This window comes from Hemiscyllium ocellatum, chromosome 3 (genome assembly GCF_020745735.1).
Source record: "Hemiscyllium ocellatum isolate sHemOce1 chromosome 3, sHemOce1.pat.X.cur, whole genome shotgun sequence".
Classification (NCBI taxonomy): Eukaryota; Metazoa; Chordata; class Chondrichthyes; order Orectolobiformes; family Hemiscylliidae; genus Hemiscyllium; species Hemiscyllium ocellatum.
In genome coordinates, this window is record NC_083403.1 from 54,555,706 (window position 1) to 54,841,655 (window position 285,950).

Genomic DNA, 285,950 nt, shown 5'->3' on the forward strand with positions numbered 1-285,950 from the left:
TGCACCACCCTTTGGGTGAAAAGGTTGTCCCTTAGCTCCCGTTTAAATCTCTCCCCCATCATCCTAAACCTATGCCCTCTAGCTCTGGAGTCCTCCAACCCAGGGAAAGGTCCTTGTGCATTTACCCTATATCATCAGTTCAATGACTGAATGGTGGAGCACATTTGATCGACCCTGCTCCCATGTTCTATGTTGTCAGGTTCTGCCATTTTTCTGCTCAGGTTCAAATAAGTGGCAGTCTGCTTTATGAGACCATGAGAGCAGAATCATTGGAATATCAAAAAAGCCTCTGAACAGAGCAACATGTAAATGATTAAGGTATATTACAGGAAGAGCGTTAGGCCTTTTGCTTCAAGTCAAAAATTTGTATTTTGAATTAAAGATTTGCTTTCATAGGTCTAAGAGAAATTAATTAAGGCTACTCCCTTTGGAAAATGGATGAAATTATTAAAATAAATGTTCTCAGGATAAATGCCAATCATGTCTGATCCAAGGTGTTTAAAAATCCGAAGCAGCTGTTCAGTGGCTTTAGGCAAGATGAGAACATCCCACATGCAAATGTATAATACATATTCCTTTGCATCCTAAATAATCTTTTTGATTATCAAAAACATTCCCTTTGATTGACTTACTAAAGGATAGGACAGTTTCCATTGGTAAATAACATTGAAAGTTGTTTAGCAGGTGTTCATGCGACGCATTAAACCACGTAATTGTCAATGTTTCCCTAAAGGAACATGATGCTGACTTGGAAGCTAAAAATTCCCAATTCCCTGTGAATATTTCAGCTTGTTCCAAGACTGTTGACAGGACCCTTCATTAGCAGAGCAATAGATTATTACAGGCTCTTCAACAGGTTGCATAGATTAAGTTGGAAACAAGAAACAAACTTCAAGTTCTCTGCTGACTATGACAAAGGGTCAAGTTCAGTGAAGGAGCATAAAATTCCACAATAGGGTAATGGGGTCGGAGCCGATGTAGTCCAAGAGAAACACTACTGCAACTTATTGCAAAAAAAATGTTCAACAGTTTTAGTGACAGACCTCACTGTTCATACAGCACAACTATTTCAGCAAAACAAGCATTTCTAAAATTACTTCATTCAACGCATTTATTGCATTTCAAAGGGCATACATGCACTGGATCATAAACAAAAAGAATCAAACAAATTTAAATAAAAAGAGTAATATTTTAAATATAATGTATTTTTTCCACATTAATTCCAGATACACTTACTTGGAATGATACAATATATAGATATACTGATAGATCTGAAGAGACATAAATGAAACACTTTCAAACTGCATAGCGTTTTTACAAAACAGCTGCCATGCCTGAGAACACTAATTCCACTGATCAACAGTGATCTCCTTTGTTGGTGCCTACACCTTTTTGCCAAGCAGTCTGCAGAAACAATATGACGTTTCCCTGGGAATCACACAGTACATGTTGTTTCAGTAAGAGTGGAAGGGTATAGGAGAGATTCTGGGCATTGTTTGAGATTATCTGTTTGCATATAAAAACTTACTGACAACACTAATGATAAAAGAACTTCCAAACAAAAATAAACAAAATATGATATGCTGGTTGGAAAAAGATTAAAAGTTGGACAAGCAAAAAAAAAAGTGCATTTGAATTGCTTTGTGATCCCTTACAATGAAGACACAGCTGAGAACATGAATCCATTATTGTCTTTCCCAAAATATTCATTCTCAGTGTCCAATATTTTACTGCTTGTCCATTAAGCAAAGAATACATAATAGAACATAAACAAAATTAAACACAGTAATTTAACATACTGATAGATATAAATATGAGACCTATTTAGATAACATTTTCTGTCTTGGCAAATAGCATACATTTTTGTCACGTAAAACCTTCGTGCCAAGATCAGTGCAGATTATGGAAGTTTAACATCAAATTTTATATTACTTTAAGGAATTATAAATAATTTTGAATGTAATGCACAAATGTTTCCTTAAAAATAATTGGATTGAATGTTTAACTCAATTTTTGGAGCTGTAAATTGCTTCTGACAAAGCTTCAGACTTAAGATTTGAAGGGTGTGAGCACATTAGTTTATATGTAAATTGCTATCAGAATCATGACTGTAAGCAAATAGGTATACAGAACAGACATGACATTCTAGGCTCTGCAATGAAATTATATACATTTGCACTTTCAAGAATACAAACACATTACTCCAAGTGGCTCATCACACGACAGCTGCAAATCTGCAACCTAAACTATGAAGTTAGGTACAGAGAAGCACTAAAAAGGCATCAGAAACATACACCCATCTTTCAAGTTGCAAAACACAATCCAAAATGCACAACTCCTGATAGGTTAGGGCATAACATCAAAAAGTACACATTTCTAAGGGTTACTTTCACAGTTGTGCTACACCTTTTACAATATGGAAGTCTGAATAAGCATTGAAACATGACTGGTGGATTGCTTGGGGTATTCAATATCAACTGTTGTCATCTTCAACGTTCCCATCATCGCAAGAACTGCAGCTGCAAAGCAAATCATAAACAAGATCTCTCAGTTAATTAAATTGAATAACAGTATTCAACACATTTCTCAGTTCTTGAGCTCAGATCGAAGTCTGGAGCAAGAACATAACTTGTGATAATTGGAATGTGTAATATTTTATTAAACTGTGACTACACTTCCAAGTAAAATGCTTTTGACATTTTGAGGTCATAAGTGCTACTAAAAACAATTCTGCTTTCCTCCAAATGTTAAAGTAGCACAGAGTTACATTTTGGAATGTAAAATTTAAGATCATGCTTTATATAAACAGTTTTAGTATTTTGGACAATTAAGTGCATTTCTGTCATTATTCCAGGGAAAGGACACAAGATTGGCAGATCTGGTTCATTAGCATGTAATGCAGGTAGTTATGGTCATTTTGCTTAATTTTGTGAAGAAAGAAATTATGGCTTTGATGAACTTTAAAAATATCAAAAAAGGTGCAGCACGTTGGCTCAGTGGTTAGCACTGCTGCCTCATAGTGCCAGGGACCCAGGTTTGATTCCAGCCTTGGGCGACAGAGTGGAGTTTGCACATTCTCCCTGCGTCTGCGTGGGTTTCTTCCGGGTGCTCTGGTTTCCTCCCAGAATCCAAAGGTGTGTAGGTCAGGTAAACTGGCCATGCTAAATTGCCCATAATGTTCAGGGCATAGTAGGTTAGGTGCATTGCATAGTAGGTTAGGTGCATTAGTCAGGGGTAAATTTAGGATAATAGAGTAGAGGAATGGGTTGGTTGGGTTACTCCAGAGGGTTAGCGTGGACCTGTTGGGCCGAAGGACCTGATTCCACACTGTAATTCCATAAAAAACATAAATGACCAAATAATTTGCTTCAGCAACTTTTTAAAAAAAGACAAAAGATTGGCTAGTACATTGGGAGCACACTGATTCCTGTGATTATAACCACGCAAGTAGACAGATCGGACTTAAATGTATTATCTTGTATGAAAGGTGACTCTAACATTGCAGCTCTCTCACTATTGCACTGCAGTGTCAACCTTGATTACGTACTCACCTGGGGAGTTCAGCTTGAACTCACTGCTCTGATTTTCGGTGGTAGTGCCACGACTGATCAAAGGCTCAAATAAAATGTTAAATAGAGTCATTGAATCCCTATAGTGTGGAAACAGGCCACTTGGCCCATTGGGTCCACACCGGCCATCAGAACAGCATCCCACCCAGATCAACTTCCCTACCCTACCCCTATAACCCTGCATTGTCCATGGCTACTCATTTTCATAGAATCCTTACACAGTGTGTGAGCAGGCCATTCCGCCCATCAAGTCCTCACTGGTCATCCAAACAGCATCTCACCTTATCCCTGAAGTCCTGTATATACCATGGCTAATCCACCTAACCTGTGCACCACTGGACACTATGGGCAATTGAGCACAGCCAAGCCACCTACCTTGCACATCTTTAGACTGAGGGGGGGAAAGCCGGACCACCCAGAGGAAACCCACACAGATGCAGACAAATGTGCAAACTCCACAGAGTCAGTTGCCTAAGGGCTGAATCGAACCCTGGCTCCTGGTGCTGTGAGGGAGCAATGCTAACCACTGAGCCACCATGCCGCCAAATGCAACACATGAAAACATTCAACAGAAGAAAAAAACTTATTATTTTCTGTCAAAATAATGACAAGGCTCAAAGATTTTGGCACTTAAGTGAAGAAATCCAAAAATTTGCTTTGAAGTTGCATCACTCCACAAAAATGGCATCTTGTTTTCTGCCTTCCATCGATTTGAAGGTCAGAATGCTTAGTCCATCGAGAGATATAACAAAACAGACTGCTGAAAGTTTAAGTCATAGTCAAAGAGCAAGAGTATGACACTGGTGGTTATTTAGAGACAAAAAAAAACTGCAGATGCTGGAATCCAAGGTAGACAAGCAGGAGGCTGAAAAAACACAGCAAGCCAGGCAGCATCCAGGTGGTGCTGAAGTCAACATTTCAGGTGTAACCATTCTGGAGTCCTGAAGAAGTGTACACCCAAAATGTTAACTTCTCCACCTCCTAATGTTGCCTGGGTTGCTGTGTTCTTTCAGCCTCCTACTTGCTTATGGGTGGTTATTTAGCCCATCAGTTCATGTTAACTCACTTTAGAGTGATCCAAATTAATCCCATTCCCCTGGCTCCATCTTCCCAGCCCTACAAGTTAATTTCGAATCACCATCCAATCTTCTTTTGAAATTATTCAGTCTTGGCTTACACCATCCTTGTGGGCAGCAAGTTGATCGTCATTACCACTCAGAACTCTACAGCACAGGAATGGGCCCTTTGACCCCCAATGTTGTGCCAAACGTGACTCCAAAATTAAACTAATCCATTCTGCCATCCCTTGGTTCACCCCCTTCTATTCCTCACATAGGTGCTTATATAAAAAGTGCCTTAAATGTCCCTATCATATGCGCATCCACCACCACCCCTGGCAGCATCCAGACTCCTACCACTTTGTTAAAGAAAAAAACCTGCCCCTTACATCTTCCGTGAACTTTAGCCCTTTTGCCTAAATGCATGCCCCCTTGCTTTAGAACTTTCAACTCTGGGAAAAAAAACACAAACATTCTGTCAACCCTACCCATGCATCTCATTTAGACTTCTATCAAGTCACCCCTCAACCTCCGTTGCTCCAGGAAAAGACAATCCCAGTTTTTCTAGCATTTCCTTATCGTTCATAGCCTCTAATCCAGGCAACATCCTAGTAAACCTCTTATGCAGCCTCTCCAAAGCCTCCACATGCTCCCTGTAATGTGACAAGAATTGAACGCAACATCCAAGTGTAGCCTAACCAAAGTTTTATAAAGCTCCAACATAACATCCTGACACTTGTACTCGATTCCCTGACCAATAAAGGCAAGCATGCCTTACTCGTTCTTTACCACCCCATCTACTTGCATGGTCACTTTCAGGGAGAGCTTTGGACTTGAACCCCAAGATCCTTCTGTACATCAATGCTGAAACAGGGTCTTGCCATCAACTATATGCTTTTCCTTCAACATTTGATCTCCAGAAGTGCAGTACCTCACACTTACCTAGATTAAACTCCATCAGCCATTTCTCTGCCCATATTGCAACTGATCTATATCCCAATGTCTCCTCTGACAACCTTCTACCCTATCCACAACTCCAATCTTTGTTAATTCTGCCAACCCTGTGGAACATGACTATTCACGGACCTCCAGACAGTAAAAGACCTTCCACTTCGCCTTCTATGGGCAAGCCAATTCTGAATCAACATGACCAAGTCACCATGAATCCCATACATCTTAATCTTCTGGATGAGCCAACCATGAGGGACCTTGTTGAAAGCCTTACTAAATCCATGCAGACAACATCCACTGCTCTACCTTCATCGATCACCTTTGTCACCTCTTGGAAAAATTCAAACAAGTTAGTAAAATGTGACATGCCTTACCTAAAGCCTGTCCCTAATTAGGCCAGGCATTTCCAAACACAGGTAAATCCTATCCCTAAGGATTCTCTCCAATAGCTTCCCAACCACCGTGTGATTGGTCTATAGTTTTCTGAAGTATCCCTACTTTCCTTCTCGAACAGGGAAACAACATTACCTACTTGCCAGTCCTCCTGGTTCTCTCCAATGGCTAGCAAGGATACAGAGATCTTGGTCAAGGTCCTAGCAATCTCCTCTCTCAAATTGGGTAGGTATCATTGGGCTCTGGGAACTTATCTCCCTTAATGCTTTTCAAGAGACCCGACACCACTTCTATCTTGATCTCAAAATGCCCGAACATAGTAGCATGCTCTACATAAATCTCACTATCCTCCACATCCTTGTCCTGAGCGAATACCAACATAAAAGTACTCAGTTAGGATCTCAACCACATCCTGTGCCTTCAAGCTCGAATACCCTCCTTTATCCTTGAATGGTCCCACCTTCTCCCCAAGTATTCTTTTGCTTTAATGCATACAATGCCTTGGCATTCCCTTTCACCGTACTTGCCAGGTCATTCCATGGCCCCTTCTTGCTCTCCTAATTCCCTGCTTGAGTTCTTTCCTGCTTTCTTTATATTGTTCACACACCCCCTATCTACTTACAACTTCCTAAACCTCACACATACTTTTTTTTCCTTTTCACCAATCCTGCCTGTATGTTTGGCTCAAAATCTTAAACCTTCACCCCGAGAGTTTTTTCCATTTTCAGTTTAGGTACCTATTTAACAGTGAAATGAACGTTAATTGTCACTAATAAATCTCTGGCACCTTTCCATCTCATTCCTTCTGTTTTAATTGTTGTTAATGACTGAAATCAACATCAAAGACCCCTCCCACCCTGGTAATGCTCTCCTCCAACATCTTCGGTCAGGCAGAAGATATAGAGCTTGGACACAAGCATCAACAGGTTCAAGTACAGCTTCTTCGCTGCTGTTATTCGACTGCTGAATAATGTTGACCTTGCTTTGTGCACCTATTGTGCAGGTGATTACAATAAATCAAACCAAAATTGTGTCCTTTACTTCTTTATTGTCTTTTTCTCTCTCAATCCAATCCATCATTCCTTTTTATTTCTCTTTGTGCTTATTTTGACATTGAAATTATCTAGTTTAATACATACTGCCTTCTTAGCCTTTGTATTGTTTATTTCACAACCTTCCATTTTATTGGCTAGGGAATTATTTGCCTTATTCACTCGGGCCTGGTGTGCTACATGATCAGCTTCCACTTACATTTTTTGCAAGGTCAGTTCAGACAACTTAATGTGCGAGAGTGAGTCTAAGAGTAAACAGGGGTTAATGTAAGTCACCCTGCTACAGTAAATGATGCCTAATTATTTCCAATTTTGTACAAATTTAATTGCATTTATATTTGGGAATTCAGTTTCAGTAAAAAGATATTCAGGGAGAATTGATGCCCACTTTGCTTTTGATATCTTGAAAATGCCTAAAGCGAAAATATGCACAAGACAAAGAGAAAAAGAATTGCCACCTCCAGGATTCAGGAACAGAATAGATTTGTCTACTTACACAGTAATTGTTGCAGCTCATTTATAAAAATGACTTAAAAAAAAAAAATCAGTTGCCTAGGATGTGGCTATTGACAGCTAGGCCAGTATTTAATCCCATGCTCTGACATTCTTTCCAAATGCTGGATCAATTCCTTTGGAGCATTCCGGACTTCAATCATGTTCTGAACTGTTGTTTCAGAGCAAAAATCAATTACCTGCAGATGTGATGAGCTGTCTATTCCCCCCTTAAGAATTTCTTCCCATATTCACCTTCTGGTATTTTTCTGAAACCATATTAATGACTATAGCTTTAAAAATTGTGAATGCCTCACAGAACTACCTTTTTATTTTTTTCAAATTAAACTCAAAATTTCACCATCTGTCACAGAGGAGTTTGAACCAGTGTTCCTAGGTCATTAGTCGGAGACTCCAAATTACTAGTTCAATGACATCATCACCATACCACCACCTTCCCCTGGTTGACTTCAATAAATATCTCCAAGATTTCAAAATTAGAGAAGGAAAAACCAACTCCTAACTGCCATTATAGTCACTGCTTTGAAAATGACACCCATGAGCAAACTAGTGAGGATGCATCTAGTTCAGTCATAAAACCATGGTAACTGCACTGCATCCCTCTGCTCACTGCCACAGTGAATAATGTGAATAATATTTACTTGGGCTAAACTCAGGACATGAGGTCAGGTAGCATTTCTGGAAATACTCCAGCAAGAACACAGTAGATTCACAAGGTGGGCAAAATTGTTAAGAAATTAAAACTCCTGCAATAAAGAATGCATAATGATTATATTGCACACTGTGAAACACCAACTGGACCTCTCTTTTTCTATTCAGCATCCAAGTTAGGGTTTAAACTTCAGGCAATAATTTTACTTTAATTTTTTGTGTACAAATAGCCAATCTGTTTGAAGTATAAATGTTAATTATAGCCTTCTAGTGGAACCAGTGCAATCTATAACAGATCATTCATTCGCATAGCCACATACTATTCATGCAATTCAAACTTTCAGCACACAAAATGAGTTCCAGGTAGAACCTGGAGTGTACCTTTGTTTACAAGAAATCCTTGATGTTTAGATCGGCTAGAGGGTCCTTTGTTGCAGGTTTCTTGGGGCTTTGAGTGGCAGGCGTTGGGCTTGGGGAAAGCTAACAAAGCAGAGACCAAAGGAGGCAGAAAAGGCAGCAATATAGTGAGGCCAAGAAGTTAGAAAAGGTTATATAATATATTACATGCACAAATCTGCTCATGCAACAATTATCTGATTTCAAACATAACATACACAATATTTAAGGTTAGTTGTATTCATGTAAGTAAGAAACATGAAAGATTTAGCAACAATACTCAGCAGAGATTTTAGCAAGGCACAGCAGCTATGTTGCGTAAAGATATACTTCTCAAATACACCACAGCAACACTACCTTCATGTTTAGACTTATGTTTCACATTTTAACTACATAACTAATAATATTGTCCTACTTAATCAAGGATGATTTTATCCTATTCTACGTCTATCCAATATTACTTTCTTTGTAACTGAAGTGCAATATAAATGTGAAATGCTTCCTAGTCTTAGTCCTGCTCAATTCAATTTTTAAAAGGCATCCTGGAATCATGCTCTTGGACAATATAATCTGCACTCCTTCCAAGACAGGTTTCTCTCATTCCTTTCCATTCACATCTTCACATTCTCTTTGAAACAATTCTCTTATGAATTATAGGAAATACTCCTTGGACATTCTCCACCAAATTTCATCCCCCCACATCACTTTCACTGTATAATTAAACATCAGCCTGGCATCTCATTCACAACTTCTGTTAACTTACAAGGCCCATAATGAAGTTGTGCTACACAGAATCATTCTCAAGTAAATGTACACTCCACTTTGCAATCTGGATCTATTGCAAATTCCCTTGATGCTCAAATCAAAATCAATGTATAATCCTCTATTCTCTAATAAAATAACTTCTGACAATTCATGACTTTGAGTAACTACCAGATAATTATACCAGATAGTTTCTCACACTTTTTGTTTATTCACAATTGACGTCACACAGCAATTAAGAATCATTTACTAATATGAAGTGATAATATGAATTAACTTATGGCAATAAAGGTTTCTGACCAATAAACATAAATACATTGTTAAATGATACTTGTGTCCATAACCAATCTTAATTGACTAAAAACAAAAGTGATTGTAGCTGGTATTTTAAGTCCATTTGTTACAATTTTTTTTAGTGGCAAGCAAGCAAGCAAGCAAATCCCTTCCTCAAGCAGTAGTTAGCAGGTTACGATGGCAGAGCATTATGAAATGTTGTCAGGAGTAACAAATTAGATCAGGCATCCAAGTTAAAAGTGGAATGAGCAACTTGGGTATAGTGATTACAGTCTGAAAGGTTTAAGATTTAAAAAAAACTATATCAATTTAGAAATTGAGTTAGAGGAAGAGGAGTGAGCTGACACATGAGGAGGATGATAAATTATCACAGGACAGGACTGCACAGTAACAGCAGGGAGATTTGAAATAATTCAGTAGTGAACTGAAAAATGTGTTGTTTGGAAAAAAGCGCAGGTGGTCAGGCAGCATCCAAGGAGCATCCAAGAACCATTGATTCTCCTGCTCCTTGGATGCTGCCTGACCTGCTGCGCTTTTCCAGCAACACATTTTTCAGCTCTGATCTCCAGCATCTGTAGTCCTCACTTTCTCATAATACAGTAGTACAGACATATGCACATTAAAACACTGCTACGTAAAGAGGCTAGAAACCAATTAAAATCGAAGTACTCCTTAGTACTGCACTGAAGCGTTAGCCCAGAAAATCTGTTTAAAGGCATGGAGTGGAACTTTAATGACAAGCTCTTGACTCAAAAGTCAAGTGTAGCAAAACTCTTAACCAGGTTGATATTAAAGATTAAGAGATCATAACGATTTTGCCCCACAAGTTTCCTTCTTACATATACTTTAAAACACTAGATTTCCAACAAACTTCGTGCATCAGGAAAATGTATTGAAGGTCATGGGCATGCAGAAAACTTCCAAGTTCTCAGTCCATAAACCAACTGATGTGATCTTTCACATATACAACTCCACGTGTATAATGCTTTGGGAAATTTACCTCAAACTGTTAGTTAACTGTATATTTGTGCAATGGCATAAGTTTTCCCTTTACTCAGAAGAAATGTATTGTTTTTGTTTCAGCCTAAGTAGTCTTGACTCATTCAAGGCAGCATCATGACTTGCATTTGCACTAGATAAACTTCTCATTGAAAATTTGTACAAATTGAAAATGTCAAACACACTTTTTAAATGAGTCTCTAGAAAGTAGAAATGAGTCATTAGGTTCTCATAACAAAGCTTACCGGTGCTCCGGGAACTGCTCCAGCTCCAAATGCTGGTCTCATCATGGGTTGAGGATACATCATTGGTTGCTGAGGCATCATGGGCATACCTGCACTTGCAGGTGGCTTAATCAAACAGTACATTTAATGAGTAATTGAGTTACTTGTTATAAAAACAAACAGTAGATAGTATTACATGATTCTACAGTATAGCCAATGTGTTTAATAAGACTGCACTTAAATTAACAGATTAAACAAATAACTCAAAAATCCTTTAATAAAAATCAATCAGATCTTAATTAAGCACAAAGGAGTTCGCAGGTATCTTCTACTACTTACTATCCCAAATCCAGGTACTGGTTGAGCAGTGGGTGGAGGCCCTACAGGTGGAACAGCTCCCTACGAACAATTCATAGAAAAGAGCGTGAGTATATTTGTGTAAACTAATTTGATTAACACATGCTTTGACAGTGAAAGAAATGTTGTTTTGGAGATCAAAAATAAAGAAGGAAATACAATTTCCTATCTTTGTTAGAGTCCTGTGTGTTTTTGTTTTAAGATTTATCCATCAGGCATAAAGGGCAACCATACCACAAAACTGCATGATCAAGAAAAGTTCCCTTTCAAAATTAGTCAGAACTTGTCAGCTGTATCAAGATTCTCACAGGTTCCTTAATTGCTTTACAGAATTAATTGTTGCAATCTTGTTCTTTTCTGAAGTAATATGTGGTGCATTCTTTCCTTTCAGTCCTTATTTGGTCTATGTAAATGTCCATTTACATTTTTTAAAAAAGCTACAAGAACGGGTAAATACTTTCATCCTCAGTTACTTTCCAATACAAAGATTCCACTTCCTACATTGGGTGCAATAAGATAATCTGATTTATTGTTATGACTATGTCAAGGTCCAGTAATTTCAACTTTAATCACTTCTTAATGGAAAGGTTCCAAAGGATCTAAGTAATAGAAATAGAAATAACATTAAATGCTGCTAAGAACAATAACAGCTTTCAAATACAACCACAGAAATCTATTGTGATCATACACACTGTTCAGTGCAAACAAAATAATCTTTAATCCTCCATTATGGTCCTCCATCAGCATTCAATACATCCAACAACTATGCTGAAACAGATCCTATGCACAGGAAACAGGTCCACTGACTTACAAATTGCTTTGTTTCTATCTGAATATTAAGTCAAGCACTACTCATTATTACTTAAGATAAAATTACAGAGACCTTAGAAGGAATGGATATTATATAAAATAAGAATGAGGAAAAAAAAAGAGACAATTGTAGACCACAAATTGGAAGAAAAGTAAACCTATATTTGTTGAAAGCAATATTTCAATTAAATTGTTGAAATGGCCTGCATCTTGATCACTGTTTTACTCCACAGAATATCAGGCCTCATGGCAGTCAGATAACACCTGGATTTTAATAATTCTCAAGACAGCCACTGATTGAGAATAAAAAGAGGAATATCGTTATTTGGACAAGGTGATCATTTTGAGGTTAAGATGGTACTCTGCTCGATCATACAATGATATAGCACAGAAGTGGCCATTAAAACCATTCACAAGTACCTCCTTTTGGCAGTCACCCCATTAATCCCTACAACCTACCCATAGTCCCATAACATTTTGTTTTCAGAATTACAATTAAATCTGCTTCCAACATCTTTTAATTCCAGACCAGAACAACTTAAATGCGCAATTTTCTTTTCCCTCCTGCCAATCAGTTTAAACTCAGTGTTCTGGCTCTCAATATTTCTGCTACTAGAAAGGTTTCTACTCATTTACATAATGAAAATGATTTGCTATTTTGACCATACAAGGTTAGCTTCAATTGAAGGCTCTCATGTCTGGTGCTATTATGTTAAAATCATTTCTGGATTTTCTGTGACCTTGACTTCCCTCCTCAAATATACACCCAGACTGAAAACAATACGCCAGCTTAAACTAGAAAATAATACTCCAGTTGAAGCCGGAGTTTTTAATATGGATTAATGTAACCGATTTTTGAAAAATATGCCACTTAATAAAGCTAAGGATTCTAATAGTCTTCAGAAATAAAGCATCTTCGCAACTTGTCCTACTACCTGAATAGAACTGCATAATCCAACCTGTTTATGGATCGCTTTTCTGGCATCCCTTTAAAATTTTGTTTGTACTGGTTCTTCTCATGCTTACTATGAAAATACATATTTTTTTATTTAGAGTCATGGAATTACACAGCACAGGTGGTCACTGTTTGACCCATCAAGTGTGCGTCAGCTTTTCTGTAGAATAATCTGGTTAGCCCCACCTGTTTGCCCTTTTCTCACATCCCTGTAATTACTTCTCCTTGCAATACTTCCTTGGAAACTGATATTTCAGCTGACTTTGGAAAGAAAGTGTGCTGGGTCATACACAGAGGAATGCCCTCCCAGCCTGATTTTTGAATGCTTTACTGTAATATCAACCTATAGACATGAAATATGAGGCAAGAAGTGGTGTGATGAAAGGTATTCTTAGAAGGTGAATTTTGTCAAAAAGACAGATCAATGTCAGAGTCTTTGTGAAACTGTTGACTCCAGCATTACATAGAAACCAGGTAGCTACAAACCCATGAGTGCAAATAGAAAATTGTTTAAACTGTGATGCTTTCTGACTAAAAACAACTGTGGACACTGCAAGTTAAAAACAAAAAAGAAATTGCTGCAAAAATCAGCATCTCTGGCAGGATCTGTTGAGAAAAAGCAAAGTTAATGTTTTAGGTCCAGCGACCCTTCTTCAGAACGGATTTTCAGCTAGGAAACGGCTGGAAAGTGTGCTGAAGGTTGGGTGGCATTAGGAATAAATGATAGGTGGAGCTAGCGCCCAAAGCGAGAACAGCAAATAGGCAGAAAAACGAATGAAAGGTCAGCTTGGGGGAATCAACAGCAGTTAATGGGGCCCATTAGTGGCTGAAGATGGGCTGTTAGTAGCAGCCCATGTCGTGACAAAGTACTATGGTGGCAGCTGGGGTGAGGACAAGGGCAGAAGTGTCTGACAGAGTGATAAGAGTGTGGGAGGGACTGGGGCATTGTAAAGATATTGCCACCAAATTAAACCAAATGCAATGATAACAATAACGACCATGGGCTTGGGTAAATCTCCACCTAAAATATCACTTATATATCATCAAAGCACATTGATACTATTGAACTGATCCCATGAAACCAATCAACCAAAATACACCACCGTCTATTCTCTCAAAATTGAGGTATACCTTTCTCATCATACTTCTCATTCCTTCACAATAACTTTAATCCTTTTGGTAGATTGGCTTCATCGAACCTGTATTTTTCAAACTGGTCTGCCCAGTTTACCAGTCTCTTTGCCTTCCTGAAGTCTGTTACTAATGTTCATTGTTTGTTAGATTGTTTATTTACCTGCAAACTTTAATATCATGTCTTGCAAACTCATGCCTAGACCACTTATTTACAATATATCAAAACTAAATGCAGGACACATTACTGTAGATTACCTTCTCATGTGAAAAATAGCCTTACCCCACTATTCTCTACTTTGTTTCTTAGCCAATTACATTCCAATGCTGTCACTGTCCAATTTAGTCTCATTAAATTGAATTTTGCTAAGTCTATTGTGCCACATCTTGTTCTGAAAAAATTTTTGCAGAAAATTCAACTGAAATAAATTGTTAACCTTCCGTTACTTCAAAGAAACTATCCAATTGAATCAAAACCAACTTGGCATTGAATCACTGACTTCCATTTGTTAGCCCAATCAATTTTCTCCTAGATTATGGTTTCAACATTTCCGACTACTTTAGAAAGTGGATTGGCCTCTAATTGTTGGGTTAATTAGCATTTTCAATCCTACAGTCTTTTGGCAAAACCTCGTAATACTGATTAGAAAGCTCCAGCCAAAACTTCCACTACTACCAATCTGTAAGTATCTCCTCTGTTTCATCATAATCAATATCATGTGTCTCTATGCTTTTGCTGCTATTTTGGCAGCACCTCTAAGATATGAATTTTTTCAGTGAAAATACTAAGGTGCAGAATTCTGATGATAATACAAAGATGAAAGTAATTCATGACAATTATAGATCTTGAATCGAAAACAAAAGGATGACAATAATGATTATTTTCGGATACAACTAACTGTATGCAGGTCTTGTTAATTTACAAAATCTAAACGAAAATTTCAGAGTTCTTGGCATATCACATTAAAATCAATGGATTATACATTCATAGAATCCCTATATTGAGGAAGCAGGCCATTTGGCCAATTAATGCCAAATTAGCCCCCCCCCACCCCACACACACCCCCACTTATTCCCCCCACTCTATATTTCCCACGGCTAATCCACGTAGCCTGGACATCCCTGAGCACTATTAGCATGGTCAGTCCACCGAACCTACACATCTTTGGACTGTGGGAGGAAACCACAGTACTTATACGAAACCCATGCAGACATGGGGAGAATGTGCCAACACCCCACAGACATCAAGACTGAGGGTGGAATTGAATTTGGGTCCCTGGTGCGGTGAGGCAGTAGTGCTAATCACTGAGCCACCATGTGACCCTTATTGTCATAACAATGAATTTTATAAGTTGAGGATTGAGATTTTTTTAGATTGTTTTATATCTTCTTTGTGGAATGATGTATTTTTCCTTAATTTTATCATGCAGTGTTGTTTGGAGATAATGGAAATAGGAGGTGGTATTAAACATTTTTCTTATGAAATCTACCTTTCCGCAATACAATACATTTTGCAGCAGCCCATTGTCTGATGTAAACAGTTGTGAAATACTCATTTAGTACTCCAGCCATGCTCTCTGCCTCAAAATGATCTTTTTAGCCAGTAATCTGTCCCACTCTTGCCATGTAGCAATCCTTATGTAAATCATTTCTTTATAGTTTTAGGGAAGGCTTTGGGTCCCTTTCTAATTTAATTCTTCATGTATTTTCATACGCACTGTTTGTCTCTTTTATTCCCTATTACAAATCTCTTTTTCACTTTCTATATTCATCTTGACAACACTTTGGTCAAGAAGTTTCATTATCTACAAAAATGATAAAAATTTAACTGAAAAATCCTCAACGCTTATTTTCATCCACAGAGGCCATGTTCTATCTGCCATATGATATTTTGACAAAATGTCTAGAAAAGAAAATGCATACAGTGGAACACACTGAAAGGAAAAAAAAACTAAGGAAGGTGAACATGGCCTGAAATTTCCAGGCACAGGTAATGTTGGTGCTGCCTGCAAAGGCTCTCAATCAAATGTTCGTGCCGATTTCTTCCATAATTCTCTAATACCTGAAGTTTTAACAGATGGTGCAGTTTCTGGACGAATTCCAGTAGTTCACAATACATTTTTAAAAATACCTCCCTTTTTATAGCATTACCTACCATAGTCTACTAAATAGTTAAAGGATTCAATCTTTGAGTGAAGTCAGTAGGTGAAAGGCTGAGGTAATAGTATCAAGTTTGGAGGTGGTGATTGAGGATTTGATTATGGATTCATCATTAATAACTTGTTTAACATCTGCAAACTATCTAACACTTCCTGGATAATGATCAAGGCAAGTCATGCTTACCTGTCCCAAGTCTCCTATTGTAGCTGACAGGAGATATGCTTGCAGAAGCCTGACAGCTCCCACTAGAAATTTAAACCTCTTGGGTAGTTTCTGAGCATTGCTCTGAAATGCATCTTCCTTCTTATATCTCAGCTCTGCTAGTGTGGAGACAGGATGATTTGAGTCAATATTTGTGATAGCCATAACATAAGAAAAGGGAGAGAAAAGGAAGGCCATCTGAAAAAACAAAGAATGGAGAGGGAGCAAAATCGTGCATTGCTGGCAAGATTGAAGTTGTTCTAGAATGGAAAGTAAGTGAATTTCTGATCAGACTGCAAATAGCCATTTATATTTTTGGAAACGAGCAAACCGATGTGACAAGAAATGTTTACTTTAGATGGCTTTTGTTTCAAGGTTGTATAGATCTTGTTTGCAAAACACGTATTTTGCAATAAATTAATAAAATGTTGCACAAATTTGTTAAATATATGTAATCACATTGAATTAAAAAAAAAAGACATTCTAATAATGCGTTATATTTTCCATTGTGGTGTGAAGCAAAGAGGAAGTAGATGATGTCCTATGATGTTAACATTGCAGAAAAAGGGAGAGAAAGACATGAATAGTTGGGATTTGCCACTCACCATTTGTAAACAGGAATTGGGAAATAAATCCCAGTGACTAGTTTCTTCCCTTACCTTGAGATGTAAATGTCAATGGCAAGGAAACCAGTTGTTGGCCATCCCTAACTGCTCTTGAATGGAGTGGCTTGCTGAACTATTTCAGAAAGCAGTAAAGAGTTAACCATATTGCTGTGTGTCTAGAGTCACATGTGAGCCAGAAATTTCTCCCAGAAGGACATCACTGAATAACTAGAATGTCACAACAATGCATGATAGATTCATGATCACCAAGATTAAGGTCATGTTTCAATTCCAAATAAAGTCAGAAATGTACAGCACGGAAACAGACCCTTCGGTCCAACTCATCCATGCCAACCAGATACCCCACCTGCCAGCAGCCGGCTTATATCCCTCCAGACCATTCCTATTCATATACTCATCCAGATGCCTTTGAATTTTGCAATTTTACCAGCCTCAATCACTTCCTCTAGGAGCCCATTCCACACACGCACCATCCTCTGCGTGAAAAAGTTGCCCCTTAGGTCTCTTTTATACCTTTACTCTCTCACCCTAAACCTATGCCCTCTAGTTTTGGACTCCCCCACCCCAGGAAAAATACCTTGCCCATTCACCTTATTCATGCCCCTCATGATTTTATAAACCTCTATAAGGTCACCCCTCAGACACTCCAGGGAAAACAGCCCCACCTATTCAACCACTCACTATAGCTCAAATCCTCCAACTCTGGCAACATCCTTGGAAATCTTTTCTGAACCTTTTCAAGTTTCACACCACCGGAAGGAGACCATGCAATATTCCAAACATGGCCTAATCAATGTCCTGTACAGCTGCAACATGACCTCCCAACTCCTGTACTCAATACTCTGACCAATAAAGGAAAGCATACTGAAAGTCTTCTTTACTATCCTATCTACCTGGGACTCCACTTTCAAGGAGCTATGAACCTGCACTCCGAGGTCTCTTTGTTCAGCAACACTCCCTAGGACCTTACCATTCAGTGGATAAGTCCTGCTAAGATTTGCATTCCCAGAATGCAGCACCTCACTTTTATCTAAATTAAACCCCATTTGCCACTCCTCAGCCCACTGGCCCATCTGATCAAGATCCCACTGTAATCTAGAGGTAACCTTCTTTGCTGTCCCCAACCCTCCAATTTTGGTATCATCTGCAAACTTGCTAACTACACCTGCTATGTTCATATCCGAATCATTTTTATAAATGACAAAAAGTAGTGGACCTAGCACCAATCCTTGTGGCACTCCACTGGTCACAGACCTCCAGTCTGAAAAACATCCCTCCACCACCACCCTCTGTCTTATGAGTTTGAGGCAGTTCTGCATCCAGATGGCTAATTCTCCCTGTATTCAGTGAGATTTAACTTGCTAACCAGTCTCCCACAGGGAACCTTGTCAAACGCCTTACTAAGTCCAAATAGATCACATCTAAGGCTCGGGAGGACTTAAACTAGTTAGGTGAGGAGGTGGGACCTAGGGTGATAGTGAGAAAAAGGATCAATCTGAGACTGGTACAGTTGAGAAAAGAAGAATCAAACAGTCAGGGCAGGCAGGGACAAAGCAGAGAACAAGGTAGGACTGATAAATTAAACTGCATTTATTTCAATGCAAGTGGCCGAACAGGGAAGGCAGATTAACTCAGGGCATGGTTAGGAATATGTCACTGGGATATCATAGCAATTACAAAAACGTGGCTCAGGGATGGACAGGACTAGTGACTAGAAATAAGAAAGGGATGATCATCTTATTGGGAATGTATTATAGACCTCCCCATTAGTGAAATTGTGAAACAAATTTGTAAGCAGATTTCAGTTATCTCTAAGAATAATAGGTGGTTATGTATGGGGATTTTAACTTTCCAAACATACACTGCCATAGTGTTAAGGGTTTAGATGGAGATGAATTTATTAACTGTGTGTACAAGAAAATTTCCTGATTCATTACGTGGATGAAGGTTGGATCTTAATCTATGTCCCCAGAGAATTAACTAATGACATTACCACTTGCCGCTAAATCAATGGAATTTAAAAACATGTCAGTAGGGAGCAAGTAGTAAGTTGCACGGCATTTTTCACTGAAAACTGAATCTTTAAATCAACAACACAATTCAAAATTAGTTTTTTGCAATTTGTTGTCGTCTTCTCCTAGGAGTTAAATGCACAAACATTATAAATCCACAAAATAGCTGCAGAACAATTTGGTTGAAGGTTAGAACTGCTAGGCTTGTTTCCACTGGAACAGACACTGAAAAAACTGGAGAAACTCAGAAGGTTCATACTGTACTTGAAAAAAATCAACTGTTTCTCGATCCAAAAGTGTTCGCAGACATTACAAGCAAAAGTGAATTGATAAAAAGAACCCTCAGAAAATGGTTCTCTTTGCAAAAGAATAAAAAAGGAAAAAAGTGTGAAATTCAAAGACATAAAATATTTAGTTTAGGTCAATTGTGAATGCCAGGACAGGAAACAATTTCAGTCGTTCATATTGACAATTGGTAAAGTAAACTAGTTATAGAAGTGTTAATGAAATGTACAATAGCAGGTTAGCCACAACTGAGGAAAAATAACATAAAAAGGCTATGTTGCATCTAACATTTTAGTGAATGAAAATAGGGAAGTTGAGACAGTAGAAAAACACATGACAAAGCCGTGAAGTGTTACGCCTTAATAAATTTGAGGTTGTTAAGAAATTATTAAAAAGTAGTCAGAAACAGATATAACACTCTGATAACTTGTCTTGTTGAGCTTCTCTCCTATTTCATGTCTCATTTTTCCATCTTCTCCTTCTCCTGCGTTGCAACCTTTGTCTTTTAACTGGCTTTTCATACAAATTTGGGGTACGGAAGATTCTCATTTAACATGCAATTGAAATTAAAATTGTTGCAGAGGTGATATTTCAAAAGAATGCTGCTCAAAGTGATTAGTAATGCTGTCAAAGCTTTAGCATAGATAGGTCGCACTTACATAACCTGGGATTGGCCAACCATTCTGTTAAGGAAAATTGTAGTTAAATATATTATTGCTTACTAGCAATTTCTAATAGCTGTTGCATGATATAAATATCATAACTTAATAAAGGCCTTAATTGAAAATATTTCTAACAACACAAGTTTATAATCTTAAATTTCTACAGTTACACTAGTGAACCCCTCAATTCAATTTCCTCGCAGCAGAAAGAATCAAATCCATAGCTATAAAAATAAAAACAACAACAGGCACTCTTAAGATGTCCAACTTCGTGATCTAAATAACTTAATTTGCTGTCACTGGAGTGCCCCAAGAAAGACATTTTTAGAAATGATTTTCATTATTATTTTTGGAATAAGGTTGTTCCTGAATTCTGAGCTATTTTCACATTTTTCAGCACATTTCAAATTAATCTTTTAACATTTAAGATAATATCAGCACAGAATCACATCAGGAAATTATTCTGAAAATTATTCCAGCATGGATTAGCAATCTAATGTACAAAGAGTGATGTGTATGACAGACCCATTGCAGTTCCCTTCCCTACAATCTGTCCTCCCTGCAACACAAGCATAACATTTATTCTTCCAAAACATCAACGTACTGACCACAAAAAGATCACTTATCCAGGAAGGAATTAAAATTAATTTCAGGGACAAATGATATGCAGTTGTGCATCTTCTAGAGATTAGCTACAGGGTGACATGCGCAGACAATTGAACACAGATGATCAATCCGCCCAGAATGTTGGAACAGGGGGCTAAAAAGGAGAGTTTTTTTTCATTCAAAAATGTGTTATCTATGGGAGAATAAAATTAAAACTTTTGCAGAAAATACTCATTGGATGATGAGGTGAAATTATACAAATTAATCATGTAATACCTAATTGTACTTTAACAGGAAAATAGCTGAAAAAGGCCCACACATTTGACAAGTTCATCGGGCTCTACAAGCAAACTGTCAAATCAACATTTTTACAGAATAGTAAAAATCATTAAAGTGTATTTCATGAAGAAAAGAGTAAGTACCATTTGGTTGCTGGGTGGACAACCCGCTGGCCAAGCTGTGGTTGGAGCAACCTTTGGCTGCCAATTTGCTCCTCCTGTCAACTTCCTTTCTGAAGCATTCCATTGCAGGTCACTCCTACAAGTAAATATTAAAAATAGGTTAAAAAGCATGCTATCAGGGAAGAACCCCCAGAACCAACTATCCTCAGTTGCTTCTCAGGGATCTTGCCTTCCTCAAAGTTAGAAATGGGGATGTTTGCTGATGAATGCACAATGACTGTTACCATTAGCCATTCCCCAAATGTTCAAACAATTAATGCTCAATAAAGTCTGGACAATGTTCAAACTTGACTGTCAAGCAGTAATAAATCTTCACATATACAAGCACTACCAATAATCATCTCTCATAAACTGAATCATCTCTGCTCATAAATCAGAGGCTAGGAGTTCTACACAGGAGACTCACCTCTACTTCCCAAAGCCTATTTGCCAGTTAAGAGGTACAATACTCTGCTTGGATGGCTGCAGCTCCAACTAAACTCAAGCAGCTCAACACCATTTAGAAGCAGCAACCCACCTGATATGCACCCAAATCGCAATCTTAAATATTTACTGTTTCCAAACTTGCAACCTTTACCACCTAGATGGAGAAGAATGACAGTTGTACAGGAACAACCTCCATATACATCGTATCATCCGTCGTCATTTCCGCCACCTCAAACGGACCCCACCACCAGGGACATATTTTCCTCCCCTCCCCTATCAGCATTCCAAAAAGACCACTCCCTCCATGACTCCCTCGTCAGGTCCACACCCCCCACCAACCCAACCTTCCCCTGCAACCGCAAGAAATGCAAAACTTGTGCCCACACCTCCCCCCTTACTCCCCTCCAAGGCCCCAAGGGATCCTTCCATATCCACCACAAATTCACTTGCACCTCCACACACATCATTTACTGCATCCACTACACCCGATGTGGCCTCCTCAATATTGGGGAGACAGGCCGCCTACTTGTGGAACGTTTCAGAGAACACCTGAGACACCCGGACTAATCAACCCAACCACCCCGTGGCTGAACACTCCAACTCCCCCTCCCACTCCACCAAGGACATGCAGGTCCATGGACTCCTCCATCGCCAGACCATAGCAACACAATAGGTGGAGGAAGAGCGCCTCATCTTCCACCTAGGAAACCTCCAACCATAAGGCATGAACTCAGATTTCTCCAGTTTCCTCATTTCCCTTCCCCCCACCTCGTCTCAGTCCCAACCCTCGAACTCAGCATCACCTTCCTAACCTGCAATCTTCTTCCTGACCTCTCCGCCCCCACCCCGGGCTATCACCCTCACCTTAACCTCCTTCCACCTATCACATTTCCAACACCCCTCCCCCAAGTCCCTCCTCCCTACCTTTTAGCTTAGCCTGCTTGGCACACTTCCTCATTCCTGAAGAAGGGCTCATGCCCAAAACGTCGATTCTCCTGCTCCTTGGATGCTGCCTGACCTGCTGCGCTTTTCCAGCAACACATTTTCAGCTCAGTTGTACAGGAACAGCCCTGTTAGTTCCTCTCCAAGCCTCACGATCCTGATTTAGGAACACAGAAGCAAGATTTGCCCTTCCAATCTGCTCCACCATTAAATAAAATCTCAGCTGATCTAGTTCTGATCTCAGCATCACTTTCCTATTTGCACCTTATAAACTTTGGCACTCTTGCCCATCAAAAATCTAAATTTGAGACAGAGACTTTAATTGGAGTAATATGTGGGCTTGCACAAATTATCCCTTAACAATTAACCTCATTCCCCACTATCAACATCCTCGGGCTTACCAATGACCAGGAATTTAACTGGATTACACATAAATAACAGTTTTGTGGTTACAACAGTAGGTCAGAGACAAGGAATCCTCTAAAAAATAACCCACAATCTGATTCCCTAAAGCCTGTTCACGATCCATAAGGCACAAGTCAGGAGTGAGTAGATGGAACAACAAAATGTTGGAGATCAGAGCAGGTAAGACAGCATCCATGGAGAGACAACAAGCTAATATTGAATCTAGATGACCCTTCATTAGAGCTCAAGTATATGGAAGTGAGTAGATGGAATAGTCTCCACTCGCCTGGATGAGTGCAGCTCCAACTTGACACCATCCAGGACAAAGCAACCCACTCAATTACACCACATCCACACTAGGTAGCTCCTTTCCTAACAACTTTGTTGGTGTATTTGCATTGGGCAAACTGTGCAGTTCAAGGAGGCTCACCACCACCACCTTCAAGAACAATTAGAGATGAGTAATAAATTCTGGCTGAGCCAGTGAACCTCAAATCACATGCCAGCTCCAATCCCTTCAGCACTCCACTCACAACCGATTATGAACTTTATAAAGGCCCATTTATTCCAACGCTCTACTTCCTACCAGTTAAACCAATCCTTTCTCCAAGTTAATTTATTAACTCCACACTGTGATTTCTTTGTGCCCTTGAATGTGGTGCCTTATCAAATGCCTTTTGGTATCCAAGTCCAGTATATCTATCGGTTCCCCTCTATCCAGTTAACTGTCACTTCAAAAGAATAGAATAGATTAGTTAAAATGGTTTTCCTTTTGAATATGTGTTGCTGGAAAAGCGCAGCAGGTCTTTTCCAGCAACATGTTTTCAGCTCTGATCTCCAGCATCTGCAGTCCTCACTTTCTCCTATGGTTTTCCTTTTGCAAAGCTCCACTTGGTTAGGTTGTCATTTTCTAGGTACAATCTTCTTAATAATGGATTCAAGTATTTTCTCATGACAGATGTTATGCTAATTGGTCTATAGTTTTCCACCTTTATCCTTTCTTTAATAAAAAGGTGTTATATTTGCAACCTGGAACAATATTGGCATTTTTTTTCACTGTTGTGTGTCAAAATCCTGAAATTCCCTTTCTCACAGCACTGTGGGTGTATCTAAATGAAACGGGCTGCAGCAGTTCAAGTAGTGGCTCAACACACTCTCGAGGATTAAAGATGGACAATAAAGATGTCAATGACACCTTCATAAGTGCCATAAGAAAGTCTCTTTAAAGACATGTTACTTATTCACTTATTATTCACATTATTTACGTTGAATTATTTATTTTTATCTTTGCATTTGAGGCAATAAATTGATCGCTTCATTACGTTTCCCAAATGGAACTCAGTGATGAAATTCATACTGAACTTCAGTTACATGACAGAACCCATTCATTTCATTTTGATCGCATTTTATTCTAAGTTAAGTGAGAAGCCTTTATAAATACATTTTGTTTGATGAGCTAGAATGGATTTAATTTTCAATAAGACAAAATCTTCCAGCCCCCAAAAGGACAAAAACATGATTAGATTAGATGCAGATAGACAGCTAAGCTACTTAAACAAAACTTGACAGAATAGTCTCTCAGTATCTCCGCCAAACACTGATTTTAAACTGGAATAAGTGATTTTTCTTAAATGTTAGAAGTCAAAGTGAAAAACAAAAGAAAAAGATTAGTCAGGTTAAGAAACATTTCAGTTAGTAGACAACCCATTCGGGGTGGCATTATATCTTTTTAGCTAAAAAAAACATCACAGTGAATCCTCAAAGGTGCATTTCTTCAAGAGCTGACAATTCTCTTGGGGCAGAAGCAAGTCAATACCTGGCACTCATCTATGCATATTTCTTGAACAACAGAATGGATTTCCATGTTTGTGAACTGATAGCAAGGTGACTGAAGGTATTACCCTTGGGCTGCTCCCTCCTACTGATGAAGTACCAAAGAGGACATAGCTTAGTTCACACACCATAGTGTCATGCATTTTGCATTGAGATATTAATGAGACAGAGGCACAAGTTCTGGAAGACCCAGAGGGTCTCTCTCTAGATCCTCTTCTACATTTGTGTTATATCTCCATGGCACTCCAATGTACAATGTTAGGTTCAATATGTCCACCGATGACATTCGGCTTAGTCTCTCCGTCTCCTCTCTTACACTTAACATTACAGGTGCATAGTCTCCTTATGGGTATTTTTAAAATTCCTCTAACTAGTTCAATCTGTTGCAAGTCGAACGGAGGTAAGGTAAACTGATTAAAAGGCAATCACACAGAGGTGAAACAATGAAAGAATTGCCCTCAAGGTGCAAAAAAGGAAACAGCGCAACATTTCTGTGATCATGGAAACCTCAGAAGTTTAATAACTGTTCATAGATGGAAAGAAGCAGTGATAACTCTGCCCGGAGTACACTATTAAAAAGGACAAACTGTTAAATAGGAATTGAAAACAATTAGCCATGTCTTTGAAAAGGAGGAGTCAAGGCTACATGAGCAAAACTGTTTAGACACCTGCTTTCTAACTGGCTTTCTTATGCCACAAGGAAAGATGATTGCCCTATAGAAGAACTTAAAGAATTAATCAAAAGGAAAGCTGTGTCTTCAAACAGACCCAAGACCAAATATAACATGGTATACAGAAGCTACTTCTGATAAGAAAGCAAGCTGCAAACTTGCAATAATGTGGATGAAAGAATCGAAGTGATCAATAATGTCATACCACAAACTTGAAAGAGAGAAAATTATATAATATTTCAATTCCAGGATGCCTTGGGGCAGAACTTCAAAGAATTAAACTCTGGACAAAGAAATTGTTGGTTGGAATCTTAGCTAAATACTACCATTAACTGTGTAACAGCCAAGTTGAGTTGTGAGGCTTAACTTGCTTACTTGAGGGGTCTAATTTTGATTGCGACATGCAATAAAGTTTAAATCATTGTTTCAGTACTTGATTGTCTGTGAGATTTCTTAATAAGTGCTGAATTAAAGAAAGTTTGTGGTGATTTAGCAACAACAATCCACACCATAATCAAAACGTATTATGATTTCAAGACAACATTATCCGTTGCAATGTACAAGGCAGTGACACCATGGCTACCAGTAGGAGAACTAAAAAGGAACCTTTTGAAAATACTGACAGGAAGCAATATTTCAAATTGTAGTGATAGTAATGAGGTCAGCAAGGTGGACCTCATGAAACAAATTTCGATTGGGTCTGTTAAACCGGTCCAATCAGGGAGCCCCAGCTGGCGGATCTAAAAAAAAAGTGTCTTACCCTTATTGGGCTTTGCATACTATTGGTTCACCAGTCACATGGGTGTTCTCCTGATGGTGGAAATATTGAATCTAGTTATTTGCACAATGGTGTATTTAGAGTCACTGCACTTACGCTCACAAAATAAACAGGAGTGTCAGAGGTTCTGTTCACTCTGACAGTTTGCTCTGAGGAAGTTGGACCACCATGAAGTACCATACATGAGTGAATGAAGGCCGACTTGGTGATGGGATACCAGCCTCTGTGGTATTTGACAAGGGTGATTCAGAGAGCTTTGAAAAGGCACTGAAGAGAAGCTGCTGTTTGCACTCTCTCTCAAATAAGCTGGCACATGAACAAATCCCACAAAACAGAAACAGCATCAGGGAGCTGAGAAGCTTGAAACACTTGGAACCTTTGACAGTGCTGACTGCACTCAAAATGAAGCAAGTCCATCTAGCCTCTGCTTCAACTTTACAAGGTTCAAAGGGAATCTATGGAGTCTAAACCATATATTCTTTTATCTTCCTTTTTACTAGAAACACTGTCCTTTCAATGTTGTATCTGTGAGACTCGAGGGCTCCAAGCGACAGCATACAAAAAACCTGTATTCAACAGTGATTTTATTATTGTTTTCAAGGTCAGGTAGTGGTAAAATTGTTCTTCCACTAAAGACAACCTCACGATTGGCTCCTTAGTGCTATAGTAAGAAATTCTTAGCAACATTTTCACTGGGGAGAAGTATTGCCTTGTGTCAAAAAAGGACTTAAACATATACTGTGGCACTGAGAAAGTCAAAAAGCAGAGAGCTAGTTCACCCCTTTCACTAAGGCACAGCTTTACCTCTGCATTGTTCACCTGATCAGATATGCAGCTCTGAATAAGCCATAAAGGAAAAGAAACCATCATCTTGGTGCCCTCCTAATGCAACTGATTCATTCTCTTCATTACCCACTGTCTCAGACTGAATCAGACAGTCCACAATCTTGAGTGGAATTTCCAATTCACATCCTATCCATACAAGCGCCACTTAATTTCACTGCCAAAAACATCTCCTGTCTCCATGTCTCTCATTGCTTTAACACAGAAGAGCTTGTGCAAAGTTTAGACTGTTCCAATGCTGTTCTGGCCCAACTTCCATTTAATCTCTGTAAAGTGAGCTCATCCACAATTCTGTTGCTCATATCCTAACTTGCACTTACCCATCAATTTTATTCTCCCTGACATATTACTTCCCTTGGTGTACTTACAAAAAATACACACTGAAGAACTATGAAAAGAAATATTTCAGAGAGAACCACCAATTAGATAAACTGTATTAAGTTAATGTTAATATACGCTGGATACAACATTACTTACTTCTTTCCTGGAGCAGGAGAAATACCCAAATCTACAAATAGAAAGAAAGAAATGCAAGATTAACCAGACATTAGACCAATTAATAATGCCACACAACATTATTACCAAAATCAAGAACTGGCATGCCTTTGGACTCACCCTACTGTACTAACTGTATACCCATAACTGGGTCAACAAATACCAGACTAATGCCACTTACAAGTTTGCTGATGACACCAACGTAGACTGTCGAATCTCAGATGGTGATGAAACAGACCTGGAAAAATGGTGTACTGAGAACAATCAAGTTCCCAATTCCATCATAACCATTCAGCAAGATGTTACTCATTCCCCCGCCCCCTACACATTAACAGCACAGAGGTGGAACAAGTGGAGTGTGTCAAGCTCTTGGGAGTCGTCATCAACAGCAAGTTTTCTTGGATTTTTCATTGGGATGCACTGGTTACAAAGGCCCATCAATGTCTCTTCTGCCTCAGGCTGCTGAGAAAATTTGACATGACGGCAAATACCCTTGCCACCTTTTATAGGTGTGCCATCGAGCACTCTGTCTGGATGTATCACTACCTGGCATGGCAACCGTACCATTCAAGATTAGAGATGGTCATAGAGAGTGGTGAACTCAGCCTGGACAATCAGAAAGGCCAACCTCCCATCCAGAAAATCTAACTACCAGGCCTGCTGTGAATGAAAGGCCACTGGCATTCTCAAAGATCCATCCCACCCTGGAAACTTATCTTACAACCTCTACCATCAGGGAGAAGGTACTGAAGCCTGAACACACATCAACTGGTTTCAAAACAGTTTCTACCCTACTGTTGTTAAAATACTGAATGGAACGTCAAACTCATAATCGCCTATATCTGTATTTTGGCATTTGCTGCTGTTTACCTATTATTTACTGATCTGTACTATTTAACTCTGATCTGCCTGTATTGCTCACAAGACAAAGCTTTTCAGTATGCCTTGGTACACGTGACAATAAATTCAATTCAATATACTGCATGTAATAAATTTAATCAAAATTTAAGCAGGAAATCAGGATCCGAACATTTCTTTTGAAGTATGTTGCCATGCAACAACCAAAAGGCTCCCATGCAGTTGGCCACAAGTGCTTGCAAGTTATATGTGGAGCTGTGCAAAAGTTTTAGAGGGCTCCAGCACTTCAACTAAATGATCGTAAGCTCTCCAAGAAACCTGCACCATTCCTTTAGAGCAACTACACCATTATGGCACAAAAAGTCCAAAGGCCATGTCACAAGATGTTTACACAAAAGATTCTGTGCACAAGGACCATAAAATACTAGAGCACAGGAGGCCATTTGGTCCAAAATTGTTCCTCTGAAGAACACTGCAGTTAGTTTTCTGCACCAATTCTTTCCTCATATCCCTGCAGTTCTTTTCCTTATGAAGTACTGATAATTTTTTGTTTTGAAAGCTACTTGAAGTCTGCCAGAATTTTACAACAAAGACGGCCCTTTGGTCCATCATATATTATTTGTTGGAGATCAAGTACCTATCTACTCATTTTCCAACATGTGGCCAGATGCCTTATATGCTATTTCAAGTGTTACTAAAGTTCTGGAACTCATGCATGAAAGAGCTGGGAAACCTCAACATTTGTTTTTCCTAAAAGTCCCCTCTGAGCCTCTGACTGGGGCTCTGTCATTTCTTTTCAATTCTTCTCTGGCCTTAGGAGGGATGCCAAAGGATGGAGGACAGCTAAAATAGTAGAAGGGTGGTAGAGGTAAACCAGGAAACTACAGGTCAGTGGCAGGGAAACTATTAGAAAAGTTCTAGAGGAACAAATGTTATCTACATTCGGACAGGCAAGGATTGATCAAAGATAGCCATTCTGGCTTTGTTAGAGTGAGATAACGTCTAACACATTTGATTGCGGTGAGATATTTGAGGTGGTGACTAAGTGCATAGATGAGCGTAGATAAACGAGTTTGGTAGGGGGATGGGAACCAGAGCTATGGATCAGAGGCTGGGGTAGCTGTGAAAAGCAGATACAGTGTGCAGAGAGTCTGGAAGGAAGGACAGACAGTTAATATAGCAAAGTTGCAGTCAGTGTTGTTTTTAACGCAAGCAGTGTTGGGAATAAAGGTGACGAACTTAGAGCATGGGTCAGTACTTGAAGCTACAATGTTGTGCCCAATACACAGACTTGGATATCACAGGGACAAGAATGGTTGTTGGATGTTCTGGGGTTTAGATGTTTCAAAAGGAATAATAAGAAAGGTAAAAAGAGGTGGAGGAGTGACATTGCTAATCAATGATAGTATAACAGCTGCAGAAAGGGAGCTCATCAAGGAGAGTTTGTCTACAGAGTCATTATGGGTGGAAGTCAGAAACAGGAAAGGAGCAGTTACTTTCTTGGGAATTTTCTATAGGTGCCCCAATATCAACAGAGACATGGATGAGCAGATTGGGAGACAGATTTTCCCTAATATTGATTGTAACCTCCTTAACACAATGTTTGCATGGAGCTGATTTTGTCCACTGTCCAGGAAGGATTCCTGATCCAATATATAGATAGGCTAACTAGACTGGAGGCCATATTGGATTTGGTGCTTGGCAACGAACCAGGTCAGGTGCTAGATCTCTTGGTGGGAGAGCATTTCGGTGATAGTGATCACAACTTCCTGACCTTTACTACAGTCATGGAGGGGGATAGGAGCAGACCTATGGGAAAGCATTTAATTGAGGGAGGGGGAATTACAATGCTATTAGGCAGGAACTGTGGTGCACAAACTGGGAGCAGACATTCTCAGGAAAATGCTTGACAGAAACGTGGGGGTTAAGGGAGCACTGACTGAGTGCTGGATAGATTTGCCTACTGAGGCAAGGAAGGGATGGTTGGGCAAAGGAACCTTGGATGACAAGACATGTGGAACATCTAGCCAAGAGGAAGAAGGAATCTTACTCAACGTTGAGGAAATAAGGATTAGACAGGGCTCTGGAGGGTTACAATATAATAAGGAAGGAACTGAAGAATGGACGGAGGAGAGCTAGAAGGGCGCATGAAAAAGCCTTTGTGGGTAGGATTAAGGAAAACCCCAAGATGCCATACATTTATGAGAGGAACAGGAGGATGGCCAGAGCAAGGGGAGGGCCAATCAGGGATAGTGGACAGAATCTGTGCTTGGAGTCAGAGGAGGTAGGGGGAAGTCCTTAACAAATACTTTGTTTCAGTATTCATTAGTGAGAGGGACCTTGTCATTTGAGAGGACAGCGTGAAATAGGCTGATACACCTGAACAGGTTTAGAAGGTGGACATGCTGGAAATTTTGAAATATGAGGATAGATAAGACCCGGGGCCAGACGGGATATACGCAAACTAAATACAGGAAACAAGAGAAGAGACTGCTTTATCTTTGGCGATGACCTTTGCTTCCTCATTGTTCACTGGAATAGTACTAGATGATTGGAGGGTGGCAAATATTCTCTACAAATATTCTCTACAAAGGGAAATAGGGATAACCCTGGAAATTACCGACCCATTAGTCTTAGATTGGTAATGGACAAATTATTGGAGAGGATTCCGAGTGACAGGATATATGCTTATTTTGAAAAGCATAGCTTGATTAGAGAGAGTCAGCATGGCATTGAGAGGGGGGGGGGGGGGGTCATATCTCACAAGCCTTACTGAACTCCGAGGACGTGACAAAACACATCGACGAAAGTAGAGCAGTGGATATGGTGTATATAGATTTTAACAAGACATTTAATAAGGTTCCCAATGATAGGCTCATTCAGAAAGTGAGGAGGAATGGGATACAAGGAAAATTGGCTGTCTGGATATAGAATTGGCTGGCCCATAGAAGACAGAGGGTGGTAGCAGATGTAAAGTATTCAATCTGGAGTTCAGTGACCAGTGGTATTCCATAGTGATCTGTCCTGGAACCACTGCTCCTTGTGATTTTTATAAATGACTTGGGTGAGGAAGTGGAAAGGTATGTTAGTAAGTTTACTGATGACACGAACGTTGGTGGAGTTGTAGACAGTGTGGAGGGCTGTTGCAGATCGCAACGGAACGTTGACAGGATGCAGAGCTGCACTGAGAAGTGGCAGATGGAGTTCAACCTGGAAAAAAGTGTGAAGTGATTCATTTTGGAAGGTTGAATTTGAATGCAGAATACAGGGCTGAAGGCAGGATTCTTGGCAGAGGGTGGAGGAACAGAGGGATCTTGGGGTCCATGTTCATAGATTCCTCAAAGTTGCCACCCAGGTTGATAGGGTTGTTAAGGTGTATGGTCTGTTGGCTCTCATTAGCAGGGGGAATTGAGTTTCAGAGCCGCAAGGCTATACTGCAGCTCTATAGAGTCCTGGTTAGATCATACTTGGAATATTGTGTTCTGTTCTGGTCACCTCATTATAGGAAAGATGTAGCGCTTTAGAGATGGTGCAGAGCCCAGGATGCTGCCTGGACAGAGGGCATGTCTTATGAAGAAACATTGAGGGAGCTAGTGCTTTTCTCATTGGAGCGAAGGAGGATGACAGTTGACTTAATAGAGGTGTAAAAGATGATGACAGGCATAGAGTGGATAACAAGAGATTTTTTCCCAGGGTGGAAATGTTGATCAGAAGGGGGTATAATTGTAAGGTAATTGGAGGAAGGTTTAGGAGAGATGTTAGAGGTTGGTTCTTTACACAGAGTGGTGGGTGCTTGGAATGCACTGCCATCGGTGGTAGTACAGTCAGATAAATTAGGGACATTTAAGCTACATGGATGATAGTAAAATGTAGGGAATATAGGTTAGCTTGATCTTAGAGTAGGATGAAAGGTCGGCACAACCTCAAGAGTCAAAGGGTCTGTAGGTCTGTACTGTTCTATGAGGTTATTGCAATTCATGTAGTCCACATGGACTTCAGTAAGGCTTCTGGTATGTTCTTGCATGATGGGCTGTTAGCTTCTTGACCAGTCTATGAGAGCCAGGGCAATTTTGTAAGTTGAATCCAAAATTGGTTTAGTGGCAGGAGTCAATAGGTGACGGTTTAGAGTCAAAGGTTGTTTTGTCTGGAAGCCTTGTTTTCAGTGGCACACCACAGGATTTGAGTTGGTTCCTGGTTTGTTTTTGTATCCAAGTCATTAACTTACTGATCATATGCTTACATTTGTAGTGTATCAACACAGATCACAAAAAAAGTTTTGGTATGATTAATAGCGAGGAGGATAGCCTTAGACTACAGGACAATATGGATGGGCTAGTCAGATAGGGAGAATAGTAGCAAATTAAATTTAATCTTGGGAAATTGTAAAGTGATGCATTTTGGGAGGACGAATGAGACCAGGGAATACATGGTGAATGGCAGGACCTTGAAGTACAGAGATCCTTGAGGGCAACAGATCAGGTTGATAACTAGCTGAGGAAACATATGGGATTCTTGCCTTTATTAGTGAGGGCAGTGAATGCATGAGAAAGGAGGTCATGATGGAGCAATATAAGATGTTGGGTCATAGCTGAAGTACTCTGTGCAGTTCTGGTTATTGCACCATAGGAAGATGCGATTGCATGAGACACAGTGTGGAGGGGATTCTCCAGAATGTTGACGGAGTTGTAACACTTCAGCTAAGAAGAGATTAGATAGGCTGGAATTATTTTCCTTCAAGCAGAGAAATTTGAACAGGGACCTAACTGAAGTGTACTAAATTATAAAGGTGTATATAGGTTAAAGAGATAGTGGTCATGGATTTGACAGGTGCTGTCCAAGAAGATTTGGTGAATTTCCACAGTGCATCTTGTAGATAATATATACTGTGTCTCCTGAGTGCCAGTGGTAGAAGGGTGAAAGTTTATGGAAGAGGTTCAATCAAGTGGGCTGTGTTGTCCAGAATGATGTTAAGCTTCAAGAATGTTGTTGGAGCTGTACTCATCCAAGCAAATGGAGAGGATTCCACCACACTCTTAACTTGTGCCTTGTCAAAATCAGACAGGCTCTGAGGAGTCAGGAAATAGGTTAATCACTGCAGGATTCCTAGCTCTAATCTGCTCTTGCAGCCACAATATTGTTGGGAAGACCACATCTTTTTATTTACTCTATTTACTGGAGCTATTAACATTTCTAGGTGGCTACGGTCTCTTCTACTGAGCCATTCAGGGTGAACCTGCCCAATAATATTAGTTGGATGGCTTATCTATGGACCAATTGGAATTGGTGACAGAGAAGTCCATTATAGCATTTGGATTGGCCTCTGCTCAGGGAAAAGTCAGGAAAATTGAGTTAAGGGTCATCAGATCAGACATGATCTCATTTGAATGGCAGAGCACTCGAGGGCCAATTTCCGCTTCTATGTTACAGTCTTATGATCAGGAGACCAGTTCTCTATGAAGCAAAGGTGGCACACCAAGAACCTCGTGGAAAAGCATATCAGTAAATCAAGCTCTTGGAAGATGTTCTCATCCACCTTTTCCTGTAAACCGTTTTTTTTCATACTCCTGAAGGAAGGACAAAGAAAACATTCCTGTGTATTCAATGGATCAATTCTCAACTCATAATTGAAAGAATGGACTTTAGTGAAAACAACCTTGTGTCGTCAAAGAATGTGCCAGAAGACTGGAGGCTAATGTGGTGCAATAATTTAAAAAAGATAGTAAGGAAAGCCAGGGAACTATAGACAGGCGAGTATGACATCAATGGTGGGTAAGTTGTTGCAGGGCTGTGTTTTTGTTGCCATAGTCTTAGCAGACCATAGGGGCTGCTCTTTCATTAGAGACAGAAAAACAACTGGTGGCGATTTAACCTTAGGGCCAGCAGACCTCAGACGAGGGATGAGGTTGAGAAGGAGAGTCCTTCATGATTACCTTAAACTGGTGATGGGATCTGAGCTCACGCTGGTGGCATTAGACTGGTCTGTAAATTAACAATCCAGCCAACCAAGCTAAACAGATTCCGGGACAGAATTTACAAGCATTTGCAAAGGAGAGGACTGATTAGGGAATAGTCAACATAGCTTTGAGCGTGGGAAATCAATTGACTAACTTAATTGAGAAGAGACAAAGAAAATTGACAAAAGCAGAGCGATGGACATTGTCTATACACACTTCAACAAGCTGTTCAACAAGATTCCACATGATCGACTGGTTAGCAAGGTTAGATCACGTGGAATCCAAGACGACTTAGCATTTGGATACAAAATTGGCTTGAAGGTAGGAGTCAGAGTGGTGGTGGAAGTTCCTTCGACCAGACGGTGTGCCACAAAGATTGATGCTGGGCAGTTTTTTGTCATTTACATAAAATGATTTGGATGGGAAGATAGGAGTAATAGCAGTTTTGTAGATGACACCAAAATTGGTGGTATGGTGGACAGTGAAGGAAGTTAACAGTACAATGAACCCTGATCAGATGGGCTAAGGAGTGACAGGTGGAATTTAATTTAGATAAATGGGAGGTGCTACATTTTGGTAAGGCAAATCAGGGAAGGTCTTATATACTTAATGGTAAGGTTTTGGGGTATGTTGCTGAACAAAGACTTTGGGTACAGGTTCATAGTTCCTTGAAGATGGAGTTGCAGGTAAACTGGGTAGTGAAGGTGGTGTTTGCCTTTATCGACCAGTGCATTGCTATAGGAGTTGGAAGGTCATGATGTAGCTATACGGACACTGGTGAGGCACTTCTGAAATACTGCATTCAATTCTAGTCACCCTCCCACAGGAATGTTGCTGTTAAACTCAAAAGGGTGCAGAAAATATTTACAAAAGACGTTGCCAGGGTTGGAGAGTTCGAGTTATAGGGAGAGGCTGAACAGACTGGGGTTATTTCCCCTGGAGCATTGGAGGCTGAGGGGTGACCTTATACAGGTTTATAAAATCATGAGGGGTGTGGATAGGGTAAATAGCCAAAGTCTTTTCTCAAAAATCTTTTCTCCAGGGTAGCAGAGTTTAAAACTAGAGGGCAGAGGTTTCAGGTGAGAGGATCAAGATTTAAAAAGGGACCTAGTGGGCAAAGGATGGTGCATGTATGGAATGAGCTGCCAGAGCAAATGGTGAAGCTGGTACAATTATAGCATTTAAAAGGCAGCTGGATAGGTAAATGAATAGCAAGGGCTGAGAGAGATATGGCCAAATGCTAGTAAATAGGACGAGATTCACTTTGGATATCTGGTCAGCACAGACCAGCTGGACCAAAAAGGTCTGTTTTTGTACAGCATGGCTCTATGACTCTATTACTGAAAAGGTGAACAAAGGAAACTGGAAAACATCAAACTAAAATCAATCAACTTGACTCCAGATTGACTCTATCAAACTATTATTTGTATTAACTGATTTTCACCCTTAAAATCCATGTCTCTTTGGCATGTCTAGTTAATTAAGAGGAGTTAGAAACTCATAAGGTGTTAAGTTAATAATTCATGCCTCATTAGTGAAAGAGCTTTCTTTTGATTAAGTATACAAAGGTAAATGGTGTATATTCTTTTGTCACAAGTTTGTCAGTCAGGTCAACTGGGCAGTTCAACTCCATCTTTTCACATTTTAAATGATTTTGGGAAGAGGACGTGAAACCCAGTGCAATCCCCAGTGGGTTGTATCAATTTATATGAGTAATCCATTTAAGTTTCCCATCAATGGACCAATTTAAAATGGATGGATATGGATAGTGGGGGATTCAGTAATGGTGATGCCACTGAATGTCATAGGGTGATAGATTTTTTTTTGGTGGGTGTTGGGTATTTTTGCCATACAGTGCCATGCAACAATATTTGCCACTTGTCAACCCAAACCTGGCCATTATCCAGGTCTTGCTGTATTTGGACATGGACTGCTTCAGTATCTGAATCGTCACAAATGGTGTTGAACATTGTGCGATCATCAAACATCTCTATTTCTGCCATTAAGATGGAGGAAAGGTCAGTCATGAACGAAGATGGTTTGGCTTAGGAAACCACCCTAAGGAACTTGTGCAGTGATATCCTGAGGGTGAGATGAATGACCTCCAACAACCACAACTATTTTCCTTTGTGCCAGTTATGACTCCAACTAGCCGAAAGTTTGCCCCATGATTCCCATTAACTCCAGCTTTGCTAGGGCTTTTTGATGCGATATTTTATCAAATGCAGGTCTGATGCACACATCTCACCTCTGGAATTCAGCTCTTTTGTTCATGTTTGTACCAAGGCTATGAGAAGGTCAGGAACTGAGCAGCCCAACAGAGGTCAAACAGCAGGTTATTACTAAGCAAGTGCTGCTCGATAGTACTACTGATTACAGTGTTCGTAATTTTACTGATAATCTAAGGTAGACTGACGTGGCAGTAATTGCCTGGATTTTATTCTTCCTGCTTTTTTGTGCATGGGCAATTTTCCACATTCGAGCATAGATGCTAACATTTCAACAATACTGGAACAGCTTGGCAAACGGTGGGGCAAAGCTGGAGCACATGTTCAGTATGATTGCTGAAATATTGCCTTTGCAGTATCCTGTGCCTTCAGCTGCTGCTTTACATGGAATATCTTGGAGTGGACCAAAGTGTCTGAAGACTGAAATCTGGACGCTATAGACCTCAAGAGGAAGCCGAGATGCATCATCCACTCAACACTTCTGGCTGATGACTGTTGCAAATGCTTCAGCCTTATTTTTTGCATGGATGCATTGGGCTTGCCCATTCATAGAGCCTCTTCCTCCTCTTCCAGTGATAATTGTTCAATTGTCCACAATCATTCACAACTAGATGCAGCAAGATTGCAAAGCATAGATCTGGTTCATTGGTTGGGGAATCACTTAGCTTTTTCTATCACTTGCTGTTTGGTATGCAAGTAGCCGTGTTGTGGATTTACGAGGGTGACACCTCATTTTCACTTATAAAAACAAAGTGAGAAATTCAGCATCTAGCAGCATCTCTAGGGAGAAAGGCTGAGTTAACATTTTAGTCAGATCGGATTGTTCTTCAGAACTCTTCTTACATTAGACCTTGAAACTTTAACTGGTTCTGTCTCTATGGATGCTGCTATACCTGCAGAGTTGCTCCAGCACTTTCAACTTCAGATTTCCAACATCCACGGCATTTTAGTTTTATCTGGCGCAGCTCTTAGAATTTCCTCCTACACCCTTCACTCACCCACAGTTGATCCCCTGTCTTGATGATAATGGTAGAGTGGGGATATGCTTCACCATGAAGTTGCAGACTGCATGGGAGTACAAGTCTGCTGCTGCTGATAGCACATGCAGCACCTCATAGCTGCCTAGTCTTCAGTTGCTAGATCTGGTTAAAGTCTTTCTCATTTAGCACGATAGTAAATGACACAACCTGACAGACTGCATCCTCAATGTGAAGGTGGGACTTCACCTCCACAAGGGCTGTGCAGTGATCATGCGGTGACAATCACTGTCAAATACATTTGTTTTGGGCAAATTGGAGAGAACAAAGTCAATTATATTTTTCCCTTCATGGTGATTCCCTCACCATCTGCCGCTGATTCAGTCTAGCAGGTTTGTTCTTTATTTAGAACTTCACCAACTCTGTCAGCAGTGCTGCCACCGAGACACTATTGGTGATGAACATTGAAGCTCCCTAAGCATAGTAGATGCTACAACCTTGCCACCCTCAGTGCTTCCTCCAAGTGGTGTTCAACATGAACGAGTACCCATTAGTAGCTGAGGGGCGAAAGAAATCATGTTTCCTTGCCCACGTTTGATTTGACGTTATGTCAGTTCATGGAGTCTGGAGTTAATTTTTTGGACTCCCAGGGAAGCTCCCTCCTGACTGTATATCACTGTTTCACCAACTCTACTTGGTCTGTTCTGTTGGTGAGACAGGACATATCCAGGGATGGTGTCAGTGAGGTGTCTGGGACTGTACTGTGTATTCTAAATGTAGTCAAGCAACAACCTAACAGTCTGTGAGACAGCTCTCCCAATTTTTGCTTGTGCCCCCAGACCTTCAGGAGGGGGACTTTGCAGCATCAACAGGGATCAGTTATTTTCAGTGCCTCAGTCGAAGCCAGATGGTCAGTCTGATTTCTTTTTTGTGACTTTAGAATTTGATACAACTGGCTATTTCAGATGATTATTAAGAGAAAGCCACATTATCATGGGTCTGGAATTGCATGTCAGCCATACCAGAAAAAAAAGCCACCTTTTCCTTCCCTGAAAAAGATTAGTGAACCTGATATGGTTTTCCCACAACTGACGATGGTGGAGTGGTCAAGATTTTGACTGAATAAAAATTCCACCCCTCTAACATGATGGGATGCATACCTGCATCATAAAAGAGGGTCAATATCATTGAAATTATGAAGTAGGGCACTTGATCCCTGGAACCACCTCCATTACTCAATAAGATCAAGGTGGCATGGTGGCTCAGTGGTTAACACTGCTGCCCCACAGCACCAGGGATCTGGGTTTGATTCGAGCCTCAGGCAACTGTCTGCGTGAAGCCTGCACAGGTTTCCTCTGGGTGCTCCGGTTTCTTCCCACAGTACAAAGGTATGCAGATTAGGTGAATTGGCTGTGCTAAATTGTCCATAGTTTTCATGGATGTGTACGTTAGGTGCATTAGTCAGGAGTAAATATAGGATAGGGAAACGGGTCTGGGTCAGTTACTCTGGAGGATTGGTAGGGCCGAAGGGCCAGTTTCCACACTGTATGGATTCTGTAGTTCTATGATGGCTGATTATTGAACTCAATAGCCTAATCCCACCCATCCTTAATCCCCTGTGCCACAAGAGCTATACCAACCTTCTTCTTGAAGACACACTATTTTGGTCTCAATCACTCAGTGATCATGAATTCCACAAGTTCACCATTCCAGGTCATGGAATTTCTCATCTGGGTCCTAAAAGGTGTACCCTTCATCCTTAAACTCTGACCCCTAGTTCTGGGCTAACCCTTCCATTGAGAACACCTTTCCTGCATCTAACGTGTCTCATCCTGGTAGAATTTTATAGGTGTCTATGGGATTCCCTCTCATTCTTCTGAACTCCAGTGAATACAATTCTAACTGGCTCAATCGCTCCTCATATGCCAGTCCATGTCACCCTATGAGCGAATATAGGAAACTTTTGCTGCACTCCATCTATCCCAAAAATATCCTCTCTCAGATAAGGAGGCCAGAACTGTGCACAATAATCCAGGTATGGCCTCACATGCATGTGTACTTTCAGCGACTGTACATGAGAGCACCCAGGAACTGTTGACCATTCCCCTTTCTGCTTTTACAGCCAAGTAATAATCTGCCTTCCTACTTTTTGCTACCAAAATGGATAACCTCACTTTTATCCACATTATACTACATTTGCCATGCATTTGACCAATCACTCAGCTTGTCCAAATCACTGCACAACTGAAAATTAGGTCCATAATCACCCCCTCTCTTGCAGGATTTACTACATGTTGGCTTAAAAAGACCTCCTGGATACATTAAGAAATCTATCTCCTCCAAGTCTTTCAGCGTCAATAGATCTCAGATATACATTGTCCATCTCAGTTAATGTTGGGAAATTGAAATCCCCTTTTTTCCCCACACGTATGAAATTTTCCCAGATATCTTCTTCTAGTTCTCCTTGACTGTTTAGGTTTTCGCTGTACTCCCAGCAACGCGTGTATTGCCTTTTTTGTAAAAACCTTCAATCCATATGACTTCATTTGCACCAAATTGGAGGTGGCCAGGTGTGGCAGATGAAACAGAGCTAACATTTGAAGTTCTATATGCCTTCTCTTCTGAGCTGTCTTCATTTGAGGTTTCTATATGTTATAACATCAGAACTTGTTGTGTAATAATGTTTCAGTAAAATCACAAATTCCTTGCAATCCCAGTTTGGCCCTTTTGCCAATTGCCTTAAATTCGCCACTTCCAGTTATCAATCCTCCAGCTAATGGGAATATTCTCTCCCAATTTACACAATCAAAACCCTTCATGTAATTCTGAACACCTATATCTCCTTAATCTTCTTTTTCGTCAGAATAAATCCAGTCTCTTTTGATTTTCCAAAATGTCTCTCTTTCATCCTTGTTACCAGGCTAATAAACCCATCTGTACACAGGCTCTAAAGGGCTTAGCATTAGAGTCAGAGATGTACAACATGGAAACAGACCCTTCGGTCCAACCCGTCCATGGTGACCAGATGTCCCAACCCAATCTAGTCCCACCTGCCAGCACACGGCCCATATTCCTCCAAACCCTTCCTATTCATATACCCATCCAAATGCCTCTTAAATGCTGCAATTGTACCAGTCTCCACCACTTCCTCTGGCAACTCATTCCATACATGTACCACACTCTGAAAAAGTTGGCCTGTAGGTCTCTTTTACATCTTTCCCTTCTCACCTTAAACCTATACCCTGTAGTTCTGGACTCTCCAGCCCCAGGGAAAAGACTTTGCCTATTTAACCTATCCATGCCCCTCATGATTTTGTAAACCTCTATAAGGTCACCCCGCAGCCTCTGACACTCCAGGGAAAACAGTCCCAGCCTGTTCAGCATCTCCCTGTAGCTCAAATCCTCATCTTCTTGAAGGGTGATGCTTAGGATCATCTGTTACTTTTGTATGCCATGGTTTGAAAATTTACCAGCCTCCAGATGACAGGAACAAAGATGATGGCTTTGGAGGGAGGAAAGTGTTATGGCTGCTAAAATAGGAGTGTCACACCAGGGAAGTTTCTCAGCTGCATGCCAAAGGGCAGATCTGCTGTCCCATTCCCACTGAGTCAAGCCCTGGTTTTTAGCCGGAGGCTCTATTCTCCAAGAGAGCCACAGCGAGAAATGGCAGACCTTGTAATCCCAATTAGTACTTCTCCCCCACTGCAGTACATGTCGTAAGTGGTACACAGCTGAGAATGAGTGTCGGTAGTAGAGGGAATTGACATTTGTAGATATGCTGCTAATCAAATGGATTGTTGTGTCTTGGATAGTGTCAAGCTTGAGTGCTGGTGGACCTGCACACATCCAGGCAAGTGAGAAGCATTCCGCTGTACTCGGGACTTGTGCCTTGTACCTTGTAGATGGGGGGACAATTTTGAGGTTGACAGGACATGAATTATGTGCTGCAGGATTCTTAGCCTCTGACTTTCTCCAATAGCCACAGTATTTATATGGCTAGTTCAGTTCAGTTTCTGGTCAGTGTTAACTACCAGCATGTTACTGGTGGGGGATTCCGTGAATATATTGCCACTGAATGTCAAGGGACAAAGGTTAGACTACTCCTGCTGGATGATAAATAATAGATTGGCACACATGTAGGATCCACTTGTCAGGCCTTGCTACAATCAGCGTTTGAGGATTCACGAATGATGCTGAACATTGTACGTAATTATCTGTGAAGATTCCCACTTCTGACCTTTTGATGGAAGGTAACTGATGAAGCAGCTGAAATGATTGGGCTGATGACATTGCCTTGAAGAATTCCTTAGAGATATCATGGAAATTAGGTGACTGACCATTTTCCTTTGTGCTATGTGGAAAGCAGGGACCCCACCCTACCCCACCATGATACCAACTGACCTAGGTTTACTAGGAATTCTTGAGCTATATTTTATCTTGTCATTCTTGCTTCCAAAACAAATCATATCACACATTTCCACATTAAATTGCATCTGTTGTGTCTGTCAATTTCACCACTAAACATCTGAGATTTGCAACTATCTTCCTTGCTATTTCGGACGTATTCAGATTTTGTGTCATCTGTAAGATTTGAAATTATGCCTCATTTATACAGATCACCTCTGATCCACATAATGACCCTCAGGGCCTAGTTTGAAATAAATAATCATTATTTTCTGTTCCTTAGTCACATTGGTATTCAAACTACCATTCCCTCTTCATGGGCATTTTGACCCATCATCCAGCCTAGAAATGGAGTGGCTGCTGGATTATTTCAGATGGCAGTTGTAAGTTCACTACATTACTGTGGGTTTGGAGTTACATGTAGGCCAGACCACCTAAGGCTGGCTGATTTTGTTTTCCTCAGAAATTACATTGAGCTAACTGACCTTTTACAATAAATAATTATATTTTTAATGTCACCATACTGAATCCAGTTTTAAATTACAGATTTATTTACTAAATTAACTGCTGCTCTGGTGGAATTTCATCCCCTGTCCCCAGAATACAAGCCAGAGCCTCTGGATTACTAGGCCAATGGCATTAACACTACAGCACTATCTCCTCATGGAATTATTTCAAAAGAAATGCAGGGATGTTATCTCCCTTGTCCTGGTCAATACTTACCTTCAATAAACATCCCAAAACAGACTGCCTGGTTATCACTGCATCACTGTCATACTGCCCCTATGTGGGGTTTGCTCAGCACAAAATAGCTGCAGTGCTCCCAACAGCAGAACAGTGACATCAATAAATAACTAAATAACTGAATAGCTGTGAAGTACTTTGAGACATCCAGAGATTGTGAAAAATACAATCTTACTTCAACCTGACAGGCTTCAATTCTGCTAAGTTAATTATGTTGCTCTTTACTTAAAAACCTACTAAAAAGATATACAACATACTGTTTTGCCATTCTCCCTTAGCTCACACAATGAACTAATTTTGCATCAAACCTTCCCTGTTGCCTCCCTGTCCAACAATCAGACCAATGCAAATTTCTTGGAATTATTCTATATTGATCACAGTACCCAATGTGATCGTGCAAAAACTTTCAACACTTCTAGAGTAATTTAAAAACAGTGGTGATTTTCAATGGTGCATATCCTATTATACTGTATTCATACTTGGCTGTTTTAAATAGTCTTATAACCATCGATTTTAATCAGAACATTTTTTATAATAATGGATCTTATTGACATCAATCAGCACATATTGTCTTAATTTCATATTCTAATCACTATTAGCAGCTAATATGTTAACATGTCTTTGTGATTAAAAACATTATGGAGAACATTAAAAAAATTATCAACTTACTTCCTACAAGATTTGCAAGTGAAGAATCAAGATCACTCCCTAGGCTTTTCACTGGCTGTGTTCCTGCTGGTGCTGGCATTCCTGAAAGTATTGCCTGATTCTGTGATGCCATTGTAGGCATTAGGAGATCACCTAAGCAATCAAAACTTTGACAGCCAAAAGAGAGGATTAATACACAGGAGTGGGGAACTCAGTAAACAATTTGTATGTTTTAGCTCTACCATTTACACACAAATAATCCTATACACTTATCTGAGCCATGTTAAGGTTGAACAGCAAACCAATTACAGAATGAATAAAAACGTATCTTAAATGGGGTGGCATGGTGGCTCAGTGGTTAGCACTACTACCTCACAGCACTAGGGTCCCAGGTTCGATTCCAGCCTCGGGCTACTGTCTGTGTGGAGTTTGCACATTCTCCCAGTTTCTTTGTGGGTTTCCCCCACAGTCCAAAGACATGCAGGTCAGGTGAATTGGCCATGTTAAATTGTCCATTGTGTTAGGTGCATTAGTCAGAGGGAAACCTGGGTGGGTCAGGGTGGACTTGTTGGGCCAAAGGGCCTATTTCCACACTGGAGGGAATCTAATCTAAATTAATCTCTTTTGGAAACATTGCATAAACAATATGCATGACATGAACAAATGGATACACTAAACCAAAGCATCACTGCTTCAGCTTTTGGACACGGTCAAACCGTAATGCATATTCTGATCACTTTAAACTTGGGGAGGAGTACATTTGGTGATCATGGCAGTGTAAAAAGACAGTCTGGCATTGCTTTGAAATTATATTAATTTGAATTTAGAAAAGTATGCCATATGTTAGTCAGTTAAAATAAAATGTGCACAAATAGTAAAAATGCTACAAGCTTACAATATATCATAGTAAAAATTTAGCCAAGTCACAAGTAAGGAAAAAACTCACCAATAATGAAATCACATCAAATAAGGTGCCAACGTTGATGGCATGAAATAGAAGAGAAAATATGATAGCACCATTAAGAACTGAAAGCTTTGGCTCAAAATTGAACAGTTGTAGTTATTACATTTCAGGTTTACTTTTAATTCAGCAGAAGCAATAGGTCATGCAGAACTTGAGATTCAAGCAACAATGCAGCCTGGCAAATGTTGCATAATATGCTTAAAGTAAAAAGGCTTTCATTGCACAGCTGCAATCATTACAAACAGAATTTGCAAGAGTTCACTCAAGCATTCACACAGCTTTGCCACACAAATCAGCCACAATTTAGGGAGTCTCAATTGGTATTGACTGATTAAACTAATTTCATCTTTGAATACGAAAATAATGCTCATAAAAGGATGCATTGGAATAAGTCAAACATTCACTAGCAGTAAAAATTTGTCAAACAATTAAACTGAAAACACTTAATAATTCATCTAATACTTTCAAAACTGAAGAAACAAAATGCATCACTAGCCATTGTTTCATCCTTCCTGACAAAGAACATGAATAATAATTTCAAGCAGAGAACTAAAATAAAAATACACAATATTTCCTCTTGAACGTTCAGATTTTAATCACTGGTGATAAACTGCTAGCTGAACGAGAAATTGCTCTTCTTGACAAACTTCGAAATCACCACAAGTAGCTGTTGAACAGATGTTTGTTTTGAAGTGATTCTAAAATGGACAGCTCATACAATGACATTCTTTTAAATTCCAAAACTTAGTAAGTTGATTTTTAATTTACTGGAATTACTGGTAAAAAGTGGTAGACATTCAAGTATTTTTTTCACTGACTTCTTCAAATAAAAAAGCATTTTTTTTCCATACCTGATGAATCAAAGGTGTTACTTGTAGCTGTCATACCAAAAGCTGTTTCAAAGTCAGGTTGCAAAACATTATTCTGTACCGGAGGTATTGGTGTCGCTGTCGGTGTCATAAATGCATTTCCGAATCCTTAGAGAAAAAAAGACAGCTTTTTAAAAAAAAAATCTGATTATTTCCTTTTCTTCACCGATCTTATTGGACTGCTTCCGCTTCCTGTAGAAAGCATTTATGGAATCAAAGTGTACAGAGGAGTCCTCTGGTCCATTCAATAAAGATACTTTAAATATAAACAAGTCCCACTTTCCACCACTTGACCCATAGCCTTGAATGTAATGACATTTTAAATGCTCGTCCAAAAGCTACTGGAGTTTCCTGCCTCACCTGTGCTCTTGGCAGTGCATTCCAGATTCCTATGGGTAGAAAGAAGTTCCTCACATTCCCTCTAAACCTCCTGCCTTTTATAAAATTATGTTCCTTTGTCACTGCTGGTTACACAGAAGCAATTTAAAAAGAATGTATATACCTTGTCTCAACCATTTCAGGAACTGGTTTAAACAAAATTAAGTTAGTCCCAAATAACTATCCAACCTACAGTAGCCCCACTCACCAGGTGAGAATCTTTTTACTCTCTTCAGCCCTAAAAGAAAGTTCAGCATCTACTTTGAAATTAAATTCTCCTAAATGATTGTACAATATTTTTGTGAACAGGTGGAAATGCAATCCTAATTAGTTATATTTTATGGAGGCAAGACTAGGTTGCATTGGATTCTCATTTACAGAACTGAAAATGTGTTGCTGGTTAAAACGCAGCAGGTCAGACAGCATCCAAGGAACAGGAAATTCGATGTTTTGGGCAAAAGCCCTTCATCACTTTTTACTCGAAGATTCTCATTTACAGTGACAAATTATCATAATACAAAATCTAATGTATGAATGGCGTACCTTTTTGTACATTCAATGTCTTTTTATGTGGATTTTAAATGAGTTACTGGCACATGATGGTTTGAGCTCTAAATGTGCGCTTAGGAAACAAGGCCAGTTTAACAGCAGTCAAGTTAATATCACACTATTACAACATGACGACCAACTGTTTTGGATTTTTCAAGAGAGTCTTCTAACACAATATTTTGTCCTATCTTCCCAATTACATCTTCCAGGGACACAATTTGCCTGGATTTTCTTCTCTTGTTGAAGCCATTGTCTGCAGGTACATCAGTCATGGAATATGGCTGATCTTTGATTCAGATGCCCCAGCATGTGCTTGGGGAATGAGGAGTAGCATGCGTATCAAAAACGGCAGCAAGAGCTTTTTAGGTAAAATTTTTTTAGGTAGTACCTCAGTCATTATTGATAAATGTTAAGAAATCCAAGTAACACCGGCAATGTCAGGAGGACACAGCAAGGCCTTGACTCAGCAGCTATAAATGGAAGTGAAGAGACTCAGTGCAGATTTAAAGCAACATAGGGAGAAGAAAGAGGAAGAGTTGAAATCTTTTCTGGTTGCTAGTGAGTGGGGAAGGATTATTTGAACCACGATGCTGACTGCCTTCACCCAAGTACAAATTCTGTTGCTTAACTGTCTTCATATCACTACATCAAGAGTCACCTCTGAAATGTATTGTCTGGTCTCACTGCCTTAAGAAAACTACACTGTTACAAACAAGCTTCAATCAAGAATAAGACACTTAAAATTATTCAGACAAATAAATGCACCGATACTCTAAAAAGGTAAAGAACCATCTTTTGTGCATTCTGTCTTCTCTCCTCCCACAATTAACAAAAGCCAGTTACCAGCGAGCAAGTCCGACGAAGCAGATGAACTGGAAACAGCCTGAGTGGCAGGCTGAGACTCAGTAGCAGAGCTACCAAAAGCGTCTGGTATTGTGATCCAAAGAAATGCAGCACAAAAAAAAAAGAAAAGTACTAAACTTAGACTAAATGGTTTCTGCAAACATCAGAAAAACTTACAATGCATTTCATTGAGATGAGGAATCAAACTTTAACACATAGGTTTGGTTCAAAAGTAAATTCAAGTTGCTGAACAATGTATGCAATAGTTATTTCAACCTCCAACTTGAGTTACATTAAACAATATCATGCAAATTTGACATATTGTACAATTCGAGAATTAGTTTAATCATAGAGTTATATCAGAATGAAAAATTCAGGTCTTTATTACTGCATAACAACATGCCTTAAATCAGCATGTTTAATCATTTTGTTACTTCAAGTAGATTTTGATGAATTGCGTGGAAATAAAATATTTCTACAGTTGTACATTTTTAAAAAAATCTTAGTTATTTTGAACAGCATTAAATTCTTTCAATACTCTGCTACTTCAGTTTAAAACAGCTCATCTATAGCCATACTGAATAAATGTTTAACTTGGAAAGAAATCTGAAGAGGTATACCCACCACCAAAAAGATCAATTACAGCTGAAGATTCTGATTTAGCAGGAGAGGCACTGATTGTAGGTGGTGGTGCTACAAATGCATCAACTGTAGCAGGCAGCAACATAAAGAAAAATATGTAAATAATAAAGAATACAAAAATTTCTCTCAATCAGAACAAAAACGATGACCAAGTTCAGGACCCAAAGACACAATGAATAACAGCAAGATTATTTCAGAAAATTAGAAAGAAGGTACAATAGTTTTCAGTTCACGATGTCTCCACCTCAACTTCTCACCAGGCTGACAACTGAAGCAACTGACAATAAACATGGCTCCAAAGTATACTAAACTGGGCTAAAAAAAAATGTTTCATAGCATATTCCCAAACTTAAATCTGGTAGTGTAGATGCACCTGAGAGATCTGGAAAACCAGTCCACAAGACCAGGCAATGCAAGATTTTTACCAATTATAGTTCCCATTCTCTGGTTTATTTTGATTGCATTTTGTAGGCTTTGAAGTGTGAAATGGGATACATGGAGGTGGGCAAACCTCAAATCAAAATACCCAGATTGGCTAGTCTATGTACATTGACAAATTCATGGGAAAAGTGATGTAAATTCTAAGTTTCTCTTGAGGCTACATGCAGACAATTTATATCACTCTACTCAACTCCAGAATACAGAATTTTATTGATAGGGAAACTTCAGAGATAATCAAGAGTGGGAAAAAGAAACAGCTGGAACACCCCCACCTGAACAACAGTTTTAATCTACAGAGTTTGAAGCATTAAAGCTGCAAAAAATCCCTATTCCCATTCTCAGAGTCCCACAACTTTATTTGTTAAAGTGCCCATCAGCATTTGAAAAAAAGATAGTGGACATTTGATTGATTTGACAATTCCAGCATTTTAATATTTCAGTACCACAAGGCTTCATTTTCAGTTTTCTTTACACACTCCAATTTACCTCATTAGAAGCTACCTTACTTTTAAATACACTCATTTTGACAAAAATGTTTAGTGGTCATTCAGTGCCACTTCTCTTCCAGAAAGGTTCACCTTGAAGAAATTCTGCTCTTCTCTCAATTTGTCTCTTTTATATTGCCCATCTTTGATCCTTTCTATTTTCTTCACATATTTGAGCAGGTATTTACCAACACTCATTGTTACAGTCACATTTCTTTCCTCAGCGACTGCCTCTACTTGGTATTTTACCCCGTTTCAATTGAAGTTTCATACTCGTGTTTGCAATCTATCGATTACAGATGGCCAACACTTCTTGAATCATTGCCCTTAGTACACTTAGAGATCCACACTTAGTGTTGCATGGTATCACATTGATTACCACTGCAAAAATTACTTAAGCAGTGTCCTGCTTTGAAGATTTGACCATTCATCTCATGCAAATTTTTAATACAAAAACTGCTTTTCTGTTAAGCATCCATCTCTTATTTACTTATCAATAAGCTCCCTGCAGCTTTTCAATATTTTCTTCATTCTATGACTCCTGCCTTCCATCCTACCACATAGCACCCCTTAGGTTTTCCCTCATCATCTTCCATTTTAGCACATTAAAAAGCCACAACATTTCTAACCTTTACTTGCTCAGATGAAAGGGCACGACTTGAAATATTTAAACAGATTTTCTCTTCACAGATACTGTCAAGATCTGCTTTGTTTTTATTTTAACATCTGGGTGTATACGAATAGCCATAAAGACCTTTGATCAGGACTGGAAACTAGAAGTGAGATAAGATGCTTAAACCATTTTTGGTTTGCACAAATCTTTTAAGTTGGGAAGTAGATAAATCACCGAAGAGAAGTCAGAAATGAGGAATGCCATTTGTTGTCACGGCTGAACACAATGATTTTTGAAAACTGGAAGCAAGATGATCTGGACATTTTCTATTTTTGATTGAAAGAAATGGCATAAAACATTAGAAAAACACTAGGAAGATGCACCCAGAACACGCACATCCATTCTTTCCCCAAATTACACAAACAAAAGCATATTCATTCAGACGAACATTACAAGCGTGGCAACCAGATGCAGCCTCAATTAAATGAAAACTACTGGTGAATTCCTCAATTCCACTAGAATCAGAATTTTACAATATAGAAGGCGGCTATTTGACCCATCATATCTGTACTGGCCTCCTGAAAGAGCTATCCAGCTAGTCCCATTCTCCAGTTCTCTCTCTGTAGCCCTTTAACTGCATCACTTCCAAATATATATGCAGCTCTCTTCTGAAATCTCCTATGGAATCCAACTCTATCACTCTCCCAGGGATCACATTCCAAATCCTAATAACTCTTAAAAGTTTCTCATTTCACTCCACTGTCTCTTGCTGACAATCTTGAAATTATGACCCTAGCTACAGACAAACCAATTAGTAGAAACAGGATATCCTTCCTGTCAAAAGTAGTCAAATTTTTCCTTGAGATTTTTCTGGAATATCCCAATATGTTCCTTGTAGGTGAATCTTCCTGCCAAACTGTCATCAATTTTCTCTTAATTTTTTTTAACATGCTATCACCTCCCAAATACCAGCTGATATTTCCCAAATACCCATGCTTGAACACTAGCAAATAGTGTTTCTTCCCTTGTCAGAGCACTAACATGACCCTGAAAACCTAGTTACATTCCATATGACTGCTTTAAACTAATCCACCAATTCTTTTTGACCTCCATTTGCTTGCCCTGATGTGGTTATTTTCCATCACCTCACTGTTATCCAGTCCAGAAAGACCACACTTGACAAGTTCTATTCTTCTTAACTAAACAATCATAGCCAGAGAACCTAAAAGATTTTTCTTTCCATGCTTGCACATACCTCTGGAGTTCCCCAAGCATCTGCCAGCCACCTGCTCTTCAAAAACACAATCTCAAGTTTCACATGCATGCTGATGACACCAGCTCCATCTCTCTACTGCCTTTTGATAGATCTCCTGTCTCAGATTTGCCATGCTACTTGTTATACATCCAATCCTCTAATTAAGCATTCAGAAGATTGAAGTCACTTTGTCATAAACTCGGTTCTCTCGTCACCTGTTCCATTATTTCCCAGTCATTATCTGGATGTCAACTAAGATTGTTCATAACTTTGGCCCAAAGTTAGTTACAACAGCATATGCATTTCATCAAGATACCCTATTTGCACCAAAATGACACTACCTTTGTCTCCATTCATTTACTGAAATCATCATGCAAGTCTGGTCCTTTCTATGCTTGACAATTCCAAATTCTTTACCAGCTAGCCTCCCCTCTTCCACCTTCCATTATCGTGAGCTTTGCTAAAGCCTATCATGCACCAAGACTTTTTCAACCATCACCTACGTTAATTCAAAGTCTGTTCACCACCTTCATTTTAAAATCCTCAGTTTCCAATCCTTCCACTCCCTTGCCCATTTCATCTCCAACACCTTTATTCTGGCCTCTTGTGCATTCCCAAGTTTAACAGATGCATTACTAGCAGCCTATTCTCCTTGCCTGGACTCTACAATTAATGGTAGAGCCTTGGGCAGTATTGTAGAACAAAGGGACTTAGAGGTACAGGTACATAATTCTCTAAAGCTTACATCACATATAGACAGGGTGATTAAAAAGCATTTGGTACACTTGCCTTCATTGCCCAGTCTTTTAAGAAAAAGGAGTGCCAGGTCATGTTTGAGGGTGTACAGGTCATTGGCGAGGCCGCTTCTGGAATACTGTGTCTAGTTCTGGTCACCCAGTTATAGGAAGGGTATTATTATTAAGATGGATAGGGTTCAGAAGAGATTTACTGGGATGTTGCCGGATATGTAAGGTTTCAGTTATAAGGAAAAGCTGCATAGGCTAGAGCGCTTTTCCACTGGAGCATAGGAGGTTGAGAGGTGACTTTACATAAGTATATAAAATAATGAGTTGAAAGGTAGAGTTAATGGCAGTTGTCATTTCCCTAGGATGGCGGATTTCAAGACTAGGGGGCACATTTTTAAGGTGAGAGGAGAGAGATTTAAAATTGACATCAGTAGGATGGTTTTTGCTCACGTTTAACCTGAAACCATGAGACTTCATGAAGTCTGGAGTCAAACATTGAGGAATTCTAGGGCAGCTCCCTCCCGATTGTATTCCACCATGGTGCCACCTGTGTTGGATCTGTCCTGCAGGTCAGACAGCATATATCCAGGCATGGTGATGGTGGTGGTGGCGTTTGAGACATTGTAAGGTCTGATTCCGTGAGTGTGACCATGTTAAACTGTTGCTTGACTAGTCTAAGAGACAGCTCTAATGTTGTAACTAGACCCCAGAAGTAAGGAGGACTTTGCAGGGTTGATTGGGTTTTTTCTTCCACTATCTCTTCTGATGCCTAGCTTGATGCTAGGTGCTGTGCTCGGTTTCATTTTTGTGTCGAGATGTTATAGCGATTGATACAGTTGAGCATCGCGCTAGGTCATTTTGGAGGGCACTTGAGAGTCAGTTAACTATATTGCTGTGGGTTTGGCATTACATCAAGATCAGAACAATGTGATGTGGATGGCAGATTTCCTTCCCTGAAGGATGTGTGCACTCCAGATGCAGTTTTTGGATACTCCGAACATTGAAAGTGTGTTTTTCTGTTCACCTGTTTTGGATTAGTAGTATAGGGGTAATACCACTCAACCACTGTCCCCCATACCATGTTGCCATTGTCTTTGAAAACCTATGTTTGGGACAGCTCATTGCTTGATGAGGGGTGGGGGGTGGGGGAGTGAGCATGTCAGGACGCTTAGGAAGTCAGGGAAAATGAAATCTTTTCTCGGTACTGACACATTACCAACATATTTCATTTAGTTCTGGCTCATTAGTGAGCATGATATTTTAACCTTTTTCAATTCTCACGCCACAAGTCTTTGCACATCTTGTGTCTCTTAATCATCTCTTTTGTTTATATGGTCACTGACAAGATTTCATTTCATGCCAACATGTACAGACTTGCTTCAGTTTGAACCCATTAATTTCTGTGACAGAAGGCAACTTTTTTTTTGATTTTAAAAATTGATTAGTGTCCCTTTATTTCATTCAGATATGTGTTATGCTTCCAGAATTGAAGAAAGGTCCACAGCTAAAATATTTTCTCTTTCCAGATGCTTCCAGCATTTTCTACCATTCTTCCCCAGAGTTCAAAGTTAACTGTATAAACAATTACTTCGATTCTTGATATTAAAAATCTGAGCAACTAAAGGACAGCTAGAGTATTGGTGAAAGAAGAGGTGTGTCAACGCTTTTCATCTGCATTCAAGACAGATTTTTAAGCAGACAATAATTACTATTGCCAACCAATTAGCATCAGTTTTTACACGTGATTAGTTAAGGCACTAGCATAGGGAATGCATCTGGGAACACCTGTTCCCCAAACTGGGAAGGGCACACTGTACGGACCTGTTCTTATTGTTTGCAGAAAAGACTGCCCTGTATACGAATGCTTGCTGGAAGTTACAAACAATTAGGAACAAATAATTCACGCATGCATTCCCCACAGCAATGCCTCAACCAGAGCAGATTTAAAACATAATTGAACAAAAACTTGACGTTAACCGTTAACTGGTAGATTCTCCATTGCAACACCTATAGCAGACTTCATTTGCCATCCAATCAGCACCTTTTCACTTATACAATACAAATTGAATGTCTCCTTTGAAATGTGACATTCTGCACCTGTTCTGACCAGTGCAAGACGAGAAGTGTCAACATCTCTCTTTTGCCAGCAATACTCAAGTACTGAGCTACCCAGCGTCTACAGATACCTAACAGCACAATATGCTGGCTATACACGAATGCTACAAGTGAGTGTGTGTGTTTGGGGGTCCGAGTTGGACAATTTAAATAATCGAGTTCCATTTTAAATACACAGCATGGAAATCATGCTCTCCCACATCAGCAAATACAGAACTATTGCTAGCAGAGAAAGTACCAAAACAACTTTCTCATCTTGTAAGCCACATTCTAGCTTCTATCAACATGGTTGCCAACTTTGTTGAAGTTAGAGTGCTGTTGCTCTGTGGATCTAGTCTCCTGAGGAATTGAATAGGGTTCCCCAGACTCATTTGCTTAAAAGTCAACAATCACAAAAAAATTAAAAAGTCAGTGACTGACCACTTTGCCCTAAGCATGAGCTTTAAAATTAATTTGTTCACATGGATACTGACACAATCTCCAAACATATGCGCTCAGAAAGAAGAGGATGACTCACCAGATAACAGATCAGCAGTAAGACTATTTTCAGGCAAAGGAGAAGCCCCACGAGAAGGGGTTGTGAAAGCATCTTTGGAAAGTGAAAGCAAATAAATATCAATAATTAAGAGACCAATTAATCCCTTTTCCAAAAAAATGGTATTGTACACAATTTTACATTTAAAATGGACTCCAAAGATTATATAAAATACTTGTAGATTTCTCAGTATCTGATGGGAACTGAACATTTTCCTGTTTTGTACCTGATGCAAACAGGTCTACACTAGGAGCGGTTTCTGGTTTGGGAGTTGCAGGTGCATTTGGTTCAGGTATTGAATCAAACAAATCTAAGAGCAAAGATAAGAAACATTAATCGTCCATCCCCATGTGAAATCTCCACAGTAAAAGAATCTTGATTACATTAAAAAAACATTTAAAATATCTAATAACACAAGCTAACCTGTGACCAGAAATTATGCACATTCTCTCCAAGGACTTAAATAAGTTTGCAAAAAGTTTACAAGGTATTAAAAAAAACGTAATTTGCTGAATTATCACCATCTTAGATCAGAAATGCCAAGATAAAGAATAAAATTACCACCGAAAATATCAAGAACAGGTGCAGTGGTGGTGACAGTAGTATCAGCAGTTGTTGTGGTAGGAGGTGCAGTAGTAGTAGCAGTCGCAGTAATAGTAGTAGTAGTAGCGGTCGCAGTAGCAGTAGCAGTAACAGTAACAGTCTCAGTCGTAGTCACACTAGTTGTTGTGCTGGTAATGGCACTGGTAGTTGTACTGGCAGTTGCACTGGTAGTGGGGGTAGTTGCAGGAACGCTGGCCTCAGCAGGCTTCATAGCAAAAAGGTCCAGTTCAGCAGCAGCCTCTGCACTACCTTCAGATGGTGCAAAAGGGTCTTTGGAAATGGACAGAGGTGGGGAAAAAAGAAGGTCAGAGGATGGAAAGTAAAGGGTTTACAATCAAGAAACTAGGGTTAGCATCTACACAGCAGTGGAGTGATTTATTTCTCCATAAAGTAGTAAATGACACTTCATTAACCCTGTCACATACTTGTGTAATTAGTTCGAAAAGTTGCATTTAAAAGGAGGTGGAAAAAGATACTATTTTTGTCTTGCACTCAAGATATTTTGCACAAATATCAAATTCAAGGGGAAAATAACATTCTTACTGCATAACAGGGGAGTGCTCATTGGTTGGCAAGTGGGTTCTGCTTGGAGAAGCATCACAATGCAGAATACACCTATTAATGTTGATTGACAGTTACAGATTGGCTTTGTTAAATTTTAAAATCAGACAGCTGCTGAATCAAGGGCTGATCAAACAGAGTCAACTTGCCTGCATTCTCTGTAGTGACACCTCTACCAAGCAAATGCTACTTGCCAAGCAATCACCACTTTCCTCTCATGCAGTAAAACTTCAGTTGTATTCTTGCAAAATGGCTTGATGAGTGCAAGACAAAAAAAAACTTAAACAAAATGCTTTTATTTTAATCACGTTCAAGTTCGAATCTCCCAAATAACTATTTGTAGAAGGGTTAATTTACATTGTTAGGGAAACAACATTCTATACATTCTTTGCACAGACAACCAAAATAATCACAAAATAATAGCAACACCTCATCAAATTGTACTGATTAGGATGCTTAGTGATTTTAAAACACGTCAAAACCATTCCTTGTTAAAATAATTATTTTTCTAGTATTTTAGACTAAAATGCAAGTTTTAGTACTACAAAGTGGTGTTTTTATGCTGGGTGATATGAAGAATAATGGCACTGCTTTAGCAACAGCAGATAAAAAAAATACTTGGCTGAATCAGAGCAGGGCTATATTTGAACTCAAGCTGAACTTTAGACCTCAAATGAAGGCTGTGGGATGGAGAAGACAGATTTTCAACTTGCAGCTAAAAATCACCACTAATTAGTTAAAAGTACATATTGCAGAAGCAGATGGGAAGTTTTTAGATTTGGTCTTCTCAATTTGGCAGTAAGTATGCCAGTTCAGTGCTCGATAGTTGTTCCCTGATTTACATGACAGACAACTGGCTGGCTTCCATACCAGACCATTAAGGTATCTGAAGCGTTACAGACGGGCAGGGAGGGTGATGATTGAGGATAGTACTGCCTGTACAAATACAGCAGAGACACCTCTTGAGGAAAGCCGGTTAGCTAGAAAAGAATCACTTTCAACAAGCTGAAATAAACAGTAAAACCTATTGGGTAGGAATTGAAGGGAGGAGCTAGGTAGCAGTTGGCCAAAGATTGTTGAGGGGCTAGGAGGAGAATACTCCTGGTGTCTTTTTTAAAAAAATGTTTAAAAACTGACAAGTTTCTAGGTGACTGTGTGCACTTTTTTTTAAGGAATCATTAGTTAGGTCACTCAATACTTAAATGTGACTGAATTGCATGTTTAAATTGCATTTGGTCCTCAGACCAGTTAGACAGTCTCATCTGTTTAAGTAGAAAGTCTGGGCACACAAATGACACACAAAGGGTTGTCTGCCATATTTTCTGCAACCAGTCATCATTATACATTTAAGAAATGGTTAGTCAGTTGTTGCAAACTGCCTTTCAATCCTTCCCAATCACTTAAACTGGTTCCTTACAATTGAAGTCTCATCCACCACAATTCTACATAAATCCCAACCTATCAAATGGCTTTTATCACCATGAAGTTGGATTGTTCTAACTGTTCCTTTGCTAGCCTGCCCTTTCCCAGAAATTCAACTTGTTCAGCACAGCCTTGTTCACTCATCAAACTTGTCGACCAAGAATGGCTACGCCATTCCAATTCCTCAAATTCTTCCTGTCCTCTCATCACTCTACCTCTGTAATCTTCAGTCTTTCTTTAAAAAAAATCATTGATGTGGGCATCACTAGCTAAGCCAGTATTAACAGTCCAACCCTAATTACCCAGAGTGGAGTTAAGAGCCAACCACCTTGCTGTATATCTGGTTTCAGACTAGATAAGAATGGCAGACTTCCATCTCTAAAAAGATAGTGAACCAGCTGGAATTTTAACAACCATTAACAGTAGTTACAAGGTTCTTAATAGGTTAGCTTTTAATGCAAGACTTTTTTGTAAAAACTGAATTCAAATTCATATTGATAGAACACAAACCTGAGGTTCTGGATTACTAATGCAGTGACAGTGCAGCGTATTGTCATCTTCTTCCCCTATTGCTACATTTTGCTTAATAGCCTCGACTTGACTTCTTCTGCACCCTTGCCTCCTCACATCACCACTGATCCCATTGCTGATTTTAGCCTTTCCGAAGGCACTGCATGGCTAAACTTCTGTATCATTAAGACACATATTTACATAACAACCTCAATTACCTGAACGAGACAGGCGCGGAGTACTTTGTTTGGATAACTAATTGTTAGGATAACTGAACGTTTTTATGGGACCTTGAGATCTTGTTCAGATGATCCAAAATTCAGATAATCGAAGTTGTTCTGTATATTACAACTTTCATAACACTGATCATTATATCCCAAAGCAGTTTACTGTCCATGAGATGCTTTGTGTGCATTGCTTTACGATCCTCAGTAACCAAAATATGCCATGTCACAAGGGATAAACTTCCCTGTTCTTTGAATAGGGCCTCCTCAACTTGTATAATAACCAAAGTGTGCAAACAAGGCTTCGGTTTTCGTGACTCACTCAAAAGAAAGCACTCACGAGGCAGGAGTCTCTCAATGCACCACAACAATCTTGGCATCAATTTCCCGCTCAAATCAAAGATAGGTCAAAATCTGATTGAAGATTTGTAGCTCGGGTATCCGTTGTTGTGGTTCTGCTCGCCGTGCTGGAAGTTTTTGCTGCAAACGTTTCGTTCCCTGGCTAGGGAACATCATCAGTGCGGTGGGAGCCTCGTGTGAAGCGCTGCTTTGATGTTTCTTCCGGTATTTATATTGGTTTGTTCTTGACGCTTCCGGGTGTCAGTTTCAGCTGCAGTGATTTGTATCTGGGGTCCAGGTCGATGTGTCTGTTGATGGATGTTCTTGGTGACATCCATCAACAGACACATCGACCTGGACCCCAGATACAAATCACTGCAGCTGAAACTGACACCCGGAAGCGGCAAGAACAAACCAATATAAATACCGGAAGAAACATCAAAGCAGCGCTTCACACGAGGCTCCCACCGCACTGATGATGTTCCCTAGCCAGGGAACGAAACGTTTGCAGCAAAAACTTCCAGCTCGGCGAGCAGAACCACAACAAAGATAGGTCACAAACCCATAACTATTTGCTTCATGGGAAAATGCAATTAATTGAAAGAAGGAAAGCTTCCAATTATCCTTCAAACTCTCTTTTTTTGCACTAGTATTTCTATTCACCAAGATCATAAACTTGGCATTTCTACCAGGGTGGGGGGATTAGGGTGCAGAGCAGGACAGTGAGAGCCCAGAAATCCCAGGAGAGAAGAGATTTCTCCATTTCTCCCACAGCAGCCAATTTGAAAGGATGGGAAGCCAAAGGTAAGAAACTGCAGCTGGTACTGTTGTTGGTTTTCCAGCAGTTGAGAAAGACTGGGCTTGCAGAAAAGTGATGGTTGGATAGACGAGGGTTAGGATGCTGGCAATCTGGATAGACCAGAGGTTAATGGAGTCAACATGGGATCATTGCCCAGGAGATGGCACAGTAATAGGAACTGGAGATGGGATAGTGGTGGTTACGGTGGTGGTGGAGGTGGGGCAGGGGGGAAGCTGCAATCAACAGCGGAGAGATCTTGAGGGACCAATGATTAGTCCTAACTCTTCTTTGCTCACATGGAGTGTTGCAACTACTATCCTGCTGGACACAACAGTTCTCTCCTTCATTTCACCAGTTCTGGAAAACTCAGCCAGCAGCTGTCATTTTTAAATCAAGTTCCCATATACACACAAACACATAACATAATTTATACCAGTGGAGTTCTTGCAGAAGTGGCTTGAAAAACACACCAATTCCCTGGGTTTATACCAATCTTATGTTAAAATTATGGGGGACCAGAATAGCCCAAAATTCGCTGTTTAATAAAAAAGCAAAATGTAATGTGGCAGAGGTTAAACAGTATGTTTATACTGGAAGTTTGTGGGCACTGATCAAAATGCTGTGCATTAAAATTATAGATAGATTGCAGTGGTAACAGAAAAATACACCACTCAGATTGTGCTGCACTGGTAGAGGATGTATGAAAGGATGCTGCCTGCAAAGAGTAAATTCATTGCGGGGGAAAACATTGGGGAGGAGACGCTAGAGGAAGGGAAACTCAAATGAGGAAGAAGGAAAGCAGTTAAGGAATCAGTATAGAATTAGGCACTCAAATATTAGCTGTCAGAGCAATATAAAACAAAGAAAAATAGTGTTACAAATTTATGGGATAGTAGAAACATAGTGGGGACTGCTGACAACACACCCAAGGATATTTAGTTCTGTTATTAAGGATACAAAAAAAAAAATTCCCATGCAATTTATAACACTGGATTATTTTTCTTTTCCATAAAAAGCAAAGTACATAACAGTACATACTTTCAAAAACAAACGAGAAAATCTGTGAACTCAGGGTATCTTAAGAGAAATACCATGTCAGTAATGAATAACCAAAAATGTTAGTTCAGTGACAACTACAAGTAAACTGATAAGACCCACCAGTTCCAGCACATGCATCAAGCGCTGCTGCTGCAGGGGCTGCTGTTGCTCCTGCCCCTTCAGATGTTGTTGATTCTTCAGTAGGCGAAGCTGCAAATGCATCTAAAGATGCATTACCAACACCATTCACAACAGAAAATGGGAGAGAAAAGCAAAAAGAAGGAAACAGGGATATACAGAGCAAGAAACAAGTCACAAGTCTGTAAGCTAAAGGCAAATAAATGCCCCCATTTACAGTGTACAAATTCCCCAAACTTCAAGACAAATGTTGGAATTTTAGCCATGCAAGAAATCACTTCAAAAGGATGGATGGTTGAGGTTTGAGGGTGGGAGTAGGAAGAGGGAAGAGTTCCGCTTTGTATTTCCCATTAGACAGCAAAGATAAACAAATGTGAATCAGCATGTCAACGCTTCCCTTGGAAGTGTGCATTATTTTTGATTATGTATTCACATTTTAAAGCATCATATTTACCACTTTGATGGTAATTTAATGTGATTTTATAAATGAAACAATTTGTTGATCTCCATAACTTAGCAAATTGTAACAAAACAGGTAAAGAATTTATACACTACCAGAATGTCAATTTGTACTGTGAATAGCAAGATAAAATTAGATTCTCCAAAGCAAATGGCATAATTCGGTTTTCACTTCATATCCCGTGCTTGAACTCAAAGCACGATTTTCAGTTATGTCCTTGTAAGAAACAAACACCCATTTCTCCTCTTAGATACCTGAACCTCCAACTAAAATATGATGAGAATTAAAGCAAAAAAAAAAATGATAGTACAACATTACTAATTTGTCACAGCATCAAGGCAGGCTGTTCTAAGGTGGGATACCATGTTAATAAACTGAAACAATCCTATTCAAAGTCACAAATATCATCCGATACAATTGTGAATGCAATAAACATTCATTCATCGCTCTTGACTTGTTAATACATTTTGATTCATCTGATCATAATGTCTTCCTCCAAACCTACTACTACTTTTATCATCCACCTGGGTGCGTCTGCTCTCATCTCGTTCCATTTCTATCTGCCTTGTCTGCTCATTGCCTTTACAATCTCCCAGACAGTCTCTTTGGTCCCCACATGTTTCTCATCCACAAGGCACCCCTTAGAAACTATATGAAAGTTGCATACATTATTTTTGGAATTTGGATTTCAAATGGAGGTAGGTGGTGTTGGTTATTTCTGTATCAAGGTTTTCTTGTTTTAAAAATAGGTTAGAGTTCTACAGCAAGAGTGATCGAAATCTAGTAGTCTATTCGAAAGCAGATCCTTGTGACATTAATGGAAAGAGGCTTATGCTGTTGGGTTTACAACAGGCATAGTAAACATTTATGAAAAATTCATTTGGTGGTATGTTGGGTTTCAGTACTGGGTCAACACTTAATGAGATGGCGTTATGGCGAGCTGCCTTCATAAACCACTGTAGTCCATTTGCTGCAGGCACAACCTACTGGAAAGTGACTAAGAGTTTAATTCAACAACATTGGAAATATCTCACTCCACCCCCAAGTTGGGATGGTGCGAGTGACTTGGAGAGGAACCTGCAGTGGTGTTCCCATGGATCTATCACACTTGTCCTTCTGAATAGTACCTGTTGTTTGGAACGTGATGTCTGAACAGCTTTGGTGAGCGACATGCAAGGTCTTTGCTTTGTTTTAATTTCATAGGAATCCAGAAATAAGTATTTTATTTATTTTAATTTAGAAGACATCAGTATTGAATTCAGAAGCAAGTTTACCTTCTCTCCTGGACGTTCTGTACAGTTAACAGAATTCAGCAGAAGAGGTCAGTTTGAGAAGTTTCCCAAACATGAGAATTTGATTAGAAATTTGCAAGTTACTTAAACTGAGTAAGTTTAAACTGTCAGCTGTGTGAAATGCTCACGTTTAGAGATTTGGAAATGACTCATCAAGAATCTAAGTTTCCACTTAGAGTTTAGATAGGGGTATTATTTCTTTAGAATTGACTCTGTAATGGAGTGTACTGGAAAAGATTGAAAAACTTCGAATGCATCGTAGATTATAACTCTCTTCTCTACTTAGTTTGCATTTTAAAAGAATCAGAGACAAACTTCTGTTTTTGTTGAAGAAAATCTGCAGCCTTGTGTGAATATTTCAGTTACCAACTATGCTAACTAACTAAACAAAAAAAAAATTAGAATCTATCAAGCCAGGTTCCACTCTGGGACTTGACTTGTTGTTAATTAGTACCATTAGCTGGGACACAACAACTTCAAAAAAATACTACATCAGCTTTCATGCGAACAGGGATTTTGCAGCTTTCGAACAAATCTGATTTGCCATACTGCTCATCAGATATCAAGTACTGAATGTGCAGAAATTTTCTCCAATTATCTACTAGAGAAAATCAAAGTCGATAGCCTTCAATACCCATCACAGAAGCCCCTCAGTCCTTGGACAAAAGACTTCAGTTTTAAAAGTGAAGATTTTTTTTTAAAACACAAATTTCCCCTCTAATTCTAGAATCCTTCATGAGGGAAAGCATCCTCTCAACATTAATCCTGTCATACATCCTTAGAATCTCACAAATTTGAATTCTTCACTATCTTAAGCTTTTAAATAAAAAAGATCTCATTCATCCAAACTCCAATGAAAATTAAGCAACCTGCTCAACAGTTCCAAATAAGATAACCTCTTCATCCCAGGAATTAGTGTTGTGGAACTTCTCAACTGCTTTCAATGTATGTGCATCCTTAATTTATGAAAGAGACCCAAACTACACACAATATTCTCAGTACTCAGTTCCTATTTCCCCTTCTTAATGTGACTGTCCTCTTATTTCCATTCCATATATCACTTTACATGGTATTGAATTTCATGTAATACTGCCTTACTGTCAGAAATAATAGATGTAAATGACATTCCAGGATCTTGATACTGGATAGCTCTGCACAACACAAATTAAAATTCCATACATATGTAAAGTTAGTCATTATATCCTTTGGAGTTTCCTCTATCCTCACCTTCAAAATAGATTAGGATTTTTTTTTAAAACTTGTGACACTAAGATTGGAATCATCTGTTCTATTGCTTTTTCTTTTGCATCCTTCCACTGACCTACAGTTAAACTTTCCAAAGTTTTTCTCCAACAGCCTCAGTACTGAACTCTCATTTTCCACTCTTTGTTCTAAGCTCAACTTGTTTACGAGATTCATGATCATCTTTCACAACCCTATCCAACAAAATATTGCCTTGTAAAAGCAAATTACTGCAGATGCTGGAATCTGCACTGAAAACAACAAAGTCTGGACATCACAGTGGGTCAGACAACAACCATGGAAAAACAGCAAGCTAATGTTTAGAGTCTAGAGGACACTTCATCAGAGCCGCCTTCCAGGATTTCATGTTGGTAATATTGTAAAGCTTTTCCTCTTCACTGGTCCTGCTGCCCTCCTTTACAAATTTGCTTTAAGCCCCTTCCTCTTAAAATACTCTCCCTTGACCACATTGTTCAAGCAAACTACCATCCAAGCACCAAACTTTTTTCTCTTCAAGTTCAAAACTTGAATTTTCCTCAAATTCATGCCCAAATCACTCTAATCGTTCTTCTCCCCACTGTCAACACCAAATATTTCCAATTCCACAACCTTGCTTTCCATGTATAGCTTAGCACATCATGGCTGAAGCACTCACCCACACTTAAGAAAAACTAGAACTTACTGCTCCCATGTTCATCATTAAAAATCACACACCAGGTTATAGTCCAACAGGTTTAATTGGAAGCACACTGGCTTTCGGAGCGACGCGCCTTCAGCAGGTGATTGTGGAGGGCTCAATCGTAACACAGAATTTATAGCAAAAATTTGCAGTGTAATGTAACAGAAATTATACATTGAAAAATTGATTGTCTGTTAAGCCTTTTATCTGTTAGTTTCACTTCTTTCATGTGTAAATCAAAAAACTTTTTTTTAAAGTTGCATTCTCAGGTTAGCTGTTAACAATGGTGATAGCTAGACAATATGTTGAAGGTGTTAGCCCCCTGTGTTCTCTGTCTATGACCTGATGTTTAGATTGATTCTAATCTAAAAATTGAGATAACAGAGTTTTACATAAATTCCTGCAGTTTTTGAGCTCAGAGTTCTACATGAATGTCTGCAGTTTTTGAGCAAAGTGCAATGTAACTCTGCAAGTACAAATTCACCCCACAAAATGTATGTGCATGTGGGTCTTTGTCTGTCTGTGTCTGTCTGTCTGTCTGGGGTGGGGGTTGTGAGTGCGAGAATGTGTGAGAGAGAATGAATGTGTGTGTGAGAGAGAGAATGTGTGTGAGTGTAGTGAGTGCAGAGTGTCTTAAGTCTGAGGGGGTTCATGTGAGTGTGTGGGAGTGTGTGTCTATAAGGGTGTGTGTGGGTGTCCGTGTGTATGAGAGTGTGTGTGTGTGTAGGAATATCTGTATGTGTGTAGTGCAATGGTGTTCACCTGTAATGTGACATGAACCCAAGGTCCCGGTTGAGGCCCTCCCTATAAGTACCGAACTTAGCTATCAGCCTCTGCTCGGCCACTTTCCTCTGCTGCCTGTCCCGAAGTCCACCTTGGAGGGTGGTCACCCGAAGGTCCGAGGCTGAAATGTCCTGGACCACTGAAGGTGTTCCCCAACTGGGAGGGAATCCTCCTGTCTGTTGTGCGGTGCCCATTCATCTGTTGTCGTAGCCTTTGCTTGGTTTCCCCAATGTACATTGGAGGCAATACATCATATTCATCATATTTGCTGCACTTCATAAAAGTAAGATCATCCAAACTTCAGCTTTCTATATCCTGATGCTCACCAACTAATTCATCTCTCCAATCACCTGAAGGAACAGCACTCCGAAAGAGAGTGCTTCCAAATAAACCTGTTGGGACTATAACCTGGTGTTGTGTGATTTTTAACTTCATTCATCCATGACATACTCAATCTGAAAAATTCTAATCCTCATGCTCATCTTCCCATATGGTGTAGCAGTTAGGATTCCTGGTTTCACCAAGCAGCCCGGGTTTGACTCCCGGTATGGGAAGTACAATTTTCAGGGCAGCACGGTGGCCCGGTGGTTAGCACTGCTGCCGCACAGCACCAGGGTGCCAGGTTTCATTCCAGCCTCAGGCGACTGTCTATGTGGAGTTTGCACATTCTCCTAGCGTCTGTGTGGGTTTCCTTCGGTTTTCTCCAACAGTTCAAAGATGTGCAGCTCAGGTGAATTGGCCATGCGAAATTGCTCATAGTATTAGGTGCATTAGTCAGAGGGAAATGGGTCTGGGTGGGTTACTCTTCGGAGGGTCGGTGTGGACTTGTTGGGCCGAAGGGCCTGTTTCCACACTGTAGGGAATGTAATTTAATCTAAATCCATCAAAAGGTGTGCTGCCCATATGTCATTTCAAATTCTATAGTCCTGAGAACTGTGCACCTTCCATTCCACCTTCTTGTGCAGCCTAGCACCCTTCATCCCACATTTGCTAGTTTTACTTTCAGCTGTAGAGATTTCAAGCTCTAAACATCTCTATTTCTTCATATCGTTTTTCACAACACTTTTGATTACTTATCCTGATGTCCCTTTGCTCAGCTCGATTTTTATTTGATAATACTCGAAGTAGCTTGAGACATGTGGCTACAATAAAAAAGCTGTTTTTGTTGCCAACCCATAGTAGTCGATGCAAACTGTACAGTGCTTGCATATACAGGCCAATGCAGCAAAGAAAGCAGGGCATTATATTCAACTTGTGTTGGCATGGCAACAGTTAACACGCTACAAATTTTACCTATAGATCAGTATGACAACAGCATCAACAAGTCTCCAGATTTTATCATTTAATGAGCTTCAATTTAACTTCTCACATAGAACTAACAATAGGACATTACATAGCTTTCAGTCAACAACTTGCAAGTGGATTGGTTTTACACCAGAATTTGAAAGAACTGCTTAAAAAATAGACTTATTCTGTATTATTTAAGACTGAATGTCCTGCATTATATTATGTTTCCCTGAAAGCAGACATAATTAAACAAGAGCTCAATATAAATTTATAGCACTTTTTGTTGAGTGATTTTTTTCCAACTACAAACACGAGATGTGAAATATTATTTCTTACATACTAGCAATGTTAGTACATGAACTTACAAAAGTTATGGTCATGTTAAGACTTCCAGAATGCTTAACTTGTGCAGGAATGGAATAAAAGTCATTATTTAATGAAAATACAACTGAAGCTATTGTGTGCTTAGTCAAACTTTTGAGTCCACTTTTCAAATTTACGGGCTTAACTAGCCCAGTTGCAAAGAATTTTATTGTAAAAGGAAAGGTTTGAAAATTATGTTTCATTTATGCAAAATCATGATAGCAACAGGACCTGCATTTTCCTACTGCTCACACATTCCACACTTTAAACAATGATAGACCAGTCAATGTAAATGCATTGAAATAACTATTATGACTATATTCTTGTCATAATTGGTGTTCATCAACAGCACGAAACAGAATTTTACAAAAAGATTCTACACTGAGAATCAACTAGAAAAGTTAAATCACAAACCTTGCAAAGAACAGGCACAGAAAACCAGCAAGGAACTACTGGATGGCCTTAAGGCCAAAATGTCAAATGCTTTCAAGAGGAGTCGTCAGATATTGTACCGAGGGCCAAAGAGATCAAAGGAGATGGAGAGAAAGCAGGAATAGGGTACTGAGTTGGATGATCATATTGAATGGTGGAGCAGGTTTTAAAGGGCCTATATCTGTTTCAATTTTCTATGTTTCTAAAGTGGTTTGAAATGTACTTGTGCAACAAAAAAAGACAAAAAATGTGTTAAGTTTCTCATTTCTGATAGCTAATCAATCCTTTGTAAAAACCTTGTTCTAATGCCTTCCATAAAACTGTAACATCATTATTTTGATATATTCCCTGATATAGATGACAGAAAGCTGTGTGAACTGAGATGAGGATGCAGAGATGTTACAGTGCAACTTGGATGGGCTGAATACATGGGCAAACATACGATATAGATGCAGTATCATGTAGATAAATGTATGGTTATCCATCTTTGGTAACAAATATAGGAAGGCAGATTATTATTTGAATGTCTGTAAATTGAGAGGGAGAAATGTTCAATGAGACCTAGTATCTTCATGCATCAGTCACTGAAGGCAAACGTGCAGGTGCAGCAGGCAAAACATATATTGGCCCCCAAAGCACAGAAGATCCAAGAGGAATAAGGAGGTCTCGCACTGGTTAGGCCACACCTGGAATATTGTGCATGGTTTGGTTCCCTTATCTGAGGAAGGATATTTCTTGCTACAGAGGAAGTGCAGCAAAGGTTTATCAAATTGATTCCTGGGATGGTGGGACTGACATATGAGGAGGGATTGCATTCTTTAAAATTGAATTCACTGGATTTTAGAAAAACAGAAAATTCTAACAGAACAAGGCAGGATAGTCACAGGAAGGATGTTCCCAATGATGGCCGTGGTGGTGGCTGAGATAAGGAGAAAATTCTTCACCCAGAGAGTGGTGAGCCTCTGGATTTCATTTCCACTGAAGTGGTTGACACTAAATCATTGTGCATTTTCAAAAAGGAGATAGATATAGCGCTTGCAGCTAAAGGGATATATTTTGGGCAGGGGAAGAGGAGGGCAGGATCAGGCCATTGAGCTTGATGATCAGCCATGATCATGTTGAATGGCAGAGCAGGCTTGAAGGGTTGAATGGTCAAATGTTGCAATGTTTCAATGTGTGATAAAATTGAATTGATCTGAAGCATTAGGCTGTTAATCATCTCAGGAAACTGAAAAGGACCAACAGCATGGAATCTAGAAAAACAAGCCTATCAGAAATCCTGCAAGATCTACTGAATCCTGAATCCGTTAGCAAGCCACAACTGGTCAATGTTATGAATGGGTTGGGCAGACAGGCCCTCAGCACAAAGTCACTGTCAAGAAACAGAGAAGACAGAGGAAGATTGGGCCTTTATCTGGGGATATGAGGCAGACCAAAGGCTGTGGTCAGGGGAAATCAGAGGTAAGAAACAGATCAATATTCAAATATGGAGAGCCAAGAAAATTGGCTAGTTTGAAGAGGTACTCATGGGGCTTATTAAGCAGATAGATGGATTCACAGAGGAAAGTCACTCATCTCCTGGACTTCAGAGCCTGGCTTCCTATGTAAATGTTAGGTTTCCCAAGGGAAACAAAACCTCAGCCAGCAGAATTATGTTGGAACTAATTGTTCCAATGAGCATGCTGCCTCATTTGAATACTTAAATTACTACCTTGCCTCTTGTGAGGGTATTGTTTTTCTGGTCATGCCCCCCCTCGAAAGAAGTTAGAGGTAGTGGAGGTTCAGGATTCAAAATGTTAATTCACATTTTAAAAGAGCCATTTTGAAGGTCTAGTATTTGCTCTACAAATTGCTTCTCTCTCCAAAGATGCTACCTGACAGTTTTTTTGCTTTGCTAGGTTTCATTGATTCACCGTAGTAGACTTTAAAAGTAGGAAAACCCTAATAAGCCAGTTAATATTTTTATAAATTCCCTCAAAAGTAATCGCAAGAAAATCAACTTTCTCCTTTTATACAGAGGTCTGTGTGCAAACAAATTTCTATACAGTGGGTCCATTTGCTACTCTTAAGGTGTCGAAAAGTGTGGCGCTGGAAAGGCAGCATCGAAGGAGCAGGAGAGTTGATATTTCGGGCAAAAGCTTCTCATCAGGAACATTCCTGAGGTGATGAGGTTGCCGATGGTCTGGGAGATGATGATTTGTCGATGGAGGGGGTGGTAGGAGGAAGTGAGTTGGCACCTGGCTTCAGCAATGCAGAGGTCCGTGCACCAAACTACCACTATGTCCCACCTTGTCCGCTGACAGTGAAACTGGGTTTGAAGTGGAGGGCTGCACTTTGTGAGGGTGAGAAGCTGGAATGGGGTGGCTGGAGTGGGGTGAGAGGAGTGGACATGTTGAGGTGGTCAATGTCATGGCGGCAGTTGAGGATGAAGAGGTCGAGGACTGGTAACAGATCAGGATGGGGTGTCTAAGAGGATGGAGTATGTTTGAGGTGGGAGAAGGAGTCCTCGGAGGGTGGATGAAAGTCACGATTGAAAAAGTGAGCTCGGAGTCAGAGGCACTCTTAAGGTGTCTCAACAATCAAGATTAGATTTCCCTCACTTAAGTGCAAGTCCGACCTTGAGAGCTGACACCCAATCAGATTGGATTTCTGTTGTCTGAGCAATATTAGTTGCAGCAGTGGCCAGGACTAGGACGGCAACAGCCCTGTAATTCAAAGTTCCTAAGTCCAGGTGTATACTGGAGAAAATGGAGAGCCAGGCAAGTGGGGATCTTGATGAAGAGACCAGGGTGGAAGGAAGTACCTGTAGAGGCGGACATATGGGGCTGGGGGTGGGTAAACGGATTTTGAGTAAGGCACCCTCACCTTCATTCCCAAAAGGGTCTTAGAGCAGTGTGATGTCAGGTTTCAACATTTTCTTGAACTTTTAAAATTTCAAAAATGGAGGTTGTGTGAAATGACACTCTCAGTAGCCAATAAGTGGGAGGGAAGCATGATGGCTTCTGGGAAATTTTACTGCGAACATCCTCACCGCCGTACTAAACATACCGACAAAAGGTTGTAATGTTTTGCCAAATAAAATAAATGTCAAGGTGGCTCACATATGAGAATTGTGAAGATCATTTAAAATTCAGGTCATTTGGTTTTGCAGAAGATTTGACCAAACATTCACAATCATTTACTTTCAACAAATAACAGTTCAACATGACAATAGCAGGTATTTCTTTTATCAACTGTAGTCAAGTGCAGAAATTCTTAAATTTTCTCATGAGCTAAAATCCTTCCTATTGTGCAGACACCTGTATCATGGATAAAAGAGGCAAAAACACCTGAACTGACCTCCAAAAAGATCCAAATCACTGGTTGTTGCTGTAGGAGCAGGAGCAGGTGTAGGAGTTTCAGCGATTGTAGGAGGAGTGGTCAGGGTGGCTTCTGCTACAAATGGATCAGAAGGTTGTGCCTCAGAGGCATTAGGGAGGGCAGGAGAAGTCAAAGAATCTGTATTACAAGCAGCAAAAGTAAGAAGGGGAAGAAAACTGATAAAAACGTTCAGTTGAAGCCAAATTCCAATCATGTAGTTTACCAAACAATGCTACCATTAATGATGTAATTGCGAGAAAATGTTAACGAATTTGAATAAAATATATTAAATTACTCACCTTCACCTAAAAGATCTGTCCATTGCAATGATGCAGATTAAAGAAAGTGTAAAGAGATAATGGTTCAAAAAAAGGTCTCATTTGTATTCAAAGAATGTCAATAAAATAAGGATTTTTGGGACAGATTTCCTCTTAAACTCATGTTTAACAGCCAAGTTAAAATTATTTACTGACAGTACCACAAACAACGCAACATTCAATATTACCGTATCATCCCTTTCACCCAAAATTATCAAAATTCTTGCAAATTATTTGTTATTTTACTGACAAAGGTTCAGAATAAAACCACAAACCTGAAATTTTAAAACAAGTTGGCAAAATAGAACTCCTAAATAATAATATTTTCGTTCATCAAAGAAAGTTTTTATTAAGAAAAACAGAAACGATATTAGGTGCTTGGAACATATTACCAGGCAGGCGGTAGAAGCAGATATGTCAGCAGCATTTAGGTAGACACATGAACAGATAAGAAAGAGAGGGGCACATGGGTCTTGTGCAACCAGATGGGATTTATATAGAATGGCATCATAATCAGCATAGATGTGGTGGGCTAAAAGGATTGTAATGAGATGTTATGTAACTGACAGAATCTGAAATGACTTAAAGTGATCATCTCAACATGTTTATCATTTCAACCTTACCTGAAAAGTTTAAAGGTTTCAAATATATTATTATCAGTACAATAAAGTTTTTAACATAAATTTTTTCTATATTTGATAGCATCAGAAAGGTTGCTTGTTCATGCCACACACACAGAAATTCAAGTTTTATTCATTTGTATGTTACAGTTTTACAGCAGTGAATGTAACCCCAATGCAATAAGAACCACAACATATTTATGATATACTATGAAACAGATACTGTTTGATATGTATGAAGTCAGCATATGTTTTCTTGAAATGCCATATTTGAACATTCCAAAAACATTACTGCTAATGCCAAGTATACTGTAACTAAATTATCAATCTGTATTTTGCTCTAATATTGAGCACTACCAAGACCATAGATCAGCCTGTAAATCAGTAGGTAACAATTGCAGATAGCTTAATCATAAAATTGGAAAACAGAATCCTGAGAGATGGCTAAAGTGATATGATACTGATTAAATATCACAATGCGTATTATTTATAGTCATAGAGTCAGAATTGTACAGTACAGAAACAAACCCTCCGGTCCAACTCGTCCATGTCGCCCAACCTAACCTAATTCCACTTGCCAGCGCCCAGCACATATCCCTCTTAAACCCTTCCTAGTCATGTACCCACCGAGATGTCTTTTAAATATTGTATCTGTACCAGCCTCCACCATTTCCTCTGGCAGCTCATTCTATACAGGTACCACCCTTTGTGTGGGAAGGTTGCCCCTTAGATCTTTCCCCTCTCACCCTAAACCTATGCCCTCTAGCTCGGAACTCCCCCAAACCCAGGGAAAAGACGTTGTCTATTTATCCTATTCATGCCCCTCATGATTTTATAAGCCTCTATAAGGTCACCCCTCAGCCCCTGACGCTCCAGGGAAAACAGCCCCAACCTATTCAGCTCAAATCCTCCAACACTGGTAACATCCCTGTAAATCTTTTCTGAACCCTTGCAAGTTTCAAAACATTCCTCTGATAGGAGGGAGACCAGAATTCCACGCAATACTCAAAGTGACCTAATATCCTGTACAGCCACAATGTGACCTGTCAACTTCTATACTCAATGGTCTGACCAATAAAGAAAAGCATATTAAATGCCTTCTTCACTATCTACTATCTACTGTGACTCCACAATCCTATCTACTGTGACTCCACTTTCAAGGAACTATGGACTTGAACTCTAAGATTTCTTTGTTCAGCCCCACTCACCAGGATCTTAGCATTACGTGTAAACGTCCTGCCCTGTTTTGCCTTTCCAAAATGCAGCACCTCACATTTATCAAAATTAAACTCCATCTGCCACTCCTTGACCGATCTGATCAAGATCCCGTTGTACTTTCCAGAATCCTCTTCACTGCCCACTACACCTCCAAATTTGGTGTTATCTGCAAACATACTAATTATACATCCAATGTTCACATGCACATAATTTCTAGAAATGACAAAAAGCAATGGACCGAGCACCAATCCTTGGGACACACCATTGGTCACAGTTTTCCAGTCTGAAAAGCAACCCTCCACCACCACCGTGTCTTCTATCTTCAACATAGTTCTGTATCCAAATGGCCAGTTCTCCGTGTAATCCATGTGATCTAACCTTGCTAACCAGTGTACCACGAGGAACCTTGTTGAACACCTCATTGAAGTCCATATAGATCACATCTACCGCTCTGCTCTCATCAATCCACTTTGTTACTTCATCAAAAAACTCAATCAAGTTAGCGAGACATGATTTCCCACACACAAAGCCATGCAGACTATCCCTAATCAGCCCTTCCCTTTCCAAATATATGTAAATACTGCCCCTCAGGATTCCCTCCAATAACGTGCCCACCAACGATGTCAGGCTCACCAGTCTATAGTTCCCTGGCTTTTCCTGATCACCTTAAACAGTGGCACCATAATCGCCAACCTCCAGTCTTGCGGCACCTCACCGGTGACTATCGATGATCCAAATATCTCAGCAAGGGGCCCTGCAATCACTTCCCACAGAGTTCTAGGTTACACCTGCAGATTTATCCACTTTTATGCATTTTACAACATCCAGCACCACCACCTCTGTAATATGGACATTTTTAAGATGCCACCATTTATTTCTCCACATTCTGCATCTTCCACGTTCTTCTTCATATTAAACACTGGTGAAAAATACTTGTTTAGTATCTCTCTCATTTCCTACATTGCTACAGAAAGGCCGTCTTGCTGATCTTTAAGGGGTCTTATTCTCTCCCTAGTTACCCTTTTGTCCTTAATGAATTTGTAAAATCCCTTTGATTCTCCTTCACCCTATTTGCCAAAGTTATCTCATGCCCCCTGTTTTGCTCTCCTGACTTTCCTCTTAAGTACACTCCTTCTGCATTTAAGGATTCACTTGATTTCTGCTGTCTATATCGGAAGTGTGCTTCCTACTTTTTCTTAACCAAGACCTCAATTTCTCTAGTCATCATGCATTTTCTTCAGTTGCCAGCCTTACCTTTCACCCTAACAGGAATATAGAGTCTCTCTGGACTCTCATTATCTCATTTTTTGAATGCTTCCCGTTTTCTAGCCATTCCTTTATTTGTGAACATCCACATCCAATAAACCTTTGAAAGTTCTTGCCTAATACTGTCAAAATAGGCCTTCCTCCAAATTAGAGCTTGAACTTTTAGAACCGATCTATCCTTTTCCATCACTATTTTGAAACTAACAGCATTACAGTTGCTAACCCAAAGTGCACCCCTACTGACACCGGAGTCACTTGTCCTGCCTCATTTCCTAAAGGTAGGCCAAGTTTTGCACCTTCTCAAGTAGGTACATCCACATCCTGAATTAGGAAATTTACTTGCACACACTTACTTCCTCTCCATCTAAACCCTTAACAATATGGCAATCCCAGTCGAAGTTAAAATCCCCTACCAATAACACTTACCGATAATTGAGATCTCCTTACAAATTGGTTTTTCAATTTCCTGCTGACTTACTGGGAGGTCTATAGAAGAATTCCAATCAGGTAATCATGCCTTTCTCATTTCAGGTCCACCAAACAACTTCCCTGGATGTATTCCAGGAATATCTTAAGTACAGCTGTAATGTTACCCCTTATCAAAAAGGCCACCCCCATCTTTCTTTCACTCCTATAGTGTGTGTCCTGGAACATTAAGCTACCACGTCCTGTCCATCTCTGAGCCACAGCTCTGTACTTGCTAGGATATCCCAGCCCCATATTCCTAACTAGGCCCAGAGTTCATCTGCCTTCCCTGTTACACATCTTGCATTGAAATAAATGCAGTTTTGTTTACCTCGTTCTCTGCTTTGTTGCTGCTAGCCTTGACTGTTTGACTTACTCGTTTTTCCAATTGTACTAGTCTCAGACTGATCTCTTTCCTCAATAGCTTCCTGCTTCCCAGCCCCTAACCCTCTCCCCACCTTAATAGTTTACATCCTCCCAAGCAGCTCTCACAAATTTTTCTGCCAGTTAGTCCCCTTCCAATTCAGGTGCAATCCATCCTTCTTGTACAGGTCACTTCTACCACAGAAGAGGTTTCAATAATCCACAAATGTGGACCCTTCTCCCTGCAATAGCTCCTCAGCCATGCATTAATCTGTGTTATCCTCCTATTCCTGCCCTCATAACCTCGTAGTTGACAACTTATTACTGACCAAATGGTAGAATCTGCCACCATACCATTATTTAATATGGCTATTGTATCCATTTTCCCAATTTGTATCATGCTACTAAGCATTGCTATTTCAATCCTTGCTTTGTCAAATCACAAACCAACGTACTCAAGAAAAACAACTGAAATTCAGCAAGAGGAAAAAAAAGATGAAACACTGTTGAAATGCAAGTGTTCTGAAATTGAGATGCTACATTTCATTTTATAGCCTATTTAATTTGGCTTAATAGGCTAAAAATCTTTTAAGTGGGATTTTGTTTAGTATTAAACTGAATTTATTTAATACTGCTATTTAAGCTAACACAAAAGAATATTGCAAGCTTGAAATTATTTAAAGTTGCGTATCTTGAAAGTTTTAGAAGTGGTCTGAGGACCAAATGAGAAAAATACTCAAAAATGAGCAGGGAAACAAAGTCAAATGTGTGTGCAGGATCCAGTTCTCCCAATTAATCACTGTGTTCTTAAAATTCTGGTTATAAATAGATGTCTTACCCTGTACTGACTTAAATCTTTTAAAAAATCCATATCGAAGAATTATACCTGAAAATTCACAATACAGTACTAATTCCAATAGAAAGCTTCTTCAGAAATCTTCAATATCAGCAAAGAGAGAGAACCAGAAGGGTTCATTATCAGCATATTATCATAACTTCAAAAAGTGAAAAGATAATTTGTCAGTGGACTAAAAGCCTTTCTTGCAATGCCCCATTCTCACCTCCCCAAGCACTGGATGGCGGATTAGTAGTCACTGTTGATTGCACTGGAGATGTAAAATCTGGCTGTAGATCAAGAAGATCACTGGATAATTTAGATGCACTGGAGAGGAAAAGGAAACATTATTAAAAATCATTAAAATGATCAAAATACTTCCGTCAAATTTAGATATAAAATCATTGTAACTATAATAACTAGTAACTACAATTAATCTGTACTCTTTCCTGACAGCAGACTTTGGTCTGAAGATGGTTTTATGTTATATTCAAATAGCTAAGTCTTAAAAAAAATGCTGATTTCTAATAAGATTCAGCAAGTGTCACTTTTGGTAAATTTAATGGAGGGTTTTTCTCTGCAAGCCAGAATGAGTTTTTTTGTGCTCTCTTTCCAAACTTGCCTCATAATCTATGTATTGTGACCTTCTGGCACCCCAGTTAGTACATGCTCTTACTCAGAGGTGGAAATACTGGCTACTGCTGGGATCTTCTGGGATACCAAGCACTGGTGCCACCTTAAAAGCCTAGCTGTGCTCCCAGTCAACTGCTGGCAGCTTGCAGTTGCCCCGCGCAGTTGTTTTATTTTCTGTACATCGGTCAGAAGCAAATTGTTATCCCACTTTAGCCAAGGAGTTGTGCATGGGGTACGTGTGCAGTCATTGCTCATGGAGCATTCCCTGAAAGGTTGGTGCTTTGTGGCAGCGTGGAGAAGCACATGCCAGACAACCACCCTGACTTTCAAGTCGTCATTAATCACCATGTAGTCCATCCAGCTGTGAGAGAATGGGAAACTGCACATCAGTAAGGTAAGGTGACATAATAATGCATACAAATAGACTACTAGACAGAGTCTGGTAAAAACCGTCATTTGCCATTTAACATTTGTTCGGAAAATGGGACGTTCTGCTCTTGACATCAATCTCACAATTTTTACAACTTGCGCACCACAGTCATGTAGTTCAGGGCCTGAGAAGACTTATCCCCATTGGAAAATAGCAGCGCGAACATACAACTGCCATCGCTGGTAACCAATGAAGCACAGAATAATACAAAAGCTATCCAATGTGTCATTTTCATGCCTTGATCTTACAGGGGTCTAACTATTGCCACTTACTCCTACCTGGGGATACCTGTCTATAAGGAGTGCTTCTAAAAGGAGAATAATTATGTTCAAGGCTGAAAAAAATCCCCCCCCCGCCCCCAAGGGTCGCTGGTGGAAAGGAGGGGGAGGAGGAGGAGAGGGAGAAGAAGAAGGGAGAGAGGGGGAGAAGAGAGAGAAGAGCGAGAGCGCGACAGAGAGAGACAGGAGTGTGTGAACGAGGAGATTTTGAAATTAAAAATTTACTTTCATATTTTAAATTTATTAACACGGTGAGTTGAATGATATTCATAGGTATGCAGAGCTGGAGTGGTTGGTACAAAACATTTAAAGCCAAACACTGAACCTATTATGATAGATACATAAGCTCAATGCAAACTCATTTAATATACAAATGGCATTCAATTATTTAGGTTAAGAATTAAGTGGTGGTGGTTCAGAAATGACAACATTATACATTAAGGGCGGCATGGTGGCACAGTGGTTAGCACTGCTGCCTCACAGCGCCAGGGACCTGGGTTCAATTCCCGCCTCAGGCGACTGACTGTGTGGAGTTTGCACGTTCTCCCCGTGTCTGCGTGGGTTTCCTCCGGGTGCTCCGGTTTCCTCCCACCGTCCAAAGATGTGCGGGTCAGGTGAATTGGCCATGCTAAATTGCCCGTAGTGTTAGGTAAGGGGTATATGTAGGGGTATGGGTGGGTTACGCTTCGGCGGGTCGGTGTGGACTTGTTGGGCCGAAGGGCCTGTTTCCACACTGTAAATCTAATCTAATAAACTCAGAGAAATAGGGGATTAATTTTAATATGGAAAAATATAAAGTATAGACATGGAAACTCCATGAATGATTATATTTTAACATGGATGAAACTGACAAACTTATTGCGAAACATGTAAAAACATCTGTCTGCTATTAGTTTTCTTTTATCTGCAGAACAGAGACAAGGACAGGTTACAGGCATATTTCGTATTATCGTTTCCAAACATCACTTTGGAATTTCCAGTTGGGGCTTTAACCCAATCTGCAGAGGAAAGCCTGGCTGCCTGTTTGTAGCGAGTTATCTGTTTCACCTGAGCTTTCAAATATTGTGGACATCATTGACCAAGCATATATAGAACTCTGTCTGTCTCTGTCTCTCCCCTCCCTCTCCCAAACTGTGATGCCCATATGATGTCAGTTACTACCCTATGCACCTGCTATGCTACATAGAAGTTCCACGTTTTGTTCAGGTAATACTCTCACATATTATTGAAAACAAGCTCTTGCAAATACTTCAGAAACTTTCAGTCCACATCAGTATCAACTATCTGAACTGGCTACAATCTGCATAGTCCCTTTCAGAAAGACTTCCTTTCACAAAGAAAGAGCCATCAACCTAAAGAAGAGTCCAAACTATTCTTGCAATGTGGAAGTGGAAAAGACTAGTTAAGAGTTTGTGGACATTTCAATGTGGACATCGAGATAATAGCAAGTGTGGACATCACACTGCATTTTTGTTGACATCACAGCTTAGGGTCCACTGCATTTGCATGTTGTTTCTTCATGCAATTCTCCTTCTCATTTAAAATTATGCAGGACAATGGGAAACAAATGGATTTCTTTGCTGCATGTTTATTCATAGCAGTAAGCAACAAAGCAAAGCAAAGTAAGGCTTGGTTTAAAAAAAAGCATCCAACAAAATAAAGCTGGGAGCAAAATACAGGTAAATTAATAACTGTTGAAAGAAAAACAATTTTGTCATTGCTTTCATCACTCATCAGGACAATTTGCAAAACTACAAATGAAAAGGGGAAACCAATATGTATTTTAAAAGAGTGTATTGACTGGTTGGCAAGTGGACTCTGGTCGAGGTGTTGCTGTGGAGAATGTTGCAGTTAACAATTGACAGTTAACTGCCAAGCTTTGTTTAGATCTTAAACCAGGCAGATTAGTTCTAATTGGTCAGGACTTTGCCTTTCAAAATGAATCAGCAAATGGTTGCAATTACTTTGTGGAGTTGAAATAGGTGCAACGAGTGCACATGTCCAATCCACAAGTAACAGGGCACAGAATTTTAGTTTATATAGTTCCAGTGTATACTTGTGTGCCATACTAAACTTGACTGACAATTCAAAATTGGTCATCTACTTAATTCTTTCCACACTCAGGATTATCCAGCAAATGTCATTCAATGGCAGATCACACAAATGTTGGACCATCTATTGAGTGTTTTGCAAATGTGGGGTGATTGTGTACGTCAATAGTTTACTTGTTATTAACTGCTGAATGGAGTAAGTTGCTTGAAAAAAATCCAACAGTCTTTGAAATGTATGACTTGCATACCTGGCAGCATACAGACACTAAAATTAATCCACAACATTACTACCTTGTATTATAGGCAGAACACAACTTTGTTTGATAGCAGTATCAAGTCACTGAATACCACTCGTATTGCTACTGAATATAAAATTGTAATGGATGTTCTGGATGTAGGTTTGCTCGCTGAGCTGGAAGGTTCATTTCAGATGGTACCTAATAGGATGATGAAACATCTGCAGTGGGCCTCTGGGTGAAGCCTCCAAATTGTAAAATAATTCACTTCACTGATTGCCTAAACTTTAGAGATACTTCATTAGATGAGATTACTTAGTGTGGGAATAGGCCGTTCGTCCCAACAAGTTCACATTTTTGGACTGTGGGGGGAAACGGGAGTACCCGGAGGGAACCCACGCAGACACTGGGAGAATGTGCAAACTCCACACAATCAGTCGCCTGAGGCAGGAATTGAACCCAGGTCTCTGGCGCAGTGAGGCAGTAGTGCTAACCACTTTGCAACCGTGCTGCCCATATGTTCCAGGGTATTCTCAGGTAGACTGGAGATATTTTTTTAAAATAAGAGTTCAAAATACCTTAGAGTCTTTCATGAGATTTGCAGGATTTACAGTGGGAAATGATCTGATCAGGATCATTCTGGCACATCTATTTTATACCAAATGTGATTGTAGTTTGGACATTATTTTAAGTTGTCTTGCAAGTGAACCTATAGTTCTGCAGAGAACGATAGGAATCCCAACAGTGACCTGTGAAGATATGTTAGTGTTCGAGAAAGAACTCCCTGGCCAATTTCTGAACAAAGACATTGAAGAAAGAAAGCTGATAGTGAGTGTAGAATGGAGCCCTTTAAGACTGGTAAGGAAATTGTTCCATGCAGCTGCAGATTCAAATGTAGCAAACCTATCATCAACATATCAAATATGGAAGTAGTAGGTGGTTTGATGTCACTCCGTCAAAGACTCTTTTCACAGAATTAAACAAAAGATGTTTGCAAGACCTCGGCCTAATGGGGATATCATGATAACACCATTTATTTGGGCATATATGACAGTGTTAAAAATGGAAATCAACCGCCTGGGTTGCTGAGTTCATAAGTTCAGTTAATAATCGATTTATGTAATGGTGATGTGTTTAGATTGCCATTATGTAGTGCTGCAGTGCAGATATATGTGGCTTTTTTGGTGCATTGGTGAATAGGCTAGCACTGTCACATGAGCACGTGGGCTCTGCACTGCTATCAAAATGCATGCCCTGTATAAACTTTACACACGGAGGAATCATGTAACTCAATTATTAACTGCTGCACTCTCTAATGTCAAATTCTTTATACTTTTCCTCTTTACTCATTCTTGTGAACTGCCCCGATAAAAGCTTTGACAACATTTTCTCAATAGTCAAGTTCTATACCACCAAATGACTATAACAATCATGTTAATTGCATCAATCCAATTAATGTTAATACTACTACTAAAATAGCACAAATTTTAAATCCGCATCTGGATGTGAAATGTTCCATCAAGAACTGAACTTTAACTAGATCTGCAAATTACACATGAATGCAAGCTATAATTAATCGTATGTGCAATTATTGCAAGGGTAAGACAAACAGCAGGGTTCCAACTCATGAGCAATGTGAATTTTAGCAGGGACTCCAATTACAATTTTTGCTATAGGATTAAGCTGATAAATCAGCTCTGTACCATCCCTTAGCTCGGCATTTTTCTTATTGTGAAATGCAATATACTGTTTTTCAGGTTTGAACATCAGGATATCGAAATTTCCAAGAGTTTGGACTGAATTGGGACTCAAGTTTGGGACTAATAAGCCTTCCGATAGTACTTTTAATTTGAGAGCCTTGTGAGTGTCAGTATGTTATCCCTCCATGGGGTATGTCATATCAGCATCTGTTCCTTTTCTCACTCAAGGTCATAACAGTTCAAGCAGGCTCACTAAACAGGAACTAGGGAACTTGTTTTTATTTATTCCCTCTGTTGCTCAAGGTCTTCAAACTTGATCACTTTCAGTGATTGCTAAACAGCTAACTCAGACCAGATGAAACTTGGATGTTTCTGATTCTGAGACAGCCAGTCTCACAACAGTCAGAATTATTATTCAGACTCCTTAGAGTCTTACAGCACAGACACCATCTAAGTAAAAGCAGAACACAATGACAGTCTTCAACTCTACAAACATGGAGAGAGAAAAACAGGTAAATGTTTCTGATAAGTAGTTGTAATGCAAGGTTATTGACCAGAGATCTTTCAATTTTACTTCTCCCTTCACAAATGGTGTCTAATCTGAGTATTTTCAGAATTTGTTTCATACTTCAGATATCCAGCACCTGCAGATAGTTAGTTTTTGTATCACTTATGTAATATTTTTACAGCTTACTGCATTAAAAACATAGTTAACAACCATGAAATAAATTCTTCCAGGTGAGGCAGATTTTTTTTTTAATAACAGAAAGAGGGTGAAACCATTCAATTCAAACACAATTTCGGAGACATCATGAACTTTATTGTAGCAGCAAACTGAACTTTTGTGAGCACTTATAGAGTCAGAGTCAAAGATGTACAGCACGAAAACAGACCCTTCTGTCCAACCCATCCGCGCCAACCAGATATCCAAAACCAACTTAGTCCCATCTGCCAGCACCCAGCCCAATTCCCTCTAAACCCTTCCTATTCATATACCCATCCAGATGCCTTTTAAATGTTGCAATTGTATAGCCTCTACCACTTCCTTTAAAGTCTTTGTTTTGAGAACCAAGGGAATAATTACATCTGTTATGCGAAAGGGAAGTGGGTATGATGTCTTAACTCATTTGATGATAGGTCTCTAGTCCCGAGCTACAACATGGGTTTATATTTTGCTTAGTTTTAGAATCATTTGAAGTCATAATGAATTCAAATGGGATAGAAATGCTTGTTAGTCAGCAGCAAACTACCACATAAAGGATGAGTTCAAAGATCAATTTTTGATTGCTAAATGAAAAAATGGTGACTTAACTGCTTTCTATACCAAATTGGCATACACATACAATCACAAAAAAAGTGTGCATTGAATCGTAGCCAGTGAAACTACAACTGGAATAGATACACTTGCAAACAGGTTGCAGCAAAAATGCTACTCTAACTTAAAAGGGCAAAAAACAATTGTGTGCTTTATCCATTGAGTAGAGGTGACAAGAGGTATCTGTTTGACCTGTAAAATCTGTTTTGCACCCATTGAATATTATGTTGCAGAGAGTGGGCACTTGCTCACGAAGATGAATTGTGAAGTTTAACTGAACACAAATATCTAACATAAAAATTCAAAACATAACAGGTTAACTCAATGCCGGAGGAAAGATCACAGAAGCGCTTCACAGGAGGCTCCCAAGCACTGAGGATGTCACCTAGACAGAGGACGAAAAGTCTGCAACACAAATTCCCAGCTCGGCAAACACAACCACAACAATGAGCACCCAAGCTACAAATCTTCTCTCAAACTCTGATTAGTTACCACTCTCTACTTGTCCTGCCATTTTTTTCTAATCCATGCAGTTAGCCAGGTTCCTCTAACTGCAGGCCCCTTCCCTCCACTTGGATCTGTAACCCCTGTTATCTTTATACAGCAGAAATGAAATAGATATGTTTCAAGCTGACGAGTAATTGTTCTAAATTTTAATAAGATAAAGCAGCTTAAAGGTCAAGAGACAAAAGGTCCAGCATTATAAGAGAATGCTTTAGCTCAAGAACAGACTTACTTTGTCGGAACTACAGAGGGTGGGGGTGAAAACAAATCGACTACCGCAGATGTATCAGCCACCTTTGCTGGACTACAAGTAGGGGATGATCCCGTGTTTTCCGGTGAACCCTGGAAGGAGAAAAGTACATGGAAAAACATTTGTGAACTAAGTAGTGAAATTAGTTTCTTGAAATACTAACAAAATAAAATTGTTCAAGCTCAGAATTTATTATTATTTGCAGTCATTTTTGTCTGTACTTTAACTTAAATGTTTTTATCGAGTTATTTTAATGAAAGAAACATTTCCAAGCATTTGAGCGCCACTATCTGTGCATAAGACAATGGTTCTGAAAGGGACATACTGGACACAGCATTGACCTTCACCCAATCGGAGGTGGTCATACTGGCTTGACTGGGAATAAGGCAGAACACGAAGATCTCATGAATTCAGACATATATCCTTGAATGTCCTCAGAGCATGACAGCGTAAGCAGTGTGAGAGCACACAAGTGAGTGAGAAAACATGGCAGCATAAAGGAGAGAAGTGGACCTACAGAGGGATAGTAGAGGCGTGAGATCTGACTAGGGTCAAATTGGGTGGAAAGTAGAGGATCAGTTGTGAACTGGGGATTCAATTTATTGGCTACCCAGTAGTTAGAGATGGTTTTTGATCCTCGAGCTTTTCCCAAGGAACTATTAAATTTCAGTAAGATAGAACGGAGGTTTTGGATGATGCTCAGGAAATCTTTTTAAAAGCTTACAGATAGAGACTATTGTCACGAGGAAAATGTAATTTCCCATGCAAATCTGCTGAGTCAGCAGCATTGGGATTTCTACACAGACCTAATGAATGACTCCAATCTACTCTGAGAACAATTAGCTGGCCATCAAACTTTGTTGGTCAAATTGTTAAAGGTTGATATAAGGGTGAATGTCAGTGTCTTATCAGCTGAAGTACAATGTCTAAAGAAATAGAACAGCCTACTGAGATGCAATAACATGGTCCAGCTGGCATAACACTCAGGATTAAAAGTATGTTCAAAATAACTGCAACAGAGTTGAGAATGCTGACATGAATTTCCACCAACCCTTCTTATTTATGCCTATATGCAAATCTTGACCTCAACATTCCATAAACAGAAGATGTTCAACTATTTCCAAGAGGCAGTTAAGGCGGCAAGAGAATCCAATTTATGCCATGTTTATTTGAAGAGGAGCGAGAGAACACTCAGAAATGAACTACTTTTGGGCAACTGGTTGAGATATTTTTTCTCCTCACAAGGAATTCTGTGACAAACTGCAATGAGAGTGAAATGTTTTCCATTCCTACCACTGAGGATCATTTCGGTGACAAATCAAAGATTGCAAGCAGAATCAAATACTGACACAAGAGGAAGTGTACAACCTTTTCCAACTCACTGAAGCATTTTTGTTTCAGTTAAAGCTGCCTGCAGAACAAATATTTATAGCAGGTTTAAAGCTGACAACAGAGGATGAGATACCATAGGCACAAGAACAACATTTCAACTCTTTGACAATCAACACCAGCAGCAAAGATAACGTTAGGTCAGTAGTGAAGTGAAGGTGGACTGAAGATATACTAGTACAGCAGGTATTTTTCTAACTTCCATGGAGGGCAAGTGATAATAACAAAAAGCTTCAACATAGATCTCTCAGCAGATTTAGAATAAAGATGTGTTTGCACAATTGAAGGTGAACTGCAAATAAGACAGCATGTTAAGCATGGGAGTCAGACTGGCAAAGCAAGCCAGAAGGAAAGAATTCAGAGTATTCAGAATAGCTTCAGAGAACAATATGTTGTTGACCCAAGCAAGAATGAATATATTCTCAATGTTGTGATGTGCAACAAGGCAGGGTTTTTGGCAGGTGATCAAATGAACATTATAACTATTGAGATGACATACAAGAAATTCACAAGACTACTGTTCATAGTATTGAGAGATATTGTTCTATAATTCACTTTACCAACTCACTCAAACACACTATATTTACTATATTGCATTTCCATTCATTCATTTTACTATTACAAGTGAAACTGAATTAAAACATCCCTTCCAACCCATTATTGCTCCTTTACACCTTTCGATGCTTATTGGCCCCATGCTGCAAGCAGTGTTTAGACCTGTTTCTGTATCGAACATTAACCCTGAATAAGTGTTAATACTGTAACCTACTCAGAACAACGCCTAATCTGCCATTGTGTCACCCATAACTCACTCAATATTATGGACAGGTTGTAATAGATTGCAGAACATCAAACAGTTTCCTCCACTCGTGTGTATTGTTTAAATACATATTAAATAGCACTGACACCTCCCTTAAGAGACTTACGATCCAAACAGCACTTCTGTGAAACCATATGAATGAATGTCAAAACAGACAATAGTAAATGACATCTCACTACCAAGCTGGGGAAGATCAGTTTAATAACCTGTATACTTTTATTTAGTACATGCACAATTTCTCATCTATTTAGATCACATTGGATTAATATTGTTACTAACATTACTAACTTTAAAGACAAAAAGACTAACACCTCTTAATTATGCAAGCTCAGACCGGATAGACGTTCTAATGTAACAGCTAGTATTTAATAAGTGCTTAAACCATCTCCTGCTCTCCTACGGCAGATGCCATGCAAATGTTCTGTACAATAGAAATATGTAACACCATTGTGCTAAAACTTTAATATATGCAAGAACTGTGTAGAAAGAGGCTACTGTAAAAACTGTACTTCGGATTCCATCACCACCTTGAACTGTGTTACTGCAGATGCCCAATACATAGACAATTTTCTCCACTCAGTCATTATTGAATATGACCCCACATTATGGATTGTACCTTAAGCAAACTGCGTTTATGTCAGCGTGTCTCTTGTGAATGTGTCTCTGTATCAGTACTGCTGTGTTTGAATATATGTCTGTGCTTGAGTGACTGAATATCAGATGTATTACAGTAACTTGAAATCAATGTCCTCACAACTGTTTTATATTATGAATATATTGGGAATAAAGGTGTGAGCATACTGTAGTGTAAATTTATCTTTTAAATTATATGCTGCTGTTACATCAATTATCCTTTTCCCAAAGTAGTTACCTAACTGCAGAACTTAATTTCACTGCTCACTTAAATGACAAAGAACTCTACAACAGTTACTTCAATGGTCATTTAAATGTCATCTCTCACAGAATACTACTGTTTTATACCCTAGGAACAATGAAGCAGGGAGTTGTACATGTAGATGAAATAACTGAAGACTAATTTAGAGCTTTAATTTTGACCCAGTAGCTTGCAGCTTTTGGCCTGTGTACGAGGAAGTTTAATAATTAACATACTAGTATTTTTAAATCCAGGGAATTCCCGATGGCAATGGGAATTTGTCTGCATTTGGTGAGTTTCATAAGTGGAGTGTAACCAGAGGGAAATTAGTTTGCTTTTGTTTAGAAGAATCAACATTTACATTTACCTGATAGAGAAACACAGCTTGGAAAAAGGTTTAGTTTTTAAATTTGGAGACAACCTGGTGGAAATTAGGTGTGTGGAACAGTTTCACCTGAATAAATAGTTTAAAAGCTGTTTGGAAACAGGCTACCTCAATGGAAGGATTTTAGTTTGAAAGCACCATAGTAGCATTTGGTTAGAATGCTGAAGGAATTATTTGAAGTTGAGAAAGTCTGAGCTTGGTGTGTAATATTTTCTTCTTCATTCACAGGATGAGGGCATTTATTGCCCATCCCTAATTACCCAGAGGGCAGTTAAGAATCAATTACATTGCTGTGGGTCTGAAGTCACATATAAGCCAGACCAGGTAAGGGTGGCAATTTCTTTCCTTGAAGGAAATTTATGAACCAGAAGGGTTTTGCCAACTATCGACAATGGATTCATGGGTCATCACTGGATCATTAATTCCAGATATTTCATCGAATTCAAATTCCACCACAAACCTGGATGCTCAGATACCATTATCTGGGTCTCTGCATTAAAAGTCCAGTGATAACACAATTAGGCCATCATCTTCCCCCTTGAGTAACGAAGGGAGAGAGTTAGATAGTCTCAAGACCAGGAACTGAAAGACATGGTTAAATTAAACTGATAGATGTAACAGAAAATCAAACTCTCAGATATTTCAGTAAAGTTAGCGTACTGGGATAGGCGGGATTCTGTTTGACTGTGCTGCAAAATCTTTCAAACTGTGTTATATATAAAATAATTTTGTTTATTCTAATGTATTGCTTAGCATGCATAATAAACTTCTGGCTTATTGTTAAAACCAAATCTGCAGCATTGCACGCTTGCATTTCAATGAACGACATCCTCAACAAATAATAAAATGCGAAATATGAATTATCAAGTTAGATTTCTGTGAACTGAATTGTCCAACATGATCAGCAGGGATCATAAAACACAGTTGCAAGCACTGCAAACTAAATGAATGTAGCTAACAATTCAATTAGATTCTGTACCTGCATCACGCATTTACCTAACAAGAGGCAAAATCGATTTCAATTTTATTTGATTGCCTAAGAAATCAGCTATAACATGGGCTAGTTTGAATGTGACTTTTACTCTTGAACTTTAAGATTCCCATTGCATCAGACTTTTGTTGTATCCTCCATATACAACATTTTTGAAACATAAAATGTGGCCCTCATTGTGCAAGGATAACATAAGGACAATGATGAAAAAGGATTTGGGCTCAAAAGATCAGGATATTAAATCTGTATGAAGGAGATTAGAAATAACAAGGATCAGAAAAACACTCAAGGTCCATAAATTACTCCCATAACAAGAGTTATAACATTGGAAAAAGCATCATGCAAGAAAAAATTGGAGCCTCTACCAAAAGCCGCATGGATAATTATAATAGCAATGATTGTAATCATCTTCCAGACTGGGACAAAGGAATTATGGAAGTGGAGTTTGTATAAAACTTTTCTAACAGTTTTCTGGAACAAATCTGTTATGTAACTAACCCAGTATTCCTATTTTAATATGGTACAGTACAATGAGACTGGGTTAGTTAGCATTCCCATAGAAAAAACGCAACATGGTAAAATGACAACTGAATTCCATAAGGAATTTGGAAGTGATGTTCTAGTCTCAAACAAGAAACTTAAACTTAAATAAATCCAATGACGTAAGTATGAAAGGAGACCTGTCCAAGGGTGAAAACGTATGGTGGAAAATAAACAGTGAAACATTTAAATAATAAAACAAATTGCATTAAAAAATAAAAGTGTAGCAACAAAGATCTGTGGCTTATTAAGGAGGTTTAGATTAAGGAAACTTTGGATTAAAAGAAATTTAATGTTACAAAAACTAACAGTAAACATGAAGATTGGGAGTGCTTTAGAAACCAAATGACATCAAAAGCTCAAAAACGATTGGAAATTTTGCTTTTCTATTCCTGGCTAGTTTAACAGCATTTACAAGTGCATAAATAGGAGAAGTGCAGACAAAATGAAAGGTAGTTGATTAGAAGCAGAAACACAAGGAATTATCATGGAGAATGGAAAATGACAGATGTTAAAAAATGTCTAAAAGACACCACCTTAGAGATAGAGGCCAGTAGTAAGGATTCTCAAACTTTCCCTAGCTTCAAAAACAATCACAGCAGATTATAAATTAATACAACACTCTCTGCTCAAGAAACTGAAAACATGACAGCGAGCCTGACATAAATTATCAACAAAATGCTGGAACCCATTATCAAGAAGTTATCAAAATTATTTTATGAAAGGCAAGTTGTATGACAATGTTTTACAAAGATGTAAATAGTAGGGCAGATAAAAGGGAATTACAAATATGTTGTGCTTCAATTTACTTACATTTAATACAAAAACTGTTTATGGATAAGGGTTTTACTAAGTTGATAGAGGATTGGTTAATGAACAGAAAGTTGAACATTCATTTTCAATAGTTATTTATTTGAAACAATATATTCACAAAATTGATAGTATTAGGAATAGTTCTCATGACAAGGGCCTAAGGTTTCATCTTTGAGACAAGTAAAGAACACTGGTAAATTTCAGATTAATCCTTCATTGCGGAGATAGGTTTGGGGTGCACTCAGGCCAACTGTATCTGAACAGAGTTTGGAAACTGCCACAGGATTGTCACATTTTGAGGTTTGAGTGTTCCTCTTGCTCTCACACCCATTCACACTCAAAAGGCCCCATTTGTGCCACCTTATATCCTCTCTGCCCATCCACAGCCCCTTACCTTCTATGGCCTCTTCCATGCCAAACTGGAACATTTCTACACCCATTCAGACTTCATAGGACCAATTAATCCTCTTGTGGCAATAGGATATTGACAAAATTTCCAAAAAGTTAATTCTTAACTTTCATCTTTTACAAAATACTCCTTCTACCACAGGCAACACAATCATCTGGATCTTTAAATCTCAAAACCAAAAACTGCAATCTCTTCAACTTTTTTCTCATTTTGATAACCCTATAAAGGCTTCTGAGGAATCACTCGTCTCCCTGTGGAGCTCATCGAATAAGAGTTCCCTTGATAACAGACAATGGCTTGCCAACTGGAACTCATCACCTGAAACTGATAATGTAGACCCAGTAAGTATCTTGTGCAGAGGGCTGTGGACAGATTGGAGGACCTTCTCATGGGTCTGACCCTGGGCCTGGCCAGGTTGGTTATAAACAAGTCCAAGCAGTGGGCTGTGCAGGGAGTCATAACTGCAACTCTGCCCCTATTTATGGTTATGATCATGCCCGCGTGTTCTTTCAGAATGCGCAGGTGGTGCCCCTCAATGCTCGATGTCTTGAGAGAGAAGTCACCAACATAGGGGATGCAGTGATTTATTTCCCCCTCCAACTGAATTATAATTTAGCCCTTTCCCCCTCTCCCTACCCTCCTCAGTTTTGATTGTTTGTATGGCCCATAATGGATTTTACTGATAAATACTTGAATGGCCACATGAGTGATTACTGATGGTTAATAGCTTTAAATGCAAAGTCATGGTGATTTGGTTGTAGGAAAGTCGCTCAGTTGTATGAGATACATCTTCTGGTATAGATAAAACAAACATCTGCAGACACAGAAAACAAAACAGACCGAGCACAATTATTGTGGCACAGTGGTAGTGTCCCTGCCGGAGATCCAGAAGTACCAGGTTCAAGTCTCACCTGCTTCGGAGGTGTGTAATAACATCTCTGAACAGGTTTATTAGAAAATATTTACAAAGCAAACTCAGAGGGCTGTTGTGGCACAATGGTAGTATCGCTACCTTCGAGCCAGGAAACTCAGGTTCAAATTCCACCAGCCCCAGGAGGTGTATCCAGGAAGCAGACAAAGGGAGGACATGTTGATTTAATGGAAATGGCACTGGCCTAGTAATGCCTAGGCCCACACTACTGTTCTGGTCCATGGGATCAAATCCCACCACAGCAGCTGGTAAAATAAAATTTCACGAAATAAAATCTGGAATTGAAATCCACTCTTAGTTTATAGCTAGCATCAATTGTTAAAAACAGAAAGCAGACCCAGGGCTCTTGTGTTGCAGCAATAGTGTTCCTACCTCTGAGCCCGGAGGGCTGTGTCCAAGTCCCACCAGCTCCACAGGTGCATCATAACATCTAAACAGGTTGATTAGAAAATATACAAAAAAAGTAGACTTGGGGATTCCTAAGTAATTACACTCATACCAGTCAAAATTGAGCAATGAACAGCATGTATCAGAGAGGGAGAAGTGTGAAGCAAATAATGCTTCCCCAGGAGTCCAGTGTTTCACTACTAAGCAATGACTGGACTCAGTCAATAATGCATAATAAAGCTTGGTTAGCCCATATCCTTTAGCAGCACTAATAACAACAAGAAACCCCGAGAATGGGGTCAGGAATCCCAGGATTATGGACTGACCACAGTTTCACACCTCCACATCTCCATATCGTCATGAAAATCCAACTCAAAAGGTGTGATCATTTCTTGCAATGGTGAGGAAAACTATTGCTAAAAATTGCTCAAATAAAAACAAAGCTGCAGATACTGGAGATCTGAAACAAAAACAAAAATTACTGGGGAATCTCTGCAGGTCTGGCAACATGTGGGGAGAAAGCAAAAACTCGAGAGAAAAAAAAACAATAAAAAAAACTGGTTAGATAATCGAATTATCTCCAACATATATTGTGCAATACGTATATGGACTTTATCACCTCATGAGGAATAAGCTGAACATCCCATATTGTACCTTCATTAAAATGGAGATTCAATAATTACCATATTTCCCTGTGATGCTCCAGCAGTCCTAAAAAGGAAATAAAAATTGAATAAAGTGAAAACATTTTCAAACATTATCTGCCATAAACAGGGATTAATTGTTGCTAGAATGTAGTGTTAGCATTTTTGAACTTATAAGCAAAAGTAGTTTAGAAATGGCAAAGAATTGTTTAAATAAATATATTATGAAACACGAGTTGTACCGACAGTGCTTTCTGAGGCAGAAAAATGCAGCCCTACAAAGTTCGTAAACCAATTTTAATTCTAATCTCTTTTTGATTCCTTGTTGGAGGGTACAAAATTAGCTTTGGCTAAGAAATAGGAAACAGTAATGATTAATGGACTTCCTAAATCTGGTGAATGGAGTGCCTGAGTATTGGGATTCTTGCTTTTCCTTATATAAATACAAATGATCTAGATCTCGTGTGCATGGGACAATTAAAGTTTGCAGACAACAATAAACTTCAGAGTTTTGTCAACCAAGAGGATAGTGAAGAAAGGACATTGACATATTGGTAGAGTGGGTAGACAAGCGACAGATGAAGTTCAATGGAAAAGAGAGGGGTGATGCACTTCTGTACAAAGAAAATGAAGACACAGTATTAAAAAAAGTTCAAATTACAAAGGCGAGCAGGAGTAGAGACATCCAAGTCATTAAATATGGTAGATAAGTAGACAGAGCTGTTAATAGGGCATACTGTTTTTTTTAGGTAAAAACAATGACTGCAGATACTGGAAACCAGAGTCTAGATTAGAGTGGTACTGGAAAAGCACAGCAGTTCAGGCAGAATCTGAAGAGCAGTAAAATCGACGTTTCGGGCAAAAGCCTTTCATCAGGAATACAGGCAGAGAGCATGAAGGGTGGAGAGATAAGGGAGAGGAAACTGGGGGTGGGGAGAAAGTAGCATAGAGTACAATAGGTGAGTGGGGAAGGGGATGAAGGTGATAGATGGAAAAGAAGATAGGACAAGTCATGGGGACAGTGCTGAGCTGGAAGTTTGGAACTGGGGTGAGGTGGGGGAAGGGGAAATGAGAAAAATGTTGAAGTCCACACTGATGCCCTGGGGTTTTTCAGGTTTCATGAATAGGTGCATTAAGTACAAAAGTAGGAAGGTGATGAAGTTAAGATACTGGTTAGACCTAAGTTAGAGCATTATGTATACTCTTGAGCACCATGTTTTGGAAAGGATGCGAATGAATTGCAGACAAAGTACTTATGGGAATGGTTCCAGGGATGAGCGACTTTAGTTCTAAAGAAAGACTGAAGAATTTGGGACTGTTTTCTGTGGAGGAGATTTGACAGAAGCTTTCAAAAGCACAAGTGGTCCACACAAAGTTACTGAGTAAATAAATGTTATCACTTGTAAATGGATCAAAAATCAAAAAATGTGTAGTATTAAAATGTTTTGCAAAAGCAAATGAGAGATGAGATTAAAAAAAACATTTCCACGGCAAATAGTTAGGATATGAATGCATTGCCCTCAAGTGTGGTGGAAGCAGAGTTAATTGAGACATTCCAGAGAATATTGGATGATTATTTGTTTAATCAGTAAAAAACTAAAGATACATGGGGGATAATGCATGAGACTGGTATCAAGTTAAAATGCTCCGAGAATCGGTGCAAACAGTGCGCTGAATGGTAATCTTCCCCACTATAACAATTCTTTCATTGATCAGAGCAGGTGAAATCAGAGCAGATAACTTTTTAAAGAACGTATTTGTTCTTCCAGATTACCAATGTGCTATTGTCTTTCCATTCAATTTTAAATTTATTCTCTCCAATTAATTTACAATATACAGTGTAAGTACTGCAACTCAGATGCAGGCTTGTATGCCAAAATCTTGAAACAAATCTGTTAGAAGCGCAAAATTATTACTTTTGTACCCTGTTCAGATTTTCTCCGCAGGTTCAATCTGTCTGGATAGATACTTTCTAGATTAATGCTCTACACAACCATTTGTAAAATGACACACAAAAATAGCACAATTTGTTTCAAATTTCTTTCATGTGGAAACATTTGTTTGACCCCTTTGTGCCATGACTCTGAATTAGTACATTGGGTTTTCCAATATTTCCTCATACTACCAGAAAAAATGTACAATAATCCTGGGAATTTAAAAAAGGAATAAGACTGAATTTAAAATATCAAGTTAGTCAGTTCAATCTTGAACCAGCAAAGTAGATTGAAATCAAACATTAAGCTGTTGTATAAGAACAAAATACTTCATGGCCAACATGTTCAGCAGGAGAGAAGAAAACAGATTCAATAAAAACTAACAAGTTCAAGATATTTAAGATTTGAGAGACAGCAAATGAAAACTAACACACTTATAATTGGACATCAATTTTTGAACAACTGACAGTGCACAAGCTGATTCCTCTGAAACTGTTAAAAATAATCAAATCAGGCTGGTAAAATGGTTCATTGTTTGCCAGAAGCAACATACTTCCCAATGTTTGTATAGAAAAAGGAATATGTTCAAGTTTTGCATCTCTTTTGAATAATGCAAGAGATTGGGGGTTGGGGGAATGTTCATCAAGGCCTCTTTTGCTTTCTCCACATTATTTGCCATCTAATCAGCACCCTTTTCTCTTATTACATACATCTTTATGATTAAAGGAAATGTCACATTCATCTACTTGTTTTGATAAGTATAGAACTAAAAGCTTTGTCAATATCTCACTCCTTGAAAATCTGTGAAGAAAATAATCTGACCACGGAGATGTGCTATTTTTCAGTTACTTTTTAATCGTGTTATTTTGTTGAATTTCTTGCATCAGATTAAATACTGGTTGTCTCTGGATATCAGTAAGTATAGATTAAATAATTATTAAACATGCTTACCATTTCTTCACTTTCATTCCGTTCACCAACACCTGCTCCCAAGAACCACCGCCTCTCCTTAACAACCTCAATTTTCCTAAAGCTCCTAGTGTTTTTGTCATTTTTGCTGCTCTTTCTATTGCTTCCATCTGTATTTCTCAGAATCGGAACTATTCTGTGCATTCTTTATTGCCCCTAACCTCTGTAGCCAACCATGCAAATTTACATTGTGGCACAGGGCTCTGGCACAGAAGTGAAGAGGGAAGAGGACAGAGGGAAGAGTCATTGGGGACTCCATAGTTAGGGGGACAGATAGGAGGTTCTCTGGGGACAAGAGACACTCTCGGTTGGTGTGTTGCCTTCCAGGTGCCAGGGTTTGTGATGTCTCTGATCATGTTTTTGGGATCCTTAAGGGGGAGGTGGAGCAGCCCCAACTCGCGATCCACATAGGCACCAACGACATAGGTAGGAAGAGAGATGGGGATTTAAGGCAGAAATTCAGGGAGCTAGGATGGAAGCTTAGAGCTAGGACGAACAGAGTTGTCGTCTCTGGTTTGTTTTCCGTACCATGGGCTAGTGAGGCAAGGAATAGGGAGAGAGGAGTGAACACGTGGCTACAGGATGGTGCAGGAGGGAGGGTTTTGGATTCTTGGATAATTGGGGCTCTTTCTGGGGTAGGTGGGACCTCTACAAGCAGGATGGTCTTATCTGAACCAGAGGGGTGCCAATATCCTGGGGTGGTGGTGGGAGAATTCACTAAGGCTATCGGGGTGGGTTTAAACTACTCCAGTAGGGGAATGGGAACCAACATTGTAGTTTGAGTACAGAAAAAGGTTGGGAGTAGGGAGGTCCAAAAATCAAGTTTCAGGAATGCAAGATGGCACCAGCAAGCAAGAAGTTGATTTGAAGTGTGTCTACTTCAATGCCAGGAGCATCTGGAATAAGGTGGATGAACTTGCAGCATGGGTTGGTACCTGGGACTTCGATGTTGTGGCCATTTCGGAGACATGGATAGAGCAGGGACAGGAATGGTTGTTGCAGATTCCAGGATTTAGATGTTTCAGTCAGAACAGAGAAGATGGTAAAAGAGGGGGAGATGTGGCATTGTTGGCCAAGGACAGTATTGCAGTTGCAGAAAGGATGTTGTTAGGGGACTCATCAACTGAGGTAGTATGGGCTAAGGTTGGAAACAGGAAAGGAGAGGTCACCTTTTTGGGAGTTTTCTACAGGCCTCCAAATAGTTCTAGAGATGTAGAGGAAAGGATAGCAAAGATGATTCTTGATAGAAGCGAGAGAGACAGGGTAATTGTCATGGGGGACTTCAACTTTCCAAATATTGACTGGGAACATTATAGTACGAGTACTATAGATGAGTCAGTTTTTGTCCAGTGTGTCCAGGAGAGGGTTTCCTGACACAGTATGTAGACAGGCCAACAAGGGGCGAAGCCACATTAGATTTGGTACTGTGTAATGAGCCCAGTCAGGTGTTAGACTCGGAAGTAGGAGAGCACTTTGGTGATAGCGATCACAATTCTGTTATGTTTACTTTAGTCATAGAAAGGAATAGGTGTATACCACTGGGCAAGAGTTACAGCTGGGAGAAAGGCAATTACGATGCGATTAGGCAAGATTTAGGAAGCATAGGATGGGGAAGGAAACTGCAGGGGATGTGCACATTAGAAATGTGGAGCTTATTCAAGGAAAAGTATGTACCTGTCAGGCAGTGAGGAAGCTGTAAAGTGCGGGAGCCGTGGTTTACGAAGGAAGTGGAATCTCTGGTCAAGAGGAAGGGGGAGGCTTATGTTAGGATGAGATGTGAAGGCTCAGTTAGGGCGCTTGAGGATTACAAGGTAGCCAGGAAAGACCTAATGAGAGAGCTCAGAAGAGCCAGGAGGAGATATGAGAAGTTGTTGGCGGATAGGATCAGGGTAAACCCCAAGGCTTTCCATATGTATTTAAGGAATAAAAGAATGAGAAGAATAAGATTAAGGCCAATCAAGGATAGTAGTGGGAAGTTGTGTGTGGAATCAGAGGAGATAGGGGAAGCACTTAATGAATATTTTTCGACAGTATTCACTCTAGAAAACGACAGTGTTGTCAAGGAGAATACAGAAATTCAGGCTTTTAAATTAGGTGCAATTGAGGTTCACAAGGAAGAGGTCTGAGAAATTCTGCAGAGTATGAAAATAGATAAGTCCCCCGGGCCGGATGGGATTTATCCTAGGTTCCTCTGGGAAGACAGTGGGGAGATTGCTGAGCCTTTGGCATTGATCTTTAAATCGTCATTGTCTACAGGAATAGTGCCAGTAGACTGGAGGATAACAAATGTGGTTCCGCTGTTCAAGGGGAGTAGAGACAACCCTGGTAATTATAGACCAGTGAGCCTTACTTCAGTTGTTGGTAAAGTGTTGGAAAAGGTTAAAGAGATAGGATTTATAATCATCTATAAAGGAATAGTTTGATTAGGGATAGTCAGCACAGTTTTGTGCAGGGTAGGTCATGCCTCACAAACCCTATTGAGTTCTTTGAGAAGGTGACCAAACAGGTATGAGTGTAAACCAGTTGATGTGGTGTATACGGATTTCAGCAAAGTGTTCGATAAGGTTCCCCACTGTAGGATATTGTACAAAATGCGGAGAAATAGAATTGTGGGAGTTATAGCAGTTTGGATCAGTAATTGGCTTGCTAAAAGAAAATGGAGGGTGGTGGTTGATGGGAAATGTTCATCCTAGAGTCCAGTTACTAGTGGTGTACCACAAGGGTCGGTGTTGGGTCCACTGGTGTTCGTCATTTTTATAAATTACCTGGATGAGGGCATAGAAGGGTGGGTTAGTAAATTTGCAGACGACACCAAGGTCGGTGGAGTTGTGGATAGTGACGAAGGATGTTGTAGGTTACAGAGAGACATAGATAAGCTGTAGACTTGACTGAGAGGTGGCAAATGGAGTTTAATGCGGAAAAGTGAGAGTTGATTCACCTTGGTCGGAGTACCGGAACGCAAAGTAGTGGGCTAACGGTAAGATTCTTGGTAGTGTAGATGAGCAGAGAGATCTTGGTATCCAGGTACACAGATTCTTGAAAGTTGCCACTCAGTTTGACAGGGTTGTTAAGGCAGCATACAGTGTTTTAGCTTTTATTAATAGAGGGATCAAGTTCCAAAACCATGAGGTTATGCTACAGCTGTACAAAACTCTGATGTGGCCGCACTTAGGGTATTGCATACAGTTCTGGTCACCGCAATATAAGGAGGATGTGGAAGCTTTGGAAAGGGTGCAGAGGAGATTTACTAGGACGTTGCCTGGTATGGAGGAGAAGTCTTACGAGGAAAGGCTGAGGGACTTGAGGCTGTTTTAATTAGAGAGAAGGAGGTCGAGAGGTGACTTAATAGAGACATATAAGATAATCACAGGGTTAGATAGGGTGGACATGGAGAGCCTTTTTCCAAGTATGGTGATGGCAAGCATGAGGGGGCATAGCTTTAAATTGAGGGGTGATAGATATAGGACAGATGTCAGAGGTAGTTTCTTTACTCAGAGTAGTAAGGGTATGGAATGCTTTGCCTGCAACGGTAGCAGATTCGCCAATTTTAAGTACATTTAAGTCGTCATTGGACAAACATATGGATGTACATGGAATAGTGTAGGCTAGATGGGCTTCAGATTGGTATGACAGGTCGGCGCAACACCAAGGGCCGAAGGGCCTGTACTGCGCTGTAATGTTCTATGTTCTATCATGTTGGAATTACATAAATTACCAGCTCAGCCACAGCTCGAGTAACAGATACAGGTCTGGTCATATCATTACAATAAAAATTTTAATTCCACTACAGGGTGCAAAGGATATTTATTAGGAAGCCACCAGGACTAGAAAGTGCAACCACGAGGAAAGATCAGATGGGCTGGAATTGTTCATCTTGGAACAGTGGAGATAGTGGGGAGATTTGATTGGACTATAAAATTACAAGGTACCTGGATAGAGGTGTGGAAAGGGCCAATAAAATTTAGAGATTGGTGACTCGGAGCACAGATTTAAAGAGAAAAGATTGGTAAAAAGTTTAGAGGGGAGATGAGGAAAACTTTCACACAGAGTGGTTGGGATATTACCTGGTTAAATGTAGAAAGTCTCAACTCATTTGAATGTGTCTAAACATGCAGCTCAAGTGTCAAGTGGACGGCACGGTGGCACAGTGGTTAGCACTGCTGCCTCACAGCGCCCGAGACCCAGGTTCAGTTCCCGACTCAGGCGGCTGACTGTGGAGTTTGCACGTTCTCCCCGTGTCTGCGTGGGTTTCCTCCGGGTGCTCCGGTTTCCTCCCACAGTCCAAAGGTGTGCGGGCCAGGTGAATTGGACATGCTAAATTGCCCGTAGTGTTAGGTAAGGGGTAAATGTAGGGGTATGGGTGGGTTGCGCTTCGGCGGGTCGGTGTGGACTTGTTGGGCCGAAGGGCCTGTTTCCACACTAAGTAATCTAATCTAATAACCTGAGAGGCTATGGATCAAACACTAGTAAATGGAATTTGGTGAATAGTTCAATTTTTCCAATGGTGCAGACATAATGGGCCAAGTGACTAATTTGTGTCATAATATTTTCATAATTCTATCTAATGCCTGTTGAAAGTCCAAGCCCACCTTATCTACAGGTTCCCTTTATCAAGACTGCTGGTTACTTCCTCAAATTAATCAACTAAAACATGACTTCCCTTTCCCAAAATCATGTTAACTTTCCCAAAAAATAAATTAAACATAGAATAGATCACTTTGCCCCTTGGACATCCCCCCCATTCAAAAACATGGCTGAAAAGATTTCTCCACATCCCATCTAACTCAAGTTAACCTTTCACTCTTATTTATCAAGAATCAAGATCTGGCTTAAAATAATTCAAAGACTCTGCTGCCACTACCTTTCAAGGAAAATTTCTAAAGATCAATCTTTAAGAAAAAGCTCTCTTGTCATCTGTCTTAAAAGGGTGACTCGTTTTAAATAATGCATCCCTTAGTTCTACCTTCTTTCCAAATGCAAACTCTCAAGACTCCTCAGGACTGTCCAGGTTTCAATCAAGTTGGCTTCTATACTTCTGAACTCCAGCAGATACAAGCCTATCCTGTCCAAGCTTTCCTCATAAAGACAACACACTCATTCCAGGTATTAGGCTAACAGATGTTCTTTGAACGATTTGCAATGCTTTAACATTTTTTATATAGAACAACCACAGTACTCCAAATGTGGTCTCACAACACCCAAAGTGAAGCATAGTCTCCCTACTTTTGTATTCAATTCCCCTCATAAAGTTCCCTGATTACTTGCTGTACCGAAATAACACCACCAATTCATGCACTGGGACACATCCCTCGCTTCTGAGCTTTACAACGTCCCACAATTTAGATAATATACTTTATATTGTTCCTGCCAAAATGGACTTTACTTTCTCACATTTACTCCATCTTCCAGATCTTTGCCTACTCACTTCAACTGTTTATATCCTGTCGAAGCCTCATTACAATCTCTTCACAAGGTTTTCAACCCATCTTTCTCAAAGTTATCAACCATACCTACAATCCTGTCATTCAAATTATGTATAAAATTTAAACAAGTTGTGACTCCACATTGCTGTACAACATACATTTTGTTAAATCCCGTCAGTCCAAACAAAATGACCAATTTATGCTTGCTCAGTTTCCTGTTAACTAGCCAATCTTCTAACCACACAAATGTTACCTTCTAAAACACAAGCTCTTACTTTCTGCAATCATCTTCAATTTCCAGAAGACATTTGAGAAAGTACCCCATAATACACTACATTCACCAGCTTCCCTTGATTCACAGCACATACTCTCTTCAAAACAGCTTCAAACGTTGCCCTTTCATAGAGTCACGGTAAACTATTTGTAGTATCTTAACTTTTGCGAAGTCTTCCTCCAAACTTTCCTATAACTTTCCTGTAACAATACCTTCCAACATCTTCTCGAAGACAAATGTTAAACTAACAAATGCTAACCGTCTCCTGGGGAGAGGAATTATCCATTCTTCTTTAATCTGATGAGTTTTTTGAATCAAGGCTGTAATTTTCTGAAATTCCCAACTAGCACCTCAGTAGCCACCTCATTTACAACGTTAGAATGAATTCCATCAGGTCCTGAGGGCCGACTGTCTTTCCGTTATGATAGCTTCCTCAGTACCCTTTTCCCGCGATTATAGTGGAGTTCCTACCTCAGTTTCACCTTGATTTGCAAGCCTTTCTCAGGTTTTATTTCTGTCTTTGGCTGTGAAAATAAAATCTCTTTTCAACACTTCCATCACTTTCTATTAATTCCTGAGATTCCACCCACCGTGGGACAACAAAATCTGTTCCCCTTTTCCTAGGTACTTGCAAAAAAGCAAATCTTTTATATTTTACTTAACTAGCTTTATCTTGTACTTTAGTTTTCCTTTTACATACATATCATTCATCCTTTGCTGGTTATAAAATTATATCCATTTTTCTGACCTACCACTATTTTTGGCAGTATCAATTGCTTTTCATTTCAGTGAGATGGTTTTTCAGTTTCGTAGTGTTACACAGATGGTACATACTTCTCAGAAATCGTCCCTTCTCACTAAAATGTATCTAACCTCAAAGTTATAAAACCTAATAGTCTGTCACCGCTCCTTACTCTCCTACGCCATAAGTTGATTTCTAATGAATCACTTTATAGCTGTTTGCATCCCCAGGAACTGCCTTTAAGCTTATAACATTAGTTTTAGGCCCCCTTTTCTCTCTTTTTAGCTGAATGCCAACATTAATCATGTTACTGAAAAGCACCTTTATTAATTAATCCTGATCATTACACTTTATCATGTCTGAAATAGCCTGGTTGGCTATAGAATAAAGGTCTCTGAACTACTCCCAAAAGTGACTCATCTTTGCTATTTCTCATGTTGACCAAAAGTAATTTTACATCTCTCAGCATTAAACTATTATCATCCTTAAGTAACAGCACTACTACAACTTCACCACACCCCCCCTCCACCAACCATTCCCAAGAATCCAGTCTTCTGAAATGTCAAATATTCTTGAATACTCAAGTGCCATCCTTAGTCACCTTCAATGCACATTTCTAACAGCAATGAAGGAATATATATTTACTTCTGATAGAACGGATCATATTTTGACTTAAGTTTGTCAGTACTAATATATTTGTCTAGTTCACACTAATCTAGAATCTCACTACTAGTGTTATTTCTGACATGACTACATTATTGTTTTCAAGTGGACTAAAGTTCATGCACCAGTAAACGTTAGCTTAATCATATTCATTGCTAATTACCAACCCTCTTTTGGTTCTAAGGAATATTGCTGCAAGAAATTATCCTGCAAAACTAAGTTATTATCTTTCCAAATGAGTGAGTCTATTTATTGCAATGCAAACCAAATATTTCCCATTCAGATATATCAGCGTTTAATACACCAAACTTGGAGGTGTAGTGGACAGCGAAGAAGGTTACCTCAGATTGCATCTTGATCAGATGGGCCAATGGGCTGAGGAGTAACAGATGGAGTTTAATTTAAATAAAAGCGAGGTGCTGCATTTTAGGAAAGCAAATCTTAACAGGACTTATACACTTAATGGTAAGGTCCTAGGGAGTGTTGCTGAACAGAGAGACCTTGGAGTGTAGGTCCTTGAAAGCAGAGTCACAGGTAGAGAGAATAGTGAAGGCGGCGTTTGACATGCTTTCCTTTATTGGTCAGAGTATGGAGTACAGGAGTTGGGAGGTCATGTTGAGGCTGTACAGGACATTGATTAGGCCACTGTTGGAATACTGCATGCAATTCTGGTCTCCTTCCTTCTCCATTGGAAGGACACTGTGAAACTTGAAAGAGTTCAGACAAGATTTGCAAGGATGTTGCCAGGGTTGGAGGATTTGAGCTATAGGGAGGGGTTAAATAGGCTGGGGCTGTTTTCCCATGAGTGGCGAAGGCTGAGGGGTGACCTCATAGAGGTTGATATTTATCCTATCCATGAGGGGCATGGATAGAATAAATAGATAAAAGTATTTTCCCTGGGGTGGGGGATTAGAGCTAGAGGGCATAGGTTTAGGGTGAGAGGGGCAAGATTTAAAAGACATATGGATGGATGTATGAATAGGAAGGGTTTAAGATAGGTATGGACCAAGTGCTGGCAAAGGGATGAGATTAAGTTGTGATAGCTGGTCGGCATGGACGAGTTGGGCCAAAGAGTCTGTTTCCATGTTGAACATCTATGACTCTATGACATGGTTTTAATTTCTGTCTTAATGGACACCACCACCTCTCAGCTAATCTCAGGCTTATGCACAATGCTCATTAGCTTTTCTTAATTGAACCCATGAAGTCCTCATTTTCTGCTAACTTCTCATTCCAGGATTTTGATCTAGCCACACTAAAAGAAGCGCAATATATTTTCAAGACAGGATGGTGAGCTGTGCGTGGTGGTGCTCCCATGCATCTACTGGCATTGTCCTTCTAAATGATGGTGGTCATGGGGTTTGGGGTCCTGAAATTCTGCAGTGCATCTTGTATGTGGTACACACTGCTGCTACTGAATATTGGTGATGGCTGGAGCAAATGTTCACTGGTATGAAGGTGGTGTTGATGGTTTAGTGGTATTATTGCTAGACTATTAATCAAGGAGTATAGGTGGGGGCCCAGATTCAAAACCCTCCATGGTTTTCCATGGAGGAATACAAATTCAATAAACATATGGAATTCGAACCCAATGATGACCATGAAACTGCTGCTGCAAACCAATCTGGCCCACTGATGTCCTTCCCTGAAGGACATCTGCCAACCTCAGCTGCTTTGAGATTTACATATGACTCCAGATTCACAGCAATCCAATGATTCTTGTTATGGATGTGTAAGGGGAACTGTACCTTTAAAGAGTTAAAAGCTAGCAGAACTACCTGACACAGCATCAAGTGTTCTGAACAAGGTAACAATGTAACATTTGGTCGAACAGCTAGAGTAGCTCAGTTGTCTGGATACAAAAACAAATTCAAATTTGACCAGTTTAAATTATACCCCAAGATACCAAACTCCAATCAAGTTTGAATTTGGTATTTTGACAACATCAATACCAATGAAATGATCCGATGCTTTGGGGTAGAAGATGGGGAAAAATTAAACAGTTGGAGGAGAATGGCCAAGCTACTAACATATGCAGACTGCCTGCAGAACAGCTCCCTTAAAAAGGTACCTTTATCTATCAACGACCTGTGAAACAGAAACCTTAAGAAGAAAAGAAAACAGAGAAAGATACAAAGAGAAGATTCAACAGCTGGCTGGTTTTGAAAATTCTGGATCAGTGGTGCTGGAAGAGCACAGCAGTTCAGGCAGCATCCAACGAGCAGCGACATCGACGTTTCGGGCAAAAGCCCTTCATTAGGAATAAAGACAGTGAGCTGGACACATGGAGAGATAAGCTAGAGGGGGGTGGGGTGGGGAGAGAGTAGCATAGATTGAAAATTGCAGTTTTTGCTAAATCTTAAATCGGGGGTCTTATTGGACCAGTATTACAGAAGGGAAAGTAAAAGTTTAGAGAAAGGAGTTGCAAGTAGCTGTTAGTTAATTATTCTGTTAGAGTTTTGAAAAAAAGTTATCGTTTACTTTAAATAGTGACCTTTGGGAATACTTGGCCTTTCAAATTTTCATAGACTCCAGTGTGGGGTAAATCTTTTCGGGGTGCTGGGTTAAATTAGCAGTGGGGTTTACCCCCATGTTGTAACTGTTTGGGGGCTTTAAACTGAGATTTGAACAGATTGAGATAGATTTGAATAGATTTGGGGTACAAATAATTCCAGCAGATTTAACACTTACAGGTGAGCGTCCTAGATCTTTAAATAAAACGTAGGTGAGGCAATTTGTTAATTTCGGTGATCTGTGATTGATTAAATTAAATGGGAAAGAAATGGCTCTTGAAGATGATTCTCCAAATTGCCAAGAAAGTTTAGCATGTAAGAAAAAGGCCATACTTTTAGAATTAACAAAGATGTTGGATTCATGTTTAATCAAGGACAAAAGTAAAGCTGAAATTGTAAGAGTTACTCAAACACTTAAGTGTGTCAGAGAAACAGACAAGTACAATAGAGGTAGAAAAACTGCAGTTAAAATCAAGAAAATGGAGTTAGAAGATAAACTAAGAGGGAATGGGGAAAGAGAAGGGGAAGGGGAGAGGGAAGGGGAAAAGGGAGAGAGAGGGGGAAAAAAAAAATGAGTGGGCAAGAGGGAGAGGGGAAGAGAGAGGCTCTCAGCTGAGCAAAGAGAGAAGAAAGGGTGAGACAAAAGACAAACTTTGAACTTGAGAAGTTGTGACTTAATCAACAAAGCCAGATTAACAGGATGGAGATTAAAAGAGAAGGTAATAGTATATACAAATGTTAAAACTCTTGCTCATCAACATGTGGCAGATGTTGAAGCCTTCTTTATTTCATTTGCAAAACTGCCGAGCAAATGGAGTGGTCCAAGGATTTACGGGTAATGCTAGTGCAGACTAAACTGATAGGCAGAGCTAGTGAGGTATTTGCTGTGCTGTCAGATGAGGAGTCAACACAACATGAAGAGGAAAACAGGCTATTTTAAGTGTGTTTGAATTGGTACCAGAAGAACATCGACAACGGTTCAGAAACATAAGGAAGGAATGGGGTCAGATTTATGTTGAGTTCGAAAGAATTAAACAGTCATTTTGATAGGTGGGTGTGCGCTCAAAAAATAGATAAGACCTTGAGGCACGACGAAAGATTATTCTGCTGAAGGAGTTTAAAAAACTCACTTCCAGAGATGGTAAGAATTCATGTGGAGGAACAGAGAGTGAGAATGGCAGCAGAACTAGAAGATTTTGGTGCATAAACAGCTACCGGCCAGAATTTCTTCCTGTGAGGGATAGAAGTTGGGAAAAAGGGTGATCCTATATAATGAAACCCAAAGTACAGAACACTGGTAAGAATTTACCACAGGTTAAAAAAGAAACCCAAGAGGCTGGAGAGGAGGTTAAAGGTCTCAAGTGTTTCACATAATGGAGTGGGACACAAAGTTACAGTGCTGGTGGTTTCAGAAGGGCACTAGGAAAAGGTGTTTTCACTGCCAGAAAGTGGGACACGTAAAGTCACAGTGCTGGTTGTTAAAGAAAGGCACTGTGGGGAAAGATGTGGTAAAAGAAGCTAAGCCACTGGCATTAGTGAAGGTTGTAAAGGAGACCCAAGAAAAGCTGCCAGAGAGTGCAGAGTCTAGGCAGGGGCTGGATATAGATTTAGTACCTGATCTCTACAAAGAATTTGTCTCTGTGGGTAAAGTTTATTCAGAAGGAACAGGGGGAGAAGTTATAATTTTGAGAGATGAAGGACCTAACCAGTCGCTGATGGTAACAGATGAGCGAATATGCACTCTTTCTGAACGGTTAACCGACAGTGTGGTAATTTGTGGGATAGATGGACAAAAATTTAGCATTTCCCTATGTAAGATTCAAGACTGGGCAAGTCACAGTGAGAGTGATTGACAGAGTGTCAGTTCCAGGAATTCAGTTTGTTCTTAGGAATGGTTTGGCAGGATCCACGGTGGGAGTGACACCCCCTTGTTGTGGAGAAGCCCAAGGAAGACCAAGAAACAGAGTTAAAACAGAAATTTCTTGGTATTTTCCCAGACTGTGTAATAACCAGATCCCGCTATCATAAGTCACAGCATGAAGCAAAAACTAAAAAAAAAGACATGAAGGAGTTGAGGTTTAGTTAGCAGATAACCTGTTTGGCGTAATAGTACAGGAAAAACAAACAGGCAGAGGGTCAGATAGAACTGTTTAGTCCTGAAAGACTAAGGGACTTGCAACAACAAGACAAGGTGATGAAAGATATACAGAGGAACCTCGATTATCCGAAGGAGGTAGAGGTCCCAACCCTGATCGCATCTGTTTTTAATCAGTGTAAACAAAAATCTTTAATCAAGAACAGTCCTGGATATGGAGGATATCATCTCCAAATGATTGACCTCCAGCCCATTCTCCCTCTTCCCACACTTTCTCTGGAGTTCTACATCGGGGTGAACCCTGAAACCCCTTTCCCCAGATATTCTGTCTAACATGGTCCCCATACGCGGCAGAGATGGAACTTGTCAGAAAGTTGCAGTTAAAAAGGTGTGTGTGGGGCAGTCTGTGTGCATGTCCATGCACTAATAGGAGACTTACCCCAGAAAGGTAGCAGCAGTCTTACTGTTGGTGTCCATTCCGGCTACCCTGGAGGGGGAGGGAGTGGCCATGGGCAGGGGGGCAGACTGGGGTCGGATGGTAGGTGAGGGTAGCTAGGGGGCGGTGCTGGATGGGTTGTTGGGGGGGGGGGGGGTGTTGATTGGGGTTTTGGGGGCGGTATTGGACGGGGTTGGGAAGCGGTGTTGGACAGGATTGGAGGCAAGCAGGGGGGTGGGGCCTTGAGTGCCGTGTGCTGCAGTCTTGAACAGGGAGCAGACTTAATAGAAAATTCCCGAGCCCTACAGGAAAGGCACCGAATCGATTAACCGAATAATCAACCAGCCAAACGAAATACTGCCCACCCAGCACGTTCAGATAATTGAGGTTCCTCTGTATATGTGGATGCGTACTCCGAAAAGGAGACAAAGAATACTCCTGAATGTTATCTGAAAGTTAGCATCCCAAGACGGAAATGGAGACCATGGCAGGTTAGAGCAGAGGAGAAATAGGCTTAAGTGCACCAGATTGTGTTGCCGGTAGCATACCAGACAGGTGGTGTTATGGGTAGCATATGAACTACCTGTAGAAGTTAACCGAGGGGTATGAAAGACTCAGGCTAAGGTACAAAAACATTTTTATTGGCCTGGAATGCACAAGGATGTGGTTAATGTTGGCCGTACGTGTCATGCATGCCAAATAGTAGATAAGCCACAGGCGGTAATAAAACCAGCACCTTTGTTATCAATTCCCGCATATGAAGAACCTTTCACACGGGTTATAACTGATTGTGATTGACACTGACCGAGGTACCGCAGAAGATAAAACAGCAAGAACAGCCCTGTTGACCTTGCAAAATCCTCCTTACGGTCATCAGGGGTTAGTACCAAATTTGGAGAGTTGTCACTCAAACTTGTCCAGCAATACCTAACACAAGACTATAAGAAACAGGAGCAGAATTAGGTCATCAGCTAATCATCTGCTCTGCCATTCAATCATGGCTGATAGGTTTCTCAAATCTATTCTCATGATTTCTCCCTGTAACCCAAGACCCCCCCCTTACAATTTACAAACCTCTGTCTGAAATACATTCAATAACTCAGCCTCTATAGCCTTCTGTAGCAATGAGTGCCAAAGATTAAATACTGTTTGCTTGAAGAAATTCCTCATCTTACTTCTAAAGGGCTGTCCCTTCACTCATAGGCTATGGCTCATGTCTTAGGGTCTCTCTTACTTGTGGAAGCACCTTTCCACGTCCCCTCTATTTAGGCTCTCAATATTCTCTAAGGTTTAATCAGATTCCATCCCCCAAAACTTTCCTATCTCATCAAATGCAGATTCAAAATCCTCACAAGACAAGCCCTTCATCCCTGGGATCATTTCCTGTAAACGCCCTCTGGACCCCCTCCAGCTCCAGCATATATATCCTTAAACACAGAGCCCAAAACTGCTCACAATATTTCAAATGCAGTCTGACCTGAGCCTTATACAGCTTCAGCAGTACATTTCTGTTCTTGTATTCTAGCCCCCCTTGATAGGATTGTTAACACTGCATTTGGCTTCAGCACTACCAACATGCATATTAACCTTAAGAGATACCCGAACAAGGACTCCCAAGTCTCTTTGTGCTTCAGATTTCCAAACCTCTTCCACACTTAGAAAAGAGTTTATGCCTCTTCCTACCGAAGTGAATAGCTTAACTCTTCCCCACAATGTATTCCTTCTGTCCAGTCACCTTTTATCCATTACCTTTTCTTCCATCTATCTTTGTGTCATCTGCAGAACTTGCAACTATACATTCAGTTTCATTAATGTATAACATGAATGAGTCTGGTCCTAACATGAATCTCTGCAGAACTCCACTATACACTGGCTGCTTTCCTGAAAAAGACCCTTTTATCCTTATTCCCCATCTCTACCGGTCAGCCAATTCTTTACCCATGCCACTATCGTGCTCCTCATATCATTGGCCTTTATCATACTTAGCAACCTCTTGTAAGGCACTTTGTCAAAGGCCTTCCAGAAATCCAAATAGATCCATGCACTAGCTCTCCTTTCCATAACTTGCTGGTTACCTCCTTAAATAATTCTGAGATTTGTCAGGCATAACCTCCCCTTGATGAAGCTGTGCTGACTCAGCCATATTTTACCACACACTTCCAAGTATGCTGCAATCTTATCCTTAATAAAGATTTCAAAGATCAATAACTGAGGTCAGGCTAACTGGCCTGTAATATTTTTGTCTTCTGCCTCCCTCCCTACTTAAACATTAGCCATTTTCCAGTCCTCTGTGATTCTTACCGACTCCATTGATTTTCAAAAGATCACCACTCATGCTTCTACAACTTCCCTTTATATGGCTGCTATTCCTTGGGATGGATTTCCCCCATGTCGTTGTAGTTACTTTTACTCAACTGTAACACTGTTCCATTTAATTCCAACTTCGCCAGCTCAATCTGCTGAGTTGATGCAGAGATATTAAAGTCACTGCCCCCTAGGGATTCCTTCAGTATTCTGGATGGTCGGGGTGTTTTATCGATCTTCAGACCTTTTAGGTTCCCTAGCACCAGTTACTGAATGATGGCGAATACACTCACATCTACCCAGAATCTTTAATTTCTGGTACACTGCTGGTGTGTCCTCCACTGTGAAAACTGATACAAAGTACCTATTTAGTTCCTCCATCATCTCTTTGTTCCATTACTACTTCTCTAGCCTCATTTTCCAGTGGTAGTGTCCAATCATGCCCATCTTACCTTTAGATTATCTAAAAAACTCTTGCAATCTTCTTTAATATTACTACCTTCTCTAATAGTTTGTTTTCTCCCCAATTATTGCATTTTGAGTTATCCTGTGCTGGTTTTAAAGGCTTCTCAATCCTCTAGTTTCCCAAACTTCACCACATTGTAAAGTTTTTGTTTTACTTTTGTGTGGTCCCTGACTTCCCTCGACAGCCATGGTTGTCTCATACTCCCTTAATATGGTTCTTCTTCCTTGGGGAGGATTGCCCATATGTCTTTGTAATTACTTTTACTCAATTGATTAGCAAGGTTAGATCTCATTGAATGCACGGAGAACGAGCCATTTGGATACAGAACTGGCTCAAAGGTAAAAGACAGATGGTGGTGGTGGTGGTGGAGGGTTGTTTTTCAGACTAGAGGCCTGTGACCAGTGGAGTGCTACTGGGTGCTGGGTCCTCTACTTTTTATCATTTACATAAATGATTTGGATGAGAACATGAGGTACAGTTAATAAGTTTGCAGATGACACCAAAATTGGAGGTGTAGTGGACAGCGAAGAGGGTTACCTCAGATTACAACAGGATCTTGACCAGATGGGCCAATGGGTGGAGAGGTGGCAGATGGAGTTTAATTTAGATAAATGTGAGCTGCTGCATTTTGGGAAAACAAATATTAGGAGGACTTATACACCTAATGATAAGGTCCTAGGGAGTGTTGCTGAACAAAGAGACCTTGGAGTGTAGGTTCATAGCTCCTTGAAAGTGGAGTCACAGGTAGATAGGTTAGTGAAGAAGGCGTTTGATATGCTTTCCTTTATTGGTCAGAGTATTGAGTACAGGAGCTGGGAAGCCTTGCTGTGGCTTTATAGGACATTGGTTAGGCCACTGTTGGAATACTGCGTGCAATTCCGGTCTCCTTCCTAACGGAAAGATGTTGTGAAACTTGAAAGGGTTCAGAAAAGATTTACAAGGATGTTGCCAGGGTTGGAGGATTTGAGCTATAGGGAGAGGCTGAACAGGCTGGGGCTGTTTTCCCTGGAGCGTCTGAGGCTTAGGGGTGACCTTATCGAGGTTTACAAAATTATGAGGAGCATGGATAGGGTAAATAGACAAAGTCTTTTCCTTGGGGTCGGGGAGTCCAGAACTAGAGGGCATAGGTTTAGGGTGAGATGGGAAAAATATAAAGAGACCCAAGGGGCAACTTTTTCACACGGAGGGTGGTACTTGTATGGAATGAGCTGCCAGAGGAAGTGGTGGAAGCTGGTACAAATGCAACATTTAAGAGGCATTTGGATGGGTACATGAATAGGAAGGGTTTAAAGGGATATGGGCCGGGTGCCGGCAGGTGGGACTAGATTGGGTTGGGATATCTAGTCAAAATGGAAGTGTTGGACTGAAGAGTCTGTTTCCATGCTGTACATCTCTGACTCTATATTACAGTCACTGTCCTCGAGGGATTCCTTCACCTTAAGCTCCATAATCAAGTCTGCCTCATTACATATAATGAAATCTAGAATTGTCTGTTGCTAATGCACTCTACCACAAGCTATTCCAAGAAACCATTTCTTAGACACTCCACAAATTATTTTTCGCGATCCACTACCAAACTGGTTTTCCTAGTCTACTTGCATATTGAAGCCCCATTATTCATGTGACAATGCCTTTCTATCTTGATTTATTTTCTGCCCCACATCCTGACTACCGCTAGGAAGCCTGCACACAACTTCCATCAGGGTGTTTTTCGTTTGTGATTCCTCAACTCTACCCACATAGACTTTACGCTTTCCAACCCTCAATCGTTTTTAGCTAATCAAATTAATTTCCTTTCTTACCAAGAAGGTAGCCCCACCTCTCTGCATCTCTCTGCGATATCCACATCACCGTACTTGCAAACCTCAATCTGAGGTACCTTGTTTGACAACTACATGCATTTAAATACAACATCCTCAGCCCTGTGACGATCATATTCATGGAATTACAGACAACATCCTAAATGCCATCACCACCATCCCTGGATATGCGTAGTATACAGTCAGGAAGGAGTTGGTCTGGGGATCCTCAACATTAACTCCACACCACACAGCACAAAGTTTCATCAGGCCAAACATGGGAAAGGAAACCATTGCTGATGACCACATACAGTCCTCCCATGGCTGTTGTCTTGGTACCCCATCATGTTGAACACCACTTGGAGAAAGCAGAAAAGATGGCAACAACACAGAATACATGCCTGCCAGGGAATTTCAATGTCCTGGCTTGGCAGCAGCATTATAGATATACATACTAGACCTCAATCTGCCTGCTACAGTATGTTGACGAACACCCACAAAAAGTGCACTCTAGAGGAATAACCCATTCCATCACATTTTAATTAATACTTCTCAATTAATTTATGATATATAAATCAAAAGGCAGTTTAATTCTAAGCTAACACCAATATACATGTCCATTAAATAAATGATTCAAAATATGAAAAAAATACACCGATGAACTCAGTATTCATTTGTAATTTAGGCACTTCACATTCTGTTAATAATGACAATTATAAGTGTTTTTGTCTTTTGTCTGCCCTTCTGCTTTTCCCGATAGGCTGTGCAGCTGTTAGCACTCTCGTGCTTTTGGCTTTACAGCTCTATTTACTGCTTGAAGTTTTGGTAAGTGTTAAAAATGTGGAAACTATCACCTCTCTTCACTTTGCTCAAAATTCAGACTCCCTCCCAACAATACAAACTGTACACCCAGTTAATATTGGGATCTGGCCTTACCCTTTGCCCAAGTTGCAGTAACATTATCAAATTAGGATTTATCTGGACTGATGTGTTTAGCTGCTTTCTCATTTTTCATAGCCATTTATCAACTAATGAAACATTCCACTCATAATGAGAAATGGTAAATTTCAGAAAGTTAGGTAGTATAATTTAGAAACTATTAATTAAATAAATCGCTTAGTTAGATCTGGTATTCTTTGTACCTTCAATTATGTTTCCAGTCGCATCCTTGACTTGGATGAAGGGAATCAAGGCAAGGTGGTGAATTTCACAATAGACACAAAGATAGATGGGAAAAAGATAGGCTGGATGAGTGGAGGATTAAAAAAAAGGCAGATAGATAACAGTAAAAATATGAAGCTGTTCACTTTTATAGGAAGAATTATATAAAAAAAGGATTACTTAAATGAATAACAACTGCAGAACTGAGGTAAGAGGGATTTAAGTTTTCTGGTGCATAAGTCACAAAACATTAGCAGGTAGGTACAGAACATAATCAAAAGTGGCTAACTGAAAGCTGTACTTTCTTAACTGTCCAATTCCTATTAAAAACAACAATGTTTTAGTTATACAGGCCACTAGTGAGTCCATACTATGAGCAGTTTTCTTTTACTTCCTTCAAGATGATGATGTACTGGAGGTGGTTCAAAGGAGATTTACCAGATTAAAAGCTAGAATGAGTGGGTTTTCCCTCCGCGAATTGGTTAGACAGGCTGGTTTCCAGTGGGATTTGAAGAGTAAGGAGTAACATGATTGAAATGTATAAGATTTTGAATATTTTTGATAAGGTGGATGTGGACAGCCCAAAACCAGGGGAGCATGGTTTAAAATTAGTAGTCACCCTTTGAAGTGAAAGAGGAGGAAAATTTTATTTTCTCTTGGAGAGTTGAGATATATTAGTACTCTCTGCCTTACACAGGAGTGGAGCTGAGGTATCATACAATACGTTTAAAGAGGAAGTGGGTAAATTCTCGTCAGACGGAGATGGTAATGAGAAGTCTGAAACACAAAAGATCTTATGGAATAGCAGAGCAAGCATGAGACACAATAATCTACTTTGGCTCCTATTTTGTCTGGATTGCATTATGAGTGCCCATGAAACACAGAAATTAAACAAACAACTATATGGTCATATGAAAGGGCATGGGAGGTTCATGTAAGGTAACCCTTGCCTGAGAGAATTTAAGAGTTGAAACAAATCTTGAACTTGAGCTTAATTCAGAACTGCACAGACAGGAGATACATGAACAGAATCACAATGATGTAAGCAAAAGTACAAATTTGTTAACATGCAGAGGGCTAATTGCTAAAAATGAAAATCTGTTGCACTTTTAAGGGACATGGTCACTGGACACAGACAAAGAAGAAGTTTAATTAACCTTACACAATGGAAAGTGTTTATTTCAACAAGAACTGGTTTAGTTTTCCAATGAGACATTGATAAATATAATTTGTACTGTTTTTGGGCAACATCTTTGTACACATCAAGGCACATCCCTGTACACATTGATAAAATAAAGCCTTTGCTTTGTCGAAACCCTAACTGTCTCAGTATTGAGCATTGCTTGGTATAAAACTGCATGTTCATATTCAAACATGGATACATTTAATTAGAGCGCGATGAAATATATTGCTGAACACAACTTAAATGTTTTTCAATTTTTTAGTGTTCCCAGTTTATTCAGCCTCTGGGTCAAGAACTGCTTCAAGTGAGAGTGAATACCATGAGCTACTTGAAGACCTGATAGTCATTTGCTGGCTATGTTCTCAACAACGGAACTGAACCAGTTGTTGTAATGACTGGACGAGGTTTAGCTGTTGACTAAATTATAAATCAGCAGGTAAGCTAAGCTGGTAACACAGCCAACAAAATTTATTCCAAAAAGAAACAGAAAATGCTGACAAAACTCAGATCTGTGGACAGAGAAACAAAATTAATTCAGTTTCTGTCATCACAGATGCTGTCAGATTTAGGTTTTTCCAGCATTTTCAGCTTTTGCTTCAGATTTCTGACATTTGCAGTGTTTTGCTTTTATTTGAAACTTCATTCCATTTTTCAGAGGGAGAAAATTGGAGTCAACTGAAAAGAAAAGCTGGTGACTTGAATTTATCTTGCAAAAATCTCCAGCTTTATGTTTTGACAGATATTCTTCCTCGTTTTTATACTACTCTCATGTACATAAACTCTTAAAAACTTACCCTTCACTAAGATCCCATGGCAGCCATAAAAGAAAAGTAAAATTTCAACATTCACTTGATAAAAACTAAGTTATTCCATTTTTAAATTTGAAAAAAATACTGTATCTCAGTAATCTCAACATTTTAAAAATCTATGTTTATGACAAAGGTGCAATTTTATACTTTTGTACAAGGTTTTGAATTGGAAATTGTTACAAATAATAAAGTTCTCAGTCATAACTTATTCTATTGGCATCTTGAAATGTTTTTACTTCTATGTTCCCAGCTTGATGCACGTTTGCAATATAAATGTTACAGGAACTCAAACATAATTTCAATCTTGTGGCTCTAATACAAATTTTGTTCACAGTATTTGTAGTTATTAACTTAGATTTAGGTAGACAAGAAAACATAATTAAATAGGACATACTGTATAGCTAAAAAAGATACTCTACTCAAACTACTCATGCTAAAATTTATATTTCACTCGAACGTCCTTCCATCATTCCTCATTTGATTTGCCAAACCTTCTGCTCCCCTTTTTTCTTATAAGCTTATCATATATATCCTTCGACATTAATCAAAGGCATGGGCAGAGAGTGTTTTTCTGCATTTCCTATTATTTTATGACTATCTTATATCATCGACCTTTAGTTTTGCTCTCTCCCGCAGTAGGAACGTTCTTGCTCTATCCATTCCTATCAGAACCCAAAACAAATCTCAGCCTGACAATCTTTTCTGGATCCCTGCAAATCTTCCCCAAACCCTCAAGTAACTCAACATGCCTTTTGTAACGGGTAAAAAATGAGGTCTGCAGATGCTGGAGATCACAGTTGAAAATGTGTTGCTGGTTAAAGCACAACAGGTTAGGCAGCATCCAAGGAATAGGAAATTCGACGTTTCGGGCATAAGCCCTTCATCAGGACTGAGAAGAGTGCCTTTTGTAACATCAACCAGAAACTGGAGGTAGCACTGAAATTCCAGTTGGAACAGGTTTGATACAGGTTTAGAATAATTTCCAGACTTTTCATTGTATCCTTCTAGAAAATAAGCCTATTGTTAGATGTACTCTGTTTTGTGGCCTTGCTAAGTTTAGGTACAAATTTCAGCCATCTAAAAATTTGTACCCAGACCCCTTGTTCCTCAAACTCACCCAGCTTTGCACCTTCCAAGTAATGAGACTTGCTTATTCTTACCAAAATGCTTTACTTTGTGTTGAGCTTAATTTGATAATTCCTTACGCATTCTTCCAAAATTATTAATTTTTCCCTGTAATTTGTTGCAAACCTCCTGTGTTGACCATCCTGTCCCTGTGACACATACAAATTTGGTATCATCTGCCAGTTCTGGACCCAGAATCCAAATTGTTCAGGTAAATTTGAATGGCAGTGGTGAGAGCACAGAGGAACACTAATGCCCACTTACAGAATTGTCCTCACCTGTCACACTCTGCTTTTTGTTATGAAGCTAGCTAACCATTTATTCTACCACAACACATTCATCAACTGTATTCATATGGAGCACTGTATCAAAGTAACTTTTAAAAAAAACCAAGATAAACTGCGCAGATTATATTACCATTGAATACACTATTACATTAATAATTTTAAGAAGGTTGACCAAGCAAGACTTTCCCTTTCAAAATAAACTCTGGCTATTCACTATCAGTTTATTTTTCTCTACTTATTTGTCATCCCCTGCTTACTACGACTCCATTATTTATCACAACATGGATGCTAAGCTGATGAGCCATCCAGACCACAGGCTTTATACTCAGAGGGGATACTTTGTTATTTGTTAGCTCAAAAACCCACACCTTAGAATTTTTCAATTTTAATTGAATAGCATTCTCCAATGGCAACAATCCGCTCAGTTTGCTGAACATGAATTTTAATTCCAGCATCACTTTTCCATTTCAAAAGGGTAAAAGGCACGTGGCAGTAACCTTATTAATAATAATATTTGGTTCAAATTTCATTTCTTTCCCAGGGAAGCAGAGCTTTCAACTCAATTCTGATAAGAAACTAAGCAGAATGGAACTCACCCATGTATGGTTCCAGTCTGCACAGTAACAAATTGATGCTTCAGTAGCATTATTTAATAATTCCACTGTTTATGTTTTAAACAAAACCAAACAGCTTTGTAATATTTATAGTCACAGCAAAATTTTGACTTGTCCCATGACAGATTAAGTTCTCAAGGATATATTCCTTGTGATCAATTGTTTCTCAAAGTTTTTAAATATGCAAATTAAATAATGCTAATTGCAGAAGGTTTGTAACAACTTTTTTTTGTGGGAGCATATAATGATGAGCTCAGAAAGACCTTCAATCTGCTGTACCTGTGATAGCTCTTTCATAGTTGTAGAATCAGAAAGCATTGATTAAGCATTGTCAAGATTATTGTGAACCTAGCTAATGAGTTACTGCAGGTGACAGAGTGACAACTGTCTTCAGGAGATTCTGATGAAGTGGAGCCACGGCAGGTGACTCCAGGATGAAATCCAAACTAAGGAAAGGGCAAGATCTTGCATTCTGGAAAGCAAGTTGAAAAAACAGATGTGGTACAAAGGCTTGTGATCTCACAAGATAGTGTTTGTTGTATCCACTATTCCACACAATTTGTAGTTTGCACAGGCTGTTATTTGCCTGTTAATTCATACTTAGTTTCCATTTATTTTAACACCAGCCAAAATCGGTGTTGCAAAAAGTGGACTTCTGCTGGAGTTTTCTCCATTCATGGGCCTTCCATAATAATGTCGTTATTTTAGTTTACATTCTCCATCGAGATCATAACATGACTGCTTCAATTATATACAATAGCACATGCAATGCAAATTAATTCTAATGATTTGACATTTCACTTTATACTGCCATCTCCAAATGTTTAACAGTTGCACTCAGTGACTTAAACTGAATCCCTTCCTTCACAAACACAATTCTGCCAATGACACCAAGAAACTAAAATAAATCCTGCCACCAATTCCACAATCTTCACTATAAAGATTATAATGCAATTGATACAATTGCAATGGAAAAAATATTGAGAATTTTGGCATCAGGTTAACTGCTTTGTATGGATTCAAGTTTGATATTCTCAAACTAGATTAAATCTTCAAATAAAAATTGGAGTTCCTCAATGCTCTTCCAAAAACAATAAACAAAATGATTCTTGAAATGAACCCATGACCCTTTTCTCCCCAAAGCATTTACTTGGCTTTTACACGCTAAATGGACGTGTCGACTGCAAGAAAAATGGAAAAGGAGGTGTAAATTGCTCACAGTAAACTTAGTCAATCACCTAAAGTTAATTTTACAGCACTAATTTGTTGATTGCTTACTGCTTTGCACAGATAAACTTGCTATGAGATATCAACGACTAAATTCCACGTCACTTATGAACTTATTTAGTCAACAGATAGAAAGATTCTTTCCTGCAGTACAAAATTTGACAGTTAATTAATCACTCAATAGCTTTATACGAGCATTTCATTTACTTTAGAGCAGTGGTAAATAGTACAATAGCATTTAAAAATGATGCAGCTGCAAGTAGCAAGCATAACCAAATATCAAGTGAGAACTTGCTTTAAGAAAATACATGACCTAAACAGAAGCAAACCTACCTACTGCCAGCTGCATTTTTCTTGCCTTCCAGTGTATTCAAATGCTGTTCAAGGGCTTCCAAAAGACTGCTAGGGGCCTAAAGGAACAGCAACACAACACATTCAAAACACATTTACGAGCAATTCACCAGCCAGCTAAACAAGGAACCGGAGCAAATCACCCGTAATATTTGCCTGGAAAACTGTAAAGCACTCCAGTTTCCTGCTTTATTTAACTTTGTCCATAATATCAAAGCATCACAAAATAAATTTCATGCTTTTAAATCCATTGAAGGCCTTTAATTAAATAAAGGCACAGAAAATAATCAGGTTTTAAAATCTTTTATCCTCTGAGAAAGATCCTAAATTAGGTCCGAAAGTAGCATAAAATAATCTTATTTAAGTTTCTTACATATTAGAAACAATAGCTGATGACACATTCACACTTGTTCTTATATAATTTATGAAAAAGATTCAAATTTATTCATATGACAAAGTAAGATTGCATTTATATACTGTTGTAATATTGAATAGATTTATGGATTTTGTGTTTGACAACAGCCTGAGCATTTTCCAACAGAGTTCAATATTAGAAACACGTGGATTGCTTGAAATGAATTTTAAATTTGCTAATTTTAAACTCCTTGTGCGCTGTAGCTAAGTGAGTCAATGTCCAAAACCTGGGCTGACCATTGAAACATTAACACTAAAATATTAATGAACACTTAGTTTTTCTAAAATTTTCTGCTTTTGTTCTCGTTGGCTATTTCTCTGCCTAGTCTATTCACAGGATTTAAAAAACTTCAGACAATTTATATGCTGTAAATCTCTATGACTATGACTCTATGCTAGGAGTCACAGATTTACAATAATATTTGCAGAATTCACTCGCATCAATCAAATCCTACAAATTTGCATTTTGCTTTGAAGGAAGAAGAACATATATTTTAGTCCATCTTTTGGAGTAGTGAGCAAACAGCTTAAATAAATTTTCAAGTACAACCTCTTCACCTAGAAGAACACAAATGAGATAAAAAAAAGAGGAAGAGATAGAAATTAAAGTACAGGCATCAACTGAGATATGGTAACTTAGAAACAGCACCTTCTTAAAGAATTTCAGTTAAAACACATTTCACAATAGCATCACGTCTGAAAACTGTCCTTCAAATTATCATAAAATCTTTTCAATTTCTTATCAGAAATAAAACAGAAAACAAGATATCCTTACTGCACTTAGATTGCTCACTTCTGTAGTCAGTTAGCAGAGAAATGTTGAATGAAAAGAAAAAAAGTACAGGTAGTCCTCCTATAATGCAGTCATTGCATTCCACCAAAACTTTGCTTAATAGAAATAATGGAGCATATGGGAAAAGAGGAGTTAGGGCAGAGCAGCAATGACGATCACTCACGATCGCCCAAAAATCACCCGAAAGTCTAATGCCTGAATGAAGGTCGAAATCAAATTTATGAAACAAAAAGTAAATTTAACACAGTACATTTTAGAAAATCTAAGAAAGCTGCGCTCGGTACAGTAACTCTCAGAGAGCTGCTCTGTTGGCAACTGACAATGCGCTTATGCAGAACAGCGCATAGACCTGCATTGACATATGTGCAGAACCGCAAGAACATTGGTGCCTATGCAGAATGAAGTGCACAAACTTATCCCTGCTGAAATCATACTATTGCCAGCAGAGGTAAGCGTTCTCCAAAGCACCATTACCTCATCCTTCAGCAATGTTACAGCCAAATCGCACTGCCGGAACGCACATTATCCCAGAACTATCTGTAATGACTGACTCCCCATAAAATCAGTAAATAGGAATACATGATGAATACACAAAAAGCACAGGAAAAGCATGAAGTAACAATACCTCACTCGTGACATGGAAAGCAACTGCGAAATGGACAAGACCCTCAAACTCTTGCAAGTAATATTTGCCTTCACCTGGGACACTGAACAAGTCACCTCTTCCTTATTTGTCTCTTACTGTTTCATACGATTGTACTGTCACCCTCTTTTTCTTCCCCCCTCACGACACCATTTCACTTCTCTTTCACCTCTAGCTTCACTTTGAGGTTGTTCAGTAATGTTGGTAATGATATTAGCATGGAGAACTGAGGAATGACCCAAATGCCTAAAACTGGATTTTTAGTGCGAACTATGTAAATCAAATTCATCTAAATGGTTCTTCTCCCATACCCTCCTTCAGTTCATGTTTTGTTGCTCCCATTACATCCATATACCTCCCACCCTCTCATAATCTCTTCCTGTCACCCCTAACTACATTCAATTCTTTTGTCTTGAGCTGTCTGCTCAACCCTAGTAACCTCTCTGCTCCATTGGCAGTCCCCTTGCCCCGAGACCTCCATCTATGTTCCCTCCAATGCCATTTTCTCAAACTTCTGTCCATTCCCTCAAAATGTCTTTGTGGATTCCAAAATTCAATATTACAAATTAAATGAATTGAAGGAATAACCTGTTTTAATTCAGTGCCTATTTTCCCTCCACCACAACTGTGTGTTAAAACTTAGAATCCATACTATATAATTGGTAAGCCCTGACCTTTCCTGCCAACAACACTTATAAGGTAGTGGATCAACTTCATACTGCTTTTTGTCTAAAGAAAACTGGGGATGAGGACAGGTGTTGCCTTGACCACTGGACTTTACAGCAAATCTAACACATCTACCCCCACCCCTAAACCCTCCCACAAAAAGTGTAGCCATTCCTGTTGGAAATGCAGCAGCTAATCTACACAAGCAAGGACCCAGATCAGATAGAGTCATAAGATGTACAGCACAGAAACAGACTGTTCCGCCCAACCTGTCCATACCGACCATAACCTAAGCTGGTCCAATTTGCCAGCACTTAGCCTGTATCCCTCTAAAATCCTTCCTATTCATATACCCATCCAGATGTCTTTTAAATGTTGTAATTGTACCAGCCTCCACCACTTCCTCTGGCAGTTCATTCCACACACCTACCACCCTCTGCATGAAAAAGTTGTCCCTTAGGTGTCTTCTATATCTTTCATCTCACCCTAAACCGGTGGCCTCGAGTTCTGGGCTCACCCACCCCAAGGAAAGGACCTTGTCTATTTATCCTATCCATGCCCCTCAAGATTTATAAACCACTATTAGGTCACCCCTGAGCCTCCAAACCTTCAGAGATAACAGTCCCAGCCTACTCAGCCTCTCCCAATTGCTCAAATCCCCCGACCCTGGCAACGTTCTGGTCAATCTTTTCTGAACCTGTACACGTTTCACAACATCCTTCTGATAGAAAGGAGACCAGAATTGCATGCAATATTTGAAAAAGTGGCCTAACCAAAGTCCTGGACAGCCACAACATGCCTGAACTCCTGCACTCAATATGCTTCATTGGTCAGAGCATTAAGTATGGCACAGTGGTTAGCACTACTGCCTCACAGCGCCAGAGACCCGGGTTCAATTCCCGCCTCAGGCAACTGTCTATGTGGAGTTTGCACGTTCTCCCCATGTCTGCATAGGTTTCCACCGGGTCCTCCGGTTTCCTCCCACAGTCCAAAAATGTTCAGGTTAGGTGAATTGGCCATGCTAAATTGCCCGCATCTCCTCCACTTCCCGCTCTCCACCGCATCTCCTCCACTTCTCACTCCTCTGCCCTTGAGCCCCGCCCCTCCAATCACCACCAGGACAGAACCCCACTGGTCCTCGACTACCACCCCACCAACCTCCATATACAATCACATCATCCGTCGTCATTTCCGCCACCTCCAAACAGACCCCACCACCAGGGATATATTTCCCTCCCCTCCCCCATCAGCGTTCCAAAAAGACCACTCCCTCCGTGACTCCCTGGTCAGGTCCACACCCCCCACCAACCCAACCTCCACTCCCGGCACCTTCCCCTGCAACTGCAAGAAATGCAAAACTTGCACCCACACCTCCCCCTTACTTCCCTCCAAGCCCCAAGGGATCCTTCCATATCCACCACAAATTCATCTGCACCTCCACACACATCATTTACTGCATCCGCTGCACCCGATGTGGCCTCCTCTATATTGGGGAGACAGGCCGCCTACTTACGGAATGTTTCAGAGAACACCTCTGGAACACCCGGACCAACCAACCCAACCACCCAGTGGTTCAACACTTCAACTCCCCCTCCCACTCCACCAAGGACATGCAGGTCCTTGGACTCCTCCATCGCCAGATCATAGCAACTCAACGGCTGGAGGAAGAATGCCTCATCTTCTGCCTAGGAACCCTAGGGATGAACTCCGATTTCTCCAGTTTCCTCATTTCCTCTCCCCCCACCTTGTCTCAGTCCCAGCCCTTGAACTCGGCACCACCTTCCTAACCTGCAATCCTCTTCCTGACCTCTCTGCCCCCACCCCCACTCCGGCCTATCACCCTCACCTTAACCTCCTTCCACCTGTCACATTTCCAACATCCCTCCCTCAGGTCCCTCTTCCCTACCTTTTATCTTAGCCTGCTTGACACACTCTCCTCATTCCTGAAGAAGGGCTCATGCCCAAAACATCAATTCTCCTGCACCTTGGATGCGGTCTGACCTGCTGCGCTTTTCCAGCAACACATTTTCAGCTAAATTGCCTGTAGTGTTAGGTGAAGGGGTAAATGCAGGGGAATGGGACTGAGGGTTGCTCTTCGGAGGGTGGGTGTGGACTTGTTGGGCCAAAGGGCCTGTTTCCACACTAAGTAATCTAATCTACTATCTTACCTACCTGCGACTCTACTTTGAAGAAGCTATAAACCTGCACCCCAACATCTTTGTTCAGCAACACCCCCTAGAACCTCACCATTAAATGTATAAGTCCTGCTAAGTTTTGTTTTTCCAAAATGTAAAACCTCACATTTATCTACATTAAACTCCATCTGCCACTCCTCAGCCCCTGGGCCACCTGGTAAAGATCCTGTTATACGCTGAGGTAACTTTCTTCGCTGTCCACTACACCTTCAGTTTTGGTGTCATCTGCAAACTCACTAACCATACCTCCTATGTTCACTGCCAGATCATTTATGTAAATGGTGAAAAGTGGTGGAGCCAGCACCGATTCTTGTGGCACTCCACTGGTCACAGGCCTCCAGTCTGAAAAACAATCCTCTACCACCACCCTCTGTCTTCTACTTTCAAGCCAGTTCTGTACCCAAATGGATAGTTCTCCTTGTACTCCATGAGATCGAAATTTGCTAACCAGCCTCCCATGGGGAACCTTGTCGAATGCCTTACTGAATTTCATACAGATCACACCCACCGCTCTGCCCTCATCAATCCTCTTAGTTAATTCTTCAAAAACTCAATCAAGTTTGTGAGACATTACTTCCCATACACAAAGCTATATTGACGACCTCTAATCAGTCCTTGCCTTTCCAAATACATGTACATCTTGTCCCTCAGGATTCCCTTCAACAACTTGCCGACCACCAACATCAGGTTCACCGGTCGATAGTTCCCTGGCTTGTCCTTATCACCTTTCTTAAATAGTGGCACTACATTAGCCAACCTCCAGTCTTCCGGCACCTCACCTGTGACCATTGACGATATAAATATCTCAGCAAGGGGCCCAGCAATCACTTCCCTAGCATCCCACAGTTCTAGGATAGATCTGATCAAGTCCTAGGGATTTATCCACTTATTTGTTTCAGGATATCAGCACCTCTTCCTCTGTAATACGGACATTTTTCAAGGTCATCATCTATTTCCCACATTCTATATGTTCCATACCCTTCTCCACAGTAAACACTGATGCAAGATACTCATTTAGTATCTTCCCCCATATCCTGTGGCTCCAAATATAGACTGCCTTGCTGATCATGGAGGGATGTTGAAAAGTACAGCCAGTGAGACAGCACCAGAGGAGCATGAGCTCTTCATCAGGAATGAAGTTTCAGTATGCTGCCTGACTGGCTGTGCTTTTCCAACACCACATTTTCTGACTCTGATCACCAGCATCTACAGTCCTCACTTTCTCCTGACCTTTGAAGGTCCCTATTCTCTCCAAAGTTACCTTTTTGTCCTCAATGAATTTATAAAATTCCTTTGGATTCTCCTCAACTTTATTTGCCAAAAAGTTCTCGTGTTCCCTTTTTGCTCTCCTCATTTCCCTCTTAAGTATATTCCCACTGCCTTTATAAGGATTCATTTGATCTCTCCTGTCTATACCCGACATACTTCCTTCTTTTCCTTAATCAAACCCTCAATTTCCCGAGTCATCCAGCATTCCCTACATCTATCAGCCTTTCCTTTCACCCTAACAGGAATATACTTTCTCTGGACTCTCGGTATCTCTTTTTTGAAGTGTTCCCATTTTCCAGACATTCCTTTACTTAAAAGCATCTATCCCCAATCAGTTTTCGAAAGTTCTAGTCTAATACCGTCAAAATTAGCCTTACTCCAATTTAGAACTTCAACTTTTAGATCTGGTCTATCCTTTCCAATCACTATTTTAAAACTAATACAATTATGGTCACTGGCCTCAAAGTGCTCCCCCACTGACACCTTAGTCACCTGCCCTGCCTTATTTCCCAGGAGGTGGTCAGGCTTTGCACCTTCTCTAACAGGTACATCCACATACTGAATTAGAAAATTTTCTTGTAAGCACTTAAATTCCTCTCCATCTAAATCCTTAACACTATGGAAGTTCTAGTCTATGCTTGGAAAGTTAAAATCCCCTACCACAATCACCCTATTATTCTTACCAGTAGCTGAGATTGCCTTATAAATTTGTTTCTCAATTTCCTGCTGACTATCAGGGGGGTCAATAATACAATTCCAATAAGTTGATCACTCCTTTTTAATTTCTAAGTTCCCCAAATAACTTCCCTGGACGTATTCCCAGGAATATTCTCCCCAAGTACAGCAGTAATGCTACCCCTTATCACAAAAGCAGAAAAGCCACACACATCAACCAGATCCTGAATTACAACAAGCACTCAAACACAAGAGAAGCTGCAGTAGGACCCCGTTCGAAAGGGCCCCAACACACCAGCCACTACAACGAACAACCGGAAACTGGAACCAAATAAATTCCAGAAGACACAGGGTATCAACGCTTCACATTAGGCTGCATAGCACTGAAGATGTCACCTAGACAGAGGCCGAAATGTCTGCAAGTCAACTTCAAATCCACTTATTAGCATTGACTTGCAGAATTCTGTTCTCAGGCCCAAATACAATGCTGTGATAAGCCTACTGACAAGTAAAGCACTACTATGGAAAGGTGAAACAATCTCTGGCTTACAAAGATTGATGGCAACACTGACAGCATACCTTACTTCCCCTTTTAACACAACCCTATCACCAAAACAAAGCCATAAATTCCAAGACTGTCACTGATCTCATTTCCTGTCAGAGATATGCCCCACTACAGCCTCCAACTACAGACCTCAACTGCACAGAGTCCACCTGTGGCTCAGTGGTTAGCACTGCTGCCTCATAACACCAGGGTCCCAGGTTTGATTCCAGCCTCCGGTGACTGACTGTGGAGTTTGCACATTTTCCCCAGTGTCTGCGTGGGTTTCCTCTGGGTGCTCCGGTTTCCTCCCACAGTCCAAAGATGTGCAGGTCAGGTGAATTGGCTATAGTATGAGGTGCATTAGTCGGAGGGAAATGGGTCTGGGTGGGTTACTCTTCAGAGGGTCAGTGTGAACGTTGGGCCGAAGGGCTCGTTTCCACACTGTAGGGAATCTAATCTTTAACTCCTTTCCAAGATGCAAATACAGAATTTCCAAGTACACTCATTATTTCAGAGTGCTCTTGCCTCTCAGAGTGGAGGTATTGAGAACATTTGATCACAACAGTTTAGTTTCTTCATAACCCAGCATCTCGTGTGTCCTGTACATGACTCCAGACCCACAGCAATGTGGTTGATTCTCAACTGCCCTCTGAAATGGCCGAGAAAGCAATTTAGTTTAAAGGCAACTAGGGACAGCCCAGCCAGCATTACCCGTATTCCATAAGTGAATTTTTTTAAAAGCCTGATTTTTGAATTATGATCCCTACCTCTAGGTTTCAGCATAAGAATTATTGTCAGCATCTAATGTCAAGCTCTTATAGAGAGTATATTTAAATAAGATCACGTCACATTCTTCAAAACTCCAATGAACATCAATAGACAACCCCTTCATCCCAACAATCAATCAATACAGATAAACTTTTTTGAATTGTCTCCAATACAACTACACACAGTACTCCAGGTGTGGTCTCAGCAACAACCCAATTTCATGGCCCCTTTAACTTTAGCACTTGCATTTCAGAGAATGTGTGATGCATCAATACTTACTCCAAGTGCAATAATTGAGTTCACTGGATTTTACTTCCTACCACCCTGTAACCTCCAAGGACTTAATTCTATTCTTCCAGTTTCTTAATTTCCACTTCATCTGTTCCAATGCTATCACTATCCATAACAGTTCTTTCCTTCAACTGAAAGTCCACTCTATTAACGTTGCCTGCAACAAATGGTCAAATGAGGACATTCTTTAATACAATGAACTTGTTGTTGGTACGGATGGCCTACATACTTGGCCTGAAAGACTTGAGCAAATGGTTAAGCTGACTGTTTCATGCTGCTAAACTACAGTAATCTGACAAGCGATTTTCTCCACTTACAGGATGCTGCCATTGAGTCAAAAATAAGTTTTGCCTACCACAAAAATGAGCAATTGCAAAAATTTCAGTGCCAATGTGATGTCAGAGTTGTAGGCCATATGCCCCAAAGACCACAGGGCCCTATCAAACGACACATCCCATTGTCCATTCACAGCCGACAGTATGTCACTCATGGTCAATCAGGCAGTACTTGCAAGCCTCAGAACAGCAGCCATCCATTTGATGTTACTCTGATATTGGAAATTCATTATTAATTAGAGAGATATTGACCAAATGCTGGCAAATGGGACTAGATTTAGGATATCTGGTTGGCATGGACCAGTTGGACCGAAGGGTCGATTTCTGTGCTGCATGTCTCTGTGACTGCATAATTATACCAGGAACTGATTTCTGATGATTAGTCAGGTTTGCAGTGTGGTGTATTTAAGTATGCTATGCCTTCCAGCATGGAAAGACCCTGTTCATGCTGACAGATGGAATTTGAACATAAACTACACCTTTTTCATGTCAAAAACCAAAAGGAACATGGAAACCTCCAAACCTTGCCCAGTCTGAATTATAAGATTGGCAATTACATGTTTCTGCTGAACCTTCATGTCAATGATGGTCCAACCAGTTAACACCCACTTATCATTTTGTATGCAAGACAAAAAGCTTCAATTTCTTGACTCCTTTTCGCAAAGTTTCTTTAATTCATCATACTGCACTTGTTGGCCATGACACAGACATATTTTTCTCATCTACAAATTTGATCTACAAACTTGTCATTTTACTCCATGGCACACCCAATCTGACCAGTGCCCCCATAAATTGTCCAATGTAGCTCAACATTTACATTCAGATTTACAAAAGACTACAAGAACTAGGGATGCTAGCACCCAACAAAGCTCAACGCAACAAAACAGAAATGCTGAAAACATTAGCAGTACTGTGATACTGAAGGGTCATTGAACCTGGAAAGTTAACTGATTTCTCTCCACAGCAGCGGTCAGACCCAGAGTTATTACAGCAATTTCTGTTTTTATTGCATTGAACTATATTGGATGCCAGTATCCTCAGTTTGTGTTCGTTTGAATAGTTCAATGCAATCTCAAAGATAGCATCCAACTTTTCAATATTAGGCAATTCACAAATTTAACAATGCTAGCTCAGAACCATAAATCCCATTTTTGTGGGGCTGAGATTAAAGGTAATAGTCCTACATTGACATTTTCAACTCCTCCAAACCTACCTTTTGTGCCCATTACCATTTCCTTTAGCTACATACTATTTCTCTACTTATTAAATCTTTCCTGCCTCCCAACACAGATCTTACCTTTTATTCTTCATCCCTTCCCCACTCTCCCTGCATTTGGATTATCTTTAATATTTCCAGCTTTAATGAGACATCAATCTGAAATAGGAATACTTTTCTCTTTCCAGAAGTTGCCTCACCTGCTGAGTATTTCCTACATATTGTTTCTATATTAGCACTAAGCTTCAGCTCTTCAGGTTGTTAATTACTTGGTGTACATATTATACAGACGGTATGCTGATTTACAGGAGTCCAATTTATGAACTTTCATACTTAGAACTGTATTCCCATACAGAGGTATAACTTTAAAGATCTGACATATGACCGTTTTCTGTACTTACGAACGGTTAATTTGTATTTTCTTGCATTCTGTTCAGACTTGCATTGAAATCTATTTGTGAAAGACTCAAGAATAGAACCTGTTCGCAACCCGAGAACTGTCTGTAATTGAGTTGCTACTGTTAGATTTCAGTGAGATCAAGATCTTTCAGGATCCGAATCATTACACTGCAGAGGGAAGCCATTCAGCCCATCACATCCACTTGGCTCTCCAAATCAGCAATTCACTTTGTGCTATTCCCCTGCTTGTGCCACATTCGTCCTCTTTGATGAGTCAATCAAACATGCCTCCACCATGTTCAGGCAGTGATTACCAGGCCTTCACCAGAACGCATGGAAAAGTTTTTCCCTCATGTTATTTTAGCTTCTTTTGTCAAATACTATCAATCTGTTCCCGCTTTTCAACCATCTCAAAAGTGGGAGGTTTCTTTGCATCCATTCCATGCAGGCCCGTCATCATTTCCAACATAATCACTAAATTTCTTCTCAGCTTTCTGCTCTCCAAGGTAAACATCTTGATTTCTGCAATCTAATTTCAAAATGAGAGAATGTCATAAATCGCTTCTACACTCACTCTAGTACTTCAAATTCTTGTAGGGCAGACCACTGGGAGATACAACCAACATTCCAGTTTAAAGCTAAACTAGTCTCTTTGCAAGTTCAATACATCATGTTTGATTGTTTACTTTACATCTCTATTATTACTACACTCTCAATACTACATGCTTTATTGTTGCTGCCTGCTTGTCCTGCTATGCTCAAGTGACTTTTATTGAAACATGCAGATCCTTCTGCTTCTGCACCACTTCTTAAAAAAAAATTACATTTCAATTTATACACTGTCTTTTTGTGTTCCATCTACCAATTCTTATTTTTTTTCTGTCTATTGAAATATATTTGTCACCTAACTGCCCAACGTACTAAATTTCTGTCCTTTTGAAGTGCTACACCATTCAAGGCTTCCATAAAGATTTTCAGCTTGGTTGCCAGTTGTCATACTGTGGGTATGTTCACCAGCGGTGAACATATGATTTGCAGATGTTTCATTCCCTGTCTAGGTGGCATCTTCAAGGCTTTGGAGCATTGCTGCGCTGTCTCTTCTGGAATTTGTTTGTTGCTGCTTCCAGTAGCTTGTTGTGATGGCCAGTATGTTGGGTCTAGGTATATGTGCTTGTTGATGGAGTCTGTGGATGAGCGCCATGGCTGCCATCTCTTTGGCTTGTCCTATGATCATTGTTGTCCCAGTCAAATTTGTGGTCGTTGTCATCCGTGTGTGGGACTACTGTGGACAGCTGGTCATGGAGTTTAGGGGCTAGCTACTGTTCATGGAAGCGGATTGCAAGTTGTCTCCCCTTTTGTCCGGTATAATGCTGCATCGGTCTTTGCATGGAATCTTGTAAAGTACATTTGGCCTGAACATGATGGGGAAAAAGGTTTTTTTTTCTGGTGAGTTGATGTCCGAGTGTGGCTTTCAGCTTATGGGCTATCATGATTCAGAATGGTTAGACAAGTCTGGCTGTCAGTTTAGAAACTTTATGTAAAGTAGCATGGCTAGTGAGTTAGGTCATGGCATACCCTCATCAGTTTGCCTGTTAGGCATCTGCAGATGAAGTTGCGGGGATATCTGTTCTTGGCGAAGACTCTGGAGGTATTCTTCTTCTTCTCTTTGTAGGTCAGGAGTGCTGCAGTGTGTTGTAGCTCTACTGAACAGGGTCCTAACACAACTTCTCTTGTGTGTTTAGATGGTGGCTATTGCAATTCTGGACTTGGTCAGTGCGTAGCTTTCCTATACACTTTGGTGGTGTATTCACCATTCTTGGTTCTTTCTCCCCTCACGTCGAGGAATGGAGTTGATTGTTGATATCTTGACATAAATCGGATCCCTGTCAGCATAGTGTCGATAATCCAGTGTGTGTTCTCGATATCTGTTCTCTTAAATGATAACAAAAGTGTCATTCATGTGCTTGATCCAGAGTTTTGGTTGCATTTGTGGGGAGGGCTGCTTGTTTCAATCTTTGCATCACTGCTTCTGTTATGAAATCAGAGATGGATATGCCATTGATCTGTTCATGTATTTGATTGTTGAACGTGAACTGTGTCATCAAACACAGGTCTAGTAGTTTGACTACGTGGTCCTATTAACAAGGACTGCATACTCAAACCGCTAGACCAGTGCTTGACAACACAACAATCACAGGACAGGTCAAACAGAGGACAGCCAGAGAATTTCTAGAAGCACAGCACTCAGCTACGGACTCAAATCAACAAGCACACAGACCTAGATCCAGTATACCGGCCACTACAACAAACAACCGGAACCAGCAGGAATGGAACCAAATAAATTCCAGAAGACATAGCACAGCAGCGCTTCTCAGGAGGCTCCAAAGCATTGAAGATGCCGTCTAGACAGGGGACGAAATGTCTGCAAATCAACTTCCTAACTTAGCAAATATAGCTACAACTACATGCTACACCATCCTCATCACAGTTCACACCACTTCCAAGCTTTGTATAATCCAAAAACTTGGATATTGTGCTGTATACATCAAGGTTAAGAAAAGTTCCCAGCACTAACCCCAGAGATTTCTGCTATACACCATCTTAAGACCAAAAGAATGAATTAAACACAGCCCTGTTCTAGTCTGTTAAATCAGCCTATTCAGAATCCATGTTCCTCCTGTCCCTTTTATTGTAGGAGTTATTAATACAATGCTGTGCAGCTATGTAAAACATATTAACAGTATTTCTCATCAACTCAAAAGACACTAATTAAACATGATTTTCCTGTACGAAAATGCTTGTTTTCTTTAATTAACTTATCCACAAATTAACATTTTTCCCAAATTACTAATGCTAAAAGCTTCCTACCATAAAGTTAAACTGACTGGGTTTATTCTTATACCTTTTTTGAACAATGGTGTCAACATTTATGACTCTGCAATCCTCCCAGAGTTAACAAACATGGGAACATTGTGGACCTTTCTCTTCCCCCAATATCCTTGGAAGAATCTCATTTGATTTAAAACAAAACGATGCTAATTACTGACACCCCATTTAATACCACCTTATTAATTTAAACCTTTCTAGGGTTTTCTTCCTTTTTCTCTCTTTGGATGACATTATTTTCCAGGTAAAGTTGGATGCCTCAGCTAATACCCAAATCTCCAACATTAATCCACTTTTTGGTCCTCAGTTGTTCCTACTCCTATCAAGAAATATTTTAAAGATCCAGTAGTTTACTGCAAACTTTTGGATCAATAGGATATATTAAATTTCTGTATACATCAATTCAACCAGAAGATCAAAATTTATTAAAAGCTTTTGATTTTAGTGAAGTATTTAATGTACTTTTACAAAGAAATTTTCTCCAAAGAAAATTTGTTAGATGGCAGTCAACACAAAGTTGAAACAACGACCTGTGTCATTGCTATTTACCTGATGCTCCCGCTGTTGTCAAGGTGAGTTTTGAAAAGTGAGGCTACAAAAAGTCACATCAGACTGTGAGTTAACCTAAATATCAAGTTGAAGTAGTATTCCGATGAAGAACCTACTTCAACAACTTCAAATACAGCAACAGAAAGATCAGCACACCAGAGGTATAGTGGATAACATATGGACGGTTACCGGGTTATCAATGGTACTGTCTTTAAAAGGTGAATTCTCATTGTCAGAATTTTTAAGGTCAGCAAGAATTCTCCGGTGTATTGCCTGCATTTTCAAAGAAAATTGTTATAAGAAAGTTAACAAACATCCACATTTCTCCTACATATTACTGCTGATAACTCAAATGGATGGGTTGTGGCAAATATTAATGGCAGTGAATTTCACAGCGTAATACTCAATCAGAAACAGCAAACCCAACTTTGTCAGATAAAGGATTATTTGGTTTAAAACAAAAACAAATTAATTGGATAAAGCACACTATGTTGCATTTAATTCTACTCTTAAAAATTACATGAGTGAACGTTCATGTCTATTAAAAACATCAGCAACAATTAAAACTTCTGTAAGTCGGAAATAAAAACAACTTTGATAAGCTGAAGGACTCATCCTACACCAGATACTCTCTTCCTGCTCCACTCTAATTAATGGTGAGTGCTTTAGGTCAACATTACACAGCAATCTTTCTTCAGCTTGTCATTCTTTATGCATGAAAAGCACTGCAAATGTCATAGGTTATTCACTAATATGACCAAATTAGTTGGCTGCCTTTATCTGTGTTCAATAGATAGCAATATTGGTCATAAATCTGTGTTTGGTGCTCCTAAATCAAACTTCACGTCAATCTAATGCATCAAGGATTGAAATTATGACGTAGTTAATGTTTCATTCTTTAATAAATTTAATCAGCTTCTGATTATTTTAACCTTAAAATCCTCCAAGCCTGAAAATGTTTTTTTTTAAATTATGCAGGCTCAATTTTATCCAATGCTGAATCACGACATTCATGGTTTGAGGTGGTAGTGACAAATATAAACCTATACATAGCTAATAAACAGCCTGGAATTTGCCAAAAGAAACATGCTTGCCATTTGACTCATTCATCTTGCTGAGAGATGTAGTGATTTCTCCTATGAGAATTCTGGCTCCACTGCTGTGCAATGATAACATAACTATTGTTTTCTTTTGTAGGATCTCAACCGGAGGTTGGAGTAATCAGGCTGTCTAAGCAGTCAATCTCAAAAATAGTTTTCAAATAGCCAAACAGGACAAAGAAATAAAATACTTTTTAAAAAGTTTAAAATGTTCTTTAAATACATATAGACATAAATTTAACCTAATTTCACCTAAATTTTAAGTTTAAGTAACTTAAAGTTACAAGAATTTACTAACTACACATTTAACAGTATTCCAAATACTAAATTCTTCCAGGACCAGTTTTGCTGTTCATCAAATTTTCTATCACTGCTAAAAACTCAGTTACAATGATTATGAAAAGTTATGCCTTGCTTAAAAGATTCTGTCAGCAATATCAGAAGATTAATGGTTTTGTCGTTACTAATTTGGGGAAGTCTACACCTATAGCTGAGCACTGAGCAACAAAACGAAATTTTTAACTTTCTGGTGCATTCCTGAAGGAGTGACAATGACATTGAACAATGGTGTGTGCAGCAGATTTCACCCCCCCCCCATCTCCCACCCACCACAGTGCCCACCTCTCCAACTCTTACAAATCTGGGCCAATGTGCATATTAAACAACTTCTTCCTTGAAAAGAATAGAAAACACACATTTAAACAGTGCAATTTTGGTGCAAACTAAGTAAGTGGTGATGTAACTGACAAAAAGGTATGGAAGTTACTTTGGCGGATTGATGATGAAAACTGTGTATATGTAATACTTGGAAAGCTGAAAGATGTCTGGCAATTACAGAACTTTCGACACACCCACACTAAGTTGATGATAAAGCTTTAAAATTCAAAACCAAAAGGAAATAAAATGCCGTACTTTTATATTCATTCTTCATCACCACAATTATCTGCATTGGTCTTAACATATACCTCTAAATTTAACAGTAAATCAAATGTAGTACATTCCTGCAAGGAATAATTCTTTCTATTAAATTCTACACAAAGGTTAGCCTGGTGGTATGACTGATACAGTTCACATGCAGATGGATATCCTTGACCACTTCTTTCCTGTTTGCACAGTACCTTTCTGGGTAGGTCTCCAATCAGTAGAGTTACAGTGGGCTGGCATTGCTTTGAAGCTCTGACTGCAGTAGTGAATATGGTACTGATCTATATTGTGACTATTGCTGCTCAAAGGGACACATACAAGAAATTTAGACGAAGGTTCAGTCATGCACGTTGGTCAGAAAAAACATTAAAAGACGTGACAAAACAGGGGATACAACTCTAATGAAGATGCAGGAGCAGAGGGAACTGTGTGCACACAGATCATTAACGATTGCAGGACAGGTTGACAGAATAGTCAATGAAACAGCAGTCTCAGCTTTATGAATACAGGCATAGACAAAAGCATGAAAGTGAAGTTGAACTTGCACCTGTTAGAACCAGTTATGTTTAGTTACAAGGATAGACTGAACAGGATGGGACTGCTCTTCTTGAAGTGAAGGGGACTGAGGGAAGATTTGATAGAGGTTTACAAAACCATGAGTGGGTTGGATAGACAGGGAGAATCTGTTCCTACTTGTAAAAGCAAATAACATGGCATAAATTTAGGTTGGTGAGAGAAAAAACATTTTGACACAGCAATAGGATATAGAATGCACTGCCTGGGAAATGTGATGGAAGGTTCAACTGAGGCACTTAATAGGGCATTGCTTAATTATTTGGATTGAAATAGGGACACACAGGCAAGAGATGTGCGCTGGGTAAAAGAACTAATGCAGACACGATTGGTCGAGTGGCAACGTTCTGTGCCGATTGTGAGATTGCAATGATCATTGCACTAAGAACCACTGATACACAGACAAAATATTTCTTGCATAAAAGATAATTGGACCCACTTGTATATACTTTCAAGACACCAAACAGGTGTTGCTGAAAGTAGCAAAACGCAACCAAAATGATTTTGATGAAATGTTATAAAACTGCAAATTATTATCATATAATAAAAAAAGTACAAAAAATTAAAGATAATAATGATGCTACTGCCCATCACAATATTAGAATGTTACTAATGATAATTCACCATCACAAATTATGAGATTAGCAGCACAATCCAAAAGTTGAAATCTATGTGAAGATGGAATAAACTTTGCTTTGTGAAATATATTGTAAAAAAAAATAAAACATCCCAAAAACAAACTTAACTCTTTTAAAAGTTCTCAGATAGCTTTTCATGAACCCAAGTTGTCAGCAAGAAAAACATGCACAATGTCACTTCTCAGCATTTGTTTTGAACTTGGATTCTCCATTAGAACCCAAGATGAACATTTTATGTTGGTCTATAACCTATTAAAGGCAATTGTTACTGTGCACAGAAAAATCCTGTTTCAGGAATAAGAGATGCCACTTAAGCTACTTAGGTGCCCCACCACATTAAACGTGCCATAGGAAAAATTCAAACATTGAGTTTAACTTCTTCTGATTATTGCAGTTTTAAAGTGAGTATTGTTTTGCCATTGCTCAAAACAAGACTGCATTCAGTAATTTATTTGGTGGAGTCAATATTTAAATTAGGACAAGTTCTCCCAAGTTTAAAGAATGAATATTTTCTCACAATGAAATTATTAAAATTCTGGAAGACACACTAGTTTTATGGTAAATTTTGTTCAACTGATAAAACTGCAAAGCAAATGTACACGGTTTCTAGGAATGAAACCAAAATTCAAAGTGAGAACCAGAAGTTTATGACCCTGTCATTATCCAGTACAAAATCCAGTTTGCTCTTTGTGGTTGACACAGCACTTTTCATTTGTGATCACAAAACACAATTCAGTAAAAAGTACGTAGCTCGTTTCTAGGCCATTGCTATTCTTGCCTGATCATCTACAAGTAAAACAGCATCAGTAGCAATAGCAAGTGAGAATAGAAATTGGAACAATGAGATCAGCCAATTTAAGTACTTCATGCGCAAGACCCACCAGGCTTCACCACAAGCAAATATGGTTAGACACTGTCTGCATGTGAGATTTGTACGCACTTATAACATGCAGATTAATATTTGAACAAGAAAGTCAAAGTAATATGAAATAAAACTTACTTGAGACAGATCAGGGATGTCACCTTTGTCAATTCCTACTTGCTGTAAAACAAAGTTAAAGTATTTAGAATTGCAGAATTCCATTCAGGCAGTGAGAACCTGTGATTGTTCTAGAATACATGATTAAGGTCTCACTGAATGTAATTTCAAAACTTTTTAAAATATTTTAATTTTGAGAGTACATTGGATTGAATCAACTTAATCACTAAAACAAAACTTAATTGCTTATTTGGCACTGACCTGAAATAAAAGCAGAAAGCACTGGAAAATCTCAGCAGCCTCTTTGTAGAAATATATTATACATGCAGTTTGATTTTAAACTATTAAGCACAATGTATTGGGGGGCTGGAAATTATAACAGATATGCAAAGGGAGAGCACTTAAGGCACTTGTTCGGATTAAACGCCGTCTGCCATTTTTCCACTAATCTACATCCCACTGTATCCTTTGGCAAACTTCCTCACTACTCACAACTCCAAGGTTTTGCCTTGTCTGCAACCTGGCTGATCAGACCACCTACATTTGCATTTAATTCACATATTACAAACGACAGAGGCCCGAGCACGGATCCTTCTTGAACACCACAGGACACAGACTTCCAGTCCAAAAAAACCCCCCTCCAAAACAATACTTTGTTTCTCTGACCAAGCCAATTGGCTGACTGACAGAAGGCAGAGTAAGCATTAAGGGGGTCTTTTCAGGTTGGCAGCCAGTGACTAGAGGAGTTCCACAACTATTCACACTATATGTTAATGATCTGGACAAAGGATCTGACGCCACTGTTGCTAAGTTTGCACATGACACACAGATGAATGAAAGGACAGGTAGTGTTGAGAAGGCAGGGAGGCAGCAGAAGGACTTGAACTGGCTAGGAGACTGGGCAAATAAGTGGCTGGATTGGCAAAGTGTGAGGTTATGTTCTTTGATCAGAAGAATGAAAACAGTCTATTTTCTAAATGGGGAAATGCTTCAGAAATCAGAAACACAAAGGGCCTTAGGAGTCCTAGTTCAAGATTCTCAAGTTAACATGCAAGTTCAATTGGCAGTTAGAAAACCAAATGCAATGTTCGCATTCATGTCAAGAGAGCTAAAATATAGCAGCAGAGATATAGTGCTGAAGCTTTTAAAGCTCTGGGCAGACTGTGTTTGGAACACTGAGCAGTTATAGGCCCCATATTTAAAGAAAGATATACTGCATCTTTGAGGGGATCCAGCAAGGGTTTACAAAAATGATCACAGGGTTGAAAAGAATTGGTTGGTCAGTAGTCAGTTGGGTTTAGAAGGAGATGGGGGTAATCTCATTGAAATTTCCAGAATACTGAAAGGCCTGAATAGAGTGGACATGAAGATGTTTCCACTAGGATATACCAGAATCCAGTCTTAGAGTGAATGGATATCCCTTTAGAACTGAAAATAGGAGGAATTTCTTCAGCCAGATGGTGGTAAATCTGTGGATCTCATGGCCTCCACAGCCTTCTGTGGCAAAGTCACCAAGTGTATTTAAGCCAGAGGTAGATAGGTTCTTTATTAGTAAGGCGATCAAGGGCTAAAAGAAAAAGGCAAGAGAACAGGTTGAGAACCATCAGCAGAGCAGACTCAAAATGGGTTGAATAGCCTCATTCTAATCCTATTCTAATCCTATCCATAGCCTCTTATGGTCTTATTAAAAGGAACTAAAAGCCAGAAAATGTCAAAAATAAGGCTGTACTGCAGACCCCACAAATGTTTTAAAATGTTTAAGTTACTTACTTCAGCAACTTTAAGAAATTCTGAAACTCTTGTCATCCTAGTAAGAAACTTTTTATAAATTTCTAATGCTTCTTTACATTGTCCCTTCTTCATTTCGAAATATTTTTCTAAAATGAAAAAATAGTTAATTTAACTATATTCCCAACGATATAGATTATTATTGCTATAATAAGTAAAAAGGGATGGTGCTTTGAAAGCTAATGATGCAGACATTTAGTTAGCATCGAGAGGAAAAAGTTTTTATTTCCTATTGATCTCATTTTACAAACTGTACTCACCTAGCAAATTAATGATTCCATCATTGTAACATGCAAATAATTTGATTAGATCTTTGAAAAGTAGCAAGAAAGCAGCATTTATTACTCCATTTGACAATTCACCAGGGCTGACCTGTAATACCAAACAATTATTATTTGACAGAATGGTTGCAAATTAAGTTTTCTTGTAATATATTACAAGTGCCACATACACAGTTACACAATTTATTTTGCAATAAATGTTTTTCCATGCAAAAATGATAGACTTGACAAGTCTATGCAAGGACACCAATTGCCATAAAACAAAAAGTAACACTACATTTAAGTAATAGAAAACACAGTTTTAAGTGTTTTTTCCAATGTCATGGGAACACTCAAGAAGAAATCTTGCTCCCCAAAGCTCAATTAAAAAGATGACTAATAAAATTAAATAGTGCACATATAAAAATTCCAGCTGGTCACATGAAATAAGTGGCTTTTTTCACTTCAGGATTTTCCTATTTTCAAATTTTAAAGCAAAGATATAAAAGGAACAAAGTCTCTGTTGTTTTCCAAGAATAAAACAAAAGCAGTTAATTAACTTTTTCAAATGATTGAATTGTTGGGGGCAGTGAGTGGGAGATGATTGAGAAAAAACATTAAAACCAGCTACTAATGCCAAACAATAACTAGAAACCACAACCACAAATTAAAAAACACATCTAACACAAGGTGAAAGCTTCCCAGAGACATTTGCCTTGTATGGGTATGATTTTATTTTCTGATTGCGATTTTATTCTGCAAGTATTAAGAGTACATATATATGAACATCACAGGTAAAATCGGCCACACTTATGATTACAAAGCTTAAGGAGATAGATAGTTCTTAAAAATGATCCTTTTCATTCAAGGTTATATAGTTACATTGTTGGTATCCAGATGGACAGGGAACAGGGAGGTTGGTGCTGGTTACATAAATGTGCCAGTTGTGACAAAGGCAGTTTATCACAAACACAATGGGCGGCACGGTGGCACAGTGGTTAGCACTGCTGCCTCACAGCGCCAGAGACCCGGGTTCAATTCCCGACTCAGGCGACTGACTGTGTGGAGTTTGCACGTTCTCCCCGTGTCTGCGTGGGTTTCCTCCGGGTGCTCCGGTTTCCTCCCACAGTCCAAAGATGTGCGGGTCAGGTGAATTGGCCATGCTAAATTGTCCGTAGTGTTAGGTAAGGGGTAAATGTAGGGGAATGGGTGGGTTGCGCTTCGGCGGGTCGGTGTGGACTTGTTGGGCCGAAGGGCCTGTTTCCACACTGTAAGTAATCTAAAAAAAAACAAATACGGTCAGTGAGGTTTGATCAAAAGAGGTGACCAAACCCAGAGAGTGAGGAAACCTACTCCCATCAACCACATTAGAATTCCATGGAACAGGATATTGTACTGTACGGGAACACAGTATTGGAGAGGGACATATTACTTCCTATTGTTCAGATCAACACCAAGTCCATTTGGTTCAGTTATCACAGGAGAAGATCCCCAGGTATAGGCCTGCTGAAAGCAAGCATTTATTAAACACCTGAAGACAAAAAGGAAAATGCAGCTGGCCTTGCTGACCTCAGACTTTAGAAACAGAAAGATCAGAGTGAATGACACAATGCTGCATACTAATTTGCCCATACCTAATTTGTACAGATCTTTATGCTTGCAGGTATGGGTTATTTCTTATCTGGGAAATGTAATTGGAGCTGAACAACACAATCAATAGCAAACCAAAACAATTGGAAAGTAGCAACTGTAGCTGGTATAGGATTTGGAGATCTCAAATCTTTCGAGAGGATTGAGACAGATATTCATTCCAATCAACAATAAAATGGATGCACAACATGAATTTAGGCAGTATCACTGCAATTTTGTATCACATTAAAATGTAAGAGCAAGTACAAGCTGCAAAGAAATTACAAAGGAAACATGCATTTTCTGAACAAACATGCATTAAAAGGGTGTAAAAGCAGGTGTTCAAATAAGATCATGCATTTCTATGAACGCAAAATGCCCATGCATCACTAAGCATTCAGCATTTGCAATATCGTATGCATGCAAGATTTAACAAGAACACAGGTCCACATCAATCTTAATTCCGAAACTGAACCTGTTCAATTCAATGGCAGTCACAACCACAAGCTATCATGCTGTTGAACTACTCACATCAAACTCCAGTAGCGCATCCAACTGCCCTTGCAGTATTGGCATGCCTTTCAACAATTTTTCTGGAGCCATTGTTCTCATTGCACCATCAGCCCTGTGAAGAAAGAGCACGCCCAAACTAAATAACCTATTTTACCCACAGGAAACTACTTACATCAAATTCCAGCAGAGCATCCAAATGTTCTTGAAGTATGTGCATACTTTTCAATAATCTATCAGAAGTCATAATTCTCATTACACCATCAATCCTGGAAAAAAAAATTGTAGCTTTGGAATCAATTCTTGTTTTTTTGTATTTTCACCATTTCAACATTATGGTCAAGAGAAAAATACTTTACAACCTTCCCCACCTGCTCATTTAAATCAGTCAATCTATGTAACTGGGAGACTTAGAGAATCAGGCAACAAAGAGCTTCAAAAACTTAAACTGGTAATTTCAGCAACTTTTAAAATATGATAAATGAGAAAATATTATTTCCACTGGTGTACACCTACATGCTTCTTCACTCAGATCCCAGATACCTTTTCTCCTGCTCTGACACGATCAGCTTGGACTTGTTATGCTAAGAAAATTAAAACCCTAAAAACACAAACAAGTTGAATCAAAAGCAGATGTCACTAGGTGCCTTGTCACAGCAAATTATAACCCATTGTCATTATGGTTTTTGTTTAATATTGACCATGGCAGATTAGGCTTTGCTTCTTGTTCTAGTGGAACTGCTTGAATTGAAAATGTTAACAGTACAAGAGTCCTTCAACCTTAAAGAAGCAAATTTCTAGAGGGAAGGATAAAATATCTTAATTTAACCAAATTACCAAAAGAGAAAAAGGAAGAAGGAACACAACTCAAATGTATTTCTAAATTAATTTAAGTTCAACAGGATCCACAGCTGTGGTGGACAACCTTCCAATGTTCCTGTAATACATTTAAATGGAAAAGATAGTCTTGTTTTTACATTAGATCTTTGGCTCCAGAGCAATAACTTCTAAAATGAGGCCTTGCCATTCCTAGCTCAGCACAGAGTTGCTTACTTGTATTAAAGGATGTAGATAACGGCACTAAAAAAAATGATAATTTTAACACATGAAACAGATGACTAAAAATCTCAACTCTGAACCCAGTGAACCCTGAACCCACCAATTTTAAGAGGCACAATGGAAAAAAGGTAAGTAACTGACCCAACTAAACATTAAAGCAACTTGGTATGAATATTTCTTTGCCTTCTCAACTTTTAACACTGACTAGTCGGGCTTTCCAGCCTCAGAAATTCTGGCAATTAAAAGATAATTAAGGCAATTGCTTGGAACAAATGAGTGCTTTTTCATTGCAGTTTGGCTGATCAAGAAACAGAAACGTTCCCTCCGTGGGCATCACCTAACCCCACTCCCCAAAAAAACATGCTCATCTCTAAAGCAAATTAGTGAATAAAGGAAGTAAACATCGACTTCCTCTTCCTTCTTTGGTACAAAGTGTAGAGCTAGCTAGTGAGATTTGAGGATGGAGGGTGAAAAACAGGCAAACTCACTAGCTAATAGCCTTTCTCGGATACTACACAACATGGACTGAATCAGTTCCAGGGTGCAAACGGTTTTCAACTTGGAGGACAATTAGGAAAGGATAATAAATGCTGGCTTAGCCACCAAAACCCACGGAGAGCAAATGTCTGAAAAATGTCACACTCGAGGATTGATTTCATAACACCAAATACTGGAGACCATTTTTAATCATTTCAAATAGATGATGATATTGGTTATTAAAGAAATGCAGTCCCAACTATTATGTTTCTTTACAGTTCCGTTTCTTCACATCACAAATGAAATCTGGTGAGTTTTTCTCATAAGCCCAAAACGCTTTCTTATAAAATGAACTAAATACATACCTCCAAATAATTTAATAAATAGTTGGAATAAATACTTGAAGTGGAACAATGTTTAAATGCTTTTCATATGTATGAAGAAACATGCAAATTTTTCAGTCTGGATTTCAAAATAGAGGGAAATGGACATTAGCTAGTGCTGCGAAGGAACATTTTTAATAAGGTCAGAAAGTCCTGTGCAAAACAATAGCAAGACAACATATGACTGCATTCAAATGCCAGGTAAACTCCTGAGGTGTTAATGGAATAAGGGGTTTGTAGTTTTGAGTTTTGATAAGCAGAATAAATAGAACAAAGTCATTTGTTTTACTTTGACTTCAATTCAGAGGAATTCAGTTAAAAAGGAAAAGTCTTTTTGCAAAAATATTTCCCAGTTCAGTAAAAGTCAGAAGCAGTATTTTCTTGGTTTCTGAAATTTCCAAGCCAGGAGAATTTAGGATGGAAATCTTCATGCTTTCAAAATTGAAAAATGCTTAGACATCAGAATTATGAAACATTTATACTAAACGCACAGTAACTGTTACAGTTCGAGAAAAAGAAATTGAAGGAAAGTGAAGCAAAAATTTGAGAAGAGTTGAGAGGCAAGTACAATTTTTCAAGACTTGAGTGTCTACAATAGACAATATTGGGAGACAGACAAACAAACTTTGGTTTGGTATTTGCGTTAAAGTCTAACTGTAACAAATATTTATATGTGAATGAGTGCGGGGTTGCTTATTTTCTTCTCTGTACTTATTTTATGATGTTAAAAATCATCTGCAGCCCTGTGTGAATGGTTCAGTAACCAAACACATTATCTAAATAAGAAAATTAAACATGTGATCTATCAAGCCAGGTTTCTGGGAACTGGACTTGCTCATAGTACCATCCACTGAGATTGCAACACATGGCACAGCCTTCCAACGTGCAAATGTTAATTCTAACTTCAAGCAACTATGTGCTAACTCAACCAGAAATCTAACCATATGACTTCATAAAACCAACATTTTTAAATTGCTTAACAAAACTACCTTGAAGACCAAGAAGAATGTTTGTGGCTTTGTGAATCTTCTGCTGCATGCTCATAGGTCTTAACCATGGATAGGAAATTAGCAAGTTTTGCTCCCTGCAGCCAAATATGAAACTGCTTCTCATTTATAAAGGCAAAGTCAATTATAACAACTTCCGACTACTATTTAATTTTTCTTGTAATTCCAAACTTAATTTCTTTACTTAAAGCAACGTATTTGCTGGAAAACCCAAATCTAAGCCCAAATGAGGACAATTCAGGTCATTTACTGATCTGCTTTCACCATATTGAAGAAAATAATTAACTTAGGCTACCACTGTAGAAGTGCAAGATCTTAAGTTAAACTTATCTTTCATCTCTTAATTAGGTTTATCAAAAGTCTGTGATCCAGTGCATGGGTTTGAACTCTAGTTATAATTTTCATTACATGTCTCAACTCATGCTAGTCCTAATGAATAATTGAAGAAAGTAATGATATAAAATATACTATTTTGTGAAAAGCAATCCACAAGCTGCTTGCAGCATATTAGTTAAGCAGTATATTTGTACAATGTTGAATTAAAAATACTTGAAAAAAGACCAAAAAACAAATATTCAGAAAATAGCTTATGACGATCAGACTGGACAGTATTTCAGTCATTCAATCCTCACAATAAATGGAAGTTTAATAAGTGAATTTAGAATTTGACCTTTTAAGCATCATATAATTAACTTGTGCATATCTCTTATTACAAATATTACACCTGAAACAACTGGTTTCCTTTCAGAGACCTGCATTTGAGGACATTATGTGCCATTGCTTTTTATTCATTCACAGGATGTGGGCATTGCTGAGTCAACCAGTAGTTCTTGTCTGTTCCTAATTACCCAGAGTCAACCATATTGCTGTGAGTCTAGAGTTGTGTACTCTTCAGACTCATAATTCCAGTTTTTACTTAAAATAGAATTTGAATTCAATATCAGCCACAGCACGATTTAAATCTAGGTCCCCAAAACATTACCTAGGTTTCTGGATTAACAGTGTAGTGATAATACCACTAGGCCATCACCGCTCCCTTAAATAAGGCAGCTCATGAACATATTATAACATATCGAATACTATTTGTCTAGGGGAAAAAAAAGTTAACAGAAACAAGCCTGGTTTCAATGAATGCTGGACATGGTATTATAGGAATGTGGGGGTGGCCCAAGGGGGCTGAGAGATAAATGAGAGGGTGGAGATAGCTGGGAATGCGATAGGTAGATGAAGGTGGGGGTGAAGGTCACAGGTTGGAGAGGAGGGTGGAGCGGATAGGTGGGAAAAAAGATGGTCAGGTCAAGAGAGTGGTGACAAGTTGAAAGGTTGGATCTGGGATAAGGTGGGGGGAAAGGGGAAAATGAGGAAACTGGTGAAATCCACATTGATCCCGTATTGGTAGAGGTTCTCAAGGCAGAAGATGAAGCGTTCTACCTCCAGGTGCCAAGTGGCTAGAGTTTGGTGGTGGAGGCGGCCCAGGACTTGCATGTCCTTGGTGGAGTGGGAGGAAGAGTTAAAGTGTTTGGCCACAGGGCTGTGTGGTTGTTTAGTGTGGTGACGACGCACTAAACACCACCACCGCCCTGTGGCCGAACACTAACTCCTCCTCCCACTCCACCAAGGACATGCAAGTCCTGGGCCTCCTCCACCACCAAACTCTCGCCACCTGACACCTGGAGGAAGAACGCCTCATCTTCTACCTTGAGACCCTCCACCAACATGGGATCAATGTGGATTTCACCAGTTTCCTCATTTCCCTTTGCTCCACCTTATCCCAAATCTAACCTTTCAACTCGGCACCACCCTCTTGATTTGTCTATCTTTCTTCCCACCTATCCGCTCCACCTTCCTCTCTGACCTATCACCTTCACCTTTATCTTCAACTGCCTATCACATTCCCAGCTACCTTCTCCCCCAGCTCTACTCCCTCTTCCATTTATCTCTCAGCTTCCTTGAGCCACCCACTTCATTCCTGATGAAGAGTTTATGCTCAAAACATCGATTCTCCTGTTCCTTCGATGCTGCCTAACCGACCGTGCTTTTCCAGCATCACACTCTTTGACTCTGATGTCCAGCATCTGCAATCCTCATTTTCTCCACGTATTACAGTTAAATGTTGTAATCAAGGTGCTTAACTGTTGTAAAATTTCATCAGTCAACAATTAGAAGACTGAGAAATAACAAACCAAACCGTATTACAAAACGTCAAAACAGGTTGCAATTTCTATACTGCACCATTCAATATTGACCTGCACAACTGATGTTCAAAAAAGAAACCAAAAAAACTTACCCTTTCTTCACTCTTGCAAAATCAAATGCCATCTGTCTATAGGAATATGCCTTTTCATTTAAATATCTGCTGTATCTTCTAATAAACGTAGACATGTCATAACCTGCAAGAATTAAAATGCAGTGAACAGCGCTTACAAAACACCAGTATTTTCTATTTAAATTCAATTGGATATGATCTAACTTGAGATCTACCTCTAATACCTTTGCAAGTGACTCAGTTAATTTTTAAGCAAAATTATTACGAGACACAGCAGACACCACAGAAACAGACCCTTTGGTCCAACTCATTCTTGCTAACAAGGTTTCCAAAACTAAACTAGCTCTATTTGCCTGCATTTGTTCATATCTCGTTAAACCTTTTTTATTCATGTAGCTGTCAAAAGGTTTTTTAAATGTTGTAACTGTACCCTGCATCTACCACTAATAATTAGCAGGCAACTAAGAAGCAAATATGTAAGAAGATTACAGATAGCCTTAATAATAATAGGGTTGTAATTGTAAGGAATTTTAACTTTCCAAACATAGACTGGGATGCCATAATATTAAGGTTTTGGGTGGGGAAGAATTTATTAAAGCAACTTTAAGAATATTTTCTTTATCAATATGTAGATGGCCCTACTAGAGAAGCAGCAAACTCCACCTTTGGTTGGGAAATAATGCTGGACACATGGCTGAGGTTTTAGTGGGGGAGGACTTTGGGGCCAGTGATCATAGCTCTATTAGTTTTAAAATAGTGATGGAAGAAGATAGACCTTGTGGAAAAGTTAAAGTTCTAAATTGGAACAAGCCCAATTTTGACAGTATTGGACAGGAACAGTTAAAAGTTGGCTGGGGGAGGTTATTCGCAGGTAAAGGGACAACTGGCAAGTTGATGACAGTTCAGAGACCAGTGTGTTCCTGTCACTGCAGGGCAAAGCTGGTAAGAATAGGGAGCTCTGGATTTCTAGAGATATTGAGGCTCTGGTCAAGAAAAAGGAGGCATATCAGGTAGAGACAGATGGCATCAAGTGAATCCCTGGAGGAGTGAGTATCAGGTGTGTAGAAGTCCACTTAAGAGGGAAATCAGAAGGGCAAAAAGGCGATGAGATAGCTTTGGCAGATAAAGGTTAAGCAGAATCCAAAAAGATTCTACAAGTACATTAAGGGCAATAGAGCAACAAAAATGGAGAGAATAAGGACCCTTAAACATCAATGAGGATGTCTATGTGTGGAACCACATATGATGGGTTGAAATTTGAAACAAACAATTCACATCAATATATACTGTAGAAAAAGACCCGAAGCTAGGAAACTTAGGGAAATGAATAGTGATGTACTGAAAACAGTCCATATTACAGAAGAGATAGTGCTGGAGGTCTTAAAACACAAATGAAGATAAGTCCCTGGGTCTAGGACATTATGGAAAGCCAAGGGAAGAAATTGTGGGACTCCGCGCAGAGATATCTGCATCATCTACAGCCATGGATTAGGTGCTGGAAGACTGGAGGGTGGTTAACGTTGTGCCTTTATTTAAGAAAGTCTGCAAGAAAAAGCCCGGGAACTACAGACCATTGAGTCTGATACCAGTGGTGAGTAAGTTGTTAGAGGGGATTTGGAGGAACAGAATTCACATGTATTTGGAGAAGCAAGGACTGATCAGGGATAGCATGATAGTGAGACACGATTTCCCACGCACAAACTTGATAGAGTTTTTTTTGAAGATGTAACCAAGAAGATAGAGGAGGGCAGAGAGTAGGTGTCTACATGGACTTTAGCAAAACATTTGACAAGGTTCCGCATGGTAGACTGGTCAGTAAGGTTACATCACATGAGAGCCAGCCAATTGAATACAAAATTGGTTTGACGATAGGAGATAAAGGGTGGTGCCAGAAGGTTGTTTTTCAGACTGGAGGCCTGTTTTGATCACATCAATGCTGGTCCACTGTTATTTGTCATCTAAATGAACATTCTAGATGAGAATATTGAAAGCATGGTTATTAAGTTTGCAGATGACATCTTGATCAGCTGGGCCAATGGGCCGAGGAATGGCAGATGGAGCTGAATTTAGATAAATGTGAAGGGTTTCATTTTGCCAAAACAAACCACGACAGGACATGCATAGTTAGTGGTAGGGCCCTAGGGAGTGCTGTCAAACAGATGTATAGGGTTCAGATACATAGTTCCTTGAAAGTGGTGACACAGGTAAACAAGATGGTGAAGGTGTTTAGCATGTTTGCCTTCACTGAGTATAGGAGTTGGGATGTCATGGCCTGGCTATATAGGGCGTTGGTGAGGTTACTTTTGGAGTACTGTGTATAGTTCTGGTCACCCTGCTGTAGGAAAGGTGCAGAAAAGATTTACAAGGATGTTACTGGGACTAGAGTGTTCTGTTATAAGGGGAGGCCAGATAGACTGTGACATTTTCCCCAGAGTCTATTACATTGAGGAGTGACCTGGTAGAGGTTTATAAAATCATGAGGGGCATTGATAAGGTGAATAGCAAAAGGTCTTTTTCCCTAGTGTCAGTGAATTAAAAACTAGAAGGCATGGTTATAAGAAGAAAGGGGAAAGGGGCAACTTTATCACAGAGGGTGGTGCAAATATGGAAGGAACTGCCAAACAAAGAAAATCGAACAATAAAATACAGTTCCAAATAACCAAAAGGTCAAAATTATGACCAGCAAAAAAGGAGAAAATTCTCCTGGTCAACATGTAAAATGGACAACAGAAGCAAAAGCTGAATAATTTCAGAGACTACTGTACACAAATCATACAACAGTACTTCTGTTACCTTGTTGAATGATTGGAGGGGAAATGCCCTCATTATATACATCTATCTTGCAGTGATTCAGCTGACTAAGATAGGAAAACATCCCTCTCACAGGTTTCTACAGTTCTACTGTGAAACTGAACTGCCAGTAGATTATAATGAGTTGACAAATATAGAAATTGTTTTGTTAAATAATCTTCACAATTCACACTGGATTGGTAGAGAACTAAACATGTTTAATTCTACCATTCTAACATCCCCAAGAAAAGGGGAGCTCAATTTCTTCAGAAATACTCAACAAAAGTTGAACAATTTGATGGATGTCTTCTTTTCCTTTTCACTTTACACTTGCTATTCCTTTTGCCCTCAACTGCTCAAAAGGACAATACAATCTTGGTTGATACCTAAGGGCTAAGGACTGGGTTTACTTTGAGGATAAAGGTTTGGAAATAGAGATATCCTTAGCTCTTTAGCACTGCACCATATCCAAAGAAAGCTGGAAAATTGCATTTCTCAAATGAAACCAGGTCTACAAAATAACTTTTCTTTTAAAAAGAGATCTAACAGGGAATAATATTTAGATCAAATTTAGCACTAACTGCCCAGTATTCTCCAATATCAGTTCACTTCACCCGCCTCCAAATCTACACCGCAAGCATTAAATGCATCTACAAAACAACCATCAACAGGATTGTACATGCCACTAGAAAACGTGCACAACAATTTCTGGATGCATTTTTAAGGCCATTCCCTTCCCTATTGATGGCAGCGGCAACAGGGTAGGTGGTGCTCAGGCTCATGGCCTGTCCACTCCATCTTGCATGACCAACAGCATCCTTCTTTCTTTTATAAATTTTATTTTTTTTCCATTTAGCTTTTGAATCAAATTCTTTTTTTTTCTTTCTGCTGCTACAGTGGAAACCGGTTGCAGGGAATTAGAGCAGTGGATCTGGTCGTGTTGTGCCCACGGCAGTCACAGCTTGAGTAACTATTTCAATGTCAATGATTTGGTGCTAATTCTTTTCCACTGTTTTGGCACTGTCTGCAACGATGGCGGAGTGAATCATCTCTCATTTTTCCAGGGGTTAATTTGGACTTTCAGCAAGTTCTCAAAAGTTGAGATGGGCCCTGGTCCTTGAGAGTTGGGATAGTCTCCTGGCTATGGCAACAGCTGGAGTATTGGCAATGACGAAGAGCTTTGCAAAGGTGACATTCTAGGTCCAGCCAACAGTGGCAGAAGTTGCTTCAGCGTGACTCCTCCTTGGTGTTGCAGCTTTAGTGAATGCCTTGACAGCAGCAGAGTGTAGCAGCATCTTATGGCCACTGAAGAAACCAAGAAGCCATGGATGGAACTGAAAATTAAATTTATCCTAACTTTGAGAGATTTTCTTTTTATAATTCACATAATTAAAATGGTGGCAACCTATGGTGACTTATACACATTTTATTGTATTTTCACAATAATTTCATTAATGCATGAATTTATTATTTTGCAACTTACAAATTCCCCATTTAAAAAAAACTTTGTAAATGCATGTTTTCACCCTTTACTCTCGATGTTGCTTGGTACAAAGGAGCACATCAAATCGAAAAATATTGTAATATTCAAGATATGCAGCTGAAACAAATAGCAAACCTTCTGGAATTCTTCAAGGATATAACCAGAAGAATTGTTGAGAAGGAGCCAGTTAATGTGGTTTATTTCAACCTTTAACAAAGTTGCACACAAAAGATTAGTAAGTATATGGAATTAAAATCTTGGAATTGGGGTAGTCTATTGAGATGGATAAAAAACAGGAAGCAAATTTAGTTTAAATGGGTCTTTTTTTCTGAATGGCAGGCAGTGACTACTGGGGTACCACAAGGGTCAATGCAAGAACTCCAGTTGCACAATATATATTAATGATGTTGTGGTTTTGTTCGCTGAGCTGGGAATTTGTGTTGCAGACGTTTCACCCCCTGTCTAGGTGACACCCTCAGTGCTTGGGAGCCTCTTGTGAAGCGCTTCCGTGATCTTTCCTTCGGCATTTGTAGTGGTTTGAATCTGCCGCTTCCGGTTATGTGCTTATTGATTGAATCTGTGGATGAGTGCCATGCCTCTAGGAATTCCCTGGCTGTTCTCTGTTTGGCTTGTCCTATAATAGTAGTGTTGTCCCAGTCGAATTCATGTTGCTTGTCATCTGCGTGTGTGGCTACTAAGGATAGCTGATTACAGAAGCACTTCACAGGAGGCTCCCAAGCACTGAGGGTGTCACCTAGACAGGGGACAAGACATCTGCAACACAAATTCCCAGCTCGGCGAACAGAACCACAACAACGAGCACCCGAGCAACAAATCTTCTCCCAAACTTTGAATATATTAATGATTTTGATGAAAGAACTAATTGTCTCCAAATCTGCAGACTATCCAAAGTTGGGTGGGAGGGTGGGCTGTGAGGAGGATGCAGAGATACTTAAGTGCAATTTCGACAAGCTGAGCAAGTGGGTAGATGAAATATAATGTGGATAAATATGTGGTTCTCCAATTGGGTAGCAATAACAGGAAAGGCAAATTATCTGAATGGCTATAAATTAAGGGCAACGGACATGGAGACCTGGGGCACTGGTGGTTAACCAGGCAGATGCAGCAGATGGTAAAGGTGGTAAACAGTATATTGGCCTTCATACCAAGAGGATTTGAGTACAACAGTAGGGATGATTGGCTGCAATTCTGCCCTTGAGACCACACCCAAAAATATTGTGCGCAGTTTTCATGTTCTTATCTGAGAAAGGATGTTCTTGCTCTAGAGAGTGTGTAGGAAATGTATACCAAACTCATCCATGGGATGGCAGGACTGAAACAAAGAGGGGTTCTTCTCAATGGAGAAGAAAGAATCTCATAGAAACCTCTCAAATTTAAAACAGGATTAGAAAGGGTGGATGTAGGAAGGATGTTCCTGATGACAGACTTCCACAACCAGGGCGCTCAGTCTAGAGATACGGATAATTTGGAGGTGCTGGTGTTGGACTGGGGTGTACAAAGTCACCTGATGAAGGAGCAGTGCTCCAAAAGCTAGTGCTTCCAAATAAACCTGTTGGACTATAACCTGCTGCTGTGATTTCTAACTAAGGACATGGAGTAAGCCATTTAAGACGGAGATAAGGAGAAATTTCTTCACCCAGAGCAAAGATTGAAAATTTGTTGCAATGAAAAGCAGTTGAGGTCAAAACATCATATGATTTTCAGGAGGAGTTGGACATAGCACTTGTGACTAAAAAGATAGGGGGGAAAAGTAGGGACAGGTTTTAGATAGCTTGCCACCATCATAATGAATGGTGGAGTACACTCAAGTGCCAAATGTCTACTTCTCATACTTTTAGTTTCTGTTTCAAAACAAGTGTACTACTAGTACAAAGCTAACTGATCAGAAAATAGCATTTGAGCAGGGCATCCAAAGAACTACACCTGGTAGATTGAAATCAATCGGTTAATTTATCCCAGCGATTTTATAACTAATCCAAGACAGACATGAGGCTAGTGTTTTGTTAATGTGTCCAACTATGTACAAACTAACAGATGCCTAAGGATTGCAATGTGGTGTCATTAAAGTCTAAGCAAACAGCTCAGTAGAAATAACAGATACACATTCAAGGGCAGAGTACTCATCTGCGTGCAAGAACAAACTTATCTTGGGGTGCGTGCACAGATCCTTGAAGGTGAAAGCATGTATCGAGAGAACAGTTAGGATAGTAATGCTTGAAAGCTGAAGCTTTATAAATCAAAAGGGTTGAATACAAAAGTAGAGAACATGCAAAACTTTTACAATTGTGACGTATACCGTCATACAGCACGGAAACAAATCCTTTGATCCAACTCGTCTGCCTGACCTGACATCTCAATCTGACCTGCACCAAATTGCCAGAAAATAGTCCATACCCCTCTAAACCATTCTTGTCCATTTATCCATCCAGATGCTTTTTAAGGATTGGAATTTTAACAGCTTCCACCACTTCCTCTGGCAACTCATTCCATACATGCACCCACCTATGTGAAAAAGTTGCCTCTTAGGTCCCTTTTAAATTTTTCCCCTCTCAACTTAAAACCTATGCCCTCTAGTTTTGGACTCCCCCATCCTGGGCAAAATACCTTGGCATTTACTGTAATGCCCCTCATGATTTTATAAACCTCGAACAAGGTCACCCCCTCAGCCTCTGACACACCAAAGAAAAAAGTCCCAGAATACTCAGCCTCTCCTTATAATTCAAACCCTTCAGTCCCAGCAACATCCTTGTACATCTTTTTCTAAACCCTTTCAACTTTCACAACATCCTTCCTATAGGTAGGAGACCGGAACTGCATGCCTCACCAATATCCTGTACAGTCACAACATGAAAACCTAACTTTTACACTCAATGCTCTGACCAAAGAAGGCAAGTCTACTAAATACCTTCATCACCAGGTCTGCTTGTGACGCCACTTCCAAAGAACTATGCACCTTTACCCCTAAAGTCTCTTCATTCAGCAATGCTCCCCAGGATCTTACCATTAAGTATAGAAGTCCTGCCCTGATCTGCCTCACCAAAATGCAACCTCTTACATTTATCTGAATTAAAGTCCATTTGTCACTGTTGGATCAACTGCCCACTACGCCACCTATTTTAGTGTCATCTGAAAACTTACTAACCACACCTCCTGTGTTCACAACTAAATCATTTTATGTAAGTGATGAAAAGCAGTGGACCCAGCACTGATCCTTGGGCAGACTGCTTGCCACATGCCTCCAGTCTGAAAAGCAAACTTCTACCACCACTCTCTGCTTACTATCTTCAAGCCAATTTTGAATCCAGTTGGCTCACACTCCCTAGATCTCATATGATTTAACCTTACTAACCATTCTATGACACAGAGTTTTGTCAAATGTTTTGCTGAAGTCCATATAAGCATCTACCGTTCTGCCTTCATCCATCTTCTGTCACCTCTTCAATTGTTAGTGAAGCACAATTTCCCATGGTCAAAGACAAGTCGATTATCCCGAATTAGTCCTTGCTGCTCCGAATGCATGTAAATCCATTCCCTCAGAATCCCCTCCAACAACTTACCACTACTGACCAATGGCTCACTGGTCTGTAGTTCCCTGGATTTTCCTCAGAACCTCTCTTAAAAGTGCACTACATTAGCCACCCTTCGGTCTTCCAGTACATCACCTGTGGCTATCAATGGTACAAGAGGCCCAGTAACTTTTTCCCCCTAGCTTCCCACAAAATTCTGGGAAACACCTGATCAAGTCTCAATTCAGAGCTTTAGAGTACAATGACCACATGTGGGTCACTGTACTTTTGAAAATTTAATGAATATTATTGACATGATGCAGGAGTTTACCAGAACCTTTTTCCAGGAGCAGTGAAAACCAACTCCAAGGCAGGTTGAAATAACTAGTGGTTGTTCCCCTTATACAATGGTGGTTGATAAATGAGTATAATTCTATGACAGGCTAAACAAAGACAGGTTCTTTTTCAATCAGCTGGCGATGCAAGGATGGGTGAACACAGATTGTCGCTTTCTACATTTAAAATGTGTGCTAATGACCTGAAACTTGCTTCCACCAGTTTCAAACGACAGTAGAAACACAATTAATGGTTGCAAAAGAAAAAAAAATTCAGGCACTGGAGGACATTACAGCTGCAAAGTATGGAATGAAATTAATTGGATCACTCTACAGAAAGCCGGCATGGACATAATGAGACAAATGGCCAGCCACCTTTTGTGCTGTCAAAGATCCAATTCTAGTCTTTGCTCCAGTGCCAAATCAGAACAGACTACCATCAATCTAGATGAAAATAGCTCTGACAGATGTGGACTATTTGTTACTCATGTAAGGATCAATACTCAAGACATTTTTTTGTACAGCCAAGAACAATGATCAGATAGATTTGGTGCTGCTTTCAGATACAGCTGTAGTGATGCAAAAATGAGTGTATAAAGATAAAAATCACAACACCAGGTTATAGTCCAACAGGTTTATTTGGAAGCACTAACTTTCAAAACGCTGCTCCTTCATGGGTGCCCATGTTCTTTGCAGCCTATACCACATTATCAACGAGGATGTGCATCTCACTAAGACCTTCCCAATACCTCCACTTCTTGCCTTTAAAACCACCACCAAACCTCAAACAGATCATTGTTCGTAGCAAACTGCCCAGCTTTCAGGGCAACACCATACAACCCGGTCACAGTGGATGCTGCAAGACATGCTAGCGTGTCAATACGGAAACCACCATTACAGTGGGGATACGCTGTCGGCAAGGATGCTGAGGCACGGTACATTGGCAAGACAGAGCAGAGATTACAGCAACGGATGAATGGGCACCGTACAACAATCAACAGACAGGAGTTTCCATCCCAGTCAGGGAATATTTCAGTCGTCCAGGACATTCGACCTTGGAGGATGGTCACCCGAAGGCCCAAAGCGGACTTCAGGACGGGCAACAATGCAAAGTTGCCAAGTAGAGGCTGATAGCCTCAGCCGGGACCTTGGTTTTATGTCACACTACAGGTGAGCCCTACCACACACACACAGACACACAAGATGAGACATGTAATAAACAATCCAGGTCTTTTTTCAATAGAAAGTTTCACTTGCCACACACTGTAAACTTTTGTGAGAAATTCTGTGTCTTACGATCTTATATTTCACAACCACCTGACGAAGGAGCAGTGCTCCAAAAGCTAGTGCTTCCAAATAAATCTGTTGGACTATTATCTTTTGTGCAATTTTTAAACTTTGTACACCCCAGTCCAACACCAGCACCTCCAAATTATAATATGGTTGTGTTTTTCATACAGGTTTACCTTAGACTTTGAGTCTTCACTTCAAATACCGTCACAACAGATGGTGATGGATGTTAGACAGATGCCAACAACGGCAACAGCACGGGTTCAATTGCTGCACTGGCAGAAGTTACCATGAAGAATTCTCTCCTTCTCCACCTCTCCCCTTGCCCAAGAATAGGTGATCCTCAGATTAAACCACTTCCAGTCATCTCTCTCAAATGAGAGATACCAAAAAGGTCCAGTAGATCTATGGCACTTTTTCTACATCACATCTAAGTTCTCCTTCACCTTTTACAGAATACTGGTATATGTAGTACTTCACGTTAGCATGGTAAAGCCAGACAGATTATTCAGAACCCAAAATGGACTTTAGATATAGTTCACCAATTTTCCTTATATGGTTAGTCATTGGGTGGTTACTAATCAGTTTCCAAACAAGATGTAATAGGGATTTTAAAATGATAAGATTTTAAAACAAGACAACAAACTTCTTAGACCTAGAAACAGGACAGGCAGCAAGATATAGTTGCATGTTCTAGATTGCCAGATTGTACAGAAGAAAAAAAACTGAATAAACTTGAAGTACTGAGAGTAGATCTGGAGACACCTAAGGATATAGTGGCCTTGAAGGGAGTACAATGTTGGCTTACAAGCATGATACCTGGACTTCAGGGGTTAAGTTATGGGAAGACATTATATTAATTAAGTCTGTTTATCTAGAATATGAAGGTTAATGGGTGATCAGATCAAAATCTTTACAATATTAATAGGAAAAGTCAGGTTAGATAAAGATAATTATTTCTACTCGTTGGGGATTCCAGAACTTCTTGGCACAATCTGGGAATTGTTCAGGAAGAGATGTTAGGAAGCACTTGTGGACACAAAGGTTGGTAGATGTTTGGAACTCTTCAACAAATGGTAGTGGATGCTACATTCAGTTGTTAATTTTAAAATGACAAGGTTAATAGCTTTTCTCAAAGAAATTTAAGGGATAAAGGCTAAAGTGGGGTATATGCAGTTAGGTCATAGATCAACTGTGACCTCACTGAATGGTGGATCAGGCTCAAGGAGTTGGATGGCATATCGCTATCCCAATGTTTCTATAAACTCAGTGTAGATTCTTGCTAAATGAAAAAATAAAAATTGTTGGTTGCCTCTTAAGCATGACTGTTTGATGTAGTCAGAAATCTTTATGCAAGACAGCATTTGTACACAAACACAGGATTGTGTGGCATGTAGCGGCAAGAAAGCAGAAATATTTTAGGTTCCTGCAGCTGTGGACAGATAGAGAAAACTGAACATTGGATATTGGAACAGAATTAACTACACTATATACAGAGAAACTAGAGGAAGTTACAAAAGGTTAAAATTGCATGACAAACTGTAAACATTTCAAATGCTATAAAAGCACTTTAAAACGCTCGATAGTTAAAATAAAATCAGTCACATAGGCCTAACAGGCAGAAATATTGTTGAGTTGTTAATCTGAAATGCAAATTGGCTCCAATGGGCACCAATCCATTATGTAATTTAGTTTGAATGGCAATTATGTTGTTTCATCAAGTAAATCTTACATCTCAGGTCAAGTTTTTTGAAGCAAATGCTAGAACTGAGGTAATCACTTCAATTTTTAAAATGCAGGCAATAGTAGCCTGAGAAGGTGATAAGATCAGCTGGGTCTTATCATTACAAAACCCTTGCCATGCTCTCAAAAAGGACTCCAAAAATCATTACCTGGCTAGAGGGGTACAAGTTCTGTCTACTTTCAACATATTACAGGAAAGATGCTTTGTTGCCAATCTTGCGAGTTAACAATGGCGACATAAATGGCATTGTAGCATTCTGTAGGTTTCCTGGTTTGTTTATTTAGCAGCCATTAAGGATGATGTATCGACAGCTCAACATACAGAACTATTTTCAGGAATGTGGACACAAGGCAGGGTGTGGAGGAGCAGCAGCAACAGCTCAGGCCAGAAGAGACATGAAGGAGCCTACTACTCTTTTGGATTCATAACAGAACAAAAATATTTTTAGTTTGACCTGAGATTTAAGATTTCTGATGAAACACAGTCATTGCTGCCATTTGAGCTTAAACTAAAGTTGCATAATGGATTCTGGTGCCCAATTTGCACTTAAAATTAGTAACTCTACAATGCTTCTGCCTGTTGGACCCAAGTGATTCTACTCATTTTAACTATCCTCCCAGCAAACGTTCACAGTGTGACAGCAATTTATATCAATAGCTGGCACTGATTTTGTGCCTTAGAATCTTCCTAACTTAAAGATTCATGAGCCTGAAATCATATTTGGGCATCACTGTCACAAAGTATAAATCTCCCTTCCACTACGCGCTGGTCCCAGTTATTACCATCAGAATTATTCATGCCAACGTGCACCAAACCTGAATATTGCTTTCTCTTTTCATGAAAAGAAACATATAATACAGTAGGGCCTTTGAAATACTTATGTATAAGCCAGTAAAAGCTGTTTAATTTAGTTTTAGATGTGTAAGCCATATTAAAGAAGGGAATTCAAACCTAAAGAAACTATTAAATTTATTCAATATTGTCAACCAGAAAACTAATCTACCTCTTATTGGAAGCTTTTATAAATATTGAGATTAAAATTAATCTTTTAAAAGCAAACACAAGTGCTGATATCTTACCATGTGTCCCGCTTTTATCCAAAAAATTGCTGAGGTTGAACAAAGTATTTCTAGATGCCAGGTACTGAATAAATCTCTGCAAAATACATAGAATTGTTAAACAACAATGCAGCTGAATAAATAATGAAGTCAAAATATGACAAGTGAATGTAATAGATTACATGAACCCAATAGTAACAGTAACAGGACTTTTTGCACAACTGGTGTTTTGAAATTTTTCATTTTAATTTTAAAATTCAAATTGTTTTAAGTTTGTGACACCTTGTACATGTTCAGGTGGCAGCACCATATCAACACCACCTTATTTTACGTTTTGAGCCTCTTCATTTGTTTATCTGAAAGCAATGACCAACACCTATCCTGTCTAGGGTTTTCATCCTTTATGCTATTGTATAATTAGTTAGACAAGTTGAATTGAGGACATCCTTAACTTGCATGTTTGGACAATTAGTTTTTGTTTTGTTGATGCTTAATATGATGCTTTGACTAACAAGATTTTACAAGTTAATGCTGGTGAATTCCACATTCTGAGCTGCCGTTGAGGACCATGTTTGAAGTTCCTTAAATCTCTTGAAAATCAGCTTGTGTTTTAAAACAAAACTTACATTGGTTCATTACTGCAAATCTGTTTGAGTGTTTTTCTTGAAATCAAGAGAGAAATAAAAAAGAATAGAGCAGCATGATCAATAGCCTCCTCAGGATTCAGTTGAAAACAACAGTAGGACAGTTGAAAACAACAGTTAGCTCAAAGGTTAAGTATGAGAACTGTTGGACATGTACCAGTGCAGTGAGTAGCGCTTTACTTTTTATAACTATCATTTTCGTCTCACAGACATGTGGGTTCACTGTAACAGCGAGGGAAAACCAAAGGAAATATTTAGCTTATTGAGTAAGTAGAGTGGGAGTTGCCTCTTCGCCAGCTAAACATCATTATTAAACTGGGCCAAAGAATTCCACAACTTTCTCTCATTTTTGAGGTCAGATTATAGAGGCAGCAGAGGCAAGTGTGACATACAGCTATTACTGTATAAAATAAACTATTTGAAAAGATACATTCGCCATCTCTCATGTCTTAACCCCTCAGACTCCCTCAGTCATTTGATTGCTTGACAGTCTTTCAAAAGCTATAAAATATTCCAATTAAACATAAGTCGTTCAATCGATAATTCCATATACTCATAGCAAAGAAAATAGGCCAATGTGTTTCTTCAGCTTGTACCAACATTCCAGTTAAATGATGGCAAATAAAAGACTGAAGATATCCATTTATCCACTTGGTCTTGTGCCCTTCAACAATGTTGCTGAACAAATCATCTACTGACCAAAGCAGCTTCCTGGGTGAAATCTGTTCCAGATTGCCACTATGATTTGTGATGAAGTACTTCTCAAAGTGATGCCTGATCCTTTTGTTCTAATTTTACAGTTATATCTTATTCTAGAGACTGTCCCAAAAGGAAGAAAGTTCTCCCCATACAGCTTATTAAATTCTTGCATAGAAACAGAAGATAGCAGCAGGGGTAGGCCATTCAGCCACTCTAGCATGCACTACCATTCAATATGGTTGATCATCAAGTTCAATACCCTAATCCCACAACGCCTTCCTTCCCAATATCTCTTGATCCATTTAGCCATAAGAGCTACATCTACCTCCTTCAAAACAATATTTAGGCCTCAACCACTGAGGCACTGAATTGCATAGGCTCACCACTGTCTGGTGAAAAATTATTTCCACAACTTAGACCTAAAAGGATTACAACTTGTCCTTAAGTATGATCCTGGACGCCTCCAACATTCTTCCTGTATCTAATCTGCCTACTCCTGTTAGAAGTTTATACGTTTCTATAAGATTAGACTCTGTTACACAGCATGGAAATAGACTCTTCAGTCCATTTGTCCATGCCAATCAGATACCCTAAGTGATCTTGTTCCATATTCCTCTAAACCCTTCCTCTATTCATATACCCATCCAGATGCCTTTTAAATGTAATTTTACCTGCCTCCACCACTTCCTCTGGCAGTACGTTTCATACACGCACCTTCCTCTGCATGAAAAGATGCCCCAGGTCCCTTTTAAAATCTTTCCCCTTTCACCTTAAAACTACACCCTCTAGTTTTAGATTTCCCTACTCTCAGGTCAGGAAAAGACTTTGGCTCTTCACCGTATCCATGCCCCTCACGATTTTACAAACCTCTATAAAGTTTAACCCTTAGCGCCACAGCCCTCCAGGGAAAATAGTCCCAGCCTATTCTTTATAGCTCAAGCCCACCAATTCCAGCAATATCCTTGTAAATCTTTTCAGAACCTTTTCAAGTTTAACTATGTCTTTCCGACAGAAGGGAGACCAGAAGTAAACGCAGTATTCCAGAAGTGGCCTACCTAATGTCCTGTATAGCCTCAACATGACATCCCAACTCCTATACTCAAGGCTCTGACTAATGAAAGCAAGCGTGCCAAACACCGTCACCGCCCTGTATATCTGTGACTCCACTTTCATGGATCTGTGAAATTGCACCCTCAAGGTCTCGGTTTGGCGACACTCAACTTGCTCTCTCCTCACACGCAATCCTGGCATCCCAGGAAATCAATTTACTGTTTGGAGTTAGCCCCATGAGCGAAATACAGCAGTCATGATAGAGTTACAGAGCTCTGGTTAGATCCTACGGTAATTTTCACAATTTTGGATTTAGTCCCTTTGAAATAAAAGCCAACACACTTATTTTTTGTATCTATTCACAATTTTTAGTACTGAGGGTTCTTGGATCCCATTTTCTCTGCTCATCTGTTAGCTTCAGTTTGCCATTTATAAAATACTGTAACTTATTTTGCTTCTGTCCCAAGCGGAAGATTTTATCCTTTCCTAACTGGAGCTCCATCTGCCACAGTTTGCCCAATTGATTAATCTCCAGTGTATTTATTTTTGACCCTTATTTAATGTATTTGCTGCACTACTGAATTTGGAGTTGTCTGGTCAATTTGGAATACATAGTATTTTCCTTAATCTGTCTGCTCCGCAACTAGCTCCCTGTTCAAGCAAATAATTTGCCTCCAGATACATGTCATTAATAATCCATAGGTGAAACCTTGCTGAATACCTGCTGGAAGACCCGTAAATTAGTAACATCCATAGCCACAAAATTATTTAATATTTTTGCCTCAGAAAAATAATTAAAGTGAGACTGACTTTACATAATTTTGATAACTTGAACTATACGACTGTTCAAATGTTCACTTAGTCCCCAACTGATTATAGTAATAACTGATTAACTAATAAGGTGAAAATGCTTTCTCTCACCATGCTCAAAAAAAAAATGCAGCGAGATTCGCAATTTTAAAAATTGAAGGGCGCAATTCCAGAATCAAGAAGGTTTCTGAAGATTCATTAGAGTTTTCAAATTCATCCTCATTCCTAATCACTGCCTTAGTTGTAAACAATAGTTTAACCTTTGGATTCTATTATATTTCGAGAGGTTCATGCTTCCCAGCACATTTCTTCCCAAACAAGTTGCAATCCAATGTGTTCCAAAACTGCCTTTCTAGCTTTGCTATTTTCATGTCAATTGGCTTGATGTTCTCCTGGCCAATCTGCTATCCTCTAGACATTTTTTAATCAACTCGTTCAGAGAAACATTTGATTGCATACTTCTGGAGCAGGTGAAACCTGAACACACAGCTCCTGGTTCAAAGGTAGGAACATTACCACTCATCACAAAAGCCTTTCACAGAACATAGAAAAATACAGCGCAGTACAGGCCCTTTGGCCCTCGATGTTGCGCCGATCCAAGTCCACCTAACCTACACTAGCCCACTAATCTCCATATGTCTATCCAATGCCCGTTTAAATGCCCATAAAGAGGGGGAGTCCACCACTGTTACTGGCAGGGCATTCCATGAACTCATGACTCGCTGAGTAAAGAATCTACCCCTAACATCTGTCCTATACCTACCATCCCTTAATTTAAAGCTATGCCCCCTCGTAATATCTGACTCCATATGTGGAAAAAAGGTTCTCATGGTCAACCCTATCTAAACCCCTCATCATCTTGTAAACCTCTATCAAGTCACCCCTAAACCTTCTATTCTCCAATGAAAACAGCCCCAAGTGCCTCAGCCTTTCCTCATATGATCTTCCTACCATACCAGGCAACATCCTGGTAAACCTCCTCTGCACCCGTTCCAGTGCCTCCACATCCTTCCTATAGTATGGCGACCAAAACTGCACACAATACTCCAGATGCGCCGCACCAGAGTCTTATACAATTGCAACATGACTTCAGGACTCCAGAACTCAATTCCTCTACCAATAAAAGCCAATACGCCATATGCCTTCTTCACAGCACTATTTACCTGGGTGGCAACTTTCAGAGATCTGTGTACATGGACACCAAGATCCCTCTGCTCATTCACACTACCAAGTATCTGACCATTAGCCCAGTACCCCATCTTCTTGTTACTCTTACCAAAGTGAATCACTTCACACTTAGCTACATTGAACTCCATTTGCCACCTTTCTGCCCAGCTCTGCAGCTTATCTATGTCCCGCTGTAACCTGCCATATCCTTCCTCACTGTCAACAACTCCACCGACTTTCGCATCATCCGCAAACTTGCTCACCCAACCTTCTAGCCCCTCCTCCAGGTCATTTATAAAAATTACAAACAGCAATGGTCCCAAAACACATCCTTGTGGAACACCGTTGGTAACTGCACTCCAAGATGAACCTTTACCATCAACTACCACCCTCTGTCTTCTTCCAGCCAGCCAATTCCTAATCCAAACCTCCAACTCACCCTCAATGCCATACTTCCATATTTTTTGCAGTAGCCTACCATGGGGAACCTTATCAAACGCCTCACTAAAATGCATACACACCACATCTACCACTTTACCCTCGTCCACCTCCTTGGTCACCTTCTCAAAGAATTCAATAAGGTTTGTGAGGCACGACCTGCCCTTCACAAAACCATGCTGACTATCCTTGATCACATTATTCCTATCTGGATGTTCATAAATCCTATCCCTTACAATTCTCTCTAAGACTTTGCCCACAACAGAAGTGAGACTCACTTTCCTTCCATCCTCAATAAAAATGTCATCTCATTTAAAACTCTGCTCCTCGTATTAAATCTTGCACCAAATTCAACTTGGCCATCATTTAGCCAATTGGTTTAAATTTGCCCTCTTTGTATTAAAAATTTCTTCATGGCAATGTCTCCCACCACTCCCCACCGATTATCCCCATACACATGCGTCTGCCTTTTCTTCTCTACGTTGAAAACCCTCCAAACTCTATTCTTCCAGAAATAACACATTTTTAGTCACTACTAACACACTTGCCTTCAGCCTTCTTAGCCTTACTTTCTGGAGTTATTCCCCCTACACATTTCCACACTCTTGCTTTCAAGACCCTGCTCAAAACCCAAGGTTAAAGTAGGTGTTCGTCACCTCTCCCAAATGCTCCTTCTTTGATAGAACAGCTATTTTTTTGTCTTTGATAATGCCACTATGAGACAATGTAGATTATGACTGTCTAACGTTTCCTTATAAAGTACCCATTCCAGCCATTCATCTGAAAACTTCTGAGTGTTTTCAATGCATTTACTTCCTTCCTTCCTTCAATAAAGGTGTCCAACACTTCATCTAGAATATTTTAGTTGTATTAAACTACAATGCCAAAATTAAAATTGTTACTGTTAACTTTCTTAAAGCCTGAGAATAAAACAACCAACCTGGACTTGGTAGAAATATATTTTCTAAAACAAAATCATACAAAAAGTAATCCAACTCCATCTTATTTAATGCTTTCACTTCTCAAATCCTTCCACAAATTACAGATTGCATTAGTAGAAACTCAAAATCAGATGTCTCAGCAGCCATTGTATCACCTGCTGTGAGTCCATCTGTTTCCTCAATATCACCCAGCCATTATAATATGCAGCAGTGTTACAAAATTAAAAAGGAAATGTGGGGCAAATACGATTTTATACTTTAACATTCTTCAAGTGTACCTTTGAATAAAATGTGTTCAAAAACAGCAATGCTACTGCAGCTTGCAAAATAATGGCATGGTAATGCCTGAAATCACATTATCCTGATAATTACATGCTCTTGGCCATCTGTTTTCCTGTATGATACTTGGGATCTGGCAAAACATGTAATCCAACAGAAACATGTGATACAACATACAAACAAAAAGAGGCCTTAAGCCCATCAAGCCTGTTTTGCTATTTAAAGCTATGTTGATAAAAAATGCCTCACTATTTTAAAAGGCTAACCTCTGATTTTATTTTTAAAGAGGAAACCATTAGTTTTAGATTCTCCCAAGGGGAAACACCCTCTCCGCAGTTATTCTGGTTGTAAGTTTGGTTGCTGAGCTTGTAGGTTTGTTCTCGGATGTTCCGTCACCACACTAGATAACATCTTCAGTTTGCCTCTGGTTAAGTGCTGGTGTTTTGTCCCACTTTCTATTAATGAGTCGTGCTCTGTTAAAGGTGGGTGATCATTTCCCATTCTTTTTCTCAGAGGTTGGTAAAATGGGGTCAAAATCAGTGCGTTTATTGATGGAGTTACTTTTTGAATGCCAGGTATCTAGGAATTTCTATGCGTGTCTGTTTAGCCTGTCCTAGGATAGATATGGTGTCCCAGTCAAAGTGGTGCCCTTCATCTGTGTGTAAAAATACTAGTGATAGCTAGTCATGCCTTTTGGTGGTTAGTTGGTGTTTGTGTATCCCGGTGGCTTGTTTCCTACCTGATGTAGTGTTTGCTGTAGCCCTTGAAGGGTATTTTGTAAAGGACATTTGTTTCACTGGTTGTTGGTATAGGGTCCTTTATGTCACTCAATAGCTGTTTCAGTGTATTGGTTGGTTTGTGGGTTACCATGACGCCAAATGGTCGGAGTAGTCTGGTAGTCACCTCAGAGATGTCTTTGATGTACAGTAATGTGGTTAGAGTCACTAGGCAGGTTGTATCATCTTGTTTAGGTTTGTGTATAAGAATCGGTGGACTGTGTTTATCAGGTACCTGTTGTTCTTGAATATGCTGCATAGGTATTTTTCTTCTGCTATTCATAGTTCCTGGGTGTTGCAGTGTGCTGTGGCTTGTTTAAATAATGCCCTGATTCAGCTCTGTCTGTGGGTATTGGGATGATTGCTCTTGTAGTTGAGTATCTGGTCTGTGTTGCCTTCCTGTGTATTCTGGTCTGCGATTCTCCATTGACTGTTCGTTCCACTGTGACATCGAGAAAGGGGAATCAGTTAGTGTTCTCTTCCTCTTTGGTAAAATTTATGCCAATAAGGATGTTGTTCGCGATATTGTAGGTTTCCTCTAAGTTATTCCATTTCGAAATGACAAAAGGGATCATCTACAAAGTGGACTCAAAGTTTGGCTGGATTGTGGGAACGGGTGTTCGATCAAGTGTATGCATTACTGCTTCTGATATAATCCTGATATTGGTGATTCTAGGGGTGTCCTGTTGATTTGTTGTTTGTAGGTCTTGTTGAAGTCGACTTACTAAAGAACAGGGAGGAAGGTAAGAGGAGGGGAGAGAAGCACTGTTAATTAGAGAGTGCATCGCAGCTGCAGAAAAGGAGGGTTTGTCTACTGAGTCAATATTGGAGGAAGTCAGTAACAGGAAAGGTGCAGTCAGTTTATTGGGTATTTTCTATAGACCTCCCAATAGCAGCAGAGACACAGAAAAACAGATTGAACAGCAAATCTTGGAAAGGTACAGATTGAACAGCATTGTTGTCATGGGTAACTGCAACTCCCCAATACTGACTGGAACCTCCTTAGTGCAGACTGTCTGGATGGAACAGATATAGTCAGTTGCATCCAGAAAGGATCCCTGAATCAATATATAAATTGGATAGGGGGAAAAGGGTATATTGGATTTGGTGCTAGGCAATGAGCCAGGCCAGGTGTCAGATCTCTCAGTAGGAGAGCATTTCAGTGACAAGTGACCACAACTGCCTCGCCTTTACCTGAAGCCATGGGAGGGATAGAAACAGACAGTATGGTAAGGTACTTAGATTGGGGGAAGAGAAATTATACTGCTACTAGATGACAGGAGCTGTGGAGTATAAATGGAGAACAATTGTCTATGGAAAATGCTCAACAGAAATGTGGAGACTGTTTCAGGAGCACATATTTCGAGTGTTGGATAACTTTGTCCCATGGCCAAGCAAGGAAAAGTAAGGTGATAGAGCCTTGGATGACAAGAGAACAGGAGCTTCTCATAAGAGGAAGAAAGAAGCATACTTAAGGTTGAGGAAGCACGGGCTGCATGGTGGCACAATGGTTAGCACTGTACCACACAGCGCCAGAGACCTGGGTTCAATTCCCACCTCAGGCAACTGTCTGTATGGAGTTTGCACATTCTCCCAGTGTCTGCTGTGCTCTGGTTTCCTCCCACAATCCAAAAATGTCCAGGTTAGGTGAATTGGCCATGCTAAACTGCCCATAGTGTTAGGTGAAGGGGTAAATGTAGGGGAATGGGTCTGGGTGGGTTGCTCTTTGGAGGAGTCAGTGTGGACTTGTTGGGCCAAATGGCCTGTTTCCACACGACTCTTAAAAAAAAAGCAACACAGCTTTAGAAGAATTCAGGGGAGCTAGGAAAGAACTCAAAAATGGACTGAGGAGAGCTAGGAGGGGACACGAAAAAGTGTTGGCCGGAAGGATTAGAGAAAACCCAAAAGGTGTTCTACACTTAAGTGAGGAATAAGAATGATCAGAAAAACGTGTTCAGGATAGTGGAGGGAATGTGTGCCTGGAATCTGATGAGGTAGGGGAATTGTTTTGCTTCAGTATTCACGAGACAGGGGGACCTTGTTGATAGTGAGAACACTGTGGACCAGGTTAATAGGCTTAACAGATTGATATTAAGAAAGTGAATGTACTGATACACAAGATACACAAGTCCCCAGGGTTGGACCAGATATATCCAAGGTTAACACAGGAAGCAAAGAATGAGATTGCCGCACCTCTGGCGACGATCCTTGCATCCTCATTGCAGGGAGGCGAATATTGTTGCTCTATTCAAGAAAGGGCTTAGGGAAATCACTGGGAATTACAGACCAGTTGGTCTTATGTCTGTGGTAAGCAAGGCACTGGAAAGGATTCAGAGAGGGAAGATTTATGATTATTTGGAAAAACATAGTTTGATTAAATATAGTCTACATGGCTGCATGAAGGGCAATTCAAGCCTCAAGCCTTACAGAGTTCTTTGAGTGACGAGATAAGTTGATGAAGGTCGAGCTGTGGATGTGGTGTATATAGATTTCAGTAAAGCATTTGATAGGGTTCCCCATGGTAGGGTCATTCAGAAACTTAGGAGGTATGGGATACAGGGACATTTGGCTGTCTGGATATGGAATTGGCTGGCCGGAAGACTACAATGAGTGGTATTTAATGGGAAGTATTCCACGTGGAGGTCAGTGATCAGTGGTGTCCCGTAGGGATCTGTTCTTGGGCATCTGTTCTTTGTAGTTTTTATAGTTGACTTGGATGAAAAAGTGGAAGGGTGAGTTAGTAAGTTTGCTGATGACACAATGGTTGGTGGTGTTGAAGATACTGGCGAGGGTTATTGCAAGCTACAAGGCATTGACAGGATGCAGAGCTGGGCTGAGAAATGGCAGATGGAGTTCAACCTGAATAAATGCAGTGATTTTGGACAGGTGAATTTGAATGCTGAATACAGGGTTAAAGACAGGATTCTTGGCAGTGTGGAGGAACAGCATCTTGGGGCCCACGTACACAGATCCCTTAAAGTTAGCAGCCAAGTTGATAGGGCTGTTAAGAAGGCATGTACGTTTTGGCTTTCATTAGCAGGGGAACTGAGTTTAAGAGCCACCAGCTTTTGCTGCAGCTCTACAAAACCTTGGTTAGACCACATTTGCAACATTGTGCCCAGTTCTGGTTGCCTCATTATAGGAAGGATGTAGTTCTTTAAAGGAGGGTGCAGAGGAGATTTACCAGGTTGCTGCCTGTATTGGAGGGCTTGTCTTATGAAGAGAGGTTGAGTGACCAAGGGCTTTTCACAATGGAGAGAAGGAGGAGGAGGAGGAGAGGTAACATGATACAAGGTAAGGAGAGACATAGATAGATAGCCAGAGACTATTCTCCAGAGCAGAAATAGTTGTCACGAGGGGTCATAATTTTAAGGTGATTGGAGGAAGGTGATGGGGAGATGTCAGAGGTAGGTTATTTATGCAGAGAGTGGTGGGTGCATGGAATGCACTGCCAGTAGTAGTAGTAGTTGTTTCACTGACATTTAAGTGACTACTGGACAAGCGCATGGACGGCGGTAAATTGAGACAAGTGAGGGTTAGGTTGATCTTAGATTAAGACAAATGCTGGGCATAACATTGTGGGCCGAAGGGCCTGTTTTGTGCTGTACTGTACTGTTCTATGTTCTATTTTCTAATTGTAAAACTTTATGTTGGTTGATTGCTTCCTGTTGAAATGATCACTGACCAATATTCAAACACTGAGCTAGAATTCAGTAATACTACCCTTTGTATTATTGAACACAGTCTTCAAAATTACAAAATGCTTGATTTGTTTCCACACTGGCACAAAAAGAACAAACAGAAGAAGTTGTGAAAGTGACGTGAGAGGGCATGACATAAGCACTTTAAAGCAATAGGAGAAGATATGCTGAAAGTAAACTTAAGAAAATCTTGTAAGACAGTTGAAACTTAGGAAATAAAATGAGATTTAATCAGGATAAAATCAACCATTTTGTCAGCCATACTTCCCCATTTTCTCAGAACAACCTTGTTCATCTTTAAACCCATTCATTTCATATCAAGATGGTGCATTTTGAATTTGTGACCTGCAGCAGTGGTCAACTCCCTTACACTGCATTTTCCAAGACTTTCAGCACTTTCAAGCCAAAAGGAAAAAAAGTGCTCTGCTGAGTCTTCTATTTAATGAAATCCACTGTGCCTGACAACTTGTACCTGATTTGCTTTCAAATAGTATGCTTTAAGGTTCAAACACAGTTTTGTAATGCATTCATTCACTATTAAATTACACTAACCAAAGAGATAACGTTTTGTTAATGATCTACTGGCTCCATATTAGTTTTCATTTGTTCAGGTGGACATTGATCATCATGTAAGATTATCTTATTTGGAGATTGCCCCATATCAAGTTAGTGCGTCTAAATATATTGGGCAGCATGGAGCCTCATAGCACCAGGGATCCGGGTTCGATTCCTAACTTGGGGAACTGTGTGTGGAGTTTGCACATTCTCCGTGTCTGCGTGGGTTTCCTCCAAGTTCTCCGGTTTCCTCCCACAACCCAAGATGTGCAGGACAGGTGAATTGGCCATGCTAAATTGCCCATAGCGTTAGGTGCATTAGTCAGGGGTAAATATTGGATAGGGGAATGGGTTTGGATCTGGGTGGGTTGCTCTTTGGAGGGTCAGTGTGGACTGGTTGGGTCAAAGGGGCTGTTTCCATACTGTAGGGAATCTAATCTAACCAAAACTACAGGTAATTTCTCCTATAATGCTATAGTTGCATTCCAGTGAAACCTCGTTTAATATGAATAATGAGGCCTATGGGATAAGTAGAGTTGGGGCAGACCACCAAAAAAAAAACCCAATCGCTCAAAAATCACCCAAAAGTCTAACGTAAAGTATACCACAGCCTAAATGAAAGGCGAAATCATATTTATTCATGAAACACGAGTAAATTTAACACAGAACATTTAAAATGTAAGAAAGCTGCTCTCTGTACAGTACTTCTCACTGAAAGCTGTTCTGTGACAGCTGACATTGGTGCATGTACAAAACGCGCGTGAACCAATCCCTGCTGGAATCATGCTATTGCGAACAGTGATAAGTGTTTTCCAAAACACTTTCCTAATTCTTCAGCGATGTTACAACCAAATCACATTGCTTGAACGCAGGTTATCCAAGAACTCTCTATTAAAGATCTTGCTAGGCAAGTCATGTGTTCACACTTGTAAAACATCTCCTGCATTTGAAACGGACTTATCCACGTGGATACAGATCCACTACCATCCTCTATCCTCTCTATCCTAAGGGCCAGGAAATTCAGGATCATACAAAAGTGCAAAAGACCAGGGCCCGAGACTAGAGGGACATGGACTCGGACTCAAGTTCTCATTTTCAAAGTAATTCCTAGTTTCTACCACTTCCCACCATTTTCTCCACAAATGACTGGAGCACCACAAGTTGGGTGGAAGCAAGCTAGGTTCAACAGACATGAGACTTGAGCTTTTCACTGCTGTGTCACTACTACCAATTGAATGTCAAATGCAGGATTGGTTGAACTCATGTAACTTGTCTGTCGTGTGCATGGCAGGCAGAGATGTAAACACTGGATGTAACAGGGCGTGTTAGAAGGCAAACTGCAATCCAAATTTTACAAGTCCAGTTAGCTTCTCCTGACATTAAATGACTCGCTTTGTACATGCTAATATTTCAAATGGGCAGATTCTGGGATATAAAAAATTGTACAGATAGTTGTTTGGTATTACAGAATTTGGGTATTACGGAAGTGACATTTTGAGAAAGGTTTTCACAGAAAGCCCTGAAATTTTGATATCCCTGACTGTCCTAGTTCCCAAAGCAAATAACTGATCCTCTGGTGATTGATTCAGTTCTTTTATACATGAATAGTTTGCACTCCAGAAGCATTTTATAATAACCTAAATAGAGGAATCTGTGTTCCCATTTAATTAATAAGAGTGCACTATATTCCACTTTGAAGCTATTAAAAAAGTATATACTGTACAAAATTTCTATTGCAGTTTCAATTAGGCATTATGTGATGGAAAGGTCAGTGTTCAATAGGACACAGATTGCATTTAGTTCACCTGGAGACGTGCATAGGGAGACACCTATGTTTTAATTAAACCTAACTGGAGATTATTACAGCTTTGAAGACTGAATCTCAGTTGAGAAGCCCAGCAAAGGTGACAAAGGTGTTGAGAGTTGGTAGCTGGAAGAACTCAACATGAGTGTTAATAGTGCATGGTGAATGCACGGAGAGAATGTAAAAAGCAGTGAGGGGGAGAAAAAACACACGATAGAGCAGCAAGTGGGAAAGAAAGGGCAGAGTGGAAAAGAGTTCAGAAAGTAGAAAGATTGTTGAGTCCAAGGATACGAAATGAAAGATTTAGTTGTTCAAAGGATTTCTGGAAAGACTAAGACAGGGCATAAAAATGGATATGGTGCATGGTGTTTTTATAAGCTGTCTGTTCAACCATAGCCATTTTACATATGTTATGATTAGATTAGATTACTTAGAGTGTGGAAACAGGCCCTACTGCCCAACAAGTCCACACCGACCCACCGAAGCACAACCCACCCACACCCATTCCCCTACATTTACCCCTTCACCTAACACTACTGGCAATTTAGCATGGCCAATTCACCTAACCTGCACAATTTTGGACTGTGGGAGGAAACCCATGCAGACACGGGAAGAATGTGCAAACTCCACACAGTCAGTCACCTGAGGTGGAAACTGAACCCGGGTCTCTAGTTATCATTGCTGCCTCATAGCGCCAATCTTCCACCCATTGTGTATTAATAATGTAATAGAATTTGCCCACTACCCACGGAGGGATCAGCATGCTGGAACTCATGCATTCAGGACAAAAGAGGAGTAATTTGAGTATTTCCAACAAGGAAGCCCAAAAGGAAAGAAAAACCTGCTCTTATCAGATATGCCACGATTCGTCCTCCAGGATTATTGGAGGGTGCAAGAGTAAAAAGCTCAAGTACTTTAAGTTTCAAAAGGTCTTCAAGTTTTGGATTTTGATACCAATGTAAAACACTGAACTTACAAGTTCTAATAAATCCTGACCTTATGAGCTATCTAGTCAGACTGTGCACCAGAGGCAGCAGATAGTTCATTACATGTAGTTTTTGCATTCTTGGCAGTCTTCTGCACCATTATAAAGCAACGATAACAGCTAAGCACACCTGAAAGCCTTTGGATTCAGTGCTATCTAACACCATCAAATGCACTACTGATCCCGCTCACTGATTTGATTGACAATCTATCCAATTCGTTAAAAATTAAAAGAAACTTTGTGCAACCTAAAGGTAAAACCGAACATATAAGAACAAGACAAAACATCACCACCAACTTGGGCCAATTCAGTCACTGTGTGTTTGGACTGAAATGCAATCTTGTCAAAACTCACTTCCTGTCAATCAGCACCCAAGAGGCATATAGATACCATGGATTTCTGCTCCAGAAATTGAGAGTCCTCTAGCTGAGCAGTTTCAGGACAGTTTGGGAGAAGATTTGTAGCTCGGGTGCTCGTTGTAGTGGTTCTGTTCGCCGAGCTGGGAATTTGTGTAACAACCGGAAGTGGCAGAGACAAACCACTATAAATGCCGGAGGAAACATCACAGAAGCACTTCACAGGAGGCTCCCAAGCACTGAGGATGTCACCTAGACAGGGGCCGAAACGTTTGCAACACAAATTCCCAGCTCGGCGAACAGAACCACAACAGTTCCAGGACAGCTACAAAACTGCAATCTATCTGACAATATGGGAGGGCGTCCAGGTTCATCTTGTATATAAAAAGCAGGACAATCCAAACCGTCCAATTATCGCCTATCAGTCTATTCTTGATCATCAGCAAAGTGATGGAAGGGGTCATTGATAGTGCTATCAAGCTACTGCACAGCAATAACCTGTGCACTGACACCCAGTTTGGGTTCTACCAGGCCATTCAGCTCCTGACACCATTTCAGCCTTGGTTCAAACATGGATAAAAATGCTAAATTCACTGAGGTGGGAGGGTGACAGTACAGGTAGCATGTTGGCTCCGTGTTAACTCAGCTGCCTCATAGTGCCAGGACCTGAGTTCAATTCCATCCTTGATTGACTGTCTGGGTAGAGTTTGCACATTCTCCCAAAGTCTGCGCAAGTTTCGTCCTACAGCCCAAAGATAAGAAAGTTGGGTGAACTGACCATGCTAAGCTAGAGAGTGGTACTGGAAAAGCACAGGTCAGGTAATATCAGAGGAACTGGAAAATCACTGTTTCAGGCAAAAGTTCTTCATCAGAAATGATGCTGGGAGCCGCAGGGTGCAGAGATAAGTGTGAGAGGGGTCGCCAGTTCCCTCATTTTCTCTCCCCCCACTTTACCTCATTTCCACCCTTTCACCCCAGCACCATCCTCATGACCTGTCCCATCTGTCAATCCTCCTTCCCACCTATCCGCTCACCCTCCTCTGACCTATCATCTTCACCCCCATTTCCATCCTCCTATTACACTCTCAGCTACCTTCTTCCCACCCCCACCACTCTAATCTCCAGCATTTGCAGTACCCATTTCTGGCCATGCTAAACTGCCCAGGGATGCGTAAATTAGGTGGATAAGCCATGGGAAATGCAGGGCTGGGACAAGTCTGAGTGGGATGCTCTGTGGAGGGTTGGTGTAGATTCGATGTGGAAACAGGCCATTTGTCCCACTGTAGGGATGCTATAATTCCAAGCCCTTTGCATGAAGCTGCAATTGACAGAGCGTGGCATCAAAGAGCCCTAGCAAAACTGGAATCAATGGGAATAGGTAGGAAAGAAAAAGCCTCCAGTAGTTTGATCATCAATAGGATATGGTTTTGGAGATCAGTCATCTCAGCTCCAGGACATCTCTGCAGGAATTCCTCATAGTAGTGTCCAAGACCCAACCATGTTCAGCTGCTTTATCAACAACCTTCCTTCTAGCATAAAGGTTTAGAAGTGGGGATGCTCACCAATGATTGCACAACGTTCAGTACCATTTGAGCACCTCAGATACTGAAGCAATCTATATTAAAATGCAACAAAACCAGGACAATATTCAGATTTGGGCTGAAAGGTGGCAAATAATAATTGTGCCACACAAATGATAGGTAATCACCATCTCCTCTAAAAGGCAATTTAATCACCATGCATTGACACTGCATACCATAACCAAATCCCCAACCGTCAACATCCTGGGGCTTACCATTGACCACAAAGTCAACTGAACTTTCCACATAAATACAGTGGCTATAACAGCAGTCAGACATTAGCAGTATAATAGCCAATAATTCAGGACAAAGTAATCTGCTCGATTGGCACCACATCCACATTTAATTTCTCAATCATCACCACTCAGCAGCAGCAGTGGAAATATTTGCCAAAGATCCTTACACAGCATCTTCCAAACTCAAAACCATTTTCACCTGAAAGGACAAGGATAGCAGATACACAGTAACATCACCATCTTCAAGTTTGCCTCCCAAGTCACTCACCAACCTGACCTGGAAATATATTGTATTCCTTCACTGTCTGTGGATCAAAATCCTCAAATTCCCTACATAACAGAATCATGGGTCTACCTACATCAAATAAATTGCAATGAGTCAAGATGGCAGCTCACCACCGCCTTTGAGGGCAATTAGGTAAGGGCAATAAATGTTGGCCAAGCCAGTAATGCCCATATTCATGAGTGAATGAAAAAACTGTTGAGATAACAAAATAAGCATTAATCTAATCTAAATCACAAATCAAAAGGATCAAGAAGCTATTTGCTAGCCTCAAAGTACTCGATTATCTTATACCAACCCACTTAATTAACAATCTTCGTGTTCCCCCAACATGTTCTGCATGGTTTGCTTTTCTTACTAACTTGAACTCTAAATTTGCTTGAATGATCAACAACCACATCCTTTAATTCCCTAGTTGCTTTCAGGCAAATAGGAACAGGCCTACACCAGTCAGTTGAACCTATTCCATAATGTGATTATGTAATAGATATACAGCTATTTCCACTGAACAGTCTTTCATTTATTACAACATTATTCAACAATTAGTAAAAACATCTAATTGACTCAGATTCTACTACCCTTGGGGTGAAAGCCCACTTCTGACTTAATCCCCAAATGGTTTGGTTCTAATTTCAAGATTGTGTTATTTTCTATAATCACTAACCAGACAGTTTTTCTTTGTTCAATCTATTTATTGTTTTAAAACACAATTAAATCACACTTCAACTGTCTAAACTCAAACAAATAGCTAATTCTTTGCAAACTGTCCTCATGAACTAATTTAGTCTCTATCTCATTCCGGTGAAACTGTATTGCACCTACTTTACAAAGCCAACATGAGGTACCCAGGTTACATTACTCATGAGCTGTATAGAATTATACTACTGTTACCACCCTACTGTATTCTATTTTCCTCACAGTAAAGGAAGAGTGACAATGCAATTTGCATACCATCGCAATTTGTTTGATTTAGAGGTTTGGAATAATTGGGAGAACAAGATATATACACCACCTTATCACAAAGCCTACCTTTTGTTTAATGTTCATTTTATGCTTCAGTTTCAAATCAGCATCTTGCCAAATATCCTCTCTTACATTTACTGGTTTGTCAAAAAATATTGCATTAACTGAAAAAAAGGTGGTGGTGTGTTTAATTATGGTTTGATCAATGAATGCATCAAACCCTAATTTGTTATAATATTTAAATATTCCTGGTACTTTGCACAAATTTGAGAATCTGGTATGACGACTGGCCTAATCAATTCGATTATGCTCATATTCGAATTTCCACCAAGAACTTCCAGCAGGTAGTATTCTGCACAGAGTCCAATGTAGCTGCCTTAAAGTGTGCTCTAATCTGCATTTATATTCATGAACTCTACATCAAATCATATTACTCTACATTAAATCAAAGTTACAGTTTCAGTGTTACCTCATTCATTAATAAACAGAAGAATTTCATCAGCATTAACTTACTAACAATATGAGCTGCGGTCATAATGACCAACTTTCCCTCAATTATTCCAGGTTCGAATGAATTGAAATAGTACCATTTGTATTACATAGATTTTCAGACATTTAAAATATTTGAATTAATAAAGCGTACCTCATTGCCATGGACCATCAAATGATGTGTAGTAACTAAAGCCTTGAAAACCACCACCCAGCTGCTGTTCGTTGCTCTCTCAAAAAGTGTGTCAGCCATTTGAGGTATATTAACATTGGTCTCATTTGTGGCTTGAATAAGATCTGAAAATACAATAATATTAGGTAATTCAAAATTGATTGTTTAACAAAGTGAAATGACTTCAAGTTTACTTCTCCAATAAAACTGCACGTAACTTAGTTTGTGGTTGGAGTGCCAGGCCTCTAGGAATTCTCTGGCATGTCCTTTGCTTAGCTTAGACAGACAGGAAGAAAGTTAGCCACCAGGATACACGAACACCAGCTAGCCACAAAAAGACACGACCCTCTCTCCCTCGTAGCCCTACACACGGATGAAAGAAACCACCAATTCGACTGGGACAACACATTTATCCTGGGACAGGCTAAGCAAAGACATGCCAGAGAATTCCTAGAGGTCTGGCACTCAATTCACAACATCATAAACAAACACATAGATCTAGATACCATCTATCAACTCCTCAGAAAACGAACAGGAAATGATGTCACCACAAACCCCAGGAACCCCATCCAGGACAAACATAAATAGAAAGCAGGAGATAACAGCTTCGCTTCACTTGACGTTACCTAGCCAGGTAATGAAATGTCTGGATATCAAACCTACAGCTCAGCAAGCAAACCTACACCCTAAACCTCAACCTGAGCTACAAACCTTGCATCTAACATCAGTGTTCAAATCCCACTCTCATTCAACTTAGGCAACTTAACACAAATAGTATTTGTTTACAATCCTTTTTCTTGAAAAGTCAGACCCCATCCTATCTTGTCTTACGCAATTCCTCATAGGAGGAAAACCACTTAGAAGAGGTGGTGGTCTGCACCCAGACTACTGGTGTACACAGCTTTAAACTGCAGAAAATACAGGAGCAATTTTAATTTTATTCCTGTTTAAGTAGTCTTGGCCCAATCACTTTTCTAGAAACATTAATGACAAATCAAGATAAGAGTTGCTATTACAACACCAAGGAATCAGAAAAATTTTCAAACTTAGATACAAAGTTATATGACTGAAGGAGAAATATTGACAAACAAAATTTCAGCACTAGGACTCTGTGCCAAAAATGGTGATGCTAGCTCACTAATTTTGTGCATCCAAGCTTTAAAGTTGGTATGTTGTCATTGGTGCGTAGAAGGCTAAGATGACATTTGATAGCGTTCAAAACTCATATGCATAATGGATACAATAAATAGGGAGCTGTTCCCACTCATAAAAGGAGTGAGAATGAATGAAAGAATGTAACAGATTTAAAGTGATGTGCAAAGGAATCAAGGTTAAATGAGGGAAAACAAAACACCAAGCAATAGCTTCTTGGAAAGGTGGTGGGGACAGGTTCAGTTGAGGCATTTAACAGGGCTATTTCTATTTGGATAGAAATAGAGTGCAATAAAATGGGAAAAGGACAAAAAAATTGGCACTGAATGATGGTACTCGTACTAGCAAGATGGGCTGAACGGTCTTCTCCTGTGCCATAATAATTCAGATTCAATAGTGAAATGGAAATATGAACTGAAACTTTGAATTAGGTTTGCATTCAACTTGTAGGTTAGCATTAATATAAGCTGAAGGCATACCAGGTGAGGAAAAAAAACCTAAAGGAACATAATGTTGCTTTCATGCTAGCTTTCCAATGTTTACTAACACCACACATCTTAGCATGAAAGATCGCCACAGATGACTTGCTCCTTGTCAGATAGGTCAAGTAAGGATAAAGTGAGTTCAGCTCCAAAATGCAAGAACGCCATACTTTAGTTCCATCTATAATGCTGACAGTCTGAACAAACTTTAAGATTGATTGTACTTCTATGAATCTAAAATATCCAAAAGCTGTTTCATACTAATTACTCAAGAAACTCAAAAATCAATTGATACTTTGATTGAAGTGAAATACAATTGCATGATTAGAATAAATATTCCTAATTTGCAACAATTTCATTTATAATTTTCATTTCACAAACAGGAAACTTGGACTGAAGTAATTTTCTGTGAACTATTTACAGAATTATATTGTTTTACATGATTCCTGGGCAACATCACATTAATAGTTGGTATCTATATATGTCAGTTCACTGGAATTATTCATTCATAGTTCTTAGTACTGAAATCAGAAATATTATATTACATCAGCATATCATAACACATCTGAAACATTTAGACAACATCTCAAAAACATTTCAAAAAGTTAACAGATCCAGGGTAAAAAAAATTCTCAAATGTTAGCACACTTATTTTCTAAACAAACGACCTATAGTCATTAAGAGCTCCTGTGACTAATCTGACAATTGTGAAGATCATACTTTTGGGGGCTTTACGCACAAACACTGTTCAATTTAATAGCATAATGAGTCCAATATGTGCTTTAAGTCTCCTTATCCATCAGCTTTAAAAAAAAGAGAATGCAAGATGTGCAAAGTTCAAGTCACTGCACACCATGAACAACACACCTAATCAATTTGGAGACTTCTAGATTTGAAGGTATTATAGCCTGCTTTTTACAAAACGTATTTGTGTTATTTGCTTCACTGACAAGAATCCATTTAATCCTTTCTCTGATTGCCCTGAAAATGTGGCGTGAACCTTCAACCGCTACAAGTTCATGTGGTGATGATGCTCTCACTTTCATGTCATGCTAGTAATATTAGAATACTGACCAAGGAATAAACGAATTTTTGAAAAGTTTGCATACATGATAGGTTAATTGCAACTTGGTGTTATACCCACATTGCTGCTCTTTTCCTTCTTGTTGACACATGCAACAAAAGGAGAAAATGCCAGTTATTGTAACATTGCAAGTTGCTTGTATTTGCTGTAGACAGTGCGTACTGCTGCACTGTATGACAATGGTAGCATCGTTCAATTGCAAGTACAGTGGCAGCAGTGCCAATGAAGCACACTCTGCGCTGGACACCCTTGAACTTTCACAATGAACTGATGCACGGAAATTAAGCAAGCAGTTTTCAATCACACTTTGACAAACCCGGAAAATAATGAATGGGCTGCCCCATGATCATATGGCCAGTGGCATATCAATCCCTGCTCTTACAAATTTCAAGTTGATTTGGTCAAGGTTGAAGCCAAGATATTGACAACCAAGGATTCAACAGTGCTAACCAATAGTAATTTGCAGCAATTATATGGCACAAATGCTCCATACCAAATGCCATGCAATGTCTGGAAGCTGCCCAACTCTTTCTGTAGACTAGCCCGGGCTTTTTTTTTATTAAAAAGTGTCACGAATGGAACTGAAAACTGGAAGAGTCAGTAAAGAGATGATCGATGATATCAGCCAAACTAATTCTGATGGAACACTTCACATTGTGTGCCAGGTTCTGCAACACCCCCTTGAGTTTAATGGAAATTGAACTCAGACGTCAACTCCTGCCTCTTTACCAGTAAAGATTCCAGAAAGAGGATTTACCAGAATAATTTCTGGTAAAGATCCTTGAATTACTCTGACCAATTGTGAGGGCTTTTGGAAACCTGCTGAATTCAAACGCCGATTTTCTAGGAACTACAGGCATCCAACAAATAAATAAAAATGACTTGCTCGCACGGAAAAGATGAGTCACTTTTCTGCATATAAACATAAAAATGTTACAGTTTTTATTTCTAGTCCTAAACATTCCTACTTTAATGATTGTGGAATAATAGCCAAACGCTTGCAAATAAAGATGCTCTTATCATTTGGTTGGTTGTAGAGATGACCTAAATTTTAGCCAACCATAATGTTACAGCAGAATTTTGATTCCTGCAAAGAAAGTATGGCAATGTACCTTTAGATTTCACAATAGCTGTACTTTTTCCTATTTCTTTTTTATTTTCCCAGCAGGATCTACTCTTGCTACTTTTGCCAAATTTAATAACTTGCAGCCTGTAACCAGAGTACATGCAATGTTTCATCCAACTTTTTGCTCAAGTAACACCATAAATGTTATACTTTATAGAAAACATGCATTCTTTCATTGCTGTTAAAAACATGGATTCCATTGGGCCTTTCACAGTATTTTTCCATGTCTACCAAATTACAAACCAGTTTTACTAATACCAAGATCTGGCAGATAATACAAATAATAAATAAGACCAGAAGACAAAAGGAGCAGACGTGGGCAAAATAGCCCATTAGTTTGCTTAACCAAACGACGAGATCATGGTTGATCTGATAATCCTTAATTCCATTTTTCCTGCTTTGCTCCATAACCCTCAATTCCCTTATGATTCAATCTCTCTCAGCCGTGAAATACTTCATGACCTTGTCTCAAAAGCCCTCTACAGCAAAGAATCCTACCTTCAAAAGAGGCACCTCTTGATCACTGTTCTAACTAGGTGACCCCTGACAGAGATTATGCTCACTGGTCCTACATTCTTCCACAAAAATCGGTGGGAAGCTAGGTAAGTGATTGCTGGGCCCCTTACTGAGATATTTGTATCATTGATAGTCACAGGTGAGGTGCCCGAAGACTGGAGGTTAGCTAACGTGGTGCCGCTATTTAAGAAAAGGTGGTAAAAACAGCCAGAGAACTATAGACAGGTGAGCCTAATGTTGGTGGTGGACAGGTTGTTGGAGGGAATCCTGAGGGACAGAATTTACACATATTTGAAAATGCAAGGACTGATTAGGGATAGTCAACTTGGCTTTGTATGTGGGAAATCATATCTCACAAACTTGATTGAGTTTTTTGAAGAAGTAACAAAGAGGATTGGTGAGGGCAGAACAGTGGACATGATCTACATGGACTTCAGTAAGGCATTTGACAACGTTCCCCATGGGAGACTGGTTAGCAAGGTTAGAGCTCATGGAATACAGGGAGAACAAGCCATTTGGATGCAGAACTGGTTCAAAAGGTAGAAGAAAGAGGGTGGTGGTGGTGAAGGGTTGTTTTTCAGACTGGAGGCCTGTGACCACTGGAGTACCACAAGGATCAGTGTTGGGTCAACTACTTTTAGTCATTTACATAAATGATTTGTATGTGAGCATAAGAAGTCTTGTTAGTAAGTTTGCTAAAGAAAGTTACCTCATTACAACAGGATCTTGACTAGATGGGCCAATGAGCTGAGGAGTGGCAGATGAAATTCAATTAAGATAAATGTGAGGTGCTGCATTTTAGGAAAGCAAATCACAGCAGGACTTATACACTTTATTGGAAAGTCCTAGGGAATGCTGCTGAACAAAGACCTTGGAATGCAGGTTCAGAGCTCCTTGAAAGTGGAGTTGCAGGTAGACAGGATAGTGAAGGAGGCATTTGGTATGCTTTCCTTTATTGATCAGAGTATTGAGTACAGGAGTTGGGAGGTCATGCTACAGCTGTACAGGACATTGCTTAGGCCACTGTTGGAATATTGCAATTCTGGTCTCCTTCCTATCGGAAAGATGTTGTGAAACTTGAAAGGGTTCAGAAAAGATTTACAAGGATGTTGCCAGGGTTGGAGGATTTAAGCTATAGGGACAGGCTGAATAGGCTGGGGCTGTTTTCCCTGGAGGATAGAGGCTGAGGGGTGACCTTATAGGAGGTGAATAAAATCATGAGGGGCATGGATAGCATAAATAGACAAAGTCTCTTTCCTGGGTTGGGAGAGTCCAGAACTAAAGGGTATATGTTTTTGGCAAGAGGGGAAAAATATGAGAGAAACCTAAGGGGCAACTTTTTCGCGTAGAGGGTGCTGAGTGTTTGGAATTAGCTGCCAGAGGAAGTGGAGGCTGGTACAATTGCAACATTTAAAAGGCAACTGGATGGGTATATGAATAGAGAGGGTTTGGAGGGATATGTGCCAAGTGCTGGCAAATGGGACTAGATTAGGTTGGGAAATCTGGTCGGCATGGACGAGTTGGACTGAAAGTTCTGTTTCCATGCTGTCCATCTCTTTGACTCGATGGGGAAAACGACCTTTCTGCCTGACCCATTCACAACCCTTAGGAATCTACTAAGTTTCAATAAGCTCACCTCTCATTCTTATAAACTTCAATGAATAAAGTCCCAATTTGCATATCTCCATAAAAGGCAATCCCTCCACACTCAGGGTCAGACTAGAAACCTTCATTATACAGCCTCCATTGCCAGCATTCCTCTCCTTATATAAAAGGTCCCAAAAATTCTTCACAGTATTTCAGCTGTGGTCTGTTTAGTGCTTTGTATAGTTTTAGCAAGACTCCCTCGTCTTTGTCAAAGCACATCCAGATGAAGGCCTTATGCCTGAAACATCAACTCTCCTGCTCCTTGTATGCTACCAGACCTGCACCACACTCTTGATTCTGATCTTAAGCATCTGCTGTCCTCACTTTCTCCTTCCCGGTCTTTGTAGTCCATTTCCTTTGAATTGAAGGCCAAAATTCCATCTGCGTTCCCTTTTGGCTACTAAATCTTGCTATATTTAGAAATGTCAGGATCGACAAATGCCATGGAAGGGTCCAATGACAGCTACCTTGAATATCTTTGGTTCAGAGCAATCAGGAACAAGAATTTTTAAATGATAGTTATTTTATTCTTAAATCAGGCGTTGTGGACTTGACTGGTCAGCTCAGCATTTATTGTGCATCCTGAATGGTCTTTGAAGGTGGTTTCTTGCACTATGAACAGATTTGTCATCTTGGCTCTCTGGATATGGTTTCGATCCTTTATCTCTCTTTCTCGATTACTGTGTCATACCAGCGCTAATTTACAATTCTTGGGTTGAATTTTTTTTTTAAATAATTGTGCCTGATTTAAGAAACTAACATTTAGATATGGCGGGAATTGACATAACACTTAAGTACCATCTTAAACAAAACAGATCTAAATCTTCAAAAAGATAATTTTTATGAACAGTACAAAAATATTGCGTGCAAGACGTGCATTTAAATTTTCCAATTTCAAAAGAGTACAAATTGGGTCTAATGTTTGATGGTCATGATTTATACTATCTTTTAAAAAAAAATCAACAGTTGCCACCTAAAAACAGAATTTGTACATCTTCTTGCGGATCATTTCAAATAACATCGTGGACACCTGCACCCACCAACCCCACTGCCCAGTGGCTGAACACTTCAACTCCCCTTCTCACTCAGTGAAGGACATGCAGGTCCTGGGCCTTCTCCACCACCAAACCATTTCTACCAGACGCCTGGAGGAGGAACGCTTCATTTTCCGCCTTGGGACCCTGCAATCACACTGGATAAATATGAATTTCAACAGCTTCCTTATTTCCCTTCCCCACACATTATCTCAGTCCCAAGCCTCCAAGTGGTTAGCACTGCTGCCTCACAGCGCCAGGGACCTGGGTTCAATTCCCGCCTCAGGCGACTGACTGTGTGGAGTTTGCACATTCTCCCCGTGTCTGCGTGGGTTTCCTCCGGGTGCTCCGGTTTCCTCCCACAGTCCAAAGATGTGCGGGTCAGGTGAATTGGCCAAGTTAAATTGTCCGTAGTGTTAGGTAAGGGGTACATGTATGGGTGGGTTGCGCTTCGGCGGGTCGGTGTGGACTTGTTGGGCCGAAGGGCCTGTTTCCACACTGTAAGTAATCTAATCTAATCTAAACTTGGCACTGCCCTGAGGATCCGCCAAATCACTCCCCCTTGACCTATCACCTTCTCCCTCAACTTCATCCACCTGTCACTTCCTCAGCTACCTTCCCCCAAAGCCCATCCCCTCCCATTTATCTCTAAGCTCCGACCCACAAACCTTAATCCTGGTGAAGGGCTTTTGCCTGAAACGTCGATTCTCCTGCTCATCAGATGCTGCCTGACCTGCTGTGCTTTTTCAGCACCACACTCTCAACTCTGATCTCCAGCCCTCACTTTCACCTAGTGTAGCTAACTCATTTGACACATTTGTTATATTGCACAGAAAAATAACATGACTTTGTATCACGACAATGAAAACAAACGTTGTTCTGGTGGAGGTGTTAAGATTGGAAAAGTATAAAAGCTAGCATAAGTGCACTTTACCTTGATGCTCATAGCATTTGAAACAAGTTAAATGAGTTGACAACACAATGCCATTGTGAATGGGGATGCTTTAGTTGCCATTATACAAACATGGTTGCAGAGTGGTCATGACTGGGAGTTTAATATGCAGATTATTTCATAAGGAAAGGCAGGTGGTGGAGCTCTGATATTTAAGGATGACATCAGGGCAGTAGGAAGAGATTATATAAGTTCTATGGGGAAAACGGCTGAATCGATGGGAGTGGAAATTAGAAACAGTAAGGGGAAAAAGTCATTGATAGGTGTATTCTAACGGCCAACAAATTATAATATTACGGTGGGGTGAGCAATAAATAAATAAATAACTGATGATTGTAAAAATGGCAACTATCATGTGGGATTTTAATCTATACATCGAATGGTCAAACTAATTTGGTCAGGACAGCCTTGAGGAGAAGTTCATTGAACACAATGATAGCTTCCTCAAATAGGATGTAATGGAACCTATGAGGGAACAATCTATCTTCGATTTGATCCTGTGTAATGAGACAGAAATAAATGATCTCATATTTAGATGAAAAAGTGAAATTCGATACCAGTGTATTGTGCTTAAACAGAAGAGATGACAATGGAATAAGGGAGGAGTTGGCTAAGGTAGGCTGGGAGCAAAGAGAATTGAGGAAGTGGAGGACTTTCAAAGAGATTTTTCACAGTGCTCAGCAAAATTATATGCCAGTGAGAAGGAAGGACTCTTGGAAAAGGGATGATCAGCCATGGATAACTAAGGAAATAAAGGAGGGTATCAAATTGAAAACTATTGTATATAAAGTGACAAAGATTAGTGGTAAACTAAAGATTGGGAAATATTTAAAAGGTCAACAGAAAGCCATTAAAAAAGCTGTAAAGAAAGGAAAGATAGATTATGAGAGTAAATTAGCTCAGAATATAAAAACAGATAAAGTTTCTACAAACATATAAAACAGAGTGGTTAAGATAAACATCGGTCCTTATAAGGTGAGAAGGAAGATTTAATAATGTGAAATGATGAAACAGCCAAAACATTGAACAGGCATTTTGTGTCAGTCCTCACAATGGACGCCACAAATAACATGTCAATAATTGATAACAGGTGAGGACTTAGAAATGTTAATTGGCACTAAAGAGATAGTGCTTTGCAAGCTATTGGGGCTAATGGGAGATATGGGTCCTGGCCCTGATGGTATGGATACCAGAGAACTACAAGAGATGGTCAGAGAAATAGCAAATGCACTCGTAGTAATTCATCAAAATTGGCTGGACTCTGGGGCAGTTCCAGCAGGTTGGAAATCATATGTTATGCCACTGTTTAAAACAAGGATGTAGAAAAAACAAATGTAACTGTAAGTCCATCACCTTAACTTCTGTAATGGGGAAAATGCTCAAATCCATCACTAAGGAAGAAATAGCAAGACATCTAGATAGAAATTGCAACATGCATTTATGAAAGGCAGGTCATGTTTAACTAATTTACTGGAATTCTTTGAGGACGCTACAAGTATGGTGGACAACAGGGTACAAGTGGATATGGTGTACTTGGATTTCCAGATGCATTTGACAAGCTGCCAAACAATTGGCTTCTACATAAGAGAAAGGTGCAAGGCATGTTTGGTAACGTATTAGCATGGATAGAAGATATTATTGACATGGACAAAAGGTTGCTTAAAGTTCTCAATTACAGATGTAAGTGCTGTTGCATTTATCATCCACCTTAACTACCCATAAATGAATTAAGAATCAACTAGATTGCTGTGGGTTTGAAATCACAGGTAGGCCAGACCAGATAAGAACTGCAACTTTTCTTCCCTTAGGGACTTTTGTAAACTAGGTGAGTTCACAGTAGTTATGTGGTCACCATGAAGCTGGATTTTTTTTTAAATTCAAGGTTATTTTTCCATATTAAAATCAAAGTTCACCATCTAATGTGGGATTTGAACACATGTTCCCAGAAGATTAGACAATATTAATCCAGTGACATCACAGTCAATCCGCCACCATCTACCCACACAGGAACTTAAGAGATGAATTCACATGCAACCACACTGCGATGAGGTATCATCAGATTTTATTTTTAAAAAATATTCAAAAGAACTAAGCAAAATCCACGATTCATTCAAAGCAAGGACCAAAACCAGAAAGCGCAAAATAAAAATGTCTGAGAAGTACTGAAACAGTGTGGCACTCCATTTTTCAAGTGCTTCAGAAGAACAAGGTATAAAATTAAAATGATTGCCCAGCAGGGGGAACGGAATGTCACTGTTGGGATAAATGTTGTAATTTTGAGAAATATGACCATTCTAAACCTATAAATAATGAAAGTAAACAGCAACAGCATTTAAAACACAATTAGGACCAAGAGATGGGAGAACCAAAGCCACCACAAGTTAGACATCCTCAAAAAGATCAGTCTGAAGCAAGGATGTTACATTTGAATAAGGGGAAATATGCAAGTGAGAGGTATAAGTTGGTTGAGTTGGACTGGGAAAATACATTAAAAAGGGCTGTCCATGGGCAGTTGAAAGTCTTTAAAGAACTGTTAAATGGCTTACTGCAGCTATACATTCTGTCAAGTTGCAAAGACTTGGTAAACATCAGAAGGAAGTTAAGAATTATATAATATTAAAAGAAATGCTGACAAACTGGCCAAAAACAGAAATAAATCTGAAGATTGGGAATTCATAGAATTCAAAAGATCAAGAAACCAATAAGGAGAGAGAAGCAGATCACAAATGTAATCTAACCATAAACATTACTGCTGGTACACAAAAAAGGACCATTTGAGTATGAGTTGGTAATATTTTACATAGAAACAATAGACAGGAGCAGGAGGCTGCCATTCGGCCCTTCGAATCCACTCCATTCATCACAATCATGGCCAGGTGTCCAACTCAATAGCCTAATCCTGCTTTCTCCCCATAACCTTTGATCCTATTCACCCCAAGTGCTATATCTAGATACCTCTTTAACACATGCAAATGTCTTGGGATCAACTAATTTTAACTAACCCATCAGGGTAGCACGCCATAAAACAAAAAGAGCCCCGTAATTCAGAGTCACATCAAATGTTCACTTCCCCCCCTGCCCCCCCCCAAAAAAAGTACACACAGCAGCTCAATTTACCTGACTTTCAGGTAGAAAGCATGGACCAGATTGCTGTGCTAAACAAATAATTAGACTACAGCTACAAAGTAAACAGACACAAGTCACTGGCATAAAACTATGAACTAAACTTAACCGTCTTGTAAATTCCTCCAGTAAACACTAACAAATCGGAAAAATAGCATATTATATAGCTGATCAGTGATGTTTCCCTCCCAATTCTGACATTAAGATGATCCTATTTAGTTTAAACTCTTTCTCTGGAAGCTGTTGGTTTGTAAAAGATCAACAAATCAACTTGGAAAATGTCTCTGATTTATGATTTCACAAGTCCAACTCACAGTAACTGCTGCAGTAAAAATTAAATGCTTCAAATTTACATTTTTTTTGAAAAACTGCCAAAACAGGCATCTTCTACTGGGGAGTGAGAGTACAAGTATCTATCTGAAACTTCTTTCTGGTTCCAACCTGTTCAATTAGCCAAGAATCAGCTTCACTTGGATACAACTCTTCAGGTTCTCATCATTTGCACATTATACGAACCTCTCAACATACAATGGTGCATAATAGAAGTATCAAACTCCTTGCTGTGAAACAAAGAAAACAATATAGCACTGACAGCACCGACACGATGCTTACTAAACTAAAAACCTTCTGCATCTTTACGCAGTCTGTATCTTTCTATTCCCTGCCTATACATCTGTGTCAAGATGCCCGAAACGTAGCTATTGTGTCCAGCTACACCACCTCTTCTGGCAGCATATTCCAGGCACTTAGCACATCCTGTGTGTAAAAAAAAATACTTGCCTCTCAACTACTTTAAACTTACCCACATTTTACCTTAAACATAATGTCCCATAGTAATTTGACATTTCTATACTGGGAGGAGAAAAAAAATAAAGACTATTCTATCCATGCCTTTCATAATTTTGTAAATTCTATCAAGTCCTCCTCAGCCTCCAGTGTTCAAGTGAAAATAAACTAAGTTTGTCCAAACTCTCCTCAAAGCTAATACCCTCTAAACCAAGAAACATCCTGGTAAACTGTGTCTGGACCCTCTCCAAAGCTTCTACATCCTTCTGGCAGTGTGGCAACCAGAACGGTACACAATATCGCAAATGTGACCTAGCTAAAGTTTTACAAGACAACATGACTTGTCAATTTCTATACTCTGCATCCCAGCCGATGAAGCTAAGAATGTCATATGCCACTTGATCACTTTATCCACTTGTGTGTTACACTTTTGGGGATCTGTGGACCGACATGCCTAGATCCTTCTCTCTGTTGATGCTACTAAGAATTCTGTCATTTACTGGATACTCCCTTCTTGCATTATATCTGCCAAAATGCATCATCCCTCATTTGTCAGGACTAAACTGAATCTGCCATTTCTCTAGCCAATGTCCTGTTGTATCCTTGGGCAATTCTCCTTACTGCCCACTGTTCCATTAATCTTTGTTTTTTCAATGAACTTTCAAATCAGGCAACCTACATTCTCATTCAAAACATTTATACAGGTTACAAATAACAAGGGTCTTAAGCACTGATCCCTGTGGAACACCACTAGTCACAGATCTATAATCAGAAAAACTGTCTTCTACAACTAAGCCAGCTCTGTGTTCACCTGACCTGCTCACCAAGGATCTCACGGGATTTCACCTTTTGTATCAGCCTGCCATGAGGGACTTTGTCAGAGGCCTTGCTAATAAAACAAAGAACAAAAAACATTTACAGCCCAAGAACAGGCCCTTTAGCCCTTTAACATCATCTACCACTCTGCCCTCAAACACTTGTGCAAAAAGTTCAATGAAGTTTGAGTGGTATAACTTTGCCAGGCCAAAGCCATGCTGCCTAATGCTCATAATCCCTTACTTTCCAAATCTGAGTAAATCCTAACTCCAAGCCTCTTCTCCAATAATTTTCCTTTCATTAACAAGGCCTACAGGCATGTAATTTGCCAGTTTATCCATGCTGCCCTATTTGAAAGGAACAACGTTAAGACCACAAGACATTGACTATTCTCCAGTCCTTTGAGACCACTCGTGGCTAATAAGAGGATACAAGGTTTGCGCACAAGGCCCCAACAATTTCCTCACTTGCATCCCTTAGCATTCTGAGATAGAGCCCATCAGGAAATTGTCTACCTAATGCATTTAAACACATCACTGTCTTTATTATAGTGGTAAGCCCCATAATATCAACATCACCCTTCAGAGACTCAGGATCCAACACATCCACTTCCTCTGTGAATACCAATGCAAAGTACTCCTTAAAACATCATTCACTTCTCCTGGCTCCATGCATAAATTCTTTGTCTTCAAGTGGACCCACTCTTACCCTTTTGTTCCTTATATATGTACAAAACACCTCTTGCTACTTTTCTTAATCCTGTTTGCCAAATACATTTCATGGCCCCTTTTATCCCTTCAAACTCCTTGCTTGAGTTCTTTCCTGCTCTCATTGTGTTCTTCAACAGCTGTCTGTCAGCAATTTCCTAAACCTTGATTGTGCATTTTTCTTTTTGATTAAGCACTCAATTTTTCATCATCCAAGAATCCCAAATCTTGCCCTACTTATCCTTCATTTTCACAACAGCAAAACTCTAATCCATTGGCCTTTACAAGATTCCCATATGCCAGATGTGAAATTACCCTCATACAGTTGTTCCCCCAACTACATTCACCACAGTCACTATTGTCAAGATACTTCAACACATGGCCAGGCTCATCCCACAACACTAGATCGAGAATGGACCCTTCCCTAGTTAGGCTATTACATATAGCTTCAAAACAAAAACACATCCTGGACACACCTACCAAACTCTTCCCCATCCAAGCCCCAGCACTAAGCAAGTCCCAGTCAATAGAAAGAAAAAAGTTAAAATCACCCATCATAACAACCCTACTGTTACAACATTTTTCCATAATCTATCCTTATATCCATTCCTCTAACACCCACTAGCTAGTCAATCTCAGAGATTGAATCCTTCCAATTCCCAAGCTCTACCCATATGACCACTGGACGTGCCTTCCAATATGTTATCCCTCAGTACAACTGTAATAGTCTCCCCTCTTTTACAACTTCCTCGATCTCACCTGAATCATTTAAATCGTGGAACAAGCTGCCATTCTTGTCCATCTGTGTTAGCTACAACAGCATAGTTGGGTGTATTAATCCAAGCTCGATTAGTCTAACCACCTTACCGATCACATTCCTCACATTGAAACAAATATATTTCAGACCACCATATCCATGTTCAAACACCACCTCTGACTGTTCTTTCTCTTAGGCTCACTGCCTTAGTCTCAGACTCCTTTTACCAGCTGACCTATAGCTCTGGTTCCTGCCCCCCTGACACACTAGTTAGACTTTTGCAGAAATTATGCAGCTATTATTTTAAAAATCCCGATTTTTTAAACAAATAGACTGCAAGAAATAAGAAAAAAAAGATAAAGATACACATTTCTTACAAACAGCAAATAGAGAAATAGCAATGAAGTTAAACAGATAACTTGCTCCATTTCACTGAGGAAGATACAAGGTCTTGGCTTCTGAGAGATTCCTAAGTGACTAGTGAGAATAAACTGTCACAAAGTAAGTTGTGCTGGAAAAATTTATGAAACTGAAAGGCAATAAAATCCCTAGAACCTAAAAGCCTAGCCCAGAGTGTTGAAGGTGGTGGCTACAGTGGCAGTTAATGCATTGGTAATTCTCAAATTCCAGAGCAAATATCATCCCATGATTTACAAAAGAGAACAAGAGAAAAATAGGGAACTACATAGATAGGTTAACCACACACTGGTATGGCAAATGCCAAAACCCATCCATTAGGACATGATAAAGGGACACATGGATAAAATTAACTGGATTAAGCAGACAGAGACAGCATAGATGTGTGCGTGGAAAAACAGTGTTTGACAAACTTGAAGGTTTTAAGCATGTTATTAACAAAATTGACAAAGGTAGTCAATGAATTTATAAAATTATCAAATCAGAAGATCACTACATTGTGGAAGGAGGCCAGTCATCCCACAGAGTCTGCATCAACACTCCGAAGAGCATCCCACCATAACCTGACATTTATCATGGTTAATCCATCTAGCCTACATATCCTTGAATACTTTGGACGTTTTTATCCTGCATATCTTTTGTATTGTTGTAAGAAACCAGAGCACCTGGGGGCAACCCACACAGATACGATGAGAAGGAATGTACTTCATAGTAATCTCAGGCAGTGCTGAAATTCAATCCATTCTGTTGGCCTCACTCCACATTGCAGGGCAGCCAACCCAGTCTAACCGACCACACAAAAAAAAGTTAATCTTACCAGACCATAGGAAGTAGTGTACTGGCTTGGGTTAAAGATTAGCTAACTGACAGAAAACAGTAGGAGTAAATGCGTCATTATCACATTTGTGGACTGTAACAAGTGAGGTGTTACAAGGTTCAGTACTTGGGACCCCAGCTGTTCAGAATATAGATCAATGATTTGCACAAGACAACAAAAATGTAATATTTCCAAATTTGCAAATGACACAAAGTTAAGAGGGAATGTGTGATTGAGGATGTAGCAAAATAGTTTCAGGAGGATTTGGACAGGCTTAGGCGAGTGCAAAAGAACATGGCAGATGGAATATGCTTGAGAACGTGGTGCTGGAAAAGCTTAAAAGGTCAGGCAGCATCCAAGAAGCAGGAAAATCGACTTTGAGCAAAAGTCCTTCATCTGGAATGACGCTGGGAGCTTCGGCGGTGTAGAAACACAGTTTGGGGGGGGGGGGGGGGGGGGGCGAAGAAGGTAGATGAGTGCGCAATAGGTGGATGGAGGTGGAGATAGGTCAGAGAGGAGAGTGGAGCGTATAGATGGGAAGGAAGATGGCAATGCTGAGCTGGAAGATTGGAACAGGGGTAAAGGTCGGGTGGGGGGGGTTGGGGAAGTTAGGAAACTGGTGAAATCCACTTGATGCCAGAAGGCGAGGTGTACTTCCTCCAGGCATTGGATGGTAAGGGAGTGGCAATTGAGAGAGTGGGCCTGAGGAGGTGGTCACGGAGGGAACGGTCTTTACAGAAGACCGAGGGGGATGGGGAGGGGAAGGATATATATTTCTGGCGGTGGGGTCCATTTGTAGGTAGTGGAAACGGCAGAGGATGATGCAATGTATACAGAAGTTGGTGGGTGGAAGGCGAGGACCAGGGCAGTTCTGTCCTTGTTGCGGTTGGAGGGGTGGGGTTCAAGGACGGAGTCCTGGGACTGGTCCTCCTGGGAGCAGATGCAGTAGAGGCGGAGGAATTGGGAATAAGGGATAGCATTTTTTGCAGGAGGCAGGATGGGAGGTGGTGTAATCCAGGTAGCTGCTGGAGTCTGTGGGTTTGTAGAAGGAGGATCAATTCCACTACAGAACACACCAGATGGCTTCCTTCTTTAAAGACCGCAATTTGCCCTCCCATGTGGTTGATGATGCCCTCAAGTGCCTCTCATCCACTTTCTGCATCGCCACCCTTGAACCCCATCCCTCCACTGCAACAAGGACAGAACCACCCCCCCACCGTCACCCCACCAACCTCAGTATACATGGCACTGCCCTCAGCCATTTCCACCACCTACAAATGGACCCCACCAGAGATAATCTTCCCTCCCCTCCCTATCCGCTTTCCATAAAAACTATTCCCTACGTGACTACTTCGTCAGGTCTACGTCCCTAACAACCCACCCTCCTCTCCCAGCACCTTCCCCTATCACCACAGGAATTGCAAAACCTGTGCCTACACATACCCCCTCACTTACGTCCAAGGCCCCAAAGGAGCCTTCCAAATCCAAAGTTTCACCTACACATCCACACATTATTTACTGTATCCCTTGCTCCCGATGTGGTTCTCATGACCCATCCACCTGTCTATATTTCTTCTCACCTATCCATTCCACCTCCCCTCCCACCTACCACCATTACCCCCACCTCCATCCACCTACTGCAGCTACTCCTTCCCCCAGCCCCACTCTCCTACGAGGCTCACTAATGAAGGGCTTTTGCCTGAAATGTCAATTTTCCTGCTCCATGGATGCTGCCTGACCTGCTGTGCTTTTCCAGCACCACACTCTCGACTCTAATCTCCAGCATCTGCAGTCCTCACTTTTACCTAGATGGAATATGATGTAGATGAATGTGAGGTCTCCACATTAAGACAAACTGACATGCGGGATGTTTTTTCAAATTAGTTCTGAGGTTAGAAGTGTATGTACAAAAGGCTCCTAGGTGTTCTTATTCATCAATCACTGAAGTAAATATGCAGGTGTAGCAATCTATTAGGAAACTAACAGAATATCCGTCTTCACCACAAGAGGATCAGACTACAGGAGTAGTGATGTTTTGCTTCAATCTTGGTTAAATTACACCTCGAGTACCATGTGCAGTAGTTGACTTCTTACCTCAGAAAAGGTATTATTGCCGTAGGAGGAAGTATAACAAAGGTTGACCAAAATGTGTTTTCAGGACGGCAATAGGTGATAATATTGAAATCTATAAAATACTTAAAAAGGGACCAATAGGGTCAATGCAGGAACGAAGGTACCCGATTGGAGAGACAAATTCAAAAATAAGGAGAAATATCACTTAAGACCAAAAGAAGGAGAAATCTTCCAGTAATCTGAATTTTTTGCATAGAGGATTATGTATCAGTCCAAACCTGCTCCAACAATATTAAGGAGATAGCCTAGAGTATAACTTTTATCTTATTTAAAGGCAAGTGTAAAGCACTGCAATCCAGATTGGTGATTCGACTGTCAAATTACTATTCTTTAAACAAAAACACACTTTATTCTCATTATTGTTAAAAACACTAACAAAAAAGTTAGCATAACGTTAGCTCTACTGATTAAAAAGACTGAATGAAATAACATATTATTTAACTACAACTTAGCTGTTCCAATATTGCAGTATCTTATAAACACACCCTTGGCAAAGCCAAATTTAACAAAACAGTGAATGGTGAAACAAAACAAGCAATCAGACTCAAAGAACATCAGTAAAAGAACTAGACTGATTTGGCTCTCTCAAGTTACACATCACCACCACTGCAAAATGGATTATCAATTGCCAAATTATTGCAGGGGGAAGACTGAACACAGATTCCATTAGTTTCCAAAAAATTAAAACTGCATAATAGCATTGAAGAACAGGGGAAGGAGCAGGCAGAGAGAGCAGGGCAGGTGGAGGGCACAATGAGACAATGTGAAATCTACAGAGAGAAAGAAATAAGGAACTTCAAATTATCATGAAGCCAGAATTATCAAACCTTTTGCAGACTAAGACTGCAAACAAAGGGTTGTTAGATGTACCTAGACTATATCAGAATTATTCAGAAGACAAAAACCTAATCAACTGTACCAACCAGAAGACAAAACAAATTGCTGAAAGAAAACAAAACCCCAAAATCATATCACTTCAGCATGGTATCTCAAGGTCATTGTTTATGTTTATGAAATATCTCAAAGTACATTTTCCCCTCTCAAAGCATCCATAATAATAATTCAGGTAACTATCCAGAATGTAGAAGCAAAATTATTTCTATAGCTACACCTTTAGGAAAGGGGAACATAAATGGTTACCTCTTGGACTGGCAAATGGCCACTTCCACATAAATAAATGTAAAACATTTAAAATGTGGCTCATTAGTTTCTTGACCAACAAGAAGTATCCTCAGATGCTGACATGTTCTATGTACTAGTAAAGCAAAAGGCACATACTCCGAAACATTTAAATATTCACTGTGGTTAAAGTTGTATTTCCAATATATTTCTATAGCAGAAAATTGAGTTCCAAAGCCTGTGAAAGAGTGTGCAGATCTGATAACACAAACCAAATTAGAAAAGGCTGACCTCATTTATACAGACACGACCAAAAAATTAAATTATCTGGTCATCAATTTCATTCGACATTTGCAAGACATGTGCACATACAAATTCCTCATTTAGAGAGTATTTTGAAGGTAATCGAAAACTGAAAATACAATTCATAGGCTGGGGATATGGAGGTGTAAAACATTTCCCAACATCAACAACCATGAACAAAACAATATCTGGATCATATGGCTATAACAGATTGATTGACAAAGCAAAGGGAGAGATATTTAGTGACATGGGAATACTTGACAGTATGCACGTATCACTAAATATTACTATTTTCATGTCAGAAAAGAGCAAGGTTCCCCCGCTCTGCACATTTAGATTGACACACAATGAACAACAAAAACACAGAAAAATCCTTTGTGGAAATTCACTGCTTGAAAGAAACTTAGCTAAACAAACAAACAAAGGATTCAGGTTGGGCAAATCCTCTAGTTCAACCTGGGGATTGGAAGCCAGGATGTCTAAATCAACAAAAATTATAATTAACCACAATGCAGTATATTTTTAAAAAATTAAGAACCTGCGACTTTTAGGACACCATGTTTCAGATTAATTCTGACTTTTAGGTCATAATTTTTTTTTAAAATCAGATGTTTAAACTCCATAACAGGTTTGCAGAACAGATTTGGATCATTATAGTTATATTTTAGTATCTTGAACTAATTCTAAAAATATTAGTTATTAGTTTACCTATTTAGAAAAGGATTCAAAACCACTTACTTTATTCATTCATAGGATGTAGAAACCACTGGCTGACCCCAGCATTTATTGCCCATACCTAGTTTCCTTGAGATGGTGGTGATAAACTACCTTTTTGAATTGCTGTAGTCAATTTGATATAGATATATCCACAATAAAACGAGGAGATTCCTGGACTTTGGCCGACATGGAAGGAACTGCGATATAGAACTGTAAAATCTCTACAGGCTGGAAAGAGGCCATTCGCCCCACAGAGTGTGCACCAGCCCATCAAACAGTACCCCATCCACACCCAGACCCAATCCTATCCCCAATTACTATGGTCAATCCACCTAATTTGCGCATATAAAGAAGAAATCAGAGCAACTGGAGAAAGCAACCGGGGAGAATGTCTGTATGGAGTTTGCACAGTCACGCATGGCTAAAATTGAACTCAAATCCCCGGTGCTATAAAGCAATAGTACTAACCACGGAGCCACTCGTAAATATATTTCCTCATCAGGATACAGAGTGGTTATGGAGAACCTGAAGGTGGTGGTATTCCCATGTATCTTGGTCATAGGTTTAGGAGGTACAGTCTAAGGAACTTTCGTGAGTTTTTGCAGTGCATCCTACAGAAGCTTCACACTGATACATTGGGGAAGAGACTGAAATGTTTGTGGTGGTGGTGCCTAGGAAGTGGGCTGCTTAGCATTGGATAGTGTTGAGCTTCTTGAGGGTTGTTGGAGTTGCACTCATCCAGATAAGGGGGAAGTATTCCCTCACATCCCTGACTTATGCCTTGAAGATAATGGTGAGGTTTTTTGGTAGTCAAGAAGTTACTCACTACAAAACTCCAAGCCTCTGACCTGGTCTTATAGCCACAGTACTCGTATGCCTAGTCCAGTTTAGTTTCTGATCAACAATAACCCCAAGCTGTTGATAGTGGCAGATCCATTGATCGTGAAGTCACTGAATATCAAGGGCAGTGGTTAGATTCTCTCTTGCTGGGGATGGTCACCTGGCACTTGAGACAAATGTTGCATGATCCTCATCAGCCAAAGCCTGGATATCGCCCAGCTCCTGTTGCATTTAGGCTTGGACTGGCTCAGGATTGAAGGTGTCATCCATGGTGCTGAACAATTTACAGTGAACATCCCCACTTTTTTTTTAAAATATCCCCAATTTTGACCTCATGATGCAACGAAGGTCATTGATGAAGCAGTTGAAGATAGCTTGGGCCAATGACAGTTTGACAAAATGGCAAATACCTAGTCCTGAAGCTAAAGGAAATGGATGAATTAACAATGGAGCAAAATGAACAAACAGCACTACGGTCTAACAGTTAAAGCTATAGTGGTGGAGTTTAATTAACTGAATGATGCAAGTCTTTGAGAAATGATAACTCATGGCTCCCTAATGACTAAACTAATTAATATGGCACAGCGCTGTACCTATTCAAAGTATGGAGCAATCTGTGCTTAGTTAGCAACTCATCCCAGCAGGGATCAGGTTTAACTTGGCACTGAGGCCAATTCTAATGAAAAGAGAAGGTGGCCACTCCAATTCAGACATCAATCAATCCTTTCTAGACACTTATGTATAACCATCTCAGGTTAAGTCAATTTTAGTTGTGAAAACATCGCTACCTAGGCCTACAAAAGAATAGTCACTGAAGTAAAGTTACAAAGTAAGTAAAACAGTATTCCAGCAAGAAACTTAAAGATCTTTGGTGGGGATAGGGTTGGGGGAAAGAGGAGTAGGTAGGTGAAGAAAGGAAGAGAAAAACAAAGCAACCGAAGTAAACAGAAGATTATAATGCAACAGAAACAAGACCAGGACTGCTACTAACGAAGAAGAAATTTGGTTTTCTATATCTATCAAGATGAAGAAAATTACAGAACAGGAACAGGCCCTTCAGCCCTCTAAGCCTGTGCCAATCCATATCCTCTATCTAAATCAGTCACCTATTTTCTAAAGATCTGTATCCCTTTGCTCCCTGCCCATTCATGTATCTGTCTAGACAGATCTTAAATGACACTATCATTCCCACCCCTATCACCTCCGCTGGCAACGCATCCCAGGCACCTAATTACCCTCTGCGTGAAGAACTATCCACTTATATCTCCTCTAAACCTTTCCCCTACTCATTTTTAACTCGTGATTGCTAGTAATTGAGTCACCCACTCTAGGAAAAATGTTTCTTGCTATCCACCCTGACTATACTTCATGATTTTGTAGGCCTCAATCAAGTTCCCCCTCAACCTCCTCCTTTCCAACAAAAATAATCCTAATCTATTCAACTTCTCATAGCTAGCACCCTCCATACCAGACTACATCCTGGTGAACCTCTTCTGCACCATTTCCAAAGCATCAACATCCTTCGGGTAATGTGGCGACCTGAACTGTACGTAGTATTCCAAATGTGGCCGAACCAAAGTCTTATACAACTGTAACATAACATGACAACTCTTGTACTCAATACCCTATCCAATGAAGGAAAGCATGCCATATGCCTTCTTGACTACTCTATTGACCTGCGTCGTCAATGGAACAAATGGACCTGAACATCCAGATCCCTGTGTACATCAAATTTCCCCAGGACTTATCTATTCACTCTAAAAAGCTTGCTCTGGAATTGAATCTTCAAAAATGCATCACCTCACATTTGTTCAGATTGAACTCCAACTGCCATTTCTCTGTCCAACTCTTCAATCTATCTACATTCTGCTGTATTCTCTGACAGTTCCCTTCACTATCCATTACTCCACCAATCTGAGTGTCATCTACAAACTTTTAATGAGGCAACCTTCACCTTCCTCCAAATCATTTACTTCTATCATATATGGTCATGGCATTTCAGATTTTGTATTTCAAATGTAACAATTGACATTCCACCAAGATCAAAATTAAAAACTTAAGATCTGAAATAATCTATTGTGATTTGTTTGTTGGCAGTATTATATTTTCTCTTGGAAGAAATCAATAGGTTTGGAACATTGGTATATGAACAGCCAATTGAGCTCATCCAGACTGCGGTGCTGTTTAAACAATCATGGCTGATTGAACACTTCAATGCATTTTGAAACCATCCCCACAATCCTTACCATTGACAGACTTCTGACTACCAGCAACCTCTACTTTCAATATTTTCAGACTGAACGTCTACAACCCTCTGGGCTAGTAAATGCCAGTGACTCTCAATCTTTAGAGTTTTTTAAAAAAATCTATTCAGCTTAGTCATAAATGGCAGCTCCCTAATTTTTAAATCCCAATCTTTCCCAGTTTTAGAAGAGCAAGGAGAAACATCTTAGCTGCATCAGCCCCTTTTATCCGTTTAGATATTTTGTACACGATCATCTCTCATTCTTCAAAACTCGAGAGAATAAAGGTCCAGTTTGCCCACTTTCTCTTCACAGGACAATCCAGGCATGCAAGGAATAAGGCTCATGAACCTTTGCTGCACGTCCACTGTGGCAATATCATCATTCCGGAGATAAGGAGACCAAAAATGCACACAGTATTATAGGTGTGGTCTAACCAAACTCCTGTACAGTTGAAGAGAGACTTCATTACTTTTGTACTAAAATCCTCTTTTAATGAAAACAGTTTTTTGCATTTCAAATAGTATGCTGCTCCTGCACGTTAGCCTTCAGTGATTTATCAACAAGGACTCCTAGTTCTTTATATATTTATGCTTTCCAAACCCTTCCATTTGAGAAATATTCTGCCTGTCTGTTCCTCTTACCTAAGTGAATAACCTCACATTTTTCCACATTATATTCCATCTGCCATGTTCTTGTCCAAATCAGCAGGTTTTTCAGATCCACCTGAAAATTGCTTTACACCTTCCTTCACGACACAAACTCTTGCATAACTTTGTAGTGTCTAGAGGTTTGAAGATTCTACATTCTACTCCCACAACTAAATCTTTGATATGCATTGTGAACAGCTGGGGTCCCAAATATTGGTTTTGCAGTATCCCACCCTGCCAATGAGAGAATGACCGACTTATTGCTATTTGCTGCCTGTTAGCCAATCATTCATTCAGAACACTACATTCTCTCTTATCCCATGCCTTTTAAATTTGCTAACCAACATCCAATGGGGGATTTTATTAGGAGACTTTGAAAATCCAAGTACGTCCATTGACTGTTAAAAAGGTAAAGTTGCATAATCCCAAGGGGCCATAGTGACGCTCTCATTAGCAAGAGACGATTGGTGGTGGAAGAAGAGGAGGGTCACCACGCCTCAGGTAAGGGGAGAAGTTAAACAGATAGGAACCTCAAGGTGACCTCAGCCAGCATATTACTGCACTGCAAACAAATCATCCAACCACCTGAGCTAAGCACCTTAAAGCTTCAAAAATATCAGACAAGTTCAACAAACATTATTTCACATTCTCAAATCCATAATGACTGTACTGTTGAGATCACTTTTTCTTTATTTCTCTTATTTTGGTTTGAAACACAGTCAACCAAAATCAAGAGCTGAATTGAGCACTTTGGGAAGCAACTTGTTGAAAAAAAACAAACTGATGTATCATGCTCAAGAATTGGAAGCTGCTTGGATGTTCAAAGGGAAGCTGATGCCAACCAGTCAACCACAGAGAACGCTGAAAACAAACATAGAAACCAAAGATTGAACTGCGTTTTGGGCAGAAGATTAGGTACTTGGAAGCTACAAGACTGCTTGCCGAGTTTTACTTTCTCTGGGTTATATCCAATTGTCAAATTATTAAAAATTTGAAAAAAAAAGACCCAAGTCAGCAAGTCTTGAGGAAAAATATCTCCACTGGTGTACAGAATCTGTTTGCACTGATGGGTGACTTTGGAATTCAAGATATTCACAAGCACATAGGACTGTACAACTCATTATCGAAGGACTGCATGAAGGTTTAGCAACCATTGGTCAAAACTGATCAAGTGAACTGGCCAGTACTAACTTTTTTTTTTAAAAAGAAAGGAAAATTGATCCCTTAATTGTGTCTGCCTAAGAGCGCAAGTGGGGTTACAAAGACAACTTGATCTACTTCACACACATCAATTAGATTACCTTGTTATTTAACTGTGCACTGCTAAAGTTACACTATTAACAAAAAAATTCTGTTTAACATATAACTTGGTGCCTGATGTATTATTCATTAAGTTTGGTAAGGAACAATTTGGAAATTTTGAGGGTCATTGAACATTTTAATTTCACTGTGCTGCCAGCCAATGTTAACAAGTCTGATTTGGTCTGGCTTGCTAACCCTGTCATAACAACACACAATCATTATGATTCAAGTGTTCATTTATCATATACTTTATGAGTTTCCAACATTTTCATATCACTGATAAAAGACCAACAGGTCTACAGTTCCCTCTTTCTCACTTCCTTCTTAAACAAGGCAGAGTGGAGGGCCTTGACATTTGCTTGCTTCCAACTAGTAGGAATCACTCATTCAGAATCAGATACTCGTAACACCTAATACCTCTACAGCCATTTCCTTTAACATTCTGGGGATGCAGAATTTGATTTCCTGCAGATATATCAACATTGAGCCCCATTAACTTTGCAAATACTGTATCTTTAATTTTGAGTACTGTTGACTGAGGACTGAAATGGGAAAAGGACCGTTATGGAGTGGACTGCTACGCATTTTAAAATAAGGGTTGGTAGCTTTCTTTTGAAGTGTTCTTTATAGTGTTGCACATGCAGATAGCATGATTCAGCCTACACAAACTAACTCATTGGTCTGTACAGCTGAATTGTGACCAGCTGTCAATGACAGAGTCTTTCTGTCAGCAACTGTGATTGGCTTTGAGCTAGCTGAAGTGTGAATAAAAGCCAGAATTCATTGTATTGCTGGAAATAAAGATAACTTTCATTTCTCTACAATAAATACACACAAAGGCTGAAGAGAGCCCATTCATTTTCTCTCATCAGTTGCTGCAACAGTGGCTTTTAACTGGTAAGTCAAGAGATCTCAACTTGTGAGCCAAAATGATCTAAGCAATCCTTGGACAGGGACCACAGAAATGCATTCCTAGTTTTTACATCCATCCATTACTCCAATGATGTTGTGTGCGTGCAATCACATGTCTATGTATAGGGAAAGTTTACAAGTGGGTTAAAGTTTGAACTAGTAAGATTTAAATGTTGGCAGTTCATCATTATTGGTCTGTAGCTAGAACCTACTTATTTGTAATAATTAGTAATTCTTTTTAAGTAGAGAAACCTGGCCCGTGCTTTCTGTCAACCTGGGTCTAAGAAACAGGCAATCGTGTGCACTTTGATAAAATCTTGAACTTTTGTGACAACTTCGGTGACGGCAGATCTTGGGTTCCAGTGTGCTACTGCAGTGAGATATGATTGTTTCTTCAGTGCAATTTTCTTACTAATGTTAAGTTCTTTAAATCCTCATTTCCCTGATCATTTGGACCTCTAATTACAGAGAATTTCTTTCATCTTCCTCAAAATTAATAATTTACCTTGTCATTTCTCTATTGCTCTTATAAATTCTGCTGACTGCTTGTAATGGACTGACATTCAGCTTAAACTTTTTTCTTGCATTTCTACAGAAGCTTTTACAGTCCACTTTTTGTTACTTATTAGATTATATTCATTTATTCTCCCTTTCCTCAATTTCTTGGCCCTCTTCACTGGATTCTTAAATCTCCCTTTTCGCAGAGTTACTAATATTTCTGGCAAGTTCATAAGCCTTTTCTATTAATCTTACACAATCCTGAATTCCTTTGTCAGCAACACTGCATGACCTTTGTACCTCGAAAGAATTTATAGCCTCTGTAAGCCATGTAATAGTTCTTTGAAGACTATCCATTACCAGTGTATAGTCATGTCTTTATGGCTCATGGCTTTATAAACTCCTTTATTCAAATTTAACACATTGCTTTATTCTATTATGTTGTGGTCATTTATCCTGAAAAAGGTTCTTGTTGAAGATTGTTACTTAGCCTTTTCATTGTAAAACACTGGATCTAAAATATCATGTCCTGTACTTTGCTCAACATAAGTTCGAGAAAATGCATCCAAGATTCTCCAAGAAACTTGGCCTCCACAGCTTAAGTGCTCAATTGGTTTACCCAGTCTATATGGAGATTGCATTGATTTGTCCATGCTGCATGCTCCTCTCATCTTCTGACCAATACTATAACCCACATTGCCACTATTTGGTACCTAAATAACTGGAAACAATGTCGACTGCCCCTTGATGTTTCTTAGCTCTACTCAAACAGACTGCACACATTTCACTTTTCAGGTCAGGCTTTCAACCCCAGAGAAGAGTCTAGTTGGACTAAATATTAATATTGCTCTCTCTCTCCACATATGCTTCCAAATGCTCTCCAGCATTTTCAATTTTTTGTTCCTCTGATCTGAAATCCTCCTCCCACTAATGTACTAATCCCATCCTTTACTAAATTACAACACTACCACCTTTTCCTTGTTTGTCCTTCCCAAGTGTCAAATATCCTGATTATTCAGATCCACGTCCTGGTCATTATGCAGCCATGTTTCTGTAATGGCAATTTGATCATACACATGCATCTATAGATCACTACAAACGTGCATGCCTTCATGTAGCGTGCCATTTTCATTTTTGGCATCATTCAGCATTCATAACATGCACAGCTTAATTTCTCGTGTTTCCCCACACAGCCTATCTTTTATCACCAACTTTATTTCCTTCCAATTTGGCTTACCCCTCAGGTTCCCATCCCCCCTCACAAACTAGTTTAAACCCACCCCAACAGCACATCAGTTCGAGTACTGTTAAGATGCAACTGGTCCAGTTTGTACAGGTCCCACCTCCCCCAGAACTGGTGACAATGTCACAAATCTGATGCCCTCCCACCTGTATCAGTTCTTTAGCCAAGTGCTTTGTACTCAGCTAGCACATGGCACTGAGTGTAATCCTGAGATTACTGTTCTTGGAAGTTCCACCTTTTAAGAATTTTCTAACTCCCAGAATTCTTCTTTCAGGCCTTATCTCTTCTTTCCTATGTTGCTGGTACCAATAAACATCACAACCCTCTGGCTGATCCCCTGCCTCTAGGTGTCCTGCAGCCTGGATCCTGGCAGCAGGGAAGCAACATACCATCCTGGAGTTATGTTTCACGCAGCAGAAATACCTCAGACCTGGCTTTAGTTGCAATCCCAGGGAACCATTATCCTCACTCATTTCAAAATGGAATACTGATTAACATGCAGGAGAGACCCGGGGATGCCTGCACTGTCTGCTTGGCTTATGCACCTAGCAGTCACCCATTTTCTTTCTGCCTGCATGCTTCTAAGCTATGGCTCGACAACCTCCCTTAGGGAATTATCCGCATAGTCCTTCCCACCTTGCACTTAGAGTCATAGAGATGTACAGCATGGAAACAAACCCTGCAGTCCAACCTGTCCATACCGACCAGATATCCCAACCTAATCTAGTCCCACCTGCCAGCACCCGGCACATATCTCTCCAAACCCAAAATGCAGCATTTATCTGAATTAAACTCCATCTGTCAATTGTCAGCCCATTGGCCTATCTGGTCCAAATCCTGTTGCAATCTGAGGTAACCCTCTTCGTTATCCACGACACCTCCAATTTTGATGTCAGCTACAAACTTATTAACTGTACCTCTGATGCTCACGTCCAAATCACTTATGTAGATGACAAAAAGTAGAGGGCCCAGCACTGATCCTTGTGGCACTCCACTGGTCACAAGCCTCCAGTCTGAAAAACAACCCTCCATCACCACCCTATGTCTTCTACCTTTGAGCCAGTTCTGTATCCAAATGGCTAGTTCTCCCTGTATTCTGTGAGATCTAACCTTGCTAATCAATCTCCCATGGGGAACCTTGTCAAACACCTTACTGAAGTCCAAATAGATCACATCTACTGCTCTGCCCTAATCAATCCTCTTTGTTACTTCTTCAAAAAACTCAATCAAGTTCATGAGACATGATTTCCCATGCACAAAGCCACGTTGACTATCCCTAATCAGTCCTTGCCTTTCCAAATACATGTACATCCTGTCCCTCAGGATTCCCTCCAACAACTTGCCCACCACTGAGGTCAAGCTCACCGGTCTATAGTTCCGTGGCGTGTCTTTACCACACTTCTTATACAGTGTCACCATGCTTGCCAACCTCCAGTATTCCAGCACCTCACCTGTGACTATCGATGATACAAATATCTCAGTAAGAGGCCCAGCAATCACTTCCCTAGCTTCCCAGAGTTCTCGGGTTCACCTGATTAGGTCCTGGGGATTTATCCACCTTTGATCGTTTCAAGACATCCAGCTCTTCCTGGTCTATAATCTGGACATTTTGCAAGATGTCACCATCTATTTCCCGACAGTTTATATCTTCCATATCCTTTTCCACAGTAAATACCGATGCAAAATATTCATTTAGTATCTCCCCCATTTTCTGTGGCTCCACACAAAGGCCACCTTGCTAATCTTTGAGGGGCCCTATTCTCTCCCTACTTACCCTTTTGTCCTTAATGTATTTGTAAAAACCCTTTGGATTCTCCTTAATTCTATTTGCCAAAACTATCTCATGTCCCCTTTTTGTCCTCCTGATTTCTCTCAAGTATTTCTCTCTTTTCTCTACTGCCTTTATACTCTCCTGAGGATTCACTTGATCTTTCCTGTCTATACCCAACATATGCTTCCTTCTTTTCCTTAACCAAACCCTCAATTTCTTTAGTCATCCAGCATTCCCTATATCTACCAGCCTTCCCCTTCACCCTGACAGGAATATACTTTCTTTGGATTCTCTAACTTATTTCTGAAGGCTTCCCATTTTCCAGCCATCCCTTGACCTGTGAACATCTGCCTCCAATCAGCTTTCAAACGTTCTTGCCTAATACCGTCAAAATTTGCCATTGCATAACAAACTCCAGCCATTGGTCAACTTCAAAACCTAGAGCCCTAGTTTAATGCAGGTGATACTTCCTGCAGATGTGTCCACAACTTTATACATATTGCACAATATGAACTCTATTCTATCCCCAACTCTAAAGTATATTTGGTATTCTTAAGGTAAGTATAAACTTACTCAAATTTACTTAACGCCATTTTCCTTCAGATTATTTCATTAGTCATGAAACTAACACTACTGAAATCTAAGTAGCTACTACTTTGTTATAGAGGATTCATATTTCTAGTTTTAAGCTGTTTAAACACATTCCCCAAGAGCAGCTTCTTACCAACCAATGCACTTATAGATTCCCTATGATGTTGCCCTTAGATTTTTGGCCACATTCAGCCTGGTTGCCAAGTAGAGGTATCTTTGATCCTGGAGGGCAGACAAAGGCTGAGCCTTGCCCTTTGTTTATCTGCAGCCAGCGGTGGTATTTCTCATTATATTTTGGAGACTGCTGAACCAAACTAACAAACCTGGTGCTTTGGATCTGTTTCAAAACGCAGTTCAAACTCCAAATTATTAATTCTATATATTACATATACTCCCACTTTCTTTTGCCCCAATCAGCAGTAGCAACAGTTTCAATCACATCAGCAAATGCTTGGAAACTTTTTTTCATAGACTCCTATATGCTTCTTCATCCCCCTCTCATGAGCTAATTGAACATAAAAACAGCTTTCATCAAATTTTTACTCATGTACACTAAACTGTCTTTGATTTTTCCTTTTCCTCATCTGCTGTAATTATCCAGAGCTATTATCCTTCTTACTGATCTTCCATACTTCAATCTCTGCATCCAAGTTGGAGATTCCCAGTTCCACTGCCATCAAGTGCATGGCGTTTGTTATCAAAACATCCAGTCTTTAATTCACTGAATAAAAATTTAAATCAAACCAAGCACAAAAGATAAGGTGATCATTTTTGGTCTTTTTGCTCTGTCACCACTGGCCAGCTGTTTCCTCAAGCTTAAGCAAACTATCTGCAGACTCGCCATCCTATTTTAACTCAGCTGTGCTTCAAATGTTAGTATATGCTACAAAGACAGCTTTAATTACACCACTGCAAGGAGTCACTTCTACCTTTACTGCACGTGCCTCAAACCTTTGAATCGAGAAGTATGGCCAAATTTCTAAACTTTCCTCCTGCCAGACTCCCATTCTTGGAACTTACCTCCCATACCTCTATCCTCACTAAACTACAGAGGTCCCCATTGTTTTGCATGGAATATCCTTGGTGTCAACTTCGAAAACCTCCGGACTCAATGTGCACTTTCCACAAAGAATTCCACATAGCAACTTCTTTCACTAGTTTCAAAAGTCTCTGCAAACTGACATTTTAAAAACAATTTCTCAACAAGACTCTGCATCAATTCATTACTTTATCTGTTCTGAATATCTTAGGATATATGTGGGAAAAAAAAGGGAATATCGAAAATGTAAGTAATTTGTTTATAAGAAGGTTTCATGTCCCACAAATTCTTTCAAGACAATCCAAACTTGAAATATTTCCTTAAAATTAAGAGCTGAAATTAGGGACTCGCCTGCTGACCCTTCCAGGCAACGTTTTAATAGTCCTCTAAACCTTAAGGACTATAATACAATACAGTACAAGGTCTAATACAAAGCAGAATTGTGCAGATGTGGGAAATCTGAGAAACAGAAATGCAGCATAAGACTATAATACAGCAAGTAGGTATGCAAGTGATTGGGGTTCCAATTTTTTTTAAGAACTCAGAGGGTTATGAATCATTGGAATTTTCTACCACAGAGCTATGGAGGCTTTAGTTTTGAAGTATGTTTAAGATTTCTGATTACCAATGGCATACAGGGTTATGGGATGGAGTGAGTGAAAGGCATCAAAGTGTTCAATCAGCCATAATTGCGCTGAATGGCAGGGCAGATTTGATGGGCTGAATGGCTACTCATATCTCTAACTGACTCAGTAGGTATAACCAAAGGGGAACAGTTATGTCCAGTGGATGAAAGGAATTAATAACTTTACTCCAAGAAATATGTATTGGTATCTACCTCACCATCTAGCGTGGATCCAGACAGACGTAGACAGCAGCAAGGAAATGGCTGCCTAATAGATGAATATTGGGAACCAAGATTCATGTTCAGATTTGAAATTAAAATTGAACTTACTTTGGAGAAGAATGGCTAAAACTCAGTGAAAAGGATCAGAATTATGACTATCATGTTCAGTGAAGCTGAAGTTTGTGATTAATGGTTTCCACCGAGAAAAAGGTGATATGACCTTGACGTTGTCACTTCTAACTGGAAGCTAGATCAGGTTTTAATTATTCTGAGTCAGAGGCTCAACAACTAGATATGGAGGTATTGTTGAAAGTTCTATTAAATGTACATTGGGCATGGTCAGCCTTACACAGGAATATAGAATGGAATTTAACAGGCAATGTGCAAGACAGTAACACTTCTACTTGGAGATTCCTAATTCAGTGCTCACCTTGAAATTGCTGGAGTGTGCCAATGCTGAACAGAGACAGATTCATAATATTAACCAGAGTTAAAAGAAACACAGCTTTGAAACATATTACAGCAGTTTTTTTAAATGTTTTGCTTGGAACATTTTTTTATGTCCTGTGACCTTCACTGCTTAAATACAACATTCAGCAGTAACACAGCAAATGAAGGATTTGAAGGTAGTGGCAATGAAACACTGCAAATATAGGTAGAAGGCTGAAAAAATGAAAGGGGAAATCATCAACAGAACAGTGATACTTCTGACAACTATAAAGAGACAAGACTTGGAGAACTATGCCATAAAAGTGAACCGAGAAAAGGCCCTGGGATTGTCAACAGGTGTATTAAATGAGACTTGAAATGCCGTAATTCAGTGAATTTTCCTAGGCCTATATTTACAAGATTTTGAAAGTTACACACGACACAGATGCTCAAGAGATGATAAAATTGATCAGCCAATGGGAAGTGCACTAGTTACAAGAAGTTTCAACCCAGTAATCAGCCTTATTAAACTGCACTGTGTTGGGTAGCAGATGCACATCCAGTGAACAGAACAGATTGGTTAAAATATTAGCAATTGTTTAAATTTCAAAAAATGGACTGAAATAAGGTTAAAGGAATTTGAGAGTTTTGCCTGCTTCAGATTTGGGTATGACAAAAAACAAAAATCATTAAAGGCAGTGGTAATTCCCCTTCATATAGCTGGGGTAAACTACTTTTTCCGTGATGTAGTATCAGGTGACTTACTGATCATCATGAAGGAGGCCCAAATGAAATATAACAAGGCAATTAAGAAAGTCCATGAATTTACAATTTATAATCCAGATCTTCTGTATTCCTTTCACAAGGACCAACTTTTGTAATCAAACAAAAAATTGCTGTTACTGACATCAGAGGATAGCATTTTAAAGAAAAAAAAAGAAAAGGATAGTTATCTGAAAGTTACATTAGTGGGTTATTCATCAACATTTTATATTACATAGATCTTACAGGTTAAAAATCCTACAAAAGGATACTGGATGACTAAATTTGTCCTGTTCACTACTGACCTTTTCTACATGCTTTAAAGAAAGGACATAATCATAGCAAGGAAACAGTGAGCTGAACATTTCAACTCCCCCTCTCACTTTGGAGGGGGCATGCAGGTCCTGGGCCATCTCCATTGTCACTCCCTCACCACCCGACACCTGGAGGAAGAACGCCTTATCTTCCACCTCAGAACCCTTCAACCCCATCAATGTGGGCTTCACCAGTTTCCTCATTCCCCCTCACCCAACCTTACCCCAGTTCCAACCTTCCAGCTCAGCACCGCCCTCATGACCTGTCCTACTTGTCAATCTTCCTTCCCTCCTCTCTGCTTCCATCCATCTGTTGCACTCTCAGCTACCTTAACCCCCAACCCCACCCCCCCTCCCATTTATCTCTCCACCCCCAAGATTCCCAGCCTTACTCCTGATTAAGGGCTCTGACCTGAAACTGAGATTTTCCTGCTCCTCAGATGCTGCCTGACCTTTTCAAGCAACACAGACTCAACCATAATACAGCAAGTCTCCCATTAGCAGAGACTTGAACAAAATTTTAACAATGGACTTGGAAGGTATGGGATAAGAGGGAAAAGATATACTTGCACACTTTGTAAATGTGGCAACTAGGTTTTGTTGGGGTAGGGATGGAGAGAATTTGACCATGCTACATTTAAGAATGCAAGAGAAAAGTGTTGAACAATGTGGTAATTAATACAGCAAGCAAAACTTGATTGAGTAGGAGTGGTTGGGAAAGTAAAATGAAAACCTGGAAGGCCTATCAATTTGTATACTAATATCTGTTCTGACATGGGTAGCCCATAAGAAGAATACACCACAACTGTTTAGGAGTTTATAGCCAAAATCAACTGATTTTTGGGTGAAATCCTAAAATTACTTTGGTAATAAAGTTATTATACCCTCCTAGGCAACGGGATAAGAATTAAAGACAGTTAGTGCTTTTTATCCAAGCACTTGAGCTTTCATTAAAGTTGAGGTTTGAGAGAAAATTCAGTTTGTTTACATCATGGTTTTGTACAACCAGACATAAATTTTAATCGAGGCATGGTAGATTACAAATGAGAAGGGCAGGAGAGGAGAGTGTAAATGTCAAGTAAAGTTATGATCAATGATGGAAAAAAAAACAGTAATTCAGCAGCATAATAACTAAACTGTTAAGACAAATTTCTCCAGTTTAATTGGCTGATTACAACTTACAGAACATGAACAATTTATGGAAAGTGATGACACACCATGCAGCTCATAAACTGAACAACCTTTGTTTTCCAACCATCAACTATCCAAATTTCGAATTTTCCGAACAAGATCTCAAGATCCTGTGAAGATGTTACATCAAAGTGTTACCGACATTGGCGATCTTGACACCTCCTCCAGTTCCCACTAACAATGCTATCAACCGTTTGCAACCTTTCATGGAGTGGTATGAAGCAGGCAGTAAGAGCAGTTCAGGGCTGACAGGAGCGACATATATAATAATACAAATAATATTCACCTCAGTTGTTGTTGTGAGCAGTTGTTGCTGGGTAATTGTCACCAGAACTATGGCGCTTTATTCAAAGGCAACAGTTACTATAACTGAAGCTGCTGCCCGCTCTTACGCTTGCACACCTTCCCTCCCGCACTCCGTTTGCGAGCCCTCCAACAGCCTGATAGCAGGAAGTGGGTCATCAGTGTCATCACACACAGCACTGCGGCTGCACGGTACTCTGATCATCTTTTGATTCTCACACTATTCAAGGAAGCCTCATGTGTGAATCCTGTCTGGTGTCTGCTTTTTGTTTTGTTGCCTGACATTAATTATCCTGATCTGTGTGCAGCATGGACTTCTCTTTTGTCGGGACCTTTCCCTGTCCTCTATCGCCACCTTTGCAGCACAGTTATCCGAACAAAATACTCCCTGCCCGTCTTGTTCGGATAATCGAGGTTGTTCTGTACACAGATGTTGGACAATTAGGAGAACCATATGATAAATGGAGAGACTGGTTGAATATGGGCAAACTGATATTGAAATGCAGGACAAGGCTTTTGCCACAGACAACAAATGGAAGTTAGCACCAAAGTAACATATACTCCAGAGGTAAATAAACTAAAGTCACCATTATAGGACTGAGAAAGGCATGGGCAAATACAAACATTTTCTCATTGTGCAAGATGTGGGACACGAGGCAAATTCATTCGTTAACAAAATGTGTTAAAAGATGTGGAAGGCCAGAAAACACAGCACGTGCTGAAATTGGACATGTGAATATGCCCTTGGAAAATATTGCAAACTTGCAAATCATGTTCCAACCAATAAGAGGTGAAGACCTCCAATTAGTGGTGGTGGCAGTCTAGAATGAGATAGAAGGGTGAATAGAGGTCTTGTTTTGATAAGAATAAGGACCATGGAACAGGCTTGGAATACCTAAGGATGCCTTATGATAGAGAAGTTATAGTGGTTGTAAACAGATTAAAGATAAGTTATTAAAGGATGCCAGACAAAAAGAAAACTAGACACCTACAAAGAATTGGTTCCGTACACTAAGCCAGGCCAAGAGGCCCAGATTCAAGACCCATCTGCGTCTGAGGTATGTCATAACAGGTTAATTTTTCAAAAACCTCAAGTTCAGTTAATCAATTACTTTGTCAAAAGGGTGATTCAGTGGCGGATCTTCCAAAAATGTAAAAAAAAACAAAGGGCTATCAGATGACTCCAACACCTATCATGGATGGATGCGCACAGAGGGGAAAATTAAGACCTTCTGATAGAACATTGAAGGTTAAAGCCAGACTAGTGACTTGGGGTTTTGACAGAAAACTTGGACACAAACTTGGACACCAAGATGTTAACTGGATTCCTCCACTGCTGGAAGAATGACCTTGAAGATCTTCTTGGCTGTTTTAGCAGCACACTAACCAACTGACTCCCCAAAGCCTGTCCACCATCTACAAAGGAGTGTGATGGAATGATCCTTAGCTGACGAGTGCAGCTCCAACAAAATTCAAGAAGCTGATACCATTCATGACAAAGCAGCCCACTTGATTGACATCATATCCACACTCTTCACCACCAACGCTCAGGTGTGCATGCCATCCATCAGATGCACTGCAGATTTCGGCAAAGGATCCAGATTACACCTTCCAAACCCTCAACCATTTCCATTTAGCAGGACATGGGCAGCAAAAACATGGGGATACCAGTAACTGCAAGCTTCCCTCCAAGCCACTAATCATCCTAACTTGGGAAGGTAAATCACCATTTCTTCAGAGTCGCTAGGACAAAATTCAAGGAATTCCTTTTCAAAAGGCATTGTGGATCTACTTACTGCAGTAGTTCAAGCTCATGGCCACTTTCTTAAGAGCAACCAGAGATGGGCAATACATACTGGTTCAGCCAGTGATACCCATATCCCACAAGTGAACAACTAAATATACTCTTGGGAATTCAAGTCAATCAAAACATGACTATCAGAACTGAAGGATCATCAAACTGAAATATTAATAGTGTTTCATCCCACAGTGCTGCCTGACTTGTGGGGAATTTCCAGTATTTTATTTTTATGGATGTAGATTTGCTCACTGAGCTGGAAGGTTCACTTTCAGACGTTTCATCACCATACTAGATAACATCTTCAGTGAACCTCTGGACAAAGCATGCGCGTGCTTCCTGCTTTCTATTTATATGTTTGGGTTTTCTTGGGTTGGTGACATCATTTCCTGTGGGACGTCATTTTCTGTTATTTTTCTCAGGGGGTGGTAAGTGGGATCCATGTCAATGTGTTTTCCATGGCATTCCAACTGGAACTCTATCAACAAATACATTGACTTGAATCCCATTATCAACCCCTGAGAGAAACAACAGGAAATGACATAACCAAAGGAAACCCCAACATATAAATAGAAAGCAGGAAAAATGAGCAGTGCTTCGTCTGGAGGCTCACTGAAGATGTTACCTAGTAGGGTGATGAAATGTCTGAAAATGAACCTTCCAACTCAGCGAGCAAACCTACATCCAAAACCTCAACCTGAACCACAAATCTTCTCAAAACTCACTAATTTTATTTTTTTGCTGTACTGAAGGTGCCAGTCAACCAAAGAAATACATTTGTCATGTTGAAAGATATAAATTTACTCATCAGAAGTTACTCAGTTGCCAGCATTGCACAGGTACAGTGGCTATTCAAATGAATTGCTAAAAATTGCATTCCTCCACTGAGTTGACAGTATAAACAGCATTCTCATTGCTTTGTTAACTATTGTCCAAGATCACAGTTGAGTACTGATGCCCACAACTTTTCTGATCTCTTCTAACAGAATTAAAAATGCCCTACCTTTCAACATATACTGATCATTTTCAAGTTATCTTAAAAATGCCAAAACTTATCTGACTCAGAGACCAAATAGGTTGGTAGCTCTGATCTGCAAGGTCAAAAATTTTAAAAGATCTAATTTTACATATTTATTGTTGCAGTTAGTTTGTAACATACAGTACATATCAACTTTGGAGAATGGCCACCATAGCAAATGCAAATTTTTATCTTCACAATCTCGTTGCTTGAAGTAGTTAGTCACTGGAGTGAGACAGACAGACAAGTAATATAAATGTTACTTAAAAATAACATTTACAAGAAAACTCCTACTGAATAACTAAATGTTCCAGACATGCATGTAAGAACTACTTTGCTACACATTCAAAGCCTTTTATCACATTGACAAGTGAGCGACAGCCATAAAATCCTGTATTTGCAGAACTTTCGCTTATTCCCTTCATTAGTCAAAAAAGCATTGAAGCTGGGGAAGTTCACGCTTTCCTTGTATTTATAGGCCACTTAGATACACTTCTAAAACATATAGGCCCCAATTTAAAACCACAGTTCTTATTACAATACATATATTTTAAAGATTAAGTGTTTGGATTTAGCACTTATCCACCAGCGAAACAACATTAAGCAGAATTAAACCAGCTTTTAAAAGAAACATCAGGATAATCAAAGCAAGTTGCCAGAGCTGTGGAACAGATGGGACAGATGCTGTGGAAGCTCATGCGACTTTTAGTCAAAGCATAGTCAGAGAATGTATTACAGCAGAGAAAGAGGCCCTCTGGCCCATCACAAACCCACAAGCCAACACCTTTTTTATTCCTACCCATTTCCTCGCACTAGGTCCATAGCCGCACTTCAAGTTATGCTTACCTAAATACTTCACAAAAGCTGTAAAGGTTCGTGCCTCTTCCACCCTTTCCAACAGTTAGTTCCAGATATCCACCACCCTGTGGGGGAAGACAATGCTTCTTAAACTCCCCTCCCAAACATCCTGTCCCGACACTAAATCCATGAGCTCATCTTACTGACCCCTCTCTAGTGTGGCACCCAGATTGACAGACAGTATTCCAGCTGTAATCCATTCATTTTCATCAACACCTCGCAGCTCCTCTATACTATGCCACAACTTCTAAAAGCAAGTATCCAATGATCATTCTTAACCTCTAAACTCCTCTCTTGTTGCCTTGTGAGACCTATATACATGCACACCAAAGTTTTGCTGATTGTCAGTACTACTGAGGGTCCTTTCGTACTTTTTAGGATTATATGCTCTGCTCATCTGCCCAGCCTGTTCATATCCTCCTAAAGCTGTCATTCTCACTATTTACCACACTAATTTTGGTATAATCTGTATATTGAATGATAAAAGACCCTATGCAATCTTCAGGGTCACTTGACATGAAATATCAACTCTGCTTTCTCTGCACCGATGCTGCAGACCTGCAGAGTTTCTACAGCAATATCTGTTTTTGTCCCAAAAGATCTTACCTTCTTAACAAGTCTCACACACAACAGCTTGACAAAAGCCTCGCTAAAGCTCATGTAGACCACATCAACAGTATGATCTTCACTGCCACAGCTTATGTTCTCAAAAGAACTTAAATTTGTCAGACATGTTCATCCTCTAATAAAGCTACACTGACCATCCTCAATTCATCCTTTGTTCCTCTGTAGATTTAAGAATTCAATCTAGATCACAAATCAAAGATTTTGCTACTTGGAACTAAACCAGTTATTCTTTTATTTAGGAAAATCCAAACTGATTTGCGAAACCAATTTAACCAAAATTGTTTTAGTTGCGTTGAACATGGCATCAGTGATGCAGAATAAGGTCAGGTCACAGCTAAGATTCTTACCTCAAGAACAGGTCTTCTCCAATTCCAAAAATGCAAATCAATATACAGTGAAACCTCGATTATCCGACAGACATGGGAGGGGAGTATTCTGTTCGCTTAATCAAACACCGGATAACATATTTAGCAACACATCGAGACCTTACGATCTTGTTCGGATTATCTGAAATTCAGTTAATCCAATGCCAGATAATTGAGGTTCCTCTGTATCTATAATGTTAAACATTATATGTCCTGTGGTATAGAGGGTACAGAAAATTAATTATGCTTGAGTACAAGAGTAGTTAATCCACTCAGATTCAATTCCAGAAGATCAATTCCATATTTTCCTTCAATATACTAGATCAAGATCCGTCAGTGTACGAAAGCTTCTATTCAGCTGACTTACTACCACTTAAAATTTCTCATCCACTTACATCATCCAATATACTCAAAGGTTTTTTAAACCTCTAATACTTTTTATGTTGATCTCATGGACGTGGGGGAGCCTCCTGAAACAAAAGACGAAATTGCTGGAGAACCTTAAATTCAGGAACTGAAGCAAATCTGAAAAGGGTTATTGGAGTTTAAATGTCAACTCTATTTTCTCTCCACAGATGATGCCAGACATGCCGAATCTCTCCAGCAGTTTCTGTTTTTGTTTTGCATCTTCAGGATCTGCACTTTTTTAAAATTTTAGTGAGAAACTTTGTGTTTGTGCACAGAGGGCAAGCAATAAGATATGGGATAGCTTAAAATCTCTTACCTAGGCCTTATCCTGAGTAAAACAGCCAATGTGTGTTCTTAAATTTGTAAAAGCTTTGTTCCCATTGTGACAAAGATGACAATAATTAGGAGATGGAAGCACAAGCTTGGTCTTAGAGGTCAACTTTAACATCTTAAAAGAAATGCAGGGAACTGGAAAAGTAGCAAGATTAAGTCATTTAAACTCCATGGACATAAAGGGAAGAGGGATGGGCTACTGCACTGCAAAATGTTAGAAATAAGATTCAGTAAGACTTAAACACAAGATTTTCAAAGTGATACATTGATCACCAGGGGTCAGTGTTGGTTGGTGATAATGAAGATGGAATAGGATTAGTTGAAGGTTACAGAGAATTGAGCATGTAAGACTCGCTAATAAAGTATGAATCAAATTTTGAAATGTACAATAGCAGTTGGGCTGAGATAGGGGTCAATACAGAGGCAGGCCAACTTAGTTACAAAGGGAATTAAGATTTAAACTCCAGACAACACAATGTTCTATCATCATTGTACTGAAGTGCCAGCTAGATTGCATTCAAGGAGGTGGTAGAATAATGGTATTGTCACTAGGCTAGCAATTCAAGCTAACGTTCTGGGAGCATGTTTAAATCAGTGACAGATGATGAAATTTGGAATAAATGGATAAAACATTTGGAATTTAAAAGTCTAGTCTAGACGCAACTATGTAACCAATGTCAATTGCTGTAAAAATCCCATCTGGTTAATTACTGTCCTGCAGGAAAGGAAATCTGTCGTCTTCACCTGGTCTAGCCTACATGTGATCTAGGCTCACAGCGATGTGGTTGACTTTGAAAAGGCCTAAAAATGCAATCTCTTTAAGGACAATTAGGAATGAGCAATAATTGCCAGTCTTATCAATGACGCTTACATTCCATCAAAAATATATTTTGAAAAAAAATCATAGAACAGAACTTAACTCATCATTTGATTAAGATGCAACAGTGTTATCATTGAGCAAAAGCTGACAAGCCATTAAGAGGTACACCAAATATATTTGTCACCTCTAAGTGGGACCAAGTTGAATATGTCAATGAAAAGTAGGCCACTCAGCCCTTCAAACCTACTCCGCTGATTTGATTATCCCACATTTCCCCTACCCTTGATAACCTTTCAGCCCCAGCTCAAAGAACATGTCTACAACTGCCATAAAAATATGCAAATATTCTGCTTCCACCGCCACTTCAGGAATAGAGTTCCAAAATCTTAAGATCGTCAGAAAAAAATCTTAAATGGGTGATCTCTAGTTCTAAATTTTCCCACAAAAGGAAATATATATTTTACATATCCAACCTGTCAAGACCTCTCAGGATTTTGTATGTTTCAGTCAAGTCCCTCACATTCTTCCAAATTCCAATAGATAGAAGTAGTGAGGGCTGCAGGTGCCGGAGATCAGAGTTGAGTGTGTGTTGCTGGAAAGGCACAGCAGATCAGGCTGTGAGCCTCATTCCTGATGAAGAGCTCCGGCCTGAAAGATCGATTTTCCTGCTCCTCGGATGCTACCCAGCTTGGCAAACCTTTCCATAAGGCATTCTCCTAAATGAAGACATTAGTCTAGTAAACTTTCCTGGAATCATTTTCAAAATACTTTCATCCTTCCTTAAGTAAGGAGACCAATATTGAGAACAGTAAAATTGTTGATGACAAAGATTATTTCACTGCTGCCGCAGGGTAAGAAAATGGATTGGGAGGAGATTCAGACGGAGAGACATGGCAGAAACAGCTTCAATCTGAGAAAAGACAATATATTGAAAAGATTCAACAGAGAAGGTCAGGTTGAAGGTGTAGAGTTAGTTAGAAAGAAGTCATATCAAGAGGCCATTTTTATTCCTTGAACATGCCTAAGCAGTCACAACAGAGGAAACTGTCATAGATGGGGCAAAGATTAGAGGATCAATGCAGAGCTCAGTGACAGGTGTGGGAGAAAGGAGCTTTGATTCAAGGGAGTCTGGCACGTGAATGTGGATCATTGAAACAGCTTTTATCCGAATCAAGCGGAGGCCTATATCCTGACAAACTGTATAAAGAGGTCTATAGAGATGTCTTTAAACTAAACATCAAATGGAGGAGTTTGTTTTGGAGGGAGGGAGTTATGTATGAATTCAGTGAGGGAAGAGTTGGAAATGCAAGGAAGAGGGATAAGACAATAAAGCAAAGAAGTGATGAAATTAATGATAACCAGAGTATGACAGAAAGGATCCGAGAATACAGACACACACTGGCAAGGGCAGGTCATGAAGAATCTTAAACAATTAGAATTAAAAGCTCTTTATTGGAGTCCATAATGCATTCATAACCCGGTGAATAAATTGACAGCATAAATAGCAATAAATGAGTATGATTTAATAGCCGTATAGTGACATAGCTGCAGAGTGACTATCTTTTATCGTAGCAGAGGGTGAGAACTTTGGATCTGAAAGTATTGTCTTAAACTTAAACAAAGGCAAATACAAGTATGAGGTCAAGGAAAAATAGAAAAGCAGACAGTATTATGGAGAGTGCCTGCACGATGTTACAGTACAGAAGGTTCTGACTGATCTTGTTCATGAAGTCACCAAAACTCATCGTGTAGATGCAGCAAGTAATTTGGAAGGAAAATTAAATGTTTCCTTTGCGAGAGAGATAGGGTATAGAAGTAGTGAAATCATGCTCCAACTACAGAGCATTCATGAGAAAACACCTGCAGTACAAGGTAGTCCACTCTAAGAGGGACATAACTGTACTGTAAGTAGGGGAGGAAAAGTTTACTAGACTTGTTCCATGGAATGAAGGATTTGTTTACATGGAAAGATTGAGTAGGTTGAACCCACACTCCCTGGAGTCTAGAAGAAAGAGAAGTGATCTTATTAAAACCCAAACTGAGTGAATGTGCGTGCGCATGCGAGGCCATGTAATGTAGATACTGGGAGAATCTATTCTCATATGGGAATTTAGAACTCGAGGCACAGTTTAAAAACAAGAACTCTCCTCTTCATTTCTGAAAGAGATAGGAATTTTTCTCTTAGTGTCACTGGTTTTTGAAATTTTCTTTCACAGAGCAGCAGAGACTAGGTCATTGAATACATTCAAGCTGGTGTTAAACAGAATTTCGATTGACAGACTTGGTTCTGGGGAAGCAGGAAAGTGGAGTTAAGACTTAATCAGATCATTCATAATGTAGACTCAGTGGGATGCATGGCCTACTCCTGCTTTTATAACAGTGCAGCTAACGTGGGTGCCAAGTCATGAATAGTCATCAATCTCAAGAACTGGGTCATCTGGGGGGGAAAAAAAAAGAACTGATAAAACACAGGCTCAAGACTTGAGTTAGGTGTTCCTTGTTGGACAATGAGGAAAGTTTAACAGATTCTCTCTACCTTAGCAACAAAATTGCATGTAAGAGTTCAAGTTGAGAAAACAAGGGAATCAGACTGAGATGATTGGTAGAAAAGGGTTAGGCCTCACTTTTGTCACCTGAATAATCCTAGGGAAATAGGTGTTTTTTGCCAGAAATTAAAGGTCCTTTACAGCTTGATATGTCCCAACCAGAATATTGAGAACAGTGTGCCAGTTCATGAACTGAAATGTAGCAAGTACCCAGAATTTGTTGGTACTTCAGAAGAGATGAAAAGAGAGATGAAATTCAACATGCTACATTAAATCTCTTGTAATTATTAGTTCTTCTCATGTGAAAGTGTCATCAAATTCTATATTAAAGTGGACAAATGCCTCAAGAATCAGAGTAGCATCAAAACCCAAAAATATAAAAGTAATCACTTAATTCGGTTCTTCCATCCATTATTTTCCATTAAATCTTGGTACAATGATGTCCATCTATTACACCATAAAAGTTGTGTCAATTTAGTTTCCTGTTCTTCCAAACTGCTCCTATAAATGCAAATCATTCAAACAATTAATGATTCACAGATTGAAGTGCACACAGTACAAAATGCAAAAATTGTGATGTGTGCAAGTCTGTGGCCAAGTTACGGCACAATACACAACAGATGAGATACAAGAAAATCTAAATGACATTTCACAAATTGAGGAATACGGATCGTTCTGCTATAATGTATGTTTCATTTATGTGAGTTTGCTGCAAAGTAATTGACAAATTGGGGACACTATTTCTAAAGCGCAAACTTTTAAAATGTGTTGGTTGTAACGCAACCCTTGACAACACTAAGTGCTGTTTCTAAAGCGTGATTCTTCTATAATTTGAGGTTGTACAAGAATGCAACCACCACATTATAGAAGAACTACCTGTAACATTGCAATAATTAAAAACAGGAAAGAGGTAAAGATGGGCATATTTCTGCAAAACAAAGTTAAAGTTCATTCTGGAAAATCAAGTTGGATACAGAACTGGTTTGAAGGCAGAAGTCAAAAAGGTAGTGGTGAAGGGTTAGTTTTCAGACAGGACGCCTGTGACCAGGGGTGTGCCACAAGGATCACTGCTGGGTCCACTGACAATATATTAATAGTTTGGATGTGAAAATAGGAAGTACAGTTAGTAGATTTGGAGATGACACCAAAATTGGAGGTGTCGTGGACAGCAAAGAAAGTTAGCTCCGAGTACAACGGGATCTTGATCAGATGGACCAATGGAGTTTAATTTAGATATATATGAGGTGTTGCATTTTCGCAAAACAAATCAGGGCACAACTTATACACAATGGTAAGATCCTGGGGAGTGTTGCTGAACAAAGGGACCTTGGAGTGCACAGTCATATTTCTTTGAAAGTGAAGTCGCGTATAGATATGATAGTGAAGGAGGCGTTTGGTATGCCTGCCTTTATTGGTCAGTGCATTGAGCATGGGAGTTAGGAAGATGTTTTGCAGCTGTTCATGACTTTGGTTAGCCCTCTGCATGCAATTCTGATCTCCCTGCTATAGGAAATATGTTGTGAAAGTTGAAAGGGTTCAGAAAAGATTTACAAGGATTTTGCCAGGGCTCGAGGGTTTGAGTATAGAGAGAGGCTGAACAGACAGGGGCTATTTTCCCTGGACCGTCACAGGCTGAGGGGTGGCGTTATAGAGGCTTATAAAATTATGGAGGGGCAGGGATAGGCTGAACAGATGTGATCTTTTCTCTAGGGTGAGGGAGTCCAAAACTAGAGGGTAGAGCTTCAAGGTGATATCAGGAAGATTTAAAAGGGATCTAGGGGACAACTTTTTCCACGCAGAGGGTGGTGCATGTATGGAACCAGCTGCCAGAGGAAGTGGTGAAGGCTGGTACATGAACAAAAATTAAAAACATATCTGGATGGGCATATGAACAGGAAGAGTTTGAGAGGAATATGGGCCAAAGTCTGGCAAATGGGAGTAGATTAATTTAGGATATCTGGTTGGCATGGATGGGTTGGACCGAAGGGTCTTTTCCATCTATACAACTCCATGGTTCTAAGTTACTAGTAGGTGTGATGAAATGACAGCACAAGTGAAAAGGAAGTGCTAACAGAAAACTATAAATGTGTTTTTATAAAAGGCAAATTAGAATCTAATCTTTAAGTACTGTAGGAGGAATTATAACAAATTTTAATCAGCTGATTTTTAAAATTATTTGGGAAGAAGGGGAGAACATGGTGTTTCCACACAAGCATGCACATTTTTAATGTGCAATCTAAGTGTACATGTAGTGCTACCAACAGGGTCTATCAAGGAGGTGGCCTGATAAGCTTGGCATCCAGTCCAGTGGGGCGGGGTGCGATGCGGTGCAGTGCAGTTGAGAGGAGGCCAGGACGCCTACACAACAAACAAACATGGTGGCCTAAATGGGGAACACAAGGAGATAGTCAGGCAGGCACTAGGATCCACAAGTGTAAAGTCAAATATTTCCTGATCCAGCAGTCCTTCAATTGGATTTAGCTAGGAAAATCTAGTGGGCCACGATTAACTTCCAACGGTGAATAAAATAGACAAATAGTTTAATTTAATTTAAAATTGCCAACTGCACTCAAGTGGCAGGGCAATCCAGTCCACCTTTTTGGGTGTGGGAAAAAAAAGAAAAGAAAAATAAGCAGTATTGAAATTTTGCAAGTGCAACACTGTTTATCAATTCAGTATAAGGTTTTAAATTTCAAAATCAGGTGAGACAGTGATGAGCATCCCTAATTCTAATCTGAAGAAAAAATAATCTAACCATAAAGTTTAGAAATAGCTTATAATTTGATACATATTTGCTTTATAATTGTCAGTTTTTTCAGCATTTGTCCCAATATGGAGGAGAAAAGCTGGACTTTTCACAACTATATAGAAGAATGCCACATAAACCATTCAAACTTCTAACACCAGCTGGACTATTTCCTTTTCCACTTCAAATATGACTTGAATTATGAGTATTCTCCTACACACACATGCCAAATCTGATCCAATTTCGAAGTACTGCATTCCATGCCAATGAAGCCAAATAACTGTCTGAAATATCTGTAGTTTTGTCTGCATCTAATAACATCTTACACCAGTGCTTGCCGATTCTCTCTCTTGTATACAATCTCCTTTTAACACTCAGACTTCAGATGACCTCCAGAGTCAAACATTTAGGTATTGAGTTGTTGAGCAGAATAGGCAGGCAGATGGCTAGGAAAAATAAGCTGCTGAGCATGAGACAAGTTTAGTCCGTTTGGAAATACTAAAATTTAAGATGCAGCAATATTATACTAAAAATAGAAACAATGCATCAATTTTGGCACTTTACATTTTGGCAACAACTTTATTCTAAACCAAACTTCCAAAATAAATTCAGATAACCCACTCCCACACGTCTGATAATCACACTGTATTAAAAAATTGGCTTACAGGAAACAGCACAATTCTTAGTAATTTGACCTAATTTGGTTGCATGTTTTTAAACTAGTACTCAAAAGGAAAAACAAGATTTAAAAGAAAAAAATTGCTCTATGGTTTGCACTCAAAACTCTGACATATACTGCAGTGTTAGATGATCTGTAAGTGCAGAATATTTTTGAAGCTTGCAACATTACTATAAGGTGCTATCACAGAATGGGCTGAAATTTAAATATGCAGAGGCACACAAATTTGGAAGAAGATGGAGGTTTAGGGCTTCTCCTACTGACAGCTTTTCCTACTCTGCTTCTGACATTAAACCACTTTCAGCATCAAATCCACAAGCACGGGGTTATAATTCTCATGCTGATGCTACAAGCAACTTCCATCTACGCCTATTTGACTTTATTGAGGAGGTTCGCTCTCCAGTCAGTAAGAAAATCATCTCTTGCTGGTCCTCACAGCCTTCAGTCAATAGGACTCCGGCCCGAAACGTCGATTTTCCTGCTCCTCAGGTGCTGCCTGACCTGCTGTGCTTTTCCAGTAACACATCTCTGATCTCCGGTATTTGCAGACCTCATCGTCTCATAACCCTTGAAAGCTCAGATTCTACTGTGCCATTTCCCGCCAATTCTCCCAACTCCAAAAATTTGTCCAATCGGACAAGGGTACCAGAGTTTAAACAGTTACATTCTTGGACTAAGTCAGACATCTAATTATGCTCAGAGAAGTTCAAATCCCAGCTCAGAAATAAAATGAAATAAACTTACATTAATTTAATGGTTAGTGTCAGCCAAACTACTGGTTTATTAGTGGTTTAACAACAGTTTAGGAAAAGAAGTTTGCCTTCCTTATCTGATTTTAACTGCTCTTTAAAATGGTCTGAGCAAGGCCACAGTTGTATCAAAACTAAAAAACAATACAGATGATGTGATTTTGTTATGTCTGAATGCTTGGGTCGATGCCACAATCAGGCAACACAACCCTGCAAATTCTCATCAACATCAGCAAAATGTTTTCCAAAATTATAGCTTTTCCTTGGATTAGTCAAGCAAAACCTGAGTTTAATTCTCAGCATCATACTTTTCAGCAAATTTCAGGCTCCTTCACTAACCCTGGATATGTCCTGTCTTATTGATGGCATTACAGGTCTACTGGCAATGATCCCGGGAATCTTGATCATTGCATCCAGAGTCAATAAAATCATATGGCATCAGGTCAAACAAACATCAGCATGGAAACCTAACTGTCACCTACTGCTCCCTCATCTGATGGATCAGTACTCCTCTGGTTACCACTTACTTGGAAGGAGTGCTAAGGGTAGCGAGCACACAACCGAGTGAAGAGCTTAGCCACATGTTGCAAGAGAAAGTCTACTTGAACTTAGTCACACTAGGCTCAGCTGTCACAAACAATTGCAAAAAGTAATCACTGAATAGTGCACTGAGAGTCAAAAGTCCTATCTTTGCACAGAGATCTCACATTATGTTGGAGCACTATCACTATGTGATAACTGAGAATAGATTTTGCAGCTCAAGGTTAGGTACCTGGGCTTGAGCCATCAGCAGAATGAAGTTTCACCAAGGTACGTCAGAGTCAGAGTCATACTGCGCCTAAACAGACCATTCAGTTTAACCCGTCCATGCCGAACAGGTAGTCCAAAAGCAACTAGTGCCATTTGCCTTTGTTTGGTTCATATCCCTCTAAACCTTTCCTATTGATGTCTTTTAGACATTGTAATTGTATAAGCCTCGACTACTTTCTCTGTGAGGTCATTCCATACACATACTACCCTATTGAGAAAGTTGCCTCTCAGATCCCTTTTAAATCTTTCCCCCTCCCCTTAAATCTATGCCCTCTAGATTTGGTCGCACCTATCCTTGGAAAAAGACCTTGGTTATTCATCTAATTTATGCCCCTCATGACTTTATTATCCATAAGGTTCCAACCTATCCAGCCTCTCCTTATAACCCAACCACTCCAGTCCCAGCAACATCCTTGGAAATTTCTTTTGCAGCCTTTCTAGTTTAACAACATTCTTCCTATAACAGGATGACCAGAATTGTAAGCAGTATTCTGAAAGTGGTCAACGCCCCAACCCCTATAGTCAATGCTCTGGCCAATGAAGGCAAGTATGCCAAATACCTTCATCACCACCACGCCTACATGTGACAACACTTTCAAGGAATTATGAACCTGCACCCCTCTTTTCTACCTTGTGAAGTGATTCTAATATTATGCAGACAAGATGCAATTTCACAACTACGTATCAACTCCTATTTAAATATAAAAACAAGCAATGTATATATTTCTGAAATTTAAATTCTAGTAATTCTGTGACATGGCTGTGCAATCCATTTTCATGCATCAATATCTTTATAGATTATGCACTACTTTCTGAAGCCATTGTTAAAGTATTCTAAAAATTGATCCAGAGTAACCATATCATTTCACACACCACTCACCTTTTCTGCATTGCTGAGGACACTGCTGAAATCTGAGCATCCCACTGAGCTTCTCCTCTACATAAAGGGTGCACGAGACACACTATATTCAAGATGCTGGAAGCCTAGCTAAGTATTTGAATACCTCCAGTTTGACTGATCATTGTCAAATGATTTTACTGGCACCATATACAAACTACAGGTTCCAATTTGTAAACGAGCTGTAAATAGACATTTTCAGATGTAAAATTTAGAATTTTTTGAATACTAAACTATATGTTGCACTCCATTTATTCAGTAGATATGTACACCTCCCTGTGCATAACTAAATCAAAAAGATCAATGAGGTTCCATATTCACTCAACCACAGTGACAGCCAACTCAGGTATTTCAATTACAGTCAACACCAATGAGGTAAGCAAAGTTTTTTTAAAAAGTAAATAAAGTGTGAATAGGAAAGGTTTGGAGGGATATGGGTCAAATACAGGCCAATGGGACTAGTTTAGTTTGGGAACATGGTCGGCACAGACCAGTTGGACCTAAGGGTCTGTTTCCGTGCTAAATGATTCTGTAACTCTAAGTGTTCCCCATCACTACATGTGTTCCCCAAGTATCACTACATTAGTTAATGGCAAGAATATGCTGTGCTCCAAATACTGTCATCTTTCTCCACATGGTCATATGCCTGCTCACACTTCCTTTTCAAGTTCAACTGACGTGCAGCCAAGAGACCAGCTAAGTGCCCTTAAAAATCACTCAATAAACCAGAGTTGTAACCTTTCTGTACAATTTTGCACAAGCTCTGCAGTATTGCTAAAAATGCTGACTCTTGTTTGCTTTTAAAAAATGATAAAGAAAATATGCCAACTTATCAAGACACTTTAAAAGAAACTGACTCAGTTATTTAAAGTGATTTTTACAGAACTTTCAAACATTCTTAAAATTTGAAATCAGTAACATGTCGAGATGGGGGATAATCAACTAGAAAATTAATCACAATTCACCACTGATTTACGACTCTTATCAGCACTGCATCTCAATGAAATTACCCATGTGGCATTGATTTGAAATACCAAGGTCATGCTGCTGTTAATTTCTGAAATGAAAATGTAAATTATGCTACGGGTGTTATTTAAATACTTTTAAATTTAAGTTTCATTAAAAGGTATGCTATCAAATTGTCATTTCAATCTCATTTTACGATCTCTTCTGATCAAACCTAACTGCTGACTTGTCTAATGCAGCGTTTACGAATAACAATACCTCATCATCAGCAGTATAAAACACCTTGGAATTGGACACTATTTTGAATAATATTTGTACGTTATTAATCAGAATAATCCAACTACGCTAATCTTAGATCCAAAAAAAACAGTGCTTGAACAGCACCATCCAGAGGGATTAGCAATACGGAAAGGAATGGGGGCAGGGCAAGAAGAATCACCGCCACATCAGAAGCATCGATGCTCTCAGTAAACTGCACCATTCCGACCTAACCCTCTAGCTGCAATTTACAAAATCATTTTGAATCCGCCCCTCCCCCCCTCAGAAAACTGCTGATGCGTTCGAAACACGTATGTGGCCCACCATACTGCAACCCGTGTTAAATCGTAATTATAAATTCTGTCAGTACTATGAAGAATTTCAGCCCATCGAAATCTGCGTTTCCTATACCAGTTCACTTCGTAAGCGAATAAACTGCAGTATCACAACCAAATCCTGCTTTCTTGTACATGACGAACACTGCAACATCCCATCATTTGTTCGGCGCATCAAATTCAGCAGAGCGCATTTTTATTTGCGACGTTTAAAAAATTTAACGACCAGATGTCCTCAGCAATTCTACTAGTAAAATATTTATTATAGTTCTGGCACTGGCGCTACATTACTGCCACCGTTACCTCTCGGCTCCAGAACTATGAACACAGCCCACTTTTTTTTTGTGCAAGCTCGGACTCCATTACAACGAACATAAATACCAGTGATGGAGAAAAGCAAATAAAACACAGGAGCCAGGAATATCAGCGAAAACAAAATGCCTGGGAATAAACGGAAGCGCCAGCAAACAAGTTTTTTTTTAAAAAAAATAGAGATTGGGAGTGAGAACAAACTGGCAGCGCGCATGCAAGTCAATTTTTTTCTTAAATGCAAAACATCGAGAATACACACCGTTGCAAATATTGGGAAATTGTAATAAAAAGGGCATTGAATTTAGACATTGCAATGCCAAGCTCTGGGATCGTTTAATGTCCGAGACAGTGAAGGGTAAGGGTTGGGGGTGGGGAGGGGGGCTGTAATTATATGAAGGTGGGGGTAAACAAAGTCTCTTACAGTCCAGGTGCTTCTTCTTGGGTCCCATCACCTCATGGGTGGTCGCCTTGCAGACAGCCCTGGCCACGGCCGAGCCAGTCACACTGTACTGAGCCGCGGCGATCCGGTCCGTGATCGTCTGGCCCGACATTTTCTCGCTTTAATCTTCCTCCTCCTCCTCCTTTTCTTCCTCGTTTTCCCCCCTTCCTCACTTTGCAAGTGAATAATTGATGTCCGAAAGGGAGAGAGAGGGGGAGAGACAGAGAGAGAAAAAGAAAGGCCGGGGAGGGGGGAGGGGGACACAGAGAGAAGAGGAAGATGTCAATGAACCCGAAGTACAGTACACCAGAGGTGGGCGAAATAAAATGAGAGGGTAGGACGGGGCGGGAGGTGGGGAAAGAGTGGGGGGGGGGGAATAATTTAAAAAGAGAGAAAAAAAAACGGAGGAGCCGCTAGTCAGAGAAGGAGAGGCTCACACCTGGGGAGCCGGGGGGGAGGGGAGCGGGAGGAGGAGACCAGGCCCCGGCCCCGCTACAGACCCAGAGAGAGGGAGAGGGTAAAGGCGGGGAGAGGATCTTCCCCCTCCCCCCCGTCACACAAACAGTCCTCCTGATGAAGGGGGGTGGTGGGGGGGGGGGTGAGCAGTTCTCCCCGTTTCCCGGGGGGGGGGGGGAATGAGGGTAACCGGGCCTTCCCTCCTCTAACGGACCCACCCCTCTCCCCTCTCCCCTCTCCCGCTGTTGTCCCTTACCCCCCACCCCCGGCCCTCGCCGCCGCTGACACCGCTCTCACTCCCAGTCCGGGCCGGGATCTTTTCTTTTTGATCATAAAATGGCGATTGATCCAAGGGGATTTAATCGGATTTTTCCTCCTGTCTGTCTGTCTCAGTCACTCACTCCCCACCACCCTCCTCCTCCTCCTCCTCCTCTTCTCCATTGACACGTCACTATCACCCCCCCACCCCCGCCCCACCCCATCATTTAAAGGGGAGGGTCTCCCCCACCCCCTCAGTCAGCCGCTGCGTGTCTGCCGACACAAATTACACCTGTCCGGAGGGATGGAGGAATGTGGAGGATGTCACCTCAATGGGTTCCGCTCGCCTTTGATCCTGTCATCCTTTCCCTGGTCGTGGCAACAATGCAAACTTTCAATGCTCCTTCCTCCAAAGCCTCACTCAGACCTGATCTTCAAGAGGTTGCACTCTTCTCATTCTGTCCTGTCCTGTCCCGTCCCGTCTTGCATTCATTCCTATCCCCTCACCCCCCCCCCCCGCCTGGATACTTGATATTTGCTGGAGTTCCTTTTAAAATATATATTTTAACATTTCACCGAGCCATTTGCTGGTTAATGTGTAGGTTTGTGTAAACCGCGCTCTTCTGGGCAATCAGTTTACCGTTTCGGATTCCTGTTGTGGTTTCAACATCTCTTTTTTTTTAAGTAAACATGAAACCTACATGTTTTTATTTCTCTCTGTAAACGTTTCCACTAAAAATAACCAGTATCGTGAAATATCAACGAGTCGTGTCAAGGTATTCAGAGTTGTAGTTTTGATTCATCGTCCCAAACCGCTTAGTCAGCGAGCACAGCTGTAGGAACGTGGGAAATTTCGACCAAAAACTAAGCAGTGTTATTTGACGATATACAGTATGACCCATTCCATCTCCCTGTCTAGCCTGACAATGTATGGCAATGCCATAAATAAACTCCTCTGTTAATAACATTAAGAACATTCCAATTTATAAACGAAAATGTCTGGTCTTCTTTAAAATCTTGCCTCTTATATACTTGAATGTCTTCCTATTGTGTTTGCAATAATTCTCTTGGTGACACAAGATGATAGATTTTCTAAAAAGATTAGACTTCTTTTATTCTCTTCCTTGGACTTCTCCATTTTCAGCTCTTTCAAATGATTGCTGGAGCTAAGTAAATTTCTGATTCCTCTAACCTCTAATTTTCACATATTCCCTCCTCATCACAAATCACTAGTACTTATTGTGTCAGTTAGATTCAACAATGGTTTGAAATATAAATATGAGTGCAGTAAGAGACTAGGTGGCACTGTCCCAGGAAGATCCCAAATATCACAGAATCTCAACGTAATACCTATTTTCTTCAACAAGCTGTTCAGAGATGTTATACATACCTCCGGAGCATGTGAGACCTGAACCTGGGGCTCCTGGTCTAGAGGTAAGGGCACTGCCACTGCACCACAAGAGCCCCCATATTGCAATCTAGCATAATTTGGTCCAGAGTTTTTGAAAAGATTTGAAGCTTAGTTTGTGAATGAGGTCATAGGTTCATTTGCCAAGCTGGTGTGGTTTTCTGCAGACATTTTGTCACCTCACAAGGTGATATCGTTAGTGCGAGGCAGATAGTATTTATCTCCCATCATCAGACTAGTTTGTACGGATGATGTCACTTAGCAAGGCAACAAAACATCTGCAGAAAACCACACCAACTCAGTGAATGATTCTATGACCTCATTATTTGGTCTACCATGCTTTCCAATTGCGATTCTTACAGTGTCATTCCCTACACTCTCCACATAACCCTGTATATTGTTTATTTTCAAATAATCGTCAAATTCCCTATTGAATGCCTTGAGCAAACTTGCCTCCACTACGCCCTCAGGCATGCCAGACTCTTAAACACACATTGAATGAAAAAGATTTTGATCATATCACTTTAATTCTTTTATCAATTATTTTAAAGCTATGACCTCTCATTCTCAAACATTTCTTGACTGGGAACATTTTATGCCTATTTACTCTGTTCAGCTCTCTCATGATTTTGAATATTTCAATCAGATCTTCCCTCAACCTTCTCTTCAAGGAACAGTCCCAACATCTTCATCTATCTCTGTAACTAAAATTCCTCATTGTGGTACCATTATCATGACTTTTTTAGGCATTGTCTCCTCTTATCCTTCCAAAAGTGTGACAGCTAGGAGCGGTCACAGTACTCCAGATGAGGCCGATATTCAGTTTCTCACTTTTTAAAAATGCTAGACCAAAACAACATTGAAAGCTGAGAAGAAGCTATTCAGCCCATTGAAGCTCATCTCAATATTTTAATTCTCCAAGACTATTGTCTTCATCTATTTGGAATGGTGCACAGTATAGCAGTATGTTCCATTTATTGTCTGTTATAAAGAGAAAGACTTGAATTTATAAAACAGCTCTTTGGAGCCAATATAGTGCTTCGAAGAGCTTTGATATATGAAGTATGACAGCCAGTTCGCATAGCATAAACTCCTACAAATTGCAATATAGTAATAACCAGATAATCTATTTGGTGATGTTGAGGGATATATATTAGCTGTGACACTGGGAATGTGTGAGAGTCATAGAGATGTACAGCACGGAAACAGACCCTTCGGTCCAACCCGTCCATGCCGACCAGATATCCCTGCCCATCTAGTCCCACCTGCCAGCACCTGGCCAATATCCCTCTAAACCCAGTAACACTAGTGCATATAGTGAAGGTGATGGGCTGAAGTCCTCAGGGATGCTTCTCAGTTGCAAAGAGGAAAGCACTATCTGGTCAATGGCATTAAGATGTTGGATCCCAAAGATTCCATTGTGGGTTTAGAAAATATTGCCTACATATCCACAAAATTTGGTGTTAATGAAAATATTATGCACTGAGAAGAATATAATTGATCAGAAAACACAACCTGACATGACTGAATATTATTCCCATTTTTAGGCCTGGCACCAAACTTTGTCTCATAAAAACAAAATCCACCAATGCAATCATTTAGGTCCAACTCAGAGGATGAATGAAGCATTTACTTTAAATCTCATCAAAAGATAGCACCATTATCTATGCAGCACAACTGCAATATTGCACTGGAGTGTTGACCAAACGTTTGTGCTTAAGTCTCTGGAGTGGAACTTGAAATGACAACCTCTGGCTGAGACAATATTACTCCCATTGATCCACAACTCACCTACACCAGTCACTCTGCACTTTCGCCGCAAACATGCATATACTTCCTTCTATTTTTTTCATCCAATCATTGACATAGATGGAAAAAGAAACACCTGAATAATGGCACATCCCCGACAATTAGAGTGCTTTCACCTTACTCTCTTTGCCTCCATCTTCCTAATGTATTGCCAATCCTTATCATAAGGATACCTCAGATTCCATTCGCTTTTAGTTTTGCAACTAGTCTCTTGCACAGATCTTATCAAATGGTTTAAAGAAGTTTATATAGCCTATATTAATTGACCAACCCATTTGGCATTTAATGACTCCCTCAAGAAGTTCAATTCATTGATGCGAACAGTACTTTTCTTTCACAAGTCCATGCTGAATCTTTCTGATCACTTTGTACTTATCTCTATTGCTTCTTGGACCTTGTCTCACTCCCCCCTTTGACTGCAAGGCTGGCTGAGGACTGTCCCATGGGTTACTGATGGTACCATTTTCCACTTGATTTTAGAAAGTTTGTTTTCATGACCATATAATTCCAGCAGATTTGCAATGGGAGACAAGCAACAGAAATGAAAATAACACCCACAAGTAAAAATGGCTGGGGTCCTATATTATTGAATCAATGGGGACTCCCTCCTCTCCTGTTCCATGCATCTTGCCTGTTCTAAATATACACTTAAGTTAAAATGTGTCCAAAGTTACTTTATTTGGTTCATTGTCCTTATAATGTAGTTTAAATTTCACGAAACCCTTTCAAGTAGTAAAATAATAATTCAAATTAAAATCCGCTCCAGTTTCAAAATCTAACTCAGATATCATGGAGACAGCCAACATCATCTAGAAGAATGGGAGAAAGAAGCATCCAAAGAGAGTTCAGTGTCATTTTTCCTGGAAGTCAGAGAGGTATCGTCCCTATGAGGTTGCAACTTGGAGCAGGAGGTTATAAATTGTGAGCAAGCCTTGAGCCTTACACCACTTATCTAGGATTCAGAGAGGCATTATGAGGGAGCAGCTCAGATTGAGCAGTTATAAATCACGATTGAACCTTGAGGCCTGCATTACTTACCTGGGAGTTAGAAAGGCACACCATTCAGCTGCTCAGAATCACCCCATGCTGAGCTCAAAACTCTGGGAAGTAATTGTTTGGTAGGAAACTGCTATTAGTTTTTAATTTGCTGTAAATTATTTTAAAAGATTATTATTTTTGAAGAAGTAGCTAAATTTAAATTTAACTGAGAAATACCAGGAATATGGGAAAGTTAGGGCCAGTATAATAGAGTAATACAAGTAATCCAAATTTTTGCAATGTTAACATAACAGCAAGAATTTTAAGAGATAGCAGCTCAGCCCAGTTGAGTAGAATGTGTAGCTTTAGGAATTCATGGATCTACTGTTGTCCTAATTGGTCAAAATTGAGCTCTGCATTTCAGAACTTAAAAGGTGGCTGGAGACAAGTAGCACATAAACAAGGGAGATAGTTACATGGATAATATGTTCAGAAAATGCAAGTTAAAGGCCTAGAAGTTAAGTGAAATGTGTTACTGTCAGGCAGTCCAAGAAATAAGCAGGTACGGCAGGAGTCCTCTTGGGTTGCACTCACAGATCAGTTTTCCATTTGGAAGCTGATGATGGCATTGCTTCCTCAAGGATGTGCAGTCCGAACCAGATTTGTGATATCACAGTGACTCAGCTGTAAAAGAGAGGAGAAGGATAATGGAGTAATGGTGATAGAGATTCATTAGGCAGAGGAACAGACAGGATGGTACGTTGCCTCCTTGGTGCCAGGTTTCAGGATGTCACAGAAGAGCTGCAAGACATTTTTCTAGACAAGGAACAATCTAAAGTCGTAGTCCACGTCAGTACCAACAACCTCGGTAGGAATGGGAATGCTGTCCTGAAATCAGAATTCATGGAGCTAGGTAGAAAATTAGTAATCGGGACCTCAAGTCTAGCTATCTCTGGATGCCATGTTCAAGTAAGCATAGAAATAGGAGGATAAGGCAAATAAATGCGAGTTTGAAAAGATGGTGCAGCAGGGAAAGCTTTAGATTCCAGATATGGCTCCAGAGAAGATGGCACCTCTGTAAGGCAGACAGGTTACATGTGAACAGAACAGGACTGAGTTTCTTGCAGAGTGATTTGCGAGTGACGTTAGGAGGATGTTAAACTTAACTTGGCAGGGATATAGAAACCAAGAGAAAATATTAGAGAGGGAAACCAGGGCACAAAAATATTTGGAGTGATGAATTACACTAGTAAAAAGAATAGAAAGTTAGGTGAAATTGGAGTAAGGAAAAAATTAATGAGTCTAAATCAGAGTTTCTGCGCTTGTGTATGAATGCATAAAATACAGAAAGTAAGATTGAGGAGTGACAAGTCAGATTGCCATGTGGAGATATGTTGTGGCAAGAACAGATTTGGTTCAACTAAGGGTGAGACTGGGTGCTAAATGTTCCTGTATACAGGGTGTTCAGAAAAGTTAGGAAAGGGAAAGATGTGACAACATTGTTTATGAAGAGCATTGCAATGCTGGAAAAAGAGTACCTTCCGAGGATTCAAGGACAGAATTAATCTGGTTAGAGCTAGGGAACGTAAAATGTGAAGGGTACAGACCACCAACTATTGGGAAGAATGTAGAGGGAAATGGTAGCGATGTCAACATTATAGAGTTTTTTGTATGAGTGGTTTGGTTCTGGCATGCCCTGCCTGGAAATATAGTAGAGGCAGAGTCAATTGAGGCATTTAAGATATCATTGGATGATATTTGTATAGAAGCAATATGGAGCGGCATGGTAGAAAAGTTAGATGAATAGTACTAAGTTGTAGTGTTCATTTGAGAGTCAGTGTAGACACAATGGATTAAAATGACCTCCTTCTGCACCATAACGCGTCTGTGATTCTGTGAATCACCTGAAGTAGCACACAGTTAAATACTAAATTAAATTTTCACATTTTGACATTTATGTAAGGCTTTAACTATAAAGCTTGCAATTAATGGCTTTTAGTTTACATGCCAACATTTGCTAAAATATGCATTTTTAAAAACTGACTTTAACTATGTTTTTGCAATTTTTAATGAAAAGCAGCTTGATGGGAGAAAGATATTTCAGTTTTCTAAAAGCAAAAGGTGTTAGTTAATAGATTTGCTGAAGCTACATGTGTCACAGTAAAGGGGCAGTTACCAGATATTCATTTTCACGCCACACAATTTAATCGCTTTATGACAAGTTATACTATTATATTGTGCGTCTGTGCACAACCATTTTATTCATAAAAGATTATAAGTCTTTCAAAATTGAGTGTGATGGATTTCAATGCAGCAGTAAAAAGGAACTTCATTTATCAAAATAATGTAACCAGCAACCTTGGTGTAACAGAAGTAATGAATGCACATCTGTATAAAGTTAAAATCTTGATAGCAGCAAGGAGGATTTTGGAAATGGGGTCACAGATACATTATCCACCTCAAAGTTCCCCTTCAATGCACACAGCATACTGAATTAGACATCAATCACTCTTCCTTAATCCTCACTCAGTTAAAATCCTGGAAGATCCCACCTCACAAAGCTGCATGTGCATTCACCATCACAGAAATCAAAGGTTTAAAAGTCATAATCATAGAGATGTACAGCTCAGTAACAGACCCTTCAGTCCAACCCGTCTGTGCCAACCATATATCCCAACCAAATCTAGTCCCATTTGCCAGTACTTGGCCCATATGCCTCTAAACCCTTCCTGTTCATCTACCCTTCCAGATGCCTTAAAATGTTGCAATTGTACCAGCCTCCACCACTTCATCTGGCAGCTCATTCCATACATGCACCATTTTCTGTGTGAAAGCTTTGCCCCTTCGGTCCCTTTCTCCTCTTACCCTAAACCTATGCACTCTAGTTCTGGATTCCCCCACCCCAGGAAAAAGGTTGTCTACTTACCCAATCCATTCTCCTTTTTATTTCAGTTTTATAAATCTCGATAACGTCACTCCTCAGCATCAAACGCTCCAGGGAAAACAGACCCAGCCTATTCAGCCTCTCCCAATAGCTCAAATCCTTCAACCCTGGCAACATCCTTGGACATCTTTTCTGAGACCTTTCAAATTTCACAACATCCTTCCGATAGGAAGGAGACCAGAATTGCATGCAATATTCCAAGAAAGTGACTCACTAGAACAATATCAAAGACAGCTCAGGATGCATAAAAATACAGACCTTGCCAGTGATGCCCACATCTGGAGCTTGAATAAAAATAAACTAAAGCAACCAAAAGGTAAGGGAACTGAATGATCAATATTAGCTCGCAGTACATATTAATTGTTAAATTATAAGTAACAGTGTCTTTGTAGCAGCACAGTCAGAATAACACATTTTAGATTATAATTCAGATTACATTTATCCAAGCTACTAAATCAACACTTCTCAGATGCTTATCAGAACACATGTAAATTAGAAGTAAAGACAGGTGTGATAGAATTGCATAACATTTATTATTATCATTTAGAAATTTGGATCTTTTACGTAGAGGCAGATGGATTTTAATTTCAGTTCTGTGATAGCAACTTTTTTTTAAAGAGGTCAGAATAGATAGTGGCCTAAATACATCATCTTCAATAAAGCATGTGATTCAGTTAAGCACCTAGCATGACACTTGTGGTTTTAATTGATGGAAAGTCCATACTGCTGAGTTTACGACAGACAAACAGACTTGTTGTTTTATTTGATTTCATTTCAGAAAAGTCAAGTTTTCAGTTCAGGAGAACAGTCACCCCAGGTGGAACATTTCACCTTGTGAAGTTTCCAGCTGTGAGAATTTTTAGGGAAGTTTTGAAAAGAAGCTTAGACTATCAGAACTGAGAGGAGGTTCAGGCTAACAGTACTGGAAAGAAATTGTTACACTCTATTAGCAGTTTAAAAAAACAGGAAAAATTAGTTTTAAATTATTTCTAGCTACTTTAAAACAAATAGACTTGAAATAAGAGAGTGATTTCTCTGAGATTTAAATATCCGTAAAAGATATTACTGAGAAACAAGTTGAAACTTTGTTTTGCTGCTAATCTTAAGATCTTTCTAAATTATTTTACATGTATAGCTTTGTTTGGTTTTTCTTCATTTGTGCAATAAGCTTATGGTTCTATGTTCAAACATTTGGCAGCCCATATACATATGTTCATAGGCTACCACCACAGTAACTGAGTGCAAAAATTAAACTTCTGATCTATCAAACCGGGTTTTACTCTGGGATCTGATATGCCTAGTATTACCATCAACTGAAATCATGATACAGGGAAATTAAGGCTGAAGTATTTCAAGTCAATACAAAAAAGGGTCAAGTAGCTGGTCCAGTTTTGTGTATGCAATGCAGAATATACTCTGCATGATGTGAGCAACCACCAGAGCATATGCATCGGATGATCTTTCCCTCTCTCAAAAGCATAGGTGTGGTTGGCACCAGAGGACTGACTGAAGCTGGAATATAGTGGTATAAGTTTTGGGCTGAATATTGCAAATGGAGGATTCCTGGAAACCTGCTTTATGACTCAAGGTAATCCTATTATCATTTTGCTTCCCCCATCTCCCTGTGTAAGTCCCAGGCTCTTAGAAATTTCCATATGGGGATAGTCAACAGTGTTATTTTCAGTACTACTAGTGCAATGTTCTTAGGAGTGGAGGAGGAACTTGTTGCTACACCTTCCATAATGTAATGGCTCCCATGTTCTGTCAAAGATGATAGCAAGTTTAATAGAGGCTGTTATATTTAAATTTCTGTATCAGAATTCCTGCTTTGTGTGGTCATAAGTTGTGACCTTAGACGTTGGTAACATCCAGGGTATGAACACATGGTTCTGACATTAGGCTTGCAGTGAGTTCCTGCAAAGTAAATATGATTCAAGTAATGTACTTAGTAGTTGCTACAAACAAAAGTGAATGCCGGTTCAGCAGAATTATGTTGTACGTATTCCATGTCATTTGGAAAGTCCACTTGGTGGTTACCATATACTGTACATATACAATATTGTGACTCTGCTGCCAGTTAATCTGCTGAGTCTGAGAGCTGCACAGAGAGAAATTACTTGGTTTGCTGTAATGGCTGGATTATTTGTAATGTGTTTTACTGTAAATTAACCTCTGCAGTTGGTTAATCCATGATAAACAATGATCTGGTGAACAGTGGTGGTGTTCCAAACAAAATACTATGCTCATGAGGCTGGCTGTTTGAACAATAAGCGAGCAACTGTGGGTGAAACACGTAGTCAACTGTCCAAATTGTGCTGAAGTTTATGTCAGACAGCCATTGATGTTTTTGATTATTACAGAGGGTATTGAGAGGACAAATTTCTGGCAAGCAAACTAATCCCTTTCCAGAGGTCTGTTTAACTCACTCAAAACGATTGTGATAAGGACATCAACTGGATCGAATAGCAAGCAAGGGATGACACTTTGCCAGAATGTCCTCAAACTTTATAAGCTGAAGTGGGGTCATAGCAGATTGCCTAACAGAATTCAAAATGTTTGGACTGCATTCAGAACTATGGTTTCAAGTGTGTCAGATCAAAACAGGCCATTTATATTTGCTTAGCAATTGAGAAAGAATATGTACACAGAGTTAACATGTTAGGATTTACAGCTAAGAGGCAAAGGATCCTTAAAAAAAAGGACCACATTTGAATATCAAATCAAAAGTCAGTATTCACTGACTAGAATTTATGAGGCCACTTTTAGAATACTGCATACAATTCTAGTCGCTCTGCTATAGAAACCATGTTGTCAAACTAGAAAAAAATTGACTAGCATGTTGCCAGGACTGAATGGTTTGAGAAATAAGGAGAGGCTGATAGGCTGGGACTTTTTTCCCTGGAGCATTGAAGGCTGAGGGGTGACCTTATAGAGGTTTATAGAATCATATGGGGAATAGATAAAGTCAATAGCTAAGGTCTTTTTCCAAGGGTAGGCTAGTCCAAAATGAGAGGGCAACGTTTAAGGTGAGGGGGAAAGGCATAAAAGGAACCTGAGGGGCAATCTCTTCACATAGAGGGTGGTGCGTGCATGGAACGAGCTGCCGAGGAAGTGGTAGAAGCTGGTACAATTACAACATTTAAGAGACATTTGGACAAGTACGTGAATATGGGCTAAACACAGGCAAATGGGACAAGCTCAGACCTGTTCGGCCTGCACAAGTTGGATTGGAGTGCCTGTTGCTATGCTGTATGACTTGTTATTGTAAATGGTTAATCTTCTCTTTGAAAAGATGATGCTCTAGTACCTTGCCTTTAAGAGAGGTCACCTTTCAGGACTCCAAATACTATGTACATACAAAGTTGCAACTCTGCCTACCTTTCATTCACTTGCGAGACATGGACGTTGCTGACTGTGTCAGCATTTATTGCCAGTCCCTTGTTGCCCTTGAAAAGGTGGTGATGAGCTGCCTTGTTGAATAGCTGCAGTCCCAGCTGTATTTAGACCCGTAGTACCATTAGGAAGGAGATTTCAGGATATCGACTCAGTGGCATAGAAAGAACGGTGATATATTTCCTGGTCAGAATAGTGAGTGGCCAGGAGGGGAACTTGCAGGTGATGGTGTTCCCATTTATCTGCCTCCGTCCTTTTAGGTGGACGTAAGTAGTGAGTGTGGAAGGTACTGTCTAAAGAGCTTTGGCAAACATCCGTAGAGCATCTATTAGATAGCACATACTGTGGTAGAGGGAGTGGCTGTTTGTGTATACCAATTAAGTGGGTTGCTTTGTTCTGGATGGTAGCAAGCTTCATAAGTTTTGTTGGAGCTGGACTCATCCAATCAAGTGGGGAGTATTCCATCATACTCCTGACTTGTGCCTTAGAGATGGTGGACAAGCTTTGGAAAGTCAGGAGATGAGGGGGGAAAATGTATGCTTGATATCAGTCGCCTGTCTCCTTCCAAAGAGCAAGCCATGGGGCCAGAAGGAGAGAACCAGAATTATGCCTGTGGTGAAGGGGAGAGGGGATGCATATAGCCAAATGGTAAGAAAACCTTTATGTTGTTGCTCCAAGTCACTCATGAAGCAGCAGCATCTTAAAAATAACTTGGGCAATGGTGGTAGTTGCACATTTCTCTTTGCAGCCCTCTGGATCCCACCCTCAAGGACAATTTCTAGTATCACCTTGAGCATGGCTGCTGAGCCGGAAGAGTTAGCAACCTCAGAGGATGCCCTATCAAGGCCTTCCTCCCCAGTTTTTACCAGCATAGAGACATTCATATCATTAGATAATTAATCTAGAATAGGCTTGCGGTCACATTCTGCTCAACACAACAGTGATACAAATCCACAGCTCGTGCAAGCTGCTATAACCATGGCCTTGGACACTCAGAGGACTGCTGTGAAGGCCCCTGCTGATTCAGTACAGATGTTGAATTTCTGCACTTGGTCACTATTGGACATACATAGTCAATCAGGGGAATATCTGACAGAGGTGCTCGAAATCGTACACAGACTCGAGTGAATGGTGGAGGAGTTTGCTGAGGTTCTGTCAAATGTCTAGGCACCAGCATCAGAGGGCATGGGTTGTGATTGTAGAAAGCCAGATGCACCAGAGCTGGATTTGTGGAGACCTTCATTCCATCACTTAAGACATAGAGGCATTCAATTAAGATGAGGGGAGAGTGAGGCACATTGGCCTCCCTTTCCCAGTGCTCCATCCCCTTAAAATGTGGCCCATCACATACCAACAAGGAAGAGGAGCCAGGTACCCAGGTACTGCCATCTCAGGAATGCTCTTCCTAGGTAGTCCAGGCAATCAAAGCCCGTCTTTAGCAGACACATTTTCTGATTCTAGTGGATGCATAGCCAGCATTGGTCTGCTGTCAACATCAGTTTGTCATTTCACATTGTAGTTACTAGTCACACTTTCTGTGGATACCCTTTGTCATCTATGTGCAAGGTCTTGAGACTACTAGGCTGTGTGAGCATTTGCAGAACCTGGGGACTGTGCAGAATGTCAGCACTATAACAGCTCCCTGGTTAGAGGGCACATACCTGCAGGAATTACTGTCTGTGGTCAGAAACCATCTGGACCTGGAGGGTGAGCAATTCCTTCCTGTTCAGGAAACTGACTAGATGATCCCTCCAGATCTAAGCACCGTATATGAGCAGTTGATGACCCTGAGGTAATTTGGCAAAAGATAACTCGAGTTTCTAAAGAATTAAAAAAGGAAAAGAGGAACACAAGTGAGAGTTGTTTCTCTAGAGAGTGAATCTGAGAAATTAATATTGTGGATTTAGGAAATGGCAGAAATGTTAAACAGAAATATTCATCCATTTTCACTGTGGATGACATAAATAACACAGAATCAAAGAATCATAGAATTTTACAGTACAGTAAGAGGTCATTCGACCCACAACGTCTGTAATATTCCAGAAGTAATTTTAAATTAAGAGGTAGAAGGGACACGAAATAATTACAGGAACGAGCTAAAGAATATAGGCCATCAGATCCTGGGAATTTGTCAAATTTTACTTCCAGTAATTTTTCCAGTACTTATCTGCTACTTTTTAAAAAAGTTTATTCATTCATACTATGCAGACACAATGTCCGTTGCTTATTGTCCTTGAGAAAATGATAGTGAGCTGCCTTCTTGAACCACTGCAGTCCATCTGGTGCAGGGATGCCCACAGTGCTGTAGAAAGGAAATTCCAGGATTTTGATCCATTGACAATGAAGGAATGGCAGCACAGTTGGAATGGTGAAGGTGAGTGTACAGGTGACGATGTTCCCTTTTATCCGCTATTTTGTCCTTCTTGTTGGTAACATCATGTGATTTCAAGAATTCCAGATTTCACTCTTGAAGTACCTGGAGTGGATTCCTGAAGTGCATCTTGTAGATGGTACATATTGCTACCATTGTGCTTTGGTGGTGGAAGAAATGAATGTTTGAGGTGGCAGACATTATCAAATAGATTGCTTTCACCTGGCGGCACGGTGGCATGTGGGTAGCACGGTGGCACAGTGGTTAGCACTGCCAGAGACCCGGGTTCAATTCCTGCCTCAGGCGACTGACTATGTGGAGTTTGCACATTTTCTCCTGTGTCTGCGTGGGTTTCCTCCGGGTGCTGCAGTTTCCTCCCACAGTCCAAAGATGTGTAGGTCAGGTGAATTGGCCATGCTAAATTGCCCGTAGTGTGATGTAGGGATATGGGTGGGTTGCGCTTCGGCGGGTCGGTGTGGACTTGTTGGGCCGAAGGGCCTGTTTCCACACTGTAAGTATCAAATAAGGTTGAGTCTCTGGAGTGTTGTTCCTATCTGCTCTCATTCAGGCAAGTGGACAGTAAGCCATCACTAATGTTATTAATATCATGTTAAATTTCATCACTTATTGCAGTTTATCCTCTCTCTAAGAAATGCAAGCCAGCTTTAAGTAGCAAAGGCTGATTTTAACTTGTGCTAGTCTCTAAATATTTTACATTTCTAGCTGAAGTATGCAGCCAATCGACAGTGCAGACTGGCTGCATGCAGCAGTCCTGAGGGTAATGATTAAACAACAATTTGTGGGTTCGCTACATCACAGACATGGGTGCGGGGTCACCATGTATTATGAGTACTGTGCTTAGTTTGGTGGCTGTCCAATTTAAATTTCATGTCATCTAAGCTGAGAAGTGATTTGGCGAAAGTGGACCGGAAACAGTTTTGGAAGGCAAATTAGTCAGAGGCATTCATAAATGAGATTTCAAGTAAACATGTTCCCACAAAGAAAAAGGGTGGGACAGCCAAATCTTGAGTCCACCAGACATCAAAGAATTTACAGGGTAAGACAAGGCCAGAAATGAAAGCTTCTGTCTGACACAGAGGAGGAAATACCACAGAAACCTGAGAGAAATTCAGAAAAATAAAGGGGTGAAATCATAATTAGGAAAACAAAGAGAGTGTCTTAAAGAATTATTGGAAGAAATACAATTAATGGCAGGACACTTAACAGCACACAAGGATATTGGGGTCCCAGACCATTGCTCTCTGAAAGTGGCTACACAAGTAGATAGGGTAAAAAAGAAGGCATATGATAAGGGCATTGAGTACAAGAGTCAAGAAGTAATGATGCAACCTTATAAAACTTTGGTTAGGCTGCACTTAGAGAATTGCATTCAATTCTAGTCACCACATTACAGAAAGGATGTGGAAGCTTTAGGGAGGGCACAGAAAAAGTTTACCAGGATTATACCTGGATTAGAGGTCATGAGCCATAAGGAGAGGTAATTCGGCTGGACAAACAAGGGTAGTTTTCTTTGGAGCGGCAGAAGCTAAGGGGAGACCTGATAGAGGTATAGATAGGGTTGATAGTCAGAATCTTTTTCCCAGACTTGAAATGTCTAATACTAGGGAGCATACATTTAAGGTGAGAGGAAGAAAGTTCAAAGGAGACGCGAGGGGTAAGTTTTTTACACAGAAAGTGGTTGGTACCTGGACTGCGCTGCCAGGAATAGCAGTGGAGGCAAATGTCATAGCAGTGTTTAAGGGACTTTTAGAAAAGCACATGGATAAGCAAGGCATGGAGGGATATGTACCATGAGCAGGCAGAAGGGATTAGTTTAATTTGTCATTATGTTTAGCTCAATGTCATCATCCTGTGGCATACTGTTTTATGTGCTATGATCTAAAATCTAGGTGAACCCAAAAAGGTTTTAACAATACATTTGGACTAAGATGATATCTAAGGAAAGAGTAGAACTTGTAATAGATCAGAAATGTAATTGATGTGTAAAAACTGATATGGTTCTTATTTAATACTTCATGCCTGCCTTTGCAAAGAAGGGATGATGCGGAAATTGTAGCTAAGGAAGTGGAGTGTCAAGTTTTGGATGTAACAAGCATGGAGAGTGAAGAATTATTAATGGAAAAATGGATAAATCTTTGAATGTGGATAAATCTTCAATGCAGGAAGGAAGTAATGGAAGATCTGAACATCATCTAACAATGCTCACTGGATTCTGGTGTGGTTTCAGCGGTTTGGAAGTTATCTAATGTTGTACCTTTGTTTAAAAGGTGAGTGAGGGATAGAGCAAATAAACACAGGGCAGTTAGTTTCATCTCAATTGTAGAAAATTATTCAAATCAATTCTGAGAAATAGTATAAACTCTCACTTAGAAAGACACGGATTAACCAAGGATAGTCAACATGGATTCAACAAGGAAAGATTGTGGTTGAGTAATGTGGTTGAAGTTTTTAAGAAGTAGGATTGATAATGGGACATTGAGGATTGCAAAAGATGGTGTACTTGATGTAGCTGAGATGAATTTGAGCAAAGGTCTTGATGAAGTTCCACATAATATATTGGTTAAATAAGTAAAAACCAGGAGAATCGGATGGATTAAATTGGCTCAGTGGCAGGAAACAAGAGTAATTGTTGATGTGTATTTAGGAACTGAGGTTTGGCAGGGCTCAATACAGGTCACTTGCTTTTAGTGGCTTAAATTAATGATTTGGTTGTAAATCTTACTAAGGAATAGAATCAAGAAGTTTGCAGATAACGCTAAAATGGGCTCATTGTTAATAGTGAGAGGATAGCTATAGACTTTAGGAAGATATTAATGCATTATTCAGGTGTGCAGACAAGTCCTGAGAAAACAAATCTTATAATCAATCCATCAAGTGCCCAACAAGCATTTAAGGGTCAGATATTGTTGTCCTGGCCAGATCTGTGGAAGACCTTTGAAGCAGGTTTGTTGAAAATGAGGAAAAATTCTGGCTTGTGGGAACCGAAAGACTTTATGTGCATGCCACCAAGGCCTGTTCCCCTGCCAGCTACACCAGGAGTTATGTCAGTGTGATACAGACCCTGATAAGCATTTGTTTTTGGTGAGCTGCCCTTATTATTTGTATTGAGTTTCCCTTTAGTTATTGTAATATTGACAATTGTTCAGCCTTCATAGTTAGTATTTATAACTAATTAACATTCTGAACTCACTAAATTTTATAAAAGTTTAGTCTTTGGATCTGTAATTAGTATCTAAACAAGATCATATAGGGAAAGGCCTATATACTTTAGCAGAGAGTTCAGTGATTTGGGAGCATAGATTTTAAGTGATTAGTAGAAAAGTCAGAGGAGTGATAAGGAACAAGTTTTATTATCGGGGAATGATGGTGTTCTGGAACTCACTGTATGAAACAGTAGTAGCAGTAGAAAGTCTCAATTCATTTAAAAGGTGTATGGTAACCTGGAGGATTACAAAATTGGAAAAGGGGATTAAATTGGGTGGCTCTCAGGTAGCACAAACATAATGGGCTAAATGGCATTTTTCCACAGAATTAACCTTCTCTGATTCTAATTCCAATACTGATTATATTACAAGGCAGACTTCAACATTTTCTGAGAGCCCCATTTCTACTAGGATCGGTGCTGGCAGATTTGTATGTCTGCTTCTTGCAGGTGTACATAATGCAGAGGGCAACAGAAATGAAACAATTGGGAATTTTGACACGAGCTCCCTACACTCTCCTGTTCAACAAATATCCTGTCTACACTTTGAATTTTCATTGTAATGGAAGTATAAAACTGGCAGAACAGAATGCTAGTTTCAACACCACTCAGTTGAATTACTCTTCTGAATTTCATATCATGGACTCCTGCATAGATCAATAATTTGAATAATTTGTAATTTATCATGTTAGTCTTGCTGGAAGTTAGAAAAAACAATAATTTGTTAGTTTTCCATCTTTTTTGATACTTTAACACAAAACTTCACCTTCTTGAAAAATATCATGTGACATATTGGGTGTGAGTTCAGATAAATATTTACTTTCTATTAGCCTTTTGGAAGTAAAGAATGCTGAGCACATTTGTTAAGAGAGTTTTGTAATCAGTGTTTGTTCATTAGGTGTTTATAAAAACTAATTTTGCTTTCCATTTTACATTTTAAGGAAATTGTAAGTAATGACTTGGGCCATTAACACTAGTTAATCTGGAAATGTCTGTTAACATACCTCATCAGATGCTTTCTCAGGCTGTTTCAAATCTTTTGGTATAGAATTTCATTTAGAATTCCCTTAAGTACTGTATGTGTCCATATAAAGCTAAAATACGTGTCCCTTTTTGGAGATAATAATAATCAGGGTTGTTGTTCAACTCAAATTTTCTTTTCAGCTGTTTTCCCTCAGTGGAACATTGCAGAGAAGTGTGATATGATGCACTTTGGTAGGAAGAACACTGAAAAACAATACAAAATATGATTTCAATTCTAAAGTATGTGCAGAATCAGAGGGACAAACGTGGGTATGTTCACAGATCATTGAAGATGGCAAGACAAGTGCAAAGACCAGTTAATATAATAAACAGTGTCCTTGGTTTTATTAGTAGGGTATATAGTACAAGAGCAAGGAGTTTGGACATGTATAAAATGTTTGTTAGACTTCTGCTGGCATATTGTGCACAGTTGTAGGTGCCATGTTATAAGAAAGATGTGAATGCACTGGCGAGAGTGCAGAAGTGATTTACCAGAACGGCTCTGGGAATGAGAAACTTCAGTTATGAGAATATGTTGAAGAAGTTGGGACTGTTCTCCTTTTAGAGATGAAAGCTGAGAAGAATTTGACAGAGGTTTTTAATGGCATGAGACGGCTGGGTAAAGTAGATAGAAAGAAGTTGTTCCTGCCTGTGAAAGGAACAAGATCAGAAGTGAATAGATTTATAGCATTGTCAAAATAATCAAGGGTGATGTGAGGAAAAAGCGTTTTCATACAGTGAGTAGTTGGGGTATGGAATGCACAGCCTTTGGTTGTGTTGGAGGCAGATTCAGTTGAGGCACTCAAGAGGGCAATAGATGATTATCTGAATAAAAAAATGAATGTGCAAGAGCAGAGGGTAGAAGTAGGAGGCAGTCATGATGGGCTCTGCTTTGTAGCAATTCTGTGATTCAGTGTTTCTGGAAAACCCCTTGTAAGCTTATAATGTAGGAAGCTGCTTCAGTGCAGAACTGAGGATATGCTGCATAGACAGAAGCACCACAATCTGATAACATCATTATCTCAGGGATGCCTCAGGAGGATGGAAAAGATTCCATGACACTATTTGATATAGATGAGTTACATCATCTTAAATAGGGGTTCGAACACAGGGATAGGACATTTGCCCCAATATCTCTATGCCATTGTTTGCGATCCAGAGGAGCTTTCTTCTACTATTCTTCATCTATCCTCATTAACATATTCCACTGTTCCTTTCTCCCTCACATATTCATTTAGCTTTCCCTTAATGCATATGTGCTATTTGCCCCAAATAAACTTTGCAATAATGAGTTCTACATTCCAACTGATCTCTGGGGAAAGAAGCTTCTTTAGATTTTTCTACTGGATTAATTTATGCCCATCTTATATTTATGACTCCAAGTTCTTGTATCACTACAAGTGGAAGCATTTTGCTGATGTCCTGACCAAAATTTTTACATCAAATAACACCAGGAAATGAGCTGATCACTTAATTGCTGTTAATGGGACTTTCCTGTGTTGAACTTGGCTATTACATTTGGTGATAAAATAACAGCGACTACTCTGAAAATAATTAACTGATTGTATAATGATTTGGAATGTTCAAAGAATGTGGGAGGTAATTTATTACAGTTAGCTCTTCCATTCTATCATTTTAATGGTCTGCTGTAGCACCTTAATGTTGTAACTATTCCCTTTGAACACTATTTTCAGTCTATGTTCTGGCTGTTGTTTTAAAATTAAAAGGAGCTCAGTAAGACAGAGACTCTGTGGTTAGCATTGATGCCTCACAGCACCAGGGACTTGGGTTTGACTCCAACCTCGGATGACTGTCTGTGTGGAGTTTGCACATTCTTCCCGTGTCTGTGTAGTTTTCCATTGGGTGCTCTGGTTTACTCCCACAGTCCAAAGATGTGCAAGTTAATTGTATTGTCTATGCTAAATTGCCTATAGTATTCAGGGATGTGTGGGTTAGCCACAGGAAATGCAGGTATAGGGTAGGGGGATAGGTCTGGGTGGGATGCTGGTCTGAGGGTGAACCTGTTGGGCCAAATGGCCTGTTTCCACACTGTAGTGATTCTTCTTATATGAAGATGGACACAGAGAGGAGCCCAGGTTATGTTCATGAGAGACAGCTACTGCTTAAATCTCACAACACCTGGTAAGAATAAGAAGGAGCATAGATGAAAGCGTAGTTCAATCTTTTAGCTGGTGAGGATATGAGAATTTTGGTGAACAGAAATTTTGTAACATCAATCTTCATTTTACGTGGGATCAATCATTTTATTTAGGTGGTATTTTGGGCAGTCGTAAATACTACTTATATTCATGAACCAGCCGCAACAGAAGGTATTCAATCAGAGGTGACACACACATTGAACATAGTTCATCATCTCCTGAGGTAGAGGGATGCCTGCAGCGCCTAATAAACCAATGAGGCACTAAGTTATGAAAAAAGATTATGAATATGAAACATAAACTCTTTGTCTCTCTCTCTCTCTACATATTCTGCTTGACTTGCTACTTATTTCTAATGTATCATTATGAATAGACTATCTTAGAATTAGTTTTTGCATAATGAAATAGAGTTAATTATTATGACTTGTCTAAAATGATCCATTGATGAAACCATCAAAATATGATAATGTTTCAAATTTGCAAATCGTGTGATTAAGGCTGAAACTAGTTTCTTAAATTTAATAAAACCTGCTTTGAGGGATGGGATACTTGAGATAGATTAAGAAATTTGAATAAAGGGTATGCTGATCAATAAGCAAAGGCAAACAATTTTAAAATGATCATTTTCAATGAAATTGTATTTACATATTGCCAATAGAGATACATTCTGTCAAAACTTTTCATTTTGCACTCATCAGAATAATTCACAAGAAATATCAATACAAAAGGAAATAACAATTTTATGTTAAATGAGAGGAGAGTTCTGTTTGGTTGGCAGGTGGACTCTGATTGGTATAGGTATTGCCATGGCGAATATTCCTGTTAGATGATAACAACTACCTGTCAGACTTTCTTTAAATTTAACCTAAACAGGTGGAATTTGATTGGTCACGGCATTTCCCCGAGAAATGAACCTGGGAATGGTGTTCATCTATTTTGTTGAGTTGGAACAGGTGCGATGTGTTCCTTCTATCAGCAAATAAAGAGCCATATGTATGAATATATATATAACTTCCAGTATGCATAAATGTTTTATACTAAAAGCTTGACTAATAATCTTAAATTGATTCTTAGCACACTCAAGGATTAGTTAGCAGATGTTGTCCAAAATGGAATCACATCTAATGTTGAATACTGTATTTTGAATTTTGCAAGCATGGACTAATCATTACCTCGCTCTTTGTCAGCAAACATTAAGGCACAAAATTCCCATTTTTGGCATTATAGTTTCTGAGACAGAAGGTCTCTGACTGTGCAAAAGAATCAGACTTTGGTCTCCCTACATGAAGGTGATATATTTGTCTTAGAGGTAGTGCATCAGGGATTGACTAGAATAATCCCTTGAATGAGAGACTGTCTTATAAGAGGAGGTTGATTAAAGGATGCTTATTTTGTCTGGAGTTCCCAGGAATGAGAGATGATCTTATTCAAACATATTAAATTCATTAAAGCTTTACAGGATGGATGCAGAGAGGTTGTTTCTATATCTAGGATAAGAGTAATCTAGAAAGGAGATGAAGAGAAAGTTCTTCACCCAGAGGTTTATAAATCTTTATGCCCCAGAGAATTGTCAATACTCAGTGATTGAGTATATTTAAAACTGATACTGATGAATATACGTACAGTGAAGGTGAAGAAATACAGGCAAATTGTGAGTTGGTGAAATTGAGGTAGAGGATCATTGTTGATCTTCCAGAATGGAAGAGCAGACTTAACAGGCTAGTTGTCATAATCCTGCTTTTATTTCTTGTGTTATATATTCCAAAAAAAATGGAAATTAAAGTTTTAAGAATTGTATAATTTAAATATGAAATTAAGCTAGCTTGGATTTCAATTCTGCTGTGAAAATATTGGTGATAAATGTTCAGCAAAATATCTCTGGAATACTCCTAAAAATTATGATATTGACTTAAAAGTGCCTTTCATATTTGCAGAATAACTCGCCTGCTATTGAAGTGCAAATGCTTGTTTGGAATAAAATATATCCAGAAAATTCCTTTACCACACTAAATGAACAAGAACAATTCCCTGACTTTTTAAAAATCACGTATGATATGCATGTGATTATATTCCTGATTGCACATTTGTAATATTAACTTTCCATCAGGATTTTGTGGAAGTTGCATTAAATATAGAACAGCGGCATTGCAATGTAATCCTTTTCCACTTTCAGTTACCTCCCATCAGATTTTCCAGAAGTGAGCTGTGTCCGACAGACTGCATGTAAAGAGCAGAAGGAGGATAGAAACTGCTTTTTATGGTTCATCTGCCAGAAAGAAGAGATAGATGAATGTTTCCTGAGGCTTGAATTAAGTGGCACCAACACAGCAATAGGAATAAAACAGGAGTGAAAGCACAGAAAAGAGAAACACAAGCAAATGAGTTAGAGAAACAAAGTTAAGGAGATTATTTTTGTTGCTAGTTAGCTCAGAAGGCATAAATATGATGGAACTTTCTCTTGAGTTGTCTTTTTTTCTATTTCCTTCGTATTCCTCATTTCCATTTCTGTCTTCATCAAGTCAGTTTCAGTATCTCCAGAATTTCAGCTTCTCCATAGAATCAGAGAGCTGTACAGCATGGAAACAGACCCTTCTGTTCAACTCGCCCATGCCGAGAAGATATCCTAACCCACCTAATCTAGTCCATCCTGCCAGCACCCGGCCCATATCCCTCCAAACCCTTACTATTCACATACTCATCCAGATGCCTTTTGAAAGTTACAATCGGACTAGCCTCCACCACTTCCTCTGGCAGCTCATTCTGTACACATACCACCCTCTGCATGAAAAAGTTGCCACTTAGGTCTCTTTTACATCTTTGCCATGTCACCCTAAACCTGTGCCCTCTCATTCTGGATTTTATGCCCCTCATGATTTTATAAACCTCTATAAGGCCACCCCTCAGCCTCCAACACTCCAGGGAAAACAGCCCTTGCCTTGCTTTCCAGAAATGCAGCACCTTGCATTTAGCTAAATTGAACTCCATGTGCCACTTCTCAGCCCATTGGCCCATCTGATCAAGATCCCATTGTAACCTGAGGTAACCTTCTTCGCTGTCCACTACACCTTGTTGAACATCGTACTGAAGTCCATATAGATCACGTCCACTGCTCTGCCCTCATTAATCCTCTTTGTTACTTCTTCAAAAATCTCAGTCAAGTTTGTGAGACATAATTTCCCACACACAAAGCCATGTTGACTATCTCTAATCAGTCCTTGCCTTTCCAAATACATATACATCCTGTCCCTCAGGATTCCCTCCAACAATGTGCCCACCACCAACGTCAGGCTCACTGGCCTATAGTTTCCTGGCTTGTCTTTACCACCCTTCTTAAACAATGGCACCATGTTAGCCAACCTCCAGTCTTCCGGCACCTCACATGTGACTATTGATGATACAAATATCTCAGCAAGGGGCCCAGCAATCACTTCCCTAGCTTCCCACAGAATTCTAGGATACACTTGATCAGGTCCTGGGGATTTATCCACTTTTATGTGTTTCAAGAGATCCAGCACTTCCTCTTCTGTAATATGGACATTTTGCAAGATGTCACTATCTATTTCCCTACATTCTATAACTTCCATGTCTTCTTCCACAGTAAACATTGATGCAAAATACTTGTTTAGTATTTCCCCCATCTACTGCGGTTCCACACAAAGGCCACTTTGAGGGGCCCTATTCTCTCCCTAGTTACCCTTTTGTCCTTAATGTATTTGTAAAAACCCTTTGGATTCTCCTTAACTCTATTTGCCAAAGTATCTCATGTCCCCTTTTTGCCCTCCTGATTTCCCTCTTAAGTATACTCCTACTTCTTTTATACTCTTCTAAGGATTTATTTTATCTATCTTGACTATTCCTGACATATGCTTCATTTTTCTTAACCAAACCCTCAATTTCTTTAGTCATCCAGCATTCCCTACACCTACCAGCCTTTCCTTTCATCCTAACAGGAATATACTTTCTCTGGTTTCTTGTTATCTTCCCATTTTCCAGCCATTCATTTACCTGTGAACATCTGGCCCAATCAGCTTTTGAAAATTCTTGCATAATACTGTCAAAATTAGCCTTCCTCCAATTTAGAACTTCAACTTTTAGATCTGGTCTATCCTTTTCCATCACTATTTTAAGTCCTCCCCCACTGACACCTCAGTCACCTGCCCTGCCTTATTTCCCAAGAGTAGGTCAAGTTTTGCACCTTCTCTAGTAGGTACACCCACATACTGAATCAGAAATTTTTTTTGTACACAGTTAACAAATTCCTCTCCATCTAAACCTTTAACACAATGGTAGTCCCTGTCTATGTTTGGAAAGTTAAAATCCCCTACCATACCACCCTATTATTCTTACAGATAGCTAAGACCTCCTTACAAATCTGTTTCTCAATTTCCCTATGATTATTCGGGGGTCTATAATTCAATCCCAATAAGATGATCATCCCTTTCTTATTTCTCAGTTCAACCAAAATAACTTCCCTGGATGTATTTCCTCTCTCAGGACAGCTGTAATGTGGCCCTTTGTCAAAAACACCACTCCCCCTCCTCTCTTGCCTCCCTTTCTATCCTTCCTGTAGCATTTGTATCCTGGAACATTAAGCTGCCAGTCCTGTCCATTCCTGAGCCATGTTTGTGTAATTGCTATGATATCCCAGTCCCATGTTGCTAACCATGCCCTGAGTTCATCTGCCTTCCTTGTTAGGCCTCATGTGTTGAAATAAATGCAGTTTAATTTAGCAGTTCTATCTTGTTCTCTGCTTTGTCTGCCCTGACTGTTTGACTCGCCTTTGTTCTCAACTGTACTAGTCTCAGGTTGAAATCTTTCCTCACTGTCTCCCTGGGTTCCCCCCACTTTAATAGTTTAAATCCTCCCGAGCAGCTCTCACCAATCTCCCTGTCAGTATATTAGTCCCCTTCCAATTCAGGTGCAATCCGTCCTTCTTGTACAGGTCACTTCTACCCCAAAACAGCTTCCAATGATCCAAAACTGTGAATCCTTCTCCCATACACTAGCTGCTCAGCCATGCATTCATCTGCTCTATCCTCCTATTCCTGCCCTCACTAGCTCGCAGCACCAGGAGTAATCCAGATATTACTACTCTTGAGGATGTCCTTCTTAAATTCCTGCCTAACTCTCTATATTCTCCCTTTAGAATATCATCCTTTTGTCTTCCTATGTCGTTTGTTCCAATGTATACAATGACCTCCTGCTTGTCCCTCTCCTCCTTGAGAACATTCTGCACTCTCTCTGAGACATCCTTGATTCTGGCACCAGGGAGGCAACATGCCATTCTGATTTTTCACTCCTGGCCACAGAAACATCTATCTGTGCCTCAGACTAGAGAGTCCCCTACACAATTGATCTCTTGGAACCTGATGTACCCTCGTTGCATTAGACCCAGTCTCGATACCAGAAACTTGGCTGTTTGTGCTACATTCCCCTGATGATCCATCACCCCCTACATTTTCCAAAGCAGCATACTTGTTTGAAATGGGGATAGCCACAGAAGACTCCTACACTACCTCCCTCTTACCTTTCCTGGAGTTAAATCATGTATGTGACTGTATCTGCAACTTTTCTCCCTTCCTATAACTGCTATCCGTCACATCCCATTGTTCTTGTAAATTCCTCATTGCCTCTAACTGTCTCTCCAACCAATCCATTTGACCTGATAGAATTCACAAAAAACAGCATTTGTTGCAGTTATAATCCTCAGTAACATGTAAACTCTCCCTGAACTCCCATATTCTACAAGAAGAGCACATCACTCTACTAAAGGCCATTTTTGCTTCTTTCAATCTACAGAGACAGAAAATAGCACTGTCTTATTCTTCTACAAAACCCTGCTCCAGGCTAACCTAATACTTATGGCTTATATTTTTAAGTTTAATCAAGAGACATATCCAACTATAGATGCATATGAACATACAAGTTAGGAGCAGAAGTAGGCCATTCAGCCCATCATGCCTGCTTTGCTACCCGATAACATCATGGCCGAGTTGATTAATCCACATTCATACCAACCTCTGATAACTTTTCAGCTCCTTGTATATCAAGAATCTATCTATCTCTGCCTTATAAATAATGAAGAAATCTGCTTCCATTGCCTTTTGAGGAAGAGGGTTCCAAAGACTTATGACCCTTGATGAGAAAATAAATTATTCTTACTTCTGTCTTAAATGGATTATCCATTAATTTCAAACATTGACTTTCTAGGTCTATATTCTCTCACAAAAAAGAAACATCCTTTTTTTTCTCTCCGTAAGTTCTTTTTCTTCATGGTGAGCCAGATACTTAAATTATAAATAACCTATCGTGGAGGTAAGATGTACATTATATGCTGGTCCAAGGCTTGACCATTAATCTTTTCTGAGAGAAACATCTCAATGGAACATTAGTTGGGTGTGCTGCAGTGCACCTGGCTCTCCGATGAGAGCTGAATAAAATCATTGCTGTTCTTTATAGCAATTTCTTCTAAAGGTGCACAAAAAGCTGAAAAGTACAGATAGGATACCCTTCAATTGCTAATACTCTCTGTCTAAGGCAGGAAAATATTATTGGGGAGGTGGTAGTTTTGTGATGGTGTCACTTACTCGACTAGTAATTGACAGAATAAAACCTGTAAGATCTGCAGATAGTGGAAGTTCTGAGGAGATGTCACTGGACTCAAACTGTTAAGTCTGATTTCTCACCACAGACCTGCTGAGCTTTTCCAGCAATTTCTGCTTTCATTTGTGTTAGTAATTGACAGACCCAGATGAATGCTCTCAAATCCTGTCACGAAATTTGAATTCAGTCAAGAAAAACTAGTCTCAGTAATGGTGACCATAAGTGTATCCTTTGTTGGTATTGTCAAAACCATCCAGCTCACAAATACCTTTTAAAGGAAAATCTGCCATCATTTGCTGGTCAACCATATTGTTATAGTGACTCCAGTACCGCAGCAATGCAGTTGACTCTTAACTGCCCTCTGCCTGGAATGTCACTTAGCTCCAGGGATAGGAAAAAGCTGCCAGCTTTTCCAGTGACACCCACATCCTGTGAAATTAAAAGAGAAAAAAAATTGTCTTAAATCAGGTAAGATTCTTTGAAGCTTATCAGGGACTGCAGAATCAATGAAACCAGCAATTTAAAAAAGGCGTAGCTAAAAGGAGACAATTAACAATTAAACAGTTCAACATTTAATGTATACCATTTAAGAAATGAGTATACTTATAAACATGAGGTTTGACACATGCAAATTCCATTCACTAAGACACAGAGGCATTTCTGATTTTGCATAAGAATTTTTCTTCACATTTAGGCTAAGATGAGTGATGTGGTCTAATCATCTCCCACTTTAGGACCAATACCAGCTGTCTCTTCCCCCTGTCTTTCAGAGACACAGGCTTTGCCTGGTCTATTTCTTTACTGTCTGCCTGTCTTGTCTTCACTCATCAGGTTTGCCAGTTGAAGCTGTACAATGTGACAGAAAGTTCACTGACATTCCTCAGAAAAGCTAGCATGCCAAGTAATAGATGCCTCTGCATTCAGTCCAGCCTAATCATCTGAACATCTTAATCTCGACTGAGGTCACATTAGGAGCTTTACAGAGGGTTTCATGGCTCAACTGACCACTGCTACATCACTGCATGATTTGCCTGCAACAATCATTGGACGTCCTGCTCTGATGTAAAGAATAGTAATTCTCTCATTTGGCCAACAGGATAATTTTAGCCAATGCAGGACTTGGGTGCAACAGTTGGAATTTCGGCCCACGATTCCAATTTTAACCATTCCAGGATCTTATGATGAAGGAAGTACTCTTCTAATAAGACAGTCTAAAGTAGTCTGATACAAAGCAAGTCAAATCTTAATTTTAATGTCAAAATCAAAAGTCCTCATTTTGATTTCATGTTTATTTAGCAACGGGCATTTTTAGTGGGCGAAAGCAGAAACTTCGGAAAGGGGAGCTCAATGGGGTAGAACCACTTTTGTTTGATTGTGAAAAGAAATTTCTGTGGCGTTTTTTTGTGTTGTTTTGTTTTTCTTTTCCTTCAGGGCTTATTCTTTTGGCACCAGAACACGCATGGAATGTAACAAAAACACAGCCAAAAATTATCTGGAAAATAAACAGGAAGGCGAGTGCAACTGATGTTTTTATAATAATGCTGCTGAACAGGAAGAACACTGATGAGGGAATAGGAACAGGGAGACATGGAACCCGATACTGATCTGAAGGGGGCTTCCGAACTGGGTGGGTGTGGGACTATGTGGATGAAATCTAGAAGGCAACTCAATGGGCAGGAACCAAACTGAAGCAATAAACTTTGACTTCTGGGTTTTGCATCACCACACTGCACTCTAAACGTCTTTCACACCCTATAACGTGATTTAAAGGATCAATGCATAAATGGAAATTGGGATGTTCATGATGGAAGCTGCACAGGACAAAAAAGAAGCACCCAGATTCAAAGAATAAGACTTAGGGTGAGATGTGATTGCTCAGGGTGCTTGAGAGTTACAAGTTAGCCAGGAACGACCTAAACAGAGAGCTAAGAAGAGCCAGGAGGGGACATGAGAAGTCATTGGTGGATAGGATCAAGGAAAACCTTAAGGCTTTCTATAGGTATATCAGGTATAAAAGAATGAATAGAGTAAGAATAGGGCCAATCAAAGATAGTAGTGGGAAGTTGTTCATGAAGTCAGACGAGATAGGGGAAGTGCTAAATTAATAGTTTTCATTAGTATTCACACTAGAAAAAGACAATGTTGTCAAGGAGAATGTTGTTGAGACAGGCTACTAGATTAGATGGGATTGAGGTTCACAAGGAAGAGGTGTTAGCAATTCTGGAAAGTGTAAAAATAAATAAGTCTCTGGGCCGGATGGGATTTATCCTAGGATTCTCTGGGAAGCCAGGGAGGAGATTCCTGAACGTTTGGCTTTGATTTTTATGTCGTCATTGTCATAGAAATAGTGCCAGAAGACTGGAGGATAGCAAATGTTGTTCCCTTGTTCAAGAAGGGGAGTAGAGACAACCCTGGAAATTATAGACCAGTGAGCCTTACTTCGGTTGTGGGTAAAGTGTTAGAAAGGGTTATAACAGATAGGAATTATAATCATTTAGAAAGGAATAAATTGATTAGGGATAATCAACATGGTTTTGTGAAGGGTAGGTCGTGCGTTCACATTCTTTATTAAGTTCTTTGAGAAGGTGACCAAATAGGTGGATGAGGGTAAAGCACTTCTTGAGGTGTATATGGATTTCAGTAAGGCTTTTAATAAGGATCCCCGTGGTAGACTATTGCACAAAATACAGAGACATGGGATTGAGGATGATTTAGCTGTTTGGATCAGAAACTGACTAGCTGAAAGAAGACAGACGGTGATGGTTGATGAGAAATATTCATCCTGGAGTTCAGTTACCGGTACTGTACCGCAAAGATCTGTTTTGGGGCCACTGCTGTTTGTCATTTTTATAAATGACCTGGATGAGGGCATAGAAGGAAGGATTAGTAAATTTGCAGATGATACTAACGTAGGCAGAATTGTGGATAATGCTGAAGGATGTTGTAGGTTACAGAGGGACATAAATAAGCTGCAGAGCTGGGCTGAGAGGTAGCAAATGGAGTTTAATGCGGAAAAGTGTGAGGTGATTCATTTTGGAATGAGTAACAGGAATGCAGAGTACTGGGCTAATGGTAAGATTCTTGGTAGTGGAGATGAGCAGAGAGGTCTCGGTGCCCAGGTCAATTGAACCTTGAAAGTTACCACTCAGGTTGATAGGGTTGTTATTGGTAGAGGGATTGAGTTTCAGAACCGTGAGGTCATGCTGCAGCTGTACAAAACCCTGGTGTGGCCGCACTTGGAATATTACATACAGTTCTGGTCACCGCTTTATAGGAAGAATGTGGAAGCTTTGGAAAGAGTTCAGGGGGGATTTACGAGGATGTTGCCTTGAATGGAGTGAAGGTCTAACAAGGAAAGGCTGAAGGACTCGAGGCTGTTTTCGTTAGCGAGAAGAAGGTTGAGAAGTGACTTAATTGAGATAATCAGAGGGTTAGATCTGGTGGACAGTGAGAGCCTTTTTCCTCTGATGGTGCTGGGTAGCATTTGGGGACATAGCTTTAAATTGAGGGATGATAGATATAGGACAGATATCAGAGGTAGTTTCTTTACTCAGAGAGTAGTAGGGGTGTGGAAAGCACTGTTTGCAACTTTATAGACTTGCCAAATTTAAGGTCATTTAAATAGTCATTGGATAGGCATATGGACGAGAATGGAATAGTGTAGGTTAGATGTGTTTCACAGTTTGGCACAACATCGAGGGCTGAATGGCCTATATTGCACTGTAATGTTCTGTGTTCTGTATATCAATGACATGACTGACTGTTGCAAGACAGAGGAGATGGGATGGATGTTCATCCAGCAAAAGGCAGATGTCGAGCTGATGTATCCCCTCGTGGGGCAATCTAGACTGAGAGATCATAACTTTTAGGATAAAGGGTAGCAGATTTAAAACAGAGATGAGGAGGAATTATTTCTTTCAAAGGTTTGAGAATCTGAAGAATCTACCCAAAGTGTGATGGATGCCAGGACACTAAGGACATTTAAGGAGGAGATAGACGGATTTTTAATTAGCAATGGGTAAAAGTGTTATCAGGAGCGTGAAGGAAAGTGAAGTTGAGGCCAAGGTGAGATTAGCCTTGATTGCATTAACATGATACAGCAGGCTCAAGGGACTGAATTGCCTACTCATGCTTCTAGTTGTTATGTTCAAAGGGAAGGAGAAATCTACATCTCTCACCAAAAAGCTATGTTTGAAGGTAGCTGAGCAATGTGCCCAGGCCAGAATTATAATGCAAGAAGCAGTTAAAAACTAAAAACTTACAAGAAGTGAGCACTTCATTAATTAATCTACGCCTTGTGATTTAATTCCCAGTAAATGTGGGAAGCTAGCCAAAGAGATTGTTCAATTGTCACCTTTTTTTGGATATTGGGAATGCTACAAAAAACTCAGCCTTGCAAACAATCCATCTGTAAAATACCTTACACATTGTTCTATTGCATATAACCAGACTCTAAAAATAGCTTATAGCTTACAGTGCCCGTTAGGAACCAGGGCCAGAGAAATTGACAGCAGACAAGATCTTGGCCGCCACTTGTGTGCTCATCAGAGGTAAGATTGAGCTACAGTTCATGTGGATATTTAGTGTGCCCATCTGAATAAAAGCTTGATTACTGCAGAATTAGTCTCTCATCCTTCTGGCAAATGGCAGGAAGCGGTTGTCAAAGATTCCAAATACATGATCTCAATGATACCTGGGAATCTCACCACCGGCAAGTTCCCCTCAAAACCACTTGCCATCCTAACTTGGAAATGTATCACCATTCCTTGACTTTCCCTGGTGAAAATCCTGGAATCCCTAGTTAGGTTGCACTTCAGGTTGCTGAAAACATTCACTTGTATAATCACAAGCTTAATATTTCCCATGACCAAAGAAATTAGTCAATGTACAACATTGTAACTGTTTATTTTTATTTTAGCATTTAAAATGCAAATTAGTGCATGTTTGCTAAACCATTTTATCACAAAACTGTGACATTTTTAATATTGTTTCCTCTATCTAACAGTAACTTGATTTTGAATCATTAAAAATAATTTCAAAAAGTAATATTGAATAACTTAGTTTCATCGGAGTACACCCTTCATTTCTTTTAGTTAATTACATACTTTTCACTTTGTAAACATTTTTAAAATTTGACTAATGGTGCCTAACTCAACAAGACCAATTGGGAGAACTTCCTCAAATGCTGCAGACTTGCACATTGGCAGGAACTTGCCAGCTCCATAGTTATGATTTGGGGAATTGGCCAGTTTTGTCAGCTGGTCTGACTTCAAACAATACCTGTTTCCAAACTGATTTCTTTCTAAATACAGTCACTCATGTGATGTTGACATCACTGGCTATGTCAGCATTTAAGCCCCTCTCTCATGCCCTTGAGATGGTAATGATGAGCTGCCTTCTTGAACCAATGCACTCCATTTGGTGTAGGTACAGTCACAGTGCTGTTGGAGAGGGAATTCCAGAATTTTGATTCAGTGACAATGAAGGAGTGGTAATATCATTCCCAATTGGATGGAGTGTAACTTAGACATCGTACTATTTATGAATGTTGAAGGCAAAGGATTGAGTACCGTTAAGGGGGTTCCTTTGTGCTGCAATCTGTTAAGGTCTTTGAGTGTTATTGGAGCTGCACCCATTCAGGCAACTGGAGAGTATTCCATCACTCTCCTGACTTGTAACTGGTAGATAGTGGACAGACATTTGGGAGTCCAGAGGAGAGGTACTTGCTGCTGGATTCTAAGCTCTGACAGCTCTTGTGTGGCTGGTCCAGTCAATTTCTGGTCAATGGTAATCACCAGTTTCAAATCATGGAGTATTCAGCCATGCTAATACCATTACATGTCATGGTGATGGTTAGATTCTCCCTTGTTTAAGATGATCATTGCCTGGCAGATGTATGCTATGAATGGTAAATATCACTTATCAGCTCAAGTCTAGATGTTGTCTAGTTTTTGTTGCAAATGGACAGTGAGTACTTCAGTGTCCAAGGAGCTACAAATGGTGCTGAACATTATGTAACTATCAGCAAACATTTCTATTTTTGTCCTCGGAATGAAGCAGCTAAAGATGGCGAGACCCTGAGGATGTCCTGCAGTGATGCCCTGGGACTGAGATGTTTAACCTTCCACAACCATAACTAACTTCCTATAGGCTAGATATGACTTTAATCAGCAGCGGGTTCTCCACCTGATCCTTCCTGACTTCAGTTTTGTGAGGACACCTTTCTGCCACATTTGAGCAGATGCTGCCTTGATGTCAAGGTTAATTAATAACATCTTACCTTGAGGTAAACATCTTTGTCCATGTTTGGGCCAAGGCTGCTTTTAGGTCAGGAATTGAGCAGCCCTAGTGAAACCCAAACTGAATATCAGTGAGCAGGTTATTCCTGAGCAAGTGCCACTTGACTGCATGCCCAACACCACTTCCATTAATTAGGGATGATCAAGAGTAGGCTGATAGGGTGGGTATTGGCTGTGTTAGATTTATCCTGCTTTTTGTGACCTGGATATACCTATACATATTGTCGAAATGATGCCAATGTTACATAGCTTTTCTGGAATACCTTGGCCAAGGCATGCCTAGTTTTGAAAAACAAACCTTGACTACAATAACCAGAATGTTGTCAAGCTCCATACACTTTGCACTATCAAATGCCTTCAGCTGTTTCCTGATATCATATGGTGCAAATTAAATTAGTTTTAGACAGGTGAATGTCCGGAAAAGTTAGAGATGAATCATTCTTTATGAACTTCTGACCGAATATTGTTGCAAATACTTTATGCAAATGTTTTTTGAATGTTTGTGCTAGGTTCCCCAACATTGTGCCTGTTAGTTGTGTAACTGTCCACCATCATTCACAATGGATATGGGAGGACTACAGGGTTTACTCATAGCATTATAGAATCCCTATAGTGTGGAAGCAGGCTATTCAGCCCATCTATAAGCCAACACTACCACAATACTGGAACATTGCATGTCAGCATCAGATTGCCCTTGAAATCATAGTGCAGTAACAGTTAAGACAATGAGAGCTGCTTCTTCACTTTCTTAAAGGCTACATCTTGGCTATGAAACCATTTCCAAGGTTGATCCTTTTTCAATAGCAGATGTATGGGTGCCAGGATAGAGGCCAGGTTATGCAATAACTTTCCATAGTAATTCATCAATCCAGGGAAAGAACTAAGCTCTGGTACAGATGTGGAAGCTTTGATTGCCCTCACTTTATCTACCAATGAGTGCAACCCGGTCTTGTCAACACTGTTGCTCAAGTAGGTCACTTGAGTGCCTGGAACACAAATGTTAACATCTAAGGCATGTGCTAGCCTGGGAGAAATGTCTAAGGGCTATATCCAGGTTCTTGAAGAGCTCTTTACTGGTTGTCCCTGTTACTAGCACATCATCTAGATCACTGGCAACCTGGGGTTGACCTTGTAAATGTTTTACATCATCTGCTGAAAATGTCACAGGTTGATGATACCCCAACTGGCAGTCTTGTACATTGCTACAAACCCTTTTGGGTATTAATTGTAGCATACTTGTGGGAATCCTCAACTAACTGCAATTGCAGGGGTACGTATGGCTCATATCCAGCTTTGTAAAGGACAGAACCCCCCCGCCACACCAGCTTTGCAAATAAGTCCTCTATGTGAGGCATTAAGTATTTATCCAGCTGTGAGAAATGTTTTAACTTTGTTTAACATCGTTACAAACGTGAACCAATCTGTTGGGTGTAACCGGTGCTACCCATTCTGCAGAGGTAAGGTGAAGTGCCAAGGCCTTTTCCCCAGTGGTAGACTTGATTATAGATGGGTCAATTGATAAGTCTGCAGATGATGTAAAAATTGATGGGCTGGTGAATAGTGAGGAGGATAACCTTAGTTTCAGGAGAATATAAATGAGCAGGTCAGATGGGCCGATGATTGGTAAAAGGAATTCAAACTCCATAAATGTGAACGACGCACTTGGGCATGTCAAAAAAAGTAAGGGAATGCATGAAGAATGATAGCACACTGGGAAGCACCGAGGATTAGAAGGACCTTGATGTGTGTGTCCACTAGTTCCTTAAGGTATTTGGACAGTTAGATAAAGTGGTAAAGAAGCCAAATGGAATACTCGTCTTTATTAGTCAAAGCTAAAATACAACACCACGTTATAGTCCAACGGTTTATTTGGAAGTGTTCGCATTCGGAGCACTAATTCTTCATCAGGTAGCTACGGAGCAGGATCATAACACACAGAATTTATAGCAAGATTACAGTGTCATGCAACTGAAATGATATATTGAACAAACCTAGATTGCTCTTTTGATCCTGCTCCATAGCTACCTGATGAGGGAGCAGCGCTCTGAAAGCTAGTGCTTCCAAATAAACCTGTTGGACTATAATCTGGTGTTGTGTAATTTTTAAATTTGTCCACAGCAGTTCAACATTGACACGTCTATATCATCATCTTTATTAGCCAAGGCATAGAATTTAAGAGCAGGGAGGTTATGCTGGAACTGTATAAAACATTAGCTACACCACAGCTAGTGTATTATGTGCTGTTCTGGAATCCATACTAAAGGAGGGACGTGATACCACTGGAGAGGTTGCAGAGGAGATTTATGAAGTGTTACCTGGGCTGGAGAATTTTCATTATGAAGAGAGATTGGACAGACTGGGGTTGTTTCCCTTGGAGCAGAGGAGACGGTGGGGGGGGGGGGTGGGGGGAACATCATTGAGATGTATAAAATTATGAGGGGCATAGATAGGGTATACAGGAAGAAATTTTTCCCCTTGGTGGACGCAATCAATGACCAATGGATTTAAGGTAGGAGGCAAGAGGTTTAGAAAAGATGTGAGGAAAGTTTTTTTTTCATTTAGAAGGTGCTGGGAATCTGGATCTCGCTGCCTGTGAGGGTGATAGAGGCAGAAACCCTTATAACATTTAATTAGTTAGACATGAACTTGTAATTCCAAAGCATACAAGGCTTTAGACCAAGTGCTGGAGAATGTGATTAGAATAATTAGCTGCTTAGTTTTGACCAGCACAGGCTTTATTGGAGAAAGGGCCTTTTTCTATGCTATACACCTCTAAGACGCAATGTCTCTATGACTCCTCCTAGCACTACCTTAATGTACAGCTTTTCAGCTGGTAGGATGGTATATTTCTTCCCACAGCTCGAGAGAGTATAAGAACAAGTATGGCTGTGATTATACCCCATCATCAGTAGGTTAATTAATAAGTTAGTTGCTCATTATCACTTAGTGTGCAGCAACCAAAGTGGGCCAAAAACCTAGAACTGACTAGAAATTGCTTATTGACCTCTGGTGCAATTTTTTTGACCAACAGTTTGGCTGGGCACCTGGCCACCTGAAGCAGTATAGACAAGTTCTGGAGACATGAAAACAGGAGCAGAGAAGATCTGTATTGTAACTAAGCCCTCTCCACCTTCTCCCCTTTTTACTACAGTAAGGCTGTATTCTGCAACTTAAAGTTCCTTAAACTACTTTGACACTGAGCAAAAGTGACTGAGGAATTTGCGTGGTACATAGATTGAGAGGAGCTTGCAAACTGATAACATTATCAGCTACGTCATGGTTATCAGTCCGCGAGTCATGGTTCAAATATCCTGCAATAGCGCCCTCAACAGTTAGCAACCTGCAAGACCATCCCAACAGCCAGCAGCTTGTTCTCTCAGCCCGATGGTTAAAATATAAAGGCACCGTGGAAAACCATCTACTGATGTGACAGAGACAAGAGGTTACACTTTATGGGGCACGGTGACAAATTGCTGGGATTCACCCAATGCTAACAAGTTAAATCTCTTACAATGAAAATAAGGTTTGTTTGAACTCAGCACTAATTTCAAGTGGTCTTGATATATTCAGTTTTCCTGCCTATGTGATACCTGCCCTGCTCCCTTCTTCCAAGCAAAAGTGGGATCTGCTGGTAAGGGGTAGGGGATATTATTCCAACCTGATTCTGCCAACCATTTTTAGACCTCCAGAATCAACCTGTCTCTGTAAATATTTCGCCAATTAACTCAATTTGTCTCTTTCCAAAGATATCACCAGACGTGATGAAATTTTCCAGCATTTTCTGATTTCATGATCTCTTCTTGTGAGAAACAATCTTGGCCTTATAAAGTAGGGAATGCAAATTCAAATATTGCCAAGCATCAGTTATAGTTTGTAATAATGAATAATAATAGATGTCATTCAAGACTGGGGTAGAGAGGCATTTAAAATGAGAGAGCCATTGTCATGCTTACAACAACCACTATTTGAATAACTCACTGCAATTTGAAGGTCAACTGACCTGTTCGAAGCAGACAGGATCCTTATAAGGTTTTGAAAATTAGGTTATCATTAAGTCAATCAATTTTAATTCTGGCCTGAGCAGAGAAACGTGAATGAATTCTCTTACTCTGACTCTCCGTTTAATCCGAGCTGAAAGCTGATCAACATTGGTTGGAATGAGACAAAGGAACTTTGAGGTTAATGGCAAACTATTCTTTATGGAGCAGAATACGCAGGAGCAATGCTCTAAACCACTTAATGAAATTTAGTATTGAATTTACACAAGTTATTGATTGTGATTGGAAGGATTAAAAAGCATATTAATAAGGCTGGTGATTGTGTTAGACATAAAAACACAGAAAATAGGTGCAGGAGTAGGCCATTTGGCCCTTCGAGCCTCCACCACCATTAAATATGATCAGGATTGATCATCCAACTCAGTATCCTGTTCCCGTGTTCATCCCTTTAGCACTAAGAACACTATCAAATTCTTTCCTGAAACAAGTTAATATTTTGGCCTCAACTGCTTTTTATGGAGAGAATTCCAAAGGCTCACCACTCTTTCTGTGAAGAAATTACTCCTCATCTCAGTCCTAAATGGCCTATCCCATATCATTAAACTATGATCCTGGTTCTAGAATACCTGGTCATTAAGAATAACTTTCCTGCATTTACCCTGAGTAATCCTTTAGAATTTTATAAGTTTCTGTCAGATCCTCACTCAAGCTTATGAGTTCCAGTGAACACAACCCTAACTGAACTAATCTCTTTCCAAATATCAGTCCTGCGATTCCAAGAATCAGTCTGGTAAATCTTCGTTGCATTCCCTCAAGAGCCAAAGCATTCCTCCTCAGATAAAGAGACCAAACTGCACATAATATTCTAGGGGCAGTCTTACTAACGCTCTATTCAATTGCAACAAGACATTCCTGCTCCTGTGCTCAAATCGTTTTGCTATGAAGACCAGTGTAACATTTGTCTTCTTCACTGCCTTCTGCACCTGCATGCTTCCTTTCAGACAATGATGACAAATTAATTTTCAGGAGAAGGCAATGCTATGTAGCAACAAAAGCATTTTCTGAAATTCTTTCTCATTTACTTGGTTTAGATGGTGGCATAATTTATCATCAACTGGTACCATAAATTCAATTTAATAAATGCAATAAGTGCTCCCATATGTTTTGGATAAGCCACCATCCAAAGTGTTTTAGAGAACTCTTACCCACATGATCAGGGCAGGCTCACCAAACTTCTATTATGAAGATAGATTGTAGAAGGTGGGATTGTTTTCGTTGGAGAGGAGAAGGCTAAGAGGAGATTTAGTAGAAGCTTTCATAATCAAGAGGTGGCTGGACAGAAGATAGGGAGAAACTGTTCCATCTCAGAAAACATTTGAGAACAAATGTGCATAGATAAAAAATACTTTGTGAAAAAAGCAAATGTAATTTTGTTTCACACCACAAGCACTTAGGATCTGGAACATACTGTCTGGGAGTGTGGGTATAATTGAAGATACTATACAGAGGTTCATCCCCAAGAAAAGAAAGATTATCCGGGGAGGGATTAGACAACCATGGCTGACAAAGGAAGTCAGGAAATGTATTAAAGAAAAAGAGAGATCCTATAAAGTGGCCAAGAACAGTGGGAAATCAGAAGATTGGGAAGGCTACAAAAACAAACAGAGGATAATAAGAAATGAGAGGATCAAATATGAAGGTAGGCTAGCCAGTAATATTAGAAATGATAGTAAAAGTTTCTTTCAGTACACAAGAAACAAACGGCAGGCAAAAGTAGACATTGGGCCACTTCAAACTGATGCAGGAAGCCTAGTGATAGGAGATAAGGAAATAGCAGGAGAACTTAACACGTACTTTGCGTCAGTTTTCACAGTGAAAGACATGAGTAATATCCCAACAAATAAAGGGAGTCAGGGGGCTGAGTTGAGTATGGTTGCCATTACAAAACAGATAGTGCTAGAAAAGTTAAAAAGTCTTAAAATTGATAAATCTCCTGGCCCCGATGGGATACACCCTAGAGTTCTGAGAGAGGTGGCTGAGGAAATAGCAGAGGCATTGGTTGAGATCTTTCAAGAGTCACTGGAGTCAGGAAAGGCCCGGATGATTGGAAGATGGCTGTTGTAACCCTTATGTTCAAGAAAGGATCAAGACAAAAGATGGAAAATTATAGGCTAATTAGCTTAACCTCGGTTGTTGGTAAAATTCTAGAATCCATCATTAAGGATGAGGTTTCTAAATTCTTAGAAGAGCAGAGTCTGATTAGAACAAGTCAACATGGATTTAGTAAGGGGAGGTCATGCCTGACAAACCTGTTGGAATTCTTTGAAGAGGTGACAAGTAGGTTAGACCTGGGAAACCCAGTGCATGTGGTCTATCTAGACTTTCAAAAGGCCTTTGATAAGGTGCCACACGGGAGGCTGCTGAGCAAGGTGAGGGCCCATGGTGTTCGAGGTGAGCTGCTGGTATGGATTGAGGATTGGCTGTCTGACAGAAGGCAGAGAGTTGGGATAAAAGGTTCTTTTTCGGAATGGCAGCTGGTGACGAGCGGTGTTGCAGGGTTCAGTGTTGGGGCCATAGCTATTCGCATTATATATTAATGATTTGGATGAAGGGACTGGGGGCATACTAGCGAAGTTTGCAGATGATACAAAGTTAGGTGGACAGGCAGGTAGTACTGAGGAAGTGGAGAGGCTACAGAAGGATCTAGACAGTTTGGGAGAGTGGTCCCAAACTGGCGATGGAATTCAACGTGAGCAAATGCGAGGTCTTCCACTTTGGCAAAAAGAATAAAAGCATAGACTACTTTCTAAATGGTGAGAAAATTAGTAAAGCCAAAGTACCAAAGGGATCTGGGAGTGCTAGTCGAGGACTCTCTAAAGGTAAACATGCAGGTTGAGTCCATGATTAAGAAAGCGAATGCAATGTTGTCACTTATCTCAAAAGAGTTGGAATATAAAAGCAGAGATGTGCTACTGAGACTTTATAAAGCTCTGGTTAGGCCCCATTTGGAGTACTGTGTCCAGTTTTGGTCCCCACACCTCAGGAAGGACATAATGGCACTGGAACGCGTCCAGCGGAGATTCACACGGATGATCCCTGGAATGGTAGGTCTAACAAATGAGGAACGGCTGAGGATCCTGGGATTGTATTCATTGGAGTTTAGAAGATTAAGGGGAGACTTACTAGAGACGTACAAGATAATACATGGCTTGGAAAGGGTGGATGCTAGGAAATTGTTTCCATTAGGCGAGGAGACTAGGACCCGTGGACACAGCCTTAGAATTAGAGGGGGTCAATTCAGAACAGAAATGTGGAGACATTTCTTCAGCCAGAGGATGGTGAGCCTGTGGAATTCATTGCCATGAAGTGCAGTGGAGGCCGGTACGCTAAATGTCTTCAAGGCAGAGATTGATAGATTCTTGTTGTCTTGAGGAATTAAGGGCTACGGGGAGAATGCTGGTAAGTGGAGTTGAAATGCCCATCAGCCATGATTGAATGGCGGAGTGGACTTGATGGGCCGAATAGCCTTAATTCCACTCCTATGTCTTATGGTCTTATGGTCTTCTGGTTTTACCAGAGGTAGGATCAACTGAGGCATTTAAAAGGGCATTGGATTATTATTTAAGTAGAAACAATATTCAGGGGAATAAAGCAGAAGAATGGTACTGAGTCTTAATGGTCATTCAGAGAGCTGGTGCAGGTAAGATGGGCCAAATGGCTTCTTTCTGTGCCACAACATTTCTGGCTTTAGATCTCTTATGTTGTTTAACAAATTCATGAATCCTAATGCATGACCAGTATCTATTTAGCTGGATACTAGAAAGATGCTCATTGATCTTGACATTCAAACCCAGCTAACATATTAATTGAGCCAAAGATTTTGCTCTGAAGATTTCAATGGCAGTTCTTTGTGCATCCTTCAGTTTGAACCTGATGCTGTCAAACCATTCAGATAATGACAGATCTGCAGTTTTCAGGTTAAATTGACCCAGAAATGAACACAAAAATAATATTAATTTCTGGCTAAAAAGAAAATGGGTGGGTAAACTCTTCCAAAAAAATACAACAGGACAAACAATATATTTTAATGGATGCTGTTTCAATGAAGTTAGTCAGCTGGCTGCTTACCCAAAACAACAATTCTTGCAACTCTCAACACGATCTGCACTGGGTATGTAAGGACATAAAACTATGTGAATCTGGAGCACGAAAAGAACTTTTGACCCCTAGAGCTTGCTCTACCATTTAGTAAATTTGACACATCACATGGATACCTTCAGGAAATCTGAATGAAATACCCCAAAAGGAATGAACAGCATGCACTACATGAAAATAAATGATACTTGTGCAAATACAAATTTAATCTATTTGTATTTATAAACAGATTGATTGAGATTTACTTTTGGAATGACTCAGTTTTCAATTCAGATTAATTCAAATTCATATTCAGAACAATACATATAAAGGGCCAAAGCTGTTCACAGTATTGCAACTGTGGTCTGATGAGTGCCTTGTACAGTTTGAGCAAAACTTCCCTAATTTTACAGTCCATTCCCTTTGTAATAAAAATCAACATTCCATTTAATCCATTTAATTTTTGTGTTATCTGCTGAACTTGGATGCCAGCCTTTTGAGACTTGTGGTCAAGGATTCCTAAATCCTTCTATACTGCAGTTTTTCTCCATTTAAGTAATATTCAGCTCCTCTATTCAAACTGCACACTTTCACACTCTATATTCCATTTGCTAAGTTTTTCCAACTCACTTAATTTATCCTTATATCTCCACATGTCATCTCACTACTTGCCTTCCCACCTATTTTTGTGTCAGCTGCAAACTTGGCTATAGAAAATTCACTTTCATCATCCAAGTCACCAATATACATTGTAAATAATTGTGGCCCCAGCACTGACCCTTTTAGTACATCAATAGTTACAAATTGCCATCCTGAAAATGCCCCCTTTATCTCAAATCTTTGCCTTCTACTAGTTAGCTAATCCCTGATCCATGTTCATATGTTATCTCCCACACTATGGCTTCATATCTTTTTGAGTAGCCCAATTGTCTGATGCCATATCTGGAGGGATGGTCATATGAGGAAAGTTTGAGTAGATTGAGCCTATACTCATTGGAATATACTGCATGGTACCCTCGTTGAAACATAAAAGATTCTTAGATGTCTTGATGGAGTAAACGTGGAAAGCTTGCTTCCCCTTATGGAAGAGTTTAGGATCATAATAATGGATCACACAGTTCAGAGAGAGGTAAGGAAGAATTTCTTCTCTCAGGGGATTGTGAATATGTAGAATTCTGTACTGCAGAGGGCTGTTGAATTTATTAAGTATAATCAAGGCTGAACTAACCAGATTTTTGATCAGCCAGGAAATCAAGGAAAAGACAGAAAGTGAAGTTGAGGGTTATCAAACCAGAAATAATCTTGACATGGTGACTCAGTGGTTAGAACTGCTGCTTCACAGTGCCAGGGATCCGTCCTCGTTTCTTGCCTTGGGTGGCTGTCTGTGTGGAGTTTGCACATTCTCCCCGTGACTGCGTGGGTTTCCTCCGGGATGCTCCAGTTTCCTCTCACAATCCAAAGATGTGCAGGTTAGGTGAATTGGCCATGCTAAATTGCCCGTAGTGTTAGGTGCATTAGTCAAGGGTAAATGTAGGGTAGAGGAATGGATCTGGGTGGGTTACTCTTTGGAGGATTGCTGTGGACTTTATGAGCCGAAGGGCCTGAATTCATACTGTAGGGAATCTAATCTCATTGACTAGCAGAACAGACTTAATGAGCTGAATGGCCTGCTTCTGCCATTGTGATTTATGGCGAACTGGCTCAAAATTGGATTCAGATTGTCATTTAGAGTCACATTCTTAATTATTCAAATTGATTCAGATTGTTTCGGATTTACAGTCAGAATGATTCAGATTCAGTTTCTGATCACTTCACTCGCTTTCTCTGTAATGGAGTCAGTGTAGTCAATTGGTTATGTGTAAAGTACAGCATTATCAGTAGCTACAGAGCCAAGACTAGTGGTGTAAATCTGTGATTTTGTGGCCTTGTAAACAGTTAATCTATGAAATAAAGCTAGTGTGCTTCCAATTAAACCTGTTGGACTATAACCTGGTGTTGTGTGATTTTTAACTTTGTACACCCCAGTCCAACACCGGCATCTCCAAATCGTATCTGGGTTATATATTGCTGCACTGCCACACAGTGTCAGGAAAGATTTGGAGATGCCGGTGTTGGACTGGGGTGTACAGTTAAAAATCACACAACACCAGGTTATAGTCCAACAGGTTTAATTGGAAGCACACTAGCTTTCGGAGTGACGCTCCTTCATCAGGTGATAGTCACCTGATGAAGGAGTATCGCTCAGAAAGCTAGTGTGCTTCCAATTAAACCTGTTGGACTATAACCTGGTGTTGTGTGATTTTTAACAGTGTCAGGAAAAGCATGCACATACAGGATGTTTGAAGCTCAGAAGGAAGACATTTGGTCCAACGTGTCTAAACCTGCTTTCCGTATGAGAAGAACACATAGTACATTTCTCCCAGTAACCCAGCACATTCTTACCTTCCAGATAACAGTTTAATTCCCTTTTGAATGCCTCAATTGAACTCTCCTTCACCACACATATGAAGCAGTACATTCCAGACCTTAGGTGCTCACCGTGCGAAACGTCTTTGTGTTAAGTCACTTCTGCTTCTTTCACAATTAACCTTAATTTATACCCACTTGTTCTTGATCATTCTATGGATGGGAATAATTTCTCCCTTTATACTAGATCTAGACCCCACATAATTTTGAATACGTCTTTCAAATCTCCTTTAAGACTTCTATTCTCTATGAAAACTGTCCAAACCTGTCCAATTGATTCTGACAACTGAAGTTACTGATCCCTAGAAGCATTCTCATAGATCTTTTCTGCACTCTCTTTCTTCACAGCTTTGTGTCCTGGCCTACAGAATGTAGAGATTGTACAAGGTCAGACAGGTGGACTTCATAGAATATGAGTTCCCTGATTGGCGCTGTTAACTTGTTCCAATCAGGAAGCCCTGGCTGACAAGTATAAACAGGAATGTTTGAGGACTGATTCTGAACTGGCTGCTGCTGTTGGTTTCTGCTTCTTTTTTGGGGGGTGGGAGGGGGATGGGGAGAGAAATCTGATTGCTGAACTGGCTGAATTATTTAGCCAGTTTGTTAACTGGTATTCCTTCTTTATTGAGGACTAATTTCAGAATTGCCTGATCCACACAATCAGTGTGTTCCAGGTGTAACCCAATTCTCATTAGGGGATTGTTGTTGTTTCACTGGCTGGTTACAACCTGTATGTTACCGAGAAAAGGACAATGTTGATTTTGTGGCAGAGCTTAGCCCTTGGACTCCAGTTTTCTTTGTGTTTTTGTGTGTGGCTTCACTGTTTTTCCGTGTTTGGACTGAGCCCTTGTGAGAAGATACAACTTTGCAGGTGAGTTGTTCCTGTGGGTAGGCCTGACCCTAGGACTAGGCCTCTGTAAAGACTGAACATGCTGTGCATGCTGGGAGGTGAGCACTTGCTGTATCCTGGAGTTTGGGAGTGGACCAAACCCCTGTGAGTTAACTGTACCTTCACAATGTACTGTGTTCCTGTGAGTGGGCCTGGTTCTCTATGGATGGGCCAAGACTCGATGGAGACTGAACACCTGCGTGCTATGCAGTGTGCATTTGCTGCCTTCAGGAGTGGACTCTGCCCTTGGTTGTGGACTCTGTTCTTAGAAATGGACTCTGCAGTTTGGAGTGGACTCCATTTCTGACAAGGCACTTTGTGACTGGAGTGGACTCCCATCCTGGGAATGGACTCTACATTTTAAAGAGAACTGTTTATGGTAATGGACTCTATACCAGAAAGGACACTGTTTGTTGGTAGCTGACTGTCTTGTTGTTTGTTGGGTTTATCACCTGCACTATCTTGTGTCCCTGGGTCTGGCAGGCCTTACTGTGAGCTGGGATGTTCATGGGTCATCCTGAAAGCTGTCACCCTGAGAGCCAGAGGGTGGCCATGCCATCCTGTGAACCTGAAGGTTGGTAGGCTGACCCGAAAGCTAAAGGGTGGGTAGGCCACCCTGATGTCGGTTGCCCCAAGAGCCAGAAGGTGGGAAGGCCATTCTGAGCGCTGTCGTCCTGAGAAGAGGCGATCGGGACAGGCTGTTCTAGAGGTGGTCGGAAGGTGTGTCATAGTGGCTGAAAGCCAGAAGGTGTGCAGGGGCAGGCCGAGATCTGGAAAGGCTTGTGTTCTGCCCTGTCATCCCTGGGAAGAGGACAGGCTGTCCAAGAGGTGGCCAGGAGGTGTGTCAGGGCAGTCCACAGGCCGGATAGTGCATCAGGGTGGATGAGAGCCCAATGGTAAGAAAGGACAAACCGAGAGCCGAAAGGTGGATAGACCGTCTTCAGTGCTGTCACGCAGGGCAGGCTGTCCTAGAGGTGGCCAGAAGGTGTAAAAGGCATTTAGGGAAGCCGGAAGGTGAGTAGGCCAACCTGACTGCTGTTATCCTGGGCGGGGGGGGGGTGGTTAGTGGGGGGATGTTGGGGAAGTAGGACGGGCTGTCCTAGAGGCGGACAGAAGGTGTGCCAAGGCAGACCGAGAACTGGAAGGGTCATGGGGTGGACCAAGAGCCAGAAGGTGCACTGGGGCGGGCTGCCTTAGAGTGGCCGGAAGGTGGGAGGGATGGGGGAGCATGCTGAGTTTTCTGGGGGTCTATATTGTATGCACTGTTTTTATGTAATTGGAATGTCTTTTATGTACAAATGTCATTTTACTGTTTTGTAATGATTGAAACTGGGATTTGACATTTGCACACAGAACTGAACACAATACTTTAACTGAGGACGAAACAATGTTTTACACAAATTCAACGTAATCTCCTTGCTCCTGTATTTCATGCTTTTACTAATAAAGTCGAGATCGCTGTGTGCTTTATCACCCGGTTACTGAATCTATCCTGCCACATTCAATTCCACATTCAATTACGTATGTACGTATACATACGTATACATTCAGGTCTCCCTACTCTTTCACCTCCTTTGGAGCTGTGCCTTTTATTTTATCTTGTCTGTCCATGTTGTTGCTACCAGAATAAATTACTTCACATTTCTTTGCATTGAAATTCAACTGTCATCCATCATCCTATTGCAACATGTTGATAGCCTTTTGATTTTCTGCAGTAGTTCCCCCCACCACCACCACAGTTCACAATGTTTACAAGTTTTGTATCATTTGCAAATTTTGAATTTGTGATCTGTACTCTGAAGTATGGTCATCAATACATATCTGGCAAAGCAAACTTCCCAACACTGATCCCTGGAAAGCACCGTTGTATATCTTTGTCCATCCGGGAAAAGCAAATCATTAACCATTGCTTTTTCTTTCCTATTGTTGCGAACGGGTGTAAAAACCTAAATGGATGATGCTGAATGCGTTAAGCTCCACTCACTATGATGGCGTTATATGCATTTGGTGGAGAAACAGCACTGGACCTTGAAGGAGTAATATCTACCATTTGGGTCTTCCTCATACCTCTGTAACAATGTCTATTATATCTGTACAATTGCTGTATAATTGTTTGCTGTCATACAAAAAAACGACATCCTTTTTAAAACAGAAGTTTCTTCTTGTTGATTGCCAAGTAGTTTTCCTCTCCTTCATTAGACTAAAGAGATCCTGTGGCACTTGACCCTGAAAGAGGATGGTAGCAGCTAACTTATCTTCTAGTGAACAATGGTTCACAGACCTCACAACATAGTGGCAAGCTGTCTATTTAGCTGGCAGTGGTGGAGATTGCATGGGAGCATGGTGCCTATGCATGGGGATGGTGTAAACTTTTCACTGTATTTTCTATTGAATACATGTGACAATAAATGATTGATTCAATTCAAGATTCGGAGGTGTGTTCAGACAGAGCTTGAGGAAGCAAAAATAGAAATTGCTGGAAAAGCTCAACAGATCTGACAGCATCTGTGGACAGAAATCAGAATGCACATTTTGGATCAAGTGAGCGTTCCTCAGAACAGCTTTAAGATGGCTGCTTATGGATGCAGTCATCAACCAGAAAAGTTGAACGTTCATGAACCAGCAGAAGAAAACCTTGTGACAAAACACACAAGGAAGAATGTTAATGTTAAAAAGCATTTCAGACCTGATAAGAGATGCGTAGCAGCAGGAGAATTCAACTCTCTGGTGCTGAACTATTTGTCACTCCAAGGCAGTTCCAGATTATGTAAAGTGGTCATGATCTGTAGGAGTAGTGCTAAGTCAAGATTCAATCAGGAACCAGATTCAGCCAGTAAATGGACTTTGGATGCCCCATGATATTAATACCTGGTAAGCAAAGAAAATCTTATTAAAAATAGCCATTGGACACAATAAGGCAGATCTACAATAGGGAAATCAAGGGTCATAAAAACAATTTAAGATGAGGTCATGGACCTATGAATATTGTGAATCCTGAACAAAAGTAATAAAGGAGGCAATTTAGAACCTATGTAAACCATGTTGAATGGATAAATAAAGTTAGAAGGCTATTGATGCTGCAGGAAAGGCATATCATCATATAAAGGATGATAAAAGTACAAAACATTAATTCAAATGCAAATAGTAGGAATTACCTAGGACAAATCAGTAAAGGAATGGGATTAATCTGGTAAAGCCAGCAAATTGAAGCTGTGATTAGAATGAGAATTGTTGATTAAAGCTACAGGTAGCAGGATTCATTTACTAAAGCTATTCAGGAATCAGAACTCATTTGTCAAGGTCTCAATTGATGAGATTCATCCAGACAATTTGCAAAGCAGGCACAAATTCTCTATTTTACTTGCAAGAAGTGGGAATCCTCTGTTTTGACTGAGGGAAAGACCTCCAGTACAGCAGTACACGGTGGCAGCATTGCTTCAAAATTAAGAGCATTTAAAACAAGAAAATGAAATCATTATATTGGGAATGAATTCAGAATTAATATTTTCAGGAAGATTTGATTTCAGAGATGGGCCAAATAAAACACAGAATTGGACATCTTGGAGAAAAAAGCTACTAGGATGTGAAGTTATTACATGTAAATTAGAAGCTAGGCATGTTAATACACTTCCATATACAATTGGCTATAAAACAGATGGAAAGAGTGAGGACTGCAGATGCTGGAAACCAGAGTCTAGATTAGAGTGGTGCTGGAAAAGCACAGCAGGTCAGGCAGCATCTGAGGACCAGGAAAATCGAAGTTTCGGGCAAAAGTCCTTCATCACTCTAATCTATATAACAGATGGCCTATCTCATCAAGGTTTAAAATAAGCAACAGATTGTTTTGAAAAATATTAAAATTGACAATTTGGCATCCAGGAGAATCTATGAACACTTTAATTAATTATCTCTATTGATTAGTTCAAAATGTGACAATGAAGATGTAAAATCAGATTTTAAGAGTTGGAATTACTGTTTGAATTGTTGATAACCCTTTGCCAGTTTAATTACAATCAAAAGAAGATTTGACTCCTGAAAAAAGCTTTTCAAATGGTATAGGAAGCAGAAATCTAGTAGCAATGCAGATCTATCCTAAAAGGTGAAGATCAAATTTTATTAGAGGAGACCAGCAAGGATCCATTCAATTCTTAAGGTAAACCAAAATCACAAAATACATGTGAGAAACTAGCATAACAAATAATCATTTGAAACCTCACGGATACAGGCATTGCCTGATTATTTAAACAGAAAGCTTTATTTTTAAAGGAATAAATCATTTTTGTATTTATTTTTAAAGGAATAAGTCAAATACTAACTCACACAAAGAAGTTTGTGAGTTAGAAAAGGTTACAACTGAAGAAAAGTCTAAATTATTCCTAAGATAAATAGGTCATCCAGATATAGCCTTGTGGCAAAAGATTCCTGATGTCAGTGGTGGGCAAGTTGTTGGAGGGAATCCTGAGGGACAGGATGTACATGTATTTGGAAAGGCAAGGACTGATTAGGGATAGTCAACACAGCTTTGTGCGTGGGAAATCATGTCTCACAAACTTGATTGAGTTTTTTGAGGAAGTAACAAAGAGGATTGATGAGGGCAGAGCGATAGATGTGATCTATATGAACTTCAGTAAGGTGTTCGACAAGGTTCCCCATTGGAAGTAAAAATAATGACTGCAGATGCTGGAAACCAAATTCTGGATTAGTGGTGCTGGCAGAGCACAGCAGTTCAGGCAGCATCCAAGGAGCAGCGAAATCGACGTTTCGGGCAAAAGCCCTTCATCAGGAATGAGGGCAGAGAGCCTGAAGCGTGGAGAGATAAGTTAGGGGAGGGTGGGGGTGGGGAGAAAGTAGCATAGAGTACAATAGGTGAGTGGGGGAGGGGATGAAGGTGAGAGGTCAGGGAGGAGAGGGTGGAGTGGTTAGGTGGAAGAGGGGATAGGCAGGTAGGACAAGTCCGGACAAGTGCTGAACTGGAAGTTTGGAACTAGGGTGAGGTGGGGGAAGGAGAAATAAGGAAACTGTTGAAGTCCACATTGATGCCCTGGGGTTGAAGTATTCCGAGGTGGAAGATGAGACGTTCTTCCACCACAGAGGGTTGTGGTGGAGGGTTGTTTTTCAGACTGGAGGCCTGTGACCAGTGGAGTGCCACAAGGATCGGTGCTGGGCCCCCTACTTTTTGTCATTTATATAAATGCGAGCATAAGAGATACAGTTAGTAAGTTTGCAGATGACACCAAAATTGGAGGGGTTGTGGTCAGCAAAGAAGGTTACCTCAGATTACAATAGGATCTTGACCAGATGGGCCAATGGGCTGAGAAGTGGCAGATGGAGTTTAATTCAGATAAATGTGAGGGTGCTGCATTTTGGGAAAGCAAATCTTAGCAGGACTTATACACTTAATGGTAAGATCCTAGGGAGTGTTGCTGAACAAAGGGACTTTGGAGTGCAGGTTCATAGCTCCTTGAAAGTGGAATCACAGGTAGATAGGATAGTGAAGAAGGCGTTTGGAATGCTTTCCTTTATTGGTCAGAGTATTGAATACAGGAGTTGGGAGGTCATGTTGCGGCTGTGCAGGACATTGGTTAGACCACTGATGGAATATTGCGTGCAATTCTGGTCTCCTTTCCATTGGAAACATGTTATGAAACTTGAAAGGGTTCAGAAAAGATTTACAAGGATGTTGCCAGGGTTGGAGGATTTGAGCTATATGGAGAGGCTGAACAGGCTGGGGCTGTTTCCCCTGGTGCGTCGGAAGCTGAGGGGTGACCTTATAGAGGTTTACAAAATTATGAGGGGCATGGATAGGGTAAATTGGCAAAGTCTTTTCCCTGCTGTTGGGGAGTCCAGAACTAGAGGGCATAGGTTTAGGGTGAGAGGGGAAAGATATAAAAAAGACCTAAGGGGCAACATTTCCACACAGAGGGTGGTACGTGTATGGAACGAGCTGCCAGAGGAAGTAGTGGAGGCTGGCACAATTGCAACATTTAAGAGGCATATGGATGGGTATATGAATAGGAAAGGTTTGGAGGGGTATGGGCCGGGTGCAGGCAAGTGGGACTAGATTGGGTTGGGATATCTGGTCTGAAGGATCTATTTCCATGATATATATCTCTATGACTCTAGATCAAAGTATATCTCACTAATTTTAAGCTTGATATAATGTTAAGTTGTATTATAAAATCTGATGGTGTACGATGGTTGAAGGAACATCGTCTACAGCTCACAGCAGTACAACTATTAGCCCCAGAGGTATAGCACTTAAAACTAAAAATAAAATTCTCTACCTCTTGTATAGGTCAGCAGGCACTAGGTGATAGGGGAATGGGATTTTGTTTAAGACATGAGCAGTAAAGTTATGAATGATTTAGATATTTCTGAATCAACTTATTCAGATGTGTTATGACACACATCTGAATCGATGGGACTTGAACTCTGAGCCTTCTGGCTCAGAGGCAGGGACACTACCTCCACATGACATGGGCTGTAATTAATTAGCGCAGCAGGTCAGACAGCATCCAAGGAGCAGGAGAGTCGACGTTTCGGGCATGAACCCTTCTTCAGGAATCCTTTCCTGAAGAATGGCCCATGCCCGAAACGTCGATTCTCCTGCTCCTTGGATGCTGCCTGACCTGCTGCGCTTTTCCAGCAACACATTTTCAGCTCTGATCTCCAGCATCTGCAGTCCTCACTTTCTCCTCTAAATTAACTAGCCTGTTTTTGATGTGTTGAAATCAACCTGTTTAGATATATCTTGACACAAGGAGTGACTTGAACCCAGACCATCTAGTCTGGAGACAGGAATGCCACCACTAAGTCACAAACTCAGAATGTTTAAAGCTAGTCATGAAAGCATTGGAATTGTCAAGTCCAGAGGTAACGAAGGAATGAGTGTGGGCTTCAGCAGCAGAGTGCAGGTAACTGCGGAGTCAGGGGTTGTTGAAGAGGTGGAAATAGATAATTATGTGGCTGGAAGGTTATCTCAATTTCAAACATTACGACCAAATGCAAGCAGTTTGGTTCAGTCTCGGGCAGTTATCAGCAAAAGGGTTGGCAAGGAACAGATTTTGGCCTGAGGATCAAAGACTCATCTTTTCAACATTTAATTGGTGGAACATTCTGTTCATTGACTATTGGATTTTGTTGGTCTGACAAACATTCTACCAATTCAGAGACACTGAGTGGTTGACAGAGCTGGTGAAGTAGGGCAAGGTTTCTTCAGGAAATTGTGTTTTTGGATGATGTTGCCAAGGAACAGCATGTAAATGAGAAAGAGGAGTAATCAAAGGTAGATCTTTGGGGAAGATGAGTGGTGATGGTATAGGAGCAGGAAGTGATGCCCTGGAGGTGATTAGGTAGATCAGCACAGATCTTCCAATAGGAAGGCAATTGTTGCAGAGAGTTAGACTGTATTTGCGTGTTGGGAATGTGAAGAAACTTCAGCACAGCCAAGACTGAGGGGTTTTCTCATGGCATTGGAACTTACAATGGGCAGTATCCAAGGTTCTCCAAAAAAATGACGCAGGCTCTGAGCTAGATTTAGAGACTTCAGATGCTCTGATTGACCTAAACTTAACAGTTACCTAACAAAGGTTAGAGGTTCAAATCTTACCCAAACTCCTGAATAATTCTTTAACTAAGAAGGGGAAGAATCTTCCAGAGCAGGAGTTCCCTTTTCCTTAGCCAACATTGTGCTGTCTCAACCATCAGGAAGCTGAAGATTTATGCTTGAAACATCAACATTCCTGATGAAGCACTTGTGCCCAAAACATCGACTCTCCTGCTCCTCGGATGCTGCCTGATCGGCCGTGCTATTCCAGCACCACACGCTTTGACTCTGACATTGATTCTTGCCGAGTTCCAAAAAACTTTTCTCTGATTACCAGATGTTCGGTCCCTTGAAAAGAGTGATGATGCACGGATTCTAATCTTGCACATTATAGACACTGTGGCCAGACTGGAGTGGCTTCCCAATACTACTTTCCTGCCCAGCTGCAGCAATATCCCCACCTGAGATGTGTCCAGAAGTAGAGAAAATTTCGTGCACAGAAATGCAGATCCTAGCAGCACCATAAAATCTGGCAGGGTCAGTAGCCAAGTTTGTCAATGGAAAGTTTGTCAAGTCTATCTTGGCACTAACAGTGGGCTCACTCAGACCCAAGGCCTATATCAAAAAAACATAAGGGGTCTGAGCAAGAAGGTCTTCCATTATACACCCATTAGCCAACTATGTGTGCATGACCTTTTAAGTTACTGAAGCATTTCTCTCAATTGTTCTTTCATTCTATGACTCTATGACTTTATGACTTTTCTTGAAATTTACAAAATTTTAGATATGAATACAATGATTTTACTGCATATGACAACGTTACAACTGAATTATGATGAATCACCACAAGATGGCACTGCTGACCATCACCTCAGCTATATGTTTGGCAGAGGCATAATACCCGCACTATGTTTGGAGGGGTATGCATGAACAGGTGAGAGTTTTGACTTCTTGCTTCCATTATTGTCTGTTCAGAGCTCTATCGATCAGCCTCAACGGCCAGTCATACTTCAACAGTTGGAACAGGACAGTCCTTATACTTCTGCTGTTAAGAATATTAACAGCAGTAATAAAAATAATTCAATATTAAAATGATAGTGCAGCTTATGTGAATATTGCACCATCAGAATCAAACAGGACCAAGCCTTCGTGCTGGGCTCGGAACAGTAGGGGTACCCTTCAGTCATAACAAGATAACATAAGGTTTCAATTCATTATAAAGGTTTAAACAGTTTTTTTTGTCTGTATATTTAGCTACACACCAATATATTGGTGATAATTCTTTAAACTATAGAGATTTCTAGAAATTAATCTCTTGAGACCAATTTTTTTGTCATGTGAATATTTTATTTAAGAGTTGTTTATTTACATTCATATTCTTTGTATTTTTAGATTTTGTATTTATATTAACATTCATGTATGTCAATTGTAAAGTTTTTTTGTACTTGTCCATGCTGCTTGATATTTTTCGCTGTTTAATATTATTGAATGTTGCCATGTTTATCATATCATTCTATTAGCAAGTGCCTGGAGGTGATGCTGTAATTGTTACATTAACGTTCTGTTGCTGTGTTTAAAGCAACCCACAGACAGTATTGGTTAGGGGTCCAAACAAGGCAAAAGTTTTAATCTATCAATATGTCTCAGGGAAACAGCTCAAGAGAGACTGTTCCATAAATGAATATTTTCACATACTTACACACTTTGCAGTTATTCCTGTCACTTACACATTGTCACATGGCCATAAACAATCTATCTATATTATTAACGTCTCATTGGACAGCTGGACTCGTGCCTGGTTGGGATAAATAGTAAGTTAATCAAGCTCCTGTCGTCTTCATGTCCAGTGACCATGTCTCTCGAAATTGCAGACAGGTTCACATCTGCAGTGTTTATGCCTCTGTAATGTTAAATAACTTTCGATTCATGCATGTGTTATTTCTCTTTGTGTAGTTAAGCAGCTCATGTTTCACTGAGGTCTGAGAAGTCCTGAACTGTGTTTACATTCAATAATGTTTTGCTTTAACCTCTAAAGCCTCAGCCAAATGTCACTCTACACCATGCACCCAGCCTCCTATAAACCCAGATTGTATGTCCTTCTACATATCTATATGGTAATCTAATTAATTTTTGGACTATTGTTCACCCACAATACCTCTCCAAAGAAGCCACTAAAACTCATTTTCCTTCATTTTCTCACTCCATTCTCACTTCATGTTCTCATTTTGTCAAATTCTTGCAGCCCATTGGTAAGTTGGGATTGTGAGCTTCAATGAGTTTATACAACTATAGCACATATCTCCCGGGAACCCACTGGCTGTCTCCCAGCATTCCTTTGGATAGTGCTTTTGCCAGTGTTCAAAGTGTCCACACCAACAGCGAGTTCCACATTCAATGGCAAGTCCCACCCAGATTACTAGTTGCACCAGTACCTGGGAAGCAATTCTAATCCAGGGTAAATTGTCCACTCTAATACTCCAATTCTAATCAGCTGCCACAACTGTGCATCTTCCAGCTCAGTTTTCATAGCTTTACCCAGTTTATTTAACCTCTTCACCTCCATGCCCATTTCTTTGGACAAGAGTTCTCCCATCATCCCTCAGATGCCTTCGCCCACCTCTAGCACTCTCTCCACCTGAACCACACCTTCTGGCCTTTTACCTGCACTTGACTTCTCATCAAGAACTGTCAACATGATGATGGTTGCCTTAATTTCTCAGCCCACCGTTTTCCTCATCTGAAGATTCCCGATTACCATGGTGACAGCGTTCTCAACCATTCCAACCCATTTCCCATGCTTCTATCCTCACCCTCTCCCTTCTCTCTCACAATGACAATAGAGTCCCCTCATCTTCACTTACCAACCCACCAGCATCCACATCCAAAGGACTGCAAGCTCCATTTCCATTACCTACAGTGGGATGCCAGGGACTGAAACATATTCCCCTCCCCTTCCCTCCCTTGTCAGCATTCCACAGGGAGTGTTCCCTCCAGGGCACTCTAGTCCTCTCCTCCTCCATTCTCAACACCATCCTGCCCCCACCCACACCCCCTCAGCACCCTCCTATGCAATTGCAGAAAATGCAACATTTGCCATTTACTTCCTCTTTCCTCACCACCCACGCCCCATGCATACCTTTCAGGCAAAGCAGTACATATACTTCATTCAATCTAGTTTACTGAACTCACTGTTCACAATGTTGTCTCATCTACATGAGGAGATGAAACACAAACTAGGTGATTGCTTTATAGAATCTTATGTTCTGTCCACAAATATGGCCCTGTGCTTGTGGTCTATGTGAAGCATTCTTTCAACACACCACCATCTTCCCACTTCAACACTTCTGTCTCAGGTTTGCTGCAGTGCTCCAGTGAGCCTCAGCACAAGCTTGAAGAATAATATCTCATCTTCCGCTTGGGGACCCTGAAACCGCTGGGACCTCAACATTTTCAATAACTTTAGAGTTTGATTCCACCCTTCCTTATTTTTCACCCACCTCATACCAGGTCTCGTTATTACACAAACTGCTTTCAGTACAGCTCACCCATTCTTCCAACTCTTATTTTAAAAAAACCCAAAAGAACTGTGGATAATGGAAATCAGAAACAAAATCAGAACCCACCTGAACAAGGGTCACTGGACCTGAAATGTCCACCAGTGCTGCCAGACTTGTTGAGTTTCATTGGCAATTCCTGTTTTGCTTCAGATCTCCAGAATCCTCAGTCCTTTGCTTTATTAAATTTTCTCCTGTTGTATTGACTGATACTTCTAGATTGCTTTGTGTGTGTGTCTCTCTCTCTCTCTCTCTCTCCTAAATCTTCTGCAGATGTTCAAGCAGTTTTGTAACTGCCTTTTGGAAAGCAGGTATTTCAGCAAGCCCTCTAATAAGTCGTCACTCATGTTGATCCTCTCTCTCCTGGGAAGTTGTATGTTAGTTATCGTCAAATACTCGATTGTCAAAGAATGTTGTAAAGATTAGCCCAGCTGTTACAGACCAGTCACTTTAACTTCTGGTGATGGGAAAAAGTGTGGAAACAATTATTCGAAATGGAGTTAATACATATGTAGTATGCATTAAACAAAATTAAATAAGATTTTACAGAAAGAGTTTGTGACAGGAGTGGGTGACACCAAGTCACATTTTAGCAAGCATCACCCTTGAATATCCAAAGGGTCCATGTCATCAGAAATAACTGGAGAGGAGCTCAAAGCATGCATCAATCACTAGAGAAAACTAGAGAGTATAAACAAATTTCTGTAGGCAGAATAAGAGAAAGACCAAGGACAAAAGATTTTTATTTATTTTATGAAAAGTAAATAATGCATGTGTAAGTGATAATGGGGTTATAAAAGTTGCATGTATTGGACACAAATAGAAGAGTTGGTCAGAGCTTAACAGAGTATCAGACAGTGTTCTGATGATGGTTGTTTGAATAAAATGAAATGAACCTGTTTACCCAAGTCCTCCTGTGGTCTGTGGAGGAGATTAACAACAACAGGACCTTTTACAACATCCAGCACTGCTGTTCTTCATTCCCAACTCCCCTGAGTTACTCTTTTTGTATACCAGCTTATTAATCCTGATATTTAATGTCCCACACTCTAAGATCATAAGACCAGTAGAAGTAGGAACAGGAGTAAGCTATTCAGTCCCGTGAGCCTACTCCATCAATCAGTAGGAATGTGGCTGATCCAACATACCTTACATCCACGTTCTTGCTTTTTCCCTGGAACTCTGGTTCCTCTACTGATCAAGAATCTATCACAGCCTTAAATGTACACAAGGACTCTACTCTCACAGCTTATTGTGGCAAGGAGTTCCAAAGACTTACAACCATCTGAGAGAAAATATTCCTCTTTGTCTCAGTCTTAAATTGGCATCCCTTTATTCTGCAACTATGCCCTCTGGTCCCAGACTTGTCTATGAGGGGCAACATCTCAGCATTTACCCTGTTAAACCCATAAAAATTCTATCTATTTCAATGAGATCACCTCTCATTCTTTTAAACTCCAGGATTTAGATTTAGATTTGGATTACTTACAGTGTGGAAACAGGCCCTTCGGCCCAACAAGTCCACACCGACCCGCTGAAGCGAAACCCACCCATTCCCCTACATTTACCCCTTACCTAACACTAGGGGCAATTTAGCATGGCCAATTCACCTAACCTGCACATCTTTGGATTGTGGGAGGAAACCGGAGCACCCAGAGGAAACCCACGCAGACACGGGGAGAACGTGCAAACTCCACACAGTCAGTCGCCTGAGTTGGGAATTGAACCCGGGTCTCAGGCGCTGTGAGGCAGCAGTGCTAACCACTGTACCACCGTGCCGCCCACAGGATGTAGAGTCCCAACCTGTTTCACCTTTGCTCGTATCAGGGATGTTCTTAATGAACCCTCTCTGAACTGACTCCAATGAAACAAATTTTTTTCTTAAATAAAGGAACAAAAACTGCTGTCAGTACTCCAGATGTGGTCTCACCAGCACCTTGTACAGTTGCAGTATCACCTCCCTACTCTTATACTCCAACCCCCTTGAGATAAGGGCCAACATTCCATTATCCTTCCTGATTATTTGCTGCAGCTGGGTGCTATCTTTCTGTATTCTGTGCACTAGTCCCTTTGTGTTGCAGCCTTCTGCGATTTTTCTTTTAATTAACACTCTTCTTTTATTCTCTCTCCCAAATGGACAACTTTACATTTTCCCACATAGTACTCCATTTGTTGACGTTTTGCCCTCTTACTTAACCGATTAATCTCTCTGTAAACTGTTTGCAACTTGCCATCCCTCCTATATCAGGTCTCGGACTTATCACCTCCATCCCCTCCCCCATTCACCCATTGTACTCTTTGCTACTTTCTCCCCACCCTCAACCCCCTCCCATTTATCTCTCCACTCAGCAGGTACCTTGCCTCTATTCCTGATGAAGGGCTTTTGCCCGAAACGTCGATTTTCCCGCTCCTCGTATGCTGTCTGACCTGCTGTAATTTTCCAGCACCACTCTAATCTAGACTCCCATCCCTCCTATATTCCTGATCAGAAACACTATTGCACATTTTCTTATGGAATAGCCTTGTCTTGTGTCCTAATGAAATGACTTGATTCCTTTCACAGTCCTGGATGGTGTAAGCTTCTTGTCTGTTGATGTAGTTGCACTTATCCACGCAAGTTGGGAGTATTCCATCCCACTCCTACTTGTGCCTTGTAGATGGTGGACAGGCTTTGACGGGTCAGAAGGTTTTCATTTGCAAGAATGATATCCCTGTAACTTTAAAAAAGTTTCTATTTTATATACATTATTGTGGTTATGTCTCTTTGTGTCAATAAGCAGCTAATGTTTCCTCCAGGTCTAAATAATTCTAAATTAAGCTTACATTAAATATGTTTTAGATTAAATTAAGCTGACATTAAATTAAATATATAATTCACTACATTTACAAAGTACTCCACTCTGTAGCTCTCATCTCGGTAAACTGACAGAATCTCAAACCTGGACAATTACAAACACTGAGCCTCCATTGCTTCTGCTCTCTGTGTCCCCTCATTCACTGGTCAATAAGTGAAGGGTCCTTTACGTGATTACAAACATTACAGTCATGCTTGTTACTCAGGCAATTTATTGTATGACCATATGCATTATGATGCAATTGCAGTATTGATATCACATTAAGGATAAATGTTTTCCATTGTTATGCTAATCAAGCTCCCATTGTCCCCATGTCCAGTGATCCTCCCATATGGAAATGCAAACAAGTTTTCATTTGCAAGAACTATCTCCCTGTTACATGAGTTTCTGCTTTACACACATTCTTGTGGTCATGTCTCTTTGTGTTGATAAACAGTTTGTGTTTCCTCCAGGTCTAAACAGTTCCAAATTAAGCTTACATTAAATATGTTTTGTTTTAACTCTTAAAATGCCTCAACCAAGTGTCATCCCTACATCAAGCTCCCAGACTGCTCTTACCTATATGCCCTTCTAGATATCCAATGCATCTAATTAATTTCCGTGCCTATGTGCACTCACAATTGTTTCCTCAATTGTGCTGTTACTCTGAAATTTGTGCACATCTTTTCTCACTGTTTGTGCCTCTAACCAAGGTCTGAACATGTTTTCAGCCTTCTTATTTGGAAGGACAAGGATAGCAGATACATAAGACCATCACCATCTGCCAGACACCCTCCAAGGCACTCCCCATTCTGACTTGGAAATACATCACTGGTCCTTCACTGTTGCTGGATCAAAATCCTGCAACTTCATTCGTAATTACACTGTAGGTATCCAAGGATTGCAGCAGCTCCAGCAGGCAGCTCAGCATCGCCTTGTCCAGGGCAATTAGGGATGGCCCCTCCCCCAGCTTCGCCAACATCTCATGAATGAATCAAGAAAATAATACAGGCAGTTCTTTCAGCAGTTCTTTCATGGCATTGCAACTTAGTAGATGGGAATTCATGATTATACTCCATTTTAAAAAGGATCTTGCAACCAAATTGTCTCAGATGGCAAAGGACCAGTGAGAGATATCACAAACACGCTGGAAAAGTCCACAACATGTGATGGAATCCAGAGCTTTGAGCTCACCGTGACCTTTCTAATCAATTCATTCCCAGTGGTTCCCAGGAATTCAAAGTTGCCTCAATAGAAAAAAAAGACCTAAAAAAAGGACATGCACAATTAGGAAGGAAAAGTCCAAACCGCTGATGGCTATCCACAGAGAAAGAAGGACTTACAGAAGAGAAAGGCAACAAAGGAAATGACAGGTATACAAAGGGGACAGTCTTAGAGGCAGATATCAATCAACAAGAACAATAGTCTGACTGTAAAACAAACAGGCACTGTATTATGTTCTTTGCTATTTGTGATGTTTTCTGACACATTGCATCCAGGGAACTGGAGTGATGTGGACCATAGCTATATCTCCAATGTTACTTGTGGCACTGAACCTTTAGGCGGAATGGAATAGTTCAATTGGGCTCCTCAGGATATTCCTCATTCCAATGTTCATTGGCCTCTGGATGATAGCATGTCTCCTGGATGATTCATCATCTCCTCACATGTGGACAGTGGCCTGCTGTTACCCAGGGGACAGCAATAAAAAAGGGACAGGAAGGGGCTGTTGTGGAAGCTTATCATCATATAGCCCACAAATGCAACACAAAAACAGGCCCACATAACCAAATTCAGAAGGCAGTATGTGCTGTGGAAAAAAGAAGAATACAGGGGAACCTTGATTATCTGAACGTTGATTATCAGAATTTTGGATTATCCAAACAAGATAAAAGATCCCGGTGCTTGGCTAAGCTGTGTTATCCAGCATTTGACTATCCAAACATTTGATCATCCAGACAAACTACTCCCTGCTCATGTTGTTCAGATAATCGAGGTTCCTCTGTATTAAGGCTAGATCTAGCATACAGCAACAACCGACTACCAGCACGTTACAATTGTTTCCGTCACATTAAGCGACTGATAGAGCTGAACTGGACATGTGTTGTCACTGAGGCTTGGATAAGGACGTTTGTGAGAGATCCACACCATCAGGACTGTCGTGAATAGGGATAAGAAGATTTTTCAGAAGTGCAGTAATTTGGTGAAGTCCCTGTCTGAGGAATTCAGGTTCATTGGGTGCTGCTGTCAGCAAGGATCAGAAGCTAAACTCTTACAGAAAAGGAG

The 285,950-nt window shown here is 39.9% G+C and overlaps 1 protein-coding gene across 12 annotated transcripts; it reads right to left on the bottom strand.

The window, feature by feature from the left end:
• Window positions 1-1,093: 1,093 nt before the first annotated feature.
• On the bottom strand, window positions 1,094-226,458 carry snap91a (synaptosome associated protein 91a). Of its 12 annotated transcripts, none has more exons than XM_060850085.1 (27): window positions 226,362-226,458; window positions 225,302-225,491; window positions 173,714-173,856; window positions 155,825-155,900; window positions 143,598-143,700; window positions 138,406-138,499; window positions 136,246-136,357; window positions 135,968-136,074; window positions 134,219-134,260; window positions 116,323-116,399; window positions 90,005-90,032; window positions 81,765-81,874; window positions 74,612-74,712; window positions 69,281-69,439; window positions 59,386-59,487; window positions 54,331-54,642; window positions 53,996-54,079; window positions 53,752-53,823; window positions 47,562-47,645; window positions 45,150-45,275; window positions 43,356-43,487; window positions 27,504-27,534; window positions 21,090-21,204; window positions 20,059-20,082; window positions 11,202-11,261; window positions 10,884-10,988; window positions 1,094-2,519 (listed from the first exon to the last, which is right to left on the bottom strand). In XM_060850085.1, the coding sequence occupies exons 2-27, from the start codon at window positions 225,429-225,431 to the stop codon at window positions 2,502-2,504; spliced, it is 2,547 nt and encodes an 848-aa protein (XP_060706068.1). In that variant the 5' UTR covers window positions 225,432-225,491; window positions 226,362-226,458; the 3' UTR covers window positions 1,094-2,501. The 12 variants fall into 12 exon arrangements, with proteins under 12 accessions (XP_060706068.1, XP_060706059.1, XP_060706040.1 ...); XM_060850076.1 differs by lacking the exon at window positions 226,362-226,458 and adding an exon at window positions 226,073-226,181; XM_060850057.1 differs by lacking the exon at window positions 226,362-226,458 and adding an exon at window positions 226,032-226,181.
• Between the last annotated feature and the right edge of the window lie 59,492 nt (window positions 226,459-285,950).

Coding starts and splice junctions, on each gene's coding strand:
- snap91a (XM_060850085.1), bottom strand. CDS start 225,431: ATGTCGGGCCAGACGATCACGGACCGGATCGCCGCGGCTCAGTACAGT. Junction 173,857..225,301: donor CAAGAAGAAGCACCTGGACT/GTAAGAGACTTT, acceptor TTGTATTTTCAG/ATCTTATTCAAGCCACAAAT. Junction 20,083..21,089: donor GTCCACCCAGCAACCAAATG/GTACTTACTCTT, acceptor TTTCCTTAACAG/AATGGTTGGCCAATCCCAGG.